This window comes from Drosophila virilis, chromosome 2 (assembly GCF_030788295.1).
Source record: "Drosophila virilis strain 15010-1051.87 chromosome 2, Dvir_AGI_RSII-ME, whole genome shotgun sequence".
In the NCBI taxonomy this organism is placed as follows: Eukaryota; Metazoa; Arthropoda; class Insecta; order Diptera; family Drosophilidae; genus Drosophila; species Drosophila virilis.
In genome coordinates, this window is record NC_091544.1 from 22997467 (window position 1) to 23274857 (window position 277391).

General features: G+C 38.6%; 40 protein-coding genes, 2 long non-coding RNA genes and 1 other non-coding gene across 102 annotated transcripts in view; 22 read left to right on the forward strand and 21 right to left on the reverse strand.

Annotated features, from left to right (window-relative positions):
* Window positions 1-959: 959 nt before the first annotated feature.
* ps (RNA-binding protein Nova-1-like protein passilla) lies at window positions 960-31739 on the reverse strand. Of its 13 annotated transcripts, XM_070207584.1 has the most exons (9): window positions 28153-28750; window positions 16598-17176; window positions 9290-9639; window positions 6728-6983; window positions 4693-4758; window positions 3598-3741; window positions 2886-3526; window positions 2290-2824; window positions 960-1461 (listed from the first exon to the last, which is right to left on the reverse strand). In XM_070207584.1, exons 3-9 carry the CDS (start codon window positions 9290-9292, stop codon window positions 1241-1243), a joined length of 1866 nt encoding a protein of 621 aa, XP_070063685.1. In that variant the 5' UTR covers window positions 9293-9639; window positions 16598-17176; window positions 28153-28750; the 3' UTR covers window positions 960-1240. The 13 variants fall into 13 exon arrangements, with proteins under 13 accessions (XP_070063685.1, XP_032296722.1, XP_070063686.1 ...); XM_032440831.2 differs by lacking the exons at window positions 6728-6983; window positions 9290-9639; XM_070207585.1 differs by lacking the exons at window positions 4693-4758; window positions 6728-6983.
* Window positions 27582-28806, forward strand: LOC116652376 (uncharacterized). Its single transcript, XR_004305375.2, has 3 exons — window positions 27582-27857; window positions 27920-28042; window positions 28743-28806. It is a non-coding gene; the product is annotated as an uncharacterized lncRNA (long non-coding RNA).
* Window positions 31740-32866: 1127 nt separating the features above from the next.
* alpha-Man-IIa (alpha-mannosidase 2) lies at window positions 32867-37644 on the reverse strand. Of its 3 annotated transcripts, none has more exons than XM_015171817.3 (6): window positions 37417-37644; window positions 36938-37340; window positions 36215-36350; window positions 34698-36155; window positions 33561-34620; window positions 32867-33499 (listed from the first exon to the last, which is right to left on the reverse strand). In XM_015171817.3, the coding sequence occupies exons 1-6, from the start codon at window positions 37528-37530 to the stop codon at window positions 33317-33319; spliced, it is 3354 nt and encodes a 1117-aa protein (XP_015027303.1). In that variant the 5' UTR covers window positions 37531-37644; the 3' UTR covers window positions 32867-33316. The 3 variants fall into 3 exon arrangements, with proteins under 3 accessions (XP_015027303.1, XP_015027302.1, XP_002053005.1); XM_015171816.3 differs by having other exon boundaries at window positions 32867-33496; window positions 33552-34620; XM_002052969.4 differs by having other exon boundaries at window positions 32867-33496; window positions 37417-37643.
* A 73-nt stretch (window positions 37645-37717) lies between these two features.
* Task7 (TWIK-related acid-sensitive K[+] channel 7) lies at window positions 37718-40957 on the forward strand. Of its 3 annotated transcripts, none has more exons than XM_032433013.2 (6): window positions 37718-38008; window positions 38114-38266; window positions 39171-39326; window positions 39853-39914; window positions 39994-40394; window positions 40466-40957. In XM_032433013.2, exons 2-6 carry the CDS (start codon window positions 38140-38142, stop codon window positions 40737-40739), a joined length of 1020 nt encoding a protein of 339 aa, XP_032288904.1. In that variant the 5' UTR covers window positions 37718-38008; window positions 38114-38139; the 3' UTR covers window positions 40740-40957. The 3 variants fall into 3 exon arrangements, with proteins under 3 accessions (XP_032288904.1, XP_032288905.1, XP_002053004.2); XM_032433014.2 differs by having other exon boundaries at window positions 37718-38003; XM_002052968.4 differs by having other exon boundaries at window positions 37718-38266.
* Window positions 40958-41120: 163 nt separating this feature from the next.
* betaTub85D (beta-Tubulin at 85D) lies at window positions 41121-42902 on the forward strand. Its single transcript, XM_002052967.4, has 2 exons — window positions 41121-41682; window positions 41737-42902. Exons 1-2 carry the CDS (start codon window positions 41290-41292, stop codon window positions 42682-42684), a joined length of 1341 nt encoding a protein of 446 aa, XP_002053003.1. The 5' UTR covers window positions 41121-41289; the 3' UTR covers window positions 42685-42902.
* Window positions 42903-43256: 354 nt separating this feature from the next.
* On the reverse strand, window positions 43257-45657 carry LOC6629943 (LMBR1 domain-containing protein 2 homolog). Its single transcript, XM_002052965.4, has 3 exons — window positions 45487-45657; window positions 44075-45430; window positions 43257-44016 (listed from the first exon to the last, which is right to left on the reverse strand). The coding sequence occupies exons 1-3, from the start codon at window positions 45655-45657 to the stop codon at window positions 43393-43395; spliced, it is 2151 nt and encodes a 716-aa protein (XP_002053001.1). The 3' UTR covers window positions 43257-43392.
* Window positions 45658-45717: 60 nt separating this feature from the next.
* Window positions 45718-46159, reverse strand: BBIP1 (BBSome interacting protein 1). Its single transcript, XM_015172461.3, has one exon. It carries the CDS (start codon window positions 45967-45969, stop codon window positions 45718-45720), a length of 252 nt encoding a protein of 83 aa, XP_015027947.1. The 5' UTR covers window positions 45970-46159.
* Window positions 46160-46248: 89 nt separating this feature from the next.
* Window positions 46249-47848, forward strand: LOC6629593 (golgin-45). The gene is made up of 2 exons (XM_002052964.4): window positions 46249-47560; window positions 47618-47848. Exons 1-2 carry the CDS (start codon window positions 46352-46354, stop codon window positions 47756-47758), a joined length of 1350 nt encoding a protein of 449 aa, XP_002053000.1. The 5' UTR covers window positions 46249-46351; the 3' UTR covers window positions 47759-47848.
* On the reverse strand, window positions 47769-48841 carry LOC6629592 (omega-amidase NIT2). The gene is made up of 2 exons (XM_002052963.4): window positions 48705-48841; window positions 47769-48646 (listed from the first exon to the last, which is right to left on the reverse strand). Exons 1-2 carry the CDS (start codon window positions 48721-48723, stop codon window positions 47814-47816), a joined length of 852 nt encoding a protein of 283 aa, XP_002052999.1. The 5' UTR covers window positions 48724-48841; the 3' UTR covers window positions 47769-47813.
* Window positions 48842-49134: 293 nt separating this feature from the next.
* On the forward strand, window positions 49135-49683 carry LOC6629591 (protein FMC1 homolog). The gene is made up of 2 exons (XM_002052962.3): window positions 49135-49227; window positions 49283-49683. The coding sequence occupies exon 2, from the start codon at window positions 49284-49286 to the stop codon at window positions 49590-49592; it is 309 nt and encodes a 102-aa protein (XP_002052998.1). The 5' UTR covers window positions 49135-49227; window position 49283; the 3' UTR covers window positions 49593-49683.
* Or85f (Odorant receptor 85f) lies at window positions 49395-51202 on the reverse strand. 2 transcript variants are annotated; one of them, XM_002052961.3, is made up of 4 exons: window positions 50267-51200; window positions 50012-50213; window positions 49799-49954; window positions 49395-49741 (listed from the first exon to the last, which is right to left on the reverse strand). In XM_002052961.3, exons 1-4 carry the CDS (start codon window positions 51031-51033, stop codon window positions 49688-49690), a joined length of 1179 nt encoding a protein of 392 aa, XP_002052997.1. In that variant the 5' UTR covers window positions 51034-51200; the 3' UTR covers window positions 49395-49687. The 2 variants fall into 2 exon arrangements, with proteins under 2 accessions (XP_002052997.1, XP_070063695.1); XM_070207594.1 differs by having other exon boundaries at window positions 49395-49954; window positions 50267-51202.
* A 3558-nt stretch (window positions 51203-54760) lies between these two features.
* On the forward strand, window positions 54761-87872 carry FER (tyrosine-protein kinase Fer). 5 transcript variants are annotated; one of them, XM_002052960.4, is made up of 14 exons: window positions 54761-54940; window positions 56288-56583; window positions 58720-58907; window positions 81050-81146; window positions 81214-81550; window positions 81723-82001; window positions 82066-82243; window positions 82449-84035; window positions 85356-85730; window positions 85791-86004; window positions 86088-86174; window positions 86232-86360; window positions 86428-86610; window positions 87068-87872. In XM_002052960.4, the coding sequence occupies exons 2-14, from the start codon at window positions 56388-56390 to the stop codon at window positions 87217-87219; spliced, it is 4002 nt and encodes a 1333-aa protein (XP_002052996.1). In that variant the 5' UTR covers window positions 54761-54940; window positions 56288-56387; the 3' UTR covers window positions 87220-87872. The 5 variants fall into 5 exon arrangements, with proteins under 5 accessions (XP_002052996.1, XP_015027271.1, XP_015027272.1 ...); XM_015171785.3 differs by having other exon boundaries at window positions 54766-54940; window positions 82449-82649; window positions 87068-87867; XM_015171786.3 differs by lacking the exon at window positions 82449-84035 and having other exon boundaries at window positions 54767-54940; window positions 87068-87865.
* An 8-nt stretch (window positions 87873-87880) lies between these two features.
* On the reverse strand, window positions 87881-90577 carry Srr (Serine racemase). Its single transcript, XM_002052959.4, has 5 exons — window positions 90236-90577; window positions 90116-90186; window positions 88670-89120; window positions 88321-88613; window positions 87881-88265 (listed from the first exon to the last, which is right to left on the reverse strand). Exons 1-5 carry the CDS (start codon window positions 90491-90493, stop codon window positions 87920-87922), a joined length of 1419 nt encoding a protein of 472 aa, XP_002052995.1. The 5' UTR covers window positions 90494-90577; the 3' UTR covers window positions 87881-87919.
* A 1140-nt stretch (window positions 90578-91717) lies between these two features.
* On the reverse strand, window positions 91718-93490 carry LOC6629587 (phosphotriesterase-related protein). Its single transcript, XM_002052958.4, has 5 exons — window positions 93289-93490; window positions 92587-93099; window positions 92370-92534; window positions 92099-92316; window positions 91718-92031 (listed from the first exon to the last, which is right to left on the reverse strand). The coding sequence occupies exons 1-5, from the start codon at window positions 93305-93307 to the stop codon at window positions 91894-91896; spliced, it is 1053 nt and encodes a 350-aa protein (XP_002052994.1). The 5' UTR covers window positions 93308-93490; the 3' UTR covers window positions 91718-91893.
* Window positions 93491-97316: 3826 nt separating this feature from the next.
* drn (doctor no) lies at window positions 97317-113151 on the reverse strand. 3 transcript variants are annotated; one of them, XM_015171815.3, is made up of 6 exons: window positions 112572-113151; window positions 108732-108773; window positions 102397-102801; window positions 102168-102326; window positions 99288-99480; window positions 97317-99223 (listed from the first exon to the last, which is right to left on the reverse strand). In XM_015171815.3, exons 3-6 carry the CDS (start codon window positions 102493-102495, stop codon window positions 99075-99077), a joined length of 600 nt encoding a protein of 199 aa, XP_015027301.1. In that variant the 5' UTR covers window positions 102496-102801; window positions 108732-108773; window positions 112572-113151; the 3' UTR covers window positions 97317-99074. The 3 variants fall into 3 exon arrangements, with proteins under 3 accessions (XP_015027301.1, XP_002052993.1, XP_015027300.1); XM_002052957.4 differs by lacking the exon at window positions 108732-108773; XM_015171814.3 differs by lacking the exons at window positions 102168-102326; window positions 102397-102801; window positions 108732-108773; window positions 112572-113151 and adding an exon at window positions 99713-99970.
* Window positions 100012-102161, reverse strand: LOC26531533 (uncharacterized). 4 transcript variants are annotated; one of them, XM_015172423.3, is made up of 2 exons: window positions 100802-101091; window positions 100012-100697 (listed from the first exon to the last, which is right to left on the reverse strand). In XM_015172423.3, exons 1-2 carry the CDS (start codon window positions 101022-101024, stop codon window positions 100012-100014), a joined length of 909 nt encoding a protein of 302 aa, XP_015027909.1. In that variant the 5' UTR covers window positions 101025-101091. The 4 variants fall into 4 exon arrangements, 2 of the variants coding, with proteins under 2 accessions (XP_015027909.1, XP_015027908.1); XM_015172422.3 differs by having other exon boundaries at window positions 100012-100700; window positions 100802-101089; XR_011416236.1 differs by lacking the exon at window positions 100802-101091 and adding an exon at window positions 101877-102161 and having other exon boundaries at window positions 100557-100697.
* LOC138910980 (uncharacterized) lies at window positions 102964-105413 on the forward strand. Of its 2 annotated transcripts, XR_011416238.1 has the most exons (3): window positions 102964-103146; window positions 105005-105155; window positions 105221-105413. It is a non-coding gene; the product is annotated as an uncharacterized lncRNA (long non-coding RNA). The 2 variants fall into 2 exon arrangements; XR_011416237.1 differs by lacking the exon at window positions 102964-103146 and having other exon boundaries at window positions 104697-105155.
* Window positions 113152-117826: 4675 nt separating the features above from the next.
* pasi2 (Protein) lies at window positions 117827-119969 on the reverse strand. Its single transcript, XM_002052956.4, has 7 exons — window positions 119847-119969; window positions 119462-119606; window positions 119267-119405; window positions 119073-119202; window positions 118908-119002; window positions 118444-118680; window positions 117827-118376 (listed from the first exon to the last, which is right to left on the reverse strand). Exons 2-7 carry the CDS (start codon window positions 119530-119532, stop codon window positions 118275-118277), a joined length of 774 nt encoding a protein of 257 aa, XP_002052992.1. The 5' UTR covers window positions 119533-119606; window positions 119847-119969; the 3' UTR covers window positions 117827-118274.
* Window positions 119970-120029: 60 nt separating this feature from the next.
* Window positions 120030-122862, forward strand: Aduk (Another Drosophila Unc-51-like kinase). Its single transcript, XM_002052955.4, has 7 exons — window positions 120030-120223; window positions 120293-120441; window positions 120533-120757; window positions 120813-121546; window positions 121980-122164; window positions 122226-122312; window positions 122718-122862. The coding sequence occupies exons 1-7, from the start codon at window positions 120137-120139 to the stop codon at window positions 122814-122816; spliced, it is 1566 nt and encodes a 521-aa protein (XP_002052991.2). The 5' UTR covers window positions 120030-120136; the 3' UTR covers window positions 122817-122862.
* Window positions 122863-123444: 582 nt separating this feature from the next.
* Window positions 123445-124560, forward strand: LOC6629776 (chymotrypsin-2). The gene is made up of 3 exons (XM_002052954.4): window positions 123445-123605; window positions 123669-124031; window positions 124101-124560. Exons 1-3 carry the CDS (start codon window positions 123474-123476, stop codon window positions 124401-124403), a joined length of 798 nt encoding a protein of 265 aa, XP_002052990.1. The 5' UTR covers window positions 123445-123473; the 3' UTR covers window positions 124404-124560.
* Window positions 124561-126047: 1487 nt separating this feature from the next.
* LOC6629774 (uncharacterized) lies at window positions 126048-161530 on the forward strand. Its single transcript, XM_002052952.4, has 4 exons — window positions 126048-126123; window positions 127217-127778; window positions 146906-146963; window positions 159279-161530. Exons 2-4 carry the CDS (start codon window positions 127506-127508, stop codon window positions 159389-159391), a joined length of 444 nt encoding a protein of 147 aa, XP_002052988.1. The 5' UTR covers window positions 126048-126123; window positions 127217-127505; the 3' UTR covers window positions 159392-161530.
* Window positions 136400-138727, forward strand: LOC116649788 (polycystin-2-like). Its single transcript, XM_032432907.2, has 2 exons — window positions 136400-136848; window positions 137008-138727. Exons 1-2 carry the CDS (start codon window positions 136457-136459, stop codon window positions 138563-138565), a joined length of 1950 nt encoding a protein of 649 aa, XP_032288798.1. The 5' UTR covers window positions 136400-136456; the 3' UTR covers window positions 138566-138727.
* Window positions 139369-144239, reverse strand: LOC26531711 (uncharacterized). The gene is made up of 4 exons (XM_032432906.2): window positions 143345-144239; window positions 143122-143276; window positions 142854-143067; window positions 139369-142780 (listed from the first exon to the last, which is right to left on the reverse strand). The coding sequence occupies exons 1-4, from the start codon at window positions 144198-144200 to the stop codon at window positions 139827-139829; spliced, it is 4179 nt and encodes a 1392-aa protein (XP_032288797.1). The 5' UTR covers window positions 144201-144239; the 3' UTR covers window positions 139369-139826.
* Window positions 161531-171963: 10433 nt separating the features above from the next.
* Window positions 171964-176566, reverse strand: LOC6629772 (uncharacterized). 6 transcript variants are annotated; one of them, XM_032432920.2, is made up of 7 exons: window positions 176338-176564; window positions 174547-174663; window positions 174224-174488; window positions 174012-174166; window positions 173858-173947; window positions 173357-173799; window positions 171965-172572 (listed from the first exon to the last, which is right to left on the reverse strand). In XM_032432920.2, the coding sequence occupies exons 1-7, from the start codon at window positions 176509-176511 to the stop codon at window positions 172344-172346; spliced, it is 1473 nt and encodes a 490-aa protein (XP_032288811.1). In that variant the 5' UTR covers window positions 176512-176564; the 3' UTR covers window positions 171965-172343. The 6 variants fall into 6 exon arrangements, with proteins under 6 accessions (XP_032288810.1, XP_032288811.1, XP_015027298.1 ...); XM_032432919.2 differs by having other exon boundaries at window positions 171964-172572; window positions 174012-174488; window positions 176338-176566; XM_015171812.3 differs by lacking the exon at window positions 176338-176564 and adding an exon at window positions 174713-175068 and having other exon boundaries at window positions 171966-172572; window positions 174012-174488; window positions 174547-174642.
* A 1687-nt stretch (window positions 176567-178253) lies between these two features.
* On the reverse strand, window positions 178254-203075 carry qless (decaprenyl diphosphate synthase subunit 1 qless). 2 transcript variants are annotated; one of them, XM_032440839.2, is made up of 9 exons: window positions 202839-203075; window positions 202003-202374; window positions 188170-188346; window positions 187408-187547; window positions 187088-187229; window positions 186493-186582; window positions 179704-179835; window positions 179352-179546; window positions 178254-178796 (listed from the first exon to the last, which is right to left on the reverse strand). In XM_032440839.2, the coding sequence occupies exons 2-9, from the start codon at window positions 202240-202242 to the stop codon at window positions 178575-178577; spliced, it is 1338 nt and encodes a 445-aa protein (XP_032296730.1). In that variant the 5' UTR covers window positions 202243-202374; window positions 202839-203075; the 3' UTR covers window positions 178254-178574. The 2 variants fall into 2 exon arrangements, with proteins under 2 accessions (XP_032296730.1, XP_015027296.1); XM_015171810.3 differs by having other exon boundaries at window positions 202516-203067.
* A 322-nt stretch (window positions 203076-203397) lies between these two features.
* mRpL32 (mitochondrial ribosomal protein L32) lies at window positions 203398-204084 on the forward strand. The gene is made up of 2 exons (XM_002052948.4): window positions 203398-203725; window positions 203778-204084. Exons 1-2 carry the CDS (start codon window positions 203398-203400, stop codon window positions 204038-204040), a joined length of 591 nt encoding a protein of 196 aa, XP_002052984.1. The 3' UTR covers window positions 204041-204084.
* LOC6629769 (methionyl-tRNA formyltransferase, mitochondrial) lies at window positions 204085-205476 on the reverse strand. 2 transcript variants are annotated; one of them, XM_070207751.1, is made up of 4 exons: window positions 205427-205476; window positions 204742-205368; window positions 204521-204683; window positions 204085-204465 (listed from the first exon to the last, which is right to left on the reverse strand). In XM_070207751.1, exons 2-4 carry the CDS (start codon window positions 205237-205239, stop codon window positions 204089-204091), a joined length of 1038 nt encoding a protein of 345 aa, XP_070063852.1. In that variant the 5' UTR covers window positions 205240-205368; window positions 205427-205476; the 3' UTR covers window positions 204085-204088. The 2 variants fall into 2 exon arrangements, with proteins under 2 accessions (XP_070063852.1, XP_070063853.1); XM_070207752.1 differs by having other exon boundaries at window positions 204742-205167; window positions 205230-205470.
* A 439-nt stretch (window positions 205477-205915) lies between these two features.
* Window positions 205916-207465, forward strand: spn-F (Protein spindle-F). Its single transcript, XM_002052946.4, has 2 exons — window positions 205916-206764; window positions 206826-207465. Exons 1-2 carry the CDS (start codon window positions 206026-206028, stop codon window positions 207194-207196), a joined length of 1110 nt encoding a protein of 369 aa, XP_002052982.3. The 5' UTR covers window positions 205916-206025; the 3' UTR covers window positions 207197-207465.
* Window positions 207466-208390: 925 nt separating this feature from the next.
* On the forward strand, window positions 208391-211257 carry CAH6 (Carbonic anhydrase 6). The gene is made up of 5 exons (XM_002052945.4): window positions 208391-208716; window positions 208905-209017; window positions 209895-209985; window positions 210057-210319; window positions 210376-211257. The coding sequence occupies exons 1-5, from the start codon at window positions 208650-208652 to the stop codon at window positions 210739-210741; spliced, it is 900 nt and encodes a 299-aa protein (XP_002052981.2). The 5' UTR covers window positions 208391-208649; the 3' UTR covers window positions 210742-211257.
* Window positions 211258-213782: 2525 nt separating this feature from the next.
* CAH5 (Carbonic anhydrase 5) lies at window positions 213783-215116 on the forward strand. The gene is made up of 5 exons (XM_002052944.4): window positions 213783-213942; window positions 214013-214164; window positions 214224-214314; window positions 214376-214795; window positions 214863-215116. The coding sequence occupies exons 1-5, from the start codon at window positions 213852-213854 to the stop codon at window positions 215051-215053; spliced, it is 945 nt and encodes a 314-aa protein (XP_002052980.2). The 5' UTR covers window positions 213783-213851; the 3' UTR covers window positions 215054-215116.
* Window positions 215117-215170: 54 nt separating this feature from the next.
* LOC6629273 (histone deacetylase 11) lies at window positions 215171-218009 on the forward strand. 3 transcript variants are annotated; one of them, XM_002052943.4, is made up of 7 exons: window positions 215174-215333; window positions 215387-215740; window positions 215801-215951; window positions 216022-216101; window positions 216156-216428; window positions 216708-216852; window positions 216918-218009. In XM_002052943.4, exons 6-7 carry the CDS (start codon window positions 216724-216726, stop codon window positions 217767-217769), a joined length of 981 nt encoding a protein of 326 aa, XP_002052979.2. In that variant the 5' UTR covers window positions 215174-215333; window positions 215387-215740; window positions 215801-215951; window positions 216022-216101; window positions 216156-216428; window positions 216708-216723; the 3' UTR covers window positions 217770-218009. The 3 variants fall into 3 exon arrangements, with proteins under 3 accessions (XP_015027273.1, XP_002052979.2, XP_070062923.1); XM_070206822.1 differs by having other exon boundaries at window positions 215179-215333; window positions 215402-215740; window positions 216156-216852; XM_015171787.3 differs by lacking the exons at window positions 216708-216852; window positions 216918-218009 and having other exon boundaries at window positions 215171-215333; window positions 215402-215740; window positions 216156-216677.
* A 177-nt stretch (window positions 218010-218186) lies between these two features.
* Nct (Nicastrin) lies at window positions 218187-221288 on the reverse strand. 2 transcript variants are annotated; one of them, XM_015171809.3, is made up of 7 exons: window positions 221128-221288; window positions 220915-221010; window positions 220137-220847; window positions 219269-220082; window positions 218986-219197; window positions 218712-218922; window positions 218187-218387 (listed from the first exon to the last, which is right to left on the reverse strand). In XM_015171809.3, the coding sequence occupies exons 1-7, from the start codon at window positions 221189-221191 to the stop codon at window positions 218363-218365; spliced, it is 2133 nt and encodes a 710-aa protein (XP_015027295.1). In that variant the 5' UTR covers window positions 221192-221288; the 3' UTR covers window positions 218187-218362. The 2 variants fall into 2 exon arrangements, with proteins under 2 accessions (XP_015027295.1, XP_002052977.2); XM_002052941.4 differs by having other exon boundaries at window positions 218187-218554.
* Window positions 221289-221697: 409 nt separating this feature from the next.
* On the forward strand, window positions 221698-222796 carry LOC6629270 (60S ribosome subunit biogenesis protein NIP7 homolog). The gene is made up of 2 exons (XM_002052940.4): window positions 221698-221857; window positions 221914-222796. The coding sequence occupies exons 1-2, from the start codon at window positions 221802-221804 to the stop codon at window positions 222398-222400; spliced, it is 543 nt and encodes a 180-aa protein (XP_002052976.1). The 5' UTR covers window positions 221698-221801; the 3' UTR covers window positions 222401-222796.
* Window positions 222797-224052: 1256 nt separating this feature from the next.
* On the forward strand, window positions 224053-224125 carry TRNAK-CUU (transfer RNA lysine (anticodon CUU)). The gene has a single exon. It is a non-coding gene; the product is annotated as a tRNA-Lys (tRNA).
* A 912-nt stretch (window positions 224126-225037) lies between these two features.
* On the reverse strand, window positions 225038-228582 carry sosie. The gene is made up of 4 exons (XM_002052939.4): window positions 228063-228582; window positions 226735-226881; window positions 225314-225490; window positions 225038-225248 (listed from the first exon to the last, which is right to left on the reverse strand). Exons 1-4 carry the CDS (start codon window positions 228205-228207, stop codon window positions 225151-225153), a joined length of 567 nt encoding a protein of 188 aa, XP_002052975.1. The 5' UTR covers window positions 228208-228582; the 3' UTR covers window positions 225038-225150.
* A 6459-nt stretch (window positions 228583-235041) lies between these two features.
* Sec13 (secretory 13) lies at window positions 235042-236412 on the reverse strand. The gene is made up of 2 exons (XM_002052938.4): window positions 236022-236412; window positions 235042-235891 (listed from the first exon to the last, which is right to left on the reverse strand). The coding sequence occupies exons 1-2, from the start codon at window positions 236306-236308 to the stop codon at window positions 235120-235122; spliced, it is 1059 nt and encodes a 352-aa protein (XP_002052974.1). The 5' UTR covers window positions 236309-236412; the 3' UTR covers window positions 235042-235119.
* A 642-nt stretch (window positions 236413-237054) lies between these two features.
* ATPsynCF6 (ATP synthase, coupling factor 6) lies at window positions 237055-237915 on the forward strand. 2 transcript variants are annotated; one of them, XM_002052937.4, is made up of 3 exons: window positions 237055-237191; window positions 237395-237546; window positions 237609-237915. In XM_002052937.4, exons 1-3 carry the CDS (start codon window positions 237069-237071, stop codon window positions 237775-237777), a joined length of 444 nt encoding a protein of 147 aa, XP_002052973.4. In that variant the 5' UTR covers window positions 237055-237068; the 3' UTR covers window positions 237778-237915. The 2 variants fall into 2 exon arrangements, with proteins under 2 accessions (XP_002052973.4, XP_070062827.1); XM_070206726.1 differs by lacking the exon at window positions 237055-237191.
* Window positions 237916-238872: 957 nt separating this feature from the next.
* LOC26531745 (uncharacterized) lies at window positions 238873-242328 on the forward strand. Of its 5 annotated transcripts, none has more exons than XM_032432833.2 (6): window positions 238873-239033; window positions 239796-239914; window positions 240955-241132; window positions 241181-241348; window positions 241791-241942; window positions 242000-242328. In XM_032432833.2, exons 2-6 carry the CDS (start codon window positions 239820-239822, stop codon window positions 242235-242237), a joined length of 831 nt encoding a protein of 276 aa, XP_032288724.1. In that variant the 5' UTR covers window positions 238873-239033; window positions 239796-239819; the 3' UTR covers window positions 242238-242328. The 5 variants fall into 5 exon arrangements, with proteins under 5 accessions (XP_032288724.1, XP_032288726.1, XP_070062826.1 ...); XM_032432835.2 differs by having other exon boundaries at window positions 238873-238996; XM_070206725.1 differs by having other exon boundaries at window positions 238873-238992.
* A 3901-nt stretch (window positions 242329-246229) lies between these two features.
* LOC6629308 (uncharacterized) lies at window positions 246230-249511 on the reverse strand. Its single transcript, XM_032432997.2, has 4 exons — window positions 249250-249511; window positions 247360-247748; window positions 247126-247298; window positions 246230-247050 (listed from the first exon to the last, which is right to left on the reverse strand). The coding sequence occupies exons 1-4, from the start codon at window positions 249307-249309 to the stop codon at window positions 246488-246490; spliced, it is 1185 nt and encodes a 394-aa protein (XP_032288888.2). The 5' UTR covers window positions 249310-249511; the 3' UTR covers window positions 246230-246487.
* A 2353-nt stretch (window positions 249512-251864) lies between these two features.
* On the forward strand, window positions 251865-252459 carry MED21 (mediator complex subunit 21). The gene is made up of 2 exons (XM_002052935.4): window positions 251865-251997; window positions 252059-252459. Exons 1-2 carry the CDS (start codon window positions 251956-251958, stop codon window positions 252443-252445), a joined length of 429 nt encoding a protein of 142 aa, XP_002052971.1. The 5' UTR covers window positions 251865-251955; the 3' UTR covers window positions 252446-252459.
* A 1920-nt stretch (window positions 252460-254379) lies between these two features.
* On the reverse strand, window positions 254380-260374 carry Set1 (SET domain containing 1). Of its 4 annotated transcripts, none has more exons than XM_002052934.4 (6): window positions 260146-260374; window positions 259712-260045; window positions 259403-259652; window positions 255540-259309; window positions 254844-255477; window positions 254380-254784 (listed from the first exon to the last, which is right to left on the reverse strand). In XM_002052934.4, the coding sequence occupies exons 2-6, from the start codon at window positions 260014-260016 to the stop codon at window positions 254611-254613; spliced, it is 5133 nt and encodes a 1710-aa protein (XP_002052970.2). In that variant the 5' UTR covers window positions 260017-260045; window positions 260146-260374; the 3' UTR covers window positions 254380-254610. The 4 variants fall into 4 exon arrangements, with proteins under 4 accessions (XP_002052970.2, XP_015027292.1, XP_070063377.1 ...); XM_015171806.3 differs by having other exon boundaries at window positions 259712-260064; XM_070207276.1 differs by having other exon boundaries at window positions 259712-260070.
* A 202-nt stretch (window positions 260375-260576) lies between these two features.
* UQCR-11 (Ubiquinol-cytochrome c reductase 11 kDa subunit) lies at window positions 260577-261345 on the forward strand. 2 transcript variants are annotated; one of them, XM_002052933.4, is made up of 3 exons: window positions 260577-260735; window positions 260924-261018; window positions 261097-261345. In XM_002052933.4, exons 2-3 carry the CDS (start codon window positions 260932-260934, stop codon window positions 261268-261270), a joined length of 261 nt encoding a protein of 86 aa, XP_002052969.1. In that variant the 5' UTR covers window positions 260577-260735; window positions 260924-260931; the 3' UTR covers window positions 261271-261345. The 2 variants fall into 2 exon arrangements, with proteins under 2 accessions (XP_002052969.1, XP_032288771.1); XM_032432880.2 differs by having other exon boundaries at window positions 260611-260735; window positions 260893-261018.
* An 857-nt stretch (window positions 261346-262202) lies between these two features.
* Window positions 262203-277391, reverse strand: part of FoxP (forkhead box P) — a 25807-nt gene continuing 10618 nt past the window's right edge. The window contains exons 6-12 of one of the 14 annotated variants that reach the window (XR_011416163.1): window positions 276846-276922; window positions 276135-276236; window positions 264620-264681; window positions 264114-264539; window positions 263419-264058; window positions 262951-263359; window positions 262203-262882 (exon numbers count right to left, since the gene is read on the reverse strand). Coding sequence is in view for 8 of the 14 variants with exons in the window: in XM_015171801.3 (XP_015027287.1) it covers window positions 267046-267540; window positions 276135-276236; window positions 276846-276922 (674 nt within the window). In the remaining 6 variants the exon portion in view is untranslated. Of the gene's footprint in view, window positions 262883-262924; window positions 263360-263418; window positions 264059-264113; window positions 264540-264619; window positions 264682-264705; window positions 264895-264916; window positions 265271-266942; window positions 266988-267020; window positions 267541-267756; window positions 268453-269268; window positions 269290-273251; window positions 273483-275109; window positions 276029-276134; window positions 276237-276845; window positions 276923-277391 lie in introns of those variants that run through there. The other 13 variants (XR_011416164.1, XR_004302727.2, XR_001450026.3 and 10 more) reach the window with 13 other exon arrangements.

A 277391-nucleotide genomic window follows, 5' to 3' on the forward strand; every position in this document is an offset into this window, starting at 1 on the left:
CATTATCATGATCAACATTTTAACAATATCATAATAGAATATTAAGGGCTAAAAACGTAATATTTAAGAAACATGTGTGTGTGTATATATACAAATATATAAACATAGCAATAAGCACAAAAGGGCAACAACAGAAAACAGAAACAGAAACAGAAACAGAAAACAAGAAACGCAAAAGGTTTTGTCTTTGAGGTAAAAAGTGTTTCAAATAGTTATCACTAGCCTGTCAAGCGTTCATTTTTTGTTTGTTTTAGGTGTATTTGTTGTATATATTTTATAGCATATACATATGTACATATGCATGTGAATGTGTGTAGTAAAATATTTACCTTATTTGGACACCATTTTGGAAAATCACCTGAAGTTTTCACTGAAAACGCTCTCATTACACAAACATATCCATTTTAGTCTCAACATAATGCTAATTTACTCGTTTCAATTGTTTATGTGTGTATTGGTGTATTATGCATAAATGTGTGTGTGTGTGTGTGTGTGTGTGTGTGTGTCGTGTCATGTATTTTCTGTAATATGAACACGAGTCAACAATTAGTGTATAAAGTGCATATATGTACATATGTGCATACATATACATACATGCCTTTCTATATGTAAGCGCAGCAAACTTATGAATATATAAATATATATGTGAATATAACTCAATATATATTTATGTATACATCTGATGGGATTTAGTTTATCAGAGTGCCCAAAAGAGAACACGCAACATATGACAACAACAAAAAAAGGCAGGCGAAATATCAGCCCAGGTGTATCTCGCAATACCTTGGTCAAATTTAAATAGTGTGGCAAACAAATTCAGCATTACGATAAAAGGTAGTTTCTTTTTTTGTCAAATCAAATTTGCTAAGGGTTCGAATTCATTTCTCTGGGATTCTCTTACTAATCTTTTTAGCAATAGTTAAAACGCATTGCTAATGCCTTTTTAAATGTGTATGTGCTTGTGTGTGGATGTGTGTTGTTGTTTTTATGGCTACTGCTGTTGTTATTTGTTGTAAATTAGCTTCTTTTTTCCTTTTTTTTTTTAATTTATTGTGTTTTGGGCTTACTCTTCCTTTAGTTTTCTTTGCATTTGTTGTTTTGTTTTTTGTTTTTGTTTGTTAGTTGTTTTTTTTTTCTTTTTATAAATGAACCGTTCTTTGAGGAAATGCGTTTTAATAGGGGATAGTTGTTTGTTGTTGTTGTTTTTTGTTGTTGTGCTGCTTGCTTGATTGCTTGATTATTAATTCACAACAGTGGTTAATGGAATTTGACGCGCCCTCTTTGTCTCCTCCTCGTTGATTTTTTGTTCAATTAGATACTGCGCTTTGGCAATGGCACTCGGCTGACCAGTTATGGTTACAATGCGATTTCTAGTGCCAGGTGCGAATATGCCCTTTTTGGAAATTTGCACATTCGCGCCAGAGACATGTTGAATTTCAACTAAACTACGACCGTTCGGACCTGGAATATTTGCATCAGATTATGTTAAATATTATGGTATATAATTGTATGTATGTATGTGTATAGGTTATTTAAGGCATATGAAGTGTGTCTGTGTAAATACCAAGATGTTGGAAAACACAATCTGGAAACATATTAAGAGCCAATATAATTAAGATAAACCAATACGAATATGTAACTTAACCTAAAGTTCTAAACAAACCGACACTGACACTGAGGTAATTACTGAAAAAGTAAACAGATAAACAAATAAAAATTAAACCCAATAATTGCACTATTCCAATGAATATAATATTCTATATTCTAGGTATTTACATATTCAATATTGACAAAAAATTCGTTGTGCCTTAAACGTTCTCATCGTATTGCCCACTCCTAATTAAAAATCAATATATTAACTGGGTGAGCGAATTTTCAACTTTCAGCAGAAATGGCATGTGGCATCATATGGATCATGGCTTGTGCTATGTGTGAGGGGGCAAGAAGTTGACTAGAAATTTCGCTAAATATTTGTTTAATTGGGAATGCCTTAAGGAATGCTTATGCAAAACAGTCAAGCAACTGATCAATCGTCTGAATCGGTTGGAATGCCTGTCAAGGAATGTGTAATGGCTTGATTTTTTTTTTTTACGTCTATGTCTATAACTATAACTAAATCCTACCATTAAGTAATCGCATGGTTAAACACAAAATAGGCAAAGGGGCTTAGGCATGGGAATCGGGAATTGGGATCGGGGAGTGCTGAAAAACGGTTTAAAGTGTTTGCTTGTTGTTGTTGTTGTTGGTATTATTGTCGGTTTTAGTAGGAATAATAGAAAGGTTGCCCACCTAAAACAGCGCCAATAATCACTTCGGGCACCTCAACGTTCTTGGTATCCTTGGCACCCAAATCACCAGGAGTGGGGCTCTTGCTAAGACCGCCTATCGAAGCGGCAGCTCCCAGTTGCGCGCTGGTCACCGTACCGGTGGCAGCGGTCAGTCCAAAGCTGTTGTTGTTTAGCGAAACGGGCGTGGCCGCTGGCGCAGTGGCCGAGCCCATATGGCGGAATGAATCAAATTGCACCTCCAGCTGAGACTGCGTTGGCCGACTGGCCGCCGCAGCAGCAGCCGCCGCGGCAGCATACTCAAAGTTAACCTGACCGACAGCGCCAAAAACATTGCTCGCTGTGGCCGCCGTAGCCGCGGCCGCAGTTTGCTGATCTAGCGTCGTCACGCCCAAATAGTTGCCCAGTGTGGGATGTGCGCCATTGGCGTGTGGTACGCCCAGACCCATGCCCAGCACGCCGTACTTCGCTAGCACACCGAGGGCCGCGCAGACGTCAGTGGTGGCGGTCTCCGCATAACCAGCACCTCGCATGGCAACCTACATGCAAAAAGATGAGTATCGCCCATAATGTTGATTAATTATAGCCAAAATGACATACCTTAATGTGCTCAAGCAATTGTGTGGCAACTGCCAGATTGGGCGCTGGGTTAGGTGAGCCCAGGTTGAGGGATAGATTAATGCCTGCGCCATTGACCAACAGACTGGTTGCAGTACCCGCACCGCCGATGGCCGTGCCTATCGTAGAATTCAGTGAGGCGGTGCTTGAGTTGATGGCATTCTGATTGGTGGCATAGGGCGAACCGGTTGGATTGAAGTTAGCAACGGGGCCATTAACGTCGGCGTAGGACACGTTCAGACATGTGCCCGACTGCGGATCCTCCACTATTTTGGAGAGTATCATTTTGCAGGCGTTCTTGTTATTTTCCTTGTCGCCGATAATGGTAATACAACGCTCCTGCAGTGATACATCCTTTGGCTTTTGCGAAATCTGGACATAGGAACCACTTTCCTCCTTTATTTGCTTAATGAAGGCGCCGCCCTTGCCAATGATCATGCCGGCGGTCGAATTGGGCACCAGTATTTTAACTTGCTTATCACGTTCCTGTGCCTGCTTAGACTCGGCATCTATGATTTTTGTAGTCAAGTCGGGCTTCTCCCTTATTTTGTCCATTATAAAGTCCACCACAGTCATGATGCCTTCCACAGAGCCGGTGATTAGGCAGACGCGCTCAGTAGTACCTGCGGAATAGGGATGGGAACACAAACAATCTTGAGTAACGCACTCGATTGTAATGGCATAATCAACTCACCTGGATAAAAATCGTGAGACTTGGACATTTTGACTCTAGCACCCGTGTCCTTTTGCAGCGAGGCGATCGTCTCGCCCCCCTTGCCAATAATGGCCCCGGAGGCCACCGCAGGCACAAGTATCTTCATGTGAAATGTGGTATCGCCTGCAAGTCAAAAAAATAGTTCACAGTGCAACCATTGATTAGTGTTCATATTTTTAAAGGAATTCGGCACATTGCAGCTCTTTGTAACTTTAACTGGAATGGGTTTAACTCCATTTGGTATAGCACATTTCTGGTAGCTGCGCGGCAGGTTATAAATTAAAAATAATAACAGCATTTGGTATTCGACCGTTTCGGCAGGACGCGCGCAACGAGACTATATCTTTGAATCGAATTAGTTGAAGTTTATGTTTGAATTTCCGTTTGGTTTAGTTAAGTTTGTTATGATGGGGGGCGTTTATGGTTTTGGAGTGGCGTGTGGCGGGTGGCGGGTGGCGGGTGTCGGTTAGGGGTGTCGGGCGGATCGTAGTGGAGACATGCATATTGATAACTGTTCGTGTTGCAGCTGTTTTCTACTGTGGAATGTTGTTGTAGTGCTTTTCGCTGGCAAGCCATGAGAGTGGAATACGCTTAATGAGGATGCAACACACGAAAATGCTGGCGAGGCGAGACACATGAAAAGCCCAAACCAAAAAAAAATGCCCCACAAGCAATAGCCCAAAGCTCAAATGTTGGTCAACCAGTCATACAGTCGGACAGTCTATATTCGTCAGCTGGTCAGGGGTTAATGGGCTGCCCGTTCGCCAGATTCATTGGGTCAGACCGACGAATTGATATCAGCTCTCGTTAGACAGTTGACAAGATGTTCAGCTTAAGCAGCGACAGTCTCAGGTTCGACAAAAGCATTAAGTAGGAATAAGAGAGACAGAGGCAGAGAGAGAGAGAGAGAGAGAGAGAGAGAGAGAGACAGAGAGAGAGAAAGAGAGAGACAGTCAGAAAGATTAAAGATACGCACAAAACGAAACAGTTTGGAAAATTTACACATTTTTCGCTGCGTTTTGCATTACATAGATGAATGTTAATGGTATTTAATGAAAGTATGACAAAGCTTACCATGATGATTATGATTATTGTTATTATTTTCAATTTCAACCTCAATTCCAGAACAAACTGACTCACCTAAAACGAAATAGAGGTAAAAAAAATTACATTAGATTAATGATACAACTGAAAATTACATTAATTACATTTGTTAGACAAAGGCAGAGATATGCAATTATATGACATTATCTGTCTGTTTCTGTTGTGTGTGTGTGTGTGTGTGTGTGTGTGTGGGTGTGCAGGTGTGTGTTTGTGTGTGTCACGTGTTTTATGAAAGCATAGGACTGTCACTACATGACCGAAGCCAAGATGAAATCATTTTCAAAACCCAAAGAATTATACAAACAGAAATCAATTGTGTTGTTGTGAATATGATAGATCGATAGATAGCCAAGCATGTGATAGCACGCGCATGCAGTCCGATTTGCTTTGCTTTATATTCATTATAGTCAAAGTAGTCTGTACCTCAGATAGCAACAACAAGCAAGTGAACAAACAAATTTCAATTAATAAAATGTGTCAAGCGGAGATGCACTATTACCCAAAACAATCGGTCAGAACAAAGCAAAACAAAAAAAAAAAACAAACAGCACACTCGATGCACCTGACTGACTGCTCGCCTGCCCAGCCAACAAACCCGTCTGACACTCTGAGATGAGCGACTTGACGTCTGCTTGTCTCGCTAGGTTTAATTTTAGGCGATCCGCTTGATTATATCCCCACGTTCCATCGCACAGTAGAATTGAAATCTGTGTCGTCCACTTAAAGCAAAGTGTCCTTCAAAAACTATTTCTCTAATTAGATACAAGCGGTGAAATGAGGCGCACATCTGTCACCAAGCCAGAAAGTAGAACTAGTGCCTCTTGTAGCTCTTGGCTCGGCATGTCACGCCACAAATATGCACTACTAAGGAAATGTGGCAGCCTTGCCAAGAGTTGAGCCACTGCGACATGTGTTCAACCCACAAAGAACGCCTGACCCAAGCAGGTTGCCCGATGCCTATCGGCGGACTGTGGCATTCTCATCTGCGAGTCTAACAAAACTGAGAGACAGCGAAAAAAACAAAGAATAAGAAAAACAGCTAGCGCTGTGCGCCAAGCCGAACAACAGCTTAAACTGATGACCGAAAAGTGAGATATGGCCCAAAAGTGCAGTCAAACAAAAGTGAAGTCTGTTGCCACATTGGTTTTTTGAGCCAAAAAGAGGACCGGAACGTAACGAGCAGCTTGCAATGCTTTTGTTTTTATGCATCTTTGTGTTGAGCAGCAGTTTAAATTATGTCTTTGTTATAAATAACTCTGGCAACATACGCAATTGGGCACTACTGCGAAAAGGGGCGTGGCACTGCACGCTAATTTGCTATGCATAGTGCTGAGTCGCAACAGCAACTAGGCTAACGACAACAACCCTCGCCAACAGCCAATCTGTTGCACGCAAATTGTTAAAGCAAGTGGCTGTCGCGTACCACGCAACGTATACTTAATGTGAAATGGTCTAAAATCGATACCCAAAACTATGTTAATACTACTATTCGAAATAAATGAGCGCACAAATAACTTATGGAATCGGGGTGTGTGAGTATGTGTGGTGCCGTTATATTTATTGTATGCTGAATAATGTGTGAATATTATTTCATTATTTATCTTAAGTTAAATAAACTCTTTTTACTTTTTCTTTAGCTTTATTGTTGTGTTTTATGCATTTCGCTGTAATTTTTCTGTTGATGGCAGCATTTAATTGGCATTTTTTTATGACTCGACGGCAGCTACAGATGTTGAGATGTTGAGATGGTGGCATGGTGATTGATTGATTGATTGATTGATTATTGTAGTTGTTGTTCTTGTTCTTATTCTCACTGTTGGTAACGAACGCAGAGATAGAGAGATATATAGAGATACAGAGCGAAAGAAGGCGAGGGCGAGGGCGAAGGCGAGAGCAAGTGTTTCTTTGTGAAATTGTAGATGGTTTGTGTAATACTTAGAAGAAGTTGTGCGCATCTTTTTTTTTGTAGTTTCTGAATTTGATTGCGTGTTTTGATCAAACTCACCGTAGCACCAACAAGAGGCAGTCTTATAGCTGGGTGATGCTGCTGCCGTTGCAGTTGCACTTGTCGTTGCAATTGCTGTTGCTGCTGCTGCCGTATTTCCCGTTGTCTCATGGCTACTTATCTGCTGTAGATGCATATGCTGCTGTTGTACTGCGCTTCCCGTCGAAATTGGTGACGTGCTCAGATCTGGCGTTACATTGGATGAGCCATTGTGATTGAGGGGCTGCTGCTGCTGCTGCTGTTGCTGCGGTTCCATCTGATTATAATGATGTTGAGTATTGCTTAGATTAGGATAGTTTTGTGCCGATTTCTGTTGCAGCTGCTGAAGCTGCTGCTGCTGTTGCTTATAGCTAAGAACGGCTAATGAGTATGCAGCATTGTGATTGATACTGCTTGCGCTGCCATTGCTGTAGCTGCTGCTGCTGCTGCTGCTGCCGCTGGTCAACGAACGTAAAGATGAGGGCGATGTAGCTGCTTTTATTGTCTTGGAATGTCGTGGCTGATGCTGATTGTTATAATTTAATTGCGTCATGTGTGTGGGCGTTGAATGCTGATATTGGTATGCATAGTGTTGCAGTTGTTGATGTAACTGTTGCTCTTGCTGCTGTTGCTGCTGTTGCTGCTGCTGCTGCTGCTGCTGCTGATGATGATGCTGATGTTCCTGGTGTTGAGGTGTTGCATATAAATCTGTGTCCATCTGCTGGCCCGCCGATTCCATGAACACTTTCATAATACTTTCCATAGCGTGCAAGCGTTAATAACTATTGCTGCTGTTTTTTTTTATACTGTTGAAATGTTATTCAGTCTTATATTTGTTTGAATGCGACGGAAATAATTTACTTATTATATCTTTTTAATTTTTCAATAATCTTTCTATTTGATTGCTGTTAATTTGAATGTATTTTTTGTTTTGATAAGTTTAACTGCTGCTGCACAGCTTTGCTCTATTCTACGCGTTTCCAATTCAAGAACTTGCACAATAAACGAAAAGAAAAAGAAATAGAAATTGTTTTCAATTAAGCTCAATTTTTCAAGGTTTGCAATTTCGCTTACAATTTCGTTACATGTAACACACAAAAACATTTTGAATTAAGCAGCTTTTACACGAGTCGAGGAGTAAGAGAGAGAGAGAGACAGAGAGATATAGAGTGAACCAAGTAGGCAACACAAACTGCGGAATGATCAGCTAAACGTCAGTTATTCAACAATTTAATAACTGTTAATTAAAAAACTGATTAAAATTAGTTTCAACTCATTTTGAATTTGTCTTAATCCTTCTCTCGGTTTGCGGTCGTGTAAATGCAGCTTTGAATACTTGTTTTTATTATGAATTGCTCTTTAAACTAGGCCTTGTGCTGTTGCTCTGCCTTTATTAGAAGACTGCACTATAAAATGATGAGGGTGGCGAGGTGTGGTAGTTATAAGTATAGATCATAGATAGGCTTATAAAGTGGTAGCGCCATTTGGTTTAGTACAAGTTGCAGTGTTTGAGTTGAGTTGAGTTGAGTTGAGTTGAGTTGAGCTGATACGATTTGAGTTGATTCGATTTGATTTAAATTGGTTTGGCTTGGTTTGCATTTATTGGATTCGAAAGAAGCGCGCTGATGAACATTGTAGAAGTAGTAGACGATTAGTTATTTCAATGACGTTGTTGACATGTGGTGTTCTTGGATGGCAATCAGGATGTTCATTGTAATGTTGGTGGTGCTTGGCGGTATATGGCGTTCGACAGTGGGCTTGGTACTTATTAAGTTATAGTGTTCTTATCAATATCTGCGCGTAGGTTAATAATCAATCCATTAGACAACGCCCACATCAACAAAAACGACAACATCAAAAACATCAACAACAACAACACGAGGGAAATTTATATATACATATTTAGAGAGAGAGAGAGAGAGAGAGAGAAAGAAAGGGAAAGAGAGAAAGCGAGAGCGAGAAAAGGAAAGATCTAAATATATGTATGCGCCTAAAAATACACACACACACACACACACATATATTGACAGTTACATAAAGTGATTGAGATATATGCAGACTTATTGATTGATTGATTGACGCCTGAAGTTGCGTATCGAGTTATGAAGCGGCGGCAACAGCAGCAGATGCAGCAGCAATTGTTGTTGAGTCAAGTGCATTGTTAAGAGATTGATAAATTGATTGATTGATAGACTGAAATTGATTGCACGATTGATTTCCTTCAAGCAAATTAACGAATAATGACTGATTCGTTTCTGCATTATGTACATATGTACTCATGTTATTGTAAATACCGATGACAACGCTTGCCAGATGAAATGTTATCAACTACATTTTTTGGTCATTTTCTTCATTTGATGCTTATGATTATAATAAGAGTAGGTTGTAATAAAAATACAGTAGTAGTATGTGGCATGTTTTTGCAGTTACAAGTTTTCAGTCTGTGCTATAGATAGTATGTCCATGGATATATATAGAATAAGATAGTAGTAGTTAATGACGAGAGTTACACAACATCCAAAAATGGTATGCAAGGTGATGTTTTTATACATTTAGAATACCATTACTATGGCATAAGTTTACCATTCAGCAGTTGAGATTGGTGGACGGTGGATTCACTTCAGTTTAGTTTCCTTCCGTGCAGTTCAGTTCAGATTAGTTCAATTCAGTTCAGCTGCGACTTGTGTGCTCTTTAGTTGCTCCGGCTGCTGATTTTAATCCTGCGATGGTATGATGGATCATATGTGGACCCGCTTTGTAATTGGCCCGATGGCTCCGATTTTCCAATTACTTTTGCGCTTTATATTATAATTTTTTTACATTTTTTAATCACAACATAGTTTCAAGGTTTTTTCTGGTTTGTTTTCCATTTTTTTTTTTTTTGTTATGTATCACACTTGAGTTGAGTTTTTATTGATTTTGCGGAAATGCTGCTGTGCGTTGAAAATAATTTATTATAAGAAACAAATCGTAGAGTTGTCGCGATTAATTCATCGACGATGAATCTTTTTAAAATGTATATATAGATTTTATTTAAATAAAAGTTCATTTAAGGAAATGCATACGTTTTATTTAATTTCGTGTTTTTTTTTTTTTGTAGTTTTGTGTATAAAATCAAAAGATATAAAAGCGCTGCTTTTGTGTTTTTCTTTTTTAAATACAAGCACATTTGTATGAGTATTAATTATTAAAAAATTAAAAAGAAAATGTACAAAAAAAAAATGTTGATATATTTAGGTATTATGTATTATGTTAAAGAGTAAATATTTCCTGTGAAATGTATATATATGTTATATTCACAATTACATAGACAAAAAAAAAAGATATTGTAATGACCTATACAAATACGCAAATTAGATTGAATAAAAGATACAGTCAGAATGGAACCAAGGTTAGTCGACATCAAATGATCCAAATACTCTCTGTTCGCATTTGCGCACAGAATTATAAGCCAGTTAACCACCATATAATTACGACTTTTCAATCGATGCTAGTCAAATGAACTCAGCTGTAAACAGCGACTGTTTACAAAATCTAAGCAACAACCTTGACATATTTGAAGTTTGGCCAATTACAAACTCCAGTTTGTGTGACCAGGAAACAATGTTTTGCTTGGTCAATTGCAATTACGTATACAGAGTAAAAAATATTCGAAAATTAGTAAATGCTTCTGTTCATTTAAATGTTCAGCAATGTTCAGTGAAATACAAAAACAGTAACCAAATAAAAAAAAAAAAAAAATATATATATATATAAATATATAGCAATAATAGCCCACTGATTTTGAAAATTATATACATATGTGGTTTCGTTATGTAGCTAAATGCTAGTTAGCCAATAAACAAAACGGAAAACGTTAATATATTCGAATTTCAGCTAACATTGACACACACTAATACACACTCAACACACACATACAGCAGACTATACAGAAAGGTGGGCGTGTAAAACAACAACGACTATGACAGCAACAATGTGGAAACTAAATTATGTGTGAGATCATCTTCCAGCCCTTGTTGTGTACATGTTTTGGCCACAATTGATGTATCTTGAGGAAAAAACTAAGTAATACAAATAAATTGGGAGAGTTGGTCGCCAGAATGCGTGCCGAATAGGCCCAACAGAAATTTACAACTGGTTGCCAATATCCGTCCACATCGATAGCTGCTGCTCCTTTTGCCATTGCTGATACTCTGACAATTGGTCAGATTAGACAATGTAGTCAAAGCCCGAGCTTACAAAGCTAAGCTGTGCTGATTGAAAGAAATCGGTACTGGAATAGGGATTCGGAGTCCTCCTGGGCATAGATAAGCCACTTAATTTTTATAATGCATTATTTTTCGAGCCACTACGATATTTTCGAGGTGTTTTGCACTGTTAAATGAGCTGGCTAGCAAAAAAGCAGCAACAAGACAACGTAAATGGCCTACACGTCTGGCTCTGACGAATGGATCATCAACACTGACCGCTCTCTGCTGGCTGTCAAGGTCGTTTCTATATATTTCTGGCTTTTTCCTTCTTAATTACATACACACATGTTCCACACACTCAAACGTTTGTCAAGGTTATGTTTTTCTGTCAATTGGTTTCCGCTTTTTGAGTCGAAACTCCGACAAAGCCAATTCAAAGTGGCTCTGTAATAAAACAACCCACACTGAAGATACTCGAGCACTCACTCGCAGTACTCGGCACTTTTTTTGAAAATAAACTTTTCACACCGAAGTATATCGTGTAAGGCGAATCGATTAGTTGCTTATCATGAATCCCTAATTTATTTAAAGGTATTCAAAAGAGAATCTGCTGCTCAAGTAGGTTGTTACTCCAAATCATTCAAAGCTTCCAACTTCAACTCCAACTGCTTCTTCTTGTCAATGTCAATAGATATGTCTTTTTTTGTGTCCACAAAGTCTGACTAGTTTTGGTAATATTATAATGCAGCTGACATTGAGCTAAATTTGCCTCAACTTCGAATCGAGGAATTTTGTAAGCAAATGCTTGCTTTCGAATTTATTCCACATACTCGTTTGACTTGTCGATGTATTCGAATGGTTGCTTTGAGCTACGATCACGTATTGAATTGAGTAAACAAGAGTCAGGGAGGGATTGAGCGAATGAGTGTCTGACTGATAGAAGTACTCGCCTTGCTAGGGCTGAAAACAAATGACAACTTTCAAATGAAAATGAGACTTAGACACTGCGATTGTCACCTTGCGCATACGCAGCGTGGACCCAGATATATAGCTAAGCATTTACTGAACGTCTCTGCTCATGTGATTAAATTAGATAAAAAAAAATATATTCGCTAACTGGCCGGGCTGTTGTTATTGCAATTCGACAAATTGCAACAACGATGCTAATTAACAAGGTCATTGAGTAATTTTTTACTGCAAGCGATACCGAGCTCTTATATGTGCATCTATGTGTTATACAAACTCAGCTGGGTGTGGATATTTGGGTGTGTTCGTGTGTGTGTGTATGTGTGTGTGTGTGTGTTGTGTATGTGTATAACTTAAAACTGCACTTGAAAACACATACACAATTGTAGCGGCGGCGTCAATTGCTGATGCGACTGCTGCTGATGATGATGTTGAAGCGGCGGCTGTTGTTGCGTTCTGCCAAACAGCATGCTGGTTATTTGACAGCCAATTTGATTGTACTAACAAAATTGCTGTGCGGATGAAAGGCGAAACAGCGAGGAGCGAGCGCAATAACTGAACGACGATCGGCAACGGCGCGCACTGAAACCGCACTGAAGAATTTTGTTGGTCTGTGGCAAAACGACGATGGAAACGGAGACTAGAGATAGAGACAGAGCGAAAAGCGGGCCCAAAGCGCAGAGTTCAAATGAGAGCGAGAGAGAGAAGAGTACGCCACATTCAAAATCAGAGAGCGAGAGTGATCCAAATGAGTCAGTCATTGCGATCATATACCATCAGTATATACAACATATACATGCACAAGTAGTGTCTGTGAGTGTGCGTATGTATGTGTGTGTGTGTCTGTGTGTGCGTGTGTGTGTGACAAGAGCGCGCGCTATGATCTAATGTGCGAGTTTTGATGTTGCCTCACTCCAAAAATTGTTGTTTTTTTTTCTTAGTTTTTGCTTCCATTATCAGCAGCAAGCGATGAGGAAACAGGGCACATGGTGGGAGGAGTTGACTCTGACTAAAATAGAAAATGCTGCAGCGGTGTATGTATTGTGAAACGATCCGATAAGCCAAAAAGATACAGGGTTAGACAACGTGTCAAGTTTGCGGAGCAAGCAGAAAAACTTCATTAAAAGTTCCAATGATATCCAATGATATTAAATCACAGCACGCCCACATTTTTTGACAAAACTATATATATATATATGGGTCATTTAATTGTAAATCAAATGGGACGCACATCTTCAACTAAATTTTTCTCCACTATCTAAATGTGTCTCGACATATGTTTTTGCTTTTTTAGTTTTCTTTGGTAAAAACTTCCCCATCAGATCCACATACCAATTTGAGGTCAATCTTATTCTACCTTAACATTTTGTGGTTCCCCAAAGTCTGCTTGAATAATTAGTAGCAAAGCAGTAGTGATTAACACTTAGTTATTCGCTTTTAGGGAGAAAAGTGTCTATAAATAGTTTGCAGCTATCCACGTTGCGTATGTGTGATTTATTAATGCGGCACACCGCAAATTGCTCATTCGCCGCGTAGTCACATTTGTTCTTTCTGCTAGTGCCAAAAGCACTACAACAATGTTCTTATGTAGCAAAGTGACCCAATTTCCCAATTCGACTACATATGCCACTGGCGTTGCACCACAAAAGCTGAAAACGAAAGCCAAGCCTGTGCCCATCTATCGATAACCGTGCTCATGTTTTTGAGGACAACATAATAGGCGGAAACTGCCTAGACAGAAGAAAAAAACAAGCACACTCGCACCTATCTAACCGACATGACACTCGAGCTATTAGTAGGCCACTTGAGGGTGTACAGAGATGCTTTACAAGTGCAGCAGCAGCAGCAGCAGCAGCAGCGACACGGCCACATGGGCAGCACTTGAGTAGCAACAAAAGAATGTGTTAAGAATAAGGTAACCCAAAATATACCCAGAGAGACACCGAGAGAGCACTGTAAGAGAGCGTCACTTCACGGAGTGGGCGGACAAAGAGAGCCCGCAGGCAATAAGCGCACTTGAAGTGGCCACGCGACAGGCGACAGCATCACAGTTTGAGTCTGCACAAGTGGCCAAGGTGTAACCCATTTTCAGTGCAAGTGTTTTTGTGCATGTATATGCTAGCTTGTCAGTGTGTGTGAGTGTGTTGCACGCGTGTATACGTGTGTATGCTCAAGGACGTTGCCATGGAGGCTCGAATGCTGCGGCTGCCGCTGCAATGGCGCCCAATGCTGCAGTGCAGCAGACGACGCATTCTTCTGCACGGCTACTGCGCAGGACCTTGTCTAGGCAATGGTTATGTGCCACACACAAGCAAACAGATGCACACGCAGACACACATATTCACGCACACTCGCACAGTCGCGCATTGTCAATAAACTAGGTCAACAGCGCAGTCATAGCAGCAGCAGCATCAACCGCGCGCTCTCTCTTCAACCCTAGCGCTCTCTGCCTCTCAATCTCTCTACTTGCTCTGGGACAAGCGCTCGGCTCTTGGCTCGGACTTTCTGGTGCCCTGCGCATCTATTTCCAAGCAAGCTCTATCAACATTGATTACGTAACACAGCGACACATGTGAGCCAACCCCATCCCGTTCCCGTTATCGTCACTTTTTTGGGGTTTTTACTGCATTTCCTTGCAGACTTGCTGCCGCCCATTGCACCCAGTCCGCAACATATTCGACCCTTATGCTACGTTTTTTTCTGTTTAATACAGCTTTAAAACCGAATTTTTTGCCTATTCAAGCCGCTGCAGCGAGTGACAATAAACAACACGAACGAAATAAATATTAATAAATGGATGGCTGTCAAGACAGCTAAACAAATAAATTGTTTGAAAACTAATAAACAAGTTGCCCATCTGTGCATGTGTTGGTGTGTATGCTTGTATGTTTGTATGTTTGTATGTATGTGTGTTTGTGTGTGTCCAAGCACTTATACATATATATTGAAAAACATTTGACACATGCCATGGACCTGTTCTACGACCAGCAATGACGAGAGCAACAAAAATAACAAAACTTTACACATACATATCTACAAATATTTCAATGCTAGTTAATTAACAACAATACCATTAGCAATAACAGCAAAACGTACCTCGTGCACGTGGGTAAATCAAAAAGTTGATGACTTTAAACAACTATAGTTTCTTTATTAGAACAACAATAGATAAGCTTTGCTTAATCTTCGGGAAGCCTTTCAAGCAATTAAGATTTGGCGTACAATGTATCAGGAATATTACAATCGAAGCTTAGTACTTTTATTAAGTTTAAACGATTCCGGCCGTAATTCATAGGAGTATTTTTTCCTCTGAATGTGTGTCTTGCCATTGGCGGTCGCCCCATATATTTAGCACTAATCGTGTACTCAATGATTTATTTTAATGCATAGACTTATTAATTGATTAAACTCAAGAAACCAACTCCTTTCCAGTTGACTATAGCTTAAACTTAATTATTCAAATATAATTCTCACTTAAAACTTTCTACGTTAAAGTTTGTATTTGAATAAAGTATTGAATATTTACTGTACTATTATGCAACTATCTTTATTTTAGCTAGCTCTTAAAGCTCTGACTGACATGCATTAATAGGCCAGTCAGTTAGTTAGTCAGGGCGGCAGTCGGTCAGTTGCTTAGCACGCTTCTGCGCACAATTCAGAAATTCCAAATCCAAACAACAAAACGTGTTTTTGACTTGGCAAACACACACATTGCGAATGATCTAAGTATTTTCAAACTAAAAGTCAAATGTTACGCAGGCGGCGGGCCCGAGCGGGAGCGCGAGCGGGATTGGGGCGAAAATAAGACAAAAACAAAAACATTTAAACACGAAAACAAAACCGCCTCTGAGATTTACGGTCTTTGCTATTTTTATGTCTCTGACGGCGATGACGAGACAACAACGAGCAACGCGATTCGATGCGATACGATGCGATGCGATGCGAGGACAGGTAGTTGGATTGCGTCGCGGCTCACCTTGAAGCTAGCAGGTTGCCAGTCGCACAAGTAATCAAGTCAAGCAACCAGCCAATGGCTGATCTGGCTGTGTGTCTGTCCATGTCGTGGTCAAATGATTTGAGATGCTTTGAATATAATAAGTAGGCAGCTGTGTAGCATCATCATTTTAATCTCAGCCACTTAGCATATAAATGGAGGAGACATTGCCGACCCATTGAGCCAGCTTTGGTTAACCCGATAGCAATCCAAATGCACCTACTGATATGTCACCGTGCCAAAGAGGTCAACATAAATATGGGTCAATCTCAGTCCTGTGTCTGTCAAAGGAATTTGTGTACGTCTGATGTGGACATCGTGATTGATTACCTTCTGCATTTATTTAGAAGTCCGGAACATCGAGAGCTGCCTCAGGTGAGCCTGACGAGCTTCGAAGACTGGTCAATTAAAAGATGACAATGGCGAAAGAGCAAACTTATTGAAATTAACAAAGCAACAAGCTGGGCAGCAATGCCTATGCTTAAGTGAGTTGTTTGGCATGAATAACAATATTTACACGCTTTGCGGCGATTGGTAAAGAATGAGAAATAGGGCAGTGAGTATATAGATAGAGATAGATAGATAGTTAGATAGAGACAAAGAGCACGATTATGATAGTAGTATATGTAAAAGCGATTGAAATTTACTTATTCCTCATTATGTACTTTGGTTTTTTTTTTTGTTTTTCTGTTTTTTTTTTTTGTTTTTTTTTTTTTTTTTTGAAATGATTGCAAAACTTACCGGAACTGAAATGTGAGCGTTTAGTTTGTTCATTTTCCGGATCGGAATCGAGCGGCCTTTTGCGTGAGTCGCCCATCTCAGGACTTGGACATGTCTCCATGGCAGCGTCTTCGGCCATTTTTAATTGAATGTTGCTGGCTTTTGTTTGAATTGTTTAAAGAATAGTCTTCGACTTTAAGTGATGATTGCCTTAGTATTTGCTTTTTGTTTCCGTTTGCTTTAAGTTTGCAATTATTTTGATTGATCCGCTTCTTTGAAAAAATTTCTCAATGTTTGGCAAATGAGCCTTCGTTTCTTGTCAGAGCCTTTCAGAGCGAACGATCGATCAAACGAATACGGATACTTCTATATGAGCGATTCCGCAATTGGCATCTGAACTAAAACAGCTTTCTGGAGGCTGCTTACTTTGATGTTGAAGAATCCTTTGGCTCTAATGATCGTTATTCACACAGACACACATATACACACGCTAACAAGCTGACGCATATGCGGTCGGGCGACTTACAATTATAATTATAAGTTTTCAAACTTTTAGTCAAGCCTCTAAATATACTATAGGTATATGATCGTGTAGTCCTTCTAGATTTGGTTTATTGTTGATTGCGTTTGATTTAATGGCGGTTTTTATTTATTGCGTGACAATTGTGTATTATTTTTATTTTTATTTCGTTATAATTATTATTATATTTGTTTTTTTTTTTTTTTTTGAGGTGGTGGAATGTGCGAGTTGTTTTTGGTAAACGTTTATATGAAAAAAGAAAAAGAAAAAAATATATATGAGTGAATTATGCAGCAATAATAAATATACATACATACAGTAAACATTTAGGCATCATATGTAAAATGTATATTATATTTATGTGCGTATCAATATTTTAATACAGACGTGATTCTAGAGTCGAGAGCTGAGAGTCAGGTGTTAAGAATTGAGAGTGGCGCGTTAAATAACATTTACAATTAGATTAACACAAAACACTTTTCATTTATGTCTTTATACAAAATGAGCGCAATTAAAAGCGGAGCATTCAATTAACAGGCAGTTGGCAGGAGGGGCAAGGGGTCACGCAGGCAAATGTAATCGATGCAACAAGACAACAATTAGATTTAGCTAGTAATAAGCATGAGAATGTTAATATTTGTGTAAAAAAAAACCAGACAACAACAAGATGACTCATTGGAAAGATGACTCAGTAAATAGATTATTGTATGGATACTGTTAACAAATTTGACAGAATCGTGGATCGTGGTCCATATGAGACCATACGACTGCAACTCCAGCAAACTATTTAAAACTCCCCATCTTATTAAAGGAATAATTTAGATTTATTAATGGTACAGATTTAACGGAAATCAACTGTTCAATTTGATTAGTAATTGCATATAAACGCAAATATTCGCACAATATGTTAGACACCTATTTAAAGTATTTAATCAGTATGTTTATCTATAGACTTGATTACACGTAAACTTCATAGAAGTATTTGTGCTGACCATTTGTGCACCATTTTCCGTTCAGCTTCCAGTTTTACAAATAGCCCACTAATATATGTAGAAGATAAATAAGTAGATACTCGATACATTTCGCAGAAGGATAAAGTAACATTTTCCCGTTTTGTGTATTTGAATGAGACTTTGGCGCGTCTATACTATATAATATTATATGTTTTATATTTCTCATGTTCATTTACACGTATAATTTGTAAAATATTATTCAATTGTTTTTTTGAATTGTCGACACATGTACACTCGTTTCGTTGCATACAACGATATTAGCACAAGTATGTCATAATATCATGAATGCGGCCAAAACAGCCATGGCCTATAGACCATAGACCTATCTTTCAATAGTTGTGTAACCCCCCCAATTTATTAATTCGATGCACGCGGCAATGAAAATTATAACTTGCAACTCAATTATGGATGAGTTGGTTTTTATGATTTCATTGGTAATTAAATATGCGCCAAGACAATACAACAACAACAACAACAACAACAGCGGCAACACCAACAAAAAGTGACGCGTATTTATTTGTTTAAAATGGCATTTAATTATACAAATATTTTGATCGTGATTGTTGTTGTTGTTGCTGCTATTGCTACGGGCGAGTGCGGGCATCGCATTATATGTGCTTGATGGTATGTGTGTGCGTGTGTGTGTGTGTGTGCATAAATATAAGTGTATCTGATTTGACTGCAAACGACCTTGACCATTAAATAAATTTCTGTCCGCTAAGCAGCAACTGCAAAGCAAAATAAGCAATAAATCGACGAGATGGCAAAGCAACAAAACAGCAACAACACTAACAAACACAGTAGCCACAATAACAGCTACACGAGGTGCACAGACAAGAGATTTTCGTATGCAAGCAGGCCGAAAGAATCTACACAACGCCAAAATCGTTCTATAGATACTTTTCGCATATACACCCGTACATTGTTCTGGTCTTTTCTCTTTATTTTATAGAACCTGTCATGATGGCAGAAAGCAAAAACAAATTTGCATTCACTCAAGAAATTAGTAATCAGCGAGAAAAAAAAATTTGTTTAAGCAGCAGTTGCCGCAAAACAAGTTCCTAGCTTAATGAAGGTTTCAGCTCCCAGAGAATCTAGGAGCGAGGGACAAGTAACGAGAACCTGTTACTTTTGCGCGATTACTAATTTAGTATTTCAATCAACTAAATTAATGATTTGCTAGAAAATGTCCGCCTAATATGTCGAGATGATACAAAATGGCTATAAATTCGTTTTCTTGAAGAAAGTCAGAAAACCAAACGAAAAACTTGGCAATGTGAACGCAACTGTCATTTAGGGGAAGTCCCTGCAACCCTCTTACCATTGCAACACAAAACACTCGACTCTGTAGTGAGGGTGTGTGCGTTGTGTCCTTGAAATTTAATTTTAAAAAATAAATAAAACAAAAATAAAAGCTTATATATATGACGACAATGCTACACTGCTAGATACGCTACAATTTTTAGCTATAATGCAGTTCTGGACATCTTTGTTTATTCGAAAGCCATTCTAAAAGTTCTTCTTCTTCTTCTGTGATTCGCTTAAGCCATGGCAAATTAGAGCTTTTTCTAAAACCCACCTGATATTACAATAAATGGCACAAATTTAAATATGAACTCTTTTCGTTTGCCCTGAAATATATCAGAATATATATATATATTTCTGTATGTATGAATTATATCAGGAAAATGCAAAAGACTGTCTCGGCATACGGTTGATTAGAGGAACGCGAAGATGTCGTCGCTATCGTTGCACATCGTCCCCAACGTCCCCAACGTCACTGATGCATTCAAGCCGAAAATGTGTTAATGATGATGGATACCATGCAGCTGCTGCTTTGGGGCCTTTGCATAATAAAGAATTTCTTTCAATCAGAGTGAGGACTTTTGAGTGCGGTTAAAAATTCAGAGCTGATTCACAAAACTTTTATTTCAATTATGATTGCATTATCTTAAGGTTAATAGCTGATTTAAGGTACAAAATAGTGAGAACCACATGAATGATATCTATAATAATATGACACGTTTTTCGTTTGGCTAATCTAAATCGGGAATGTTGTAAAAACTTTTGTTAGACTGTTGTCTCTTAACACGCGGCTAAATGGCATTGTCAAAGTTTTATACAGACGTTATGCTTTAACAAATGTGTCTTTCAGTTGCTTAATGTATTTATTAAAGTTAGGTCACGAATGTTTCAAAACTATTTGTCAAGGTGACAAATCATCTCATATACATATTAATAAACCGCCTTAAATATGAATTTACATTTAGCTATAACTAGTTAAAGCACCTAACGAATAAAAAGCAATTATTTTTCAATAGCAACAAAAACTTGATTTTAATACTTATAACACGGTTGGCGCTCACAAAGCTTAAGCTTTGAATAGGTTGAAGTTTGTTTTCAACTGAAAAGCGGTCAGCACCAAGCTGCAAGCAAACTAAACCCTCTATGCAAAGATAGCAAAATGAATATATATAGAATATGCATGTATGTAATATATATTCTTGACAAAATTTCAACTTGTATGTACAAAATATGCTCGCCTATAACACACATCCCTCAGGCACATAAAACAAAATTCAATCTTATCTCGAAGTCGCAGAACTTATCAGAACAGCGGAGGCGAAGGCGATAAGGTTTTCATATTATTTTTTTTATATATAAGCATTGCTTTTTTATTTTTTTACTTATATATTCGCTGATAAGGCGAAGTAGCAGACGGACAAAAAACAACAGCCAGCCAACAAAATACCAGAAACGAGAGCCCAAAATGGCCACAGAAATTTTATAAATGTGAGAAAGAAAATTAAGCAAAAGCAAATCCCACAAATCAAGTGAAGTTACAGAGTTGCACATTCTGTGGGTTTCTATGCCCCCACCCCAGTCACCCTATCAATAAAATGATTTGGCTCAAGCTGTTGCTTAATTGAATGGCTTGCTTGCAGCCTGATAAGAGTTTCTTTAACACTTTATGCTTTTTGTGTAGATTGCGGCGCCGCAATCGCATGAACCACTCCACACTTCAACTGCGAGCAGCCACTTGGAGCTCATTTAACAAATTGTTAGCGTCAAAAATTGCCCAAAAAAACACTGGGCGCACTCACATCAATGTAGTTTTTGGTTACTTTTTTATAGGCTGTCTTTTTTCGAATTTAGCTGCAAAGCACACTTGAAAATACTTTATGTCCGCATAAGTAAAAAGTTCTCAGCAAGCGAGCTCGGAGCTGTGCGAGTACGTGAAAATCAAATACAACTAAATTCAAAAACTGAAAACAATTAAAAACGAAATGAATTTCAAACGAACGTCACACACACACACACAAACATGCACACATGCACACTAAAGTATCTACGAATTTCAAGCGTTTACCGAGCGGCAAGAGCAGTAGAGAGAGCAATAGAGAGTGTATGGAGGCGAGAGAACAAGAGAGGGAGTGAGAGAGAGGGAGAGGGAGAGAGAGAGAGAGAGCATTGCTGTATCTTTTATATACTTTTTTCTCAAACTGTTTGACTGTTTGCAAGTGTTTGCTCAGCCGCTCTCACATGGTCTGCTAGTATCTGTGAGCATTTTAGTTTAAGTGTGTGTGTGTGCTTGTGTGTATTTACTTTGTTATCAGTAAATAGTTTTTATTATGACTGTCTTCACTGGCTGCTCAGTTGCTTTATTATTGTTGGTGTTTTCTTGTCGTCGATAACCGCACATCGAGTGAGTGCATCAATACACACAAACATAAGTATTTAGCAATAGTTAGTAAGCGCACAATTGCCTGCCTGCCATTATTCGCATTGATATGAAATTTGCCACAACTTTAGATACTTATTTACAGCCGTACGTCAGTCGAATATAACACAGGAAAAACAGCAGCAGAACGGATGCCCATTTGTAAGAATATTGTTTTGTTTGTCCATTTGTTCTCATTTATCGCCTTTTCTAAGGCTGAACAAATCTGCTGACAGCGGCTGTTAATGCTGCTGTCGTATCTTTTTCTAAGCGGCTGTATCTTTTATCTCCGCACTTTGACAAACATCATGTGCGATAAATCGTGCTGTCTTTGGCTTTTCATTACAAAGGACGCAAACACTTGGACAGTAAGCATATTGGACTTGTTTATGTTTGTTAAGACCTGTTTAAAAGACTCTGGAACCAATCTGGCTTATAATCAAAAATTCAATTTTTCAAATATTATGGACTATTTTTTTCTCTTAAGCTGTCCCGTATATACATATGTATACATTTACATATGTAGAAACACCAATCTAAAATAGAGTATTTATTTCTATTAAATCTTCCACAAGGATTCCATGATTATTTAATTTAAAATGTCTGAACCAATTACTTGAATATTTTAGATTACAATAAAATCTATCCGTATTATCTTGAATAATAAATCTATAGTATTTTTCATTTTCCTTACAAGCTGCCAGTGTAAAATAAATAAGTTTTTGTTTTTTGTCCATTTTTTTTCGATGCATACTTTTGAGCTTGCTTGAACTTAAACTTTAACCTACCGAAAGTTTTCGCGAAGCCACAAATGCTGCATAAAGCAATAAGCCGAGCGAGTACCAAATAATTAGCCCAAATTGGTAATTGTAGCTTGGCAAATGGTTAACAGCAAAGCAATGAAACAGAAGCCAGAGTAATAGAAAAAATACAATATACAAAAAAAGAAAATATAGCACACGCTATTATAACAACAGCCTTAACAAATGAAAACGGAACAAGAAAATGCGAACACACATAGTTAAATTAACAATGGATACGAATCGAGGCGAGCAATTTGTGAATCCAGTGCTGCCGGGCCAATTGATAACTGGCAGGGCCGAACTGGGCCGGGAATCAGTAAGCTTTGTAAGCGGCCAATGGGTCAGGGAAGCGGAAGTAACGACAGAGCGGAAGTTGCCATCGACATGAGGGTGCAGAACAAAAGCGCAAACATCATAAAGTTAAGCTTCAATCGCTTGTGCTTGCCCACAGGACATTTTGGAATTTGACAGTTTTTAAGGCATGTTTTAATATTGCTACCGCTGGCAAGGACACGGCCTGCACAAGGTAAACACTTCAGACAACTAAAAGGGAGCCAAATATGAATGGACTTGCGATAGGGGGAGGTGGCCAGGAGACCACCTCGATGATTTTATCGGCACCCGTTCGTGGACTTAAAACTTGAAATACTTCTGTTTGTATTTTTATACCCTGAACCCATTAAAAATGGATATAAGGGTATATTGTATTTGTGCAAAATCCAAATGTATGTAACAGGCAGAAGGAAGCATCTCCGACCCCATAATGTGTATATATTCTTGATCAGCATCAATAGCCGAGTCGATCTAGCCATGTCCGTCTGTCTGTCCGTCCGTATGTATGAACGCAAGGATCTCAGAACCTATAAGAGCTAGAGACTGAAATTTTAGATGTAGGTGCTCCTAGTGCCTGCGCAGATCGAGCTTGTTTCCGATATTCGATAACTTACTCTGTTTCCAAACAATCGATGAAAATCGATATCGATATCCTGTTTTTGGGCAATTTTGATAAATAATAAGAGCTAGAGTCACCAAACTTGACATATAGCTTCTAAAATAGAATATGTATCTGCATTTGAGAGAAGAGGAGAAGAGGATTCACGGTATTCCCCAGTCGGGAGCTCCCGACTAGAACCTCTTACATGCTTTACATTCGTCCAGTGTTCTGGGCTCAAGCTAATCCAACTCGCATATGTAAACAGTTGTTCTTGTTTTTCTCGCTGCTGACTCGCATGTTGCATGAAAAACGAAAGCGAAAATCAATAAAGGAAGCACGCGATATGAAATTACCAACGCCCACTGACCCCCAGATAAAAGTGGCAATTGCCATGGATGGATTGGAGGAGATGTCGTCAACAATGAAGGGTTCCCTGACGCCGTGTGCTTGCGTGTGTCTGTGTGTGTGTGAGTGTGTTTGTGTTTATAAATATTTACACAGAGTCGCATCGACATCTATTCAAGCAGTATAAGTGACCGAGAACACGCCCCTATTTCCCCTTTGCTTCCCACTGCTCAGAGCAGGTCCAGCTCCTTCAGTTTGAGTGCTTGTATGTAAAAGCCGAGTAGTGCCATGCGGTATCCTTCTTTACCATTGCATCCTTTGTGCACATAATTTATGCTCATTGTTAGCCGTTATCCGCGGCAGAGACTGCGGCATATTTGCTGTCATTACGGCATATACTTATATCATTTTTTATTTTTATTTGGTTTTTGTTTTTGAGGGTTGCAGCTTGTAAACGAGAAGCAACGAATGGGTTAAGCGGCTTTAACAGCTCTGCTGCTCGACTACTTGGTTTCCATGGACTTTGGCTTTAGATTTCGTTGACTCGGCTCAGAGATCTTTTGTTTTACATGCAGATATGTGTGGGTAGTCGGTGTGTGCTTGTCGCTAGTTATAAATATTATATGGCTTGCCCTGTTTGTGGCGACGCGGCATAAAAGGCGCCGCCAGGAACTTGTCAGCTGTTTGGTAGCCAAATTATAAATATTAATAAGCTCATATAATTAGAATTTAACACTTGTCTGACGGAAGACCCCTGAACTTGTCACCATATAACGTATACGCCACGCCCTCCCTCCCGCTACATATGCTACTAGTAAATAGAAAATTTATATACGCATGTTAAACTGTTACATAACTGTCTACATATTTGTATATTCTCTAAATGCTGCTCCAAAATAAACCTAACAAACATGTTCGAATTTCGAGCTGTTCGTTTACCCTAAATAGGTGAAGGTTACCCCACGTAATAATTTAAAAATAAATAAAAGCACAACAGCAACAACTAGCCAAGCATATTGAAAGCACGCTTTGGCCAATGCTATAAAAAAAAACAAGCAACAAAAAGAACGAGCTACAACTAAATTAATAAAACATATTCAAGGTACGAGCAATGTGCAGTGGCAACAGCAAAATGCTGAGGCTAGCAAAATTCTCCAAGAGAGCATCACAAGGCATCGCGAGAGAGAGAGAGAGAGAGAGAGAGAGAGAGAGAGAGAGAGAGGGAAGAAAGAGAGAACAAAAGAGAGTACGATTGAGCGCAACATGCACATTGTCAGCTGCAATGGGCTGAGCGGGCGAACATTGGAGCTGGCTAAGCTGCCTTCACGTCATGGAAACTAAATCAAAAGCGCACAATTAGGCCAAACGAGTGCCTCAGCGTCAATGCAGGGAGGCGGACAATTGACATGTAGCCAGCTATGTGAGTGTGTGTGTGTGTGTTCGTGTTTGTGTGCCTGTGCTGTATGCAAATTTGTGTGGCAAGTTGCGGGCGAGCGCAAACTATGTCGCTGGGTCGCTCGTCCAACCTCGTGTGTGTGTGTGTGTGTGTGTGTGTGTGTGTGGTTGTGGTTGTGAGTGTGCATGTTGTTGTTGCTGTTGGCAGGTGCCTACCCAAGCAGCAGCAGCTCGTAATAAAAGGTGCGTCTATAATTTATCCATAAATAAATCAGCAAAGCAAAAAGGCAGTCAAATGGCAACATCAACAAGAACAACTAATTGAGTACGGCATGGGGCCGAGACAAGTAAACAAGTGGAAGGACTCTTCTTTCGCTCTAATCATGTCTACTTGTGTGACTGCTCTCGAGAGCTGGCGCGACAGTGTGCTATTTGTGTAATTGGGTTCTATTGTGGCTCTTATTAGAGTCGACGTGAAAACCTACAGAGGAGCTAGCCCATAAAATTGATCAATTTGAAAATGTGCTTAATCCTGCTTTAAAGCTAAGTATATAAAAATAGTCAGAAATCGCTCACTTTTCTTTTAGGGTAAGACAGTATTTCATTTAAAACACGCCATTTCACTTATACAAATTCGACCGAGTTCTGCTTGTCAACTGTTTGTCCTTGATTCCATTATCATATACAAAGGCATTGTCTATCCTTCTACTTATATTTACGTCAATAGAGTTAATGGCAATTAGGCTATTATACAAATAAATATGAATTGATATCTAAAAGTAAGTATTTGATAATATATCAACTAATTCTGGGACAAACTGGTAGCAGCTGCTCCATTAGCTCCTTTGGCGCTCAGCTAACGCATTAGGCACACTGCAAAATTAGGCGGAGTAGGGCGGAGAGAGCGAGGGAAAAAAGGGTGGATAGTGCATCAGTGTAGATAAATAGCAGCTACAAAATTAAATTATGAAAGAAATTATTTGCAGTGAATGCAATAAATATGTTGCCACATTGATTAGGATTTTCCCCAGTTGTTGCAAAGCTAAAAAAAAAAATACACTGCACAGTGCAGAGAGAAGCATAGTTTTGTCAACACCATTGCACAGATACCACCGCTCCCGCCCTGTCCCTGCTGTGCCCACCCATGCAAACTAATACAAAACTGGATTACTCTCCCCTTTGGGGTGACCCAACAATACTTTACGGAGGATTCGCAGCGTATGCTAAAGATACGGAAGCGCGGAACAGAACAGCCATTTATCGCTGGAGGCATGTATGCACGGCGATCATTATTGGATATGCCCCTCAATTAAACTTCTTTCTGCGTTGCTTATGCTGTTACGTCATTTCGATAAAGTTAAGAGTAAGCCCAGATTTAAATCCCGAATTAAAAAAGCTTTTCATTTTCAGGGATGACGCATTGAAGCCGAACAAACAACAAATGCGGTGTTCCAAAGGTATACCATTTATTGGTCATATGCCAGGTGCAAATAAATCACAGAACAATTGATGAGTTACAATTAAATGTTAAAAGTCCACAAAGAAAGCATTTGGAAAATTCGAATACTAATTAAATTGAAACCTATCCACGACAGCTTAAATATGACTTCTCAAAAAGTACCTAAATCAAAATCCCACTCAGTATACATGTTTGTATTTCGTTGTTGATTTTATGAATAATCATCAAAAATATGTTCAAATTTGATTATGTGCTGCCTATCATAATTGAAAAGATTTGACAACATCCTTCCCAGCTTATCTTTAGGTGCTGAATAAGTTCCATATGGTTTTATATTTGCATTTCTCATTTGCATTCTGTTTAGTTTAGATGTTGTCACCTTTAATGCAACTTAGATTCATTTATTTAAACTTGAGTTGTACCAATTTCTGGCACGGTCAGAGTGGTTCTCGACCTGCCCGCCAAAACCTGCACCGCGCGACCCGAGCTAGCTACGAAGCAGCTATTCACACATACACATACACACACACACACACACACACACACTCTCACACAGATACTCCGGCTCGGGTAATCAGTAGAGAGTCGGAATCGCCAGTTGGCTCTCACTGTTGCAATTATGCCAAATAGGTTAACAGCCGTTTCGTGCCTTTTGCGCGAATTTTTGGTGTGTTGCTTTGCTTGTTTACATAAGCCTTTTCTCATTTCGATTTTTTTTTTTTCTTTTTTTTTTTTGTATGTGCCTTTGCCCCACTGTGCCTACGGTTTACTGTCCGCGGCTACGTTTACCCCAGATATTACTAGGTGCTACATGAATTGCACAACGGGGCTCAGGAAGATCGGGGAGGATGGGTTAGCGGTTGGGCAATGTAAATGAAACGAAACGACAAGCAACGGGCAATTTAATGTCTATTTGCATTCGACAACAACAACTGTGGAAGCAGCATTAGAAGCAGCAACAGCAGCAACAAAATGTAGAATCAAGAGTCGGAGTCGCCCGGCGAATAAACGAGTAAATTAACGAGTGCCAGTTGATATCCCGGCCTGTAGCTCAGCTTGATAAGCTGAGATCGCTTGCACGAAACACATATGTAAGTACATATGTATATACTTTTTATTGCTTTGCTAAATATTAAATAGAAAACTACATTAGACAACAAGTTTCAGCTTGGGAATCAACACCACAACAATGCGCAGAGACGATTCGAATTACTGGATAGTACTTATCAAATAGATGTGGAATGTCGGGACAAACTACAACCTGTTAAGTATCTAAGTAAGTTTAACTATTACACAAGGCAGTAATAAAGTAAATAATTGAATATTGAACTTATGCTTACATATACTTAGTATGTACATATTTTATGTTCACATAAATATATTCACCTTTCTGCAAGGAGTCGTGCATACAGCTGCAATTAATTGAGTGCGGGGCTATATTAACTAGTATATATGCTGTTCTTGTATTCTTTATATTGTATTTTAATATATTAGGATTTCAGTTGTTAACGTGTACACTTTTGTATAATTATATTATATATTCTGCTTTTATTTCTTATAAATTACATACGACACTCCAATGTGGCTGTTTCAGTTGTTATTGCTGCTGCTTTCTCAAATTTGTTGATACTCTTCTCGTTTATTTTTTCTTCTTTTTTTATTCAGTTGTTGTTGTTGTTGTCGTTATTTTAGTTGCTTCGTTTGCTTTAAGACGAGTTATGTAAACACAAAATACACAAACACACTTAATAGTTCGCGTTAATTTTAAGACGAGAATTGAGTTTGCGTTCATAGAAATTTTGAATATAACGTAGACATCACTTTAGGCGCCCTGTTATCGATCTAAAGACAATCGAGCACAATTGCAACAGACACTTATTTACCACACTGTATGTATGAATGTGTATAATGTATGTGCAAGTGCTATAATTTAAAATAATATCTACACATACACATGTATATTTCCTTTTCCACAGTTGCTCTGCGTATGCGTCACGCGCCGCTTTACGTGTTCGTCTTCGCCTCACGTTTGTTTCTAACGCAAAAAATTGGACGACGGACGATGCCGATGAATTCGGTGCCGTCGCCATTTGCGCCCTTCACGGACCTGCGCACTGAGGTGCCCTCTCTTCTCAGGCTCAACATGCAGCGGAATGAGGTGGCCCGAAGGCCCGAAGGCCCCTGTCAGCGAGCGCATTTTTATTTAAGCTGACTTGCTTGTGGCTTTCCCTGTGCTTTTCTTTAAATAAATCTACCAAGTCACCAATTGTGGCCGAACAAATATCGACACATCTGCTAGCTCGTTAAATGCATTTCAATTGTTCAGCCCGCTGAGTGGCCTTGTGTGCGATAACATTTAATTCTTCGCTAGCCCGTGAAGTTGATTGTTCTACTTTTGCATATATGTTTTGAATATAACACAAATACACATATATCTTTAAAAGAAATTAAAAGGTTTAGTGAAGAGTGCAAGCTAAATGTAATCAAAATACAATATACAAAGCGCGCACTAACGTTAGGCTGAAATTGTATTTGTTAAAAAACGTTTTTAATTTGAACGACGACCGTTTGCAAATCTTAAAAAAGCAATTTTTTATTAACAGTTATTTAAACCAATTGGCGCAAAAAGTTTTCAGCCAGCATCGCTGGACACACGGAACGCTCTTTCTGCCTCTCAGCAAACACACATTGTACATTTATGCAAATGTGTGTGCCACGTGTACGTGCCCAACTGATCACATTTTTTTCGGTGCGTGAGTAGCTGCTGCGTATCCTTCTTCTTGGCGCGCAATATGGTGTGCCCATTTAATTGTAGAATACTGCCATCCGAAGGCATAGCCTCAAAATGTTGCATTGAATTTAATTGAATTGCGTAGCGAGCTGTTTGTTTTTAAAAATTTATTTCAATTATATTTTGTGTCATGTAATTTTTGTGCCCGCTCGACAGCGTGCTCTCATCCTAATGCTCTCGCTCTCGCTCTCGGTTGCCTAGCAGAAGCTGTTGGATTCTATCGCTTTTACTCTCTTGCTCTCTCATTTTCTCTCTCTCTTGTGTGTTACTCCCTGCCTTTTTTCACATTGTGTATGCCGTTAGCGCTTATTAGGGCACTAGGTTTTCATGCAAGCCTCGGAAAATTGCTGCACATACACATTCACTAGACAGTTTTGGGGCAACTTTTTTATTTCCTGTGCCCCTAAAGGCTTTCAACAAAAATTACACATTTCTACATACGCTACGTTTGAGTAAAGAATGTATATATATTGAATACCTATGGAAGACCAAATTGCTTATGACATAATCAACATACACATACATATACAAATACGTAAATTCATTCGTTCGTATGTATTTATACATTTATATGAAATATGTATATAACTAAAAATGTATATATGCATGTACGTATACGCTTGTAGAAGAATGCTCACGCGCCATATGTTTCAAGCGTCTGCTAGAAGCGCTATGAAACATGAAAATCTCGTGTGTTCGCCTACGTAAAAGTGTACGTGTGTGTGCCTATGTCTAACAATAACGTGAAAAACTCGTTAGCAAACGAACGAAAAACATTTAAATAAAATATATGAACTATATACATACATATGTATGTATGTTTGTAAATTATGTATACGCGCAGTGTGCGCTGCGCTTTATCAGCTTGCAGTCAGAGGAGAGCAAAGAATAGAGAGAGATGAAGAGAAATAGAGAGTGAGAGCGACTGACTGGTAGAAAAAGCTTTGCCACAGCTCGCACTCCACACAAGCACACAAGCTGAAAGACTGTAATTGTGTGTGTGTGTGTGTGTCGGTGTGTATGTGTGAGTGTGTATGTGTGCTCTGCTACTTTGACACACTTTTATATGACGTCGTTGATTTTAATTTTTCGTTTGTTCGCTCATTTTTTCTGAGCTTATGTCGTTCTTCTTCGGACTTGCCAGATTCTGAATGTTTTTCTGTGTTGCCTTTTGCATGACATTTGACCATTGGAATTAGCTGAGCCGAGCGGCTAAGGCAGTTTGTTGTTGCCAATAATTAACACATGTTGTTCTTGTTCTTGTTGTTGTTGTTGTTGTTGTTGTTGTTAATGTTAATGGTGGTAGACCAGCTGCTTTCAAAAATCAACCAGCCTTATCCTAATGAAAATGTGATGGTTTTATCAACGATTAGATTTGCAGTGTTAATTTAATTTTGTCGTATGGCGGACACCTTCAAAACTAGTACATTAACATTTTAGTAAACACACTCATACACACAGAGACACACACACTCATTCGCTACGTCTTGATAGGGTGTGAGTATTTATGTAACCAGAATGCCAGGCAAAGGCAAAACTGGCGAGCAAAGGCACACATAGATACTTTTTGGCATTGAAACAAAACGTAGTTCACAAAAAGCACACAAACGTACACACAAGCAAGCACGCGTGTATACAAGTAAGGGCACACAGATACGCGCACACATCGACAGAAATTAGAAGATGGCATAAAGAACGTAGAAGAAACTAACATGCGACGCATAAACACACTTGCACGCTCAAACACTCATACAAACACGCAAAGAGCTTAGAGAGATACACATGGCAACTTTGAATATTTATATACATACGTATGTATGTCCGCTATACGGAACTAAATTTAATTAAATTTTTTTGTTCAGGCGAACTTTAAAATTCAACAACAACAACAACGACAAAATATTCATAGCGGTTTGGATTGAACAATTGATAGCACTTTTGTAAATGTTCATTTGAATACTCGATATTCATACATATGTATCTAAATGTTTATGTCGTTTCTGCCGCCTGCGGGCCACTTTAATTAATGTACACACATTATGTATGTCAGTATATATGTATCTATATAGTACAGCAGCACTATTTGTGCCTATTTCGTTGTAATATTGTTATATATGTAGCATATAAACAAAACTCACTGATGACGACGCTCTGACTCTGACTGAACTCAACTGAACTGAACTGGACACTGAATGTGCTCGTCGTATCTAAAAACTGCCTTGGCTTGCTCGACTTACATATGTATGGTTTATCGCTCTTTGCCTCTCTCATATTTTGCTGCTTCTGTTTGTGTTTCTCTGAGTAGCTGAGATTTTCGTACAGAACTTAAAATTCCGATGGTGATGATGGTGGGCTAGTCAGTGGTTGCACGCAGTACACACACAAGCATAAATACATGTACACACACCAATGCATGTCGTGAGAGCAATGCATATCTGTGTGACTTGCGTGTCGTTGTGTGTGTTTCAATTTTGCTTTCGTTGCCCAATTCCAATTGGAGAGCGAGAGCAAAGTGTGTAGCGTTCTCTCATTATGTCTCTCCCAATCCATATGAGTTTAGCCGTCTCCTCGCTCGTGTTGGCACTCAGAAGACAACCACTTTACGCTCAATGTGGATTCAATTTAAACTTCTATTGTGCATTTTCCACACAGCACGCGTTCTTTGCTAACACAATTTTAATAGGGGTTCCATTCCCACTTGGAACAATACGAAAACTGTTATCAAAACAATCCGATTGATGCACCCCCACGCGGGATGAGCGATGGTATGAATATTAATTGACAACTTCATGTTTAATTGAAGTTTAAAGCTTCGACAAATCTTTGGGGGCTCTACAGTTTTGACAGACGAATAAAGTAAAAATCCGCTTTTATTTTTATATCCTGAACCAATTGCAAGTAGATAAAATGGTTTTGTGAAATATATGTAACAGGCATCAGGAAGCAACTGCGAACCCATTATGACCCCATCTATTCTTACTCAGCATTAACAGCCGGTCGATCTAGCCATATCTGCCTGTCCATTCGTACCTAAGAGGACGCTGAGCTCGAAAACCACAAGATTTATTTAAAATCAACGATGCCTTGATCTGTTTTCTTAAAATTGAGAAGAAGCTTTAACTGGGCTTTAGCATATGTCCAAGGTTTTGAGAACTGGATTAATGATGAATTAGAGATACTAACTAACTTAAAACAGTTTGGCGTTTGCATACGTTTACCCCTTAAAATTTCATAAAGAACGGACTTATTGTCCACTGAAGTAAATCACGAAAGTGCTTTCCATAGTGTGGGGCTAAGAGAAAATGCATATTATACAATTGTTATTTTGCGAATATGATAATATATTAAAATATTTTTATCAACTACTAAATTATGAAACGAATCATATACAGTCAATTTTTATGAATGGGTCGAATAAAATCGTATTTTATCACATCTAATATTATAATACTAGACATAAAATTAATATTAGAATTATTCGATGAAAAGATTGATTGCATAAAATCGATAGAGATTTTAGAAATATCACACAAAAGAAAATAAAATTATTAAAACTACACACGATGCTCTCTTTTCTCGAGATTTCGATTACAATTAGACAAAACAATAAAATGTACGTAATTGAGATTCATATACGCAGTGTATTGCTGTTTGGTCAGTATTAAAGTAATGTAACGTGCTTAACAATAAATTAAGTTTGCGTGTATTAACCTAGTCAAAGGTGTTCCAATTATTACTGCCTGAGATAATGGTCGCATTTCAGCTGTCATTGCCAACGTTATGACTTATTATATAAGCGGCGGTCTCCATAGGACATAGTAGAGGCGCCAGTTTCGGTTCAAACTGTTCGAGATCTTGCAGGAATGTTAACGTAGTGCGCTGACAGCGGTCGGTAAGTGTCGGCTCCTCTTCATTTTGCAATATATTGCATACGTTAAACTGCTTAAGAAGTATAATATTTATTGTGATTCAGTAAATCGATATCAGGACTAACAGGACTCACTTTTTCCACTGGTGACTCGTCGTTGCACTGCAGTAACTGTGTACGATGCAATACGCAACCAACACGCTGCTTTTTGGCCGTACTATTTGTTAAACGTCGCAATACAACGACGTCAAGATCCTCGTTGGCCGGCACGTGACCATTTCCATATTGCTCCTGTACACCTGTCCACTCATTCTCTGTGTAAATAAGCTTATCCAATGGATCAAGCAATTCTTGGGAAGCCTTGTGTGCCTCTTTGGTCATGTAGGTAGCGGGATGTGCTTTCGAGGGACGTACACAACCATTGATCTTCTCCAGAATAAGGCGATAAATGTGTAGCACTGGCTTATTATCCAGCACGCCCTGGTCTAAGCCCCGTTGATCGTCGCTTGCTAGTCGCCGGTCTTGCATTATTTCTAGCTCACCCGAAGCTAGGGAGGCACCACCCAACGGCTGCCCTGTTAGCAACGTCAGCCGCATGTTGGTATCCTCGATGAACATGGCCGATGGCACCGGATAATAGTTTGCCTGCAACGGTAGTTTCTCGAATCGTCGCCGCTTGATTAATTGCAGTCCATTTAAGTCCGTGAAGAAAGTACTGCCGCTGTCAATGCGCGTCTGCAAGCGCATCACAATTTCAACGTTGTCGGTAACACCTATGTCCACCAAGTTGCGTATTTCGGGCGCGTCGCCGCGCAGAATGGTCTGATGGATAACGTGGGGCAAGCCTACGCTAACATACGACTCCAACTTTCCCTCGCTGACAAGTACAACAGGCGGGTTTCCCGTTATCGGCACTGCGGGTCCGTTTGGCAGAAACAAATAGGCCCCGGACTTATCACCATGCGTTCGAGTGCCATACTTAAGGAACTTGAGGTGCACAGGCACGGGCGAGCTGTCAGGTGTTAGCTGCATCGATTTCAGCAGGCCATACTCGGAGAAAGCCAATATGGGCCCGGCGCCTACACGCAGTGAAAACTCGCTATGCTCACTAAACTTGGTATCCTCTGGATATTGGCCTAAACTCACCGAAACTGGACTTCCGTTGAACAGTAAATGTGAAGCATAGGAGGTGTGACTACACATTATCAATTAAAGAAATAGGATATAGGATAATTTAAAATATTTGAATTGTTTAACATTTGTACAACTTACGCGGGCTTTGATGTTGAGACCGTTAGTAAATAAGTCGTCAGTCCCATGGGCGGCACGCGTGCCTTAAAAAGTATACGATACTTAGTTGTGGAGCCTTGTGGATTGACGGTTTTGCTGATCGTATCGTGATGCCAGCTCCAGACGGGTGACACCTGCGCTTCAACTGAATTACCTGCTAAATCGCTAACGCTCACAAACGGGCTAGAAACATAAAAATCCACTAGCTGCTCTCGCCAATGCGGAACAGTGTTGTGCAAGACAACATGCTTTGTGGGTAGCTCCTCGCCGAGAATAATTGTAGTGCGGCTCTCTTCAACACCTACGCCGGGCCAGCGCGAATCATCCAACGTAAAATAGTGAAAATTAAAGTCTGCACTGTAAATTGATGGCTTTGTGAGCAGCCGATAAACTGCCTGTTGCATTACAAACTGGCATGCCTTAAGGGCATCTATCATGCGCTTCTCATAGTCCTGCATCACATGCGTTTTAGCGGTTCCTGTGATGCCGTCGTGATGCTGAAAAAGCGATAGTTCTCGGCGAGCCAGTTCTAGTTTTTGACTAAAACCAGCTTGCGAGTCCCAATTCTGCCAGGCATGAAGCATTTCCGCGGCTCGCAAATAGTGCATTAGCACGCGATCCATGCGCTTATGATATGGACGAGAGGTGTAATAGCCACTCCAGTAGTTGTCAGCTCGGTCCGCATAGGTAAAGAAATCGCCACTCAGAGAAGGAAAATTCTGCCCAGTTTGATGCACCGCCTCAAAATACTCATTTAGTGTACCAAACTGTGCCTCCACGTTGAAATTCGGATTACCGTTAATGTGCTCAAACAGCTTTTCATAGTTAACACGTTGCACATCCCACTCCACGTTCTGTTTATATCGGAAATCGTCGCCTAGTGGCACCAGCAATACGTTCGTGCGGTACAATTCGGCCTTCTTCTTCCACTGATCCACCAGCATTTCGGAGCGTGCGGCCACGTTGCTTTCGTCGATTGGACGAGGCGGGACTCGCCAAGGGCAGCTTAGTCCGAATCCACCTATGCGCTTAAAGTCGAACTGACAGCATACTTTGGGATCAGGGCCGCATGTGTGCGGAATATCATACGAGTAAAAGGGCATCATGTGCGTGAAAAGGGCTGTGTTTTCACGCGTTTCCCATGTCTGACGCCAGTAGAACTCCAGCTGCCGTTGCTGTGCTAGCTCCTTCTTCACAGAGTAATGTGTACGCTGTATAAGTAGATTTCTTATACCGCTTCTTTGCAGTATGTAAGGTAATGTAGGGCTGTGCCCGAACGGGTCTATAGCCCAGGATGCGGTGGGCGTGACGTTCAGATGCTTATTTAACCAGGACTGCCCCTCCGTCAGTTGCAGGAGCACATTACGCCAATGCGAATTGGCCTCATCGGGCATTACCCACCCACCGGTAACAAATTCTAGCTGGCCCTTCTTCACAATCCTGTAAAATGTTTTAGTGTGCGTTACATTAATTTAAAATTTCCCAATTCAATTGCATACATTTTCATTTGCTGCTTCTTCTTTTCGCCTAAATCTTCAAAAAAACGTGAAAAATATGAAATTTCAGCCCAAATGAATTTCATATCAGGATTCTCCGTTAGATGCCGCAATGCATTCGATAAGATGTGTTTTGTATCTGCCAGAAAAAATTGATAACTTCAGTCAAAGCAATTAAAAATACGTGTTCAATATGTATGTTTACTGTTTTTACCAAAAATGATAGTTTCAAATTTATCAGCTTATCATTAGGAAAGTGTTTAATTTTTGAGGAGACAACTTCGACCACAAAAAAGTAAGTCAAAGCAGATAGTCTCTTAATTTGAAAGTTTGGTTAAAACTTGGCAAATCCCCATCATATTGTCTGCAATAATCATACACTGATTTCTTAAATTGAAAAACCTTTTTGATTAACAAATTTTTCCAGAAATTTGGAGCTAAAGCGTCTCCTAACTAATTGAATTCAAATAAGCAACGTATTATCATATCATTAAGTAATTATCTCTGGAAGATGTTAATTAAAGTGTATGCAGGTGATTATCAGGTCTGTTGCAGCAAAATTCGAATTGAAAATTGAAAATATACCGTTAACATTGGATTGGCTTGCCCTTGCCAACACAAAGGGGATTGTAGAAGTGTTTTAAGCTAGGCATTCAAATTGAAAAATTCAGTAGTTCCGCGTATGCCGAGTAAGACTAGTTAGTATAGAACTTGAGATTGGCTCACCAGCGTTATAATAGTCCTCGAACGTTTTAATCCAGCCGGGGTCGTTATGGGAGTGCGGCACAACAAACACTTTCAGCATGTGATGCTGGTTGTACTTGAGCGGATCGTATTTTATGTTCCATCCTTGCTTCCAAACGCCGCCATCAATATCGGCAAATGACATTTGGTCATATAATTGGAGCATTTGGACATCAACTTGCGGCACCTGATGCACTACGTCAGCACATTCTCCAGCTTCGTCGGCTTCATTGTTGACTGAATCGACGGCTAGAATATCGTCATTTTCTCGGATTTTGTCCGGTCTTTTTGCAGAATGTTTGCGTGAATTTCGCATTTCGTGGCCATCTTGCTGCAATCCATTTTCCAGTTGTTGCAGCTTGTTCTCAAGCGCAACATAATTTGGCTGTCAACACATAAATTAATTAAAGACTTGGTACTAAACAAAATTCCCCACAACCAACCACACACAAGCACATTACCTTTTTCGCATTCGGAGCCGGTGCCGCAAAATTAAGAACTACATATAGGCTGAGAAAAATGAGGAGACAGCCACAACAAATTAGTAGCGCAAAGCGACGACGAATGCGCAGCATGTCTATATTAATTGGGCATTGATGCCCACAATGTTTTTAAAAGTGGCGACGCTGCTGCTTTTTATACTTTCCAAAAGACTTGCGTGGTCTTTTCAGATAAACAAATGCCAAGCTAAGCGATTACCCGATATATCGATATATCGTAAAATAGACCTGCCACCCGTCTCACTTCTAGCCTGGTGACAACCCTGCTTTTGCTTATCCGATTTTCCCGCAAAGCGTATCGGCTTTCGGTTAATTTTATAAAACCAGATATCAGTGAAAATATAAAACATAGTGTCCTCATAATGGCGGTAAATGTGAAAATTGTAAGCCCAGCATTGCACCAAGCTTTGAAGCCAGGAGAATAAAATATCTCAAGAATATCTCAAGCTGCTCGTGTGTATGTGTGCGCAGGTATATCGATTTGTGCAGAATCCTTGACAGCATCCAACACAGAGGCATCCACAAGCATCCACGAGCGATATAAATAAGTAAGGTAGCATTGTGCAAACATCTGAGCTTTGCATTAACTACATCCTCGAGCTGCGCCCATGCCTTGAGCTTGACATTTAAATGCTAATTGAACCTTGTCGCCATACAGCTTTAGAATTTGTTGTCCATTGCGCCATGAAGCGTCAGAACGTTAGAACCCTGTCGCTGGTGGTGTGCACATTTACCTATTTGCTCATCGGAGCGGCAGTCTTTGACTCGCTTGAATCACAAACTGAAGCAAAGCGTTGGGAATTTTTGCAAGGTACATATACATACATATATGTGATCAGTATATATCCCCGGCAAGATTCAAATGCACCAACTAACCAATATGAAACCAACATTATTTATTTTTTTTAACAGTTTAAAGACATGCTATGTATTTATGTTTTTGCTTAAAATTCGAATAACAAATTACCCAAATACCTATAATTTTGAATACCCTAAACCTAATCAAAATGGCCATAAAGGTTGCAAGGTGTAAAGTATATTTATTCTCGGCTAACATCAATTGTTGAGTCGATCTAACCATGTTCGACTGTATGTCCGTATGTATAAACGCGTCGATCTCACAATCTCTTGTGCCCGCGCAGTACGAGTTTTTAAATCTTAGATTACTTGGCCCCTTTCCAAGCAATCGATAGGAATGTATATCGAATTTCGTCTAAAGCTTAACACTTGTTCCGGATAACCGATGCGTTTTGACGCAAAATCAAAAACGGTCCAAATGCCAATTGGAATCGCACAATAATTTTGATGCCTTTTTCCGAATATACTAATATTCTCTACAAAAAGATCTACTGCGAGCAATTTCATTCAGTTGCGAAACACAAAAGCTAATAAATATGTGTTAGCTTTCGCAAAGCACAAGAACTTCTCTAAACATAAGCCAATATAATAGAATTGTTTTAGTTTAGTTGCTCTTAAATCAATACCAGTTCTTGGTGTGGATGTCCAGTATGTGGAAATGGCAAGTAGTTTTCTCGGTGGTATCCCTTTACCCATTGAATAGGCTAAAAAGTGTTAAACTTGAAGAAGGTTCAGGGTATCCTCTAGTCGGGCAACCCCGACTTGTTTTAATGCTATGCTGCTTTTTATTTAATAATTGGCTCTGAATTTGAATATTGATATTGGAATTCGGATCAAATTTTGTTCTCATGCCGTAGCGATAAAGAATAATTTCGTTGAGAAATACAATGTGAGTGCAGAAGACTACCGGATGATCGAAATAGTAATAATAGAGAACAAACCACACAAGGCGGGACCTCAGTGGAAATTCGCTGGCGCATTTTATTTCGCCACTGTGGTGCTAGCAATGATTGGTAAATATTACATATAATATTAATGCAATTAAATTGTACTGATTTAAGTATAAAGAAAGCAACTTAATTATAAAGCTTATGAAATGCATCAAGTTCTTAAAACATAAATATAAAAACCTAAATGATGCGTGTCAAACACACTTCAGTATAAGAACCGAGACACTTTAATATTTGTTTGTGTACATTCAAAAATCATTAGTAATGATCAGATTATTAGGATATTAATGAACATGTTGCACGCTGATTGTAATAACTGAACCGACTTTTCAATTTTTTTGGTGCCAAATAATCCAGTTATGATCAAATTTTGTCAAACGGAATAAATGATTAATTGAAAAGTGTCAAAGTTATAAAGACGGTTTATGTTGAGACTGCTGTATATAAAGGGCTAAGCAAATGCGGTCTGATATGTATTTTTTACAAATCTAAAACGACTTAAGACTAAGATGGGAATATATTTCTATATATAAATGCATATGCATGCGTGTATATGTATATGTATGTGCGGAATATTTCTATTTTTCAGGATATGGACACTCCACGCCAACGACTGTGGCCGGAAAGTTATTCACAATGTTCTATGCGATGGTATGATCGGTCCTAAATACTCATTAACTAGCACACGATGCTCTCGTTGATCAGAAGCTAATATATGTTTCCCTTTTAGGTAGGCATTCCCCTTGGATTGGTTATGTTCCAGTCGATTGGTGAGCGTTTAAACAAGTTTGCATCCGTGATAATTAGACGCGCGAAGCGGGCAAGTGGAGCGCGATGCACTGACGCCACTGAAATGAACCTGATGCTGGCCACTGGAATGCTCTCCTCGATTATTATAACGACCGGAGCAGCGGTTTTCTCTCGCTATGAGGGCTGGAGCTACTTTGACAGCTTTTACTACTGCTTTGTCACGCTGACCACTATTGGATTTGGAGACTATGTGGCCCTACAAAATGACCAGGCGCTGACGAACAAGCCCGGATATGTGGCCCTAAGCTTGGTATTTATACTGTTTGGACTAGCTGTGGTAGCCGCCAGTATTAACTTGCTTGTACTACGATTCATGACAATGTTAGTTCTTCTTTAAATCTATAGTTCAAGATCTGAACAATATTATTTTGTATACTTTTTTTGCGCTATAGGCAAGCCGAAGACGCCAAGAGGGACGAACAGGATGCCCAAAATCTTGCTGCTGGCAACCAGCCACTCACATTTGATGACGAGTCTACGTACAACATGCACGGCAAGCTCTTGGAAAACAACTACACGACCGAGAACGATGAGACGGTGTCCCTGTGCTCTTGCACATGCATGGGCGGAACACGATGTTTAAACCACGAGCAATTTATTGATCCGGATTTCCAGCCGATGGATATAATTGAAAGCACTCTTTGCCTGAAACGTGCATCCGTCTAATAGATTCGGCATCGGCAATTTGCCCCAGTCAAATGAACGTATGTTAATGCCAAATTATTCTAGTGATAACACAGAGTCTGGCCTCTGCAGAGGCTGCCAAATTATCTCTGTTTTTGAGAGACCCACGTAGAGAACCCAACCACCATGAGTAGATGTATTCCCCAGTTCAAAATATAGTAAATTAAATATATATTGCATATTCCTATTAATCAAAACTATACAGCCTGTATTATTAATAAATCGGTAAAATACATATATGTATGTATGTATGTATACCCACACACCTAAATCTAAAAAAAAAAAAATTTGTATACTTTTCAAAATTTGAAGGATCGAAGTAGTCTAGCATAGGACATTAGCATTTTTAAGTTGTGCCAGTCTCATTCCAACATCGACTCGACTACGATACACGTATAGAGAAAAAGTAAGAAAATTATACGTAAAAATCATTTAAATCGGTTTCTGCCTTCCATATAGGAATTGCTCTCCAGAAAATTCGGAAAAATATTTCCAGCAAAATTGAATTTCATTGTTTCTCGTAGTCGTAATCATGCGTGAAATCGTGCACATTCAGGCTGGCCAATGCGGCAATCAGATTGGCGGCAAGTTCTGGGAGGTCATCTCAGACGAGCATTGCATCGACGCGACGGGGACATATTACGGCGATAGTGACTTACAGCTGGAACGCATTAATGTCTATTATAATGAAGCCACTGGCGCCAAGTATGTGCCACGAGCTATACTTGTTGACCTGGAGCCGGGAACCATGGACTCTGTGCGTTCGGGAGCTTTTGGTCAAATCTTTAGACCAGATAACTTTGTGTTCGGCCAGTCTGGCGCGGGCAATAATTGGGCCAAGGGTCACTACACTGAAGGTGCTGAGCTAGTGGATTCTGTGCTTGATGTGGTTCGCAAGGAATCTGAAGGCTGTGATTGTCTACAGGTAGGTACTAATCATATTTTTTTCAGAGGCGAGGTAATTACTTGTTCAAAACAGGGATTTCAGCTTACACACTCGTTGGGCGGTGGCACCGGGTCCGGCATGGGCACCTTACTCATTTCAAAGATACGTGAAGAATATCCCGATCGTATCATGAATACCTTCTCGGTGGTGCCCTCTCCTAAGGTGTCGGATACCGTGGTCGAGCCCTACAATGCTACCCTAAGTGTTCACCAGCTGGTCGAGAACACTGATGAGACGTACTGCATCGATAATGAGGCGTTGTATGACATTTGCTTCCGCACTTTGAAACTGACCACCCCGACATATGGTGATCTGAACCACTTGGTGTCGGCCACAATGTCTGGAGTTACCACCTGCCTGCGCTTCCCGGGCCAGCTCAACGCTGATCTACGCAAACTCGCTGTCAACATGGTTCCTTTCCCGCGTCTACACTTCTTTATGCCCGGTTTTGCGCCCTTAACTTCGCGTGGATCTCAGCAGTATCGCGCCTTGACTGTACCCGAGCTGACACAGCAAATGTTTGATGCCAAGAACATGATGGCTGCCTGTGATCCACGGCATGGTCGCTACTTAACCGTGGCGGCCATCTTCCGCGGCCGAATGTCCATGAAGGAGGTGGACGAACAGATGCTTAATATACAAAACAAGAACAGTAGCTTCTTTGTTGAGTGGATTCCAAACAACTGCAAGACAGCCGTGTGCGACATTCCGCCCAGAGGCCTGAAGATGTCAGCTACATTCATTGGCAACTCAACGGCCATTCAGGAGTTATTTAAACGCGTTTCCGAGCAGTTCACGGCCATGTTCCGTCGCAAGGCCTTCTTGCATTGGTATACCGGTGAGGGTATGGACGAGATGGAGTTTACAGAGGCAGAGAGCAACATGAACGATTTGGTATCAGAATATCAGCAGTACCAGGAGGCCACTGCCGACGAGGAGGGCGAATTCGACGAGGATGAGGAAGGCGGCGGCGACGAATAGTTTGAAACCGAAGATTCAGAAACAACAGTTCTTACACATGCGCGCAACCCCAATCAGAAGAAACAAACGACCGACTATTTACTTAACCACTTTCCACTTGTGTTACGTATTTGTTACATAGTTTAGAAGTTTTGCTTCCCTATTGATGGTGCGACATACATAGTACACAAATAAAAAGCCGCGTCTAAATAAATCTGCCAGGATGCCAATTCCAATTACATACATGTCTGGCAACACTGTGGGGCCTGTCTGGGAGGGACTGTCAAAGTGACGTTTTTATGGTCATGTCTGCGATAATGCCCGAAACGCCGCTATCCTCAAGATGCGGCTTTGTACGTGGTCGCAAGCGCATTAAGCCGCATCCCGTCTCGGAGCTAAGGAAGGCAACCGACCTTGAGATGCCCAGCACAGACGAGGAGAATGAAGAGCCTAGTAGCTTGCTATACTTCGAGGAATCGCCGATTGTACCACTGGCCTGTATTAGTGAAAGCCACTCTTTCCAAGAAAGAAAGCCTGTCAAACGTTATCCATTGCGTAAAAAGTCCTGACTGCAATCAATTTTTTTTTTTTTTTATTGAAATGTTTACAATATTTGTGACAGGAACAGCAGCGGGAAAGCTTAAACGTAAATTAAACTAACTAAACAACTTTTGAGATAATATATATAAAGGTATACATAGACATAAATAGACAATGCAATTTTCGAGCTTATACATCATCAAAAAGACCCCGTGGTGGTGGTCCAACAATGCGATGTTCGTTCTCCTCGTCGTATGCATCTTCCTGCTCAATAGCGCCACGGAAACCGACCTGCATTTGGGTGCTGACACCGAAACGATCATTGATTTCTTCCGACAGCGAGCGTGGTACATTCAGCGCCGAGGAGGATGCTACCGCAGCGTAGTCATAACTTACGTCACCATCTCGTAGCAAACCATCAGCTGGCGTACGACTGCTGGTCAATGGACCAGCAATGCCCCCACTACTTAAGCCGGCAGCGCCACGATATTTGCCAATATAATCATGGCTAGACAGTGTGTCAGGTCTCGAAAAGTCACGCCGTCTGGCAATTGCCTCCTCGGCCCGCTGTCGGCGTCGCTTCTCGCGAGCTATTAAGTCCTTGCCCTCTTGCACTAGCTCCGTGGCGATAGTTTCATGCTGCAAGAACTGCTGAAAGCCTAATGCGTTGAGCGCACGACTGCCCAAGCTGAACCAGGTGAAGAGGCAAAATGCTAACATACACATGGGAAAATAAATGTTGAAGCCATTCGAAATTATACCAATGACATCCATATGACCCATAATTTGTGTGTAATATGTTTCCATGATACGCTGTAAAAACGCGAGTGTAAATTAATGGCGTAATGCAAGTCATATTATGCTAACTCACCTTCTGTATTATGTGCGAATCCATGTGAATGAGCCCCAAAAAGTTAAGACACATGGGCGGCGTTAGTCGGCAGAGCAGCATTCCACTGAATATCAAGCTGTGTTCGTTGGTCTGATGATGCGGTGCCAAGTAATACAGATTCAGGAACCGAATGCGCAGAATGGTGGAGTAGGTGCAGTAGAAGAAGTAGCACAGCACCACCATAGAAAATAACTCAATGGTAAAGAAGTCATTGCTAGCGTTGGCCACATTAATGACATTCGCGAAAATGGAGAGCACTGGGTGGCGACTAAAGAAGGTGAGCTCGCTCCACACGACCATTGCGGACATTGTTGCCGTTAAAACGCACAACGCTTTGAGAAACGGCGCCTTAAATAGGCACTCCCAGTACCATTGTATCGTGGCGCTGCAACAGATTCTTTCCAGTTGCGAGCGTTGGCGGGGAAACTCTGTTTTGAAGCGGTGTTCCGCCGAGTGTATATTCCGAGCCACATCCTCCAGATGCAGAACCGCATTAACCTGCACGCTCCAAAGCGCCTCAGTGCGCTGCAGGGTTTGCAATGATTTGATCACCTGCTTGTGTATACGAACCAGCGCCTTCTCTGAGGGTACGATGGTAGAGGTGGTTCCACCCATGCCGTTTCCTCCGCTGCGCGCAAAATTTCGACTGGCTCGTTCTTGCAGCTCAATGGGTACTTTTCGCAATATTGTCTCGACGCACGGACGTAACTCGTGATTGTTGGGTACAGCCCGACTGATGCATTGCAGCGATTCGAGTACATCGTCTACATGCTCCTCCGCCTCTGCCTTTTCCGTACTGAGCTTTGCAGCTTTAAAGTAAGCATATTGCAGCGTAAATCCTGGTTTCGCATTGTTCCACAGCGAACGTGGCACCTCTACAAGAGCATAGCCGAGTAACAGAATAAGTAGAAACAGGCCCCAAGTGTTGGATGCCGATGATGCGATCGCCTTCAATTTCTGCCAATCCAGCGATACGCCTTTGACGGCAATGTAAATGAGCAAAACGCCGCATATGAACAAATAGGAGCCGTAATATATTGCGTTCTCGATTAATGCCGACCTCAGTTTGCCCTTGATTGTGAAATCACCCGCCTTCAGATACGACTGCATCAACGGCATGATTAGCCACGTGAGGAACTGCGAACTCCAGTAGATGATGCGCCACAAATTTGGAAATACTGAAGCTGGTACCATGCCCCAGGGCTCTTGGCAAACATCGGGATGCAACTTGTTTGTTGTGATAGTGGTAGTTGTTATGTTGCCATTGCCCATGGTGTTTCCCACTGCTGATTCTGGAACCGGTTTATGCTTCTCCTCACACTGCCGATATAACGTCTGCAATAATAAATTCTCGTTCAATATTTTATTCAGCGTAATTATGAATTACTTACTGAGGTTACGTCCAACGGTATGGTAAACACTATCAGGAATGAGAAACACCAGGCCGTCAGCACGGATAGCGTTACAAGGATATGCTGACGTGGTATGTTGCCATAGCGATACAGCATCACACTGGCCAGGAACAAGGCGCCGATGATACCGAATGTCAACAAGTATGCCATTTCTAGGTGCTTGTTTACGATTGCAAAGATGTGCTAGTCTTAATAATAAGAGGCCGCAGCCTATGCGGCTGCCTGGTGTAGCTCACCAGCGTTGTTCTTGTTGCGCTTCGTGCGTTTTTGTTGCAGCTGGCGAGCTGTTTCGCGATGCATTTCCTCGAGACTCTCCAAAGCGCGAGACTTTAGTGGCATTAAGCGCGGTTTGATAAACACTAGCTCAGTTTTGTGTTCGAAAAACAATTTTCCCGTGCTTGGCTCAATTAATTCGATTTTCTCATTTACGTTTCTAAGCAGCTCACGCTCTTTCGTCGACATAATCGGACGGCTGCCGGTAGAGCATTTATGCTATCAGATATAATTTGCACAAGCCCGGCAGCATCAGATGTGGACGGTAAGGTTGATACGAGCAAGCTCTTGACTGGTAATTTTACAAATATGCGTCACTGGGAAAAAAAAAGATAACAGAGTGTATCCAATTTGTTGTTTATTTCGTTTGGGCAAATTAAAAATTATCGATTTTTCACAAGTAATCGCGATTGGCAACGCTTAAAATGTTTGTTGGCAACAACCACAGTTTAATTACCGAGTTGGCAGCTCTTCGTTTCTATTGTTTTTGTTTTGCTGGCAAACAAGCTGACAAAATTATTTGTTGTATTTACTGATATTAAGCAGTTTTTTTTTTTTTAATTTTACTACCATGGATGCGGATGCCCTAACGAACGATGGCGAAAAGGTGCACGCCTGCCGCACCAGTGGTGACGGCATGGAACAGACCGATATCGCACCAACTACGAAAGTAGAACAGGAAAGAGCATCAGCCAGTTTCCAAGTTGTTAATAAGGTCAAGCGACCGCAATTGCCGCGTAAGGATAGTACTGTAGTCCAAGAAGCGGTTATTGTGCATAAGACACCCGTAGGCAACGTGTGCTCGTTGCCTCTGCCCTTGCCTGGCCTACACACGCTCTACCGGCGCTCCGAAGTTGTGAGCCGGAGCCTTGCACCTGTACTGCCGAAGGGTGAACTCGTCCAACTCAAGCCCAGGCTGGTGAGCACCTCTGAACCACTACCGGAACATAAGAAAACCAAGCCACCAAAATTCGTGCCTTATGAACCATATCCAGGTGCCGTGAATGCCATGACACCTGATCAGCAAACAGCCAAGCACAAAGTTCAGCGGGTTAGCAAAAATAATTTAGACATTGGAGTGCTTGCGGACCAGGTATCTACGTTGCGCACCCTTGAGCTTGACCTAGAGGATGCAGATGTAAAACACGCTGATACAAGCAACGCAGACAGCGATGAACTGCAGCGACTGAAGCAAGAGTTAGCCAAAACCCGCCAGGAGCGCGATCATTTTCAAGCGCAGTATAAATTCCAGACTCAGGTAAACGGAGAGCTCAAAAGCCTGTTGGTAGCCTCCGTTGGTGAGGATTTGCAAACCCGCGTCAATTTGCTAACAGAGGATAAATTACAACTTGCTCGCGCTTTGCTCGATACGGCCAACAATTTAACCACACACACAGAACAAATCGAATTTTTGGCCAGCCAGTGCGAGGTTTGGCGCTCGAAGTTTTTGGCCAGCAGCGTTATGGTCGAGGAGCTAGCTCGCTGGAAAGCCGATCTGACGCAGAAAAATCAAATGCTTAACGAATCAACCAAACAACTGATGCACACCACACATCAAATTCGGGAAATTCAATTGGACATACTAAAGCAACTGAAGTTCTTGGCCAAAATACGCTATCTAAATTTGCCCGCCACGGATGTTATCAGTCTAAGCGCGGAGAACTTAAATATACTACAACGCATGGTGCTGCACTCAGGTCTGGGCATTCCTGAGACAACGCTCAAGCTGTCAAGCGCCACAACGAGTCCGCTCTGTGATGCAGAGAAGTACGCTGTGCAAGTAAGTTGAAGTGCGGTAGCAATTTTCAGATGGAATTGTACATGTAATGCTTTACAGGCCCTGGAATTTGTTAGTCAGCCGCTGATGGCCACAGATGAAGCTATTCGAGCGCTTTTCGGTCAGGTGCAACGTCCGAATTACATGTCAGCAACTAGCGAGTCGGAGACAGCATCTACCCCTCAACGAGCGGATTATTAATAATTTAACATTTTAAGAATATTTAATATTTATATTTGATAAATGCGATAATAAATCACTTGGACTTCTTTTCGGTGCTATACAGATCAAGACGCCGTTGGCTAAACAATGGAATTTGTTGGCGTACTTGTTCCACCAAGGCAAAGTCAATATCAGCTGCCAATACTTCCTCGCCTTCGCCAGCGGTTTTGACGACTTTAGCCCATGGGTCCACTATCATAGAATGGCCATACGCAACGTACTCTGCAGAAGTGTCTCTAGCCGGCGATGTAGTTACCACAAAGAGCTGATTATCGTTTGCGCGTGCACGTTGCAAGAGTTCCCAATGCAAAGGACCTGTTGTCATATTAAAAGCGGCCGGGTATATGATCATCTCACACCCACTGTTCCGATAAAGCCGTGCCATCTCCTCAAACCGAATGTCATAGCAAATACCAATTCCAATCTTATGCCCATCAATGCTGATGATTGTAAAATCGTTGCCAGCGGACAGTGTCTCAGATTCCTTGAAACGGATCCCGCCTTTCACGTCAATATCAAACAGATGCATTTTGCGGTGCTTGCCTAATAGGTCGCCCGTGGGACCCCATACGGTGCAAGTATTGTATACGGCATCGTTCTCGCCCAACTCGGGTATTGTGCCACCCACTATGTAGACCTGATTATCTAGAGCTATTTTCGAGAGCTGCTGGCTGGTGTAACCATCCGGGATCTGTTCCGCATACTCACGAAAGTATTTTGTGCCATAAGGGCAGTTAAAGCACTCGGGTAAGGTTACGAGGCGTGGTTGATGCTTTTTAACAGCCTCTTCAATTTTGTTAATGGCATTTAGCACATTTGCTGTTTTGTCTCTCGAACCCTTTAACTGTAATAAAACAAGACGCATAACTGTCCAAGGAACATCAATTTTCAAATTAACGTTAATTTATTCGCCATGTGCACTTACTATTACTGGCCTGGCTCATACTTATTACGAGTAATTTTGCAACTTAAAAAATATATAATATATATAGTTTAGCAAAACACAAGCCGATCGAAGTCCATATATTTTGTGGTAGTCTGGCAAGGCTAATTGGGTACAGCGCTACCAACTTCACGTGCTTTCTTAATGCCACTATAAAGTGATTATTCTTAACTCCCCTTTTTTTAACCATTAAGATCAACGGTTCTTAAGCTTATTGTCATGCTGATAAAAATTCTATTTTATCAAAATTCAATAATTGAGTAATGCGACTCAAAGTCAATATTGCAAGCAGCACGTCGGTTTTCTCAAAATGAATCATATTTTGAATTCTTCCGCACAGTTAAAAACAGCTGGGCTACTTTTTGTAAGCGCCCTCGCTAACCATTTGAACTGAACTGCCAACTTATTAATATAGAGCTGCCAGAATATGACATAAAATTGCGAATAGGTGGCAGCTCCATAGCTAGCAGCTGTTATTCCTAATTCTTTCGTCAATCACATAATCGTAAATATTTACTATTTGTTACAAGTTCAATACAAAAGCAAAGATTTCCCCACAGTATGGCTGGAACTAAAGTGCTTCGTGCCTTGTTACACGAGCTGCGTCAAGCTGCCCATGATCCTGGCAGCATTAAAAACTCTTTAGCTGCACGCTATATTCTGGCGCAGTACAAAAAATTTGAAACAACCGATCAGCAGCTATGCAAGGCCCGCAACGAGGCCATCTTTCTGGGTCAAACATATTTGACCTACCTGAGTAGTCTGCGTAAATACAACGCTCTATACAAGGATTATCATAGCCGTGGCGAACGCACGGTGAAAGAAACAGCCGACCTTGTGGGCTTTAAGTTACCCACGGATCCAAAGTGATTGTAATACAAATGTATTTAACGTAAACTATGTATGTAGATACACTGTGAATTATAAAGCAATAAATATTCTGAATTGATGTTAGCATCCACATTCTATTCGATCATTTGTCTGATCAACGCAAAGACGCGATATGTCACTGACATAACCTACGATTTAAATAAGACTGTAGTCAACGCCTCATCCTGGCTCTGCTCCTTACCCACCTGCTTAAAAGTGTCCAGCGATACTGGCAGATAGCCCATGGCGCTTAATTCGGCCGGCCTCTGTGCACGTGTGATGATAATCAACAAGAATTTTTTGTAAGCCGGTGTTGCATCCGACCAGTTATGGTTGTAGGCGGCGTGGGTAATGTTTCTGCTCTGGAAGAATGAATTGTCTGTTATATCAATTCGAATATCATTGCCTGTAAGAGGTACCAAAATCCTAACTAATTCGCCATAGTAGCACACCAAGTAGACCTGAGAAGTTGCCGTCATCATAAATATGACATAGGTAATTCCTTCTAGATTAAGTCCCTGAATCTGAGTGTAAACTGCCACAGTGCAGAATACGCCCGAAGTTGTAAGCAGGCTTAACAATAGTGAGCCACCGAAGATGCCATTGAGGTCATCCTGAAGGCTACAAGCTGAAATGGTAAGTGATCTAACCATTGCTAATTGGCACATACTTACTCTAATAGTTGGACATGCGTGTCCACCAGATCGGAAATGAATTTCCTATCGGCGGAATCATGCGTCCAGTGAGGCTGGTAACTCTCTAGAGATCGCGCCATGTAATCAAAGTGCATGCATATCTGCACTTCAAAGCATACCAGCCACAGATCTGTGCTCATATTCGATATGACCATCAAGGTACTGTGCATCCACTCCAGCACATAAATCAGAAAGTAATACCATAATGGGTCCTGCTGTGGATCAAATATGTAATATGGATAGCAATGCATAAAGGGAAAGCGCTTCTCCATTAGATAGATGTAGCCCGACTGCAGAAGAGGTCCTAATACGACCATAGCTGACGATCCAAAGTATACCACAATTAGCATGAGCAGTGGGCGTGGCCAGTAGAACTCGTTGACGCGATGGTCGATCCGTGCTTGCGTGGACTTTGGAAAGAGCGCCGAAAGTTTACTATTAAGCCGTTTAAAGGCGCCTTTCTGTTGAGATGTTCCGTATTTTGTATCAGAGTTTATGACATACGTTACCAGAGTAGCATAACGTATTATCAGGGAGATATCGGTACCAATTGTATCCCACTCGATTATCCGGCGTATCATGAACAAAACACAACAGACGTGGCTGCCCACGCAGACCCAGTGGTAGAGCTGTATTAGCATTTGGCGACGTGTCCTGCCTGTATCTAGTATTTCATAGCCGCATAGCCGATAACTTAGGCTTGGTACCCATGTAAAGTCCTCGTAGCTATACGGAACGGATTCCATTCTGAAGGTGTTACTTGTCTGTGAATCATTTAGGCAAAGCAGTCGAATTTATACTGGTGTGGAAATGAGAACTTCTTGCGGTTACGTGTGATATTTAACGGGTGCCAATGTGGTTTCGTCATGGGCGCGGATAACGGGTTAGGGACACATTACTTATTACCATTATATATTATAAATACATTGAATAATTAATTAAGCGAATAATTGCCTTGATACTTCTAAAATTATATAGTCAATTTAATCAACGTTAAAAAGGGAATAGTTATTACCCTCTATAAACATTCTGTTGAGTCCTCTTCCAGAGTGTCGTGCTGTCTGGAAAATACTTATCAACAAAAATATTCATTTTTCCTTTTTACATCTTGAACTACGAGGCATCAAATTAACATTAATTAAAATCAATTGAGCGAATCAATGTGTGAATCGAATTTGTAAGAAGCAAAGCTTGTGCGTAATATGTATATATTGTTAATTTTATATACACATAAGCTTTTTTTTTTATTGAAAAAATAGAAAGCTGTAGTAAAAATATGGTTCTTTAAAAACACGTTCGTTTATATACATTCAAATGTTTTAGAAAGAAAGCATATTTTACCCCACAACGTATATATCATCATGATCAACATGGTATATATCTTTATGGTCATGAGTTCATTCGCACCAAAGCGTCGATCTCGGAGCCGATAAGAGCCAGAGAAATTTTAAACATAGTTCATAGTTATCAAAAAAATTATATTTATTTTAACTTATCTCTTAGGCTTAGAGGCTTTTAGCTTTGAGAGCTCGTCATTAAAATAGCCATGTTGCTTTTCGTAAAGTACATGCTAATCAACCATATCTGTACTGTATTGTAGGGCAAACCTGATTTTAACATTTTCTCAAAAATATAATTTAGATATTAAAATTATTTGTACGAATATAGTGACTAATAGAGATGGGTATGAGTGTCATGAATATGAATTGCTCAACATCGCAGATAATCTCACCCTTATCTCGAAGTATCGGTACAATAATTTTCTCAAATTGTCTTCTCTGTAATCTCTATATATAAAACGGTTGGTTCTGACTGACCGACTGACTGACTGATTGGTGATCAACGCACAGCCCATACCCCAGCGATTTCAGCGATTTTTGAAAGTTGCTGGTTTACCGTCCGATCAGTGTCAAAATCATTTTTAAAACTTTCTTAGAAAATTTATATTATACGTGCCACGGGCAAGTCCGGTATGTTATATATATAGAAATACTTCCTATAGAGATCGTAAAGTTACAGATAAATTTAATAGATAACTATATCTATTCCTATTTGTCGTTTATTTTAATCTTCCAATCTCCCGAAATTATAGTGCGGATTACATTATTCAGTTATGCACGTGTATGTGTAGGTACGTATAAAAGTAAAGCGAATATGCCGAGCTCCGACAAAAAAAATTTATATACATTTGTTGATGGCTTAACCCGTTGTTTCCAAGAGTTTGTAATTTCCATAAATGCGTTTTCGTAACCTCTTCAGATCGCTTGGGCATTTTTAACGTTGCTTACTTGTTATACCCTGTATCAAAAATGGTTGCAAAGGTCTAAAACAGCCAAAAAATCCCTTCATTTTCCATATATAAATTGCGATTGGCAGTCTACGGTCTTGTTTGGCTTGCATATGGCAAATATTATCTATGCAATTAATGTACAGATCAGTGATATATATCTATAATCTTGCACATTATTAAATACGCTGATTTGGATTATCGACTGCCAGAAGATATTTAGCAATAGGTATACCATAGTGTGGGTTTGAGCGAAGTTGAAACATTTTTGTTTCTAATGCATTTTTAGAAAGGAGCTCGAATGAATATTACGGCATTGTAGATCTAGGGTATCTTCACGCTGGGCATTCTTAGGTTTTATTGTAGTTCTTGCGTTTGTCGCTGCACTTGTGATCATTGCCGTGCTTATAGTTGTTGTGGTTGTCATATGAATTCTTACACATACCAATAAATGGGTGCTGGTAGTGCCAGCTCCCTCAATACGTTCCATCTGAGCGGAATGCTAAACAGCAAGGAGCTGTTGGAATTTCTATTGTTTGCAGCGCAGCAAGCGTCGTGTCTTTTAAGTTTAATTGTGCATTGGAGCAGCAGTAAGAAGCGTGAATCCATATTTTTTGTATGCAAGCGAATATACTTGACGGAATGTGTGTATGAGTGTTCATGTTTAATATTATACAATTCCTACAACTTCACTATTCATAAACATACGTAAATATGTATTACTTCTAGCCCCATAAACGATTTGCTTTTCTTTGCTCTTGTACTCATTAGATGTTACACAATTTTAGAGCTTGTCGCTTTTCTATTGTTTCCAATCCTAGTTCACAGAGACTTAATGTTGTGTCGTGATGTAGTATGTGCATAAATGGAGAGATAATTCAACTTAGTAGATCTTGTATCTTGTAATTTATACCTAATTTATTCAATAGGTTCAATTGACGGCGAACTTTTTTAAGCTGCCAGTAATCGGCTTTTGTTTAAACATTTCATAAGTGCATACTCCTTATGTTACTTTTACCCACAACAGCGTATTTTTAACTTTAACGCCACATATCAAGTGATTTATGAGACAAAGGACAACAATCGCTTCAACTAAAGTTAGATTTTAATTTTAATATGAGACTGCGGTGCGACCGCAAGAAATAATCTTAAAATTGTAAGTAAAATATATTCCTAACTAGACTAAACAGAAAAAAAGGAAATTTTCAAGTAAATTTAAGGCATTTAAGGATAGCTCATAAAGTGACTCGGAGTGTCGCCGGCGAGCTGAATAGTTTATGAGGTTGCAGGGTGTTTTGTCTGGTCGTCGCATAGACAGCGACAGGCAACCTAATGTCCCAAAGACAACACACATACCAATGAATAGCTGGCAAAACAATAAAGATAACCAGGCGGGGTTCGGGCTAGTTAAATGGGCAACAGGCTGCCTGTCTACCGCAGTGGCTATTCAAAGTCTGGTTCATTTCCCGGCAATGAAATCAAAGGCAATCGCTGGGTATTATCTTGCAAAAATGCACAATTTCTTGTAAGCATTATTAAAATGATATAATATGGAATAAAGTAAAGCTAACAAAGAATAAAAAGTTTAATAGTTAATGAATATGATATTGGCGATAGGATTTATTCGCTTTGCCATGCCATACGCAATGGGTGCAGGCAAAATATTTTAGACTAATCACGTCAAATCTGATAATTCTAGCTTTATAGCTGTAGAAGTCATCTGATGAGTATACATATATTCCAGTATACATATGCACTGAAAGAAGTTGAGCTCATACGGAAGGACAGGAAATATAATATATATTTTCGTTTTGTAAGCGAGTGTTAAAAGATAAACTTTGTTTTAGAAAGAATTTCTTAATTTAATTTCATTTCAGCTCGAAGTCAAAAAAACGAAAAGAAAAATCCTGGAGACGACAAGCTACCTGTTTACGACAATGTTTGAATAGCGAGACAATGTTAAACAGAATTTCAGTTGAAATATGAAAATAAACACTTGTAAGTTTCCCGTTTCGTATTGCCGAACTAGCTGAGAATGCAAGAGCTCTTGTTATGCCCGATTTGTTTGTTGGGTTACGTTCAACCGGTTCTCTGGAGCTCTCTTATGGCGCTCGCGATGCTCATTCACCGCATCGTCGCCAGCGGCGTCGTTTTTCGGCTTTGTCAACATCGTCTTTGTTGGCTGACTCTCAGTTCGCGCTGAGCATTCGATGCAAACGGTTCGGTTCGGTTCGGTTCGGTAAGGTACGTTAAGATTCGATTTCTGTGCGGCACTCGGCTCTGTGACTCTGGCATCCGTTGGATTGCTTTGTGAAATGGCCATGTGAGGCATCGAAGCATTTTACGATACGCAACTTGTCTCCATGGTAACCGGGTCGGGCGGGCATTCAACAGTTTGATAAAACATATATATAAAGATCTATTTACGTTTATATTAATAAATAGATAATGTATGGCAAAGATTTGCGCGCTGATTACGCGAATCAAAAGTGACAGCCCCATCCCCTAAATAACGTGTTAAAAGCAGTTTATAAAAAAGAAAGAAAGAAAAAATAAATGTCACTACACACACATATATGTTACATACGCCTGTAAATGTTGGGCTGCAAATAATGTTTAGTGCAGTTTTGAAAATGTTATTTACAATTTTATATATACATATAACGGCGCTTTCGTATACACGTTCTGCTTGCTGTTGTTGTAATTTATCTATAACTGCAGATGTTCCCCCAGCGCAGTTGAAGTTGTTGTTACTGTTGCTGTTGCCTGTGGCTGCGGCTGTCTAACCCGTTTATGTTTTAGTTGACTTGGTAACTCCTATATAGACGAACAGCAACACGCACAGACAACAATACATCAAACTGTTGTTTGTGGCGCGGCAAGCAGAATCTGGTGTGGCGTAGTATCAGTATCGGTATCTGTGTATCCGTAAGATACACGTACTTGCACTGTGCGCCGCTGACGTCGCGTCGTTTCCTTTATGAGTGCCTCACAGGTCGCCGCGTTTGGGCCAATGTTTATTTTTGTTTGCTTGCCAGCAAGCGCGAAAAACAAGTTTGACTCTTTTAACGAAAATAGTTAGAACTAAAGAAGAACGCAGTTTGGAAAATCTTATGAAAACTGCATATCCAAACGAGAAAAAAACAAATAAAGACATGGAATTATAAAAGATAAAAGCAGACATTTTAATGACATTTAAACATGCTAAAAATAACACCCTAATTAGCGTCAAGTGTACAAATTATTTCGAGTTTTCGGTGCCGGCAGCATCCTTAATGATGTCGTTAATCAAAAGTCGTCCCGTATTAGCAAATTAAGCAAATGTCGCGGCAAGTGCAAAAGATGAAGAAAACCACTGCATGTGAAAGTTTATTATGGCTGCGCGAGCGCCTTTAAATGTATATCGTAAAATGTGTGACAAAAATAATTGATTCAGCTCCAGCGGCAGTGGAGCGTTTTAAAAAGAGCGTCGAGAAGGCGCCGCAGTGCGATCAGCAGACAAAGTGTCAAAAAGAGAGTGGAAATAAGCCGAACATGCGGGTTGGCCATAAATATTGGCATGCAACAAGTGTTTGCCATATGTCTGCATTTTTTTTTTTGTGTTGTGTCCGGGTGTGTGTGTGTATATATGTGTGTGTATGTGCTTTTGGGTTATGCGTGTGTATTGCGCAAGTCTCTTAAGTGAAGTTTTTCCACTGCTGTTTCATTTTTAGCCCAGCCCAATCAATATAAGCATGCAATTGTGACTCATTGGCAAAACATTTTAAAACTCTATAAATTTGGAGCATTTCGAAACAAGTTGACGCTGCCAAAATGGGCTTTTCATCGGCCCTGCAGGGCCGCGCCGCACACGAGGCACTGATCGTGCGTCAAGACGCAGAACTGCGTCTTATGGAGACCATGAAACGATCCATCCAAATGAAAGCCAAATGCGACAAGGAGTACGCAATCGGTTTGACAGCCGTCGCTCAACAAGGACTGAAAATTGATCGGGCTGATGAAATGCAAGGTAAGCTCACTCCCAAAATACCATATATAATTAACTGAAAGAGAGAGAGAGAGAGAGCTTTCACATTAATTGGCCTGCGATATGCGAGTGTGTACTGCAGGATTGTATAAATGAGTTAAATCATTTACTTGTGCTCTCAGTTTTTGTTCTTTAACTCAAATAGAAAATATTCTCACTCGACTAGAATATACCCTGTATGCAGCAAAGAGCTGATGCAAAATAGTATACTTGAACGTTTTTGAACAGACATACACAAAAGGCCCTGCGATACGAAAACTCCTCACTTTCGCGGTATTGCAGCAGCCGTGCCAATATCGATAAGTCCGTTTGTTCCTATGCAAACCATACTCTCCGTTCTCAGACTGTTGACACGAAACTTTGCCTAGCTTGGAGAAAAGTGCAGACGAAATTTCTTAGTGTCAATAAAATACCTTTAAAATGTGACAGCTATACTATATAACAACCTGAAGAAAAGTCTGAATATAAGCCAAATTTTGTAATAGGAAATCAAAGTAATGGGAAATTGACGGACGGAAAAATTTGCATGATTTTATTAACTTAATCAGTTTTTTTGCAATTTTAGGTACGTTGTCCTTATTGACTGCTTTGATTTTAGCCCTTCTCAAAAGAGTAATTATTCGACCACAAGTTCTGTTTTTTACGTTTACATAAAATATAAATAAATATAAATAGTTTAAATTTGAGAAAAAATAAAAGTATCTAAAAAAATGCATAAAATGTGTCAACCCATTTAAACACATGTTTAGTTCGAAACATTCTACAATGTGTACGTCAAACGCAATCGAAAATTATGCACTTAATTCTCTGATTTAATTAGCAATTTATGGTGAACTTACATATGTACTTGGATTTGCCTACGTCATATCTTCACGTTTTGGAATTTACGCTGAGCTGTCTGAACAACAATTATCTGCATTAGTCACGAGAAAAGGTTGTTACCGCGCGTGGAACCCGCTTCGAAATCCCTGGCTCGAGCCACTGTAGGACAGCCTACTGCCATTAGTCACAAATGGCGGCGTATGATAAGACTGCGACTGATGCGCCAGAAAGCTTTCACTTTCGCTGGCCGCCGTCCAGGGAATATTCAGAGTCGACTATTGGCCCAAACCCAACCTAAATGTGACAACGAATAATTGTTGATATTGCTATGAATTTGATACCAGCCACCTTCAAAACAGTGTGAATGGATCGCATTTCAAGTTCCAATTTAGACAGCCGTTTCATGTGTCTTTCGCGGAACTTACCTGTACAAGAGTCAACAATCATATCATACATTTCTACCATAAATATGCACTTGTTTTTGGTGGCAAAACACTCTGACAAGAATCTATGCATGCGTATATTTTTGTATCTGAAAGATACAGCCTTGCAGCTTGCCATCTAAGCTCATCAAACTGTCGACAAAATGCAGCTGCCTTTACTCGCACCCATCTAAGATACAGACGTACACACATATACTCGTAAATAAATAATTGGTGCGATTTTCCGTGTCAGTTTGGTTTGCCAAACGCTTAGTTGCTGCTGCTTTTTCTCTACTGGACTGCAAATGTATCCGCTCGATGCAAACGCAAAACAAATTTTGTGTACAATTTAAACGAAATTATATATTGCATTTGGCCAGATAGTTCCAGAAGCTGTAGCTGCCCGTAAATTGTTTTACTTTATTTTTGGCCATTTCTGCCACGTTTGCCATGTTTTTGGTGACCTGTTTTAAATTAGTTTCACCTTGACAATGAGCGTGCAGCTCGATTTAATGATATAATGGTAATAAGACCGACGTAAATAAAATGTTAGAAAAGTGCAAACATATTTTGCTATCTAACAGAAATTGTTTACAATTAGCTAGCTCAGGTTGACTATTGTATGGATTTAGACTGTAAAAGCACTTCAGTATTTTTGGCTCTTATTTAAGTAGATTCTGTTACAACGTGAATGAATCATTTAAGTAGACTTCGTTTCTTCCCGATAGCAAAATGTGTTGGTGATTAGGGTACGACATTCGATCGGTCATGAGTCACAAGAGAAACACTTTTGAGCCTAAAGTAAATTGAACATTTGTTTAGCTTGCAGTGCAATTATTCCTATTAAAGCCTATTTACTTTAAACTCATTTTAGGCAGCCTTATTTCAAAATCCTGGCGATCTTTTATGGATGAATTGGATCAACAGGCCAAACAGTTCAAGTTTAATGCCGAACAGCTTGAGGTGATCTGCGACAAACTCTCCCATCTGTCGCAGGACAAGCGAAAGGCCCGCAAGGCCTACCAGGAGGAGCATGCCAAAATTGCCGCACGCCTCAATCATGTGAGTAAACCAATCACTGATCATTCAAAAATTCCTAATTAGCTTAATTTGTAAATTCTTCAGCGTTGTTTGCCGCTTAATTGAACTCTATGTATAGCTATAGATTTAAAGTTCATATTACTTAAGATAAAGTTCAATTTAAAGTTTCGATCGCGTACAAGCCCCAATAAACGGGTAATCTTAATACCTGAACTTGCTGAGGCACATTGCCAGCCATTTGAACCATTTGTCAGCTAATTGAAGTTGTTTTCGGTTTTTTTTTTTTCGAATTCCACAATCAAAAGAAGTGTGCACACATACGTTTATCATATTCGCCAACATCTATAAGAATAGTTAAGCGTCAAACGAGGCTGACAAAAGACGTAGATCTGTAAGCAGCTTAAACGACTCTCAGCATCCATAGGAAGGGATTGCTAAATGCTTTTGTTATGCCAGATAATAAACTGAATAAAAGGTGTTGATTTATGATAAACGCGAAGACAAGTTTATTAACCCAACGGGGCTAGGGCTTTAGGCTACGGGTCAGCCAAAACTGTAGGCCTAGAAATGTAAATGTTTTCCGCAACGAAGCATATTTATTTGTTGATGATATTAGCACAACACATGGACATATGTTGCCAAATTATGGCCTGCGAAAATGATGTTGCCGATGACCCAAGCAAATGTTCATGCAAATCATATAATCATCGAAAAAGTTTCGATTTTCTCACCGGCCTCTCTTTTGAAAAAAAGCGTGATGTAACCCCTCACCAGGAGTTATGTCGTTTTGGAACATCATATCTCCGTGCGGAGCTATTACCCGAGATATTGCCGAGATATTGCCAAAATTAAATTTGGCTCGAGGCGTGGCTTGAAGATGAGTATTCAATTCATTTTCATCCATTTCTTAGAGAATTTTATTTTGTTTAGCTCGGCATTAATTTTTTTTTTTTTTTTTTAATTTGTATATATATTTATTAATGGTCGACAAAACGAGTGTCTTCCTCATTATTCAAAAGATTGTACAATATAATTATATGCTAAAAGGATACAATTCGCTAGTTAAAGGATACAATTTTCTAAATAGCATCACCGACCGATGGAGGTGTTTTATTTGCCAGTCCGGCCAGCTGTGCCCCTTTTCACAGCTAATTTTGTCAGTGACGCTATTAGAGCCTACATCTAAGCAGAAGGTTGTAAGTAGGAAAAAAGTGATCTCTCTTACAACACCATCATAGCCCTGATAAAACCAATCATATTCCGAAATAAATAAATAAAGCAAAAAACATAATAAATACCATAATACTTAAGTGCTTACAACATGTACAAAGCCTGGTCAATTGACAATTTAGAGAAGAAGCAATAAAAGTTACAAAACGGCAAACAGCTACCAAAAGAGAAACTGATTTCGAAGCAAAATCCCGGGCAAAAAAGGCAGCAAGTTTCCACTAACCAGCTTGGTTTTCCCCATTGGACTTTGACTTATAATACTTATGCACAACAGCAACAACTGCAACTAAGTGGGCTGTTGGGGAAAGGGCGGAGCAACAGTTTGCCGGACAATTGCTGCTACTGTGGATTTAATAAGTCGTTTAAAACGAATGCGAATGAATTTCTTGTTTGAAAACGTATAACTTTATTTAAGCGGCCTGTTGTCACTTTCTTAGATCAAAAATGTTAGTCTACTAAAAAGCAACTAAAAATATATGCCTTTATTGACTCTGTTGACGATATTGTAATTCAATTGGAGAAAGACTTCATCTTTGCATGGAGCTTTGCAGTTGGAAAACAATTAATTATTTAGTTAATATTGAAATAGTTTTTGAACAAACATTCCAAAGCATAAAGATTTGTTATTCATTTTCATTATGCAATTATCATGTTTAGCCATAAAACTATTTCAATTTAAGCCTAGAGATCGAGGAATAATGCTCTATAAAGGCAAGCAAAATTTGGAGTCCACAGCACCAATGCTTGAAAAAAGAACAGATGAACTGCCGCCGACTCCAGTTATTAATCGATTTCACTTAGAGGCGCCAGCAAAGGCGCCCGCCCACTCGTACAGCTAATGGATATGAAATTGGTTGAATGTATCTAGTTTCTTTTGGATTGTCAAATTCATGCGTTGCACTCGCCTCCCACATATGGGATTGAACGAACAAAATGAGCTAAAATCCAAAAGGCATAAGTGCTTCCTAGACTACGACTGGAATGTGTCTTGTGTGTGTTGGGTTTCCACCGGCCTTCATTAACATGGCGACTTTGCTGGGGCTTCGCATTTATTTGTTGATAGACCGCAAAAAATGTGCTAAGTCCGACAGCATTGGGAACCACCCTCTCCGCCCTTCCTTCTAGCTAGCGTCCGCAGCAGCGCGCACTCGTATTAATTACAATAGGTTCAATTGAAGTATCTTTATACACACAGAAATACATGTACCAGCATCATCAACAACAACTGGCAATTCAGTGCCCCTTTGGTATGCCAGATAAGCCGATAAGATATGGCTGGTAAACAAACAACAACAACAACACAGCCGCAACAATAACAACACAAACTACTTCACTTTGACTGCGAATGCAGCGTCGCCATACATTTATATTTATATATACAACCCCAGTCGGATAGCCACTTAAAGATACATGCTTACAAACTTACATATGTACTTTTAGAGCATCATGGAAAAATAGAGCATTATTGAGACAGGCAACTTGATTAATGTTCTATATATAAAAGTAATCAAGGAAGTTGGTGAAATTTTAGACGGGGTATTCGTGTATCAGCTATCCCTTTCAACACTTGTTTTAATTTCGAGCAAACACGTCAAAACGTGACGGGCGAAGCGTTTAACTGAGCCTCATTGATCTCCACAAACTACGATCCCATACATTTAGTATATCTGTTCTAACAATGCAAAAATATATTTGCATTGTTTAAAAAACAAAAACAAACAAGCAGGAAGTTTTTGACATTGCGACAAAAGCTGCATAACTTGCACTAACAACGTGCAAATCAACAGCCGCAAAAGACAAGGTGAGCACACACACACACACACACACACACACACACACACACTGCTTGAGCACACCCAACTCACAGATACTTTTGTATCTGTTTTTCTTCTACTCACTGCCATAAGTTGCATGCAAGTAAGGCCAGTGATTTTATCTAAACAGCGGCTGCAGCTGTCTACTAGCTGCGAGTGGCATGCAGCACAAAAATTAGAGCTGATATGTGTTGACAACAAAAATGTGGCCATGTTTTTGGTGCTGTTGTTGTTGCCGTTGTTGTAAGCGTGCAAAGATTGTGTATTGAGTCGCGTGCGCCAACAAAACAACAATTCCTATATACTTTCCAGCCAAACAGCAGTAAAATTTGTGGACCCCGAGCGACGTCATGGGGTGCACCGTCTGACGGTCGCCAAGGGTGGAACTGCCCAGAAATGCCCAAACGATGTAAAGAGCACTTCCGTGGGGGTTGCTCGCATAATTGCAATATAATGGCATGGATAGGCATCGGCATCGGCATCGGCATCGGCATCGTCATTGGCATCGTCGCCCAGTTTACAAGTTCCGCCATCAATTGCCAAGTCTGCAGCACTTGCATTTCAGCAACTTTCGTTTTGGGTTGCCGTTTGTTTGCGGAACTATTAACTCCATGGCAGAGCTTATCGACTGAGACGTCTGCGCCATCGTCTACACCAGAGGTCCGGCGTCCAAGTCAAAGGCGACACAAATGCAATGGCAATGCGTGTTTAGGAAATCCACCGATGACAAGGGCTTTTCCAGTGTGTTAATGACGTTTACTTCCGTCACTCGGCAGCCGACTGCAATGAAACTTGAAAATCTGCCCAACATTTTCCCTTCCGCTGCAAAATGCAAGATCACAAAAATATTATAAAAAACGAACGGAATAGCAACTTAATAAACTACAACAAGAACTTGTTGACTAGTTTAAAGCAACTATGTATATTCTTAAATAGAAAAATTGCAGTCATAAATACAACATGACGACATTGACCAAACAAATAGAAAAGTATAGCAGATATAACCCACAGCCGACTACTGTATAAATATACAATCTAAAATAAAAAAATAAAAATAATACCTTTCAGTACGAAGACAGACTTTCGATTTGTGTACCAAAAGTAAATCGACCGTATATTGTATGAACTATAGATTTCTGGTGGTTTTTTTTTACCTTTGATATCGTTGATATAGACAAATATCATCAATTAGCTTGTTGATTTTCTTTTCCTGTTGTTGCCTTAACATATTTTTCTTTATGGCGAGGTGCGGTACATTCTTGGTTTGTGGCCCGTTCAATTTTAAATAGGCTGGGGCTGCCTCTGTTTCTGGCTGTGACGCCCTCGCTGGCATTCAATATACATATGTGCACATATAAAATATTGTGTATATATTTATAAACAAAACTTCATAGATAGATAATTGAGTAAGAGAAAAGATTTCTTAGATATAATTTGTAACAGTAGTAAATTCAATATGTAAAACATTTTTTAAGTAAGTTTTCAACGGAACATTTTAATTTTAAATTAGTTTTGAGAGGCCTGTCAACGCGGACAACCAATTAAGAACTGTAAAAAACGACAATAATGGAGAAAGTCCTTAGGTCAATGAAGGATGGAACAGGACTTCTGTGCGTACATTTTCAAAACCACTGACTAACTGGGAGGCCAACAGGCTGTGCACATGGAAAACGACAAAAGCGAATAGGGTTGACAGACGGACATTAGGAAGCAGACAAGTCATCCGGCCATGTCGGGAGCCCACACTCATGCAATGCATAAAATTCAGTCCAGCTACACTCGAGCCAATTCTAATAATGCCAAAAATGTCGACGCCGGCTGGCAAAGGCTGTGGCAACAACAATAACAATAGCAGCAACAACAACATCAGCTCCTGCGGTTGGTACCGGCTGTGGGCAATTTGCTTAGCCCAAAATGCAGGGAAGTGCCAACAATTTTGTACAGCCCTTCGCTATATAACGTGTAGTACGCACCCTCGAAGCCATCCTGTCCAGCATGTGAAAAATTGGAATTTCCATTTTGGGCAACAGAAAATGTGCTTTGGGGACGTTTATTCCATTTTAAATTGCAAGCTTTTTTTCGATTAAACTAATGGAAGCCATAACTCAACAGCCGCCAACTTTAACAAAAGTTATGCAGTTATCGCGGCGTAATCAACAAGCCGTTCTACAACGACTCCGGCATCAGTTTTTCTCTTACCAATATTTGAAGTTTTTTTTTTAATAATATTTACGCGCGGACAAGGATAAACTCGTCGTCGCGACTTTCTCTTGCAACCATCCAATCATTGCTCATCCGCACTGTTGGCCATGCAAACTTGTACACCCTTTAAGAGAGCCACAAGTGAAATGCGAAGAAGCCTCGGTGAAAAGAACATTATTTGTTTGTTGACTGCAAACGTCTCCAAAGCAGAGGAAAATTGAAAATCAAGCAGATAGTGACAACAGGGGGCAGGACGAGAGTATGGGGCTTCAATTGAAAGACCGCCTTCTTCGGCGTAAATTCTGTTTGCTAATTTGGAACGAAGCCAAAATAAAGAAAATATACAATTGAATCTTTAATGCTGCTACAAAAAGTATGGCTAACTACAGTGAGCATTGGATAAATTGAAATGCCAAATGCCTGAAATGCATTACAATCGTTATTTTGAGTGTCGAAGTATTTTGTTTTGCTAAATATCTTATCAGTTGTAAATTGTAAAGCGATTTTGAACAAGCGTCGAGATGTGAAAATCCTATTCATAGAATTTGAAAACAAAATTTCCCTTGATAAATACAATATTTATATTGATGAAAATACTGTTGTTTGTTAAAGAAAAGTTTATTTCTGCAAATATACAAACGTAAAATTTGCACTAAACAAATATTTTTTCTGTTTTCTCCAATTCTTTAATACAATTTAATAAACAAGCTGGATAAGCGCAGCACGGCCAATTTGTTCTTGGATATGTTTATAATCTAACCATTCACTTTATTCAATACTTTTTATTATTGATTTGCCTCTAGCAAATCGTTATGTTCGAGTTGCTTGGGACATTTAAATTATGAGCTCATTTGGGCAATTTATACCCCATTTATGTACCTGCAATTGAGTAAACACGTTTCGAGTATTGTTTGCCTTTAAAATAAGCAGATTACGTAGCCGCAGCGTGCACCGCAACATGAATTTTAGTTTTGCAAAAACTAATTTTATTAGGTACAAGTGCAGGCGCTAATGCGACAGCTGCAAATGCGGCGAGCACTAGAATTAAAGAGCCCCGATTGTTTGTTTAGTTCTAGTGCTGTTGAGGTATGCAGAGCAGCTACGTTTCATTTTATTCAAAGAGAAATCGAAAATATTTTGTAGCTGGCACTAAAAATAAGTATGGCGCAGTGCAGCACCAAATCGAAAAAGAATCAAGAATGCAAACATATTAGATAGCTCTGAATTTGACCATTGATTATGGCTCAGATTAACTTAAGTATCATTTAACTAGTTTAATGCCAAATGAGCAGGGCAAAATTAAAAGAAACACTCAAAGTCCACTTGCTGCAGTTGGTTTAGTTGTCATTCCGGCTCTTGGAAACCTTAAAAGTGTGGCGTCGGGTCATGCTATTGGCGCATACGACCCCGACATAACAATACGGCATCTTTTCTTTCGCGCATATACTATGTACTATAAGCTATGTAAATCAATCGATTTCTTTTACAATTTCACCTTGAACACGACAATGTTGGTTGCCGCTCAAAAGGACAATGCATTTCGTTTGTTTAAGTGCAGCTAAGCTACCCGCCGAGCTCTGGATGGGGCAACAGAGCAACCCCACACCAAAGCAAAGAATACAATTTACAGCCTAGTTAACTGCAAAAGAACCACATATGTGTAATGAGACCAATGACAACAATGCGATTTAAAGAACGAGGGACGTTCGAACGTTTGTCATAAACAAGTTTATATTAACAAGCATCTTGACTTTCTGATCCCAACTGTAGCTCTTTAAATTGACATTTGATGTCAGGCGATTGAGGTCAGCGATGCATGTGACGACAGCTTCATGAATACGTACATACATTATATGTATGGGTGTGGGTCGCTATATGCACATTGTGTTAATTAAAGAAAGCATGTGTTTAATGTTCGCGTATGTTATGTATATTTGTGTCATTAATAAACTTAAATTCAAAAGAACGTGCAATCAAAACTATGTTCATCAATGGAAACTGAGTCAGTGGCTACAGAAAAGAAGTGTAGATGTAGATGCACACGCGCTGCCTTACTTGGATTAGCCTAATAAGCTTGCATAGGCTAGTCAAATGTTCTCACAAAGTGTCTTAACATATTTTGTTTCTTAATTTTTTGCTTTTTAAGTAAACTTTCCAATAATGAGCTTCATCACGTTTCTGACAGTTTTAAAAATCAGCTTGTTAGATCGCAGTGCTAATAAGAGAAGTATAAGATATAAGTATTTGCGGCTTCAGAAAATCTGCAAGCTACTGTCGTAATATCCGAATTCGATGAAAAAGAACGGATCATTAATATCATGCTTGTGTTTGAATGTGCTATAGAATATTTAGTTATCTATAGATGAAACTGGGAATGCATATATCAGCAGATTTTATGCCGAGGACTCTTTTAACTGATTTTCGCAAGATGTACGTGCTACGATTCAATAATTCGCTGGATTAGCTTTGAACTTATTTTCAATACATTCTCAGTGTAGAAATTAAACGAAAAACGGTTCTATGCAACTTTTTTGCTTAATATCGGCTTCAAATTCAATTTGAATACCACTTTTTGAAAAATCCACCCCTCTTTGTTGAAAAATGGTTGTCAAAGATTGGACCGGGCAAGGCCGGAAAAAAACAGCTTGTGATTTATATTGCTGTTCATATATTTCTACAGAATGCCGAGTGAGACAGAAACAAAGCCCAAAGTAGCAAATCATATGGCATTGAACTTTCACAACATTGGACGATGACACCACACACACACATACATACATAGACTGACATTACCGCAACGCTGTTTGGTCAAGGCAATTGCCAGTAGGAAATATGGAGTTTGGATTGCTTCACGAGTTTGGGAGCAGTGAAAAGTGACAAAGTGCCACTAGAAACTAAGAGGCTGAGCACAACAAGAGTCGAGCAATTCGCAGTTTGGCAGCCACATACATACATAACTGTGATTATTTATGGCCCAGAGACAATAAACTTGTTGTGTCAATGCCCAACAATAAGCATCAATGGTCAGTTCATTGGTCAGCGGCATGGCGAAGTACGTGCGAAAAGTTGAAACGCTTTTTCCATTTTGGTAAGGTCAAACGAATAAATATATGTATGTATATATACCCTGTATACCAAAACATGTCTCAGGTTAGTAAATAGCGAAAGCCCGAAAGGAACAGCATACGAAGACACAGATCGAATCGGGTCAATAATACAAAATATATATAAAATTGATGTTTGGAGTTGGAGACATCAGTTTTTATGATTTACACACTATATCACAAAATTGAAATACCCTCTAAAAACACACTGCAAGCGGTTGACTTAGCTTTTTGGCCGACTAAACTTTTGGTGGCGGTGGTGGGGGGGTAAGGTTTTTCCATGCGCCAAATTTGGTTGAGCCGAGCGCAATGCATCAAAGTGAAGCTGATTGTCAGTTGAACTTGTTTGTTGGCGGATTTTTGTGTAGCACAGATCCGAATCCACATCCGTGTCGACACTGAGCCACAGAAAGTGGAGCAATCTGAAAACCTGAACGTCTTCATGTTCATATCTGGTTCTTGGTTAGGGGGGCTTTATTTCTTGACTTCTTTTACGCTTGCGGTTGTCTTTGCACTCGCCACTTCTTAATTGAAGTGATTTGCAGTCAATTATTGCGAAAGAGAAATTCTTAAAATCGCACACACTTTCGACCGTGAAAGTAGTGCCACTTACGAATCTTCACTACCGGCTCTCCAGTGTCGACTTTAACCAATTTTCTACACTTATCATACGATTTACCAACTAATGTCTATACTGTGCATTTGAGATTGCGTTTGCATTGTTAAAGCTAATTTGCTGCTAAATGCTAAATGCTGCCAATCTCTTAATTGTGATCTTAATGAAGTAAATTGCAAAAATCATTTTACAACTACACACAGCAGTATCTATCACAATATTAGCTTTCCTTATTGTCAATGGTTATGATTCCATTCGATTTGCCTCGCTCTGTAATTGCGTCGCGAAGTCGAGCAGTTTTCTTACAATCAGACATTTGCGCAAGCTGCTTTCCGCTAATAACTACAAGATACGCTCATGTCGACAATATGATGACGTCAAATGCAAAGATATTAACTGCCTGTGTGTGCCTCACTGCACGACTGATAGAACCGGTTGGTGCGTCTTGCCTTACATATGAAATACATTTGTATATATGTACTTCTATACATTTAAATACATATTAAATGCTTATAAAAGCTCAGGTAAATTCTCGCAAAAAGTAATCTGAATCTCAAAAGCTGAGGCAAAGTTGATCGCCCTCGCGCAGACTGGTACCAAAGATGCCAAAACAGCAACAGCAACAATAACCAGAGCAGCAGCACGAGAAGAGCAATTTACAATAAACAATTATATAAGTGATAAACTGCATATAGTAAGTTACTTTGGAAGCCACAAAAACTACTGCAAAGTATCGCATGCACCCTTTTTGGTATAATTGGTTCAGGATATGACAATCCAACAGAGAATGCCATGACACGCCTCATTCTGCCTGCTACGTACACTTGGTCTTGGTTAAGCAAAACTAAAGCAATTGTAGGCAAGTGTATATATTTAATAAACTTTTAGTTAAACTGCACATGTAACTGAATTTAGCATGACCTTAGTTCTTATATCCATATCTGTTCTATTTGAGGGTAAGTCATAGCAGGTCAAAGGCTTGTCTGATTTAAAGGGCAACAGGCAACAAAATCCTGGGCTGACAAAGCCCTTTGCATAAACCGTTGAGAGTCACCTACCAAGTTTCATTTAGAGATCAATGCGCGTATGAGTTTCCACGAGCCACTATTTGGAGCCCCGCATACAAGACGCATGGTCAGAGTACCTCAGAATTTCTTGATTTTAAGTTAAGTTTTTAACTTGAAGCCTCATCTCAAATCTCTACATATAAATTTAATGCATATGTGTCTGACTTACTTTGGGAAAATTTGGAGGGAGTAAAACGCGAAATTTAGTGAATAAAAGTTTGCCCGGGCAAATAGTACAAATTTCTATCTGCAGCTTGTAATCTGTTTTACTTTATATTTTAGCTATTAATACTTGATCTTTATTTCCTATATTCCTCAAAATTTGGTGCTATCGCGCTTATCACGGGTACGCACGAAAATTGATTTCTTTACAACCCGTCGTGTAGAACATTGTGCGCCTACATACATACATACATACATACATATATACACACATATAACAAAAACAAGCTTGATACAACAACAATATTAAACAACAAACAACAACAACTTGGTCGGTACGCTTGGATTTATCTCATAATAATCTACGCGCATGTGCGGCATATCTTTTCAGTCAATTTCAAGTACATTTTGCCTTTTTTGTTTTGTGCCACCGCTGTCGCCTGTTGATGGCCAAGCCAAAGCTGGAGCTAGGGTACGAGTTGTAGTTGTAGAGTAAAACCGAGTTGAGCAAACAGCCAGCAGCAGGAGGAGTAGTCAACGGCAAAAGATACGGCTACGGCTACGGATACGACCACAAGCGCAGGCAACGTTTGTCGGTCAAAATCAAAATCAGTCCCAGCCTTTGTTCCTCCAATTCCGAGAATCGTGGACCAGTTATGAAACAAGTCTGCAACATGCATACTCACAAAACAGAAAACTCAACACGACAGAACGAACGAACAAAAAAAGATACAAAAAGACAGAGAGAGAGAGCGAGAGAGAGAGAGAGAGAGACTGAGACAGAGGGAAGGGCATAGAGAGAGAGAGAGAGAGAAAGGAAAATAAAAGGATAGCATGCGCTGAAAACAATAAAGAAGCAAACCAGAGCCAAGCAAATGCCGAGAGTAAAAGGCAATAGGCCTGAGATCTGAGTCCAGACTTGAGCCAGGGCCAGTTTCGGTCTCGTCTCGTTAGCTGCATGCGCATGAGCAGCCCAAGATACTTTATGGCCCCGGCTGTTACTTCAGTGTGTGGCTGTGTACCTGCCACTTAGCTTTGGACTGCGCTGCGTTTGCGACTGCAACTTAATTTCTTGCCGCAGCAACCCAAGTACTCCATCATGTTTGAGGCGCAGTAAAAATAAATTAGCAAAGCCAGTCAACAAGCAGACGGGCAACACTTTCCAACCTCCCTAGCTGGCCCATAATGAGTTTTAATAACTTGGGCAAATGCTGTGCGCTCTATGAACGCTCCCTTGTCGTCAAAAGCTTATATGTACAGTCTGTGGATTTGTGTATTTAGAAATAACAAGTAAGAGTGCTCTAGTCGAAAGCAACCGACCAGGAGATTCCATGAACCCCATGGTTTCATAGAAACAGGGCAAGTTGTCTATGCTTACTAGAAAAGTCAAGTAGCTTTTAAAAGTTTCAAATAACATACACTATATAAATAAATTCACTTCACAGTTTTGGGCTCAGGGCTTAAATATGAATGCATACTTGACAGCCTATCACACCTCACTTTTCTCCCACACCTAGATAAACAGCTTTCCCAATAACGAGATTCCCAATTTAAACACACTTTATATAATCAAAGAAAACATATTAATATAATCAATTGTAGTAGTTACCTGGAGACCATACCTCTTTTGATATAAGTTGATATAGAGAGTATTATGATTGTCCCATGAAATGATCGGCATAAACATCCTAGTTGATATAGCCATATATTTTTTTTGTCTCTTTCTATGGAAACAACTCTCCCAGTTTTAATTCTATTGACTTGAAAATTTGCATTGCTGCGTCTTTCTTTAGGCAGGCAGTACTTATGTTGAAACCGTTCAGATCGGACAAGTATATCATATAGCTACCATAGGAGAGATTGGTCGAAAAGTATGTTATTGTATGACCAACTATTAAGTTCTTATATGACCAATTTTTTAGTTTATCAACATATCTTGATCAATGCATTCATTAGTTAAATTATCGCACTATAAAAATATAAAGCATCGGATGATTTTTAGTATGTCAAAGTATTCTGTGCACAAGGGTATTAGATCTTTGGCAAAAGCAAAGCAGGATGTGAAACGGCATGTCGGTGGATTTTGGTATTGAAAAGTGGTTCAACAGCGATTGCGAATTGAGACCTTTCTTTAAACTTGCGTCTTGGGCTGCGCTCTGGCCCAAAAGTTGAGATTCAAGAAACAAATGCGTAGATGGTCAGTTAAAAAAATATGTTTCGTATTGCCACACACTTTCACTTGAGTGGATAATATTGCTCAATTGCCATTCTATTCTTTTGTCTGCTTTTGGCATTCAACGGAAATAGAAAGTGACTGCTTGACTGCTTTTCATATTGACAAACTTATGCCAACACGTTAATTAATTTCTAATGCTCCGTTTTCACTGGGGCACGCATGCAAATTAGCAAAAAAAAAACTGAATGCAATAATATGGAAGTGTAAAATGACTTTTTAAATGGGTCCGCGTGGCATTCTGTCAGTTATTTTTGTCGGTATTTTCCTGCCAATTTTCATTTTATTAAGGCGCATCGCGAATTTGAACCCTGTCCATTTTAGTGATATTAAAGCTAAAGCCTTCTAGTATCACTAGCATACTCTGTAACTAACGAATTGGCCGTAAATATTGGCGTGTCCATTGTAGTTATCTGGTGACCGAGCAGCGAGACGAAAGTTCATTGACCAGCTCTAAGCCCAGCCACGAGCGCAAATGTCCGCGTTCGAGCTCGGACTCAATGCTTGTGTGTGTTTGTGTGTTTACCGGCCAATGTCCGGAAATTTGCGTAATTTGCAATTGCTAGCTAAATAAATGGGCATATTTAGACGCCTTTATATTTCATAAGACATCGTCATTATCAACATTATTATTATTGTTATTATTACTGCTGTCAACGGTTGCGCAACCGACTCGAAACACCGCCCGGCGCTTAACTATTGAAAATGCCACACAATCAGTTGCATTGATTTCCCAAAGACTTGAATTATAGACCAAGTAGACAATGAACAACAAAGGGAAAATCGTTGGCTCACATTGTTGTTATTGTTGTCAAAGCTGCTCCACCATTTCTTATTCAAATTGTAAGCCAAGAAAAAGCCTCACGCGCTCCACTCGTCATAAAAAAAAAAAATGCCGAAACACACAAAAATCAGCTCGGTCGCCGCCATCGACGAGTGTGGTTTAGATTTAAGTTTGTTGTTGTTGTCACTTCTGTGGGCTTTCCGGCTTGGTTGTTTTTTATTACGTCACGACTCCGCAATACATTTGACAAATTTATTTTTATTAAAGGCAATTTCTTTGAAAGCGTAGACATGAATTGAATTTCGCTTGATTGAGATATTTTTTTTAAGTGCCTTCCTTGTTGCCGACTATTGTTGTTGCTCTTGGGGGGGTTTTCGGGAATGTTAAAAGAAATAAGTGATTTTTTATTGTCCAGTATGAATATAATAATATCTACAAGCATAATCATTTCTACATATAAAACTGTTTGTCCTGATTGACTGACTGACTGTTTGGTCACCAACACAGAGTCCCAGCTCGACGGGAAAACGTAAAAGATGTTTGCATGAATCATTTTTGCTTGGCATCCAATCGGCCTCAAACTTATTTAAAATGATTATTGATCAAGTTCACACTTTTCGGGAAATCCATCTTGGTTCAAGTGCATTTCTAGAATGTTTATGAAAAATCATATGACATGTTCCAAAGATTTTTTTGAGAAGTTTTAAGTATTGTTCGATTTGATTCAAAATTATCATCATAATCTCATACCACCAACACAAGACTTAGCTCTTATAACTTATCATCCTGAACAGATAATAATGCCTTTTTCGCATTCAATTTTACTGCCAAAGAACATCCATAAATTCGTTTTATTTGTTTGATTTTGGGGGATGGGAATTGTTATCTTAGAAATATTATATGAGATGCTTAATATCAAATTAGGTGACTTCACCCTTTAAAACCTAAGAGATACGCTAAAAACTTGGATTTCGATATCCATCTTTGTATCTACCTACGTTCAATCGAAGCTCTTATAGGTTCTGAGATCAGACAGAAAGGTTTTTGATGCAGACTAAGAATATATCTACTTAATTGGGTCGGAAATTCCTTCGTCTGCCTGTTACATACATTTGCAAAACAATATATATAAAATAGAACCAGGTTAAATTTAATTTGATTTTAATTTTTCATATGAACTCCTAGTTGAACACCTTTCGTTAGTTATTTGCCATTTCATTTACAAAATACAACAGCTTTTGCAAATATTTTAAAATTTCGCTTTCGTCAAAACGAAAACGGCAACAGCAGCAGAAGAAATAAAAATGCTACAGTCGGGAGTGCCCGACTACGAGATAACCTATTTGCAAAAAAAAGAAAACCAATCGCTACTAATCGTTTTTGTAGCAACGGGGTAAGATAAAAAATAACTTGATCTCCGCTTTTAATAGGAGGCCCACATGAGATCTGTAGCTCTTAAAATCACTGCGATCGGACAGATAGACTTACTGAAATGGGAAGATCGAGTGGGATATTGAATATGATCAGGGGCATGTTCATGTTTTAGGGGGTCTGTGGAGCCTTCTTCTGGCTATTACGTGCATTGTTATAAGTCAAAATACCCCTTTTGTAGCCATTTTCAATAGCTAGAGGGCATGAAAAACAGCACAGAGAACAGAAAGCCGAATAGAGCTGATTAAGGCAAAACGTGGCAGTTGGCACAACTTGTCACAGATTCCATTAGGTCATCGCCGCATTTGCATATGTTCGCAGAATCAAAATGTATATGCCATGCGTTGTCTCAGCAATAAATACGCATGTAGAAAATATACTCACATTTGGGCCGCGAGCTGCGAGCTGGGAACTGGGAACTGGGAACTGGTATCAGCTGTTGAGCCGCTCAGTGGTGTGGGAAAAGTAAAGAAAGTGGCGCAGGTGGCGCAGCTGCCCAGCAGCAACTTTCCTTGGCAGAACTGTTTGCGAAGACGCAGGAAAATTGGCAGTCATTTGTAAACAATGTGCGAAGCTGGGTGCGACGGCATGGGGGCGCGGCCAAATATACACAGCCCGTATATCTATTGACTTCTCAGCGTGGTCAGAAATAAAAAATACGCGCCGCGTGACCCACTTTCAAGTTGTGTTTTTGTCTGCTTCTTTTTTGTGCTGTTTGCCGTTTGTTCCAAGTAACACGCTCCTCGTATATGTATATACGACTATATATACATATATATATCTATGTCTCGGACTGACTGTGCTTGAGTTTCTTTCTAAGCACCAACAAGTTTTTAGGCAAATTAGCAGCCACAGCTGCACAAGTTATCGGCGTCTCTCATTGAAAGTTGATTAACCACTTACCAACTACTTGTAGCCACAAGATATTGCGAATTCGAAAGAAAAAAAGTTCTTATAAGCATCTCTTTTTTTTTGATAAAACATAAACAAGCTATAGTAAGCTATGATAAAAGCTTATAGATCAACAAGCTTCAGATGCTTCTACCCATATATATTGCTATCAAAGTAGGTCAAGTATTTTTGGGTAGTAGTAGTGTAGGAGTTGGAAACAGAACTAGGAGTGGTCGAACTTACAATCAGTTAAATTAAACAGGCGAGTATAATGTTGGCATTATACTCATTTGGTAATATAAAATCACTTATCATATGCAACCCTGCTATGGATATTTAATCAACGATAGATTTATCGATAAAAATACAAGAAGGAGAAGCTCAGTTGTAAGCTAGAAGAGTCAATGAAAAGATGTGTTCGCTGTTGCTCGTTGTCTTTGAAATACATGTCGGAAAATGTACAATAATCATAAGTTTACGCTTGTTCACCAATTTCTCTAAATAAAATAATATGAACATAAAGAACTCAAGTGCTTGTGAAGGCCATCGAATGGTCATCCCTACAAATTTGGTGTCAGAAGTGGGATAGACAGAAATTGTGAAATTCGTAAATTGATTAACGAGTACAAACGTATGCAAGACTATTAATCGGAGCATAAAACGAAGCGGGTGCATGAAAATTCATTAAAATTCGTATGCCCTGGAAAAAATGGAAAAAGTCAAGAATCGTCTAGGATTAATGGCGACAGCGGCGAAGTATGCCTAGAGAGCTCTAGTAAGAGCGAGACAAACAGTCGTGTATTGCGTGACAGTGGTCGATAAGCGCAAGCGAGAAGGCGATGTTTTAAATTCTGCGTAGCAAAGGCTGGATAGCGCAAAATTTTCACTTCGTGATGAAATAAGAAGTTGCAGATCAAAGAGGCGAAGAGCGAAGAGCGCGGAATCTTTCAATAAAAGAGCGTGTGACTGGAACGTGCTTCAACACGACAACGATGATCACAGGGTGTATCAAGTTACAGATCAACAACAGAGTATGTTATTTCGTCATTATATGAAAATAATTAACTAGTTGTTGAGTAAAGAGTGTTAAATCAGTAAAAAATTTTCAAAGAATCAAATTATAACAAAGAAGAAATTAAGTGTAAGCAAACACAAAGTGAAAGTATAAGTTAAGACAGACGAATATAATAATTTAATAATTTCTAAAGTTGCTGAAAAAAAAAAACTAAAATTTGATTCATAAGAGTTTAATTACTTATACCATTAAGTTAAGTACATTGAATTGTTTATTTGTAAGATTCAATTTTAAGCATTGTGAAAAGCGAGCAACGACGATAACAAAATGAACAGAGACGAAATTTTGGCGTTAAGAGTTAACGAATTAAAAGAAAAGTTATCGGCACTTAGTTTGGTAACAACAGGTAGAAAGCAAACTTTGCAAGACCGACTTTTAGAATATTATGGGTTGCAGGTTGACGATAATGAATCTGAGTATGACGATGCTGGGTCGGCTCATACCCGTCAAAGCTCACCAATGCAGATAGTCCGAACAACGTTTACATTACGCGACATTGAAGATTCACTCTCGCAATTCAATGGGTCAAATCAACCAGCTGTTGAAAAATGGATTCATGAATTTGAAGATAACGCTTTGGCAGTGCAGTGGAACGACCTTCAGAAATTTATTTACTCAAAGCAATTACTAAAAGGTGCAGCAAAATTATTCGTGCGCAGTCAGCATGGAATTTCAGATTGGATATCTTTAAAGCAAGCGCTATTGGAAGAATTTGGGACGGTAGTTTCATCAATAGACGTCCACCGCATGTTGCGGAATAGGCGTAAGCGTCAAGGTGAAGATTATATAGAATATCTGTATAGCCTTATGGAAATTGGCGGACCTCTTAACCTGGATGACTCAAGCCTGATAGAATATTTTATTGAGGGAATACCTGACTCGAGGAGTAACAAAAGTAATCTGTATCAGGCCAAGACTCTGCAGCAACTAAAAGAACAAATCAAGGTATATGAGAAAATCCGTAGTAGTCGCCCTCAAGCGTCTAATACGGGTAGGATGCATAACGATACCGAAGAAAAGAAACCTGACTTGAATAAAGAACGAATTAAGAAATGTTTCAAATGCGGCGATCCATCACATCTAGCCAGAGAATGTAGACAGCCAATAAAATGTTACAAGTGTGCTCAACCAGGGCATAAGGCAGCTAACTGTTCAGGATCGCGTGCAGTGGAGAAGAAAGAAGGCCAAAATGCGAACACGATGATAAACAAGGCCAACAGTAGTGGAAAATGCATTTTTAAGGAGTTGTCTTGTAAGAACATATGCTTCTCTGCATTAATCGATACAGGCTGTGACCTCTGTCTGATACGCGATGATATCCTTAAAGAGCTAGGAAAAGTTGAACTGAATAATGAAAAACAGTGTCTTGTTGGTATCTGTAATAGTGAGCTAAATACACTGGGAAGCTTTGTCACTCAAGTCGAAGTTGATGGTATCTTACTGGATATAACCTTTCATGTTACGAGCAGAGACGACATCCAATACTCAGCTGTAATAGGAAACAGCGTATTGAAGCAAGCGGACTTAATAGTATCGGAAAATTTCGTAGAATTTCGACCCAAAGTGAAGGACAATGCAAACGAGAGAGTAATTGACAAGACATCAACAATAACAGAAGATACTGTCGAAAATAAGAAGCCAGACATAGAGCTTTTACAAGAATTCAAAGATGTATGTTTTTTTGCAGAAAATCAGGAGGCTGAGATCGATCTACATCACTTAGAAAAACCTGTTGCAGACGCAGTTCAAGCAATAATTAAAAACTATTCACCTGAAATGAAGAAGAAATGTCCAATTGAAATGAAAATTTTGTTAAATGATGAGCGTCCAGTTTTCGAACGCCCAAGGCGCATATCACATGCGGACAAGTCTATTGTCGATTCGCAAATCAAAACTTGGCTAGAAGAAAAGATCATACAGCCAAGTACATCGGAGTATGCATCTCCTGTTGTCCTCGTTCCGAAAAAAGATGGTACCAAAAGATTGTGCTGTGACTACAGGCGTCTAAACGAAAAGATCGCGAGGGACAATTTTCCAATGCCCTTAATAGACGATGTGATTGAGAGATTGCAGGGCCAAAGTGTGTTTACTACACTTGATCTCGCAAACGGATTTTTTCATGTTCCAATTGAGCCAAATTCGAGAAAATTTACATCATTTGTAACAAGTGCAGGGCAATATGAATTCCTGTTCGTCCCTTTTGGAATATCGAACTCCCCAGCTGTATTTTCCAGATTCATTCATGCAATTCTTGTAGATCTGGTACAGGATGGTACAGTCGTAACTTATATGGATGATCTTATAATTCCCTCCAAGGATATAGATGAAGGTATCCAAAAGTTAAAGCGCGTACTGGACAGAGCAGCAGAGTTTAACTTGCGTATTAAGTGGAGCAAGTGCCAGTTTCTCATGAAGGAAGTTGACTTTTTAGGGTACGTTATACAGGGAGGCACAATAAGACCATCTGCAAGAAAAACCCAGGCAGTTCAAAATTTTCCTATACCGCATGACCGAAAGAGTTTGCAGCGTTTTCTCGGATTAACATCGTACTTTAGGCGCTTTGTAGAAGACTATGCGCTGATAGCCAAACCGCTCTCCGATTTGTTACGGAAAGACGTGCAATTTAAAGTTGATGAAGAACAACTAGTCGCATTCAGGCAATTAAAATCAGCATTAGTTAGTACTCCAGTATTGCGATTATATAATCCGAAAGCCAAGACTGAAGTGCATACGGACGCCTCAATGAATGGTTATGGTGGTGTACTCTTGCAAAAAGACTCGGACGATCAATTGTTGCATCCAATTCAATATTTAAGTCGGAAAACAAAACCCTCAGAAGAGAAGTATCATTCTTATGAGCTTGAGGTGCTGGCTATAGTCGAGGCCTTGAAAAAGTGGCGCGTTTACTTACTTGGCATAAAATTTAAGATTGTGACCGACTGTAACGCTTTCGCTTTGACCATAAAAAAACGTGGAGATATTCCATTGAGAGTCTCGCGTTGGGCACTCTTCCTTCAAGATTTTGACTACAGTATTGAGCATCGAAATGGCAGCAAAATGAGGCATGTTGATGCTTTAAGCCGCGTATCCTGTCTTATGCTTGAAGACTCACTGCAGCACAGATTGCAGCAAGCACAAGCGAGAGATGATTGGGTCCGAGCGGTGCTAACTGTTTTGGATTGTAGCACATACGAAGATTTTTATGTTAGGCATGGTATTTTATACAAGGATCCCATCAAGGAACTTATAGTAGTACCATCGCTGATGGAAGACGAAATCATAAGAATTGCACACAAGCAAGGGCATTTCTCAGCAAAACGAACTCAAGAAGCAATCGAGAAGACATTCTATATTCCGCAGCTATCGTCAAAAGTGCCAAAAATTGTAAAAAGTTGCGTAGAATGCATAATATCTGAGAGCAAATCAGGCAAGAAAGAAGGGTTTTTGGCACCAATTGACAAAGAAGACAAGCCCTTAGGCACGTACCATGTGGATCATGTCGGTCCAATAGAACAGACAAGTAAAAACTATAACTATATTCTAGTGATAGTCGATGCGTTTTCAAAATTTGTTTGGCTCTATCCAACAAAAAATACCACCGCAGAAGGAGTTGTAGATCGACTAAGACGGCAGGCAGCAGTGTTTGGAAATCCTAAGCGCATAATATCAGATAGGGGTGCAGCTTTCGTTTCAAACCTGTTCAAGGAGTACTGTGAAACAGAAGGTATACAGCATCTTACGATAGCTACAGGAGTTCCAAGAGGAAACGGCCAGGTAGAACGTATACACAAAATCGTAATACCAATGTTGTCTAAACTATGTCGTGAAAATCCTTGTAGCTGGTATAAGCATATTGATATCGTTCAACAAACAATCAACAGTACGCCGCCAAGAAGCACTAAAGTTTCACCGTTTAGATTGTTGACTGGTGTGGAGATGAAACTTAAAAGAATATCGGACTTGCAAGAACTATTAGAAGAAGCTGCTATAGAGGAGCTAAGTAACGAAAGAGAAGAAGTTCGTAAAGAAGCGCGGCAAAATATAGCAAAAATACAGCAGGAAAACCGAAAATCTTTTAATAAACATCGCAAAAAAGAGTCCAATTATAAAATAAACGAACTTGTAGCCATTAAGAGAACACAGTATGGTACTGGTTTAAAATTGAAACCTAAATTCTTTGGTCCATATAAAATAGTAAAGATTCAAAACCATGGTAGATATGACGTAGAAAAGGTAGGCGACCACGAAGGTCCAGGGAAAACTACAACTGTAGCAGAATACATGAAAAAATGGGAGCCAAATGCTAATTTAACAGAAGAGTCGTCATTCGGGTCGAATGAAGAGTCAGGATGGCCGAGTGTAGGAGTTGGAAACAGAACTAGGAGTGGTCGAACTTACAATCAGTTAAATTAAACAGGCGAGTATAATGTTGGCATTATACTCATTTGGTAATATAAAATCACTTATCATATGCAACCCTGCTATGGATATTTAATCAACGATAGATTTATCGATAAAAATACAAGAAGGAGAAGCTCAGTTGTAAGCTAGAAGAGTCAATGAAAAGATGTGTTCGCTGTTGCTCGTTGTCTTTGAAATACATGTCGGAAAATGTACAATAATCATAAGTTTACGCTTGTTCACCAATTTCTCTAAATAAAATAATATGAACATAAAGAACTCAAGTGCTTGTGAAGGCCATCGAATGGTCATCCCTACAGTAGTACTTATTTATTTCTACCTATTGTACTCAAGTATTGTTATAGCTGGCAAAATTGAATTTGAATTTAATTGCTAATGAAATGTATGTGTATGTGTCTGTGGCTAGCTTGAAAGTCATTTTATGTTGAAAATGACTCTTTAATTAACATTTGCTGTCTTCCGCATTTAGTGCCAAAGTCCAAAATGTTGCACAAGCTCACGTGGTAATGGCTTAGGATACTGTCTTATCAAATACCCTGTTCGTACTACTACAGCTGGAATTGCGTGCCACCGTACCAAAAAAGGTATATACCCGCTTTTAAACATAGTGCGGAGCATAATGCCCGAACTCAGGTGTTCTTGTCTGCTTGCCATGCTGCTGGCTAGTTGTTTATGCTACGGCATCATATTGACTCAGCAGCTTTTGAGGCAGCAACAATGTTGCTGCAGACGTGGTCTAACTGCACTTTGTTGCCATTACTTAAGCAATTGACTTTGTTGGCAATGCTAACGGATGTTGGCTCAGCTGCTTGTGGCAGTCATGTGTCCTTTGGCCAGTCACTTCACTGTACATTTGAAATAGAGATAGACAGAGCGAGAGAGAGAGAGAGCGCGCGATCGATGGAAAATGACAGAGACAGTGCTCGCACACGTAAGAAAAAGTGCATTAAACAGCCCTGTAATAGACCCTGTTTCCATATTTACATATAGTAATTTGTAGATAGTAACTGACGTAACTGACCAAACTCTTTGAAAATTAGATCATAGGCACAGCCATTGCATGTTCCTATTTGTAAGCCTCTCAATCAGCCATGCTTAAGACCACCATTCGTTCTTTTTGTATGCATTGCAGCTTACAGACGAAGTTGTGCGAAAGAAAAGCGAATACCAAAAACATTTGGAGGGTTACAAGGCGCTGCGCACGCGCTTTGAAGAGCACTACATAAAAGGTGAGTGCCCCCCTGGCGTTGTGTGCACTGGCAAGGGTATTAGTATTCGAGCAATTTATTTTAACAGCACCAGGCCGAAGCGGTCGCAAGCTGGATGACGTGCGGGACAAATATCAAAAAGCCTGCCGTAAATTACATCTAACACACAATGAGTACGTGCTGTCCATCACGGAGGCCATAGAAGTGGAAAAGGACTTTCGCACAGTGCTGCTGCCGGGTCTGCTAGAACATCAGCAGTCAGTCCAGGAGAGCTTTATACTCTTATGGCGCAACATACTTTTGGAAGCGGCACAGCATGGCGATTTGACAGCCGACAAATTCAAAGAGATACAAAAACGCATCGACACTGTGATAAGCAGCATTAACCCGACGGAGGAGTATGGCGAATTTACAGAGAAACACAAGTAAATATTATACTGAATTTACAATATAGCTCAATCTTAGCGCGTATACTCCGGGCTTGCCCGTGGAACGTATAAAATAAACTCTCTCTCATCATCATTTTTAACTTGCAAGCTAAACGTGAAGTTATAAGCTAGCTATAACTAATATATTATTCTTCGTTCCTACTCGCAGAACTTCACCCACAACGCCCTTGCTCTTCCAATTTGATGAAACACTCATCGAGGATATACCTGGCAAGCTAACAGCAAGCACCTTGACCGTGGACAATCTAACTGTTGATTGGCTTCGTACACGCCTGGTGGAGCTGGAGTCGGCAGTGAAGGAGTGTCAGGAGAGACAACTGAAGATGATTGAGCATGTAAATGGCGGCTCGCCGGTAGCCAATGGCAGCGTCATATCCAACGGCAGCAGCGCATCCAATGGCATACAGTCGAATAAAGATAGTCAGAAGTATGTAGCTAACAACATAAGGTCATCAAAGATTTTAACCCAACTGTTTATTCCACATTTGCAGTCGCCAGTCGAAGGACCTCAATGCGCTGCGCTGCCAAGAGAAGCAAAAACAAAAACTGGTTGATATGATCAAGTGCGCACTGAACGAGGTGGGCTGCGAGGAGCTGCCGTCCGGCTGCGATGATCATTTGTCTCTAGAGCAGAACTTTATCGAGCATGGCTTTAACAATGAGCAACAGGTAGGTTTTATTTCCTGTTAACATGGGCGATGGTTAGCTTTAAGTCGTAGTGGTTTGGGTCAGCATCAATGATCGACTAATCGTATGACATATGAAACTATTTCTATCTCTCTGGATGCCGCCCTCTTCTACACATCCATACACACAAATATACACACAATCCACTAATGTAACCCATACTGATGAATATGCGACGCTGCAACAGCGCTCCAATTCCACTAACTCTCCAGGCCTGGGTATAATGAACGAGCTGATGCGGCGTGGTGGCGTTCTCACTCTACTGCGAGGACGAGGTCGCCATTTCAAGCGCAAATCAACTCCACAGCCCACTACGCCTATGGCAAGAGCGCGCCAAGGTAGATTCTCAAAGCTGCAGCCCCGCTCACAAAGCCTGGGATCGCTGTCGGTAATTACGGATGCGCGTAGTCCTGCACGTTACGAGCCAGTTACTAACCCACTGCGTCTGACGGTCAGCGTACACTATCTCGGTGAGGAGATTGTGTTGAGCGCGACACCGCCGGCGCTGCCTCGTTTACGGCGCACGCAATGTTCCATGTTGTGTTTGGGCGAGGACGACCAGCCGCTTGAGCCGTTGCCAGTGGCTTCGACCGAACCCACGCCCTTAAACAAATTAACCAATGCTGCCATTACTAACACTAACAACAACCACATCTATGCGGACCTGGAATTGGACAACAAACCCCCAAGCGCTCTAGTCGATGCAGATGCAGACAGCATTGTCAGTGAAAGTGATGATTTGGCAGTAAAGCGTCATCAAATTGAGATTGAAATCAATCAAGTTGAATCAAACGAATCACAGCCAGCGCCACAAGGCTCTATCGATGCGCACCTGGACCAGATTGACGAGCTAAATCGCGTACTGGACGATCGCTTAAAGCGTAGTATGCAGCCCACAACCGCAGGGGATGTAAATGCCATTGAGAGCGCCGATGATATACCTGTGCAATCACGCCAGGATGACCCGGATACCGGTATGCAGGCCAACCGCAGCTCCAGCTCTAGCTCGGAGTGCCGCTCCTCGCAGCTAAGCTCCAAAGAGGGTGGTCAATCCAAAAAACGCTCAGTGTCCTTCACGCAAAAGTCCATTAGTAACATAATAAGCAACATTAGGGAGTTCTCCAAAAGCCCACTAGCACGTATGACCAAAAATGCGACTCTTAACGAGAAGCCAGATACTTCAAGACAACCAAGAGAGCCGAGCCAACTTTCTAATAGCAGTGAATCTCACACTCAACTCAGTAATAGTAACAGCATTCACAACAATAACAACAACAATCGTGATCCCTGCCAATCGACAATTATCACCAGCACCATAACAACGACCATAACAACCACATCGACAACGACGCCGGCCAAGGAAACCTCAAGACTGAAATTCAAAGTGCCAAAAATACAAAAGAAATCGAAAGCCATACGAAACACATTCCGTACCAAACTGCTCAGCTTCCAGATGAGGCGCTCCAAGCCCTGCAAGCAATGTACTAAGCGCCGACGCATTCATCCCAGCAAAAGCGTCTTTGACTTTGCCAAGGAGTTCGAGACAAATCCACTAGAGCAGGCCGGGCTGGAGCAATTCTGTAGCTGTCCAGCACCGGCTCAGAAAACAAAAGCAAAAGCCAAGCGAATGTCCTGCCAAAATGAGCGATCTTTTGAAGTGCACAGTTCCGAGGAACTGGACGATGAAGAGGACGACGCCAACGACGACAGCAGCAGCGACGATGTACTCAGCATAAAGGAGCATTGCTATTGTGTGCCCAGCTTGGCGGCTAGTGTGAGTAGCGAGCCAAGGTCGAGATCCACATCCAGGCCAAGCCTCCAACAGTATCTTAATAAGCACTGTCGCTAGAGAGCGACACTCCACCTCGCCTGATCTATTCGTAGTCGCAGCCTGCATGTTGATTGATTTGCATGTTCAATTTTCTGTTCAACTTTCGCTTTCAATATTGAGTGCGTAGAAAAAGCTTGACAAAAGATATCAAAAATAAAACACATTGCGCACTCTTACAATTTATTATTTTGAGCACGCGAACGCAAATGCGAGCGAGGACCGCTTATAAAGTACAGATGTATATAAAAAAAATTCCGAAAAAAAAAACAAAACAAGTAGCCTTAATTAATTAAAATTTAAGAGAAAAAAACAACTATTTTTTACTTTATTACTGTCGTTAAACATGCCTTCTTCCTTTCTAAGACTTCTTCAACACAAAATGTTTAACAACACCCAAATTTGGACCGAGAAAATAATTCATTTCACTAAAATTTTTGTTAACTTGACGAAAGACCCTTGAATATACTGCTAAATATACTTGTGCGTATCAAGAGAGGAACACGTTTAAGAGTTAAGAGCATGGACGCAGTACAAATATTTGAATCAGTTTTCTCAGATCTCGCGTGCAGCCAAGACGTTTAGCGTCAGACGTTTTATCTGTTAAGCATATACCTAAATACATACATATATATGTTTGTATATGGTACATAGGTGGAAATGTTTGGCGTCTGCTTGGCCAGAGAAAAGTTGGAAATAATTTTCTTCTAATATAAATAGAGTGCGCGCGTGTTTTGCCTTGGTATCAAGAGTATTGCGCAAATAGTTGAGCTTGCGTCCTCAACATGAGTAGCACCGCTTCCGGCGAAAGCCACAGCTGTAGTGGACAATCTAGTGCCAATGGCAATGGCACTGCAGATAGTGCAATCTTTGAGCCTATGGTTTTTGCGGGTCGCCCAGTGCCACCGGCGCGCAGGAATCGACCTAAATCGAAAATGTTTGTGAGTGACTCGAAGGCCTTGAACGTAAACATGTCATTGTGTTTTGGACGTAGTAACCATTTTTCATTTTTTTATGCATCAAACTGTAATTAAATTGTATTTTTTGCTTATATATGTTTGTTTGAATAATGCTTTTTTTGGCATTTAATGCCTCTGCACGCTCGTCAGAGATATTTCCACCCACACACTTCCGTTTGGGCAGTGAAAATGGAAATGGAAATGGCGTGCTAAATATCTTATTTGTGCTTTGCATGTTTGACTAACCTGAGAATAGATATATTGCTAAAATGAATTTAACTAATCGTTGCTAACATACTGCTTTCAGCTCTCTCTATCTACGAATCGACCACTATATGAGGAGGAGTGGTTCCATGGCGTCCTTCCACGCGAGGAGGTCGTCCGTCTGCTGAACAACGATGGTGACTTCCTGGTGCGCGAAACCATACGCAACGAGGAGAGCCAAATTGTATTGAGCGTCTGCTGGAATGGCCACAAACATTTCATAGTGCAGACGACTGGAGATGGACACTTTCGGTTCGAGGGCCCGCCCTTTCCCAGCATACAAGAGCTGATAATGCATCAGTATCATTCAGAGTTGCCGGTAACTGTTAAATCAGGCGCGATTTTGCGACGACCCGTGTGTCGAGAGCGCTGGGAGCTAAGCAACGACGATGTGGTTCTCCTGGAAAAGATCGGCAGGGTATACGCACATTTATTAATCGATCTGCAATAGGAACTAATTAAAATGTAATTTGCCTAGGGAAATTTTGGAGATGTCTACAAGGCCAAGTTGAAATCTACGAAACAGGATGTGGCTGTTAAAACCTGCCGCATGACCTTACCCGACGAACAGAAGCGCAAGTTCTTGCAGGAAGGTCGCATCCTGAAACAATATGATCATCCAAATATTGTCAAGCTCATTGGCATTTGTGTGCAAAAACAACCTATAATGATTGTCATGGAACTGGTGCCTGGTAAGTAAATGTGCTTACCTATATTTTTGATTGATTTAAATTAGGTAACGATATTTAAACGATATTTAAAACATAATTTTTAGGTGGCTCCTTGTTAAACTATCTGCGCAAAAACTCTAATGCTCTGTCCACACGCCAGCAGATGGGAATGTGTAGAGATGCGGCTGCAGGTAAAACTTACACATCTACCTAGTTGCTAATTTGTCTAACCGAGATATCGATTTAAGGCATGCGATATCTCGAATCCAAGAACTGCATACATCGCGATCTGGCGGCTCGAAATTGTCTTGTGGACTTCGAGCATAGCGTAAAAATATCCGATTTTGGTATGTCGCGCGAAGAAGAAGAATACATAGGTGCGTACAACAACTGTCCCAAACTGATGTTCAAGCCATTCAACTACATTTATTCTTATTAAAATAGTGTCTGACGGCATGAAGCAAATACCAGTTAAGTGGACTGCCCCCGAAGCGCTTAACTTTGGCAAATACACATCACTCTGCGATGTTTGGTCATATGGCATTCTTATGTGGGAAATATTCTCCAAGGGTGATACTCCATATTCGGGAATGAGCAATTCACGTGCCAGAGAACGCATCGATACAGGTACAGTATATTGTCAGCACAACTCTTATTAATCAGAATAAATCGCCTTGAGATAATTAATTGAGAACGGCTATAATTAAATTATGTAAATAAACATAACAAATAGGAATATATCCGTACCATATATATTTATATCCGTACCCTAAATCAAAAAAAGAGAATTGCGGATATGCAATACTTAAGAATATCCTCTAAATTATGAGTACATTTTTGTATACCCTTGTCGAGAGTATTACAAATTAAATTTCTTTGCATACATTTAATTTCCCCATTATCATAGGCAGGCAGTTAGGTGTGCTAAAGTGTAACCAATATTTTTACCAGACATTGAACGAGTTTTTGTTGATGCTATAAACTTAAAATTAGGTGAAAGAGAATAATTTTGTAAGCCACATTTTGTGAAAACTTGTTAATATGATGTTTTTGTGTGATTTTTATTGCACTTTTACACTTTCAGGATATCGAATGCCTACCCCGGAGAACACGCCGCCGGAAATGTACCGTCTCATGCTTAAGTGCTGGGCTGCTGATGTCGAGTCTCGTCCGCATTTTGATGAGATCTACAACGTGGTCGATGCGCTTATCCTGCGCCTGGAAAATAGTCACTGAGCGTAGCAGCAATACAATACAATCAACAGCTGTAATTATTTCTAAAGCATACTCAATATAGTTCTTAGTAGGCGCTTTTAAAGTATGAAACTTTTTAGAACTAAGCAACGAAATGCCTGTATTTATAAAATATATAGTATACGTACATAATAAGATAATAATTACCTATATAAACATATATATTTTTAGCACATGAACGATATTTATATAAATTCGCATATATTTTATAGTCGTTTAATTGTACATTTCTACATATATGTGTGCCTGCTTGAGTGTATATGTATGTATGTATGTGTGTATGCATTTGCGTGATCCTGTCTAATTTGTCGTAACGAATCCTTATTGTGCCAAAAACAGCAGTAAAAGAAGCCAGAGAACTTTTGGAAACTCAACGTGTGCTTGATGAACTCCTAGCTTATGTTCTTGAATTTATTATTTTAGTTGTTGGTATTTAAGTTGAAACATTTGTATATTATTCAGTCTTGCTATATCCTGTTCCGTTATGGGCTCTTGGATTGGCTTTTTATCAAATTGTATATTTATTTAATGCTATTTACATTTCTACTAAGTTTACGACTTTATTAATATACATTCAAGCTCTAAGTTTAAGCTCAAATAATTGCATTACTGCAAATTTTCTGCAATAAAAGTTAAAAAAAAAAAATGTTCAAAATAGTATATTTATAAATATAAAGTTTATCTAAAGCTTTTTGTTAATTGCCAAAGGGACGTCGGAAAACTCCACTTTGGTATAGAATTTCTTAAGCTCGTTCTTCAGCTCTAGACTGTGCGCCCAGTCCACAGTTTCGCAGACCACTTTGACCTCCACCGTATAAACATCGCGTAGCCAGGCACGTTCATGCATAATGTCCTTGATTGATACTCCTACGCGAACAAGCCGAGCGCATAGGTCATTTATGCCTCCAGGACGATCACTGACCTCCACATTGAACTTGACCAAACGACCCTCAGCTGCCAGCCCACGCTCCAGACAACGCCCAAAGACTGTGGTATCTATATTACCACCGCAGAGCAGCACCACAACTCTGCGGAAATCAAATCAGATATTAATCATTATGAAGAAGCTATGGAGAGGCGCACCTCTTGCCCTTTAGATCATCCAGATGGCCAGCAAGTATGGCAGCCAGTCCAGCACCGCCAGCACCTTCGACCACGCACTTTTCCTCCTCCACCAAACGTAAGATGGCCACCGCTATCCACTCCTCTTTCACCACCACCATGCGATCAATTAGTGGCAATGCTGTGGCGTATGCGTTAACTCCGACCTTGGGAACGGCCAAGCCATCAGCTAACGTGTTTTTGATGGGCGTGCTTATGGGCCCTTTATGTTCCATTGCGCGTGTAAAGCTCGCACACTTCTCTGATTCAACACCCTGGGGAAAGTTTTGCCTGCCCATTGAACAAGTGTCAAGTATATTTGTGTACTTACAATTATTTTTGTTTTCGGCGAGAGCGCTTTAACAGCTGTCGCAATGCCTGCGATAAGTCCGCCACCGCCCACCGGCACCACAACTGCATCTGGCTCGGGCACCTGCTCCAGAATTTCTAGGCCAATGGTACCCTGTCCGGCCATAATGTGCGGGTGATCATAGCCATTTACATATAGCAGTTGTTGTTCTCGTGCCATGCGCATGGCCAACGATTTAGCCTCTCCCATATCCTGACCCTCAACTATCACGCGAGCTTTGTAATTGCGACACTTTTGTATTTTCATGATCGGAGCTGCTTTTGGCATCACCACGGTAACAGGTATTGACAATTTCCAGCCATGGTAACACAGTGCCAGAGCATGATTTCCCAACGAGGCACTGATTACTCCCACGCGTTTTTGCTCCTCAGACAGGCAGAGAAGTGTATACCTCGCTCCCCGCTCTTTAAAGCTACAATGAAAATTGAATTGCAGATAGGTGCGTGGTTTCCCAGTTATTTTGTCGGCACGTATTAGGCAATTGATAATGCCGTGCCACGCCTACTAAGCGAAACTAATTAGCAAAAAATTACTTAATCATTATTATAAAATCAACTTAATGCAATCTTATCGGAGTAAGTGTTTAATATTTTCTAAATTCGAATCGAATTCAATTACGCGATTATTATTGAGTATTTTATTTGATAACACACTTCAGCCAATGGAAGAAAAAACGTTTTAATTAATTCAGTTAGCTTAACTGTTAATTCAAGAGTTATTATAAAATTAAAAATAATAGAAAGCACAATCGATCATTGATTTCGGTGTTTCTATCAATCTAATATGCGCCCATTAGTTGTGTAAAACTTATCGCTAAACGGAAAATCTCATTCCAGACAAAACACATTAATATGTACTATGTTAATATTATAGAGTTCTATAAACAAGAAAATTCCGTTTGAGTACTTTGGACCTACATCTATAAGTTATACCCTGCACCCATTAAAATGGTTAAAACATGGTATGATGATTTGAATGTAGATGAAATATCACATATATATTCTTGTCTATCATACGCAAATTAATATAATAGTAACGATACATATCGGTTTCAGAATATATAATATACAGAAGATGTGAAAGTTATACAAATATTTCACCTTTAACATAAAGGCATGTCCTGTTCTTTGATATATATTCGAGTTTATCAAGCCCCAAAGCATACTTATATTATGGAATGCAGGCACCGAAGTCTTTAAAGCATGGCTTTTCTTATGGAGCCAGCTGCACAAAGAGCATAACTTGCAATGCGAGAGCGTGGTTGACCCTGAATACAGGGTTCCCTCTAGTCGGGCCCACCCGGCTAGATCACTCATTTTTTAAGCAAGACTTTAGAAATTAAAAGATTTCGCGACAAATGGATACCTAGTATCAAGTTCCTTAGGTATATTAATAGCACCGACTTACCTGCCTGTATATTGCAAAAAATCCTTTTTCAAATATAAATCCATGCCATATGTGTCTGACGATGTGGACCTCTGCAAATGAATCATTAGGCTACACTCTGGACTCCATCTGATCACTTACTGGACATGGGGTGCGCTCCACTCCACCTTTTATCAAAAAGGCGGCCGATGTAACATCATGGAAAGAAATGCGCCGCGGATTTTTGGGATCACAGAAGGGATCAACGACTTCCTCACCTCCGCACGAGACATGCCGCGTTCTGCTTGATGGAGCCACTATTTCCGATTTACTGCTCTCCAAGGCGCCATTCGCTTTATTAGCTGCTGGGCCGTTCTTGCCATTCTGCGTCTCCCCTTTCCCTTGCCCTGGCTGTGACATATTGGCGATATTCCGCTTTAGTTATCCCGGTTCCGGTTAATTAATTTGAGTGGTGCCACTAGTGACTACGAGCAGACGCGAACAACTGCACGGAATGAGAAGACTTTATATACATTTATAAAAGCAAATCAACTGAAACACAAAAGAACATACATCTTTAGAATACCGAACACCAAATACACTTGCAGAAATATAGCGCATTATATGAAATATTATTGATTAGTCCGCTGCAGATATAATTTTACTTAAATGTTGGTTTAAGTAAGTTGTAATGTTAAGTATGTTGTAAATAGATATTTAAGAAAGAACACTTTCTATATACAATTCTGAATTGGATTGATGGTTGCTTGTCATCTATATGAGAGAGAAGGCTGGTAAGGGCAAATTTCCCTTCATGATAAGTACGGATCACATCAAGAACAGCAACATCAAGCCAGCTCCAAGCCTGGAAATATATAGATTTACGAGCAGTCCTAATGATCAAACATATGAAACACGATTCATGAACAATCTATTATACCCTCAATAGGAGCACAAAAAATAATATATATATATATATATGATCATAAAACGGCACCTTTTGTGTCGATAGACCAGGCATTTTATGAGATCAGGCTTGGCGACCGCTGATAAGCCCCGTTTTGTAACCATTAATGAATAACAACGACAACGATTATTGTATTTGGTATTTTAGCACCGTCAATAGAGGCTCTCGTTTCTCGTTTTCTCTGCCAAAACAATTTTGGTGGGTAATATTGCGAGTCTAGGGGTGATCGATAAGAAATTGCGTGCTAGTGTTACGCATATTTAAGAACAAAATTATTTTCATGGCCAATGGGAGAAACATAAATATTGTAGTAATTTTGCACAGATGATCCATAAATATTTATCCGGTAAATTTGTATTTTGGGTATATTAGCAGAAACAGGCATTCTAGGAAATTGTTAACGTAAAGTAATCTTGTCAATCTACAGGATTAGAACTCTTTTCGCTATATAGATCTGAATTTTAAGATCCAGGTCCAGATCTTGAGAGAAGATGGAACCCACAAAGTTTGAGTTCTAAGTGTTAACAGTCACGATCTTTGTCCTATATATCAATACTAATTAATTGTTTATCAGAAGACTTTTTGAACTGCCTTTGAATCTTAACCTGGTTGCTAACTTACTTGCTATCGAACATTTCTGCTGAAAATAATAGATAAGCACAGTATAAATAAACATATTTTAAGACACCCAATTTTTTTATTTTGGGCTCTCAAAAACAACATAGCTTATCTTATCATAACGTGAACAAAACAAGCCACTAAACAGAGATGCAAACAAATGGTCAAAATTAAATATGGAAACAAAACAGACTCTTATCCGCAAACGGTGGTGCAAAGTTCACTTAAAATCTTTCTAAGCATTGAAGCTCAGCCAGTTTGCCGGATTGGTGACAGTCATTTGCTCCACCTGCTCGAGGGTTACGCCGCGCTGGAACATGCGTGGTAGAATATTCATGTGAATGTGATGGTAGCCGTGTCCACCGTAGGAAGTCTAAATTAAAGCGAAATTGATTGAGATATAATTATGTGTTTATAAGCACAACAACATTGTGGCTTACAAGGCGATGCTTTGTGTGTATGTCGTGCGACATGAGAAGCCTGTCAACGAGTCCTTCATTGATCAACTTGATGAGATTTTCGATGCGCTGGCCATCTGAAATCATGTCCACTGTTGAATTAAGCTGATAGTAGGAGCACTCTGTGCCAAAGAGATCGTATTGCAAGTAGCAGCCTAACTTGGCAAACTCTAGTAGCTCGTCCATGTCGAAAATTGTGCCTAAAAGGGAAGAATCGTTAGAAGAAGTCCATGATGCAAAAGCAACTGCTTACGATCCAAATGGGACATGACACATTTGTTAGCATGCCCTCCGGCCTCAAGATAGAGGCGCATGATTTCAAACGGTGCCTTGGATACACGATGGGGATGCAGTGACACGCCACAGCCCAAAACCTCCTGGATCTCGCCGGCGGCAAGAAGGGCATGTCTTTCGAACTCTGTAAAGTCAAAAGGTAGGATCAGCATGCAGTTGGACGATCTACTGCTCACCTTGTACAGGATACACGCTGGCCACCTCGCCAATGAAACCACATTTCACAGTGCGACCTTTCACATCGATGCCAGTAAGAATATCCCTAGTGTAGAGATCAGTCATCTGCTCGACTGTCAGATTTGTGTGCGTGGCATCCTGAGTAGCGTGTATATAATGGCCGGTGCCAGCAATGAAATGCACACCCGTTGTCTTGGCCAAGTCCACAATGAATTCCAGATTGCGTTTCAGTCCATAGCTGCTGTTCTCGACGATGGCGCCGCCACCATGCTTCTTATAGAGAAGAACATCCTTTCTAGATGCTTCCAGAGCCTCCTCGTCGTAAAAGCGCACATTCTCCCTGCTCGAATAGGGGTACAAGCGAACGTAGCCCAGCGTTGCCATGCTAATCTTTTGCTGTAATTCATTCTCGAAATCCGCCGGTGGTGGCTTATAAAAGTGCTCAAAGTCCAGAGCCACGTGCTCATGGGTAAGTGTACGGCCCAGCAGATTGGGTGTAATGCTACCGAGAACTGTGCAGCACCAGCGTTAATGTTCGTCCCGGCGATTTTATAGTTTAATGGAAAAGTTTATTTACTCTCGAATGTATAATGATAACGAGATAGGCGCCGCCTTTTAATGACTGCAATCGCATCAACACAATCGCGCTGTCCTCCTCTCCACTCTCTATCAATAGCGGATCATGCTCCGATGATACTCACCAGTTTGTATTCTTGTCATTTCTCTGGTATTAAACGAGGTCACACTTGGCTATGGCTCTGCGCTTCGTATCTGAAAGATTGACTTAGTTTTTATCTCTCACTGATGCTTGAATCTCTCGGAGTCTGCACTAAATTCCGGTTGTTTTAGACGTCGTCTATGGCCGCTGCGCGTGCAATCACTTTGACTGTGCATAGGCAACTGATCGTCGGTGCGGAGTTCTCTGATGCTGGTAACTTGTATATGGAGCACAGTTCTCGCGCCTTACCGAAAGACAAGTGCGCATATGCAATCGCCGAGGCAAGGGCTGTAAAAATAGATAGTACATCTACATGGGTATTTTCAGATCCGTTCATTAACTGCGGTTCGCATTTGTTGTGCAATCATGAAGAGCTCTTTTTGATCAAGACAAGCTATATTGTTACAAATTTCTTGATTAAATCAACGCTCATTTTTGACAACGACATGGATAATTTACACATGTATTATCATGGATGTCATTTTAAACTTTTAAACACTTTGTTCTTGTATAGACAGATTTTGTGAGACTCTTAACAAAGCAAAACACATGAAAATCAACATTCTATCCTATAGCTTTAATAAATCTTAATACGCCGTATTCATAATTCAATGCTGTTCAATTCAAAAGGTTCTTCCTCTTTTAAATCATCTTCATTTCAATGATCCTTCAAGACCCACTAGGTATTATCGCCCATCAATTTTACCTGCGTGCTATGTATATATCTCTTGGCCAAAACTACAATAGCTTGTAGCACGCCTTCTGCCTCTTACATACATTTGCCTAAAACCATTTCACCCTTATAACGTATAAATACCGACCCACCCAAAAAGTAACCCCTCAAATAAATTGTATTGCTTGAATATGAGTTGTAATAGAAGGTTCTTGTGTGGGATGTAACTGACATCGTAGGCAAGCATAAAGTCTAAGACGTGGCCGGAAACATATGACGTCGTTCTCAAAACAAACCTCTTCTGGAAATATCGATCAGATGAGAAAAAGGTCGCCACATCTTTGAAGGCAAAGTTTTGATGACACATCATTGTGTCAGAAGCAGAGGTCTAGAGAATATGCGTCAGACTGATATCTGCAATTGACAAGTTGGCAGATTTTGAGGCCAGCATGAAGAAAATGGGAAGGTGTAGCCGAAACAGACAGCTTTTTAAAAGGATTTAATGTCGCATTTTGAACACGGCAGCGGGTTGTGGTGTACTCAAAATTGCAGCTGATTGGAAATTATTCCCGCTGGCCATTCGAGAGAAAACTCCACAATTCGCTGGCCCTTAAAGGCAAGCTTTTGAAGTCTGGAGGGTGTGAGACTGATTTGATGATTGCCATTCATTAATTGTACAAATTAAACAAATGAGGTTCGTCACTAAAATGCGGTAGCCACAAGAAGTCGCGGGCATCGTCTAATTTTTTTTTGGTAAAATTTCAAATATTTTTCAGTAGTTTTAGATTTCTCAGAATAATTCTCTTTATTAGTTTAATTTCTTTCTCTTTATATTTTGTTTTACTTCTTGTTACTTATGTATAATTATATCAGTTTTTGCAATTTCTCATTTATCAGATATTCATATATATACACATATATATAGATATATATATGCATTTATACTTAAGACGTATGTATCTTATCTGCATGTGAATGCTGCTTCCGTTCCGCTGTGTTCTCTATATTATAATTTATTAATTTGTTTCTTTTTATATATTTTGTATAGATATTTCATTTTAGATTTACCTTAAAGCTTAGCATTTTTATATACTTTCCCTCAGTTATTTTTGATAATTCCCACGCCAATGTTAGCCATTCAAATACTTTCTTTTCTTTCGCTGGTAAAGCTTATAATGTTGATATTTAAATTTATTTAAAATATATATATATTTCTTTGAAATGTGTAAGCTATTAAAGTTTACTTCTTGAATTGTTTGGTGTTGTTGTTTTTCATAAATATTGTATGCAAACTAATTTATAATATAACTTGAGGAAACTTGATTCACTGCTAACCTGTTGACTTATTGAACACTTTCTGTGACTTTATTTAGGTTAATAAATATAATGCTATTGCGTTAATATGCAAATTATTAAAGAAATCTTACCCCAAATGCCAATTGTCAATCGGTCATAAGAAATTCCCTGCAGTCTAGTCTAGTCTATTTAGCACCTGGGCGGGGACTACATTGATTGGGCAAATTCAAAATCAAAATAAATCAAAAATTAACAGATGTTTTTCAAAATTATAGAATCGCCTTTTATTCAACATTTTTAAAATATTTTATGTGTGTATAAATTTGAAATTATTTATTCCTTACTTTGTGTTTCTTGAGGTGTTTTCTTTTCTTCATTATAAATTTATGTTTTATTTCTCTGCACTCTTAAAGTGTCATTTTGTTATTGTATTTGTTATGCTTTGTTTATGTTAATTAAAATAGTTCTTGCTCTTATATGCGTTTCCATATCTCTGTTTCCATATGTACTATGTATTTCTATTTAGATTCAAACTAGCTTTACCATTTAGTCATTAAATATATGTTCACGTGTTTTCATTTGTTGCAGTAGTTTTACGTTTTTAATTACAATTATACATTAGTATATTATAGATTTATATTATATAGATAATATAAATTTATAATTATGTTTCGTGCTTGGTATCATTATTCATATATGTACTTCTTTTATACGTTTTTACAACTATTTTTTTTTCTTGAATCAGCCAACAAAAGTTTTAAGCCCAAAATCAATAGTCGTCAAATTGCGCTAACATTTGCAAAATATGAACAAAAAACGATCTTGGTAGATGTGATTAAATAAATGTATTCGCAAATTTAATTGGTATATATATGTATTTTAAAGTGTCCTTAAGTTTATAAGCACAAGAGTGACTAAGAAGTGCGTCCAGCAAAAGCGACAAAACTCCAATTAAAAATAAAAGAACAGCAAATAGAATAAAAAAATTTCAATTAAAATTAATGGCGCTTACAATACGATAAAAGTATGTATGCATATATATGTATTTACATAATAAGTTTGGTTAATTAGTAATTATTTGCCTTTTCACTTTTTCATTAACATAAACACAATTTGAACTAAAACACACTGAAGCGTTTCAAAATATAATTTTATAAACTATATCTAATTCAAGAAAATCAAAACCAATTTCGAACTCGTTTTAATTTGGGTTTTCTTTACGCGCACGTGTTTGTAAGTTGGCCAGATATCTGGACCCCTAACAGCCCCAATAGCGTTTACTGATCTATGCAGACCCAGATTCATTTGGATACGGGATCTCAGCATTATTCTGGTATTTAGATTTTATTTTGTTTGTGTGTGTGTGTGTGTGTGTATATTTGAATAAGTTTACTTTTTAATGCATACAATTTTACTAATTAATTTTAAAGTGATTATTGAATTATGATATACGTTCGTGTAGCATGTATATTGTTTTTTTTAAGTTTCAGACATAGTTCAATTTAAACAACTAATAAACTTGGATTAAATTAAAATGACAATTTTGCTGTTCTTGTTGGTTGTCTATATTTTATTTTCTTTTATTAGCAGTTCCTAGTTTCTCTTTCAAATTTACAATAGCTTTTTGTTAGGTTAAAATTATGATTAAGTTGCTGGTTTTGTACAGATTTATGTTTTGACTTTTCTATTGAAACTTTATTTATTGTATATGGTTGTGCTTTTTATTCAAGTTCAAGTTGTTTGTCTTTACCAGGTCCGCTAAAGTTGTCTATCCACAAGAAGGCGCCCAAAACATATCGCTTAAATCAGAGCTTAGTAGATTGACTACTTGACTAACCCAAAAACAAGATCTATAAACCAATATAGCAGACGCATTGATGCAGCCATCTAATATTGCAACCATATAAAAGCATTCACCTTGCCCCGGGCTTCTTTGCCCTCTGTCCTGAGGTATTGGTTCATGCTTTCTCAAGTAGCCTATTTCTGATAGTTGTTTTTGCTTATTTCCTCAAATAGCTGTGCCAAAAATGGTTCTGCGTTGATTTTTTTTTTCAAGTTTTACATTAAAATTTATTGCATTTACCTCATTTGTTTTTATTTGATTTTTTTTTCTTTTGTTTTGCATTTTGCTTGAATAATGCTAACAACAAAATTTATATCTACAGGTGTATTATTGTAATTGGATTTAATAAATCGTTAATTACTAAAAGGAAGAAAGCAAAATTAAAATAACTTTTATGTATGCCCGTTAATTTCTTTTTAACATAAACGAAGAAAAACTAAATAACGCTTAAAGCAATAAGAACCTAGCGACAAACCATATATATTATAACGTTTGCAGGCTTTTATGTTTAGCAACGTTATTATGTTTAAATGTGCATATACCCAAAAGAATCTAGTATGTTCGCGCATATGACATTATTTACATATCTATATATTAATATATATGTGTTCATCAAAAATCAAAACGATTGAAAATTATTTGTAAAATATTTCGCTTTTAGTTTTCGGACCAAAGTAAAAATATAAAATGAAAAACGCGCAACTTGCACTGCATTCGCCTTCTTTGTTTATATAGTTAATTATATAATGAACTTTATATGTTTAGTATTAATACGCTGCTCTCTCCAACTACTTCACTCCTTTGCGCTGTTTTTTTTTTTTTGCATTTTCAATATTTGTCCAAAGGAATTTTTATACATTTTTTTGTTTTGCCTTTTTGCTTTTCATGTTTTGTGTTTTTTGTTTGGTTTTTAGTTTTAATACATATACATACATAATTAATCAATCAATAATTAAAAATTATGAAATAGTTTTCTAAGCGGTTTGCTGTTGCTGCTGTTGCTGTGGGGTCTAAATTTAGATTTAGTGGTTTTTGTTTGCTTGCTTTTGTATTTTGCCTTTTTTAGTTTGCTTTTCATATATGCAACACATTACAAACACAAATTACACACGTTGTCTACATAAAATTTATCTTCTTTTGTGTAATTGGTAACAATTTGCACATGCGTGTTTTCTTGTTGTTGTTTTTGTTGTTGTTGGAAATCGTATGTGTTGTGTTGTTGACGAAGCATCGAATACAAAAAAATATGTGAAACTTGCATTTGGAATAACATCTAAATGGTCTACCAATCGTTCAGCTACATGTTACAGGTCGTAGGTCACAGCAGTTAGCGGCGATTGGTGCTTGCTAACGCGCTCATACGCGTCTGGTTCAAGTTAGAATGATGCTGTATGTGTCGTGATAGTGGTTGATCTTGCTGCTGGTGCTGCTGCTGTTGCTGCTGCTCCTACTTTCGTCGTTGCTGCAACTGCGATGAATTTATAGATGTTATTCCGAGCAGCTATTGTTGCAGTTGCCGTTGTAGTTGTTGTTTTGCGTGGTATTTGGTTAACGTTTTCGTACTATTGTTTCTTGTTATTGTTAACATTATAATTAAATTACAATTACAATTATTTATAGTATTTATATTTACATATATATCTATATACATATATGCGTATATAAATATATATGTATGTGTATGTGTGGTGTGTTTGTAATGTGTGTGTGTATGTGTGTGTGTGCATGTGATTGTGTTGTGTGTGAGTGTGTGTGTGTGCATGTGATTGTGTTGTGTGTGAGTGTGTGTATGTATACGTGTTACTGTGTTTTCTTATGTTTGGGAGTTTTGTTTGTTGTTGTTGTTGTTGTTGTTGTTTATATTGATTTGTTGGTGCGTAGCGTGTGTATATATACTATCATAATATGTAGTTGTTATTATTCTACGGCTACTGTTACTGGCACAATCTCTCGCAATTCAAATCTTTTGGATTTTCTCGCCAACTACAACCGGATTATTGCGTCGAATCTCCTGGGCGCCATGCTCTCTGTAGTCGAATGTGCAGTTGTGTTTATCGGAATAACGATGCACGGCACAGTATAAGCCGCCACAGCGACACTGGAAACCTGAAATAAACCCATGATGAAATGGCTATTAATATTGATAAAACGCATTTGTATTAAATCTTACCAGTTAGGCCAACCTTCTTGCGGCATTCGCCACATCGGTTCTTCATTTTCTTGGCGTCCTTGTCATCTTCCTTGTCCTTGTCATCCTGCTCACAGGCGGAGGCAGCTGCTTGTGTGGAAGTATTTGGACCAGACGCCGATATTATGGCTTCACTATTCGTTTTGGCAGCGACTGCGGGTTCCTCAGTGATTTTCTAAACAATCGCAAGAGAATAAAATTATTAAAAAATGTGAGTCAAACGCCAATCAACACAACAAAAATAACAAAATATCTACAATCTGTTCCAACTGCAATTTAAATGTATTCCATTATTATATTTTACGTTTTATTTTGCAAAGTGAAGTTGATTTCGACCCCATCCCATTAAACAAGAAAAACTTCTAACTAAGCGTTAGCATTGTGTGTGGTTGATTCTGCGTGTTTACCCGCTTCTTGGCAACTGCATCAACTGAGTCTGCTGCTGCCGAAGGTTTTCTATGCTGGACTAGATCGCTACTAATTGGACATTCGTCTATAAGGCTCGAGTCGTTTATGCGGCGCTTGCTGTGTTGCTGCTGCGACTGTTGTGGCGGCTGTGGCGGCTGTTGCGGCTGTGGCTCTGGCTGCGGCTCAGACTTATGCTCCAGCTTCTGTTCGGACATCTGCCTCGGCTTCTCGGATTTATCACCGTTAGACTGTTCCATGGCGCACTCACGCAAATCGAATGTAGGCGTTTAGTGCGCAGCTATAGTACGCGCCCGGGCACTGGCTTAGTTTTGCCTCTGCTTATAGGGAGGAAGGTATCGCGTTTTACGTTAGGCTGTACAGAGTAGGCCAAACGAGGAGCAGGTCTACTGTTCACTACTATCGGTTGACGATTGCTTGCTCCAGCCTTGATACGCGCTTTCTTAACCTTTTTGTTGAGCAGCTGCTTGGGCTTGCGAAACGTGCCAGCTACTGGCGCTTTAGGAGCTTCGCTAGTTGACTTGCGCCCGCGTGCCGACGCAACGGGTTCCACGTCTATAATTGTGCCGTAATGCTGCACGTCCCTGCTAAGGACAGTGTTGGGCTGCTGTGTAATGGACAAATCAATCTTGTTGGCGACACTCTTGTCGCCAAGCGCCGATCGCGGATGGTTACGCTTAAGCTTCTTGATTCGCTTTTTAAGCTGCAGCTCTCCGATGCGCGCCTTTTTGTTACTGGTGTTGGACGGAAACGTGTGCACGTTTGCCGAAAACTTAACTTTACGGGAACCGCTAGCCTCGGCTCTACCACCCTTTGCGTTCGATGTCTCAGTTGCACCGGCGCTTTTGCGTAACAGTGAAGTCTTTTTATCTTGACTCTCTGCTAAGTTTGAAGACGGCGGAATACGAGCTGACTTGACACCAGAGCTAGAGGCAATACCCTTGTCTCCTTTGCGGAATCCTCCGTCTGCTAATAAAGCGTATTGACACGCAGGAGGGGAAGGAAGCAAGTAGGGAAACAAGATTAGTGCGACTGCGCAACGCCTAAGAGATAAAAACAGCAACGTGTACCCTTTGCCGTAAGTGTGCTGCCTGGTCTCACTGGTAAAGGCAAATTGATGGCAGGAGCCAATGCTCCAGCCGAGACACGCGCTATTCGGGAATGCTTCTTACGCCGGCGTTGCGCTGTCGACGACATGGAGCATGTGCTGCCCTCCATTCTAACAGCTGTTGAAGTTGAAGTAGTTGCACCATTACGCCCTGATGGCTTGAGGGAACCACTTAAATTGAGCATTCCTTCGAATTTGGGATTTTCCTTGAAAATTTTGAAAGAAAGCCAAAGGTTGTTTCACTAGATTCTGTTTCGAATATGACTGACAATTTTCACATTATTCCCATGCCTCTGATTTTAAGTTCAAGGCACTTCTATACATATTCAATTTTATCACAGAGGTAAATATTTGGTGTAAATTTATTATAGTAGTAGTAGAAACCCAGTCCTTTTGCCCGTTCTGGAGTCCTCTTACTCCCTATTTTAACAAAACTTCAACTATACCGAAAAGTGCTTTGCGCGTATCTAAGAAGCATAGGGAAAATAGTTTATGCCGAGTTTGGTCAAGATAGCTCTCCCCAGAATTCCAGAATTTAGAATTCCAAACTTAACGCTAAATATAATATATGCTTGTCTGATAAAGTTGATAACTAGCTTAATATTTGAAGAACAATAAGGCAATATATAAAAACCTAGCTTGTTAAAAACATTAAAAGCATAAAAGGAAAAGGATATTAAAATGGAAATATGGACATATAGACAGAACGCCCAGATTAAATTTAGATTAAAACAATACCAATCAAACTTTAAAAGCAAAAGTTGGATCTAACTTTCGCTTTTCGCAGACGAAAGCCATTAAAATTCTATTATGGTAATAAAACTATGCTTTTAATAGATCCCATCTTTACTGGAAATATTAAACATTTTATGGTATCTACAAATCTACAAGCTGTAGAAAGCATTCCATTGACATTTTAAATATAATACTTGCTAATTACACCTCTAACGGCCAATCAGTCGTATTGTCAAAATTATCAGATGGCGGTGTTCCTAAGGAGCAGCAATGTGAGAGACATGGATCTCTGTTTGGATTACCTTGTCAACTCCACCGTAGTCTGCAGCGACACGTGGCCAGCACAGCCAGCACAGCCAACACACACGATGCACTGTTACAATTAACTTTTTCTATATTTTACACATACAAGTTGTTTAGACTATTTCACTTATAAGAAGACTAAATTTATATCCGAAAAACAAAAAAAAATTTGTGACTGACTGATGAAAAATACAAAGATATCAGAGGCATCCACAAATTGCTTGGCCTACTGAAAGAGTTGGAACAAGAAAGCCCACATCAATGGCTTGAGCAGCAAACCTTACACTCACCTCTTTTACATCACTGTGTGACTGCTGTAAGCTCTGTACCGTGGGCTGTGCGGTGTTGGTTGTTGCAATGGCCGGACTGAATGTAGGGCTAGGTTGTGGGCTTGGAACTGAGGCAGGTGTGCTGCTCACAGGTGGCTGTTGCTTTTTTCTAAGCGAGTCCTGCAGATGGAAAGAAATTTTAATCATGATTCATGGTTTAAATCAAATGTGAGGTGGTTAATATACTTACCTTGTAACAAACCGAACACAGACCATCTGTGGCTGGATTTCCATAGAAACCGCATCCAGAGCGGCACATGGGTTGCATTGGATTCGATTCACGTTCCATGCTGGCTGGACCAATTTTATGAAGGGTGTGTGTGCGTGAATTAAAAAGTTGATTGGACAACGATGGATCGACAATGGTATCGTCTACTCTCTTTTTTGTTGCTGACTTTCGCCCAGCGAAATATGTTGCGGTTATTTCCAGTTGCAGCTGCGGCGTCAGCAACTTCGACTCCTCTCCTTTCGACCGTTTATTATTGTTGCTACGTATATGTTCGTATTACTCTTTGCTTAACTAACTTCCGTCCAAGTAATTAGTTTGCTTCGTGACATACGCGGAGCAAACAGAGTTTTTAATCCAATCGTAAACCTGTAAAGCGAACGCAATGGAAATGTAACTAAACAGCGTGGAGAAAAATACACTAAAAAATACTGAAAGCGCGTGCAAAACACAGCTCAGCCCCAGTATTTATAGATTTTTTTCGTTTGTGGGTAAAATGAATAGATATTATATATTATGTCTTAAGAAATCCGACGAGCCTTGAAATAATTTGCAGTAAGTGCGGGCACTCTTATTTTCTAACGATGCAACAAATTATCACACAAAATACGCATTTCGGAGCGAGTTAAAGAGCACAAAAGTTACGATTGAGTTGTGCCATAAACAAACAAAATTACATCTGGTTTTTTAGTTTCTCTTCAAGGCTGTCAACAGGTAAACACACACATTCATAAGTAAATTTATACACATACATGCCACAAAAAAGCAAAGAAATATGTTAAGATCAAACCAGTTTTATCCGTCACACAGACATGCACTTCAGCAGGCGAGAGTGAGACAGAAAGAGAGACATTGGGAGAGAGAGGGAAATAAAATATACGACTCAATAGATAGACAGCAAATTAAACAAGTTTTATTTTATAATTTTACTAACACAAACAGTTCGGGCCAGCTGCAAAGTAATCTATATCGACGGTGTATCGATATTTCAAACTATCGATATTGTGTTACTTTATATCGATTCTTGCACATAACTACATTTTACATATTCATATTCAACTAATTGCAAGAGCAACTTTACAGCTAATAATCTGGTTGCAGCTAAACAAGTGTAATAATAAGTGTCATAAAATCGATAATAAGTATCTGACAAATTAAACTTCGACAGGTCTTAATTTATTTATTTATTCAAGTACAAACTAGCGCTCACGCATAGTATTCTGTCAAATAACAGCAATGTTAAAGCGTTGCAGTCAGTGTTAAAGGTGGCCTCTGTTGTTGCACGCATTGCACTTACATACACACGTTTGCATGTGTAGGTGCTTCACACATGTGTGTGGTTTGTATATATCAAATAAATTATTATATTTTTTTCTATAATTTTCTACAATTTTAAAAATAGTGTTATAGTTATATTTTTTATAAAAAGTGCAAAACCGTACTTAATTTCTACATAATGCATTTTTGAAGCGATACGCCCTCGGAAATAGCATATCCTGCTTCTCTAGCTTTCCGAATATTTTAAGAATACGTATATCTACCAACGTTTAAGTGCATAAACACTGGCCAAATTTAAAAATACAATAAGTGACATGCGAGTTCTTTTAATTTCTTACATACATATGTATAATCTTTAATGTATATACAAATGTGTGCAGTTGATTTCCTGCTGTTGCGGTTAATTGAAAACCAAAACAGCTGTCTGTCAACGATACGTTTCTCTCTCTCTCTCACTCTCTTTCTCACACTCTCTCTCTGCTTTGCGCATGCATACATACATATGTGCATATGTATGTCCATCTGTTAGACAGAATACGCAGCAGTAGATACGGCCTGCTAAATGGACAGCTGGACCTGCTATTCCCTGTTATGCATTTCATTTACTTGCAATTAAACAAAAATTACGATTGTACATTTACTTATCGATAGTTTTTTGTTTTGATATGTTCTTAAACATGTGCAAATGTATATAAATTCGTATTGAACATATGTACGAATGCTGGCATTTTATCTTGTTATAGAAATTTCGATTTTAACCGATTTAAAATAAATATAATTATAATTCTAATTTCATTTATTATTTCGGCCTCTAAAGTGCAATTAAGTGATGACGACATCTGTCGCTTGCTTTGTTGTGACGTCACGGTTGCCCACATGAGAATTAAAATATAACACACCAGAGTTGCTTAGCAACCCATGTACAAATGTATGTATGTGTTTTTATATGCACATGTATGTGAGAGCGAGTGTATGCCAAATGCGCATTTGTGAAAATTGCATAACAAATACATAGCATTGCCAAGTACTATGTGCAAAACAAACAACAACATAAGCAAACGTCTGCTGCGTCGCGACAGCAACAAGTTAGTGCTAGAGTCGGGAGTATTCGACTTGATAAGCCCCTGCACAGTAGTAATCTGTGCATATCCATGTTGTACATCGCATTTACGTACATACATATGCATATGTAAAGCCATACCCCAGACGTGATGAAGTTATCGAACTTCCCAAATGATCCCAAATTTAAGATCTGCCCAGACAATTAAGCTGCCTTTTTTTTCACATAACAAAGTAAATAATTAACAACGCTGCAATGGCCAATTTAAAAAAGATTCCACTGCAATATCAAAACGGTAATGAACGCACAATACCAACAACGTAAAGGTTAATGTGCCTTTGACCTGCATTTAAAACACGAAATTTACAACAGGAAAGAAAACGGGGTGAGTATAAAAGGTAAAGAACAAAGGCAGACTGGCCATACTAACACACACTCTCACCTACACAGACGAAATCCCAAATTATACACACACATACGCATGGGGCCAGCGTTTGAGTCATATTTCCATATTAATGAGCGAGTTCAGCCCCAGCCATAACATACAGAAGCGTCGACTTCAAGAAAGAAGCTGATGAAATGCACAGAGGAGCAACATCACCTCCAGCAGACATTGAATTTAAAGAGAGAGAGAGAGAGAGAGCGAGTAAAACAACATGGCGGCCATCTGAGCCTTGCTTGTGGGATTTAAAAGTCGCGCTCGAGAATGCGATGCTCTTCCGGCTACAATTGGTGAATGAGGCCTCAAACGAAATATGAGGGGTATCCACTTTTGAACACAAAAATAATCAATCATAATTCTTAGCTAAAAATGAGTGGCAATTTAAATGGCTGGAAGGCAGTACAAATTAACGGAAATTAGAGAGTCAATATTTTAACCGACTTAAGGATAAAATAAACATAAAAATGTTGCAACAAGCATATAAAAACGCTGTAGTCGAATATGTAGACTCAAAATCCACTGTACCCCAACCCTTAGATAAGAATATTTTTGTTTAGAGTACATATCTGATCCAGCCCGTTCCGACATATAGAAAGAGAGATTTCTGCAAAGTTTCATAACGATAGCTTTAAAACGGAGAGATTAGTTTGCATAGAAACAGACTGACTGACATGGTTATATCGACTTCGCTGTTGATACTGACTTTATGATGTCGAAGATGTCTCCTTCTATGCGTTACACATTTCGAGACATAATTATAATACTCTCTGCAAGCGTATAAAAAATCCCTGTTCTCAAAACAAAGAGCACAAGATGCTGGGAACAGCATCAACAACATGGCGAGCAGCCGACATAACTAAAGAATCACACAGACTTCTGTGCACACATACATGCACAGAGAAAAAAATAAATAATTGTAATTTGTAAACTTTTTAGTTGGGCGGCGCTTAATAGTCTTAAAACTTTATTAATCAATGCTCATTGGTCAGCAGAGTTTTCCTTAATGCTAGTTTTACAAATGTGAATATTTTCAATATAAATTTTGAGAGACGGATACCCCCCTTCTGTGTGCGGTACATGTTTCTATTAACGTATGTATCTACATCTGTAACTTAGTATGTACCGGGCATGTATAAATGTATCTTCGCATATATGATTGTATGAGATAATGACGGAATAATAATTAATGAAGATCATCAATTTCGGTGCATGCTTTTGTTAAGAGATCGAGTCTGTACTAGATTCTGTTTCTCTTTCTTCAATTACTGAGCGTAGTTTTTTTGAGCTAAAGACATCACTTATTTTGCATGAACTATGTTCACGTAAATGTGCGCGTTGTGAATTCATAGTCTATAAACAATATAAAAAATAATAGTAATAATAATATCGTTCGAATGCTTGTCTTGACAAGGCGTTCATATGTGCACACACAAACTAAACGGCAAGGTGTGCACTTACACAGTCAGTGCATGTGTGTATTGAGAAAAACCCCTCGCTCGTGTAACCTCTAAATTCTCAAGTTGCCATGCTGTGTCGGAGCCGACGACTCACTTTACAATTACCCGCACACACACACACACACTCGTAGAAGATTTATGGATATCGCATGGAAACGTGAAATATGAGAAAAACTGCAAGAGTAGCTGTTGGAATAGAGAGGCAGAGGAAACAGCAAGTGAGTGAGAATAAGGTTCGATGCAAGCACAAGGTTCACGTTGTCAACCAACCACCACGAAGATCGTGGGGCGTGGCCGTCATTTTCGTGGGTGCAAGAAGAAGAATAAGCAATTTGTGAAACGGAACGGATCTTTTTATACCCTGAATTCATTTAAAATGGGTAAAAGGGGTATAATGAAGTTGTGCAAATGTATGTACCAGGCAGAAGGAAAAATCTTCGACCCCATAAAGTAATTATTATTTATTAACTTATTTATTTATTTATCAATAACTGAGTCGATCTACCCATGTCCGCCTGCCTATCCGTCCGTCCGTATGTATGAAAGCAAGCATCTCAGAATCAAGAGCTAGACTTAACAGCTACAGACTTTCCGCCATAATTTTAATGCAATTGACTTTTTGAGATTATACAAATATTCTATGGTACAATAACATCTTCTGTTGAAAATTTCAAAGAAGTTACTAATGAATATGTGTTTTGGCAACAATTTCTGTATGCATATACACACACATGCACACGAGTCTTCATTGAATTGTATGAACAGCAATACAATTACGATTGTATTGTTTTCTGTGCTGCTATTTTAATCCGTTTTTTTTTCTCGATAAAATTGCAATTTTCGTGTGGCTGTTGGGTTAAGGCGGTTGCAAGTAGATTGTCCGGTCTGTTCGAGTCCTATAGAGGGGAATAATTTTATTTGTCAATCTGTTTTGATTACTGCTAAGGCAAACGAGCTTGTACCGCGAGCCACACTTGGTGTTGCTAGAAGAGGGTGCAGAGGATCCCCTAGTCGGGAATTTCCATACCTCTTATTTGTTGTTTCTTAGATCCTACATAATCGACTTATATATAGACAGATTTTAATATTTGAGTCATCTGATATACATTATCAAATCCAATAAATCGTTATAAAGATAGATGGATGTTCATTCAATTTTTTTAAAGTGGAAATTAATTAATTAGTCTTAATCACAATATGGTTAGCCAAAAAACGTTTTACCTTACCTATATCTGTGTACCTCTATTATCCTATTTGCTTTCGGACGGTGTAGGTCGTTAAAATCCACTAAGGCTTTTCAGAGGTTTAAGTATATAAATACCTGAGTCAGAAGCGACAATTTAAGAAATGACTGACGCCGATGCTTAGCCGACAATAATGGAACACAACAAAAACAAAACAACAGACATCATGAAAACAACAGAACGCGGAAGCCTCGGAATTTAACTAGCAATATTTCTCTGACTACCATTTTGTGTTATTGAACTTTGCCGTTGGGGCTTGACCTTTGCAGCACCAGCTGAAGGCTAAAGCGTAGAGCTGACGACATACTCAGTGATGTTGACGTCAACTTTGTGGGAGTTAGAGGCGTGTCATTAACAACAAAGCGCAAATCGTTCATTTCATTGATATTCATTAAATACATCACTCACATACATGTGTACATAGCTCTGATGCAAGCCAATGAACTGCATGGAGACAAAGAGGACCAGGGCGAGGCATTTGCCAGAGTAACGAAAACGACAAAGAATCAAGGCAAAAGGCAGACAGGCGAGAAGACAAGAGAGAGAAAAAGGCAAAAGTTTCGATTTTCATCTTCCATAGCTAACAGTAGAAGGGAGGGCAGAGGAGGGTTGACGCTTGCCAAAGCCAAAGAAGCCAGATGTGGTGAATATGCTAAGAAGTACTGTTATTATGACTGTGCTGAAAAACGGGTACGCAAATACAAAGCTGCCACGCTTTTCGTGTAAAAGTTGTTTAAACAAAAATGACTGTGTCATTTACATTTATATATGTCTTGGGTAAACATCTAAAGTTTGGGACAAACATACACATTACTTACGTTAAAAACTAAGCCCCAAGTGAAATGATTGCAAAGATTGCGCTGCAAGAGAGATGGAAACAGGAATAAATGAAATTGATGTGCTTCAAATTTCGTGTCTTCAGACAAATGGATTTGTAAATATTTAAGGCATAATACTGAAAATTCGAAATGCACGAATGCAACATACATATAGACAAATGTATGCACATATGTATGACCGAATAGACAGGCATATTCATAAAACAAATAAATAAATAAATAAATAAATTGCATAACTTAGCAAATGAAAACTAAACGAGAAGCCAGAACACAACAATATAGCTACATATGTATACGTATATGCATACATCTGTATTTATACAAGATCAAGTAGAGCGGATTTCGACTAAAAATAACTCAAACAGACAAAAAAAAAACAAAACACAAATACAGATAAAAACTAAGAGCTTCTATATCACGGGGTATTGTTGATTTGCGCTTAGCGTAAAAAAGCTCCCGCCAGAGATATAGTGGGAGCGAGGTCAGACGACGGCGATCACAGTCAGTGCGTAGTGCGGCAGGGGTAATGGGGGCGAGCTGACCATTTGCACGCGACCTAAAAACAAACTAACAGAAAAAAATGAGGTCGTGGCCATCCACGCGTCGCTATGGCGGCGGAGACAAGAGTCAGGCCGAGCAGCTGACGCTGACGCTGACGCTGACGTCGACGGTGACGCGCACTTATCAGCTCTTTGTGTGTGTTTGTAAGTATGTTTGAAAGCAAGAGAGCCGCCAGAGAGAAACGCCAGCACATAAGAAGGAAAACGTATCGCGACTGCAAAAAGAGAGTGCGCGACTAGGAAATACCCTCTAAATATATATATATAATATGTAAGTATGTAAGGGCACATACATAATATGTCTACTCTTCATAATTACGAAGTTTCATCTGGCTCTTACACATATTTGTGTTTGCAAACGTTCATTATACCCTATTGAAACCATAGTTCAATTGCACAGGGTATAGCAACAGCAAAGCTAATAATTAGCTCACATACACAGACGTACAATCATACGTAAACGGGAGACGCTGCTAACGGAAACGAAACGGGCGAGTTGTTTGTTTTCAGCTAATTCTTCGCTTTGCCTTCGTCATCATGACTATACACATACACACAGACATGTGTGTCTGTGAATGTATGTTGTACGTGGATGTTCCGTTCACGTTCTAACACACACATAGGTATTTAAATGTGTAATGTTTATATATTTAATTTGCATAAATTTATAGCAAACAGTATATGTATGTATACTTTTTAACAGATGACACGTGTTGTTTATGGACTTTTGAATGGTAAGCAAAAACAATTTCTGCTTAAAATTAGTCATCGCGTTTGAAGTTCTTAAAAGTTCGATCTGTCGGACAAAAAACACACTCGAGTCCAGATCAATGAACCATGATTAATACATATATATACACTTGTAGATAGTGTCAAGTTTTTTGCTCAATTTTTAGGTACATCTTTTTCACACCTTTCCCGGCTGTGGAAAGTTTAGATTTATCCATTAAGTTATATGTAACACAAATAATTGAAAACTAGTCTGAAGTCCATAAAATGAAGATATAAAAGATGGAACAACCTTTGACCCGGATGTTTCATAAGTGAGGGATGAAGAGATTTCGCGAAATAATATAATCTAACACAATGATCAAAGTGATCGATCGGTACAATAAAGCAAATCGTCTCATATAACCCTTTTCCGCCAATTTACCACGCTTGCGGGTGGAATTTTCAAGATCGACCATTTTTTGAATGTAACGCTTTGTATCCACATAATTCTTTATAGATGTTTGGGTTTTATCAAAAGCTTCAAACACGTCTCAAGTGAATTTAAACCCGAAACTTCTCTCAAATCTTTGTCACGAATTTCAAAGCAGGGATAGATTCGGAGTTTGATCCTGATCGAACGGTTATCAAAATAGTTTCACTCAATCATTCACAGACTGATTCATGGGCAACGCATACCGCATAGTATGAACTGAAATCGCCCTATTTGATGAGATGCCTTATTTGATTGGGAAACTTATTTCCAAAGCCCTATTGAAGTTCATTTGAGATGTGACACAGATTGTTCCAAAGTTCTGTGAACGATGACTAAAACAAGCAGAAAAACCTGATTCCAACTCTTACACTCAAGTGCAGGGTATCTGACAATAAGGCACACCCTTCACTAAAACTCTGGTTACATCAAGCGGTTTTTTTAATCATGTTTATACATTGATGCACATACATATGTACATCTGTAGATAATACACAGACACTTTAATAGCAGCAACGTGCAACAATTTGTTTATTTGCAACTGTACATCAGTGGGGTATAAAACGTTATTGTGATAATGTACAGTTGGCGATAAGAACCAAACACAATACACGTGCCAATTGCTGTTGCACTCGCACACATATACAATTGGGTACAGCTCCAAAAAGTTCCGAAATGTAGTGTCAGAAACTTTCAAGATTATTTTAAACTTTACCTGAATATTTTGTATTTTTCATGTTTCTTAATTTTTTTTTTTTAATTATACAGTTTCACACAAAAAAAAAAACCCTCGCTCGAGTGCAGCTACAAACGATAAAACAGTCTATCAGTAACAACACAAACGAAAGAGAGAAATGCAAATAGGCGTACACAAACACAAACACACACACACACAGAGACACAAATTAGTCTAAATTGGTTTTGAATATGGCAAGAAAATGGTGCCCTCATCGAAAACAAATGTGCGCCCACAAAAAATATTGCCTGTGATGCGCTGCCTCTGCTGATAAGATATGTAGATGCGTGCCAAGCAAATATTGCTGCTGACTTGTACTATGACTCGCTCGGTGTGTTAGTATTTATGCACGCATGCATGCATGCATGCATGTATGAATGTACGTTTGAATGTATGTACGTTTGTGTGTAGATATGTTTGTATATGTGCGTGTGTATGTGTTTATATGTATGTATATGTGCGTGTGTATGAATCGATGTACATTAATGTATGTATGTATGCATCGAATGTACATAAATGTATGTGCGGTGAGTCATCCAGTGAGAGCGAAAAATTTCTTAATCACGAACTGCATTTATTTGCATTCTTGCTTATGTATGAACATGTAAATAATAAATGGCAAATATATGACTGTGAAATTAAAATCGACCAAAATTTTACAAACTTCTTTGTAAGCGTAAATATGTACTTGGCCCTTCAGTCACACCGATGTAATGTGTGTGTTTCAGCCACGTCCTTCGTGACAAAGAAAAAAGCAAGAGCTCTTTTTTTTTTTTGCTTTGGCAAGGAAAAACTGTTGATATTGTAGGGAAAGTTTGAATTTCCTACACTTTACAAAGTGTCAAAAAAACATAAAAACAACAACACACTTGTCAGTTCAGTAGAAACATATAGTACATACGCACACATATTTAAGTGCTAATAAAATGAGAAGGTTGCAGTTTTCTATTGACTCGATGGGGTATGTACGTTTATACATTGCGGTTATGTATTTTGTCTACTACTATTTTAACAGTATTTGGCTTTCATTTTCTTCGCTTGAACTGAGATTTATTTTTGTTTTACGCGACATGGCAACGTCTGTTCTATGACATTGCATATAATGACACACGCAAACACAATCACACATTCTACGGACACGCTTGTGTGCGCGCGTGAGAGTGAGAGGGCATGAATACGGTCGACTAGTGGTGAGCTCAGTACTGCGCTCATGTTGAAATTTAGCTGTTAATTGTGGTGAATAAGCGCGTGTGAGTGGTACGACAACGTAGGCGAAAATTAAACAATTTTTTTCATCAGAAATGCTTAAGTTATGCACTTACTTTCTTGTACTATTTGTAGTTATTGCAAATTGCTAAGCATTTTAAACAAAAACGCCAGTTATGTTTGAATCACAGTTGTGAGAAATTAATTTTTTTTTTTTGATTGAAGGTTGATTTTTTTTTTTTCCTTTTTCACATATACGAATTTGTTAAAATTTCTGATAAATTATAAGCTTTTCATGAGAAATTGCACAAACAGGGGCAAAAACAAATTATATATGTATGTATATCACAAATTACGGTTAACTTTCTTTTTATTTGAAATAAATTTAAATATTCTTTCACACAACGTACACGACGGCGAGGTTAGCAGCGAAGCTTGCGCGGATTTAAAACAGTCGCATTTAATTTGCGCTCGACGATTATTTGTAACAAAAATTGTAAGATTATTTACAAATTATGCCAAATCAACACGGCGCGCACGCACACACAGACACAAAGCTAGCCAGCAGACGAAGCAGCAGAGACACAGCGCGTGTATTGTATTGTGGATGACAGTTGTAGTTGTAGCAAAACCCAACGTGGATTTGATCCTCCAAACTCGATGTGAAGTCTCCAAGGTTCAACGCACGAATGAAACGACAAAGCAAAACGCAAAACAGTCGAATAAAAATGAATTTGAGTATGTTATACTCAAAGTGCAATGTTGTTACCTCAACACACTCTGTTAACACAAAAGTGACTTGTCAGAGGCAATTTTAATCTTTTCTTTTAATGCGTATCAAAGCTTTGTGAATATTTATTTGTATATAACAAAATATGTACAGAAATAATTGAATTTGCACACCTCGAGAGATAAACTACAGATTAAAGTTCTAGTAAATTATTTAACAGTTAAACTTAACAGAGAGTTGAATAGTGTAACATTCAGACACCAGACGCATATATATGTACACATATAAATACATACATATATGCTTAGACGGAAGTGTGAGCAAAATAATAAAGGCAAATGTGTGCGTGCGAACTAGAGAGAATTTGGCTAGTGTGGTGAAAAAAAACACAAGGAAATATTCTGTGCTTGTGTGTTCGTACGTATATGTACATACATATACACATGTGGCACATATTAGTGACAAAACACCAATATACATACATACCAAAACATTTTCCATATTAAATATAAGTAGTTAAATAACAACCTATGCAAAAATACAAAAAAAATCCACCTATGAAAAAACCAACAATTAAAGTCACTGTAAAGTTCACAATTTATATTTTAAACCAATAAATATGCGAGAGTATTGGCTAAATTTTGAGAAATAATAAATAATGTGCGCTAAATGTTTTCTCCTTTTTTTTTTTTTTAATTTTATGTAAACAATGTAATAACCTGTTAAACATAACATTGTACCTGCTTTTAAATGTAATACGTATTAATGCATGCATGTATGTATGTACAAATCAAAATTAGAAAGAGCATTTTCAGGGCGACGCAGATTGAACACCCTAATATTCGACATTATTATTATCCAATTGAGACTGCATATTTATGTAGTATATCTTACTATTGAGATCTTTACCAAATTCTTACAAGCACAGAACCTGAAAGCTAGAATGCCCAATTTGTAAATATATTTACTTTTCATATAATACGTGTACATTACTCATAAAATGTTGTATTTAGAGAAACTGTTTTGAAGCTAGCTTGAAAATTTGAATTTTCTTCTGATATGCTTTTGTTTTATTTTCAAAGCTCGGCAAACATAATAAACAATTAGGCAACTTTTAGCTACATATATTACTTTTTAATAATTTTATTATATTATTTATCATAATTAAAATTTTCAAGAACTATGGAAGACGTACATTACTTAAGATTTAAAAGCAATCTGTTCATAATTCGTTTAATATGCATATATAAATTTAAGTTCGTATGTTTTCGTATGCATAATATTGAATTGGATCACTAACCAAACAATGTTCTTTTGTTTGGTTAGTGATTGGATATATCCCACTCACGGAGTAACATACTTGATGAAAAAATTATTTTACTATTTTAAAGAGTATAACGATTGTAACAAGTAACAGACCTTTACATTTATACACTCAAAGTATGTGCATGTACATATGTATGTGTTTATGTCGATCCACCACATTCAGAGACCAATGCAGTGCATGAAAGGGAGAGGCTGATAGAGAGCGAATTTCTAACATTCAATAATTGAACTGTTGTTATGTACGTTATTTTTATTATTTTGATATATGATTTAACAAACGCAAAGTGTGCCTAATATGTTTATATTTATACACATTCAACTTATTGTTATTTAAAAATTAAAATTCAGCGGCCACACAATTCCGACGACGCCATGTTGTAGCCCCACGTAAACTGTGCGAGAGAGCAAGGGTGATAGCTATTGAGAGCAGTTGCTGTTATTGTCATGTTGTTGGCATTGCCATTGTGTTTTTGTTGCTGCGTCATCAATGCAAACTGCGCACTTTTATTAAATATGTATGATGTTTAATTCAATATCTACGTATTTCATAAAATACATACATATGTATATACGAAGTTTTTTAGCAGGAAATAACAAAAAATTCGTGTCTGGTGTTGCTCTTTTTTATTACGAGCTCTCATATAATATTGTACTCGTTGCGAAGGAGTGGTGAATTTCTCTATACAGGTTAACATTTTTGATGGCTGCAATTTGTTTTTCGTTTTTGGCGTTTGTATTTACGTATGCCTTTGTACATTCATATTCATGTAGCTTAAAACCAAGATTCGTTTTCTGCTTAACAGTAATTGAGTAATTGCATTGGAATAATAATAGGCATATGTATACATACATGTGTACATTTTTTGTACGTATTACACATATATGTGTATATGCATACATATGTATTAATAGACATGTACGTACATACATATCTACGTACAGATATACATATTTCAATTTTACGCATACACGCATCGATGTTCGAACAATAGACATACATGCCTATGTATGTATGTGTGCTTTAATGTTTAAAGTTTAAACATGCAAGCATTTAACATCATATTTTCAGTAGAAAATTAAACACTAGTAAACAAGTAAGATGTAAGAATGAACCAAGTAGATTTAGTAAGTGTGCATAGTTTTGGATGTACAGCTATGTGTGTAGTATATACATATGTATGTATGTATGTACATACAAATATGCACATGTAAGACTACCAACAGCAGGCAGCAGCTTTTCTGTAGAAAACGAAAATAATTTCCTGTTTCATATGCGCATGTTGTCTGTAAGTATTTTATGTACATACATATGTACACCTGAAGGGATAAGCACAATAGCTACGGCTGAAGCCTGAAATGAGAGGGAGTTGGGAAACGCAGCACCTGATTTCGTCAGTATTAAGATCACAACGATGAAAAAAAAAAAAAACAAAACATTGTTTATTGAGCAAAGTCAAAATTTAGCAATAACAACAATTAGTCACCAACAGCGCAGAAAGCAGCCGTGGTGAAAAACTCGCTTGCCACCATTTAACAGCAAATGAGAGCAACAACACAACTTAAAAACCCGAAACATAGACAACTAAATAAACTGGTGTGCATGTACGTATGTACATATGTATGTGTGCCTTTCTGTTGCTGCCACAGCATGTGGGGGTGTTTTACAGAGGTGAACGACGCGCCCCACGCACAACAACAACAGACAAAGCAATCTAAGAGAGGGTCTGACATCTGAACAGAGTTGAAGTAGCGTTGCATTTTATACATCGTATCTGTCTGGCAGGCATGATACAAGCGAACCACATTACTGCTTCAATGGAAATGCGCAGTTACTGTCCGAGCACAAAGCAAATGCGGCGCTGCGTAGAAGACCGATGGGAGAAACCAAATTAAGGCAAGGTTGATAAACGTGTCGGGAACGAAATTGAGCGCTATGTTAGCAATAGCACTGAGTGCATTCTCTTACCCGATTCTGCTTTGGGGCATTCAACTTGGACAGGTGCGAGACGCGTAGTCAGTGATACATATGTACCGTTGCAGCGATCAACAGCTGCGAGAGATAAACGAGTGGCGAATGGAGGGAGAGCAGCATAGGCATATCTAGCATGACTTGACAACGACGAGCAATATATCAAACTGCGAGTTTTGCGAAATTGCGTAGTGAGAGAAACAAAAGCAATCATATGTACATGTTTTGTATGCACATGTATGTATGTATTTATACTGTCCATACATACATGTATATGTATGCATGCGTGTGCATTGAATCGGCGTTGAAATGTAAGCGAAAGTTAGTTGCAGCAAGCGCTGCTAACACCTTTTGTTCCCTGGTTGGGCTTTTACCAAAAACTCTTATTTATTTCGTTTATTAACATATTTTTTGGAAATTAAAATTCAGACGGATAAGAAAGCAACGGTTTATATTTCAACTAAAAAATATCCCAGTTCGTGTGTGGTATTAGTTGATAGAGATCGTTGAAGCTCATATGTTCATGTGGGTTTAGCTGCGGGCGAGTGCCTGGCAATTGCCCCAATTTCCTGTACAATAATCATTATTTAGGTTTTTGATGAGCAAAAGCTGTTTGCTTGGCTGGAAACGATATTTCTGTTTTCGGTGTGACCAAACATTTTAAAGATACCATTTTATTCCCTTAAGGTAAAACCTTGCGCAAATACATGCAACACGCAAAAGAAAGCATCACCCTAGTATAATTTTGTTTAAAATAATCTATAATACGCATATATTGTAGCATTTAATTACTAGTCAGCAAATGCGACATATAGCTTCTAGCATAGTGTATATGGAAAAATTTAATTTTATGGGAACAATCGCCCTTAAATCAAATAATATAAATTCCAATTGGAGCAACGCCCAAACTGGCAAGACACAATTTCAAGGCTATTTCCATTTTGTGGGCATACGAATATCTCCAGGAAATGTTATTAAAATTGACTAAGGACCATAAATATTATTGTTATTAAAGAACACGTTGGATTATTTGGAATATTTTTAAAATCAATCATTTATTTACTGTTAGTAGCTATTTTATCCAATAAGAAATTTAAAAAAAATGTTCTTAGACATTTTTAGAAAAAAGTGTAATGCTTGAGCATCTAGTTTTTGTAGAAGGTTTAGGATAAACCCTAAACGGGTACACCATCATCTATATTATCAAAAAGCATAGTCGATTTGCCCAAGTTGTTGCTTTAATTTAAAGTATAATTTTTCCCAAACAATTCCCGTTGTGGAAATTTTAATTATTACCACAAGGCGTTAATCAAAATGCAGTCAGGAAAACACAACATTTATACATATAGATGATAATTGAAACATTTTTGATTACACAATTTACTAAAGATAAACATATTTTTTAATTTTTTCCTTTAAACAGGCGATAGGCTAAATTGGCAGAAAAATGTAGAAATTATCCAAAATGCTTTAAAAAATTGTTGTTACAAATGACGGTTGCTGTGTATACAAATATGACATCTAAACACATAATTCGATAAAGATCTCATTAACAAGATTGTTTAAATAAACATAATTACATATACATATATGTATGTAAATGGACGGAATGAGACTTAAATATAAATACTTTGCATTCATGTAAAAAAATTTGCAATTGCAATTCGTTTTTGATATGTACTAGACACTGTTTAAACACATCTAAGGCACTAAACTGGTGAGTGTGGAACGGTGTCCTTGTGTAACACTCCGCCGGACGGTATCGTTGTGCTTGGAATGTTAGTAGCACATTGTCTAGCCCACTGGCATTGTAGACACAGTACTGTGGGGGGTTGTGGGACGCGAGCCAGCCAGAGAGTTAGCTGTGGATGCGTGCAGCGAGGCCATGGTGCCCATCTGAAAGGACCCAGTTGAACAGTTAGCTCTTATGATATTAGACGACAATTGACGGCAAGTAACTTACACGTAAGTGCGCCAGATCTTCGAGCTTAGTAAGATCTACTAGTTCCAGGAACAGCGAATATACAACGGCCCAGCCATAGATGGAAACCAGACAAAAGATGCTCCAAAGCAGTACCATTATGATATTGTAGGCAAAATACAAATCATTAACAATGGCAAAGAATATTAGAGCCAAGGCGCGCCAAACGGTGAAGATGGCAAAGGTCCACAGCCAGGGCAGCACCTTTCTTTCGTATTCCTATGAAAAGAGAACATTTTATTATTATTAAAAATAATAAGCAAATAGTTTAGGAAGCTTGCTGCGAATTTGTCGATTAAAAATTTAGATATAATGTTATGTTAGATGCTTTTTTACCCTTTTGCTCAGTAACCTTTTTTGTGCTCCAAGTATATTTTGCTTTAAGGCATGAGTGAAATGAGAGTGAAATGTTTGCCAAACCAATCCCAACTAAATATTTAACCTACCTTACGCAAGGCGACGCACAGTAAGATGCTGGTGACAAAGTTGATGAGCGCCATAATAAGCGAGAATAAAGCAAATACAATTAGCATGTTGCGTACTAGAAAACATTCGAAACATATGATTAGGTGATTGCAATTAAATCAAGCCATATATATATATATATATACCGTGCTTGTTCCCAACATACACAAACTCGTACGATATGATATAGTAGCCATAATGGGTGGATCCTGGAGCAGCCATGGCATAACAATAGATATCAAAGATGGTAGTGCCAATGGTAAAGAGTGAGAGAAACTACGGGGCAAAGAAATACAGTCAATTCGCTGTCGTGCCGAAGCTTATCATCGCACAAACTTACTACAGCAAATAGGCCTATAAGCATCGCACCTTTCTGTATGTCAATGTATTGATTGTTCTTCAGGAGGGGCCTCTGGTACCAGGGAATGCGTACGCTTCGCGTGGAACGCGACATTTTCGAATGTAGGTTTGTAGAGGATCTGTAGGAATACACCTTTCATTATATTGATCCTGGTTACAAATTTGTATTGCATACCTGCCCGTGGCATGGGAGTACATCGAGGGATTCGATCGGTAGGTCGAGGGCGTTTTCCGGCCGTAATTCATTTTCAAACCTTTTTTGTGACGTCACGCGCTGCAGGATAATGAAATATGCTCAAGCATTCACTAAACACGGATAGCTGAAAATTAAATAATATAAGCTGTGATCACATTTTCGATGCTAACGGGCGTGTCTGATTAATTTGTTGTTTTGGGTGTGTCAATTTCTAAGCTGAAGCCCAGCTTAAACGTGTTGGCTTGACGAGCTAGTGTTAATAAATCGTTAGCCCATAAGTAGCAATTGAGTTTGATTTCGTATGCATCATTATACACTTATAACAGTTTTGCGCGTTTTTAATTCAGGCTATCCATTTATTTACCTGAAATAAAATCAAATTTAGTTGCTTTGCTACGCATCAACAACAAACACACTGAATCACAAAAGTGCTGCCCATTCGCTGGCACAGCGTTGCATTGCTGAACGCCGTGGAACGGTGGCGCAACTGTTTTGTAACAATCGACAGCCGTTCCCATCAGCTGAGTGTAGATCTTTACTGTGATTGTCATTTATATTGTTATGGTATTTCCAAAAGCTAACGCAAATGCCTAAAACACACATAGGCTTAAACTTTTCATGTTAATTAATCAATGGCCTTATAATTGTTGAAACATGTCACTGCCGCGAATAACGGACTATGAAATATTGGAGAAACTTGGAGTGGGCAGCTATGCGTCTGTCTACAAGGCACGCCATAAAGTGAGTCCTTCAATCCAATTATTCTACGAAATCAATTATCTAAACGCATTCACTCGTATATTCCCATAGAAGGAACGCACTTATCATGCCATCAAATATGTGGAAATGTCTACTTTGTCTCAGAGCTCACGCGACAATTTAATAACCGAAATTCGCCTGCTCCGAGATCTGAAGCACAAGTACATTGTGACGCTTCAGGACTTTTTCTGGGATGACAAGTGAGTTGGAATAAAATATGATGAGCGTATTTGACAGATTCTAGTTGATAATGAAAATAATATAATTGTATATCTTCTTCGTCCACTTAAGGAACATTTACATTGTATTGGAATATTGTAATGCTGGCAATTTATCTGCCTTCATACGCACCAAGAAAGCGCTCCCAGAGTCAACATGTCGATATTTTCTGCGGCAATTAGCTGCTGCGGTTCAGTATATGCGGGCCAACGATGTTTCACATTTTGATCTGAAACCACAGAATTTACTGCTCACGCGCAGTTTTAATAATGTCTCTCTAAAGGTTGCGGACTTTGGGTATGTAATTGAAAAAAATGACGACTGGGATTCTTTAATCGTTTGAGTTTTAAAGATTTGCGCAACACCTGAAACTAGGCGAAATCAATCAGCAGCTGAAAGGCTCGCCGCTCTACATGGCCCCGGAGATTGTGCGAAAACATCAGTACGATGCCAAGGCCGATCTCTGGAGCGTCGGGGTAATACTGTATGAATGCCTGTTCGGAAAAGCGCCCTATAGCTCGCGCACTATTGAGGAGCTGTTACTGCGCATTCGCAAGGCCGAGCCAATTGTGCTGCCACCAAATGCGCGCATCAGCAATGAATGCCACGATTTGTTGCGTCGTCTTCTGGCTCATGAGCCGGCGAAGCGCATCTCCTTTGCGGATTTCTTTGCACATCCCTTTTTAGATCTCAAAACTTTTCCCTCGGAGCAGACACTGAAAAAGGCCATTGACTTGGTGACTCAGGCGGTGGAGCATGATGAGAAACGTAGTTATAAGGAGGCTTACTATTTGTACTGCAGCGCATTACAATATTTTGTGCCGCTCATAACCGAGGAATCGGATGCCAGCCGGCGGCAGGAGCTACGTAATCGGGCTTTAGCCTACATGAAGCGCGCGGAGGAGATCAAAAATGTTATCATTGAGGACGAATACAAGCTGCTGGCACAACGGCAGCAGACACCAGTATCGCAACGCTCTGAAAAAGGGATCCCTGCTACAACTGCTGAGGCTACGAATCAAGCACAGCCAAGCACGTCGCGCATGATGGAAATGCTTGAGCCGGATGCGCGCTATAAACAGCTTTGTATGACATTTCACTTTTTTCTGGTTCCAGTTAACCTGAAAACCACATTTGCCTCTATTACACATTTCAGTCGACGAGTTCTTTCTAAGTTTGTTCATTTTGGCGAATGGCTTGCTTGCGATATTATTTTTGTTACCAAACTAAACAAGTTAAACAGCAATAGGAAGAACAACTATTGCGAAAAGATATTAAGATATTTTTTTAAGGTTTATATTTCAATAAGGGAACATAATTTTCAAAATTAACTCTGCTAACGGGCGGAGTGTAGCGTTTGACAGGCAACGACAGTCGATGACATTCATTAATTTTCAATCAATACGGTGACTTCATTTTAGTATATACATATTTTTGTAACATTATACACATATATGATTATTTAATATTTACCTTTACAAATTGTAAGTTTCTTACGTTAATATTGAATGTCTTTCAGTTACTCTATCGGGCTCGAGTCCTGCTATGAAGACAGGCCTGGAAATTGGGCGGCAGGGTGAGCTGTATCTGTACGAGCGCAAGCTGGACGCTGCCTTGGAGTCGTATACCTCTGCTTTGGGTATTCTGGTACCATTTGTTAACAACGAGCCAAGGGGCGAGCGACGAAATCTGCTGCTGCAACAAGTGAGTTCCACAATTGTTTCCGCATAACGTAGTATGTGGATGCATGTACTTTTCATTTCAGCTGGAGTTCTGGATCAAGGAGGCCGAGAGCATTAAAAGTATTTTGAGCGCCAAGCATTTGGATGAAGAGGAACAAAAGATGTCCACGGTACGCAGCTGCAGTATACAGTAGAAATTTGATGGCGCTGGTGCGCATATGTTGGAGTATTTTTGTAGTCCGATGATAGCATCGCTTAGTAAAGTAGTGTAGTTACGTATTATATAGAGCATAGCTACAAATGTATCTAGATCTGGACTAGATAATATGGTTGCTTAAGTTATGTGTTCTGTTTGACTCACATTTTCCGACACAAAGTGCGTTTGCTAAAATCTGTTAGTTCTTCATAAATATTTAATATATTCAAAATAATATTTGGTTAAAAGCAGAACGTTGATTGCGGGGGCTCAAATTCCCTTGGGACATTGTAACCTGCTTATAATTAGAGTTATCACAAATTATTTGTTACTAAAATGTATAGTAAAAATCAAATTATTTTAAGCACATTCTGCACAGTTTCACATTCCAGCAATATTGCCAAGTTTGCTCTGGGACTTCAAGCCACACGTTTATTTGTTTTTCTGCATTGTGATTACTTTAATTAAAATGGTTTAGTCAAAGATTCACATCAAATATATACACAAAAATATTGAGAAACTAATTATTTGACTTGATTTATTCTGTATATAGAGAATATATATAAAAAAGAACTGTTAATCCTGGCTGACTCGAATTCTTTTGAGGAGGGTTTCATACTTTTCTTCTTCGAAAGTGTGGTATTGGTTTTTTATTTAGTTCATCGAATTTAAAATTATTTTCAAATACCTCTAGACGTGGATTTTACGAAAGCAAGAGTTAAAATGTCTATGGGCGTGATACGGGCTATATCTAATATTTGAAACACAAAATATGCCTCGTGCAAAGGGGGTGGGGCAGGGGGATGTCCGCTAGTATATCAAACAATTAAGGAGACTATGTTGCTCGATGCGTTGTGTATAGATAATCTGTTTGGCCAAAGATAGTTTCTATATACTTTATAAACATCGGAAATAAAACGTTTAAAAAACCCAATATGCATCCTAATCTTGGAATAAAACCCAGTCAGAGAGGCCAGGTGAATCAGGCTCTTTTATATTTATTACACACCTATCGCTGGCCATAAATAAATATCTGGCCTATCGCCAGTGCCAACACAAATCGTCGTGCCTATAAAAGGCGCGACCGAAGCGCCGTGTAACTGGAGTCTACTCGTGATACCGTCTACTCAACAATATGCTTTCGCCGAGATTAAACATATTCGCACTCCTGTTGCTGGCAATCGCCAGTGCCAGCGTCTATGCTGCACCGCCGATGGGTCGGGTGGTCAATGGCACGGATGCCACCGTGGAGAAATATCCGTTTGTGGTGAGCTCGACGATTCATAAGTGCATACATCGATATCATATACGATTATAACGTGCTACCCAGATTTCGTTGCGCGGTGCCAGTGGCTCCCATTCCTGCGGCGGCTCCATAGTTTCCAATCAATTTGTGCTGACGGCGGCTCATTGCACCGATGGACGCAAAGCCGGGCAGATCTCAGTACAGTACGGTGTGACCAATATCGGCGCCAGCGGACCCAACGTGGTGGCTGTCAAGCGGATCATTCAGCACGAGCTTTACAACCCCAGCAACCACTATGCCAATGATATTTCCCTGCTCCAGGTGGCGGAGCCTTTCAAGTTTGACTACAAGACCGTCGCCCCTGTGCAGCTGCCCGCGCTTAACTTTGCCACGCCCCAGTCGGAGTCCGGCGGTGAGGGGACACTCGTTGGTTGGGGCCTGAATGCGGTAGGAGCTGCTTATTTATCGGATTTCAGTAGTCAGAAAGGTGAACAAATGTTTTGTCTTCTCGTCTAGACTGGCGGCAGTATACAGACTACCCTGCAGCAGGTACAGCTGAAGGTATACTCTGACGAGGAGTGCGTGGCGCGTCACCAAGGATCCACAGATCCCCGCTACCACATTTGCGGTGGTGTCGATGAGGGTGGAAAGGGACAATGCAGTGGCGATTCTGGCGGCCCCCTCTTGTACGACGGCCAGCAGGTGGGCATTGTGTCCTGGAGCATCAAGCCTTGCACGGTGGCACCTTATCCTGGTGTTTACTGCAAGGTTGCCAACTATGTCGATTGGATCCAAAAGAACCAAATAATATTGGCTTAGGCTCTCAAAAACAACCCAACAAACCTCGCAAATTATTTATCAGTCTTCCTCTTTGTACCCACGCCTCGTGCGCTAATCCCGTAGTTAAGAGTCGCTATCGGCCTGTGCTTATCGATGGCTGTCGTGCTTAATAAATCAATGTATTAAAAACATTAAACTTTAAAGTCATCTTTAATCGTTCGTTTCAGCCGCACTGGGAAAAATTAGCGCTACACTTAATTGAAGATTTTGTACTTTTGTAAAGTACATAGGCTAAATGCCGAAACATGCCAAGATATTTTTCGATTACTCCTACGTATACCTTGAACCCGTTGAAAGTGGGTAATTAAAGTATATTAGAGGTAAATATCTAGGATCCCAGAAAATGTATGCATATCCTTGTTCAGCATCAAAAGCCGAGTCGATCTAGCAATATCTGCTTTCTGTTTGTCTGTCCGTATGCAGAAACGCGCCGATCTCAGATTGACCGATTGCTAGCGTTTATCGATAATTCGCCTTACTTTCAAGCAATCGATAAGATTCGATATCGAACGGGTTTTTGCTCATATTTTCGAGGTTTTATAATTTATTTTACATTTGTCTTCTCGCATAGTATTAACAGATCTGGTATAAATCAACTAAATGTGAATTTGTGTGAAATGTCAGTTGATGTAATGGATACCCATTTCTTCTTGTGACACGAACAGAACAGATATTTTCATTGATCTCTTGCCTACGCCTTTCGGGGAAGTAAAAAATTGAAACGGTCGCTTTTCAATAAAAAAATTTGACGGTCGTTAAGCTTACAACGAAATTTGGCCATTTTCTTAATACAAATTTCGGTGAGCTAAGATCCAAACCAATACCTAGGTGCACGCACATGAACAACCATGCTCACAAACCAAACCATAATTTTGTTTAAAACCGCGAACCGAACTAAAACTATTTAAATGTTTTATTTATTTGCAACCTAGTCTTGACAATTATTTATTCAATAAAATTAAATGTTGATTACACTCCTCATTTTTGAAGTCCGAAAACTTTATAACTCACGAAGGTTTGAAACTAACTCGAAAACGCCATTGGCTTCAAACTGTAAGCGAAGACTGTAACCCTGTGGTGAACGGAAAATATGCTTTTATGGCAATTGTATTTAACATGCCATCACAAATTTATGGTCAGCTATGTTCGACGTACAACATGGGATATGTTGGAAACATGCCTAAATTTTAACATTTGTACATGTACCCATATGCATACTTTTTGCAGTGTTAGAAACTTACGAACATACATTCGATCTAAATCCAAATCGACAAAAATAATGTTTTGTTAGAGGAGCAGACAAATTTAATTTCAGGATCCTTAAGCACTTAAAATGTTGGTTTTAGCTTATGAAAACAGTTTTCGATTTTACAAAATGACCTTTATAAATTCTAAGAATTAGCTTATAACATTTACCATGTCAAAGGCAGAGAGGTCCTTTGTGTACATTTAATGCAGGTCGTACTAAGTACGATAATAAATGTTGAGCCCCAAATTAATCTCCGAACCAAACCACTAAATCATCACACCATCAAACCAGCAAACCAGCGAATAAGACAGTTTATGCCGAAATGCACGAATATTCGAATGTCCGTTGCGCAGAATGTTCGACGAACATTTTGTTGCTGCAGTCGACGAATTCTGTTCAAACGCGACGCACGTGTTAAGCGGACGAAGCAGCTTTTAGCAAATATTCAAAGTAGGTTTCCGCTGTATCTTTGCTGAGTGAGGCACATGCAAGTGTTTACACTACTTAACCAAACTGAGAATCAGGACCGTGAAAGACACTGCAGCAAAACAGATGATTTAAGATTTCGCTAATTATGATGGTCGATAATGTGGAGCGTGTAATTAGAAAGGCCAGAAATCGCCCTTCATCGAATTCAAAATCAGTGCGCGCACTAATCCGTTTAATTAAACATAATTTCCTAATTGGCTGTATGAGTAGCAGCATTAGCAGAGCTGCTGCGTATGCGTGATATTCGCCAGCAATCGAGCTGGCTGCAGTTGAAAGCGTTGCCACTTCTGTGCAAGAAGCACAAAATTTCACCAACTGGCCCACTTTTGCATATGTCGAATAGACGAACGGCCTAAAAGTATGCAACAAAACGCACCTAAAGTCGCTGCCCAACATTCTGGCAAATCGAGCTCGATTTTATGTAAATACTTAAAGCTCTGCATTTAAGCAGCACATTCAAGGCCATCACACGTGTGCAGCAGAAAGTTCAAACAACGTTCAGTTGAAACAAAAGCGATTTGAAGGCAATTTTTTTTTGTTTTGGAAATTTCTTTATGGACGCGGCCTAAATGTTTGCGACCTGGTCACGAATGCCGCAGCATCTGGCAGATTGTAGCATGCGACCTAAAGTGTTCAACTTGCTCCGTTTTGCCCGCAGCCCAATACGAACCAAGCATAGATCTAATAATATAAATTGATGTTAAGTGTACATCAATTGTTTAAATCATTTCAATTTGTTGTTTTCGAATTAATACTTAGAACTGCAGAATAAAACAAGCTGGCATACGAGGACTTTTATAAGGTGTATGTCTCATAGAACATTTGTGACCTTAAGCAGCTGCAAATATAAAATATATAAGCCTACAAATGTTAGACACTATCTAGAACTGATACTTCCATTGGAGGAAGAGTTGTCGAAGCCAATAATTGTAGTACACTAGTTGCAAATCTATTGGATAAACATTTTCTAATTAGGTCTACGATATAATTGGGGTTATAATTGATGAGTGCAACTAACTGCATGCAATACTTTTTTGATCCTTTCTACATAAAGGTTAACAAACACCGTGACCTCTAGTATTATCTGCCAGAAAATAAAAACAAAAACAAACGGAAAAAACTATAAATAAAAGAAAACAAATTAATATTAAATAAACGCAGACAATAACTAAAGACCAAGAACGAAACGTGCCCTCGACCAAAGGAAATAAAAGTAAAAAAAAAAAAAAAGCGTAAATAGCACATTTGCAATATTTGTGAGCGGGAGTGTTGGCTGTGTTCATCTGCTGTCCGTGTCAAAGGTTAGGACTCATACGAACATTTTGCACGCCAACTGAAAAGCAATGCCAACGAAGAAGGTCGTGTCATCCAAAGAGTACTCCAAGGCCGGCTGGGCAGCTGTTTCGGCAGTTTCTGGTCCTCCATGGGCGGTGCTGCTGTTGGGCGCCATTTTGTTTTGCAGCATCAGCCTTGGGCATGTCGAAGGCCTCAAGTGCCACATGTGCGGCCAGTACAACGAGGGCGTGGGCTCGATAACTCCCTGCACCAACTATTCCAAGGAGATTGCGCATCTCTATCTCAAGGAATGCACCAAGAAGAGTGAGAAATTCTGTGTGGTAAGTAGAATTATTCCTGGCTAATATCAAATTGTACACAGAGATTCATTTTCGTATCGCTCGCTGTTTTCTCAAGATACACAATGTTAGTCGCTGTCTATAAAGTCTCTTAAGTCGGAATCGGTAACGCTATTCAAAAAATTAAATCTACTTTGTCTACAAGAAGATGCATTTGTTGATAATATGAAATATGCACAAAATCACAATTACTAAATCGTTTTAGGCGAGCGCATTTGGGTGATATTCACGCATATGCCCTGGACATTTGGTAAAGATCGGATAATAAGCACCGAAGCTAAAGACAAAAGCATTTTCCACAGTTGCCTGCACAAAGAATGCGCCGTAGTGTAAACTGTAAAAAGTGTATTCTGTTCTAATGCATATATAGGGCTAGAAGTAGGGGTATTCCCTAGACGCGTGCTCCTGATTGACTTTTGTGTTAGTTGAGCATTTTTTAAATTAAGAAATGCTCTTTTTAAAATATATTTACTTGTTAAAAATTGAGCTAGATTTCGTTTAAGTTTAAGGACATATGAAAAGAAAAATTAGTTTCCTTAATGAATTGTTATTTGCCTTGATTAGTTATCGACTATGTATTTGGAATATCCCACTTTAAAATCAAATTCGGACCATTAGGGGCCTACTACAACGTGTTTTTCGTGTTCAATTTGTTTGTATTACTAATTATTGATAGGTAATTAGATAAAAGCCCCGCAGCTTACACAAAGCATAGGCATACTTTTTAACACTTGTAGTTTATGCAAATCATTTGAGCAACGTTTGCGGTCTTCTGGGTGGGGAAAGCATATTATTCCATGTACGAATGCCGCAGGGTGCATGTGTGTGGGCGTTCGTTGAATTTACGCATAAATTTGCACACATTGGGCTTCCCCAACCCTCCAGGGTGTCTAACACTTAACGCATCGCAATATGCTGCATCACAGTCAGTGCTGGCGACTTACGAGGCAGACTGTTTGCTTGTTTTAGTAATCATTAAATATTTAAGTTGCACATACGTGGCTGATATCCGTAAATTGCTTTGCCCCACACTCTCTAGGCGTGGCCATATATACCCAAATTTCAACTTGTTCACATTGAATCAATTGATCCAAAAATTGTACAAATAGCCAAGGGCCAAGTAAGATTGTCATATTATTGTGCCAGAGCATCGGTTTCATTTGTTTGTTCTTTTATTTTGATATCAAAAAGAATTAAAATATTTGTATTTTTCAACAGCAATCGGATCGGCAAAGCCTCGAGGCCCAAAGAAGACGGAAAGCGAAATTCCTTTGTTTTGTTTTTAAATATTTTTATTTATTAAACGCCACTTGTGTTTCCTTAACTAGTGATTGGCTTAGAACTTTGCTTTGGGTGCATTTGAGCTATCAGACGGACGGCCTGAGAGAGGGAGGTGACCTCGTCGCCCTAAAGGTCGGTGGGTTAATCACTCCTTATGCCTTCTCGGCTTCCCAGTCAATCATCTGAGCTGGAATTCGAGTGAAGGAACTCAAAAGGTTTCATTCAAAAGTTCTTAAATCTCTATATATAAAACTGTTTGTCCTGACTGAAAGCCGTAAGAGCTAGGAACCCAAAATTTTCTAAGTGGATACATGTATGGAATTCCGAGAGACTGGGTGAGCAAGTTATATCTAAAATGTTGAGACAAATTTGACAGCAATCATCCTCCTATCGCTGATAATAAAGTTAAAGAGTTTCTGGTAGTTGTTTCTGGTCGTTGTTGCTTTTGTTGTTCACGTTGTTTTAGTACTGACAGCTGGACCTAATGCGGCATTGCGGTTGGGCGGCAGCCATTGTGTTGTTGTGGAAAAGCTTTTGATTAGTTTTATGTTAGTTGGTGTTGGATGGTTGGCGCCATATGCTGGGCCCAGCGACGGCCTTGCCTTTTATACTCTGAACCCATTAAAAATGGGTAAAAAGGGTATTTTGCTTTTCTGCAAACTTATGTAACTGCCAGAAGGAAGTATTTTCGAACACATCAAGTATATATAATCTTTCACAGCATCAATAGTCGAGTCAAAGTCCTCGTCCGTGCGTACTTGAAAATTTATAATACATCAAATTTTTAATTTAGGCTTTTGTATAGTTGTTCCCCCCTCACAATTGCCCTCAACCAAAGCCATTCTTAATGCTCGATCTGCGTCCTGCATGCTAGAATTTGTGTAAGGGTAACTCGGCGGTCTAAGGATATGTCCTATCGCCTATTTTCCAAGTATAACACTCTTATGTTTTATTTATGATTCACATTTATATTCAAAATGAACAGCAAGATGGTGGATGGAATGTTTGCATAGCTTACAATTTTCAATAATTAACTAGAGGGCATAAGGTCTATCACTTTCTTCCTCCCATGAGTACAATAACAGTCACATATACATACATACGTGACATGCTAGTGGGGTCACTGGACAAACAATGGCGCCATTGTTTAAGCCTGTTTCATGGCGGCTCAAGCACGTAATCAAATACAAAAAGAAAACAAAGTAGAGGGTTGAAAAAAAAACCTCAGTGTGCGTATAGCTCTTGACCTCGTGACAGCAAAATGTAGCGCGAGTAACCGGAATGGAAGGAAACAAAGTCAACGTGAGGGCTTGTAATTAATAATTCTTTTTTTTCTTTTTCAAATTCAAGCTGTGCATAATACCTTGTAATTAGCTCTCTCAGCAAATGCTTGTCGCAATTAAATCTATCAGATGACATTAGAGGTTTTTATTTGTTTAAGAGGTAGAAAGAAGCATATCCGATTGGAGCTGTGTTGATCTAGTCATGTCTGTCACGTATGTATGAAAACTAAACTAAAAAAATTGATGTATTCTCGCATATCGTAAGCAAAAAGAATTGTTTATATCCATATCTGCCCCGCTTCTATAATTGCGAGAAGTATCGATACTTAAACAAGTGTTTAAATAATAACGCAGAAGTTACAAGGTCTGGAGAGTCCACTTTTGCTATGCAGGCTCTCGTTTATTATAACATCTTTTTTTTAAATTCGATTATAGCAGCCATACAATTTTTCTACAGCTTTTTTATTTTAGCCTCAAAATGGGCTACAGTTTAGGCGATTATCTTTTCATCGGCGCTAAATTTCTTTTCAGCGAGCATTATCTATCGATCCAAAAATTCACCTTTTATATAATAGGACAGCTGCTCTGCTTAGAATCATCCACTTTGAACACAGCTTTCGCATACCCAAATAGTCATTCACTAAATGTCCAGCTATCTAGATCAACTTCACTTTACGGTTTGATGTTTTCATCGGCAACAGCCTCTTTGGAGCGTGCACTGCGTTCATAATCCCCGGTGCTCATTTCGCCTCGTTTAAACTTGGCAAGCCAAACAGTTGATTATCCTGGTGTAGAGTGTGAATAATGTTTGTCAAGCCAAGCCTTGGCTTCAATAGTTTTATATTTTCGCCAGTTTTTTTATTCAAACAAAATTTGCTTTACTCGACATGATATATCTCACAAACTAATAGTTTGATAGCTGTCCAATTTATACACATGAACGTAAGGGCTAACTAAAAATAATATAGGCTTAATACTAGTAACGCCATCTGCCGGCCTAAGAATCATTTAATTAGATATGCATGCTTAATGCTAGAACGTTGTGCTTTAATATAAACACACACTTAGGTGTCATGTTTGGGCGCTGTTAGCTTCAAAATCATCGGCATATTGATAATAAAGATTATCGAAGTTGTTTAAGAATGCATTTTCTATAGCGTCATAAAGTTCGAATTTTTGTAATGACCGCTTGGTATGGGATTTAGTTGATCTCCTAGTCGCACACTCCCCACTAGAACCCTCTTACTTGTTAAGTTTATCTAGCTTATACTTTATGTAACAGTTAACCCGCTAAACAACAATGAAAATATACAAAAACAATTACAATTTTATTGTGCTTTTGGGTTGTTTCGGTTGTCTGCTCACAGAATAAATGAGCGGACATTTTCTTAAATGGCTTGTTTTCTTTGCGAGGTGGTTTAATTTGTCGTGAGTGCCCAAAAAGGTCAAGAAGGTTACTATGCCATTACATTGATACTCAAAGTCAGACTTTATCTGCGGGTAATTTTCCTCAGTATTCTAGAATTTGAGAGCTTTTACCTATGTAAATATTAACTTTTAGCCTTGCTGGAGACACTGCGAAGAGTATACTGGAAAGATTTTTTAAACAGTGATTTGATTTATTGTATCTAGATTTAATACAGATTTAGTATCTACACTTTAAATTGTAAAGAATATGTCTTTCTTTTTTTGTATTACGTGCTGAAAATAAAAATATAACATTTATATATATATATAAATATGAAAATATATTCAACTTGGTAAGCTTGAGTTGGTGGCAAATGCATTTAAGATCTTAAGATGCTCCTCATAGAATTGTATAACCAAGAGTGGTATATGGTTGTATGCCACCTCGGACTCCACCTGTTCTGGTTGATCCAGGTCCCTAAATTTAATTAAAAATGAGATTTTACCACGATTGTTTGAGGCACACAGTATTTTCTCAGCTTTGTGTCCGTATTCAAAGGCATTGTCAATAATGACAGATGGCTCAATCTTAAGTTTCTTTGCTTTGGCTACATAAATCTCATTTATTTTGAGTTCGGCCTGTCTTTTATTGTTTTTCGTAGCCCGTTGAGATTCGAATTCAGTTATTAATGCCAGACAGTCTAAATTCTTTGAAAGCTCCCAAGTATTATCCTCGTCTGGAAAATCCTGCCACTTCACAAAATATTCCACCTGTCCCATACGGATGCGACGACTAATTATTTGCTCCACAAAATATTCCTTATTCTCATCGAAATCGTCTAAAGAAATTCCCGAGTCCATATTGGACATTTTAAATATATACTAGTTCTATATGAACTTTAAATGAAATGTGTTTTAAATTTATTATAAAAATGTCAAAAATTTAAATGGTACTCAGATAACCGAATAGTGTATTATTGTTTTCGAGAACTGTATAATTTTGAGCTGCTTGACATTAGCTCATACCATTATTCTCAAACATTGACGAAAGATTGCTTTAAATGTCCCAAAAAATATACTGTCGCACTTTAAGCCAAATATCTTCTGTTGCAGCAAGTTTTTGGCCCACAAGAATAACTGCTTTGTATTAGTTTCATGGTTGATAATTGTTTTAAAAATACAGCTATTCACATTTTGCAACTATATCAATAAAATTTTTAATTATATGCATAAAACAAGGAGCACATGGGGCTTAAGGATATGGGTCCTTTTCCCGCTGATAGTTGCAAACCCACACAGATAGTTGCACCTCAAAGGTTTGTTATGCAAATTTCGCCTTTTTTTATGACGTATCCAGGTTGATTAAAACGAGGAGCTGTTTTTGATGTGGGTTTTTCACACAGAATGTGAATACTTTGCGATTAATTTACGGCATGGCAAAGCCAGTTTGTCAGCTCATTGAGTAAGACCAAAAAGCGGTGTTATTTATAGTCTGAAATTTATATAACTGACAGACATACATTATATACGTATATAGCCAAACAATTGCCAGGGCACCAATAAAATATATTGTGTGTATACATAACGAAGTTTTGCAGTGCGGTGCGAATACTTAATGAAAAATGATGCTGTTCACAGCACAGGCAAAGGACAGCCAGCATATTTGTACGAAAGCCCCAACAGGGGAGCAAACGCAGCTGTGCCCAACCAATAAGCTGAGGGCGTGCCAAATGTGTGTGGCACAACATAAGTACACAAAGTTGGAACATCATTTTTGTATGTTACAAAACCTACCCGAATGTGCCTAAAACATACCGGAGCCAAGTTGAATATCCTTACCGGCCTTATGACATCGTCTTTTATGGCCTTGCTTTCGAAATATCATTTATAAAAATCAAAATCACACAATAAGTCCAAATTATGTAATCAACTTATTTTCATGGTGCAATCAATCATTCCAACTAAAAATTGATTGTGACCCAAGAGGCATAATCGCTTTGCGCAAGCCAAAGTCCTTTTATAAATCTGTGTGTTGCGTGAGATCTTCGATTATTGTCGTGTCGGACAATTCCTCTTTGGCAGTTCGTTTTGTTGAATGCTACAAAAACTTTGAGCAAACACATGCTTGTACGAGTATAGCGTTCAGAAATGACTTTTTTACGTTTTGCTAATGCTACGGCTGTAAAATGTACGCTTTTTTAGATTCTCTCTTTTTTGCCTATAACTATAATATAAAAGAAACCCTTTTTAAGATATACAAGAATTGTTATGCATTTTAAATGGCGTTTGCGTTTCTTAACTTATTTGGAGATTCATAGGCAATTATTCGTTTGCTTGGAGCTTGTTTTGAATTTAATTAAAGTATGAGTTCTGCTTGTTTCGTTTGCTCCGAAGCCTTTGTGCGAACGTAGTTGGACCCTTTAACTGTACCAGAGCGCGAAATGGTGTAAATGAGCGCAACTAAATTGATTAATACTGCTGAAATGCGCTTGAAAGGCAACCAAAAGCCAGAGCACAAAGTTTGCCCACGCCCAGAACCAGCGGCGAGGCGACAGTGCATAAAAACGCGAAATGCGAAACAACTCGCATCGCATGGGGCTTGCTAAAAAATGCATGTTGAACAACAGTGCACTTGTCAGGAGTGCTTGACTGGGAGATACCCTCTAGTTTTTAAATTTGATGGTTCCAAAAAGAAAAATATTTTTCTTTTGGGCATACTGTACGACGACAGCTCGTAATGTTTTAAAGTAATGCCTGAAAACCTTGTTTTAAATATAGATACTTTGGAAATGGTAGAAAAAATCGAAAAAATATCATAGGGATATACAAACATACAGATTCTGTTGTTACGCACTCGCCCACAAAACCATTAAGCCTCTTTTTTTGAGCCTATTTCAAAGGATACAGGGTAAAAAACGCAGAAAAGCAAGCCGATTTAATGGTGACTGCTCGCCTCCCTTACGCTCGTACACACTTACAGGGGCACACCCAAGTTTTTTTTATTTTTTGCACGATGCGCAAATGTTGGGTGCAGGCATTGCAAATGTCGGTTTTCTGGGTGCCAGAGAAACACTTTAAATCTTCAAATCGAGATCTGACAGGCGCTGGACAGCTTACTTGGTTGGGGCTTGTCTATCGTCCTTCATCCGGCTTGTTAGTCTCTTGTCGTCTCTTGCAGCTTTGACCTTTTGCAGGATGTCGCCGGCACACTTTCTACATGTTTTTGTGTGAAATGATTCATTTGAGTGTGCCTAAAGTACATATGCACGTGTGTACATAGTATATCGGTCAGCACTTGATGGTTGTTGTTGTCGTGGTTGGATAGCCAGAATTCTTACATTGTTTAGTGATGAGTGGTGGCCTGGATTGTAGGTATCTGGTGACTGGGCATCGGCCTCCGTCAGTTTGCCTTTGGATTTGCTTTCACCTCGTTTCCTTTAAGTGGCCGTAAGGGGTTGATGGCATAACAGCAATCAAAGCCATGTTGACGTCCAATTCGGCCGCTCTTGATTTGTGTCGTCGCTTTTTTCGACTTAGGCTACTTGTCCGAAGTCGTGGCCGCCTTTAGGTTTTGGTGCCTACGCCTGTCAGTTACGCAACCACTTTGTAGCATGTTTTTGCAGCATTTTCCCTGTTTTTCCAAAGTATGCTTTTTCTACCTAGCTAGGCAGCACAACCTTGAAATGTTTACACGTGATTTATGGCGCGGAATTTTCGTCTACGTGGCCATTACGAAAACGCTAGTAACTAAAGTTCTGCTTTGTGACACGACTTTTTTCCGAAGACGTAAAAGCAACTAAAAAGAATTTTCAAAAATTTAAATCTATGTACTGTCTTGAAAGTTTGAATTAACCATCTTCTATTCCTATTTTGTTTGAGGCTATGATCTTAGCTTCTGCATCCTTCTAACGCATTGTTGTGGTTTCTAAGCACTGCTATGCCTATACATAAAATATTTTATATAAACTTAAGTAATATAAAAAATATAAGTGATATAAATTATTACCTTAACACCTTCACAATCTCAGCGACAGTGTGAGTAGTAAAGTAGAAAGAAGTCCTAGCTATAAAGATTTTTAAGCTTAGAAATGAGACCTCTGAAATTCTGATATGTAATAGAAACTAGGTTTCGACGAAGTTAGTTTTTCGTGGCAGTAATGGCAAGATCTTGTATCGAAGGAACCGGAAGGGTGACAAGGAAAGGCTGCCTTTGCTTATGTAGGAATCCCAAGTGATTGGGAACGAATCATGTGAAATATTTATTTTGAAAGATGCTATTTCCCGAGGAGTGTAGATTTGAAACTTAGGATCTGGGCTGGATTGCGCCTTTGGGGCGACAAGCTGAGGGTGCTGCAGCAGCTTTGCTGACTGGCACAGGCTCTAATATAGGGTTTACTGGGATTGGTTCAGGGGTTAAACACGTTCAAAAGATTCGACAAAAAGAAAAGAATTCTACAAATGTAGAGAGCAAATGAAAAAATTGTGAATACCAGCGATTGGGTGGAGACTCAATTTATATTTGCTGAGATTATATTATTTTATATTATATTATGTATATTATATATTATATATGATTATTCTGGAGATCTTAAAAAAGCATGACGATTTCTTAAATGTCAAAAAAATATGAAATATGTATTAACACAAATCAAAACAGTAGGTTTTCTTTCAGAAAAAAAATTATACATTATGGCAAAAAAGAAAACTTATTCTGAATTATTTTGGACCACAGTATTTGTGTTAATAGTGTGCATGACAACGATTTCAATATTTTCCGGATACCATCATTCCTCGGGAAACTTAAGATCAATTCTGATAACCGTGATTGCGGTCCTTATGTTTCACTATATGTTCGGAGATCCCATCAGGTTTGCGTTACTCTCACTGGAGGCTTCCATTTGGCCACCGGGTCAGCGTAAGTTCGCAACGGAAAAGGAAGCCACTCATCACAATCGCCTAGATTATTTGACGTTGCGATTGCAAAGCCTACGTGCTCACCTTTATATAATGGAAAGACATCGTGACGAGAAACTGAATTGCAAGTACAAGCATATAGCACATGATCTGTGGCTTTATGGAAGGTACTTTGTATTTGTTGTGTGCTTAGTGTTTGTAGTCTGTGATGAACATACGTATCATACTAAAAATAACATAGAGCGGCTCTTCACTGATAATCATTCTGTTTACTACGGTTTGAATGAAGTTTACGATATAAACGATGTGTATAAATTCATTTATAGCTCGCTGATAAATGCATTTCATCCTGAAATTAACCATACTGGTGTATCGGTATGGGTCCACGGCAAGCAAACAATCCTACTTGGAGTTGTGCGGCTACGTCAATTGCGACTGACCGAGCAACATTATGGTGTTTATGAGCCGGACTTCTCAGATCAATCCTATATGCCTGAGTGGAAACTACCATACGTGGACTTGCCCTATTCTAATATTTATTGGCGCATCTACCAGCCATGGGTTCACAGAAATCCGAACGTACGTGAGAACCTATGGCTGAACTTTCAACATGTGGGCTTTTTTCGTAACTACCCCGAGCTGGGAGGATATGTGGTATTATTTGCTCGGAGTCGACAGAATAGTCTCAAAATACTAGAATACCTTCAGAGCAACAAATGGCTCAATTACAACACTTCGGCGGTATTTCTGGATTTTTTACTATACAATACTGATGCAAACATATTGAATGTATGCACCTTGCGTGTAGAGCAGACTCCCTTTGGAAGCACGATCCCCAATGTGAGAGTTGAGAGCTTGAGACTGCTGGAAAATAAGCTATCAGATGTGGCAATAGTCTTGGTTATTGTTTATATCATTGTGTTTATAGAGTTTTTTAAAGCATTAACGGTGAAGTTGTGGTTAGATCCAAGCGAAATTCGCAGTGTGTGGAACATAATAGACCTCGGAATATTTATGCTCAACATCATCTTGTTAACTTTGATTATCTTACGTGAAGATAAAGTTGCATCGATTCTTAAACATATTGAGGGCGCCAGTAAAATGGAGTTTATTGAGTTAAGGCCTGCAGCTCGGCTGCACATGGTCATCAGAATGATTTTTGGCTTTCTTATCTGCATTACAACGTTGCGTTTGTGGAAGGTGCTACAATTTTCCAGTGTCTTTCAACTGTTTACCTTTACACTGCACCTGGCATGGGCAGCTGTGGCGAGTGTTGCCTTGGTCATATTCGTATTCATTTTGGGCTTTGGTGTGGCAGTTTCTACAATAAATGGCAACAACAGTTTTAACGTTTATCGGCTTAGCAAGAGTGTCGTATCTTGCATGTGCTTCGCATGTGGATTTACTATGGCTGTTAATACAGAAGATCTTTTTCATGGAGGCAAGCTTTTTGGTATTCTCATGTTTTCAATCTTGGCATTTGTTATTTCAGTGATGTTGATAAATGTTTTCGTATCTCTCATCAACGACTATTTTTCCACTGCGAAGGACCAGAGGGATACACGATTTGTACGTCGCATTAGCATTTTGCAATTTATGTATGCTGAGTGTATGCCTTTTGTATTATGGTGGCAAAAGTTTCGTATTTTCCGTAAATATTATCACCGCAAAAACAAAACTGTTTCTGAAAACATTAAACGGCAGTTGGAATTGCTTGGAGAAGATAGGCAAAAGGCGGAGAGTGACAACACATTTGTTGTCAAGAAAAAAATATCTCAGTTTGATTTGAATTTGGAACTGGAGCAATTTAGGCGGAAACAGGAACGGATTTATACAATTGGAGCTATAATCAATACTCAAATTGATATACTCAACATAATTTAAAATGCGAATGAAAATGAATAAATCAATATTAAATAAATGTGTTACTACCAATATCAAATGACTTATATACACTTTAACATAACTGCTTCCAGTCGAATGCTCGACTAGGAAATAAAAGCTCTGTATTGCGTAATCATGTCAGTGATGCCATTAAAAATATTTGTATTATAATAGGGCTTTTAGCATTTGAATCTTATATCCTAATGTATTAAATAATTAGGCTGACACTCGCTTTAACTGAATAAATAAATAATTATTTCAGTTGTATGCCCATTTGCAAAGATCTTTATAAATGTTTTATCAGATCAATAAATGTTTTATCAGATCAACGCACTTAAGCTTCGAAATACCAAAATTTGTAAATACCTAGTTTCTATTTAGATATCTTCGAAGAACTTTAAATTAAAAGCAAAAAACTTGCCTCTGGAAAACCAATATGAAACTTTTAACTTAACGATTTGCTGGGTGACGTTTCCCGTTCAAATTTATTGCCAAAGAACTTTAAGAAAAATCACTTACAACCTGTTTCACACATTCAGTAGTATCCAAACACCCGCGGTGGAAAATGAGATTTGATGATTCTTTGGGAGGAGTTTTGATTTGCTTGAAATTTATTTTCAAAGCCTTACATAAGAACTTAATGAATACGTGTTTCTGTGAAAAGTTGCCGGAAAATTTCCAACTATTTTGTTTATTATCGGTATAAAACTCATTTCCAGAGATAATTAATTAACCACTTTATACTTATATATACTATTCTAGAACCTACATGCCAAGTTTGGTGGCTTTAGCTCTTATTATTTATCAAAATTGCTTAAAAACAGGATTTTGATATCGAATTTTATCGATTACTTGGAAACGGGGCAAGTCATTGATTATCGGAAACAATCTCGATCTGCGCTGCCACTAGGAGGACCTTAAATCTCTCTAGGTCCTTTAGGTTCTGAGATCCTTGCTGTCATACGAACGGACAGGCGGACGGAGGGACAGACAGACGGGCATGACGAATCATTGAATTTTTGTTTTCTCATCATTTATTTATGCTTACGGTGCGCTCTTTCCTCTATCAGATACACTTGCACAAAACAAATTTACCCACTTTGCCCGGATCAATGAGTTTAGGATATCAATATAACAAGTTTATTTGCTTTCAAAATTTTCGGCGAGAAATGAACAGTAGTCTACACATACTGGGCTTCGTTGCACTTTGCGATTGAATTACAACAAAAATGGCAATGGCCTTAGCACATTTATATAAAACCTATCCGAGTATCAGGTGATAAAGAAAAAATTCAAAAATTAGGGTTGCAAAGTAACTACCGATTCCAATCTCTAGAAATTCAGATACCGACAATAATGAAATTTGTTGATCAAATTCAAAATATTTGATATGTGTAGAGTTTCTGTAGTAGCAGAAAACCATCGTTGTTGTGAGAATCGTTTTACATAACCAAATGCAGGTACGCTCATAAATGTTGCAGGATTCATCGGTAAAACGCCAGGGTCCCAAAATGGGTTGCATCATAAACCAGTTGATAAAATAGAACTTACAATAATATCGAAATCTATGTTTAAACTGGCTCCAACAACCGTTGGTGACTTTTACCTGATGTAATCGCTTTATAGTCACCAATTTTTCTGTCGGTAAGCAGGATACCTGAATCTTCTGAGCTCGTCGTATCCAGCTATGTATAGGGAATGTATAGCTCAGATCGTGTCGCAGATCATCCACTTGTACGGAACGACAGTACCAGGATGGATACCTGCCGGACACATCATGACTAATTGTGAGTCTACAGGGTAATTGTACTTTCTCGTCGCTTAGACGTATCATGCACGAAGTGTTTAATTTCAGATGCGGACTTATTGGATTCTGATATATAACCACCTTGTAGCGTCCCAGTGTCGATGTAAACACCAGCTTAATATTGGCTGTGGTCGAACCTATTATGTATCCGCCCGTACGCAAGTGTACAATGATATTTTCCGTGTGTGGTGGCATCTCATCGCGATCCGATTTGATGACACGTATTAAATTCTTTTTTTTATGACGCAAACGCAGCTTGCCTATTATTAACAGGGACAGAGCGGCTAGAGCCAGTAAACAGTTAAATATCAAGCAGCTTAAACTAAAGGGCGATTGATAGGCATAGCTGTGTATTTTTTTTATAGGAAATGGCTTGATCTCATACCTCTTGGCGGAAAACACCGACAAGTGCTCAACGTTGCATAGCGAATAAGGCTGACCCTGTGCCAAGTTTTGCGGATAACATCCATGTTTCATCCAGTTCGGATATTTGTTACTTGTATCCCAAACACTGCATTCTTGTGCGCTGATGCGAAACGTGTAGTGAGCGGGTGCAGTATCGAAGGAGTTAGCCTTATATACAGCTATATAAGCTATGCCCCCTTCTGTACAACGATTCTTTAAAATAATTGTCCTGCTGTAACAGTCTTTCGACACAATGCAGCTTTTATCGTGCAGATTGAGCAGGGTTGGCTCTACATTCATGGTAATTAAAACGCGAAGACTTGCTGAGGTATTCACAAAATGCACCAGCATGTTTACCTGGCCATCCAACTTAAGTCTATAGATAATCATATTATTATGGATCATATCGGACTGCTCGTACAGGAAAACCGTGTTGCCTTTGACATTACGAAGACCCAATTGATACAAGAGACTCGATTGACTTTTAAACTTGTAAGGTGCATTACGGCCAAGAATATCGACAGCCAAAACGGCAGTAGTTGGAGGAAAAGTTCCTGGTGCCCACCAAAATATATCGGACTCGAAGCACCACGCATGTATTAGCAGATCGTTCGTCCCAAGCATTTGCCGGTGAGCTTCGACTGTTGGTAGAGGTATTTTTAGAGTGCAGGATGTGCAGTTAGATGCATATTCGATAGGGGCATACGAATTATGCATTTCCACTCTGTAACTGACGTTATTCAAGACATAATTGAAGGGCTCCTCTGGTTGAATATATCGAGTGAATTCTTTGCCAATTGTATGCCATATTTTAAAGACCAAGCTAACAACGTCTAAATAACATTTAATGCGCGACGAAACCATTTTATCGAAAGGGGGCCAATCGATATAGTCTTCATTATACGGATAATCGAGAATCAAATTTTGTCTTGCCAGCTCCGTTTTCTTTACCATACAATATGCAACAATATTGGTTATTAGCATGCCCATGTCGAGACAGGTCGCTTCTGGCATGTCTAATATTTCGGTATCTTCTCTGACAAAATTAAAGGTTAATATCACTCTTTCTAAAATATTTGACATGGCGTGGGCTTCATGGCAATTTACCACTCCCACAAATGTAATGCATTTGTAAGCAATTTCGAGGGTATTCACCATTTCGAAGACCGAAAGAGTTCTATCCATTGTTATGGACCGGAAGTACCCTAACACATCATTTATCCTTTCCGGACTGGCTAATAATTTTTGCAGAAAACAGAATGCCTGCTGCCTGCGGCCATCCACTAGCATCCTAACCATGCTATGCTTGTCAAGAGTTTCAGATCCTCTGAAGTTCATGGGCTCAATCGTAAAAGAGATATTTATGAATGTGCAGGGAAACTGAAAGCCGCATATGCGAACAATTAATGGAGTGTTGCCATTTAGGTAAAGGAAAGTTTCTTCCGAATTGGTGATATCTTCATAGATGTTTCCCGTTGTATAGGTATACAGGAGCGGTTCCTGAATCATCGAAACAAAATTTTGACAACGAATATGAAACTTTGTAACACATTCCTTTCCATTTTGTGGCTCAATTACACAGTTGCCGCTTTTTAAAGGCTGTAATTGTTGCAATCTCAGTTCGGTGGTACCCTTGCCGGCTTGGTCTGCGACATTGAGTGTTACAATCAGTTCACCTACCAAATCCGTTGCCAATTTCATCACTAATCGCTGTTTGTTCTGCTTCATATCAATCCCGTTCAGTTTCCATATATAGGTGATAGGCATCTTGCAAGCGGGACATAAAGCTTGCAGGTGCAGCACTTGGTCGGTTGCGTACAGATATCCTTGGCAGTTTCTGATGCACTCTATATTTACACTGAGTGGGTCTCTATCGCCAACTACTACGATAGTTTGGCTAAAATGACTGGTGCGGGCGCTCACTAGTTTGTTAGCTACTTTTAGTGTAATTATGTTTTTTTTACCACTCTTGAGAATTTTGGACGGTATATTTAGCTTAGGATCTACAACGGCGCCAAAGAAAAGGCAGCATTCAAATATGATAAATGGTCGGCTACGCTTAAAATGCATACTCACTGGAATTCTCGAAGGTTAGGTATTGCTCATTACTGCCATCCTCTGCGCTTAAGATCCAAGTATACGTTAGTTGCTGAGGAGCGCGCACATTTCGTGCGGGCTCACGACTTTTAGAGCCATCAAGAAGTAGCCATTTACTTTTATTATTTATTTCTCTGTAGTGACCGCCGGCTATATTAGCAACCACATTACGTGCTGTCACATTTATGTAACACTGGGGAGGTACAATAATTAGAATCTGCTCCTGCTACTCGTAGACATGACATACTCTTACGAATACCCATGGACCTTTGATCTCCTTAAGCCCAAGCTTCACCGAAAGTAAAAGATTAGGGTACAGACTTAATAGCGTATCGTACCACAATGTATAGCGTGGTATCTTAAGCAACAGCTGCTCCCCGACACGTGTGGTAAAATAGTAAACTGAAATGAATGTTTTGAAGATGCCGTTGGCGCAGAGGGCGTGCGGTTACAGAAGCTGCTTTACTCACAATTTTCCCCAAAGTTGAAAATGGTCCATTGAGTTCGCATGCGTTCTAGAGGAAAGCAGCGCTCTTCCACAATTGCTTGTATGTTAATAAAGCGTTCCACATCAACCTGTTGGGGTTTCTTTGGATCCATGCAATGCTGAAAAACAACACGGGGCATACAGGGCGAAACGTTTGATTTTACTACGTGCACAATCAGCGACAAGGTTTGTACTTTGGGGCTCGAACGACTAATATTTCCAAAGTGCTCAATAACAACACTTAGCGGATTTGCACCCAGTGTAAAATGCTTCGCCTGAAACACGTAATAGCGAGCGACGTTATACGGCAGATTAGCATGTCTTCTTATACCTAGCCTCTGAAGGGTTGCTGTAAGGTTGTTTGTGTGATGGCTGCTTAATGTTTTTGAGCGTGGCAAATGTGCAATCATATAAGTTGGTGTCGATATAGTTATTTGAAAGGGTTCCGGGCCAAGCTGTTCAAAGCTTAAAACAATATATTCCTTTGCTCCATAGATTGCACGAACATTGTAACTGCACATGAGTTTTGTGGGTGCGGCGCGCCCGCAATCGGCTCCGGCTCTCTGGCGCGAGCACTCGCAGATCGTTTGACCAACATAGGGAACACAGATCTGTTTGCTGGTGCATCTATTTTTTTCTGTCGTACACAGGTTCTTTACTTGCTCACAGTATTTACCCTGGAATGCCTCCTCATAGCAGCTACAACTCGGCTTACTATTGATTACCCTACATTCTCCGGCAAAATTGCAGTACTCTGGGGAGCAACGATTTGTAAAGCTAGAAAGAGCAAATACATTACAAATTAGCAGGCTGCAAAATTCCAGCTTGTTCAAATACATGATATTTATTGAAATTCAAGTTTTTTATATATCTTCGAATATAAAATTAAAATTGCCTTTTAAAGTATTTGATTTTTTGACACTTCTGTGCTAGAATTAAGACAGCTCTTTTTGAAATATCTTCGGCAAAGCTCAGAAATTATGAATATCGGAAAAACTCATTTAAAACGACGCTTTTGTAGCACTACAATATTTTTTTTCAAGATAGATGCAACGCGCATGCTGCCTGTCGCTCTATTAAAATAAGGCTGCTCGATTCAAATTTAAATAATTCTATCAGTGTTTGAATGCTGGTGGTTGGTAGATAAGTGCAGCCAGACGTTACAGCCGGCAGCTAAATCATTTTATTGCATTACGTCTATGGCATTGCTGAAGGCAGCTCAGCTTTTTGCATTTTTGGCAATCATATTCCATTCCTGCTGCACTTAGAGCGTTCCACCAAATGGAGTAAGGCAAGAAGTAGATTTTATTCAAAAATTCATTGATGTTGCTAGTTGTTTGTGTGGGCGTGTTTCACAAATTGGTCTTGCAAAATATTTGCAGTGTATGAGGCAAATAGAAACTGTCGGCTTGCAAGCTTGACGGCTGCTCACTGTTGAAAGCTGCATCAGGCAACGCCATCAACACAGACAGACACACACACACACACACATAGAAAACCAAATTTCAGGCATTCCCTTAGGATGGATTTAAGGTGCATTGCTGGTATTGAAAAAAGGGCAGCAGTCAGAGAGCAGTCCTCTTTTGCAGCGGACTATTCCATAGAGTAGAGGTGTTTGCTGAATGTTGCAACTGAAGCGTGAACCCAAGGTATTGAATGACAAACACATTTTGCTACCTTTTAGGTTGTGTAATACGTAATAACAATACTACGGGGCTATTAAATATAAATATATATATATACCATACAAATCTAATTCAATCCCAAATCGTAGATGTATACCATATGCAGCGGCGTTAAGGTAAATTAAGCTTGATGACAATGTGACTCAACTTGATATAGATGTCTTTATCTAAAAATATGTTATAAAACATGTACAAATGGCATGTACACTGTATGTTTATGTTTAATATATATATATGCTTTACCCATAAGTCAAGTAATTGCCTCACAGAAGGAGTACTTATGAACTCCCAGCAAGACAAACGCATTAGTGGCATAACATAATAACCCACTCTTTGCCTGCTGGGCTGACTGCCAGCTTCAGATATCATAAAACTCTAGGAATACACGCACGGCTGTTAAGTGCCACGCAGTTACCCAAAAGCCGATTGCAGAGGGGTTGCGATTTGCAATCTTTGACGTTTAACATCGTCTCCCTGGATTCCTTGGCGCAATCGATTGAGGGGGTTAAGTGCTGCAAGCTGAGCTACGCTTTCAGCCTGCGGTGAACACGTTTTTGTCTAGCTTGTCGTATAGCTTTGGGCAATTTAATGTGGGCTTACTAGACGCAGGTGCACTGTTTTCTCGATGTTGATCTGGGTAAAAAAGGAAAACGTTTACAATACGAATTCCTTTAACAAGCTCCAATTAAAAATTACTGAATTAGATCGATTGATTCTTCTTATAGAGCTATCTGACATTGAGTTCGATGATGATACGGCTGATGTGCATATGTAAAGTTTTTCATAAAATAACTAAATATTTGTTCGCATGGTATCTACATATATAATAAGTTGGCCCGATCTGAATGTATTGCTTGCATCAGAAAGTCCGATCTATGCAGCGTTTCAAGACGATAGACTTTAAACTCATAGACTAGTTTGGATGTTAAGGGATTTACAAACATTTCTACATCGACTCGGCTGGTGGCGACAGACAAGAATATTTATGTCTGCCCTCTATTCGGCACATATATAATGACAAATTATTGCTCCCTTTACAAGGGTATAATTAATAACACATACCGAAATGCAATATGTATATCGAAACATACACAAATAAGTTTATTTGACGGGCTTAAAGCTGTGTTTTACGGGCTTAAATTACAATGTTTAATACAATAATCGTTGGTCATGAACAAGTAAAACTCTTATTGTTTATATTTTGTTTTGTTTTGCACTAATTTTGATAATTACTTTCAAATCGATTCTGCAAAATTCTAAAAGGCGCACACAAAAGAAAATATATATAGTGCTTTAGTGGGGACTACTCGACACTAAAGTTTCTCAGCAAATGCAATTAAATTTATGAAATAAATTTAATTCCCATTATGATTAATAAACTTAAGAAAGAAATCATATTTCCTTAGTTCATCTTTTTATAGTTGCAGAAATATTAATTTTAATTTGAAAGCTTTAAGGAATCGCAAGATCGATATCGAGACTTGATAGAAACTGCAGAACGCCGATTTATGTATCCAAAAAGTAGATTCGGTAACAGATCCAAAAAATAATTAATTTTGAAACCTTTAGTTAAAGTTTAAAAGTCGTCGTACAGTTTTATAAATAACCGAATAATTCCAAAATACATCGACCAATCCAGTTCAATGGGGTTTGTATTCAATTGTTGGGTATATTTTGGATACATAATTCGTTGTGGCTAATTCATATCAAGATGGTTAACAAGCAGCTGGTATGAATAAAAGCTGTATGGCTCATGAGCTTCATTCAATTTTATGTATGATCTTATTAAATATTTACAAATTGCAAAATTCCTGAAATTGGCATTAATTTATGCGTCGTTTCTCTGTTTGCATTTTCAGAAATACGTGAGCGAGTTATCGACTGTGCGCGATTGTGCTACTGAGTGTGTCGAAAAAGGTAGGTTTTTTATTCATTATACCTGTCGCAGAAATCATACATTTGAGTTATTTGTCCATGATAAATTTGTTTACACTAATTTTGAATTTCACAAAATGCACAAAATTCTAGTTCGAGCTATAGAGATACATCAGCATCTACGCGTTTCAATATCCACTAACTATTGTTAAAATCAAATAATTTACTTCTTTTAATCGATGTGGAACGTTAACCTTTAAGTTCCATCTATTTAACCAAATTGGTTACCCCTGCAACATATGTTGTATGGTTAGTGCTCGAAGCTAACCCAATCTTTGCACGCAACTCAGGACAGACGGAGCACCTCGATTCCATTAAGTCATTGAGTAATAAAGAGACATACATATGCATATGCAGATTTGCACCAATATTTGTCAGATGAGACACACGTACAACAACTACTTGGCGCGTCGAGGCATTGATACGCTTTTTTTTAAAGAATGGTATTTAATTTTTAAAGAAAACGCTTATTAATTGTACTAATAGTTGCACACTATATACAAAATTATATTTTTCATAGTCATTGAATTAGAATGTATATAAAAGAAAGTTTGTGCTATTTGGTTACATCACTTATAAATAGTTAAAAATCGAAAAATGAAAAATGATGAAAATCTGCCGATCTGCTTGCATGCTTGAAAGCTAATTAAAGGCATAGCAGTGCTTAGAAAGCACAACAATTAGTTAAAAAGGTGTATAAATTAAGATCATAGGCTGTTGCCTGAAACAAAAATGGAAGGACAGAATTTGTGGTGTGCTTTTATCACGGCTATTGTTGGTTCTTTTGGAAAATGACGTTCCAAAACGACATAGCTCCGCGCGGTATGGTGGATGACAGCTCCGCGGGGAGATATGACGTTCCAAAACGACATAACTCCAGGCGGTATGATGGGTAATAGCTCCGCGGCGAGATATGACGTTCCAAAACGACATAACTCCAGGCGGTATGATGGGTAATAGCTCCGCGGGGAGATATGACGTTCCAAAACGACATAACTTCAGGCGGTATGATGGGTAATAGCTCCGCGGGGAGATATGACGTTCCAAAACGACATAGTTCCGCGCGGTATGGTTGATAACAGCTCCGCGGGGAGATATGACGTTCCAAAACGAAATAACTCCAGGCGGTATGATGGGTAATAGCTCCGCGGGGAGATATGACGTTCCAAAACGACATAACTCCAGGCGGTATGATGGGTAATAGCTCCGCGGGGAGATATGACGTTCCAAAACGACATAACTCCAGGCGGTATGATGAATAATAGCTCCGCGGGGAGATATGACGTTCCAAAACGACATAACTCCCTCCGCTCGGATGGAAATAGCTCCGCGGGGAGATATGACGTTCCAAAACGACATTACTCCAGGCGGTATGATGGGTAATAGCTCCGCGGGGAGATATGACGTTCCAAAACGACATAACTCCAGGCGGTATGATGGATAATAGCTCCGCGGGGAGATATGACGTTCCAAAACGACATAGCTACTTCCGCTCGGATGGAAATAGTTACGCGGGGAGATATGACGTTCCAAAACGACATAACTCCGCGCGAAGATATGACGTTCCAAAACGACATAACTCCCTTCGCTCGGATGGAAATAGCTCCGCGGGGAGATATGACGTTCCAAAACGACATAACTCCGCACGATATGATGGGTAATAGCTCCGCGGGGAGATATGACGTTCCAAAACGACATAACTCCGCGCGAAGATATGACGTTCCAAAACGACATAACTCCCTCCGCTCGGATGGAAATAGCTCCGCGGGGAGATATGACGTTCCAAAACGACATAGCTCCACGCGGTATGATAGGTAATAGCTCCGCGGGGAGATATGACGTTCCAAAACGACATAGCTACTTCCGCTCGGATGGAAATAGCTACGCGGGGAGATATGACGTTCCAAAACGACATAACTCCGCGCGAAGATATGACGTTCCAAAACGACATAACTCCCATCGCTCGGATGGAAATAGCTCCGCGGGGAGATATGACGTTCCAAAACGACATAACTCCACGCGGTATGATAGGTAATAGCTCCGCGGGGAGATATGACGTTCCAAAACGACATAACTCTGCGCGGTATGATTTGTAATAGCTCCGCGAAGAGATATGACGTTCCACAACGACATAACTCCCTCCGTTCGGGTGGAAATAGCTCCGCGGGGAGATATGACGTTCCAAAACGACATAACTCCGCGCGAAGATATGACGTTCCAAAACGACATAACTCCCTCCGCTCGGATGGAAATAGCTCCGCGGGGAGATATGACGTTCCAAAACGACATAACTCCGCACGGTATGATGGGTAATAGCTCCGCGGGGAGATATGACGTTCCAAAACGACATAACTCCGCGCGGTATGATGGGTAATAGCTCCGCGGGGAGATATGACGTTCCAAAACGACATAACTCCTTCCGCTCGGATGGAAATAGCTCCGCGGGGAGATATGACGTTCCAAAACGACATAACTCCCTCCGCTCGGATGGAAATAGCTCCGCGGGGAGATATGACGTTCCAAAACGACATAACTCCGCACGATATGATGGGTAATAGCTCCGCGGGTATGATTTGTAATAGCTCCGCGAAGAGATATGACGTTCCACAACGACATAACTCCCTCCGCTCGGATGGAAATAGCTCCGCGGGGAGATATGACGTTCAAAAACGACATAACTCCGCGCGAAGATATGACGTTCCAAAACGACATAACTCCCTCCGCTCGGATGGAAATAGCTCCGCGGGGAGATATGACGTTCCAAAACGCGTAACTCCGCACGGTATGATGGGTAATAGCTCCGCGGGAAGATATGACGTTCCAAAACGACATAACTCCCTCCGCTCGGATGGAAATAGCTCCGCGGGGAGATATGACGTTCCAAAAGGACATAACTCCGCACGGTATGATGGGTAATAGCTCCGCGGGGAGATATGACGTTCCAAAACGACATAACTCCCTCCGCTCGGATGGAAATAGCTCCGCAGGGAGATATGACGTTCCAAAACGACATTACTCCAGGCGGTATGATGGGTAATAGCTCCGCGGGGAGATATGACGTTCCAAAACGACATAACTCCCTCCGCTCGGATGGAAATAGCTCCGCGGGGAGATATGACGTTCCAAAACGACATAACTCCGCGCGAAGATATGACGTTCCAAAACGACATAACTCCCTCCGCTCGGATGGAAATAGCTCCGCGGGGAGATATGACGTTCCAAAACGACATAACTACTTCCGCTCGGATGGAAATAGCTACGCGGGGAGATATGACGTTCCAAAACGACATAACTCCAGGCGGTATGATGGGTAATAGCTCCGCGGGGAAATATGACGTTCCAAAACGACATAACTCCTTCCGCTCGGATGGAAATAGCTCCGCGGGGAGATATGACGTTCCAAAACGACATAACTACTTCCGCTCGGATGGAAATAGCTACGCGGGGAGATATGACGTTCCAAAACGACATAACTCCAGGCGGTATGATGGGTAATAGCTCCGCGGGGAGATATGACGTTCCAAAACGACATAACTCCGCGCGGTATGATGGGTAATAGCTCCGCGGGGAGATATGACGTTCCAAAACGACATAACTCCGCGCGAAGATATGACGTTTCAAAACGACATAACTCCCTCCGCTCGGATGGAAATAGCTCCGCGGGGAGATATGACGTTCCAAAACGACATAACTCCGCGCGAAGATATGACGTTCCAAAACGACATAACTCCCTCCGCTCGGATGGAAATAGCTCCGCGGGGAGATATGACGTTCCAAAACGACATAGCTCCACGCGGTATGATAGGTAATAGCTCCGCGGGGAGATATGACGTTCCAAAACGACATAACTCCAGGCGGTATGATGGGTAATAGCTCCGCGGGGAGATATGACGTTCCAAAACGACATAACTCCTTCCGCTCGGATGGAAATAGCTCCGCGGGGAGATATGACGTTCCAAAACGACATAACTCCATCCGCTCGGATGGAAATAGCTCCGCGGGGAGATATGACGTTCCAAAACGACATAACTCCGCGGGCAGATATGACGTTCCAAAACGACATAGCTCCACGCGGTATGATAGGTAATAGCTCCGCGGGGAGATATTACGTTCCAAAACGACATAACTCCAGGCGGTATGATGGGTAATAGCTCCGCGGGGAGATATGACGTTCCAAAACGACATAACTCCTTCCGCTCGGATGGAAATAGCTCCGCGGGGAGATATGACGTTCCAAAACGACATAACTCCCTCCGCTCGGATGGAAATAGCTCCGCGGGGAGATATGACGTTCCAAAACAACATAACTCCGCGCGAAGATATGACGTTCCAAAACGACATAACTCCCTCCGCTCGGATGGAAATAGCTCCGCGGGGAGATATGACGTTCCAAAACGACATAGCTCCACGCGGTATGATAGGTAATAGCTCCGCGGGGAGATATGACGTTCCAAAACGACATAACTCCAGGCAGTATGATGGGTAATAGCTCCGCGGGGAGATATGACGTTCCAAAACGACATAACTCCTTCCGCTCGGATGGAAATAGCTCCGCGGGGAGATATGACGTTCCAAAACGACATAACTCCGCACGGTATGATGGGTAATAGCTCCGCGGGGAGATATGACGTTCCAAAACGACATAACTCCCTCCGCTCGGATGGAAATAGCTCCGCGGGGAGATATGACGTTCCAAAACGACATAACTCCGCACGGTATGATGGGTAATAGCTCCGCGGGGAGATATGACGTTCCAAAACGACATAATTCCGCGCGGTATGATGGGTAATAGCTCCGCGGGGAGATATGACGTTCCAAAACGACATAACTCCGCGCGAAGATATGACGTTCCAAAACGACATAACTCCCTCCGCTCGGATGGAAATAGCTCCGCGGGGAGATATGACGTTCCAAAACGACATAACTCCGCGCGAAGATATGACGTTCCAAAACGACATAACTCCCTCCGCTCGGATGGAAATAGCTCCGCGGGGAGATATGACGTTCCAAAACGACATAACTCCGCGCGGTATGATGGGTAACAGCTCCGGGGGTGATATGACGTTCCAAAACGACATAGCTCCGCGCGGTATGATGGATAATAGCTCCGCGGGGAGATATGACATTCCAAAACGACATAACTCCGCGCGGTATGATGGGTAATAGCTCCGCGGGGAGATACGACGTTTCAAAACGACATAGCTCCGCGCGGTATGATGGGTAATAGCTCCGCGGGGATATATGACGTTCTAAAACGACATAACTCCGCGCGAAGATATGACGTTCCAAAACGACGTAACTCCGTCCGCTCGAATGGAAATAGCTCCGCGGGGAGATATGACGTTCCAAAACGACATAACTCCGCGCGAAGATATGAGGTTCCAAAACGACATAACTCCCTCCGCTCGGATGGAAATAGCTCCGCGGGGAGATATGACGTTCCAAAACGACATAACTCCGCGCGGTATGATGGGTAATAGCTCCGCGGGGAGATATGACGTTCCAAAACGAAATAACTCCGCGCGAAGATATAACGTTCCAAAACGACATAACTCCCTCCGCTCGGATGGAAATAGCTCCGCGGGGAGATATGACGTTCCAAAACGACATAGCTCCACGCGGTATGATAGGTAATAGCTCCGCGGGGAGATATGACGTTCCAAAACGACATAACTCCAGGCGGTATGATGGGTAATAGCTCCGCGGGGAGATATGACGTTCCAAAACGACATAACTCCTTCCGCTCGGATGGAAATAGCTCCGCGGGGAGATATGACGTTCCAAAACGACATAACTACTTCCGCTCGGATGGAAATAGCTACGCGGGGAGATATGACGTTCCAAAACGACATAACTCCGCGCGAAGATATGACGTTTCAAAACGACATAACTCCCTCCGCTCGGATGGAAATAGCTCCGCGGGGAGATATGACGTTCCAAAACGACATAACTCCGCGCGAAGATATGACGTTCCAAAACGACATAACTCCCTCCGCTCGGATGGAAATAGCTCCGCGGGGAGATATGACGTTCCAAAACGACATAGCTCCACGCGGTATGATAGGTAATAGCTCCGCGGGGAGATATGACGTTCCAAAACGACATAACTCCAGGCGGTATGATGGGTAATAGCTCCGCGGGGAGATATGACGTTCCAAAACGACATAACTCCTTCCGCTCGGATGGAAATAGCTCCGCGGGGAGATATGACGTTCCAAAACGACATAACTACTTCCGCTCAGATGGAAATAGCTACGCGGGGAGATATGACGTTCCAAAACGACATAACTCCGCACGGAATGATGGGTAATAGCTCCGCGGGGAGATATGACGTTCCAAAACGACATAACTCCGCGCGGTATGATGGGTAATAGCTCCGCGGGGAGATATGACGTTCCAAAATGACATAACTCATACCTACCGCGTGGAGCTATGTCGTGTTGGAACGTCATATCACCCCGCGGAGCTGTTACCCATCATACCGCGCGGAGTTATGTCGTTTTGGAACGTCATATCTCCCCGCGGAGCTATTTCCATCCGAGCGGAGGGCGTTATGTCGATTTGGAACGTCGTATCTTCGCGCGGAGTTATGTCGTTTTGAAACGACATAACTCCAGGCGGTATGATGGGTAATAGCTCCGCGGGGAGATATGACGTTCCAAAACGACATAACTCCTTCCGCTCGGATGGAAATAGCTCCGCGGGGAGATATGACGTTCCAAAACGACATAACTCCATCCGCTCGGATGGAAATAGCTCCGCGGGGAGATATGACGTGCCAAAACGACATAACTCCGCGGGCAGATATGACGTTCCAAAACGACATAGCTCCACGCGGTATGATAGGTAATAGCTCCGCGGGGAGATATGACGTTCCAAAACGACATAACTCCAGGCGGTATGATGGGTAATAGCTCCGCGGGGAGATATGACGTTCCAAAACGACATAACTCCTTCCGCTCGGATGGAAATAGCTCCGCGGGGAGATATGACGTTCCAAAACGACATAACTCCCTCCGCTCGGATGGAAATAGCTCCGCGGGGAGATATGACGTTCCAAAACAACATAACTCCGCGCGAAGATATGACGTTCCAAAACGACATAACTCCCTCCGCTCGGATGGAAATAGCTCCGCGGGGAGATATGACGTTCCAAAACGACATAACTCCACGCGGTATGATAGGTAATAGCTCCGCGGGGAGATATGACGTTCCAAAACGACATAGCTCCAGGCGGTATGATGGGTAATAGCTCCGCGGGGAGATATGACGTTCCAAAACGACATAACTCCTTCCGCTCGGATGGAAATAGCTCCGCGGGGAGATATGACGTTCCAAAACGACATAACTCCGCACGGTATGATGGGTAATAGCTCCGCGGGGAGATATGACGTTCCAAAACGACATAACTCCAGGCGGTATGATGGGTAATAGCTCCGCGGGGAGATATGACGTTCCAAAACGACATAACTCCTTCCGCTCGGATGGAAATAGCTCCGCGGGGAGATATGACGTTCCAAAACGACATAACTCCCTCCGCTCGGATGGAAATAGCTCCGCGGGGAGATATGACGTTCCAAAACAACATAACTCCGCGCGAAGATATGACGTTCCAAAACGACATAACTCCCTCCGCTCGGATAGAAATAGCTCCGCGGGGAGATATGACGTTCCAAAACGACATAGCTCCACGCGGTATGATAGGTAATAGCTCCGCGGGGAGATATGACGTTCCAAAACGACATAACTCCAGGCGGTATGATGGGTAATAGCTCCGCGGGGAGATATGACGTTCCAAAACGACATAACTCCGTCCGCTCGGATGGAAATAGCTCCGCGGGGAGATATGACGTTCCAAAACGACATAACTCCGCGCGAAGATATGAGGTTCCAAAACGACATAACTCCCTCCGCTCGGATGGAAATAGCTCAGCGGGGAGATATGACGTTCCAAAACGACATAACTCCGCGCGAAGATATAACGTTCCAAAACGACATAACTCCCTCCGCTCGGATGGAAATAGCTCCGCGGGGAGATATGACGTTCCAAAACGACATAGCTCCACGCGGTATGATAGGTAATAGCTCCGCGGGGAGATATGACGTTCCAAAACGACATAACTCCGCGCGAAAATATGACGTTCCAAGACGACATAACTCCCTCCGCTCGGATGGAAATAGCTCCGCCGGGAGATATGACGTTCCAAAACGACATAACTCCGCGCGAAGATATGACGTTCCAAAACGACATAACTCCCTCCGCTCGGATGGAAATAGCTCCGCGGGGAGATATGACGTTCCAAAACGACATAGCTCCACGCGGTATGATAGGTAATAGCTCCGCGGGGAGATATGACGTTCCAAAACGACATAACTCCTTCCGCTCGGATGGAAATAGCTCCGCGGGGAGATATGACGTTCCAAAATGACATAACTACTTCCGCTCGGATGGAAATAGCTCCGCGGGGAGATATGACGTTCCAAAACGACATAACTCCGCGCGGTATGATGGGTAATAGCTCCGCGGGGAGATATGACGTTCCAAAACAACATAACTCCCTCCGCTCGGATGGAAATAGCTCCGCGGGGAGATATGACGTTCCAAAACGACATATCTCCTCGCGGTATGATGGATAACAGCTCCGCGGGGAGATATGACTTTCCAAAACGACATAACTCCGCGCGGTATGATGGGTAATAGCTCCGCGGGGAGATATGACGTTCCAAAACGACATAACTCCTTCCGCTCGGATGGAAATAGCTCCGCGGGGAGATATGACGTTCCAAAACGACATAACTACTTCCGCTCGGATGGAAATAGCTCCGCGGGGAGATATGACGTTCCAAAACGACATAGCTCCACGCGGTATGATAGGTAATAGCTCCGCGGGGAGATATGACGTTCCAAAACGACATAACTCCTTCCGCTCGGATGGAAATAGCTCCGCGGGGAGATATGACGTTCCAAAACGACATAACTACTTCCGCTCGGATGGAAATAGCTACGCGGGGAGATATGACGTTCCAAAACGACATAACTCCGCACGATATAATGGGTAATAGCTCCGCGGGGAGATATGACGTTCCAAAACGACATAACTCCGCGCGGTATGATGGGTAATAGCTCCGCGGGGAGATATGACGTTCTAAAACGACATAACTCCCTCCGCTCGGATGGAAATAGCTCCGCGGGGAGATATGACGTTCCAAAACGACATAACTCCGCACGGTATGATGGGTAATAGCTCCGCGGGGAGATATGGCGTTCCAAAACGACATAACTCCGCGCGGTATGATGGGTAATAGCTCCGCGGGGAGATATGACGTTCCAAAACGACATAACTCCGCGCGAAGATATGAGGTTCCAAAACGACATAACTCCCTCCGCTCGGATGGAAATAGCTCCGCGGGGAGATATGACGTTCCAAAACGACATAGCTCCACGCGGTATGATAGGTAATAGCTCCGCGGGGAGATATGACGTTCCAAAACGACATAACTCCAGGCGGTATGATGGGTAATAGCTCCGCGGGGAGATATGACGTTCCAAAACGACATAACTCCGCGCGGTATGATGGGTAATAGCTCCGCGGGGAGATATGACGTTCCAAAACGACATAACTCCGCGCGAAGATATGACGTTCCAAAACGACATAACTCCGTCCGCTCGGATGGAAATAGCTCCGCGGGGAGATATGACGTTCCAAAACGACATAACTCCGCGCGAAGATATGAGGTTCCAAAACGACATAACTCCCTCCGCTCGGATGGAAATAGCTCCGCGGGGAGATATGACGTTCCAAAACGACATAACTCCGCGCGAAGATATAACGTTCCAAAACGACATAACTCCCTCCGCTCGGATGGAAATAGCTCCGCGGGGAGATATGACGTTCCAAAACGACATAGCTCCACGCGGTATGATAGGTAATAGCTCCGCGGGGAGATATGACGTTCCAAAACGACATAACTCCGCGCGAAAATATGACGTTCCAAGACGACATAACTCCCTCCGCTCGGATGGAAATAGCTCCGCGGGGAGATATGACGTTCCAAAACGACATAACTCCGCGCGAAGATATGACGTTCCAAAACGACATAACTCCCTCCGCTCGGATGGAAATAGCTCCGCGGGGAGATATGACGTTCCAAAACGACATAGCTCCACGCGGTATGATAGGTAATAGCTCCGCGGGGAGATATGACGTTCCAAAACGACATAACTCCTTCCGCTCGGATGGAAATAGCTCCGCGGGGAGATATGACGTTCCAAAATGACATAACTACTTCCGCTCGGATGGAAATAGCTCCGCGGGGAGATATGACGTTCCAAAACGACATAACTCCGCGCGGTATGATGGGTAATAGCTCCGCGGGGAGATATGACGTTCCAAAACAACATAACTCCCTCCGCTCGGATGGAAATAGCTCCGCGGGGAGATATGACGTTCCAAAACGACATATCTCCTCGCGGTATGATGGATAACAGCTCCGCGGGGAGATATGACTTTCCAAAACGACATAACTCCGCGCGGTATGATGGGTAATAGCTCCGCGGGGAGATATGACGTTCCAAAACGACATAACTCCTTCCGCTCGGATGGAAATAGCTCCGCGGGGAGATATGACGTTCCAAAACGACATAACTACTTCCGCTCGGATGGAAATAGCTCCGCGGGGAGATATGACGTTCCAAAACGACATAGCTCCACGCGGTATGATAGGTAATAGCTCCGCGGGGAGATATGACGTTCCAAAACGACATAACTCCTTCCGCTCGGATGGAAATAGCTCCGCGGGGAGATATGACGTTCCAAAACGACATAACTACTTCCGCTCGGATGGAAATAGCTACGCGGGGAGATATGACGTTCCAAAACGACATAACTCCGCACGATATAATGGGTAATAGCTCCGCGGGGAGATATGACGTTCCAAAACGACATAACTCCGCGCGGTATGATGGGTAATAGCTCCGCGGGGAGATATGACGTTCTAAAACGACATAACTCCCTCCGCTCGGATGGAAATAGCTCCGCGGGGAGATATGACGTTCCAAAACGACATAACTCCGCACGGTATGATGGGTAATAGCTCCGCGGGGAGATATGGCGTTCCAAAACGACATAACTCCGCGCGGTATGATGGGTAATAGCTCCGGGGGGAGATATGACGTTCCAAAACGACATAACTCCGCGCGAAGATATGAGGTTCCAAAACGACATAACTCCCTCCGCTCGGATGGAAATAGCTCCGCGGGGAGATATGACGTTCCAAAACGACATAGCTCCGCGCGGTATGATGGATAATAGCTCCGCGGGGAGATATGACATTCCAAAACGATATAACTCCGCGTGGTATGATGGGTAATAGCTCCGCGGGGAGATACGACGTTCCAAAACGACATAGCTCCGCGCGGTATGATGGGTAATAGCTCCGCGGGGAGATATGACGTTCCAAAACGACATAACTCCCTCCGCTCGGATGGAAATAGCTCCGCGGGGAGATATGACGTTCCAAAACGACATAACTCCGCGCGGTATGATGGATAATAGCTCCGAGGGAAGATATGACGTTCCAAAACGACATAACTCCACGCGGTATGATGGGTACTAGCTCCGCGGGGAGATATGACGTTCCAAAACGACATAACTCCGCGCGGTATGATGGATAATAGCTCCGCGGGGAGATATGACGTTCCAAAACGACATAAGTTGTGATTGAATTTTGGGCACAGGCAGAAGTAGCTGCAGACGGCCGGGTGTTACGTTTGCAACCTCGTTTTGGCTCATGAAGGACATATTTCGAAAAAGATCTTTTGATCCAAACGCCTGCGCTTTCTCTTTATTACTCAATGGATGGAGTGGGAGCGAAATATAAAACAGCGATGCCGTTCTACCACACAAATCATACATATGTATTTCTTACTCTCTGGAACAAAAGCGAAGTCGAGTTTGGACCAGAAATCAAATAGATTCATGGTCACAGGCTCTTCTACTAACTGTCCCATCTGTATGTTCTGTGGTTAGTGCTTCTATGTCTCTCACGTAATCCAATATTTGATGATTTGCGTCGTTTCTAGGCAACCGATTAACTTCGGGATTGTTTGTTATTTGTGAAAGGGGTTCGGTTATTTGCATCAAAAAGAAGATCTGGGCTCGAGGTTCGAATCAAATTAGCATTATTAACATATACCAAGTTATTTAATCTTCGGTGGGCCGAAGATAGTGGTTCTTTCTTTAATAAATTGTTATTCTTATAGCCTTACGAATATTCACATCTGTATTTTTCTTTCAGAAATTTGGGAAACCCAGACCTACTGCTGCACGGAGGATGGTTGTAACTCCAGTGACCATGTGAAATACACCATAGTTTTGCTGGTCATTCCAATCTTTATATGGTTATTTTAGAGGATATCATAAAAGCTTCAAGAGCAATGTTATGATTATTTCATAGATATTAAAAATTTTTACCCATATTCATTTTTTTTTTAATTGACGCCATTGGATACTTATTGAAAACCATGTTTTGTTGTTAATATTTTCAAACAGAAATTCTGTAAATGGGACCTACGAAAAAAACGTTTATCAAAGAAGAAAAAGTATTAAAGGCTACTTTAAGCATTCTGTTGCGAATTTTCAATTAATTAATTGGAAACAATTTTATGAATATGTTCTTGTGCGAACTTAATTTTTCCAAAGAAAAATTTTTTTTATATTAATGGAATTCTTTAAATTTAAGGTCAATTTTTAGAGAGTATAATGTTATAGCTGCTCTGCCCTTTGATTTTAATTTATAGCTAAGTCTCCAAATAAGTCGAATTATCCGATTAGAAATAGCTTAATGTGAAAATTCTGAAATTATATGAATTGACTCACATATAGAAATTACAAAATTCAATAAAAAACATGCCAAATTACGAAAAACAGTAATAAGATAAATGTGTCTAAAAACGTATTAGGTATGATTAATAAATGTGCATAGGAATAACCTACTGCAAAAAAAGAGCTAAAGTATGAAATGAATAATTAGTATAAACAAAAATATAGAAAATGTATAGCATGTTTAAATTGCTGGTATATTATAACTAAAATAATGTAGATATAGTTTGCTGCTCAGTTGATTGCGAGTTGCAAAACAACGTAACTTTCTTTACTGCAGAGTTTGTCAGTTTATGACAGCACGGGCTAAAAAAAGGCTAACATACTTCTTGCATGAGCAGAAAATATATAGAAAAGAAGTCAATGGTTTCTCGGTGTTTATTGTCCGATCTTTATTATTATTCAGTGATATAAGGAATGGTATTTAACTGTGTGTAAATAATGAATATATAAGTATCCAAAAAGGAGAATATTCTAGATCTGTGTATACCACAAGAATAAAATAATAGAGTATATATATTCGAAATTTGGTCTTTCCAGCTCAAATATGTGCCTAAAAGCTGAATTTTGATATCGACTCTTATCGATTTCATAACCAATGGGACAAGTTGTCGTTTATTTGAAACAAATTTAATATATGTTCAATATTTTTAGGGTCTAGATGTTAAATCTCTGAGATCGACGTGTTTATACATATTGATGGACACACAGACTGGCGGACTTTTATTTTGACAGGTTTTGATCAAATATAGAAGAAGCTATACAACAAGTTTGGTATAATTAGAGCATATAATTTTAAAGTTATGTTCAATATATTCGGAATGGGATAAGATATCGGGGAAAAAAAACAATCTAGTCGTGCGTGTGGTATACGAGAACATTCAATTCAAATTTCATGTGTTTAGCTTTGTATTTTCGTAGTAAGTATATCGAAACGTTCATATAGACGGACGGACAGGCGGACAAGAATAGCTCGATTCAGCTCGTTCTGATCAAGAATATTAAACTCAGCGGGTTCATTTTCATTTTAGCTGTACTGTAACTGACAAGCCCTGCATTAATGATATTTTCCAAATGTTAACATTTGAATTTGTAATACTACTCAATCACTAAAGTCGCGGGGAGTATTCTTTGGGGTTTGTGTCTTTGTACTTTGATTTGTTATATTTTTTAGTATAAGAAATTACTAGCGCTGTTCAATTTGTTTGTTTTCGAAACTAGCATATATCCATTTTGTTTCTTGCTAAGCGCTTTATAGAAAAAAATTAACTTACTACTTACAAATACCCATATCTAAAAAGTAATTTTAGGGTGATGTGAAATATAATTCAAATTAAGCAGATTATTATCTGAAAAGTTTTCACTATATTTGTATAAGAAATTCTAACTTAAAATAATCGAAGATTAAAGTTAGTCGAAAATTAAGCAATAATTTGGAGAATATCATGTAATAGTTAACAACGTATAGGCAAAAAATTAGAATTTATTATATTGGAAGATTTGTAAAAGCAATTTGTAGCTAATCAAATGTAAAAAAAAGTTTACTATTTCCTACAAAATGAGCACTTATGCATTTCAATTAAAATTTATTTAAAATCTTAAAATAATATATATTAATTAATGTGTCCAAAGGGCATATAGGAACAGTATAAAACTATTTTAATCAATATTTCTATCAGATATAAAAATTTCCTAATAAAAAAACTAAAACAATCCAAATAATAAATGTTTATTACGAACAAAAATCAATCTGTTTCGGTATTCAATCTTTGGCTAACTGCAGATGGCTCTTCTGCTAATCAAATGAGCTCCAAGCCCCTACTTGTAATGGCTGTCGAGTGGAGACGGTGCGGTCTGTCGCGGGTTTGAGTCCTTTTGAGGGGAACTTATGTTATTAACCCTTTTAAATTACTGCTTTAGGTGTTGGTAGAAGAAAGTTGAGGGTATCCCCTAGTCAGGAACGTACGGCTTACTTGACATATTTATGTATTGCGCAGATTCACATATGTGCATATATAACTATTCTTATATACATGCATCATGTGTACTTATATGCATGTTTTATGCTAATCCAAGCATCAAACAAAAAATGCATTTACAGCCTTAGGGGCTTGCTTTCAACTGACCAGTTGGTTCAGTTCTTGTTCCATGTTGATAAATTGCTTCTGTGTCCAGTCTGACATATTTGCAAATTTTGAGCACTGGCAAACCCTGGAGCGGCAGCCTTGAGTATTGGGTTACTGGTACTTAAAGGGACTACAAACTATATGAGACATTCATGTATTTTGTAAGGACTTATGTTTGGTAATTGTTAATTTACCCAAATGTGGGTATAGAGATAATCAACGCCTGTTCTGACGGGTGCACAAAAAGAATTCTTTGAAGCAACTGGATTAGCTAGCTAACATTCGCATGGGATGAGTAGTTTGACAGATCCTATCCACAGTGCAGCCAATACGGAAAAAAGTTGAAAAGGCAGCGAAACACAACCACCGAATCAAAGATGTATTTAGAGTAAAGTCATGTTACTTAACACACTTAACATTGTCTGGTCGAGAGCGATAGCTGTTCTGACCTACAGCCGTGCAGTTCACGCCTCTATTGCATCAGCGCTGTTCCAGTCGGATGCGTATTTAGATTTATGTCAAATGCAGCAGGAATGATGCAAATCGATGAAGAGGTTAACGAAGAAAATCAAGTGCACCGACCCCCTGTCGGAAGCATGGTCACCACACCTCAGAGAGGATAGAAAAGTCAATAAACTTTTATGACGAAATGAAATATTGTTTCAGTAGATATGCTAATCTTGGGCCTGCTAAGAACTGAAGAAATCTAGAGTGGTAGCAGTAATAATTCCACTGCAAAAACTTAAGCGCCTGCTAAGCTTTGTTTTGACTCCCATCCACTTCCCACCCTATCCCACTTTACTAACTTAACTAATATTGACAAGGTTTGCTTAGTAAACTATAACAGTTTGTTCGTAATCCTTTGGTTAGGTTTTGCTAAGGTTGCCGCCCTTATCAAGAGTACATATATGTACTTTACGGATCGGAGATGCTTCCTTCTGCTTGTTACATTCACCGATTCTTAATGCGTTTAGGGTAAGAAAATCATGACGGTAGCTTCAAATTATAGGCACCATAGTTTGGTTTTACTACTAACAATATACAACAACATACTGAACTGCTATTATATAAATCTTAATTCCAACATAAACGTATGTATCTCAATTGTCAGTAATAAGTGAACCGCTTGAATTTTGTGAATGTCAGACAAATGGCCAGAGCCATAACCAGGCAAGGTCCATCAAAGGCTGTCCCAGTCCCAACCGCGAATATAGATTGTTCTATATTTGTGGATATGCACTACCAACAGGCGACGAAACTCAATTAGACAAATGCTGCACGGTGGCCTTCATACATACACATATATATATTCACATGTATGCTTATGTAAATTTTGCTTAGTTGGGGCCAAAATTGTCAGCACATGCCAGGATGTAAAACAGCAGCAGAAATTGTAAATAAGTAAAACCCCCCCCCAAAAAAAAAATTCATTTTAAACCTACATAGAATAGGCGCATAAATTCAGTGTTCGTATTTTGGTGGCCAGCATCCAAAATGCAGCATATTAACTGTCTGCTAGGTTTATAGCTGCAATGACTTTTATCCAACTAGGCTGTCAGATTGTCAACTGCGCGTTTAATTTGTATAAGGCTGAATGCACCATGTGCAGGCTAATTTATTTTGGAATTACGTGACGTGGACGGACAGTTCTAAATCTATTTGGCTTTTGATGCTAAGCAAGAGTATATGTATTTTAGGGGTAGGAGTTGATTATTTATCATATTGTTATTTTTCTAGATAAGTTTCACTATTTATTAAGCCTTAATAAGATTTTGGAAGTTCCAAATGTCGAGTTTAAACAAATTTTTAAATAAAAGTGGAGTTCAAGTTAATACATCCTAAATTTTCCCAGGCGGTAATTGGGCAAAAAAAATTATATCTTAAAATTTTTAACACAAAAATCTCTACTATTACACGGTAGTACATTTATATCTGTATCATATCTATATGTTATCGACATCGACTTTTATGCTTTATATGGATAGATATATTTCATTTAATTATCTAAATATTATCCAGTATTTTTTAAACTAAGTTGCTCCGTGGAAATTTTAAAAAAGCTTCACGGCCCAAATTACACTTTGACCGAGCCTAAACTTCGCCTTCTATTGAATTTTTATTCAGTGAATAAAATGCTAATTTTCAATTGTAAGCGACGCATCCCACCGAGAGTTTACCATTTCAAACGACACGAGCACCTGCATATATACTGATGTGAACGTATTACTAGGAACCAGCCAATGCAAACGAAACGATGCAGCGAACCGCATGTAACATGAACAGCATTATCAGCTCGCCATCATTAGGCATGGTCTGTGAATAGGCCATGGTTTCAGCTTTAGCAGCTGCATTTCCTCTTTGGCTGTCAGTTGCTTTCAATTCGGCATTAGTTTATTGATTTTTGGCACAAACTTTGGGAAACGCAAAAGGCAGCTGACAAGCATGCATACATATATGAGATACCCTAGATTATTTGATTTTACACTCATTGAAAATGGGTAAAAAGGCAGAAGGAAGCATCTCCGACCCCATAAAATATATTTTCTAAATCAGCAACACAAACCGAGTCGATCTTGTCATGTCCGTGTCTCTAAGTCCGTCCGTATGTATAAAACAGAATATCACAACCCTTAAAAGCTAGAGACTTGAAATCTTAGCTGCAGGTCCTACTAGTGTCTGCGCAGATCGAGTTTGTTTCCGATACTCGATAAGTTACTCCGTTTAAATAAAATCAAGTTTCTAGTTCTTATTTTCTTTGATATTATTGCGTTCCTACATGCGGACAGACAGACGGAAATGGCTAGATCGACTCGGCTATTGACTCGGCTATTTATGCTGATCACGAATATATATACTTTATGGGGTCGGAGATGCTATCTTCTGCCTGTTACATACATGTGCACAAATACATAATACCCTCCATACTGTGCATTGTACGGTTAGTGCTTATAGCTAGTGAAAGCAACTTAATCGATCTCTCTTGGCGATTCTTATTACATTTGATGACTTTGATTGATACCAAATATTTTTGTAGCCGGTTGGCTATCACCACCTTGATTGATTGGCTCTATTTAACTGTGAATAATAGTAAAAGAAAATTAAATTTGATGAATAGGAAAATCCATCTGAATAACAATAATGAACAAATTACAGTTTTTGCAGACTTGTGGCTAACATTAAGTGTGTATTAAGTCGGGTGCAAGCGAATGTGTGTCTAATTTCTGTAACTTGCTCATCATTAAAACAATTATGGTGCCTCTTTGGCCCCACCAAATCCTGTTTTACCTGCAGCCCCATCAATCGACAATACTCCATTGCAACATATACTTACAGTTAAGGAGCTAGGCGTTCTTCTCATAGATACCATTGTTAATGAGGCAAAAGGATTCATAAAACGATGGTCTAAAGGGTTTAACGATCCTTTCATAACGAAACTTCTGTTTACTGCTTCTTCGGTTGCCATCCTACTCCAGCAGGCTTTTTCTTCTTAAGCTGCCGTCGGTAACCAACCGTAGGACAATTTTCGGTGTTGTGTTCCTACATAAGTTGATTGTTGGCGGTGTAAACTCTCCTTTTCTGCAAGGGCATCTTCAATTCTCTGTTCCGGCTAGACCAACCAGAAATTATCGCACCGTACTCCTATCTACGTGCACAACAGACTATGCCATGCACAATCCTTTTCGCGTGCTATGTTCAAATTATAATAGTTTGCATCACGTTTTCTCAACCGAACTTTCTCTACCCCTAATAAGATCGTTGCTTTTAGGATACCTTTGGGAAGTCACAGCCCATCCCCAAAATGAGCAATGCCATCTTGCCGGACAGGCTGTAAATTTTCCCCCACAAGTTCGATGTTTTCCCAATACTATCTCTTTATCCTATCTACTTAATACTCTATATATCTAGCATAGATTTCTCTACTTTATTAACAATCTTCTTACTCTCTTTTTTCCAATGCATTGTATTTTCTTAAATAACAACGTAAATTAAGACTTTTTTAAATTTAACTTAAGAACACTTTTCTCCCTACTTAAAAATTAGCTGTAAGATGGGGCTCAGCTGGCCGGACTGGCAAATAAAACACCTCCATCGGTCGTTGATGCTATTTGAAAATGGCTTACTCTAACTAGTCCTTTAGAATTTAGTTATCATAATGCATATATAATCTACTGAATAATGAGAAAGACACTCGTTTTGTCGACCATTCATAAATAATATAAAAAAGAACTGAACCTAAGGTCAGGGCTCGCCAGTAGCAGTCTTTGGCCTTCACATAGGCTCGAACATTTCCCCTGGTTCGTGTTGCTTACCACTTTGTATAGTTGTTGCCGCCTTGATGAGTTTGTCAGTTGCAAATACATGTTGCCCATACAAAGACTCATATCATCACTTGAAATACATGCATGCATACATTTGTGTAACTAGTGCACCTGGATCACACACTGATGCGAAATGCGCAAGTTAGCAAACAGTCAAGGCAAACAAATTATAAAACAAGAGAGTGGGCGTGACTGTAAGATACCCAGCATATTATTAAAGCATTCCTATGAGTTTAAATTCGTTATTGAGTAAAAGAATTGAATATTAACAATATATGCTTTGTATCCTATTGTCAGTAGCATACACATGTTAAGTTCGCTCCACTCCTCTAATTTTTAGGCGCAGGGTATAAAAAGCAGCTAAGAAATAAGAGCAAAAAACTGCAGCTGTTGACGTTAATGGGGCAGAGGCCTTACTGGCAACAAGCTCATTGTAGAAAAAGCTCACACTGCATATACATTCACGTATATATGTACATAAGTATATATATATTTATATAAATACATACATATATATGTCAAAACTGTACATAGGTTGTGTGTAGATAGACGTTTTTTCGTCATTTTGTGTAAATGCACTGAAGGTCAATTCGCGGCGAGGCGAATATGCAGAACGAGGTAGTGACGTCATAGCCTTCTTATGACAAAATGGAAACAGGCTCGTCTCCTTAGCTTTTGGTCAAAAGCGTCGACGGCGGTATTTCATAATTTATTCGTCTTTAGTTGAAGTTGCGCATTTGTCTCTTATTTTGATTTCTCTGTTATAACTTGTGTGTTACCATCAAGGAGTTTAATTTCTAAGGCACAAATAAATTAAGACAATTAAAGGTGCTTTTGTCCGGGATATGGTGCACTTTTTTCCCTTCTTAATGGGCTCGTTAATAACAAGTATGAGGCTCTAGTCGGGAGTTCCCGACACCAAGCTCGCGCTACGAGCTCTTTTATTTACAGTAATAATGAGAAAAAAGGGTTAATACCGCTGCAGACTCAACCCGTATCTAAATAGCACACTAAAGAAAGTATTGGGGTTTTGATATCAATGTTCATCTAGTCTGCGACAAGTCTTATGGAATAGCGGAAATTGCTCTACACGATGAGAAGACATGCTCGTCAACATGTTGTTAAGGCCTTGATAATGCGGAAGGTTCAATGCTGATCGTCCAATGCGGGATACCCCTGTAAATTGGAGAATCAAGCCAAGAGGGCTTGGATAAGGGAAGAAACTTTTGGGGCTGCGTTCGTTCTAATCACCAAGCACGTCGATATCTCTTGAAACGATTGCAGTGCCCAATTGCATGTCGGATTCGCATTAGAGGCGATGGGAACGTGTGAAGTTCCACTGAGGATAAGTATTGAGGGGCCACATCAATATATTTGGGCAGGGTGATTGACTGGGTAGGAGGAGTAGCTAACGCCACCCAGCAAAGAACCCTGACGTCCTCACGTTCTACAAATTGATTGCATGGTCCATGGAAGGGCAGTTTTATGTCCAATGTGTTGGCTTTGGTGCTTCAGATGCTGAGAGAGGTTTATTTGTCGTTGGATGCTGTGTTGACGTATTGAATCCAAATACGGGCCATTCGCCTTGCAAACAGGTATTACCACTGAATCGTCACCTGATACGGTGGCAGGAAAGATGAACTAACAAATAGCTTTTTTATTTGGATTCCTCTTGTGCTTAGGCTAAGCACTTGACTTTTGATCGTAATTGGATCAAAGTCAATTAAATGAAAGCTACCTTGGTTTCTGTCGCATCCGTTGTTGTTGATGATTGATCTCTTAGTAGCACTGTCAGGAGTGCCTGGGCCTGGGAGAGGGGTAGTTAGTACTAGTATTGACAGCTCACAATTTGACTTTTTGTGCTAACCGATCAATTTTCCGTCTTCTATATAAATCACACAGCTTCTAGGTCACCTAATCTGTCATGTAGCTTCTCGTATAGTATATACATAGAAAATATTTTTTATATATGAGTCTAAAGTTCTTAGACAATAATTTGCGCTATGCCTGATTTTCAGTTGTGGTAGAGGCAGACTTCACGAGACCAGCAGCAGAGTGCACAGCTGTATTCGTAAACTTAGAAAACGAATGATGTGCATGTCTAAGTCCACACGGCATAGAAACACATTAGCTAAAGGTTTTGCACGCTTAATGCACTTCCTGTACACGTGCGTCCATCACTGAAGTCCTGCCGGCACTCAAAATTTAATGTGAAGCCCGCGACCCCAACACGGTTCCCGCGAGACCAGATGGAGGGTGAACTCATTTCGTGCCACAAGATTCATGTTTGCTTAACGCCTAACGTGTTGTTTCTTCTCAGCATTTTCGTAAGCTATTAAGGCAAATTTCATACAAATATATGATACGTGTAATATGCATGTTTTGCATTGCATCGTAATTGCATTGCTGTTGATAGAATTTAAAGAGAACGCGCAGCATTGTGTGTACATGTATACAGAAATTCTTAGAATTCTAGCTTCTAGCTACCGCAAGCACGTGTTTCTTAACCGATCTTAATGAAATTTTCTACAGTATATCTTTTTGTTCCATAGAATATTTGAGTATTCTCAACTCAACTCAAACTCATCTTTACCTATCAGATTAGTTTTGACAAAGACAAAGCCCTTTTTGGAAACTCTATTTCTCCATTCATTTCCATGGATCTATATAAAACACACACACACATTCAAATTTTTGCCAAAATGAAAGTTCTCTCGGCGGAAAGTGCAAATTCGTAAGCACACGAAACATATTTTGTCATGAAGCTAAAATGTTTAGTTCTTTGAGGGCGCAACACACATAAATATATTATGCAGTAGACTTGGCACCCCCACATACATACATATGTAGAATGTGATGTGTGCTCAACGCCGCAATTACAGTGACACTCACGGATGGGAATTAAATATTCTCTCTAAAAAAGGGTAAGCCACATGCAAAGTAGTATTTCGGATAAATAAATAATGTACAGTGACTTATAATAACAGTCAATGATGCTTGAATAACCAAGCATTAGAGTGTCCTGCAATACCTGTAAGAAATAATTCCAGACAGCTATACAAATTTATATACACATGGCTATTTTTAAACTGAGTGAAACAAAATTACCATCATTAATATGTAAATAATTATATGCAAAACTAAGTAATAATGCTCTAGTCGGGTCTAGTGGCCAACTAAGGAATACACTGAGCATTCTTCAACCATCGCCAAATGCTACTCGAGATAGTTGGTTGATGAGGGAAAATGAAAGATACTCGATCTGTATCTACTGTTCTAGAAGTTATATGTAGAATGTAGTGGCTCTAATCATAAAAACCTAATAGATTTGCTAAAAAACAAAAAAGAGTTCTTATAGCTTCTTGGATCGACGCTGTCATACATACGGACAAACGGGAGAACGGGCAGACAGGCGGAAAGACAATAGGGCAAATGAGTTTGAGACCGATCGGTTGGTAAACAAAAATATTTCGTACAAACGTTTTTCGCAAATGTTCTACACATGCAAGTGGAATTACCCAAAACCCCGTCTTAACGTGCACCTTCATCACATAAGGTAACTACTGTGAAAATTTGAGCTCTTACGGCGTGGACTGTGCGTTGACCACCAATCAGTCAGTCAGACAGTCAGGTCAAACAGTTTTATATGTGGAGATATTCCGAGTATACTTTTTGTTTTGGCAGTCGGCCAAAGACATCCTTGCAGCAGCAGGAAAATACTCGCAACTGACCAGCCAACATACGTAATACATAATTTCTCTCCATAAGCCATAAGGATAGCCAAATTTCACAAAGTATTAGCAATAGTTCCATGTCAAAGGCAGGCAGACAGAAATGCGAGCGTTCAAGAATTTGCTGTTGGCAAATTATTCGAATTGGGCAAGGGCAAACAATGCTGTCGGGGACGCACGCTTTTCGAGTTCATTGCCTTCCTTTCGGCCGTATCTTTCACTCCGTTCAACAAAAGCAACCGTGGCACTCTGTTGGCCAAAAATTCCTGGATACTTGCAAACAGTGGTTTATCCTCAGTCAGTGACTGGAATTTCCCTGCTGCCATATTGCGCTGAACAAAACTAATATTCACAAATATTTTTGCTGTATCTAACATTTTTTGCAAATTTATTTTGATTTAGCTTACAGAAGACTAGCACCCGATGTCCCGATAATTAAACCAATGCGGTGACATTTGAAACTAGGGCCGAGCTTCATTCAGCCTGAAACTGGATAACGATCCAGTGTTCCTAATTATATATATCTTCAAACCTATCCCAGATATTTTATGCACATATAGTGACTACTCGCCGTCAAGTAGAGTACCCACATGTTAATTATGCCCCAACTTCAATTAGGTAATTGGATCCTTTCCAATGCGGCTTGAGGATAATTACGTTTAACCAATTGTTATTTCTTTTACAAGGAAGGCACCATTCATTTGAGCGGTATCGCATAGATCTTTAAAAACTTTCCACCCGCAACCATGGAAATTTAAATGAATTTGGAAATGGGTTTAATAAACGAAAATTTAATCTTCTCACCACAAGTCTAACAAGGGCGAAATCCATTGAGTTCAACTTTTGGTTCTTTATACGATGGACTTTAAGCATTTTTACATACATTTTTGGGACGAGCAAGGCCGGGCTATACTTACTAGTGTTTGTTTATACATACAATTAAGGTTTTATACACGTTATGTTGTATAAATATAAGTTTTATTTTCCCATTGCACGCATGTATGTATATCTCAGATAATCTGAGATGCTTATACTGAAGTACAAATAAAAGTGATATATGGCCGTAACGTGACCTGGCATTTGTAAGAGCTGTTCCCACTTTGGATATCCTCGTTTCAACAGCAGCTGTGTCTTGAGTTTAAACTCTGCCAGGATATTTGGAGTGGGGTCTTCAATTGCGTACGTGTTAGAGCCTGTCAACGAATCATGGCAATCATAATGTTAGCCCTTTATACAATGAAGAAGGGAGTTTTTGTTTTGACATTTTGCAATAATTATGTCATGAATTTATTTGAACGCTTATGCTGAGCAATCGATTAGTGTAGCTTTTGAAAAGAGGCGGAGGCAATTAATGCCGTCAGTTGCGAGTTTGAACCCTGCCAAGGAAACTTTTTTTTTTTTTAGTTTATCTTTATCACTACAAAGGCATCGCTCTTTTTATCTCGCTCTCACTACAGGAAACTGTTGTTAGTCTCAGTGCTCTTTCATTATGTCTTGGAATCGTTTAAATGATCTGCCCGTACACCCACATTTGTCTGTGTGTGTGTGTGTGGAGGTCGAAATTCAGAAACGACAAAACTAAATAAATAAATAATAAATGTTATACCTTCTATATTTGCCTTGAATTTCATTTTTGAAGAATCTAGAGTGAAATATTTTTCATATGCTACCGAAAAGTTTAATGACAAATGTTTTGTCATTATTAATAACCAAATTAATGTTTGTTAAACTATTAAAAGACTGGGTCATTACAACATCCCATATAGTTTGATGCATACTGATAAGCGTTGAACAGTTGATTGAGCACTGTTATCAACATAACAAAAATAAGTTCCTATAAATGTAAGTAGCTCTTTCAGTTTGAGAGTCACTGTACAATGCTAATATTCAAATAGCTCCCAAACACAATTATATATTTTATTTACACAGTATTTTTACTATAATAACATAATAATATAATATACATATAATGTATGAATTTAGAGTTTTTACACAATCGAATGTGTTTTCAAATACATTCGTACAGATATAAAATCTAACTAAATTCTAAAAAAACTCACAATCGTCAATTCTTCAGAACAGGCAATGCCATATTGTTGTGGTTGCACTACCTAGCTTTACTTATGTTAATCTTTGGGCAACTTACGAGCTGGGCAAGTTGACAAAGTTTTCAGTACAGCTTTCCATCAAATAAAGGAGACATCACCGGGCCGTTGGCGCCAATAAATGGCATCGATTGATTTCAAAGCAAATGATTTGCGTTGAACAAACTATGAGCCGAATGCGAATCGAGTACTTGGGCGCTCTACGATGATGCAGGGGTGCCATAAAGTAAATTGTCCAATTTCAATTTGTTTATCTTATCAGCAGTGGGTGCCCCGTGCCCGGGACGTCCCCAGAACGTTTCGAATGTTTCGAAATGCTGATTACACAGGTCCCGGTCCATCTGCTTGGAGACGCTGACCGAGCGCCGTTTCTGGGATATTTGCACATTTAAATCGTGCAGGTAGCGCATATCGGCGGCCGTTTGTATCCTGCAAGGAATCGCCCCATTGGGTGGTTGGTTATGCAGTCAAGGTCGATGTTGGCCAATGGCGATGGGCAGCAACGAGGTTGGTTAAATTGTTGATTGTTGCATTGATAAGTCGTTTGTTTTAAGTGTTTGTTTTGGTATCGATTCGGTTTTGGTTTCGTTTTTGCAAACGGATTTTGCACGGGGATACATAGAAGATTTGTATTATGATTTTGATATTGTTGGTTGTTCAATTTGTTTGGTGAGTTTGGGCCTGCTTTTTGGTTGCTATACTTTCACTTGGATTACAATTGATATTTTCGTGCTGTATGAGCCAAAAGAATTGATAGAGAAACCATTAAAAAAAGCACAAAGATGAAGCAATCGTCGCAAATTATTTTCAATTGCTATGCATTTTGTAAGCTCAACTCAGATTTGGTATTTGCGCCGCGCAAGCAAATGAGAAACAGCTTCAGTATGGGTTAGCATAATGCGAACAGAGAAACGAATACGGATGCAAGTGCAACACACAGATAACGAATCGGAATTAGAAACAGAGTCGGATACAAAGACAACAACGAAACACAGATAGACAGTTTGAAATGGACTTCGATTATCGTATGTGCACTGTCAGGCGCTTGAGGCAACACCCGGCCGCCCGAAGCGGCGTTATGGTTGGGGTGCAGCCGCAATCGCAGCACTGCAACTTGCAGTTCGAATTCTTGGAAGGCCGCTTTATGTGACTAATGATATTGCTGATGTTCTGCTCTTTGTTGGACTTTGTCTTGTGCTTGGGTGGTGCGTACCTATCATGCGAGGGTATCCTCTTCGTTACGTCCGTGCTAGATAGACTGATGGGCCGGTTTAAGCCTCGCCTGCGCGCCAGCAGAGGCACCAGCTCAACGCCTGCCCCATTCTCCATACTGGCATCCGGTGTGGCTGTACTGTTGCCAGTTTCGCCCGTACAGTGCCCTCGCTGCACCCGTGGGCATAGTTTCAAAGGCTTGCATTCTTTGGGCGGTGATCTTAGACCACATGCGGGCGCATGCGGCCCCGCAGCTGCAATCTTTCTAGACGACTTTAGTGGACTCAAGGTGTTCAGGGCGGGGCAAGTGCAGGTGCAAAGCTCACAACAGCGCTGGGGCTTGGACGGCTTGCTGCCTCGCGATTTGCGAAATGTGTTTTTCTCAGCGGGAGTTACGGGATTGTCCTGGTCGAGCTCCTTAAGCATTTCCTTGTTCGTCCAGCCCTGCAAACAATTTAACATGTGTGGTACTGTCTCAACTCGCTTTCAAAATGAACCTTACCATCGACTTCATAAAAGTGTTGCCTACTTCTTTGGGACTGCGCCAGGGCTTGCCACCAGGGCCGGCCTTGCCCCAGGGCTCTTTGCACAGCTGAAAGAGTGAAATTATTATGCATTAATAACGCTATGCCGCGTGGACAGTAGCTGCTGCTCACCGGCTTTTCCAGCTTTGTCTGTAGTTTCTTTTTCTGCGAGACTAGCTTTTCCTGCAGAGGATGGTCGCCCTCACTATTGACAACCGTCTTGTCGAGCGTCGGCTTGCTTTTGCACGGTGGGGGAGGCCTGTATCGTAACTCAATGTCCACATGCCCTTTATTGCGAAATGACATTGAGGGGTGCTCTTTCAGTTCGATGTGCACACTCTCACCATTCGCATTGTGGCCCAGCCTGACACCAGGCTTCACGGGATGCTCGCGCTCACAGATGGTGACAATGCTGCTCCGGGGTCCGCTGTCCCGCAGATGGTGAATTGAATGCGCGTGTGTCATTCGGCTGCCCGGCTGAGGTGGGTAAGCATGATGATGGTGATGGTTATGGTGACTCGCCAGCGGGCTTTTGTAGCAATTTTTCTGCATGGAGAAGTAATCATTGTAGCGGCAAGGCTGCAGCGAGTTAATGCGATGGGCGGTAGTCTGTAGCACAGAAATGGTAAGCAGTGTATAATCAAAGCCTACGCTGCACCAAACTTACAACTGTTGGCGTTGAGTGCAGACCGACAGCGGTAATATCCTTGCGGCGCACCTCCACGTTGGGAGCGCCCCCACCCGGCCGACCCCAGGGACAGTGCTGCAGAAACAAGTCGTAGTACTGCAAAAAATTAAGAGCCATTGGTAACAGTCAAATATGCCTAAAGTACCCAATTATGGTTTTCGCTTTATTGATTCCCTAGCAGCATATATTCGGCACCTGGCCCACTCTGTCTGTCTATCCATCCTTCTGTCTGTTTACGGAAATTGCCAATGCCCAACCTAATTTTTGTGCCTGCGACGACTGCTGCTCGCTATTTGTTTGTTTCGCTTGTTTGTAGGTTGTTGTTATAGCTGCGAGGTGGCTCGCTCTGTTTTTCATTCATTTTCTTCATCTTCTATTCCGTCGGAACTAAGTCACATTGGCACGCGAGCTGTTGCTAGTTAATTTTAATGAACGACTATGTTATTTCTGGTTGTGGGCTTCCCATTTTATTAAAAAGTAATGTCAAACTTGTCAAATCGTTTGTTGAACCAAATTCAAGCATTACATTTAGCTTGCCATAGGTCATTGAACTCGACCTATGTGCATGTTCTGGCGTGTTTGTAAGAATACAGGATACCAGGAAAAAGCGCCTTTGCACTTTATTTTTACTATACTCATTTACTGGCCCTATTTTGAAAAATCTTCACTAGAACTAGAGTTTACAGTCTTGACGAAAGTGAGTAAGAGCGCTCTAGTCGGGACTAGCCGACAAGAAAATACCTTGCACCTTCTACCAACCACACAAGCACGCACGGTCGGGCAGGCTTGAATTCAAAAAACTGTTTCACATCGCATCAGACCTTACAGCCGTACTAACATTCAGATTTTGAGCGAACATTATTTACTATAGGTTTGGATACTATAGTTCCTAAAAAGGTATCTGTTCAAAAGCAGGATGTGCAGGATATGAATTTTAATCGATTGCATGAAAACAGCGCAACTTTTCAATCATTTGAAACAAATTTGATCTGCGCTGGCAATGGGCAGACAGGCCTATGTAACTTCAAAATTTCAAGTCTCTTCCAGGTTCTAAAATCGATGTATTCAGACGTGGTAAGATTAACTAGGCTAACAATTCAGATCAGGAAGATATATATTACACCTAATTCTGCTCTTACACAGTTTCTTTGATTTATTAATTTTTTATACATATCTTTTGGGCTTTCCTTCCTGTTACATGCTTTTGTACAAAACCGATATACCCATCTTACCCATTTTAAGGCTTTTAAAAGTTTAGAAGGGTGAATAGTTAAAATAAATGAGTAGTACATGTCTACTCCTTCTGTACGTTCACATAATTTAAATTAAAATCACCGGTCAACACTTATCTTTGCAACAATTGTAGATATTTTTTTTAAACATAAGATTTAAGGTACAATCTGGTGTTTAATGACGTTAACTACAGCACCTAGGTCTATTTAAGTGTAATTAAAAATATAGTTAACTTGTTACTTTTAAATAGCATGCCTTTAGTCTGCGTTACAATGCTATGCCAAATATGAGCTTTCGGTAAAAATTATTAGACAGAGGGTTAGGCCACACAACGCATGCTGCAGGAGACCAAAAGCTTAAAATTGGATAAATAGATCATTTGATTAAAATCTAATTTATTTAATAATTCATAGCCATACTAATTCAGCTTTAATTTTTTTATCTTATTAATATTTTTAAATGTTAATAAATATGTTACTAAATACGAGCTCGCATCATATTTGAAGAATCAATTATTTGACAATTTACGATATTTACCTCCTGTTTGTCCTTCTCCTTGCGAGCACATTCCTCAGCCTTGCGACGTCGCCACATACGTAGACTCTCCTCGGCATTCTTGCGTTCGATTAGGCGCTTCTTATCATCGCACCACATCAGCGGGTGTTGGATGTGGTCGTGGCAGAAGGTACCCATCTCATCGCTAGTTGTCATCCTTGCGAGCAGCTGGAAAGCGGAAGTAGCTTCACGTTCGGCAAATCACGCTCTACTGAAACAGTTCCGTGCACAACCTAAGCCTTTCACATCACAGTCGAGTAGGTCGTCGATTTGGCTTCCTGATCCGTGCCTGGTACGGATATTGGTCGCAACTTTTAGCCTGCCAAATCAATTTGGTTGTCTAGGCAGCGTCGCTAGCCAGCTAGTTATTTATAGTCTAGGTTAAGTCGGTGCACAAGCTGCATGTGAGCGGCGCGCATGTCCTTGAAGTTGGCCAGGATTGCACATAGTTTGCATAACTCGCTCTGGCAATTTAAATATTTTGCCAGTTACGCACCCTGCCGCTGCCGCGTTTGTTTGTCTGTAATTCCGGGTCGTCTCGTTTGCTGAGCCCAGCGAGGATTGGACATAAAATAAACTTATTTTATAGTAAACTACGAGCGCTGTTGTTTTTAGTAAACTGTGGCACAGTTGCCCTAATTCTACCCGATTCGTGTGGTTTTCGCATTAAAATAGAAAGTTACCAAAACTCGTCAATATTGAATTGGGGCTTGGGGGTTTCCTACTGCAACACTTCAAGCAGCTGCTGTGAAATATTGCGTGTGGCACTCCGTAGTTAACTTTAACCCAATTAAGGAGCTTTTGCAAACTTGTTGATGTTTGTTAAGCTGGGCATAGCTGCGAGCTCGGAATGTGTCAGCTAAATGAGATTCACTTAAGTCTATCTGACCTCCATTACTCACAATGACTTGTTTGCTTAGTTAATTTTCACTATCAGTTTTTGTCAATAGCCTTTTCACTAAACTGCTTTATCAATCAGAATGTTTAAGGGTTTTTAATTTTTATTATATTTTTTATTGACATCATCGTCGGCATGTCTTACAAAATTGTATTTTATTCATGTTTCTCGTAATATAACTATAATTATCAAAACAAAGTCATTTATTATGACCAATTACCCGAGCACCCATGTGATTTTCTAGCTATCCAAATATAGCGATATATTAAAGTTGTTTCATTTTACACGTTTATAAAGGTGCCTTTGGCTTAACGAGACTACTTCGAAAACCGCACAAGGGACTGAAATCAGTTTAGGGCTGCACTATTAATTATTATTATTATTACAAATGGTTCTTAAATAAATTTACATCCATTAAACATTTAATTTAATTCGTTTTACAAAAATTGTTCTTTTGGTGTTGGACCAAAAATAAACCATGTTTGTTCATGTTTTTAAATTAAGACTGGGTAGCAATTTTTAAAGAGTAATTTTTCTTTTTTATTACCCAAAAGGTTTTAACTAGTAAAAATTGTTGATAATATAAAAATTTTGTGCATTTCATGCACGAGCGGTTCAAAACTCAAAAGTTTACAATAAAATAGATAAGAAAAATTTCAGAAGTTTGTGCTGGCTGAATTGGTGGCGAAGTGCATAAAGTGATGATTGAACCATTTAAGCATGAAATGTCGTAAAAAAAAATAAAATAAAAAACAATTATAATGGTATTGTCTTAACTCATTAAGCACTGCTTGTTTTTGCTTTGACTAATAACATAGGAGCCATTAAAATTTATCAAAAATCTCAAACTGTAAAAACTGATATTACTTTTAACTAAGCAAATTTACAAATTTTTCTATTTGCAAATCTTAGATTTCATCAGTTTTTACAACTTATTATTTATGTAATATTTGCTGTGCTTCACAAATAATCGTATGTGGTTTTTTAAAATACATATAGATTTTCAAAAACATTGCATATCAAGTTTAATAAAAATTCTTTTTGAATTGTTCATGTTTGTATATACAACGTACGTGAATCGTATTTCCGCCAGTTAATTTCTTACAAAATTTTGTTTACATTTTATGCAATTATTTACAGTGTCAACAACAATGCTTAAAAACTAAATAATAAATGTTGTCTTTACCATTTTCTAGTTTTCTTCCTACAAATTTTTGCTTGTTTCTCTCATTTGTTGACTTAACTAGCATTACGTGTTGCCTGCCTGCTTATAACTTAATTTCATATGTGTATATATTAATTTGTATATATTTTATCAATCCTATTTCATACGATTGATGACTAAGTCGGCAACAACTTGGAGCCCCTTTTGATAGGGAGACTCCGTCAACTCCTGTGCCAGACGTATCGCCTCATTGCAGTGCTTCTTAGCCAGAAAACGCGTTTGCTCTAGACCATGCGATTTGTGTACCAGCTCGAAGGCTCGCTCTACGTCGCCCGGTTCGCTGAAGCGACGCATTACCATTGGGTTTAGCTCGGGATACTGCAAGATAAAACATCAAACTGTTGTTAGTTATTGTAAGAGTTTTTTACCCATAGCGCTATCCTCACACTCAGGTGGGCTCGGTCTCGGGCCCGCATGCCAATGCGATCAGTCAGACACATTATCATTAGCCTCTATGGCCTCATGATACGCATGTACATGGCTAGTTTTAACTATTTAACTGGCTATCTTAGCGATTGGTACACTGCTCGCTTTTGTCACTGCTGTTGGCGTTGGCGTTAAGAGCGCTGCTTAAAACGCATTGCACGCGCGTGCTTATCGCGCTTCGCATAATAAACTGAGAGTCGTTTTTGATGTGAAATCGAAAACGCCTTACAAACGCATTTGATGGCACACGATGCATACTCCCAGCAGCACTATGATATCATCAACATCATGATTTAGCATAAAGCCAAGTTGAAAATGCACATAACTACCAATGCAAACACAGTTCTGAACAATTAGCAGATGTTGCGACTGGTATGAACATTATTTAAAATATACTTTATAGTCGGCGTGTTGTCACAGCAATGAGGAAGTCTGTCCGGGGTTTACCTTTTCGCATGCAAAGAGGACCGGCGCTGTAGCCAGGCCCAGTTTTAAGTCAGCTGCTGTTGGCTTGCCCATTTGCTCTGTGGAAGAGACAAAATCCAGCATATCGTCTACCAGCTGAAAGGCTAGACCAATATTGCGTCCATATTGAAAGGCCACCTCGGCAACATTGTCATCGGCCTGGGCGATGACGGCGGTCTGTGAAAACAAAAATTCAAAGTCAATTGCTGGCCAATCAACTGTCCAAATGGGCACAATGACAAACGCATTCAACCAAATCAATTTGCAGCCTACCAATTGCAATAATATTTGCAATTGCAATTACAATCGCATTTTGGTTGCCGGGATTACTCACCGCCTTCAGTGCATTCGCAATCAATGATGCGGTCTTCCTGTAGGTCTTGGTCAGATAGTGTGCAAAGCGCTCGTTCTCCGTTTCCCTCGAGCCGAGCTGCATGAATTCGCCTTGAACCAAATCTGTTAAAATCTGAAGAAAAAAACGTTAATTCATAACTTGTTAGCAGTTTAGTGTCATGTTTGCAGTTTAAATCTAAGTTCTTCTTGGTTAATAGGACAGGACCATAACAGAGCAACGTTGCTCCAGTCAAAAGTGCCCGACCAGCATATGCCCTGTATACAGTTTTGAATTGCCCCCAGCCCTACATATTAATTATTTATTCGTAAACTAGGTGTTTTGTCAATGGTCGACAATACAATTCTTAGAGATTACAGTCCAAAAACTTACATATATTAAGTCCGTCTATACTGATCGAAAACCTATGTATTTCTCAAATTTTATAGCCTTGGCTGTCATATTTAAATTCTCGTGATATGATTTAGAAGCGGAGCAACTTATTAATTTCAATCCGTTTTCGAGAAATGAGAGATTTATCAATAAATTATTTCATAGTACATATGTTTCGGATTCAGGACGTCGCGTTTTTTACAATTCTAAGCAAAATATTTCTTTTTATTTCTTTCCATAAGGTTTGACATTCCTTAATAACGTAAACGATAGCTGTTAAGCCAATATACATGTATATATATATACTAGCGGGTATACGCCGGCCCATGGCACCTTTAAAATAATTTCTGTCAAAGAATTTTCAGTTTGAAACCAATGCGACGGGGTGAATAAAAACTTTCATAAAACAGTTTCCGCTAATTTACCACTGTTGCGGGTGAAATTTTCCAATCGGAAATAAGTTTGAAGCAAAAATTTAAGCTTCACCAAAAATTTTTTCACCGAGGAAGATTGGATTGGATTCTAAGAAATGCAATTAAGCGCGTAACGTCCCAAAATCTTTGACCCCCATTTTCATCAATGGATATTCCATCATATGAATTTTGACAAAGATCTTTAAAAATTTTAATTGGAGCCGATCGGATGTAACCGTTTTTCGTTTGAAGAATTTCAGAAGAAGAATTACCTGTGATGATTCAACGAGTAAGTGCGTTGCATTAGGGTAAAAGCGCAGCGATATACTATTTCCAATTGGACTGCTGACTTTATGACTACACCAGCTACAATAGTATCTATAAAACTACGTTTAGACAGATAATCGAATGTGTGTGAGGCCACTTTTTCAATTTACATAAATACATATGCTTATAGATACTTGCGGATAGCTTCCGCATGGTTGACTGTTCAAATGAAAAGGGCAAACACAGATGTGCCAAATAGTTGGTGTAAATAAAATTTCATTGGGAGCAAGATGATCAGAGGGTGGATAGTGCCACACCAAAGATAAATGAATGGACATAAAATAACCGTCCGAGGGTTATTCGTTAAATAACAAAAATAAACGTAGTTTCGAATATTTAATCTGAAATCAAAATCGTTAAATTGTATATTCGACTGGGCTTTTATTACAGGTTTTTGCTTTATCGTAAGATATCTACGATCCCATCCGCCCGATCAGTTTATGAAGGGTTATAGGTCACACTGAGTACTAAAGTTTTGAGAAAATAAGAAAAGAATTTGAAATAGATATAGACACATTTATGAATGGGAGGAGTAAATATGATTTGTAAAAAAAATGTATATGCCAATCAAGTAAACGGAACAGATAAAATAATAATTGTTTAGACTTCAAATATTTTTGCTGTATATCTTTATTTTAAAATCGACCCTCGTAGCTAAGGTGGTATTTTTATTTGCACAAAAATGTTGGCGCGCCCTTCGCTTAAATTCGGTTTTGTTTGTAGTCTGTGCTTCTCGCATAACTATTTTCATTCATTCATTCACTTTGACAATTTCGCAGGCAATTGTCAAAATGTTGAGCAAATAAATGGCGGGGTAGTATTTGGTGTCTACATGATCAAAAATATATATGTACGTGGGCGCTGATTTGGTGGAAATTGTTGTAGTCGTGTTGTCGTTTGTCACTCACAGCTTAAGGAGCCCAAGGTAAGAGCTAGAGACACAGCTCGGACATCGATACGGTCATATACATATTTTTGGCCAAATCCCAGCGAATTGGCTTGTTTAATGTACATTCTTTGTTTTTTTTTTTTCTTTGCAGTTTTGCCTTAGAAGCAAAACAACATATTGGCTTTCAATGTTAACTAATTAACACATGCGACTGAAATAAGCGCGATCGGTGGGTACCATTGACGCCAAAAGCTTCAACAACAGCAACAGCAAACAACAACAACAAAAGAGCAAGTAATTGCAGTTGAGGCCTGCCTTTAAAGTAGCTGCTGAAAACATTTTTCTTTTAACCGCAAAATGAGAGCAGTCTTTTATTGTTTTTTTATTTTTTTATTTTCGAATTGCTGCACAAGTTCACTTTTAACAAAAGATATTTCCCAAACACTATTGTGACCTGGCTTTAGTTGGTTTAGTTAATTTAATCTTTGATCCTCACTTTCCACCCAAAAGCGGTGGATTAAGCAAAAACGTTTTAAATATATGTTGACAAATATCTCTGAATTTTCACAATTGTGGATTGAATTTCCAAATTATTAAAGTACGCATCCATTAAGTTTTTATTAAGAGTTTTGAAAATAAGTTTAAGGCCAATCGAAAAAACTTGAAAGTTCGTCTAACCGACAAGAGGGGTGGATTTTGCAAAAAGTGTGAGAGACTTATCGAATCAATTTGCAAAAACTTCTTTGATTTGTTTTGAACAATCGTTTTTCACGATTTTTTACACTTGCGGTTGCAATTTTTCAAAAATTCGTTTTAAACTTAAACACACTCGAACACCTCATGGAAATCAAGGCATTTAAGTCTCGTGCTATAAATCCTACAGCTGAAAAAATACTTTTGCTTATAAAACCTTTGGCAGCAACTTCTATCTTAGGGTGGACTTTGGCAAATTGTGTAACACGTATAAAATGTCGCTCAAGCACTTAACATACGGTTTTAAAGCTTAAAGTAGATCAGACGAAACTTACAACTTTCAAATATAGCTCGAGACGCAAAATAGTATGAGTCGATTTAATTTCTCACCAGCGAAAAATGGGTAAAATTTTATTTTACACCATCTAGTCATATAAAAAGAGATATTTGGTAACTTATGTTTAGTCAAACTCTTTATTTCATATATGTTTTTAATACGATTTTTAGGTTATGCTTTAATTGGATCTCACGAATTGTAATCTGCTCTTATCAGACTCCTAATAACTGCACATTTTGAAGCGTAACAGATTGGTTTAACCCACTATACAGACAGAACAATAAATACTTATTTCAGTTGAGCGATCTACCAATAATATAATGCTGTCAACGTCTTTGAAGCCGTTGAAATTATTTAGACGTGTTTAGCATATCAAATACAACAACCTGATATATTGTTGTCGTTGTACATGAACGCAAATGCTAAACAGCCAAAATATAATGCTTGGGGTTTACACAAAAAAAATCCCAAAGCAACTGCGAAACTACTTCTGAGATAAAAGTGATGTCTTGGGTTTTGCCGTAGCATATCTTATACCTGTGCACACGCGAATCTAATCTAATATAGAAATAAATATATAAGAGTAATGTGAACTTATGTAACAAGCAGCGGTAGTTTTCTACGACCAAATTAGAAATACATTTTCACGCATTGAACGTTTATTTCAATTTATCGTTATGTTCCCCGTTTCTATCGCATCGATACGTCTGTGATTGTGGTATCACCTGCAGTACTCACCCGCCCTTGTCGACGTACATACTTCTTCAACACCGTCAGCTTTTGGACGTAGAGGCCTGCGCGCAATCTAGCCCAGATTGTTGACAGCAATCACAATACCTCTTTGGCCCCATCTGCAGTTATTTCAGCTCTATCAGCTCCTATTTTGACTAATGTTGCCCCTGGAAAGTTTTTGTGACCCGGCTTTCTTCTGATAACACTTTCGATTCAGTGGCTGTTTACAATGCTAGCAAATTTTCTGCAATCATATATATATATACATATGTATATATGTATATATGTATATATGTATTTAATATCTAAGCTACTCGTGAAATAGCATTATTGAAAGTGAATGCTTCACATGAGTCGTGATCCTAAATTTTGTCCTGCTCGCATGATTGCTTACGAGTTTAACAAAAAAAAAAAAAAAAAAAAAAAAAAAAAAAACCAAGCTAGCCTTTCCCAGTCACCGTTTCTTATGTTCTAACTTCTAATATTCAAGATTGTATGGAACTAATTTTTTTGTTATTAGAGAAGTTTCTTCACATGTGCGTGAAGAGTGATTTTAATTTAGCGAACATCTCTTGGTTATAATTGATAGATTGATAACCTATTTGCTAATTTTATCCCTTATAATATTACTTCCTCTTATTCTATTCTATTATTTATACGTATTTTTCCCATTCCTTGCTACTGTCAGCTATAAATTTTCTTAAAATCTTTTCTCTCCTGGGCCTGAGGAGTTTCACTATCACTATCTCTAAATTATTTGAAAAAATAATCACTTGGACTTTGCAGCATTTCTTCAAATCAGTAGTCTTCCCTGTTCAACCTGGACTCGTTAAGAATAGGTCATATACGACCAACCTGATTGAATTCCTTGCAAAATGTGCTTTCGAGAATGCGAACTGATTCCAGTGACAGTAACTTCAGTAAGGCGTTTGAAGGTAGGACCTTAAGAGGAATGCTAAGGTTGACTACCTAAAAACATGTTCACGCTACTTCTGGTGTATCTCAAGATAGTCATCTTGGGCCTCTTTTTATAAAGGAACTCCCCCTTGTTGAATTACTTAGGTATGCAGATGATGTGACAGACATACATGACCAGATCAACTCAGCTATCAGTGCTGACCAATATCTACTTTATGTTAAATACATTTGCACAAAGCGATTAATCCATTTCGATTAATAAGTACCCAAGCTTGCTTTTGATTCTTCCCAATATAATTTTAGTATTTCCATTTTGACTTTTTTACGAATACGGGCTATAAAAACGTGAAGAGAAGGCAAACTACAGGCTAAATATTTGTAGCAATGCTGCTAGCTTCAAATCAGCTTGATTGTGTAAGTGACGACTAATTTGATTGCGCTGACTGACTGAGGCTAGCTCCTATTTTTCTGACTCTTGCTATTGAATGTGAAATTGTTAGCTAGCATTTCGTCAATTTGTGACATTGCTGCGAAAGTGTTTTGCGTTTGAGAAGTCTGCGTAAAGGTCTGTAATTTTGTAAATCGATTATATATGCCGACAAACAGCATTAAATAGAGTGGACGTGTTTAAATATTTTCATTTAATACAAGTATAAATAATATGTACATATGTAGCATAGTAAATCTGTGCAAGTAAATTGAACAAAAATAAAGTGAAGGCTATAATGAACTCGCGATTGGTTGCCCTTCGCCTTTGCCTTGGACCATTCCAGGGTTCCAGGAAGTAAAATCGAGCAGCCACGTTGATTGTGTACGATAACTGAACAGGTTTTTCCCATGGATACAAAGAAGTCCCGAACAAAACGAACAACTTTCTTAATTTAAATATGTATCTCTATATATATATATATACTAGCGGGTATTGCCCGGCCTTGCCCGTGAAACGTTTTGTGTTAAAAATTATAGGTGTTTCCATTCCACTAACTACACACCCGTGAATAATTGAAAACTCATTCCATCTTGAACTCCACAATATTTAAAAATATGTAAATATATGTATGTAAAAATATGTATTGTAAAATATATAAGAGCTTGAATAAAAAACCAAATGTTGGAATCGGAGATTTCCGCCCTAATTAGTCTTGTGGTTAGTGTCTTGAGACCGATTAAAACCTAAAAAGTAAAACTTTTTCACCAGGTGAAATCTTTGAATCGCACTCTTTACCGAGACAGCTTTTGTTTTGCGAAAATATTAAACACGTTTCAAATGATTTTTCATATAGATCCTTTGATGGAAATGTGTGCGTTGATCACCAATCAGTCAGTCAGTCATTCAGGACAAGCAATTTACAAATAGATATTTTTGTTCAAACTGCGTGCGAAATTCTATACAGATCTGTGATCTGAGAACCCTAGATACTAAGCACATGTACAGGGCTTTTAGATATTGAATACCCCGCAGACATACAGCAGAACTGCAGCATTTGTAAAACTTGAGTCCATTTAAAATAGGCAGAACGGGTATAAAGTACAATAAACGATTTTATCATTTGTATTCGATATGACCGCCCATCGATAAAAGTGGATTTTGAGACACGGTTTTCAAGCATAACTCGAAAATTATAAGATTATAAAATTACAATTTTGCCTGTACAGTTAACATATTTTACTTTTTGTATATCTTCCTTCATTTTCCCATGTCGCGCACTTCCGTCTGCACCTCTTAATTTTTCAATATTTTAATTCGTCTTTAAATTCACATTTGGCTCATACATTAGATTCACATCTGGCCGACTATGGCGAATTTATTGCCAGAAATAGATGCACAGTAGTATGAAAATCTTAATCTTCCTAAATCACTAAAATTGAATCTCAAAATCAATTTACATCGAATTATTCGATAGAATATATTTTTCAAATTTAAATTCCATAATTTTATATTTTCAGAGAACGACACGGACATGGGTAAATAGACTCAGTTCATCGCCCCGACCCCAGCATTTTTACAAAGTAATGGGATTCAAACCCGGTTCCCGTTTTTAAGTAGTTACAAGGTTATTTGGTGTTTGGATAAAGTGGATTTAACTTACTTGACTCAATACGATCGTCACATCATCGCTGCGCAGACGCGATATCATAATCGAGGCAATCGACAATATGTAATCACCAGCCATTGTGACCTGTAAAGACAATGACGAACATGGAAATCAAGTGTATAGAGGCCCCAAAAGTCATATAAATATATAAGAGTACAGTTAAATAATGTTTCGACAAAACCAATTTGCTGGGCAAGCAATGGGGATATGGAGCAAGCTGTTGATCACATCGAACTGAGAAATGTTAATTATTTCTTCGGATAAGCGCTCGTGTTGGCATTCAAAATTATGTCCAAATCCAAATTTAATTTGAACCTGTGAAACTGAAAATTTCAAATCGGCTAGTGGGAAAGGCAGTCTATTATTATACGGCCTCTGATTTAAGGCCTTGCAAATGATGCAACATATTGACAAAGTCTCAATAAAGTTTAGTCCATTGATGGCCAAGTCGGAGTCGCGTGAAATCATTGAGTCAACAATTTGATCATTTTCGGTGTTATTCGTTTCAATTGGCAGCCTGCAAACAGTTCGTTGCAACTAATCGCGCAGTCGAACAAAACGCATATTTTAGCTGATATCAATGGCTTACCTTTTTGTGATTCCATAGAGCATTAACGCTGGGCTTGCCGCGCCGAAAGTCCGACTGATCGATGACATCGTCGTGTACTAAGCTGGCCGAGTGGACCATCTCGGAGAAGAGGGCTATCTGTCGTTGCTTGTGTACTAATTGGCTGTCAAGGGTACGTCAATGGGTAAATATAAATTTTTAATCAGTATGTATGTAGTTATAATTTGGCTTTAATTGTTGTTCATAGACACCAGTAGAATGCGCACATTTCGCAAAGGTCTGCTAATCATTACACTGCTCAACAAAAATGTGCCACTAAGGCAGATAGTTAGCTTACTTACTGTGATTCGTTGTTCAGATGATAATTCAATGCCTTGGCCATCAGCATGGTCACCATAGGACGCAGCGCCTTACCCTGGCCATCAAAGTAGTAGCATGCTATGGTATCCAATTCTGACTGCGATGTTCCCGACTGCAGCAACTGTAATGATTAATTGAGGAGAAGATAACCAAAAACTTGAGATTTGACATATAATAATTATTAAATATTAATAATAATAATAATAACCACAACTCTGAGGTTTGAGCATGGGTTTTAGATTAAAATAGACTATTTCAATATATGTTGATATTCACAGTTCAAGAAAGATCTTTAAAAAAAATAAAAAACGGTTTAATGTATATACAAATTCGCACAGTGTAGAAAATACCCTAATGTCATTATGGCTTACAAAATATTTCTTGGCTGTAAGCAATAATTCAAACAAAAAATAAAATGTGAATTCATTATAAATGGTTTCATGAAAAACTTGCTTTGAACTGATTTTAGTGTCGCATGTCATGTAAATTATTTGCTTCACAAAAGTTTTAAATGCACAAAAGAAGTTACTTAAAATGTGCAACAATTATTTTAAAAATGTTTAAATGATTATTTATAAGCAATTGTTATATTAGATTTACGTTACTCCTATTTAAGCGAAGCCGAAGGAAAAATATTTGCTCACAAATAATTATACTTAAAAAACGTACTCATTAAAAAAAAAAAAAAAAACACATGCCATTACAATCTTGATCTATGTACATATTTTTCTGTCTATACTTACGTCTCTCACATCGTCGTAGAAATACTTTAGCTCATCATCGAGTATTATATATGGATCAATTTGTATTTCTCTCACGGGTCCAGCCGGTTGCTGTGTGTGAACGGAGCTCTGTGTGCGTAAACTCTGCATTGATTGGGGCGAGTACTGTGCGTTGTTACTGCAGTTGTGTGAGTTTTGCTGCGGGTTGAAAAAAAAAAAACATAAGAACAGTGGCAGTGCGATTAGCGAATTTTCCATAAACGCTGCAATTAATAATAAAGTGTGAAAATTACAGGAGTTAAAAATCGCTTGGATAAACGGTCATAACTCCCAAAGGCAGCAGCCAAACAGCATACTACATTCGAACATTAAAAAACTGTTTTTGAGTCACTTAACAACTTTCAATTGCTGGCAGCAGCACTAACGAGTTTTTGTTGCTGCCCCAAAGCATGTGGAACCAAAAGCAACTTTTTTTTGACACTTATATTAGACGACAGCAGCAAGATTAATAACTGGAAAATTACAGCGGCAAATCACCAACAAATTAAAGTTTATTATTTAGCGCTCTCGTCACGACTCTTGACCTTGCCGCCAAGTTCAACTGTGCCTACATATCCTTTTGTTTCCGCACAACAACGCGTCGCGCCGAAGGCCGCACGGGACTCAAGTGTTGCCAATAAAACCTTTTTCCGGACTCATATTTCATTTAATACCCTGAACCCATTGAGAACGAATAAAATGGGTATGATGGTTTTGTGTCAATGCATTTAGCAAGTAGGATGAGGCACATTAAGAGCTGGGTCGAGTGATCTATAGCTATCTGCCCATATGTATGAACGCGTATAAGTTATGAGACAAAGTTTTGATACTGAAAGACTAGTTTGCATAGAAACAGAAAGACGGACATGGCGATATCAAATCAAATGTTGTACAGATCAATAAAATATATACCTTATGGTGTCACAAATGTCTCATTCTATAATAGCAAGGGTATAAAATCACACATTTTGGTATATACATACATATGCACACATTTGGATGCTACACTTAGCGTTGAAAATTTCATAAAGATCGGACAACGAACTCCGAATCGATTCACGAAAGCATATCCCAATGTGGGCCAAAAAAAAAACCGAGTCGGAGCCTTTGCTTATATTAGACATAAGGCGTGCGTGCATGTGCTTTGGTGTTTGTGTGTATGTGGAATTTTATTTGAGAGAAAGTTACGTAAATATTAACTGTAATATTTGGAGTTACAAAATATCAGTTCAAATCGTTCGATCAATTCCACGTCTTTAATTGCTTTTTGCCAATCTTCCTTCTTCGCCGATTTCGGAACCCTGCTTTTTTTTGCTCTTTTTTGATGGTTGAATTACTATTTCTCGTATAAAGTAATATATTTTAAAACATTTAGCAAGTACATAGTCAGCATAGGAATAAAAATTTTTATACACAGACTGTGCTGTAGCTGTACATTATCTTGGCTAAAAATCGATATTTAGCAATTTTAAATAAACGTGGATGGTACATATGAGATATTTCCACTTTAAAGTCATCTTAAAGATAATGGACGACAACACTAGATCGACCCGGCTGTTGAATCGTACTAAGAATATACATGTACACTTTATGGATTCAGAGAGAACTTCTTCTGTTTGTTCCACACATTTGCTAAAACCAACGAGATCTATTTTTCAGTTTTTACATATTAGTCCTTGCCCATAAACAAATGAGACTGCATCTCAGAGACTTAAAGAGCTAGGTACTTAGTATTTTAAGAAAAGGTGCCTTCCTGGTCGAAAAATATATAATATAAGCATAGCGGTGCTTAGAAACAACAACAATGAGCTAGAAGAGTGAAGAAGCTAAGACCATAGGTTGTAGTCTTAAACAGAAAACGGATAGCAAGGACAGAATTTGTAGAGTGCTTTATTCCTTGGCGAGTCGATTGTTTTGATTGTTGTTGTTGGTTCTAATGAAAAATGTTTTGAAGTTGTCATTAAATTTCGGGCATCGGCAGAAGTAGCTGCAGACAACCGGGTGATGTGTTTACAATTTGTGTTTGCATTTTCGGTATCTTGCACTCTGTCTCTTTATTACTCAATGCTCAATGGGGTTACTCGTTGCCATTTATTCTGTTTCGATTGTTCGGCTGTTTGACGTATCTATGCATTGTATGGTTAGTGCTAAAACGAATGTATGTACATAAACCAATATATGTATGAATATACGTACATACATATAATGATATTCTTCCGTAAGCTTTAATGAAGGCATTGATTTTCGAAGAACGAAATTATGTTTAGCGGAATTAAACATTTTATTGTTTTAATCGAACACAAAATACATTTTCTTGACCTTCATACATATGTATATTCCAATTTTTAATGGGTGTACGAATATAACTAGCATTATTAAAAAAAAAGTATTATTTATAAAAAGAAAATTATTGCTGTTGGACTTCAATTCTTGGTACACAAACGCATAAATGCTTATATTCATACACCGAATAAGTGTATGTGCGTAACCTTCTACCACAAAAATCATATATGTATATTTCTTACTTTTTGCTGTCTGAGCATGCGAGTGTGTTCATCCTTTTTCCAATTTTTCAACTCTACATGTTCTATGGTTAGTTGAATAGCAACCTATGAGATTGTCTAAAATAGCAGGATTTCTTTCTCGGGCTGCGCGAGCACTAGCTCTTATAGGTTCTAAGACCCTTGCATTCATATACATATATGGACGGATGGACAGAGAGACGGACATAGCTAGATCGCCTTGGCTTGTGATGCTGATCAAGAATATATATGCCTTATTGGCTCGGAGATGATTCCTTCTGACTGCTTCATACATTTGTAAAAATACTTTATACCCTTTTTACCCATTTTGAATGGGTTTAGGGTATAAATGGGTGGGTCAAGCGAGCACCTGATTTTTACGGGCAATAACAGGAGACACATTCAAAAGTTCAAGGGTTAACACATATAGTTCGAAGAAGCCTTCTGTATCATACATATATAGCAAATCAATGTACCCAATTTTCTACCTACTTTCAATGGGTTCAACAACCTTGCAACCTTTTTGTCTCTTTTGGTATATAATCAGCATCACTCGAACACATCTATTATTAATATTAGCTCAAAAATTTAATGAACATTAACTAAAGTTGTAAACATATTGTATTTCTTTAAATTAAAAGATCTTTTGATTTTTTTTTTGCACTTTTCTTCTTGTTTTTTTTATTCCCTTGTATGGAATTATGCAACGCTGTCGCTATTTGGCATATTTACATGACTTGACTATGGCTATGTGTATGTTTGCTTCTTGTATTTGTCAGTCCGAACGACTGTCAATACAACTGGTGCGCATGTAAACACGATAACATGTAAATTTTATGTTGCCAACTGTCAACAGCTCGCGGAAAGCTGCTGCCAAACGGAGGCAACTTTTAGAGCCAAAGCCAATTGAGCTGCAAATATTTGAGTTAAGTTATGTGATTTGATGTGTTGTGTTGTGGTAGGCTGGGCGTGGCTATTACGCATCTCTGCAACCGCAAACAAGCACAAGCATGTTGACCCAGATGCATGCAGATCCTGCAGCCCAATGGCCGTCATCGATGGCCATAAAGTTTAACGCCCTTGGCAACTCTACCTATCCGGTCCGCGTCTTCAGCGTCATAAACATTATTATAATTGATACTCTTTGGTACACGTACACGTGTGGAACAACACAGCGCATCAACTGGTTTGATGATAACTTTTCATTAATATTGATTGTAAAATACAACAAAAAGCGTATACATATATTGAACGCACATATATATTTATATATAAATATTGACCATCGCTGGCCTTTGTGTTCATTCAAAATATCTCACTCACTTTGGGCTTGTAATGACCCAGTTTCATATTAAGTAAGAGTGCACATATGTATGTACATACTCAGATAAATATGTATGTATGTGTCATCAATATGTTCGAAGCTTAGCGGTTTTGAAGTAGAAAGCGATGCCATCGTCGGCTATCCAAACTTGACTGTTACAAAATCGACGCATCAAATTTAAAAACCCAATTAAATTCAGCTCGTGAAAAGTTTCATTTTCAATATGTGCGTTAAATTAAAATTAGTACAAAGCTAGCTTAAAGCGTAAGCTACTTCAATATACATAGATGTGTATACAAATCAAAAACAAAAACCTAACATTCGTTTCATTTCTTTTTTACATTTTTGCTTTCCAGTTAAGAAACGTGAAAAAATGCATTTAATTGTGGCCGCTTTTGCGTTTGCAAACTTCGTTGAATAATTTATACACTTTTAAATTGGTTTTTATGGTCAGTGGCCAATGACCAAACAGCCAGCCAAGCAGACAACCAGGTGGCCCACCAAGGGCCAACAAAATTCGCGGATATTACTTATCACCTCTGCCTCTGGTGATGAATATGTCAAATTGCTGCTTGACTCTAGGAGTTTTTAAAGAATCTTGTCACTTCAATAATACTGTTACCAATATAGATCTGTGGCGCTGGAGTTGCTTCAGTTTTCTGGTTGGCATTGCGTGCTACACAAATATTGTAGGAAGCACAAAATTCGTCGCACTTGGCTGCCACTGGCGGGCAGAGGACTTTGACTGACTTCAGTTTATGCGTTTCTTATATAAAAGCAGAGAGAAATATTTAAAGCAATATGAATTGCACTCATTGACATGATAGGAAATCGGACTAATATGATGTAAAGATAATGCGTTAGAATTGGAAATGGCAAATGCTATATCGTTGCGCCTTTTATATATTTTTAAGACAACGATTATTATCGTTTTACAAGAACCAACCTGACCAAAAGACGGATCAAAATTATAATAACCAGTACGAATATATATTATATTCAGCTCAGTTTAAACTAATTATATTACTTCTGTGAAACACAATAACGAAAAGACAATAAAAAGGGAAAGCTTCTTCGGTTTGGTTTGCCCAAGGCCAAAACCGCAATAGGTCGATTGGTGACAAACAACTATTGTCAGTTGGCTGACTAATGCCAATACGATGAATCTTTTATCTGTAAATTTTCGCGCAGACGCATAAGATTAAAGTAATTTCGATAATTGTTTCGAAAACGAAGTGTATGCAAAATATGCGAGACGCTTAAAAACATTCACAGCACCAAAGGTGCGAGGCCTGAAACACAAATTGAGAGGTAAGTACAAACACACACCGGGGGGACAACAAAACAAACGATGCGAAGTATACTTAAGTGGCTGTCGTTGAAATTTTAACTCTGGGCCTCGGGGCGCTCCCACGAAATAATCTTGCGGATTTTGGAGCGGCCTAAACTCGATTGCAATTGAAGATGAAACCGAATCGCAACAAAGCAATTGAAATGTGCAAAAACTTATAAGCAACTCACACAAGTCCACAAAACATACGCACAAATAAAAAATCAAAAAGGTTGTTAACCATTCACAAGTAGCTCACAAATGCTCTGATTGATGTACTTTTGATTGGGCACACGTTTGATTGACAGCCTGACAATTAATTGCAAAATATTGCATTTGTTATTGATTGTCCTATTACACTATGATACTGTATTTTTATATTACCCATTAATCACTCTTGTTTCACTTTATCTATGCTGAACATTTTAACTGGCCGACTAGCTGATTGTCAAACAACCAAAAAGTAAGAGCTAGGAAACTGACGATTCTTGTTTCTTTTTGGTAGAATCAGCTTATATGAAATTGATTTAATGATGTAGCATTTAAATTTTTATTGCGCTGTCCTTGAGCCATAAGTGCACATTAATCAATTTGTAAGTGCTGAAAGTGCTTAGAACTAGAAATGATGAAGCTGCTAAGATGTGTTATTATGCCACTGCAATACATTTAGTTATACATTCATGCTTATATACACATGCAATTAAGCAGACTTTCAATATACCTACAAACATAGATGAGATTTTATAGGTATAATTATATTATATATAATCGGGTTGTCCAATGTCTGACATCCATAATTTTCACACTTCGTATATTATACAAGCTCTGACTCTGGTATTCTATTTTGACATGGATAATTGCAGGGAACTATTAATGTTTAATAATTGAAAAAGACAAGTAGAAACTTCTGATCTGCTAATCGAAAATAAATACAGAGACAAAATATATGTCTATAAATGATCGGGGTGAATAGATAACTCCCACATGCAGTGAAATTTGCTGTCAGTTAACGAGAGTTGATAACTGACGGCGGGAAAACCTGCAAGTTTTCGATTTAACTTAATTGCTTTGCTCAACTTAGGAAAACATTTATATTATTTTCAGCTGATCAGGTATAACGGGTAGCAAGCAACGTTCAGCAAAAGCAAAAGCAAAAGCGCTCCCAACAATAAACACAATGTCAGATTGAACAACAATAATAATATATTGGCCAAAAGAGACAAAAAAAAAAAAATGAAGCAGCATTTGGCTGACGGCCGCGGCTAAGAAGAGGCCGAAGCCGAAGACAAACGCAAGCCCACGACACTTTGGACTTTCCCTTTTTGTCGTCATCGTCAGCGTCTTCGTCGTGGACGTTGCTGACATAATCAAAAGACCGATGAGTTATGTAGGAGTGAAGGAGGAGCAGGGGAGGCGGGACGAAAATTGGCTGCATAAATCGCGCGCAATGGTCGGTAAGTGTTATTTTCTCTCTGCGATATTTGTCGTCGCCAGCCAACAACAGCAGTAACGCAGCAGCTGATGTTGCCAAGTTGTCTTCTTCTTTATCGGAGACTCGTTAGCATACGTGTTAATATAACAGGCAGCGAAGCGATATCATCGCACGCATTTCAAGTGAGTATGAATGTTAAGTATCGAGGGCTGGGTATTTGTATTTGAATTTGTATTTGGCTTCGAGCGTAACTCTTGGCATGTTGCGTTTACCAATCGCATTGAGAATGCTTCTGAAGTTGCCGTGTCGAAACGCATGTTTACGATATTAAAGTTAGATGGCAAATGAAGATGTCGCAATTGCCATACGTCATGCATTCATGACGACAGAAATGGGCTCATCAAAAAGAAGTACCTTAAATCACTGCATTATTATTCAAGTCAATTTGACGGAGTTGCACATGGCCAAAATTAAAGGAACCAATCAGCGCAGATTCAAATGACAGAGATAAGATAAGAAATGAAGAAAGATCATTTATACTTCTCAGGCCGATGGCTTATATAGGAGCTAACATAGTTAAAGCTTTTAATGTTAACATTAATTAGAATAAAAAAATAAATTAAACAAAGTGTTTTCAAAATGTTTAAGTTTTGTAGGAATTCTTTTTTAAGCTTGAGCCTGAACTCAGGTAGCACGCAAGAACTCAGGTCATCTGTCGTCTGTCAAGTTTTAAAAGGTACATTTAAGACTTACAAACTAGTTTGAATAGGGCACGTTGTCAGTCGGGAATAGCTTTGTCAACTTAACTGTGGTGTGTAAACACACTGAAAATTATCTTTGAAATGAGTTGGAAGCCGATAGGAAAGTAAATTGAAAAGTTGCACACAATAGTTAATCATCATTCCAAAATCGCCTAAACCGTTTTGATGTATGGCTTTGAAAATAAGCTCAGTAGTGATAGCGAACCGCATTTTCCACCCAGATGAGAAATTTCTTGGTTTCCTCCACACCAATATCCAGTCTTAGAGTGCAATTCCATCACACAGGAAACAACAGTGAAATTATTGGCTTCCTAGGCCCTACGGTTATAGTTCTAGATCCTAGAGGTAATAAAATATATAGTAAAGTAGATGAATTATTATCCACAGTATATATCCGGGCTTCTCTTCCGACTGTTTGACATCAACGAAAAATACTTTATCTTCGGCAGTGCAAATTTAAAACAAAATTAATTGACTGCCAATTGAGCGCATGTGATTATATAAATCTGTTAAAAGCAGGCCACAGCAAAAAATGAATAAAAGGCACTTTAAGCTGCAGCCAAATTGCAAACAAGTCAATGCGCTAAAACCAGTAAAATTCAAGTTTATCCTGCAGCCAATGAAAATTATATAAAATGTAAAGCCAGCCAGCCAAAGCAAACAGTAAATGACAAACTTGTAACTCCAAATTCCGAATTCCAAATCTGAAAATACCAAACTACCAATGGCAATAATCAAATGCGACGCGTGCCACAAATTAATGCAAGCTTTATGTACTTGCTGTTTAATTTAATAATCGTTATTTTTGTTGTTGTTTCTGTTGCTGTTGTTGTCTAAACAGGAAGTCAATGCTTAATGATGAAACTTCGTTGATCGATTCATGGCAAACAATTAACCAACTTTAAATGTAAATTAAGTGAAATTTTTCATCCGAATTGCGCCAGTCTATGCGACAAATATCAACAATAGGGCTAAACAAACAAAAATGTATACATCAACGAGCTCGGATCTTCAGAATGATGGCCTAAAATCGATAAAAAGAAATTAGCAGTCCGCGTGTGCGCATCAGACTCAGCCGCCGCCAAAGGGCTGTCCAGTTATGCAACCAGTCTAGAATATATAGAGTATTTGTATGTACGTAGATACAAGAATGCTGTATAAGTATTGCTGATAAAGTATTGAATATGTTGGGCCAATGCCTCAAAGAATCCACTTGATGGAATGTGGGCCGACAGATAAGATCGGCCTCCCGAACTAATTGGGCTTCAGGCTGGAGCTGGGTATGGGCCTGTGCAGTTATGCAACATATCTGCTGCCCAATGGCTGCAAACTTGCTTTTAACAGCTACACGATGGCGGCGCTTCTTTGGCTTTCAAATCGAAATTCGAAAATGTTGCTGGGTGAAAAACAACGCAGAAATCATTAACAGTTAACAGTTGGCCGCCAGAGCCGCAAATCAATGCGGCCGAAACCACAAAACCAGTTTAGGACAACAGCCACGAAACGCATGCGTCTTTTGAATTAGGTCAGCAAGTACGAGCCAAAGAAATGAAGCGAAATAACCAAACAGCCATAAGACTCAGACCCAATGCAAGCCCACGAGTCAACAAAAAAAAAAGCACACACACACACACACAACAGCAGCAGCAGCAAAAAACAGGTGTAAGGCATGTGAATGAAAGTCGTTGGCTTCACTTTGGCATGCCTGGGATCGGAACAATGTGGCCAATGTTGTCGGAACTCAATTAGACACTATACCCAGTGCACTGTGCGTTCATTTTTTTTATCGATTTCAATTTCATTTACCTACGTTGTCAGCATATGATTAAATGCGCAGAACGCTCGCTTATTATCGGGTTTAAGTTTGCATACATATTGGCTGCATTCCTTGAATACTTTTTGGCAATTCGCTTTTTGGCTCGTCTCGCAATCTCATTTGCCAGTGAAAGTGACCGGTGCAAAAAAAAAAAAAAAACAACAACACAAAAATGAAGACATGGTAACAAAGACAAAGATTTAAGATATGGCTAAATCATACATATGACAGATGTTGTTAGCATTTAGCCAGGGTTTTTTTCTGTTATCTTTCATTATTTATATTTTCGTATTTACGAACGAAGTAATGTACATTTATTTTTCGTCATTCTGCGCCACAAATTTACCGAAAAGGAATAGTTTTCTGTGGTCGCAACTTGAATACTCTGTGAACATATATATGTATGTATCATACATACATATATGCTCATACATATGATAAAACACTTGTTGGATAACTATATGATCTTAATAGACTTAGTTGTCATAATGCATAAGATTTCTATGACATCTTTTTAAGTAGGCATTCAACGAATAAGATAATGCTGTTAAAGCTGATTATGGAAATCGATTTTAAGAATTTTCTCCAATTTTTACCCTGAACTTAGCGAAATTGCACTTACTTAATTTTTATGTTTAGGGAAACAAGGCCAATTATTAAATTTGAAATCATTAAGCTAAAAATATCGCACAAAGATACGATATACAATACAATTTTAAAAACAGGCTTTTAAGAAACGCAAGAAAATATGACTAAGAGTATAAAACCATCAACCTATTCGAAATATTACCATAGTCGAATCCAATATAAAGAAAATAAATAAAGAGAAAAAAACAGGTCTAAAACGTGCAACTTGAATTGGTTTCACTTTCGCGAGCAACCGAGATTCGGATTTGGGTCCATCAGCTCGCGAGTAATGCGCAAAATGCTGACTGCCAAGCGAATCAGCCAAAAGAGCTCGCGACCTAATGATGCTTTGGGCAGGCTCTATAGCCCAGTTCGCAGCCATGGCTCCAACTGATCAAACAGTTCAAACTGCTTATCAAATTCACACGCAGTCGTTAAACTCTAGACAAATTTCACGCGTTCGAAATGAAAGTGAAAATTTAAATTTAACTTCAGTCAGCAACTATCAGGCACACAGCGTCAGAAGGCGTAGCACATTCGTGCAGTTTTTATACTCGTGTAATTTCGACAATATTTCATATCAAATGTACAGAGTTAAGCATGTGCGAAGATGATGCTATTCATTTTTCGGGTTCACATTTATGTTGATAAACATTTCTTTGAGCCGTGCGCAGACAGTTCATACTTCTTAGAGTATGTATATGTAGAAGCGGCCATAGACATGTGTACATATATTGATGTCTAATACAATTTTTGGCAATATATTACCAACATGAATAAGAGGCATCAGCGAATGCGACGTCGCAGTTTGTCAAATGAAATGAAGAAGAAAGTCGAGTGAGTTTCTCATGCACATACATACATATGTTTATGTATATGTATATGTATATGTATATGTATATGTATATGTATATGTATATGTATATGTATATGTATATGTATATGTATATGTATATGTATATGTATATGTATATGTATATGTATATGTATATGTATATGTATGTATATGTATATGTATATGTATATGTATATGTATATGTATATGTATATGTATATGTATATGTATATGTATATGTATATGTATATGTATATGTATATGTATATGTATATGTATATGTATATGTATATGTATATGTATATGTATATGTATATGTATATGTATATGTATATGTATATGAATATGTATATGTATATGTATATGTATATGTATATGTATATGTATATGTATATGTATATGTATATGTATATGTATATGTATATGTATATGTATATGTATATGTATATGTATATGTATATGTATATGTATATGTATATGTATATGTATATGTATATGTATATGTATATGTATATGTATATGTATATGTATATGTATATGTATATGTATATGTATATGTATATGTATATGTATATGTATATGTATATGTATATGTATATGTATATGTATATGTATATGTATATGTATATGTATATGTATATGTATATGTATATGTATATGTATATGTATATGTATATGTATATATATATGTATATGTATATGTATATGTTATGTATATGTATATGTATATGAATATGTATATGTATATGAATATGTATATGTATATGCATATGTATATGTATATCTATATGTATATGTTTATGTATATGTATATGTATATGTATATGCATATGCATATGTATATGTATATGTATATGTATATGTATATGTATATGTATATGTATATGTATATGTATATGTATATGTATATGTATATGTATATGCATATGCATATGTATATGTGTATGTATATGCATATGCATATGTATATGTATATGTATATGTATATGTATATGTATATGTATATGTATATGTGAATGTGAATGTGTATGTATATGTATATGTATATGTATATGTATATGTATATGTATATGTTATGTAGATGTAGATGTATATGTATATGTATATGTATATGTATATGTAGATGTATATGTATATGTATATGTATATGTATATGTATACGTATATGTATATGTATATGTATACGTATATGTATATGTATATGTATATGGATATGTATACGTATATGTATATGTATATATTGTTGTTTTGTTGTTGCTATTGCTATTGAAGACTATTGTTGGCGTGATTTTTTCTTTTGGCTAGTATTGTCGCTGAAGTCGCTGCCCGCGTCGCTGTTGCTGCGACGTCCGCTTTCTATTTGCGTTTTGTTTATTGTTTACCTATGATAGGGTTAGATGAACGTATCAGTGTCTCAGGTGTGTGCATGTATGCGTGTGTGAGCTAAACGTAAAATCAATTGGCGCTGAATGAATTTTTATTTGGATTTACCAAATTTCAAGCAGAAAAATGCATAAATAATTCAAAAACGTCGACTGCATACAAATTTTGGCTTAAACTTTTTTCACTTTCCTAATAACACATATAATTTAAATTAATATATTGTATATATATATATATATAAATGTATATATTGTTTTCTACTGCTTTGTTTATTAAGTTAAACTAGCATTTCGTGGTGCTAAAATGTGTCAAAAGAGTCAATTAAAATGTGTGTTTTTATGGGCACTTGACCTTTTTACTTTTTGTTGCCACTCGATCCCAAGCGGCAGTGGCAGCCCCACACATACACACACAAACACACTTTCCAAAATACATATTGCTAATTAATGCCAAGACCTTGAAACGATGAACACTATAAACAAATTATTTACATAGTATTTTATAGACCTGGTAATGCGCTGCATAAATGCAATGGAGTAAGGCCTATAGTCTGCGAAAAGTGCAATGCTAAACCTATTAAAGCAACCTCAAGTTCCCATTCAGGGCCGTCCGGAGGCGAGCGAAAATTGCGTGCAATAAAACAATAATCCGCAAATAGCATTATGCACTAATTGTGCGGTACTTAAATTTTAATACCTGCACATATTAGAATGGATAACAAAATATTAAGTATACGACAGGTAATAGAATTTTCTATATTTGTAAATAAAATCCCCATATAGAAGAAAAGGCTGGCACAATGTAATTGGACAAATCTTATATGACAAAAAAAAAAAAACAATCAAACAAACGGACCTGTTATAATTATTACAAAAATTTGAAGATTCATACATGTATACGTTATTTAATGCATGACATTTATTCGTAAATATTTAAACGAAATGAAAAACCCGTTTCCTTAACTTCAATACAATAAAACAATAAAACTTTAAACAATACGATAAAAGGAACAAACAATTTTAACACATTAATAATGCATTTATTGCACAGTTTTACAGAAATTGGTAGTTTGCCGTTTTAGAGTCACTGTGACGCGCCCGAAGTTCACAGTCAGCTGTTAAACTCTTGCAACAAGGAAAGCGAGAAACGATAAAAAAAATTAAACATCATAACAATCTATGTTGGCAACGAAACAAGGAGAGCGTAAAAATTAAGGCAAAATAAACGACAACAGGCCAACATTATAAAATATTTTGAAAAAGTGTATTTGGAGAAAATTGTTAAATGTTTCACCTTGCAAATATGCGATGATAAAAATTGCAGATCGCAAAAACTAGCAACATAAACATAATAAATAAATGAAGGCTTCCGCTAACAAAAGCAGCAGCAGCAGCAGAAGCAGCAGCAGCGGCAGCGGCAGTGCCCACTGCTGCATGCACAACAACAACAACAAAAACTGCTCCAATGTCTGGCGGCAGCTGCTGCTGTTGTCGACGGCCGTTTGCTTTTTCACGCTACCTGCACAAAAGCAATGGCCAACAGCGCGGCCGCAGCCACTGGCGACCAATTTCACTTTCGTTTTCTTTTGGCTTTGCAGCGAAATGAAAAGCGAGCCACAGCAACGGCAGCAAAAGCCAAAGTCACGCAGACGCATTAGCGGCAAACAGTCTGAGCATGCGCAATACACTCTTGTTAAATGCTCGATCAACGGGTTCGCCACCAATTGGCAGCTGGCCACTGCCAACTGGGATCGTCGATGTCATCGTCGCTGGTTTTTTTACTCACCAGCAGGCTGAGGTTATCCTGGTTAGTGCCGAGACTTAATCCATAAAAGCGACGAGCCAATTGCGGATTGTGTGTGTGTGCGTATTTCCTAGCATGTCCTTCAGCGGGCGCTGGACCAACTGACAGGTGGCTGCTCTGCCGACGCAAGCTGGGGTTTAGGAATAACCGACAAATAAATTTGTGCGCTTGTTGGCGACGCGAACCGCACGCGACTCGACCGGAAGTACTTAAGCAGGCCATTTGTTTATTTCGATTTATTTTGATATGATTTTGTTGATTTGGGTTTTTTATTTATCCGTTTAAAACGAGGGCCTCTCGTTAAATGAATCAAACCCCTTGCAATTAAAATTGCAAAGCTTCGCTGCTCCAAGCCTACAAATTGTGATGAAACATGAACAAATATTTGTTAAACTTCGAACAGCATTATTATAGGCTTATGTTCCGATTCAAAATAGACGACACAGAAACAGAATACAGAAATATGCACAGACACAGATACATATACAGACGTACACAACACGCGCAATAACGAACGACGACGGGACAAAGATTGGAGACAGGCAAAGCGCGGTGCTTGCGTCCAACTGCAGCAGCTTCAGTGAAGTGTTTCGCGTTTTACTGCTGTCTGCGCACGTAGCTTGCCTGGCTACGCCTGCGCGGCCGTTGCTATTTGTGTGGTGAGTTTGTATGGGAGTGTGTTGAAATGCGACAACCAGACGAAAAGACGAAAACCGAGCGCGCTGATTTTGAACTTGACGTTGGTTGGCTTAAGATTCGGCGGCAAATGAAAGCTGCATGTCTATTGCGCAGTTTGAGATGCACTGCCCCAGCCTTGCCTGGACGTTTTTTACTGGAATTCCCTGCGTCTGCTGTCTGTCAAGACGCCTGTTGCATGGCTAAAGGCAGCATATTTTACGTTCTTCCAGATACACTAGAAAAGTTACATATGACTTGTTTGTGCACGTATTAAGTTAGTCTTGCTTTTTATTTAACACATTTCTTAAACTTGATGTCACAGAACTTTTTGTTTTGACGTAATAATGCAAGAACAGCTGTGCAGGCCGCCGCCTGGAAAAAATACCAGAGCTGACAACCTACGTTCGACAATCAAACAGTCGTCGTGCACTCTCAACTTATCGATAACATAATTACGATAATTCAACATTATATTTAAACTTTCCCTTATTTAACAAATGTTAATCAATTCAACGAGTTCGTAAATCAAAATGTTTCGTAAATTGTGTACCTGTTTATTTATGTTCAAAGCTTAAACAATAACCTGACACAAAGGCGATATATCGCAAGGAACATTATTTAGAAACTTTTTTAACATCGATAAGAGTCGGTCCCATCCCTACATTTACATAAACTCATTTGTCCAATTACAGTTTAAGCATGTCTCGTAATTTCATTATATCAATTACAAACTTTTTCAATAATTTGGAACGCCTGTTTTTGCCCAACTTTGGACCCCCACCCTCGTTGGCCTATTTAGTGCACCAACAGCACAGTCCGAGAACCAACTCCTCACAGAAATTAAGCCTTAAGAATCTTTTGGGCGATGGCGTGCTCTGGGCAGTACCAAAGCACCGTAGAAGTGTAGAGAAACGTCTAAATCGAAAATTTGGCTATCCAGAGTATGTATGGAAGCCACTGCGGGAGAAGAAGAACCTGCGACCTTGCCAGCAATGCGGTCACGATCATGAATTGGGAGTCCTGTGTCGTAAGTTGTCTTAGTCCAAAAAACAAATTCGTACTTATTTCAAATATTACAGCTCACTGTTATGATAAAGTGCGACAGGAAACTCAGCTCATGCAGGATAAAATACAAAGTCAGTTAGGTCTAGAGCCAATCGAGCAGGAGGTGATTGTCTTATACGCAGGCGAGACGGCAGAACAAGCGACAGATGCAATTAGCGGCAAACGCATAATAGAAATGAAAAAGCCGCGTCCAATGTGGTTCACAAAAAATCTGTTGCAAAAATCCACGCAGCAATCATCGGAAACCAAAGAAGTTAAGCCCTCAGATTTGGCATAAGCTTTGCCGCTATTACGTCATGAATAAAATTCCTCTGAGCAGAATTTGTTAACAGAAGACAACTTGTTTATTTTGCGTAAATTGCACCGATTGTGCCCGTTTAAGGAATCCATTGTTAAAATCGTGCGCGCTCATTGGTTTTTTACCCTCGATTCGTAGCTGCAACACCTCCAGCTGGGTCCCCCGTGCACAACCAACTATCAAAGATTTTCGGACACGATTGTAGTAAATGTATCCCGGAGCTGGGTTAGGAGACGCCGATAGTTGCAGTTCGGGTTGTTTTAGCTCTAGTAGGTATACTGTTCTGTCCTGTAAGGTTGTTGTTAGGTTCTTAAACCCGTAAAGTGCACGATGACGGGCGAACAGCTCCATGGCAGTTTGTTCACACCAATCGATTGCGGTAATTCGGGACGTAATCTTTGGAGCTATGCGATTAAATGTTATCAATATGGGACTCAATTGAATATATGAAATATTTACCATAGCTGGCCTCTGTATCGTTTTGCGGCTTCGCTTTTAAAAGTCTCTCTTCCAAGTCATTGATTGTGTCCACAAGCAAATCGGCACCCAATTGCGACAAGGCATCATGAAGCTCTGGCATATAGACATTGCTTTTAATAGGTATTTCACGTTGCGCCAATATCTGGAAAAATAAAGCAAGTAGAGTTGTGCGAATTCGTTTGCGGATAGTTTGTACTTACGGGCCCAATATCAAATTGATGTGGCTCTATTTTCATTATGGATATGCCCGTTTTGGTATCGCCTTCCATAATAGCATACATAATCGGTGCAGCACCCCGCCACCGGGGCAGCAAACTGGCATGAACATTGATTATCCCGCGGGGAAGAGCGTTTATAATATGCAATGGTATCATATGTCCAAAAGACACCACAACACCAAGCTCGAAATCAGCACACTGCTCCACCGATATTGGCCATCGGTATATAGAAAGTTTTTGCGCCTCGGCATAACTGCGCACACAGTTTGCGGGACTCTTAAAGGAGGTAACGACGGTAACGTCCAATTTGTTCTGGTGCAATTTTTTTAAACTTGGCAACGAAAAGTTGTCAGTACCAAAAAACAAAACTTTGGGTAACCGAGAAGTTCCTATACACCGTCTAATACTCTGAGAAATGTTTGAAAAAACTTTTCTCTTATATTTAAAGAAATTATTAGCTAAACTTTTACCGCATAACATTGTTACAGCTGTTTTGCAATAACAGCCGTGTGCTCCCTTTTTCAGTGCATTGGTTAACCCCGTTAAGAAACGTCTAAATAAGTTGAGGGAGGTGTCTGTTTCACTTAATTTTTACCAGAATTCCATTTCCTGCAATGGAACTTGACTTTATTGAGTATTTTATTAAATATAAGCAAATAATAGTTGCCGATAACGTGGTGGCGGCAATCTTCGAGTGTTGTGCAGCAACAATATTAAGAGACGATGAATGTTCGAAAATTTGTAACTATCGTCTACTCTGCGATACCGATGTGCGAATGAGGGCTGCATACTATTGCTTACGAGTCATTGTACATAAATGGAAGAATTATTTATAATTGTTTATCAATTTATCCTGACCAATCCCAGAATTTAAAAGTTATTTTATGGTTTTTATACAATAGCCAAATCTATTAAATATTACAATACTATAACATTTAGCACTATAGGAAGAATCAGTAGGAAATGTTATTATATGTTCCAAGACATTTTCCTTAAGCTCAGCAACGAGCTCGAAAATTTATCTAACGGTAAAGTCTGAAATCGATCCTTATTGGTTGCATCATATTGTTTTTATACTAAGAAATTGACGAAGATGGCAGCTCTGGAGCCAGTTGGTAACGTTGTAAATACATCGATATGACATATCGATAGAAGACATTCGTCATTGCAAATTGCAATTCAGATAAATGAAAACAGATTGTCTATAATAATGTGCTTGAACATTTTTGTACATTGAATTGAGAGCGTATATTAAAAAGGCTCACAATGGAAACCAAAGCTGCCAAACTTATATTACCTTCCCCGGATAGCTCCAGTTCAACTTCCAGTAACAAAATGAATTACGCATTGCAAGTAGCGTTGCAGACAATGAAAGAGCGATGCATACAGTTGCAACGACGCGTGTCCAACATGGAGGAGGAGAACCAGCGTCTGCGTGAGGCCACCATTGGGTCTGCGTCCCCCAATAACAGTAATCAGGAAAAAACAGATTGCGGTGACGATGCTATATCGCTTCGTTCCCGTTTAGATGAACTTCAACGCCAAAAAGAGCAGCTTGAGGATCAAATTTACATGGTGTCGCATGAGAATCGCAGGCTTTGGTCGCACCTTTCGAAAATATCCAAGGACCAGCCACAAGTAACGAATGACGACGAAGTAACGATTACGTCTCATACTGTTGGCGCGGGGTCAGTTTCTATTGGTGCCAATCAAAACCTGATTCGTTCTAAAACATTTACTCAGCATTCGCCAAATCCACGCTTGCGTCAAAAGATGATAAGTGAAGTCAGTCTTGAAGAGATTCCACTAGACGAATTTGGTTCTAGTGAGGTGGAACTAGGTTATCCGTGTGGAATGAATGTAGAAGGTGAAAATACTATTAATGACCTGGATGCCAATGTCGATGCTAAGCAGTGCATGGATGGCCTGCAGGACTTGCGGCGTGAAGCCATGAAGCAGCAAGAAGAGCTAAATTCAGCGCTTAGAAAACTAGAAACGCGTATCGGTAAGTCCTTGATTTGTACCATAGAGGTGAACTGTAAGTTTTCTAAATTATCTTATCGCAGCTGGTTATCCCTGTCCTGAGTGCGCTCAAAAGAATGTAAACAGGCCTGAAATGGCAGATAAAAGTTTGGAAACGGAAGAGCGCAGTGAGCCCAAACGAAATGTCAACGTAAACGCAACAGGTGAAACATTTAACGGGCATGCAAACACATCGCCCTTGCTGTCGCCCCACTTCAACACCATACAAGAAAAGCTTAAGGCTGACATCATAGACAAGACGTGCCCCATGTGTGGCAAACTATACTCTAGCCAAGTTTCCTTTAAGGCATTTCAGGAGCATGTCGAAATGCACTTTATAGACGACACGCTGGATGTGGACGGCAGCATGGAACGGCAGTTCGAGTTCATTTCGCATGCAGTGGGGGATTTCTGACCAAACAAACTTATCTACTTTGCCACGGAACTCTAACAGCGACAAATATAATTTGTTTTATTATGTAACACTGCAATTGGCATTGTAGACGGTATTGCAGTTAAACAACAGTTGGGCGCAGCTGCGATCGTTTAACGTGTTAATATAGACTAAGAAGGCAAATATCAAAAATTGATTGTTAAATTGATGTTTTTGGATTTAGAACGGAAATTTAAATATAGTATTAATGTATATCTAATTATGGTTAATATATCTTTAAAATATTGGAACATCACATTGGAAATCACTTTGTCTTTAAGGAAGCTGAATTGTCCACCAATCACCATCAATAGGGCCCTTATACCAACGAATCCTACAATTAAATATCTCGGCTTGACATTGGACGGGAAGCTGACTAGGAAAACTAGGATTAACGCCTAAACAAAAGCAGTTAGCCTTAAATTTGATCAGATCGCAGATTACTCTAAAGAACAAGCTCCGAATTAACAAAGCCATTATCAAAAATATGTGGACGAATAAAGTTCAGCTCTGAGGCGACACTTAACTCTCGAATATTGAAATTCTATAGCAAATCGCCGCGTTGCCTGTGCCCACCCAATTTATAAAGAATTACACATACCAACCGTGGCCACACAGTGCGACGCTGGCGCAGAACCCATCTACTAGGTCTCCCCTTCCGACTCCACTCATTGTGGACGCCACCCTATCATTGAAAATTTATAATGCAATTGTTTCTCCCTTGTAAAATGTTCTTACTTCTTTGTTAGCTACCGATACCTTTTGAAGTAAATGTAGCGGTAAAAATGAGAGAATGTAAAATTTCACACTTTTCTACCCGCTTTTTGGGCAATAATTAAATTATTTCGGTAAAACGTTGACAGTTAAGTATTACGTGCCTGTTTAGTGTAGGGGGAACAGGGAAAGGGCTGGAGTCAAATATATACTCTAACTTTTGGACCGTTGCTGTGAGATCTATATGATACAGTGGGTCAATGTTGATAGGATTTGGTATATATGTTATACGTTTGCACCAAATCATTATACCCTTTTAACCCAATTTCAATGGGCATAGGGTATAACAGTAAGAAGCGTAGCCGATTAAGGTGAACCTTTGCAGACGATAGTAACATTTTAAATAATTCTAAAGATCTGTTAAAATAAATAGTCATTTTCATTTTCCTGTGCAGCTGAAAGCAATACACAATCATTATTTCACAAAAACTTTTAATCCCTGACATCCTCAGTATTTCATTTTAAATCCGATTGGGAACTGATTTCCCAAATGGTTTATTCAGCGAGTGTTGCGGTTGCGCTGGTATAAAAGTTTAAGAGCGCATTAAAGTCACCTCAGTTGTGCTTAACCAGTAGCCGCAAAAGCCAAAGCTGTCGTTTTTCCAGACAAAAGACAAAATATTTTAACATACGGCTTACGTGTATAAAAGAAGTAATAATAATGTATCCAAATATTTTCAACAAATTGTTTTTATTGCTGCCACTTGCGTATCGGCCTCCAACAAATGGTAATAGATGAAGAAATGTCAAAAAGTGATTAGCTATCAAACTAAATTACTTGAATATTCGTTTAAATTTTATTAAAATAAAAAAATAAACAATAAATTATTGTGACAAGCCGCATTTAGGAACTGCAAGAAAGTGAAAACTAATGAATTCAACGGTTTGCCTTTGAAACACTCCTTATATTTTTCAGATGATGATAGGTTACCGAACGCAGATTGGAACTTTGTTGAAAACGGTGCAGATTGGGAAGGCACATGCGCGACAGGTCTTAGACAGGCACCTATTAAGCTATCTGTGGATAGTGTAAGTAAATTTCCTGAGAATTGAATACTCTAATTGTCTGATTGCACATTGAAAAAGTGTATATTGTGATTGTGCACATGAGTTAGATCTACCACAAGCTTAAAATAATTGAAGGTTTCTAAAGATTTACCAAAAAAGTTGTTCGCACTTTTATAAATCGAATAAGAGCACTCTAGACGGCAGTGTTCGACTAGGGGATGCTTTAAAAGTTATTCTTCCAAGACCAAATGCAGTATGCGCTAGAGTTGGTGGGATCGATATCGATCATGGCAATAAACTCGTACAGCGCAAGTTTCTAGCTGCTTTAGATTCTGAGATCGACGCGTGCATACATATATTCAGGCGGACAGACAGACGGGCATGGCTAGATCGACTCGGCTATTCATGCTGATCAAGAATATATATGCTTAATGTGCCCCCCCTCGCTGATGCTTCATTCTGCCTGCTACATAGATGGGCAAAAACAGTATACCCTTTTTACACAGTTTATAAAAAGTTCACACTCACCAAACTTAAGTTTTGAGCTTGATAGGCCATTGGATAGAGTATTTGGCACTCGGTAACATTCTCAAATTCGATAATAGAACGCAAAGCAAATCTGCAAGCCATAAAACAAAATTTGATTACGAAATGCGTTAACATACACAGACGGCTAAGTGCAATATATTACATGGCACATAATATCTGTTGTTTCCGTTATAAACGGTGACAGCTAATTTGATAAATGGTGCGCCGGTGCATTATGCTTCAAATTGTACACAATTTTGCGCTACTTTTCACTATTAGCCTTATCTGCACAAATTGGATGAGATTGTTTGCCCGGTGTGTGTGGAAGATACATATGTACTTCATTTAATGACATGCCTTTTATAACTAGTCGCTCATCGCGCCGCTACCACGAATTTTGTTTGAAAATTATGACGAAAAGCTCAATAGTCCGCTGACACTGATTAACAAAGGCTACACAGGTAATTTTATAAAATATATATTTTTTGTATAAATATGTTTGAATGATATGTTTCGGCGTTGCAAACATCAGTTAAAATGGCCATACCGGCAACAAGGAATGGAAGGAAGCCTTTCATTACAGGCGGGCTACTCAAGGGGAAATATGTAGCCGATGGCGTTCATTTCCATTGGGGATCGCCCGAATCACGTGGAGCTGAGCATCTGATAGAAAGGACACGCCATGATGTGGAAATGCATATTGTGCATCGGAATTTGCGCTACAAGGACATGGCTGAAGCTATACATCACGCCGATGGCATAGCGGTACTGGGTATTATGTTTAAGATAGTCAAAGTGAGTTGCTAACGGTAACCTTTATAAAATCAACAACTTATATGTTATGTTTCAAGAATCCGGCTCGCGTGTATCCGGGCCTAAAAAAAATATTTACAGCCCTACCAAACATAGTCGAATATCATGGCGAGACTGAGCTGCTTGGACCTCTTACCCTCGGCCAGTTGTTGGGTGATTTGAATACGCATCACTTTTACACCTACAAGGGCTCGTTGACTACACCTGGTTGCAACGAGGCTGTTATTTGGACGGTGTTTGCTCGCCCTTTGCCCATACCGTTGTCGGATATACATAATTTATGGCAGCTCCAGGACTCAAATGGAAATCCTATACGAAATAACTATCGTGAACTGCAACCGCGCAACAATCGGCATGTTTTCTACCGCGCCAATAAAGACGTGAATGACTTCTACCTTGGCTAGTAAGCTCGGTCCATGGATTGTTATTATATGAGTTGGTTTTACTATTTATATGCAAACCCAAACTGGCCTGCATTTATGATTTGCAAGAAATATTTTTTCTTTTGTTTTAAGGCCTGACTATATTTCTTATAATCAGCTCAGCAAAAGAAATTAAAGCCATTGTCGTAAGGATGCAAGCTCTTCAATTCCCTCGATTATCGAAAAGTTCTTAAATTCTTATGCTTGTTACAAAACAATTAATTGTATTTCTTTTATTTATTATGTATTGGATTGGTTTATTATTAAACTAATATAAACTGAAATTAAAAAATTAAGTATTTAAGAGGAGAAACCATGTATATTGTTATTTTGGTTTCCGTGAAAAAAAAAAAAAATTATTTTTACGCTTCGCTCTTTTAAATCAACATTCAAGGATTATAAAACCTATAACCCTTAGATTTTAAATTAGGATCCGATCTCATTTAGATTACACAAATGAAGACTCTATTGTTAAATAAATACATTTACAATTGGAAATTTTATATTAAAACAATGAAGAACTTCTAGTCGGGAGCTCCCGACTAGGGGCTACTCTGAACCCTTTTCTTCCAACATCAACATCAAGTTTGGTGACTCTTAAAATTGCCCCAAAAACAGGATATCGATATCGATTTTTATCGATTGCTTGGAAACGGGGTAAGTAATCGATTATCGCAAACAAACTCGATCTGCGCAGGCACTAGGAGCACCTACATCTAAAAGTCTAAAGGGGTATCCCCCTGTACCCTCTTCTACCAACTTCAATTGCAGCCCGTGCTAGAAGCTCGTTTGCTTTAGCAGTAATAAAAATAATTTAAAAAAAAGTTCCCTCCATTGGATTTGAGCCCGTAACCGACTGCATTAATTCCTACCTCGTTGTAAAGAATAAATTGGTATCTGATTTTACGGTTCTTGTCGTTGGCCACAGGCTATAATAGAGAGTTTTGATATTACTTTGCACAGAATTTGGAGTCTTTTCATAGTAAGAGTCTATCCTGTCCATCGTCAAAGTTCGTGTTCTCATGTGTTTCTATGGCATGGGGCTAATGCGATTGGGATCACGATCGGTGGCTCAGCTGAAGTTTGGTTATCGGTGCATTTATGAAATGAAACTTTCGTATTTTAAAGTTTGCGCCTAAGCATAGAGATAATTGTTAGTATTTTTTTTTGTTCAAGATCACCAGAGCATCTTCATGATGTCGTTGATGTTACTTTAGACAGTTGTTTACCAAGTTTACGCTTTGATCACCTCCAACGATTTTCGCGCTACTATGACTAGGGTTAATGTTCATATTTTTTGGATTTTCGGACATACATTCTAGCTCCCTTCTAAAGATACATTCACAAAATAACAAATACACACATACGTGTATACAAACATATCTCATGGGAAGACGCGAAAATTATCATCATACCGAAACCAGGCAGAGGGAGCACATCCTAACCGTGGCCTGCACAGACGAGACCCCAGAACTGTGAAGATATACCACAAGCATTCCCTCTGGGAAAGTATGCGATATGGACATGGTAGTGGACACTCGCGAAGTTTCCCTCAACTCCAATTGTTCAAAGATGTCGAGTGGAGTCTGGATTGCACTCGGAAAGTTTTAAGAGGCTTAATTGTGCGCAATTTAAGTGTGAAAAAAGTCTTGTCGAACAACAGGACAACTGACCAATACGAGACTTCCAAAACAGTGAAAAGCTAGAGAGAAGGAGAAAGAAAACCCCAAAATATTAAATTAACTGAGGGTACAGAGCATTTTTAGTCCGACTACAGCATTCTTTCATGTTTTATTTATCAACAAGCTATAACTTAAAAGTTAAGTCAGAGCTTTAATTAGAGAGTGAACTGTCCTTAACGACTTTTAAAGTACCTCATTTTGTTAATTATATATCATTTTAAGTTAGTAGTTACGTGTAGCTCTAACGATATTCCATCCCTACCAAGTTCTTTGTTTTAAATAACATTTATAACTCATTACTAAAATGTTACCCTATCAAAATAGTATTTGTGGGGTAAATATCCAATATTAACGCCTTGTAAGCATAATTTGAATCCTAGGCGTATGCGTTCTCTAGGATTTTGTTCAAGCCACAGGGCATTACTACATTATTTATGAAGATATATTAAAAAGGAAAAAACATGAAAAGCTTTATTTAACAAGTAAGAGGCTTTAGTCGGAAGATTGGGATCCCAATTTAAACCTCGTAGGACGAAAAGAAGAAATGGCTTCTGAACTGATTCAATATGATCCTGGCTATTATTATATTGCGGCAACCAGATGCAAGAGCTGTATTCAAGGATAGGAGGAACAAGAGAGACGTAGAGTAGTTTGGATATAAAAGGATCGTTAAAATCCTTAGAACAACGTTTGATGAATCCGAGTGGCCTCATTAAGGATGGTATTTATATAAAGATTGAAACAGAGCTTAGTGCACCTATTTGAGATATTTCACTCAGTTTGCCCCATCCTGAATAAATTAAAAAAAAAAAAAGTGTGTTAAATTAGTCCTAGCTATCAAACAATAGTGAAAAACTGTAAATTGTACTATATTATTTTACCTCCTACCAAAGCAAAGCTAATTGACAAATATCTTTATAATATTTTATCTTGTATGTTTATTAAAGATTGCGAGAATACATTACTCTGGTTGGAAATAATAAATGAAATGTGTATAGTTTAATTAAAGAACAGCTAGAAAACCGATTTTCAATTAATGGCCGCGACTTCTTAATGAAACCCATCTAGAAGTCCACTGAACGTGAACCAGATTTTACAGCTCTCTATTTAATTAGAAGAACGTTTGGCGCGCCAGTATCAGGCGTTTAGCTGGTTTGGGCACTGGGGAGGACCCAATGCAAATTGTAAAACACGTTGCAAATTCTATGCAAATTTGCAGTTTGGCCTAACAAGTGCACAGTGAAAGAACCGAAGCAGGAACGTCGTTCTTATCGATAATGATGCTGCCGCTTAGCAGGTTCTGCACCTATAAATTGTTGTGCCCGAGCAGAGGATTGTTGCAGTCTGGTTGCAAGCCTTACCCAGAGCGCATATAGCTAGTATTTTGTTATTGTACAGTAACATCTAAAAATGTTTATTTCAAGAAATTGGGGACTTGAGCTCTGGCTCCAGTTCCTTTTGCTGGCAGTACTCAATTTTACCTGTTCTCCAGGCTTTGTTCGTACGTTTTAATTGTTTTCAACATGTTTGCAATGGTTAATTTATTTAGTGTGATTCTTTTCGACCCGTAGAACTGTCGAATGAATATATCAATGACATAAAAGCCGATGAAGCAGCCGAGCAAGCAAATGGAGAGTATAACTATGATCAACAAGGCAATGATTGGCAGGGAACATGCCAAGATGGACTGCAGCAATCGCCCATTGAATTAATCTATAGCAAGGTAAGTATCAAGTTAACTTCAGTGTTCCAGACTTTCTAGTCTGTGCCATCTCTTAACAGGCAAATGTGACCTCCATATCTCGTATACGGTTTTACAACTACGATCAGCCATTGCAGTCGCCTCTAGTCCTAACAAACAACGGACATACAGGTGTGCGAATATTTCATTTGATTGCTATCAGAATATCTAAGCATATTGAAATTAACTTCAGCGAACATGGTTTTGCCACCCACACGTAATGGGCAGCGTGCATACATCAATGGTGGCTTATTGCCGGGCAGCTTTGAGGCACAAAGTGTTCACTTTCATTGGGGTTCCCCCAACAGCAAGGGATCCGAGCATACTATCAATTATGAGCGTTACGATGTCGAAATGCACATTGTTCATAAAAATACTCGATATGCCGATAAAACTGTGGGCGAAGCCAGCATGTTTGCGGATGGTCTGGCTGTTCTGGGTGTAATGTTTAAGGCTGTGCCAAGGCTGTCATCGCAGCATACCGGGCTAGTTAGGATCTTTAATCAGTTACCCCTGATTACTGAATACCAGTCCAGTACAATGGTTAATGGACGATTAACCGCAGGCCAGTTGCTGGGCAACATTATCACTGGCAGGTTTTACTCATATAACGGTCTGTATTCAAAATAAATGTATATTGTATATTGCTACAAACATTATTAAATCAAGTATATATGTAGGATCATTGACCACGCCTGACTGCGCCGAGTCAGTTACTTGGACTGTTTTCCAGGATGTTGTCGAGCTGCCTAGACGACAGATCATGAAACTTTGGAATTTGCAGGACTCACGCAGGTATCCTTTAATAAACACATACCGCGATATACAGGATACAAATGGTAGACCAGTTTACTACAGAAATCTCCAATAAAAATGTATATAAAAATTAAAAAAAAAAAATAACACCTAACACCTTTGAGTGTTAACAAAAATATACTTGACATATGCAACTAAAAAACTCTTGAGTTTGACATTTAATTATAAAATAATAACTAAATTTCAAATGAAACTAATTTGGTAGACATTCTCAAATGAATTACATATTGAGAAACTATGCAAAGTTAAGTCATTTCAATTATGATCAACACGGAAAGGACTGGCAAGTGAACGGTGGCAAGCAACAATCGCCTATTTCTTTGATTAAAGACAAAGTAAATTCTCATTTTTTGGTTAAATTTTTGTAAATTGAACAAATATTCATTAGGCTGTTTTGTCCAAGGCGCCAAAGTTAAGCTTTCTTAACTATAACAAGACATTTTCCGGCCCTCTAAATTTAATCAACAATGGACACACCGTGACAATGGCAATACCGCCCATAGATGATGGAAGGCAGCCAGCTATTTGTGGATGTAAGCTGAAAAGCCTATATAAAGCCGTGCAGCTACATTTTCACTGGGGTTCACTGGAAAACAAAGGCTCCGAGCACACCATAAACTACCAGCGATATGATGGCGAACTGCACATACTTCATCAGAATAGTGCATACAAGGAGCAAAAGGAAGCCATTCGCTTTCCCGATGGCTTCGTGGTATTGGCGGTAATGTTGAAAATTGTACAGGTAAGCTTGGCGCATTGCATTATATTGGCGTAGTTAGATAATTATATTTGTATTATTAAGGGGCCCAAAATTCAGCCACGGGCCTTAAATCAAATTTGTAGTGAGGCGGCAATGGTTAGGGATTTTAATAAAGCTTCAACATTCGTTGCTAATTTTACCTTAAGGGATGTTTTAACTGGCATAGAAAGGCAAGAGTTTTTTACCTATATGGGTCAGTATTGTTATTATTGACGTGTCATATCGAACGAAATTACGCAAATGTATTTTTTTTTTTTTTATAGGCTCGCTTACAACACCACCTTGCTCTGAGGTCGTCAATTGGTTTGTCTTCCCAAAACATATTGAAATTTCAAAAAAATATGTAAGCTAAACAGCCGTTTATTAAGTATTCCACTATTAATATACAACATGGTAGTTGCAAAACCTGTGGCTGTTGACAGACGAGCGCGGCAAGCCTCTGGTCAACAATTATCGCAATTTACAACGTCTATGCAATCGTACTGTGTATTATCGAAATGCAAGCAAATGAATACTGCACAATAATTGAGATGCAACTTACGGCTACTCTAATGCTCATCGCTTGTTGCAGCAAGTTGCATCAACAATTATCGATTTAAAAAGCATCGCAAATGCATTAAACTGGAAAGGTGCCCTAATTGAACTGTGCTTGCATTCGAAACGTAAATAGGTATCGGTAATAGCTATTTTTAATAATACATATAAATTATTTTTACTGGCTTTGTATTACTGAATGCCTATATATAGTATATTTATGTATTCCACAACTTGCACAAATCAAATTGCTGTCTACCAACAATAAAAATTCATAGTCCTTCCGAAAACAATTGCGCTCTTCTCACTTTCATATTATTATAGTGTCATTCTTTTAAAATAAAAATATCAAAGTGCCAAAACAATAAAAAAAAAAAAAAAAACACCAGATCTCATGAAATAAAATAAAAAAAAGTGCAGATACATTCAAGATGCAATGCGAGGACACTAAGAGACGTGATAAGTTGCCCATCGTCTACTCCAAGAATTATTCCGTGCGCTTTGCTGGCCTTGAAAAGCTTCATCCTTTCGATGCAGCCAAAGGAAAGCATATACAACGGGTACATACATATATACATAGCTATCCATAAAGTATAAATACCTTTTTATTGCGTTATGCTTTCAGTTGCTATGTGCTGAACTGTCGCTTGAGTGCGGTGATTTCTATGACCCACTTGAGATTACCAAAACAGAATTGCTACGAGTACACACTTCCAAGTATTTAAAGTCCCTCAAATGGAGTGCCAACGTAGCTTGTATCGCGGAGGTTCCGGTCTTGATGTTTTTGCCAAATTTCACAGTACAAAGTGGATATCTGCGTCCAATGCGTTACCAAACGGCTGGCTCAATACTGGCTGGTAAACTAGCCCTGGAATATGGTTGGGCCATTAACTTGGGCGGTGGATTCCATCATTGCTGCTCGTACAAGGGCGGTGGCTTTTGTCCTTATGCAGATATTACTTTGCTCCTTGTACGGTTGTTTGAGTTGGAGTCATCCAGAGTACAGAATGCAATGATTGTTGACTTGGATGCACACCAGGGGAATGGCCATGAGCGGGACTTTAAGAATATAGAGGCTGTCTACATACTTGATATGTACAATGCGTTTGTTTATCCAAAGGATCACGAAGCCAAGCTCAGCATTCGTTGCGGTGTAGAGTTAAAGCATTTGACAGAAGATGCTTACTACTTAAGGCAATTGAGCCGATGTCTGATGCAAGCACTCGCCGAATTTAAGCCAGATGTTGTTATTTATAATGCCGGCACCGATATCCTCAAAGGTGATCCGTTGGGTAATTTAGCCATTAGCGCGGACGGCGTTATTGAACGCGATCGCTTGGTGTTTAGTACGTTTCGAGCGCTGGGTATACCTATCGTTATGTTGCTTAGCGGAGGCTACATGAATTCATCTAAGCATGTAATAGCAGATTCAATTGTAAATCTGCAACGAAAGGGATGGTTAAGTTTGCATTCTTAACTACATAAGGCCATGACTGTAATTTCACTTAAAACTGTACAAATATTGGACACTGTAAGAACGAATACCTCATAAGGAGAAACAATGTGCTGTGAGAAATTGTTAACTGTGCGGTATTACATAGAACGACTGGACGTTAAAAATGAACAACAAAATATTTAAAAACAAATCTTAATCATTTTAAATCTCCTTTTTTTTATAATTAAACATTAAACTAATCATAAAGATTATGAATTAACTGCGGCTTTATTTATTAGCCTCCTTATAGATTCAGTTTTCTGGTTATATTTATAAATTCTAGTATTAAGCAAACAAGACAGGACAAGAAACAAATACATTTGCATAAATATCATTTAATTGCTAATTATGATACAAATATACACTAATTGCTTGTAACGTCTTTGAAATACAAAAGTGTACAAAAACAAATATTTATTTTCTAGCACTTAAAGTATCTGTTAGACTTTTTTTAAGTTATTATGGGTTATATATAATTGTTATTTATAATTCCTATAAAATTATTCAAGTATTTTTGAGTTTTTTCTTATATTAGCTTTTCCTATTAGTTAGGGAGCTTCCCGATTGTCCTGCCACTAACAGGCCGTTGGCGGTGGCAATCTAGAATTGCAAGTTAAATGAGGGTAATACAAAAGTTAATTATAAATTTTAATCGGATCACTAAATATTTTGAAGTGAGAATTGCATGCACAGCTTAGAGTTATGTAATGAAGGCGCTCTTGTGGTTTTTGCTGCAGGGCCGACTTCAAATACATCAATTAAATAATCTAAAAATAACAAAGTTAGTTGAAAATTATGAAAAAATAGAAGGATTTGAAAGCAAAATATTCTGTGAAAAATACATGAAAGTAATAGCGATATGATGTAGCGATAGCGATAGCAATGCAACAGAATGAAAGGTTACGTTCTTTTTTTTCAACTTACGCCGCATTACTAGCAGGCACATCTTCAAAGAGCACTTCCCAGCGTGAGCTGATAATATATATTAAGCAGAAGGAAATTATAAACACCACGATTCCAATGCTTAGAGTGGTTATTTCATGCACATTTGACGGACGTAGGAATATACGTGCGCTGAACTGTGACCAAGTGGACTCAGTCCATGTAGAGTATTGGCCTGAACGCCAATCGTAGTCTGTAATGCAAAAATCAAAGATAAATTCGAATCCAAGAAATCCCAAATAAACTTAGTACTTACCTTCAATGAGAAATGCCGGACTCAGTGCACTTGTAAAATTCTGCGTTGTACGACGACACTCTCCAGTGCCATTGAGGCCGGCAAAATAAAATAGTGGTAGCTGACTGCAGTTTTCTTTTGGCACATTTGGCTCCGGATGTGAGAGCAGAAAGCCGAGCAGTCGATATGTCCAACCTGATGATTCTTGTGAACCACCCAGTACACTTATGTACCTACACATTCGATAAACACATGTTTTAATGGATTTGGCTCATTACTAGAATTCTTTAGCAATGATACTTACCGCATAGGCGGCAACGGTAGACCGGCTGGACTGTTCGGATATGAAGAAGCTTTAAAAAGAGGACAATCGGAAGATTGCAGATAACAGTAGAAAAACTCATCTGCCAATATTGAACTGGCCACTTCATTGCCTTGGTATTGTTTGCCCGTTAAAGTCTCATAAAGCGCCATGGCCACTATGGATGAGACATTGCGCACCTTCATTTGCAAGGAATCGGCGTCGAAGTATTTTTTATCGTTTATATCAGCCAATATTGTATAATCTTCGCTCGTATTGCCATATATAAAGGCCACATTATCCAAATCATCATATACGGAGTGATAGTATTTATTGCCTGGCACAGCGTTCAAGATTAAAGCCGGAAACTTGGTTTCGCGACGCAAAAAGGATTGCGCTGATGTGGGTGGTATTTGATAGCCCACGTTTGATTCGATGTTAACATTAAAGCCATATCGCGGTGACTTGGCGTATTGGTTGAGCTTTTGCAACAATTGCTGAGCCAGCGGCGTTGCGGTAAGTGTGTGAAGTTTAATATTTCTGATGTCGTCTAATGTGCCAATATCCAGCATAAACTCAATATTTTCAAATGAAATAGGAGTACTATGTGTGGAGCGGGTAGGAAAAGCCAGATGTTCAATGTCGTAGACAAATCGCTGAGACCCAATGTAGTCATAAGACTCGCCATTGAATGCCACAAACAGCACATTGCGTTTCGGATCGGGCAGCGTGCTCTGCGTAGGCAACAGTAGGCGCAACATATGAGCCACATGGGTTAGAGTAGCCAGGCTCAGGAGCGAATCCATTGCGCCCAATCCTAAAAGTGCGACTGTGTAAGTAATCATCAAAAATTATCGCTAACTGCACTTACCCAGACCATCGAACATGCTTGTAGTGTCTAAACGGCAAGACACAATAATAAACTTCTCGTTAGCATTGACTCTGCGTGCAGCATTAGCTTCTAAGTTTTCAGGTGAATTTCGCGGATACAATGTTGCATAAACATTGCGACCTTCCAAGGGATCACAATATTTGCTGCCGCCGAGATTGTTTATAAAATTAGTGCGACGCATGCACACTTCAGAATTAACAGCTGCTGACATAAACGACTTTACTTCCACAGCACAAAGACTACGCAAGGCATGGGACGCATAATCAAAGTTGTTGAATTTTTCAAAACAGCTTTCCAGTTTGTCAATCTCTTCAGCATCAGCTATATAGTAAATGGGAAATGGAAAGTCCTCATGCAGTAGACCAGTGCCCCAAGGATTCCAGGTGTTGCCCACATTGGTAACATCGCAAGTGACGGTCTCGGTTCTGTTGTCCAATTTTAGACCGCTGTACTGATTGGGACAGTTAAGTTCGTGCGAAAATTGATTCATTTTTTTGGGCCTGTTGATTAGCAGCACAACGGATATTATCCTCGGTCCGGCTTCTTTGAGACGTAGCAGGTTGGTCCTTGTAAACAAATGTGGTGGAATCAGGGGAGCGTATGGAGGCGACGGAGGACTACTAAGCAAGAATTCCAAGTCTGCTTCTACATTTATCAAGTGCAGCACCCCAACTGAACCAGAGTATGTTGCTGTTATGGAATACAATTTAAAATTATTATTCTCTTCCTCCGGTCCCTCCGGCAATGAGCTACTTACATGAGCATCCTGTCTGATGAGTGCCGTTTAAGCGCCGAAAGCAGCTTGCGCCTATAATGGGTTGATATATTTTATCACGCGTGCGTTCGCTAATAACTACGGAGAATAACAAAAGGGGCTTAAGTGAGTCAGCAGCAAGATTATGTTTATTTGTACGCTCATCGCTTACATATCTAATGAGCAACTTTTTCTAGCTATGCTTAGAATGCTTACCAATTGCGCTACTTTGAAGCAACAACAGCAGCCATATCGCAGCTGATTTTACCTCCTGTGCCATTTACTTGTTCTTTGCAGCTTATGCGCCAATGCTCCGGCTTTATTATTATTATTAATATATAAAACACAAGAAACTGCACATATGTATTTATAAGTATTTATACGTGTTATTAAGGAACTAGTTACTTATCACAACTATTTAAGTCCCGCAAGTCACAGTTCTCCAGCAATGCTAATGATATTCCCCAAACTCATTTTTGTTTAACATTCTTAATATAGTCGATATATATTAGAGGGATTCATAAAACTGGGTCAGTGGATTTAAATAGCAACCACCTAATTAGCTTCGAAAAAATATTCGAGTCTAGTAGTATTAACGTTAAAAAGTTAAATATTCAAATAATAAAACAAATTTCAGTATTTCAGTTTTCCAATAGTTAAACCTCGAAGTAACTCCAAAGGGCTAGACAGGCGGTAATTAGGAACATAATGTTAACGCAAAAAGAATTTACAGTGCCTATCGATACAAATGTATCGATAGGCGAATTCGTGTAATAATCTTAGAATTGTTTCACGATACAGCACGTGCGCTGCACTGGTATTTTTTGGTGTATTTTTGTAAAAACACATTTTTTATATTGTGCCGCGTTTATTGCTTCACAATAAACATAATGAAACGATTAACAGATGAACGCACTAAGATCCTCTTTGAAAAACTTGCCAAATAGTAAGTAATATAATGCTTAATTAATATAATACTTAAAATTTACCACTCAATTTCAGTATCGGCCCAAACGTACAACAACTAATTGATCGTCCAGATGGCACATATTGCTTCCGCGAGCACCGAGATCGCGTTTATTATGTCTCTGAGCGTATATTAAAACTCAGCGAGTGCTTCGGTTACAAACAAATTGTATGTGTAGGCACATGCTTTGGAAAATTTTCCAAAACCAACAAACTGAAGTTCCATATAACGGCGCTTTATTATTTGGCACCATATGCACAGTACAAGGTTTGGGTCAAGCCTTCCTTCGAGCAGCAGTTCCTTTATGGCAATCACATACCTAAATCAGGCTTGGGCAGAATAACAGAAAACGCTGGACAGTACCAAGGTGTTGTTGTGTACTCCATGAAAGACTTAGCACTGGGCTTTGGCATTCTTGCACGCTCCACTACGGAATGTAAAACCGCAGATCCGCTGACTACTGTTTGCTTTCACCAATCTGATATTGGAGAATACATACGCGCGGAAGATTCGCTATTTTAGTTTTAATGAAAATCGCATTTTAATTGTTATGATCTTAAATTCTATAAGTTTTACCAGTTTTGTAGCTTTAGCCATATTTAGTTGATTTTGAAATAATTAAGTTAAATATTTTCACTAATCAAAATTGGTTAACTTTACACATGGTACGTATAATAACGCTAGAAATTAGGAAATGTTCCATATATTTTCAATTCAACCGGTTTTATCTCTTCTATAGAGATCAGTTTACATTTAAGATTAGTAATGATGGTTAAAAATGTAAAATTCCTTGCTTAAACCGGTTTACCACATTGTTTAAATATTTAGCATATCCTAATCTAGTGGCAAGAACATGTCCAATGCCAAATTGTGTTAAAATTAACAAAATAAAACACATTGGTATTTTGAACGAAAGAACTTAAGTGCATTTTTATACTCCGACCACATAAAGCATTTTAATTCGTTTTTTCTCATTTAGATTGAATTATTAGTGTGGCTGTTTAGAAGAGGCTGCAGCAAGTAGGCTATAGCCACTGCGATCTTAGTTTTCGAAGGTTTGAATTGATGCATTTTGTCGAGGACTTAAGGAATTGAAATTTTGAAATATGTATGATTCATAGCCGGATTAAAGTTTATGTAAAATAAATAAAACCTTAAACCGTTATCTTATTGCTTGATGCACATTTTATGATTCCGTAATCCATTCATTTCTAATAGTGCCCTAAGTTCGTATCGAGTATGGCATAAGGTTGTCTAAAATAAAGGGTTTCTCTATACATCAACAAATTTTCATACATTTGTAAAAATATGTACATAGACTATTTTCAATAGGGGTTTTTAAAGAAAAATTATCAAGAAAGTTGTCCTATTTTTTTTTTTTTTGGAGTGTTTTCAAAAGCACCTCATATCACTCGAACATGGCTTTACCAATTCAGTTAATGTATGTATTGAATGTTTTAAGTTATTTTTAAATAGTTATAACTGTAAACTAGGCAAATAATCTCATTATTGATGAAACAGGCCTGACGACGAGATGAGTCGACTTTGATAGATCCGTCGATCCGTGTGTATCAACGCGTCGATCGCGGGAACCACAGAAACTGGAGACTATAAAATCTTAGTATGTATATATATATGTATTATCTCGTAGCATTTGTTAAATATCGATGAAACGACTTGACTTTTTAAGCATTACTCAAATTTACTTGTGTTTTAAGTGCTATTTATTGACGACTTGACAATTTGTTGAGCAAAATTTTTAAAATAAATTTAAAGTACAGTTAACAATTAAATAATTTGTATTTATTTACCGCAATCAACGAATAATGATTAAGTCAACTTAAACACACCTGTTGTGGCGTTAGATATAAACCTGGCCGTGCACAGGAAACTGATGGCAACCAAAAAAGCTTCCGAACAAAGCTTTTTGTTTAAAAACAATGTCAAGTGTGAGCTTTTTGGTTTAGCGAAATGCCAAAGAGTAATTTAGCATTGGAAGAATATTGCTACCATCTTGTATCCGTAAATAAAAAGCAAGCAAATACAAATTCAATGAATCATAAAATATGATTGTGTAATTTTATTACTTTGTAAAATAAAATATATTTTTTAGATTCCGTTTCATAAAATCATGCATTCTTTTCTTATTGGAAATTGACGCAAAGGTTTTGACAGCCCGGCTAGCTCAGTCGGTAGAGCATGAGACTCTTAATCTCAGGGTCGTGGGTTCGAGCCCCACGTTGGGCGAAACATTTTTTGCTGTTCTTTTTCCTTTAAGGAAGTTTTAAAATTCTGGAGCGATAAAATATCTCTGATGATTAGTCCTATACTCGCACACACAAATCAAGAAAAAAAAAACGACACTTTATAGAAGCTTGGATTATTTAAAATACTTTTCCGATTCGATGCATGTGTCAACGCAAGATATGTTCTATGTTGCTTGTATTTTAAAATTGATATCGGTAAGCGAACGTGACCGGTTTAATAATATTCTCTAGATTGTAGAATAAAACAGGATTTTTTTAGTTTTAATTTTATTTAATAAAATTAAACAGCTACGGAAAAATATTGCTTAATGGGCAAGACTTAATTATAAAGTACAAAATGTTTTTGGATGCAACTATGGTATTTTGAAAGCAAAGTCGAGATTCACATGTCCTTTAGATTTGAACTGTGAACTACATATTAAAAGTTTTCCACGTGCATACATGTTAATGTTGTCATAGTTAATTGAGAAATTTGTACCTACAATTACAGAATATATTTTGAATTTATTCCGTGCTTTTATTTATTTGATTTATGTTGGACATACAGACAACTTATATGTTTTGCTATTATTTTTTTTATATAAGTGCTAAGTTTTCTACATATTAAATTGAATAAAATTTTATTTCAGGCAACATTTATTCATTAATGTTTTAAATAAGTACTGCCTATTGTTAGGGGATTTATAAAAAACCATTAATATAATATAATATAATATAATATGTATACGATGTATAACGCGACTTGTGTGAGAAGCGAATAAATTTGACGGTGGTACTTATGAAACTTATAGAATATAACAACATTTAGGCTAATGACTACAAAAATGTGGCGTTTCACCATTTGTATAGCTAATTTAATAGCTTACTGAATTTAGAGAGCACTATTGGAGCATTTAAAGTTTCGAACTATGGTTGTTGATTTATTGAGGCACATTCGATGGATCACCTAAAGACATTACCGTAAATATTAGATTGGGATTGGTTAGCCGTGGTTTAAGAAGCCTTCTAGAAATGCTTTCTCATGCTCATATGAGCCGAGAAAAAGAACGGTGTCAGCAAAGAGACGATGGATACCAAAAGGTTAACCAGATATTGATGATTAGCTTAAAAATATCAAACGAAAAATTACATTTTCAAGTATTCAATGGAAATTTGCATTAGAACTCACCACCACTGCAAATGTCATGCAAAATGTCCTCCACATAGCCATTATCATTATCACAAAGACACAGTTTGGTTTTACTGGACATGAACTTGGAAACTCCAATGGTGCGATTATTGTTCTCGAATTGACAAACCATCCCATCTTCACACTCGTGATTGCTGTTGCATCTATGTCGCAGACCTGCAAGGGGACACACACTTAAGTAACTCAATTTATAGAATTCAATCTATAGGAACTAATCTTTAAACACAAGTACGATATTGCTTTAAATGTGAGTTATGTATATATGTAATATATATTTTATAAGTGGCTACTTAAAATAATAAAACTAAAACTAGTTATTTAATGCAATTGTTCGATTGTATTCTTGCCTTTCCAATTAAATTATTAAATATTTATTTCTGCATTAATTAAGACGGCGTAATGACTTTATCTACTCTATATATGTAAATGCAATGGGGCAGCTGATTTAAATGTATTAGAGCCAAAGTTTCGTCCACACAGAATATAATTGCTTTGAAGACTTTTTCTTATTTATATATGTATATATATAAATATATATAAAGTACATTGGTATGGTATAATTTTATGAACAATCATACATACTTAAAATGTCAGTATATTAACATGTAATATGTAAGTATATTTGCAATATTCTGAGCTGTGCATGTCACAAATTGGCACTGCGGCGATTTCATGCCTTGCCGTTTGAGTCACGACATTCTCAAATAAATTTGACATTACGCTACCATAACGAAAATCTCTCCTGAGGTCGCTTTCAATATCGCATCTTGTATGTAGTTAGTAATGTTACAAAGCAATGGCAAAACAATTACAACAGCAAATAATAAATAAGCAGGCTGGGCTATTATACTAATATGTCATATAGCTTCCAATAGAACTGCACTTCAAAATAGTTAAATAAAACTAACAAATTTAAGGTTGGCTGGTATTGGCTTCGTTTTTTGGAGTAATTTTAGTAACAAAGCCAGCAAGCGACAAACAAACTTTTCTTCACAAATCCAACTACCAAGTGTGAAGCACTTCATTAATTCATTTTCACGAAGGTCATTAAAAATGAGTTAAAGGCCGAGCGGATGACACTTACGATATTCACAATTCTTATGTGATTTTATAATAAATATAGTCTGATAACTATGGTGAGATTGTGTTTCTAACTTAGGCTGAAATCTTGAAAAATTAAAAGGGCTCCATCTGTAAAATGTTTGAGAATGATGTACATATATGATGTTGCTTTGTTTAATTCTCATTTGCAACCCCTTCGTACTTGAGTTACTGACAAACAAAACAGCTTGCTGCCAAGAGGTTGGGCTCTTGAATTATAAATGTAATGTGCATGCCTCCCAATTAGGTACGTGCTAGCTAAGGCATTCACTTGGCAGCGAAAATGAAAATGTTTCTACCTTTGAGCACATCTGGACAGAGTCCATTCGAGGGCGGCGAATCATCTCCACACAGGCAGCGCATCTTGTAGTCATTCGGATCCTTTACACAACTGGTGCGTTCTGTTGTTGAGCAGTCATCGTGGGTGCTGCACTCGCGACCTTTGACTGAAAAGAAAATAGGTCAACGATACACAAGTTTATGATTCTATAGGCTCAAATTTTGATTATCTTTATATATAAAACTATGTCCTGACTGACTGACTGACTGACTGACTGACTAAATGCTTAACCCTATTAGTTACCCTATATGCATGACAAGACGTAGTTTTGGGAAATTTCACCACAAAGTGACTGATCTGATTTTTTCATAGTTCTCATAACAACCAACCCTCTTGGATAGAAAAGCCAGGTCGAAAGATCTTTGTGAGAATGTATCTGATAATTGCCTAATACTTTCCGCAAAATCCACTCTATTTGTTTGAAAGATGCGAAAAAAGGGATGGGTAAAGTTTCCGTTGGAAGCTGAATAGATAAACATAATGTATACAATTTGAAGAACGGCTCTATTCCTGATTCTTGATACCGGATAGTCATTAACAATATATTTACATATCAGCACATTCCGTCCCGCCTATCTTGGCTTAGACTGCGCGCGATACTCCGATAATTTGAGCGATTTGTCAGCCATTAGCATTGTTGTCATTGCATTTGATTGACTTGTTTGATCAATTTCTGATTTATGCTGGAGTTCAAAGCCGGAAAAACGGTTTACTTATTTGTACGAGCTAGTCGAGCTGTCAGACATGGCATGTCATTAGGCGCTAGGGGGCTGAAGCAGGGTAACGCTCATTTTTTGGTATTAGAGAAGTAAGATTGTTATTTCTTGTGATTTGTTTGAACAACAAGATAGTACTGAAATTCCATGGGCCTTATATTTCTTGATTCTTGACATATTTGGAATTTTTATAAAAATCATGTATACATATACATATATACACCTATACCTTTTGGAAAGACGTTGTTTTAAAATAATAAAAATTATTAAAAAAATAAATAATGCATATATAATATGTAAAGGTCAATTGAATATCTTAAGCAAACTATTATTATTATTATTATTATGTATTATGTATCTAAGGGTATTGCGTTTTTGGCACTCCAAGAAATGTACTACTTTTCTTTTTTAAATAATTTCAAATTCCGTAACATACAATTTTTTATATAGTACATACATATCTAGCAGCCACAAAATAATATGCGACGGTAAAAAACGATTTCAAGTGAAAATAAAATTCTGCTATTGCTAGAATTCCTTTACCTTGGCTTCGTCTACGAGTTCTACTTACTTATGGGACCTTGCGTGGGCGGCGGTTGATTATTGGTCTTGCCGAATGTAGTTAAGGCCGTGGAGCTCACCCCAAAGAGTATGATGAAGACTCCAAAGAGCATAGTTAGGCTGCCACACTGTGTGAAACGCTTCAAGGGCTGCATTTTGGTGCACTTTCAGCGAGCGTGAGTGGGCAAAATTGGGCGCCAAAATACAGCTTTTATATAAATTATTTAATCGCTTACTACAGCAAGAGAGTTCGCACGCACTATATCTTTGAAGAAGAGTCTAAATGTTTTTATAGTCTGCGCTGTACTTTAGCAACAATTTTTGCACAACAATAATTGTGAGCACAAGATAACAAATTGCTTTAATCCGTTGATTTAGTCAGAAACTGTGTGCTCAGATAAAAGTATTGTTACCAAGCAACTAGGCAATAGATTTGTACACCTTATAGTTCACTCTTTTATTCGGATATCCTAAGGATCTGAACCAACAAAGCAACGAACCAGTCGCCTGCGCGTTCGAAATTCAAGTGATGAATTTCCTGAGGCACACGTAGCTTAAGTTTTCTACACTAACTGCACGGTACGGCTCAACGGCTCGAAGGGGACTTACTACTCTCTCGCGCTGGTCCGCGGGCCTACCCTTGAGCCCCAGTCCGCTCTCATGGAGCACCTAAATTTACTAAACCCGACTACGAAGCTTGCATACTCTCACAGAGCTTAAGCCCAAAGTGCTTTTAATAAAAATATATATTTATATGCGACGACAGCACGTTGTCCCATGTTTTATGTTTTACTTGTATAAGATTATTTGTTATATTTTTCAGTTCGTCTTATTAAATCATTGTAAACTAACGCCCTTAACTAACCTTGATGGGGGTTGAGGGCGTGGAGGGGCGTCTTCGAATTCAAGGTGGGCTACACCGTCGCGACGATGCGAAAATCTGAGGCGTCCTTTGAACTTTGCTAACTCGAAATTTGAATTTGGTCGCATTTCAGAGTATCTATATATATATATATATATGTATATGGTACATGTATGTATGTGCTCATAAACTGAACTGTAACGCACTTGTGCTGGCTTCGTGTTAGTTGCGTTAACGAAGACGAATTTTTTTTGGATTCTTACCTTCGTGCTATTTTTTTTATTGTTGTTGCGTTAAAGTCGATGCGGCCTCGTGGCAGCCTCGTCCTCGCCCTGGTGTAACTCTATGTGTGTATTATTATAATGGCGAAGTCATTAGAGCCATTGCATAGCCTAGTTTTGAAACCTTCATCTAATACGTGCACAAGTCACACACAACAATAAAGGGTGGCATTAGCACGCACAACAACAACAACAACAACAACAACAGCAACAACAACAAGAACATCAAGAGTAACCAGTTTTGCTAAAACAACATCAAATACTTATTTTAGCCATTATTTTTGTTCTTCTTTGGCCGGTTTTCGGGTCGTGGCTCTAATTACATTTCACTTGCACTACCATCAATTCTGAGTGGGCGCTTGTTGCTTTCGGCTCTCTTGGAAAGGTTGCGTGCCACGCCCACAATTTGAAATTGCCAATTTTACAAATCAGCATTTGCATATCGAATAAATGGATTTCACGAAGGCAAAAAAAAAAAAAAACACCGTGTTCTATCCATGTGCATACTATCTCAGCTCTTCATCAAGTAAAAGATCGGAATCGTTCTAGTAAACGATTGTTTTTTTTATCGGGCTAGATCAAACAGCTATATAATATATATATATATAATAATATAAACAAAATATATTCGAAAATCTTTGGTACCCCATTAAAATAAGTCTCATACATTTATGTGCCATATAGCTCTCTCGTAAAATGGAATGTATATATATATATTTCTGTTTGGCATTATTGATAAGTTTTCTGGCGCAAATCCTAGCAAAATTATACAGAACTAGCACGAACTTGCCAAAAGCCACAAGAAAAGGAATAAATTCAAAATTGGATAGCTGCAGCTATATACGTGGAGCCCAGTAATTAAAGAAACATTTCTTTGTCCACAATCTGGCTGCCATGTTATTCTTAACTGATGATTAATTAGTGCGACATAGCCAGCAAATGGAAAGTGCCCAACTGAGCGAGTATATAATTTCCTCACGAAATCTGTGGAGTTGGCCATGAGCATGCCAAGGGGTCATCATGTTTACGCAGTGAAACCAGAAACCCAACCCATCCACATCAACTCTTGAGTGAACGCTAATTTTGGGTACTTTAATTTCATATTATCGTCAAGTCTAATTGCACCTAGACCCAGAATATTCTGTTTCCGAGCCGTATTCTAAATGCTCCGGTTTCCTACATGCATATTAAGTAACTCTATTCGGATCAATTACAAGATAAGGCATGCGAAATAGAAGTTAACAATTGTTTCGAATTCTTTTTGTTTTACGTCACACTCGGTTTCAATTAAATTCGTTCAAATTCATTTCCACCTCCTTGGTGGAAATGGGAGTTCAAGATTTGGGCTGTGGGATTTCGGGCTCAAATTCATTTCTCAGAATCTTTAAGAGAATTAAAGCTTCCTTGGTGAAAAATGCGATTATTTGGTTGAAGTTTCGATTCACACTTTTCGCAATTTCCGACCCGTAGTTAAAAGTTTCGCCCGTTTCGTAGCCTGTTGAAATTTATTTGGTTCGGTTCTTTACAATATTCTTCGCTTTTAGATGATTCCAACTTACGGGTCTTTATTCGGTGGATCTTAAATATATTTAGATAGAAGTGGAGCTCAGTCTTAAATTTTCATTCTTACGACCACAGTACACAACCCTTAAGGCCAACTTAGCACTGCAAAGAAGCAAACAAATATACATACCTACACACTTCTGAGTCTACATGTATGCATACATAGGCATTTTATATACATATGTATGTAGGGTCCAGTGAGTTTTATATTCCATGGGGAGACTAAGCAAGGCCTGTGGGCAGTTTTTTGATTTTTCGCATTATTATTCGTGTGCGCAGAGAGTAGAGGCATTTGACCTTTAAACATAAAAGGAAACACCAAAATAGTGAAAACGTTCAAGCCTTGTGCAAAAAATGTGAAAGCGCACGAAATAGATTAAATAATTCCTGCGTAATTAAATAAATACAGTCATACAACATTGCCATAATTGTGAATAGCTGCAAAATTAATTGACTTCATCGGCATTTCCCTCCTTTCAATATAACTCAATAGAATTTATTTATTTTTAAATTAAAAGCTAACACAAAGGGGGATGTCACTTGAAGGTCCAGCCGTCTTATTTTTTAATATATTAAAAAAAAAAACAAGAGCTAATGGTGGAGAATAGAAGAACTATAGAGAATAGAGAACTTTAGTCCGATGAGCTACACCCAAACTAAGCTTGGTCAGTGAATCGTTGGGGATTACTGAAACCGAAGATTTCATTAGTGGAACAGAGAGTTCAGTGGAGAAGATGTGGCAAAGGATGTTCTTTTGCAGGCATGAGATACGAAATAAGTCATGAATAGGAATGGGCAAAAGCGACGATCAGATCAAGTTCATTTCAAATTTATACAGACTAGCTATATAAGCAAGACTATAACTAATTAGCTAAGGTTACCTTGTGATGTTTATTGTCTTAAAAGTTACTCGTTCCGATAACAAATATAGCGATTTGGATTTTAAAATATTTACTCATTTTACACATTTTAAAATAATGAACATACCAAATTGTCCATTCTGTAGGACTTCTTCGAATCTATATGGGTTAAGCAGCCCACCATTTGTTGAAGATATATGAGATTCTTATTTATGTTTGTTTCAATCAATGGAGTTGCAAGAGTTGATGCTTAGAATTCTGTTGCATCCAGAATTAAATAAATAAATTTAATTTTTGGTCTTTTTAAGAATTCTTCGACAAACCGACAATTAATTACCTTTGCAGAAATACGACTGTTTTTTTATTATAGACAAAAGAGGTCCCCACACCATATAACATAAAATATTATTATTTTATTTAATTCATTTAGGTTTTTATGAAATTAAAATAGATCAGATTCTTTTTTTTGCTTTTCATTTTGCTTGACTTGACGAAGAAATACAAAATAGAGCATTTGATTGTGTGTGCCTTTTGCTACTGTATCCACAAAAGGGTCTACCAAAAAACCAAACCAACCCATTGATAAAAATATATCTTCAACCGGTGTCAAATTGAGGTCTCTGTGGAAGATGGAGTTGCGGACGAGTTAGATATATCCAGTCGTCTCGGTTGGGATTAAGATCAAGACGTATGACCTCTTATGGCAGGCTTAAATCAAGTTTTTCTTGTTTAAAACTCGAAAGCTTTCACCTTTTTATTTGCCTATACACTATTTTGGAACCTAAGTACAAGTGGGGGTTACCTAGTGTCAAGTACTTTCGAGCTGTAAATTACTCCAATAATAGCTTACAACAGATTATCTATCGATTGATTTTTAGACGAGAATCCTCATTCTAACTCGGAAATTCAAGAAGATTCGCCACGCTTCCATTGGGCCTAAACATATTATCAAGTGATCCAAGTGTCTAGCTTTTCACTTTGCGAACGACTGCAGGAATAAAATCTATACAATTTACACAAAAGTTCAAAGCCGTGCACCCTGTATGTCAAGAAACATGCAAATATGTACGTGCATACAAAAGTGAAAGTTCTCAAAGAACCAAAACACAAACAGCCCAAAAATTCGAAAATTAGAAACGAAAAAATCAATGGCGCATACGAAAAGAAAACTCTTGTAACAATTTCAAGCAATGCGCTCGGTCCTAGTCCTGTGAGAAGGATAATGGTGAAGAACGAAATGCGCGATTAAGCCACGCTGAGTACGGGAAACGAGTTCGTTTCGAAGTATGTTTTGGCCACGAGCGACTGTTTCATACAGTACCACGAGCCCCATAATATGCCTAGGTTTCTTGGTTGTTGACTCTGTAATATTGATGACGGCTCAGGTGCACGCCATCCATGACATCACCACAGTCCTCCCATTTCTGTTGCACGGCCCGTACTAGTCCACAATTAGTGTGAGTGCTGAGCGCCTAAGGCACATATAAAAATTTACCGCCAACAATTGCTTAGGTGAGGTGAGAAGAGCTGAACGGGAAGCCCAACCTATAGTTATGCTAATAATTAAGAACGCACAACCAAAAGTCTACAAGCACATTCCAAAAGTCTGCTCAGAGAGCTCAAACAAAAACAGATAGATTTAATATTAATAACTTAATTTGGAAATAGCTCTGATATTTTTACATTTTTTTTTTTTTTTAAGAAGGCCGTACAACATAGTAGCTAGCATATGTTATACTAGCGGGTACAATCCGGAATGTTTCTGATGCTGCTTACCTTTTTGCTTATTTTTTCCAACATACTCCGCTGTCTGTCCTAATATTAATTTTTACGCTCCTACTATATCACATTCCTCTTTCATTATTTCTATAAATTCTTTAAAGTCTTTTTACTCTCCTGGCCCTGACAATATTCCTAGTTGTCTATCGCTTGAATCTTCTGTCTTTCCATCTCTTTGGAAAGAATCTTATAGCATTCCTCTCCTCAAAACAGGTTCACGTTACTTCTGGTGTTTCTCAAGGTAGTCATCTTAGAACTTTACTATTTTTATAAACGATTTCCTATCTGTTATACAACATGGTCATGAAGTTATGTGTGCGGATGATATGAAACTTATTATTTCATACCCCAATCTCCTACATTTCTTTCGTCTACAGCCTGATTTGAACACTATGCAAGGTTGCTGTTCGGCCAATCAATTTCATCTAAATTGCTCAAAGTGTATTTTTATAATTCTTATTCTTTTTGATTTGTAGATGAAATATTTTTTTGAGAAATGAAAAGTTTTATTCAATGTGACTGTCTCTATTCTGAATCAATTTATTGAGGCCTTGAAAAGCTATATTGATTGATAGATTTATAATTGGAATTTAAATTAAACCCGGTCTAAACTCGATTGGATTAATTTTAATTATTTAAACTCAATTACCAGGGCAATCAGAATATTGCTTCAGTCTTAACCCTTAAAATGTCACCTTGGGACTATAGGCAATTAAAGTAAAGACACCGGCACACCGAATATTCCATAACCATCTGAACTTGTGCTCTATTATTGTCTTAAAGGATTTATTTCGAAAGGATTTATATTACACAGTCGATAGAGCTATATGATATATTAGTGGGACGTCTACTCAACAGACAAGCCAACAACTAATCGATACTGAAAAGAAAAACAATTAAAAAATCAGCTCAAACACACATACAATTGCAATGCTGTTCGCGAATAACATTTGTATAAAACTTTACAGCGTACCATCCAATCTGGCTCAAACACAATTTCAAAGTTCTTTGTTCAAATTCATTTGAGGGGTGCTACACTTGCAAAAATGAATTCCTCCTTGGTGGAAATGGGGGTCAGAGATTTGGTGGATTCATTTTCAAGGATCTATATGGAAAATCATTTGAGACGTATTTCACGTTTTTCGCAAAATCTAATGGTTAATTTGCATTGTTCCCTTTATTGCGGCACGTGTTTCCAATTTATACAAATGCGTAAGTTCCTTCCTAATGAATAAAATGAAATTACCTCAACCGGCAGAAGTAGAACTTTGTGGTTGATAGAGTGGGCTGGACTGCTGAGGTTCATTTACTGGTGGGCAATAAGACTATGCATCAGAATTCAATTGATTGTTACCGCGTTTGATTAATGAAACCAACATTTTTTTTATTGATTTAGGGCCCTCCATAATTAGGTGAAATATTTTGTCATTCTAAAAATGTTGCGAAAGTTATGAAATATAAAGTCGCCTTAATAAACTGTTTAACAGACGCTAAGCTTTAAGAATGTAAAAAACAAGTTTTTAATTTTCTTAATTTTAGAACGTACCACATTACGCGATTATTGCAGTGAAGAATGCTGGAAATCGACGAAATGTCAGGTGACGCTCACCATTTGAAAAAAAACTGTATTTCCACTATTTAAAATATGTTTCGCATTATCAAGATATATTGACCATAATTTTTATATTGAAGCGGCCCATAGCCACGATCCATTTAACATTTTTAGTTTGACAGCTGTGAGTTTGACAAGTTGGAATTTGATAAGTTCGAGCTATGTTCAGAGTCCGACGACATTGGTATATTTGATGGCTGTTGGGGCTGCTGTTGAGGGTTGTGTAAATTATGCGGCTGTTTCGATTGAATGGCAATGCCTGATTCATAATTAATGCGTATCCATTGACCCTCACTGTTTTCTTTCCACAAGGAAACATTGTTATCACCACCAGTTACGGCCAGAACGTTGCCCGTGGTGGACCAGGAAATACTCCATACTGCATCATCGAACGTGTGTAGTACACTTGATGTCCACTGTGACAAATCAGCATTACTGCTCCATATAATAACATGACGATCTTGTGATGCCGAGGCTATCTGCAACCGTGGCAACCCAATTGATGGTGCCCATGCCACATCACGAACCCAATCTGAATGTGCTTCGAGACGATGTTCTTCAATCCATCGATCATTATCATCACGCCAAACCTTGACGAGATTATCGCAGCCACCGCTAACCAAACGTTTTACTGCTGCGTTGCGCGAAGTGACACGCTGATCAAAAGCCGGATCCGGTGCCTGTGACGGACACCAGGAAATAGCATTCACTCCAATTGTATGTGCATTGGGTATCTTTTTTGCATCCCAAACACCGTACTCCGTGTTGCATGTTAACACAGAAATTGAACCATCTGAGCTGGCACACGCTAGAACTAGACCGTATTCAGGCGGCGCAAAATCCACTGAGTTGACTGAGGAATCATGATTGCTGTACTCGAATCTGAAAAGCGGCAAAGCAAAGAAGGAAGTATAAGGTAAATGAATGATGAAACATACATACAGAAACAGGGCTTTACTAGATAACGAGCGCGTACTTAGCATAAATACATACATACAAACATAACACTCACATCTTAGTCCAATCTCTGGGTGTAGTCGATTTCCATATAATTACTTTGCGATCATAAGAGCAGGATGCTAATATGTTGCCAAACTTAGGATGCGCCCATGCTACTTGCCATACTGGTCCCTGGTGTCCTTTAAGTTCAGCAAGCGCCTTGTTGTTTTTACGTGAGTGAAAAATCCGGACGCTGCCGTCTGACGAACAGGTGGCCAGCAGCAATCCGTAGAAATCGAGCGAAGCATGGTGAACCATGTCCTCATGCTCTGTGTCAATTTCCTGTAACAAGCTCACCATCTCGATTGTATTAAGCTTTACTCCACAAATATAAAATAAAAACGCTTATTCTTTTCGGCTCGCAATCGTTTGACGTGGAAAATGAGCTTCAAACGATATGCGATATCAGAAACATGATCTATCGATGTTGACAGGCTATCGATATTTCTTCCCAATGACTTCACGATAGTTTTTAAATATCGTCATCGCTTGGAGATGAGCAAATGCGAGCTCCTAACTATCGCTAACGAAACAACACCTTACAAATGCAACAGAACATTTATATATTCAATACTCTGCCAAAACGTAACTTCGATATTTATAATGCCTCGTTATCGATAGTTATGAGGTCGCCTTTGCTTATCTCGAAGCGTTTACGATAGTTGAAAACTATTGGGAATACATCGTAAGGTAATATCGTTGCTGCACGACAGCGGACATCCGTCTCACCACAATATCGGTAATTAAAAATAATTAATTATATTTAATAAAATACGTAAAAAAAGTAAGTTTGGTCGCTGGAAATTAAATCTTGATAAATTAACACCACCCACGACTTATTTGGACGTTCTTTATGTGGGCTGACAAAAATAAAATATTTAGTTTTACTTGTGTTTATAGTTTTTCTATCTTAATTTAATACACCTTCAATTGTTTTGCATTGCGATATGAAGTATTTAGAGTACATATTTGTTATATTTAATAACATTTGCGGTTAACTTACTTAATATAATGGCGATCTATACATATTTCAGTATTTTTTTAGGTATTTTGTTTATGTATGTATTTTAGTATTCCAATTTTGCACCTTGGAGTTTTTATGTTAAAATTTTACTGTCACTCTGTTATTCGGTTGACAATTTTCCCCACATACAGTACAGAGGCATTTGAAAAGGAAAATATGGTAATAAAAAAAGAGTAAAAATGATTTGAAAAGTAAAAAAGTAAATAAGTAAATAATAATAATAAACCACTTGGCATATGCAAACTTGTTAATACATATTTTGAAACTATAAGCTCTGCAAATGCAAAATGTATTACATAACCTTTTAAGGTTACCGAATTGCTACCACAGAGGAAGATTAACGCTATTTTATCGTATTACAGATGCTGTCGCAATCAATTTTAACCGGCGTCCGTGTTCTACGCACTGAGGCACGTCGCAACATTGCCATAGTTGCACCAGCTCTGAACAAGGCATCAGATCCCATCCAGCAGCTGTTCCTTGACAAAGTTCGCGAATATAAGCAAAAGAGCGCGTAAGTAGCTAATGAAGACACGAGCATTGGATCTACATATATTTATAATTTATTATTTTCAGGGGCGGCAAGATGGTCGACTCGAATCCTGAAATTGAGCGAGAATTGAAAAACGAGTTAGAGCGTGTTGCCAAGCAGTACGGCAGCGATGGAAAGACCGATATGCTTAAATTTCCCGAATTTAAGTTTCCCGATGTGAAGATTGACCCAATTTCACAAGGCACCAACTAAACAACACTATAAATTCGTTAAATTGTTTTAAGTTATTCTCATCAAGAGGGCTGCCTGTATGACTTGAACTTGAATCAAGCAAGCGACTATTTAATCCGCACCAAGTAAATAATAAAACACGAGATCGGAAAAAGTGAAGGCTTGTTATATAGTATATCGGTTAGTACTAATTTTAAATGTGCTGGCAGGCTTACAAGATATAATCTATCGTCAGTTTTTTTATAGTGAGTATTATAGCGTCAAAAATATGAGTCGTAAAGGCATCAGGTATAAAATTGATTTACGCTGACCTATGTCGCAGTTGCAGTAATCGCATGATGCCAGGATTTATTGTAAATTTGGGAAACCTTTGTTTCGACAATTTAAAGGATTGTTCGCTGTGTGTGCAAAAGCCACAGAACGTAATTGCGATCACATTTTGTTTTAGATGAAAAAAAATGAGATTCCTGTTCCGATTTCTTTTTATATTGTTCCGTTCCGTTCTTCAAATTTCTGTCTATATTTTTTTTATATGTATATGTAACAGGCAGAAGGAGGCATATCGAGCCCTATAAATTCAATTTAGCCATGTCGGAAACTTTATAAGCTTGAGACTTAAGATTTAAAATATATATTCTATACCACACGCAAAACGAGTCTATATGTTCTTCTGCAGGACTATGAGTGGAGTAGATTAGCCAATTTTATGGATGGTGTTGGTAAAAGAGGGTTCAGGGTATCATTTAGTCGGGAGCTCCCAATTAGAGCCTCATGCATGTTTAATAGATTTGCTTGGCGTGTTTATCCCAATTCACATTTCTTATACTTAATATAAAATTGTATTTTTGTGCAGGTTTCTGGGACATTAAGGACAATATGTATATGATGTCTTTTTATTAGCATACACCATTAGTTGATTGATTGATTGATTGATTCATTGATTAGTGGTAAAACTTAATGTTACCCATTTTTGTCTTACAGGGTATGCAAACTTCTTTGCAAAATCTATAAGCTTACATGTACAAATTAATAGGCAAGCTTTACTTAACAAAGCACGAGTCAAAAGCTCCGCAAGATCAAGGCTGGATTCCAATAAATAATTGGGCGAGGCTTTCTCACTATTTATTCTCTCGGCCGTAGTTTCGTTTCAACCGCTCCCACGAATGCGTCAAATGTGGCTTTAGATCTCGGCTCGCTGAAACTTATAAACGCTTCGCAGTAATAACTGAATAGGAAGCAAGTAATTAAACTTAAATATACTAGGGCCTCTGTGCGCGGTATGCCTATGCTAAAATGATATACTTTGTGCCGAATGCTATTCATTTTACTAAAAATTTTACTATTATGAAATAGTTTATAAAGTACTATATGGACATGGGTAAATTTGTTAGCTTAAATTCATTTATGAGTTTATGGTAGATATGTAGTAACTTGTATGTGCTTATATATGTTCAACTGTGCATTAATACGTAACAGCTTCAGTTATGAGTACATTTAATTCGTGTATAGAATGCAAACGAATCAATTAAGTGTTTACAGTGAACGTTAGTACTCGAATGTACATACATACAATAAAAGTGTATACTATATGCATTCGTTTTCCTTCTTTTTTTTTATCGAAATATGTACTCAAATATGTATGTGTATGAATACCTATACCTAAAATAAAATGTACAAATTTCATACTGCTTAAATGGGTTTATTTTTTTTATTTTATACGTACTGTCTAGGTCCAGGTCGTAGTGCACAACACTCTACTCAATAATAATGACATATCAGAATATATATAAATTGGATTTTTCCTGTTTCGAGCTCTTTAGAACCTGTTTAGAATTGAGAAACAATGATACATCGTATGGGATTTTTCATTAAATAATCTATTTACAAATATGAACACTAAAGTCGAATTTAAACATAATCTGATATAAGGACTGATTTATCATTCGATATTAACGTTAAAAACCCTAAGCAATAGATCTCTAATTCGATAATACAAGAAAACAAATTTATTTGCATACACAAACATAAATTTTCTTTAGATTTATATATGTGATCTAGATACTATGTATGTGTCTAGAGTTAAAATGGCATTATACTTAATTGGAATATTATTCCTCGTGTTTACTGCAAACGGCAGAGTTCAGCGGGATTTAAGCAGGTAATTATAAATGTACATCAATTTAATAGGCACTTTTCACCTTTTATCGGTATCGTATAACTTAAATATTTAATGAATTTCTTGGTTTAAAAATATGTATAATATTATAATAGCCCAATTCCACTATCAACATTTCTTACAAATATAATTATCAAATATAAAAAAAATTATATTATATTGCCTGTACGCATAGAAAACAATACAATCGCAATGCTTTTGATAGAATTTGAAGCAGACGAGAATGAATGTGTATGTACATGTATATAGAAATTCTTGGAATTTGTGGCAGCTGCTGCAAACACTCAAAAAAACAGAATTTCAATATCGATATCAGAAACAAACTCGATCTGCGCGGGCACTAGGAGGACCTACAGATAAAATTGCAGTCTCTAGTTCTTATAGGTTCAAATATTCTTGGGTATTGATGCTCATCAAGAACATATGTACATATGTAACATGGCACGGAAGGACCGCTAGATGTAAAACACGCCTTTAACTTTACAAGCTGGCTTTATGTACTCAGGCTGCAGATCTCCGAGTATCTAATAAATCGCGTTGCCAAATGCTTCAAGGACCGAGTACTCATGTACGGCTGCTGGACGACCGCTAGTACCCCATTACTGGGGACGCCGAGCAAGGATCGGTGCTTGTGTCCTTGCTATGAAACATAATCTACGATGGAGTGCTCTGACCTGCCCTACCACATAATTACAGCATAGTAGGCTTTGCAGACGACATCGCAATCTTCACATTGGAGAAAGAAAATTGCAAACTTTTCTAGCTTCTACGGTCTTTGATATTTGCGAAAATTTATTCAAAATGTTTTTCAAACATTTCGCAAATTTCACCCATCTTGGATGATAAATTCGTTTCGAACGTTAAATGGGTGTAGTTTTGGATGTAAGCTCATTCGTAAAGATCTTTAGGAAAATTAATTGAAGACTGTAGACGCTGGGTTCGGGGTAGTAGTACTCTTATTCATTCATTTACACCTTAATCTAAAACTATATCCCCACCGAGAGCTTTACTTCTTCTTAAAGTGTTCGTCGTGATGCAGGGGATGATGCCATGCCAAAGAGCAGTTTTGAAAAGGAAGATGTCGGCTGGACCAATATCGATGCCGAAGTCGACGTTGTGACGCCCATGGTGCTTGCCCATCTTCAAAAGCTGGGCATAGAACACTTAGAGCTTCCAGACATGAAAGAGAGTATTTCTATTGTGAGTTTAATTTCAGTTGAACGATAATATTAGCAATTATAAATAAAGCAATTAACTTTGAAGAAGCCTTTCTTCATCACCTACGAGGCTGGCCTTCACCTCACCAACGGAATTGTTTACAACCTTGCTGGAATACAAAGACACAACAATGCCTATATGACATATGAGGGAAAATCGTTCTTGAGCAAATTTTATTTAAAAATTAATAAACTTCAGGTATGCAAAGCAAGTGTTAAAAAATGTGTGTGTTATATAAACCTTCAAATACATAAAACTTATTTAGACTTGTTTTGCTCAATCAGCTTCTTATAAGTGCTTAAATATTCCAACTTCGTAAAGACCAGGATTAAAAACCTTTATCATAAAAACTTAAATATGTTCTTATTTAATAAAATTTGAAATCTTTAGTGTTTGATCGTGTGATATTAATGATCATACTTGATTGACTCAGCTCGTCTTCTAAATCAGGATTAAAAATCAATAAAATCATATTTTTTTTACTACTTTTTCGGATTAATAATATGTTCATGTTACAAAATTGCCTTCGTTAATATGGTGACGGTTTATAATATGCCAAAAGATATATGATATGCATATATCTACAAATTGATAATTGATAATTAAATAATAAATGTGTAAAATATATTCTTCTTTATAGTTTGAATATAACTTTTTGCTAAAGCTAATGGCAATTGAGGGATATGGAAAAGTGATTGGCTCATTAGATGACACGATTGTTTATGCTGAGCTCGCTGTGAATGTAATTAATTCAAAGCTTCATCTTCACGACTTTCGCATAATTGAATTCAGGTGCCGTAATAAATCAGAAAAACATTTATTTAATAATACGCCTATTTTCCATAATAGCAATATTCATGTACAATTGGATCAAGCTCGTTTAATTCGGGAATTCACAGGAATTATTTTAAGTCCTATAACAAACCTTTTCAAAGATCGAATCACAACATCAATTGCTGATGGACTTAAGGAACAAATGCAATCGGTAATGGATGATTTTAACAACGAGGATCCCTTGGAGTTACGTAAATTTACTAAGAAATTAATATCAGGAATAACAGGTTCTTCGGCAGAGTTTAGTGAGTAAGTTAAGTATTATTATGGTAACAGGAAAACTGAAAAAAACATTTGTTTTTTGGAAAACTAAAATAAATATTCATCAGGGGCATTAAATGGCAGTACAAATGTCTGTTTATTTTATTGCATGATCTCTTAAAAAATAAAAACAGAAATGCAATAATGGCTTAAACTTGTCAGAAGTGCCAGACTAGAGCAAAACCAAAAGCTTTCTTTCACCTTTCTTGCTTTCTTGTTGTTGCATATTAAATTGGTAATTGGGATGTAAAGTAGCAGCATTATAAACAAATTGAAAAATATAAGTTTTCTGTCTAACTGGCAAGAGCCTTCAGCTGAGGGAACTGAGGGAATACCTGACATACAAAGAGAAGGAAGGGTTTGCGGTTTTCGGTTTGCGGAATTCGGTAAAATAAATTCTGGGATTCAAGAATATTTACAAAGCCTTACATAAGAATTTAATGAAAACGTTTATACAAAAATACTTTTTTAACAACTTTTCGCAAAATCCACCTGTATTAGATGTGGGCCATATGTGTTGAATGCTTGAATGGATAAAGTTTCAGGCCATTTCAAAAGCTTTTTAAGTCAATTCACTCTTTTCGGATATTCCATCCTGCCTGGATAGGTCAAAGGTCAAAGTGTGTATGGGCAATGTGTTAAGTACAGTTCGATCGGTTTTAAATTTATTTTAAAATCTATACAAGAAAACTTAATGGATACTTGTTTCAGCGATTGAGGTTGAAAATAACAATTTTTGGCGAGGCAAGCTCGGAAAATATTGGCTAGTATTTATATATTTAATTGAATAACATTAATTTGTTCTCTTGCTATAACTTTATTTGAATTGATAAAAATATCTCGAGCCTTTCTATAGATACTCGCCTTTGGGCAAATTAACAGACGAATAGCTTGATTGGCTCGGCTGTTGATGCTGATCTTAAATCAAGATATCTGAACGCAACCGAATACAGATTATTAGAATTCAAAGCATTTTACAATTTGAATTGTCAAGTGGTAGAACTTTGTGGGCAAATGAAACTATTGCGGAAGCTGGCTGCATGGGGGATATATCACAAAATATGTGACATTGGTTGTCTCTCGAGCCGGTCAAGGGTCGTGCTATAAACGCAAATATTGATTTATTGATTGACTGCTCCAATCCTTTGTTAGCTGCTGGAATACTCCAAAAGTGATTACTAGGATCCATACACAGGTGCGAGATATTCTTCGATGGATAGTGCCGTCGGAAAAACTTTGTACGTGTGTTGTCAGTTAAGGTAATTCCCTGTTCTGATACCTTAAAGTGAACCTCTAAGGGAACTACACGCGTAGGCTCTGAGTTCATTTCAAGCACCGCCTTTCGAACTGCATCGTCACCGGTTAAGGATTCCATATCGCACTGAAACAAGTAGAGTACATTGCACGCGGCACCCTGTGCAAGCATTTGTTTTTGTTTTAAGATGAGTTCTTCGTTATTTGAGATAAGCAGCAGATCCCTATCTGGTATTTTGAGAGTGCAAGCTAAGGACATTTGGTTAATCGAATGCTCATATACAAAGGCAGACAAAGACGTAAATATAGGTTCATTGGTACATCCCATCAGGCGAACACCACGGGTTGTAGGCTCTATTAGAAAATGACGGACCAGTTGATCTCCATATTCTGGTCCTGTCACCATGCCGGACGGTGGCTTAGCCACCCGTAAGACCAGGCCAAATGCATTTCGGTAGGTAGTTGAGTTGCGAATAAGAAATGTTCCGGGTATTGCATCGCGTAATAAATCAACCGCTTCTTCTCGACTCATGTTGGGCTTATACCAAAACTGTGAGGAGTCTTTTGCAAATTTAACTAAACGCGGCTCAACTTCTTTGGTGAGGCCGATACCATAGACATGCCGAAGATTCCGATTGTCTTGCTCTGATGCAGAATTCTCGTTAGCCATTGGAGTACTCGGTATATTGGGTGTTGGATATGGACTGACACAGCGCTCAGAGTTGAATGGTCTTTGATCAAGTGGAAAGGTGGGCGTCTTCGAACGTTTATTTTCGACCAATTGTGATTGTGGATTCATTTGTTGGCTTGTAGAACATGATTCAGCATCAGATAGCTCCATGGACCCAACCTGTGATTCTTTCAATTCTTTGATCTCAAGATGGGGCTTGTTTAACCTTTTTTGAAGCTCCTCCAAATCTTTCTGAATTGTTTCATCGTGTGCTAACTTTATCGAAAGGTCTCTGCCTGAGTGTACCGCATGCCCTTTACGTTCCATCAGCATATGCTCGAACTCTTGCCGGGAGGGTGTCTTTCGTAGCAATGGACACGATGCAGAAATGCTGGGTCGAACGGTTTTTCGAATTGTATACGAACGGGCCTCGGGATTTTTGTTCTCAACCATTTTTGTTTCCAGTGCATCGATGCACACATTGCCGTCAACATGGTTTAACACGCTTGTATCAAAACCTTCTGGGACGTTACCATATGTGAATGGAAGTGCATTCTCACGAGCATGATATGGAATATTATCTTGATCTGTATCCGAATTTTCGAGCTGTTCAGCAGTTTGCACAATTCCGCTCATGGGAACAGATGGTTTTTCATATGCCGACGCCATTGAAATAAAATTGTTTCAAAATTTGTTGGTTGTTTTTTTTTTTTACAATTCGTTAGATATAAATAGTTTTTCTATATACATATGTATGTCTGTGCAGATATAAATGCACACGTTCTACGTCGACTCGCACAGAACACACGTCTGCTGAGAACCAATACTGACACTTGACTAATGAAAGAAACTATGAACTAGTCATTTCGTACATTATACTCTTACACAGGGTGTTATTATTGTTACAAGAAATGGGAAATAAATTGATGAAAGTAGTTCCATTGCTAGCAGTGATGTAGTTCCCCTAAACCCAACAAAATGCCATCTGTTACTTTTACTTTTTAACACTCTATTATAATAGTAATATATGGCATTTTGATTAATTTAAGGGAGCTATAGTTGGGATAAGTTGCAGCGCGATTTGCCAATCTCAAGCTTACAAATTATATGCAGCTCAAGCAAAGCCCGTGAATTCGCAGACTGTAAATATGGTCGTATTGATCACGGCAAAGTCAAATCTTTAGCTTGAAAGTGTACAATTTTGTCGACTTATATTAAATGTATTTTTATGAAATATTGGTTGTTCCTAATTTTAAAAATCTAAATTTTGTAATAAAAAGATGTCAAAAAAAAAAGTGATACCTTTTAAGCCATAGTTCAGAACAATTGTAAGCTATTTATTACTCGAAATTTTACAAGCGTTGCGATTGTTAATCTCGGTTAAGATTTACTCCAGTGAAGTCACCTTTAAAAACGCCAAAAACTAAGAAAAATTAGTTCACCGCAAGAAAGAAAAATACTGTCTTGGCAGAAAAAATGCTAGAATTGTATGCGAATCTTATTTCTTTTCTTTTGTAGAAAACCTTCCAAAATCTTAATGTTGAAAGATCTTCATATTCCATAATTTCCTAATGTATGCGGGCATCTATTTTTGGCTTAAAAATAATGCTAATCGCAGCCACAGAGCAATTCTATTTTTTCTCCTTTGGTTACAAAGCAAAAAAAGTACCTGGACAAAAAAGTATTTTTTCTAAATGTTTCCAAAACTTTCTTAAAATTATTTCATTTTTTAATTTATAAAGTTTACATCGGAAAAAATCGTAAAATTAACAGATAGTTCGAAATTTCGTTATGGTATGATTAGGTGAAAAATTCAATAATTTATTAGTCGACAATCAGCAGAAAAATAGCATTATATATTCATATGTATTGTCAGAATTGTTTTTATGGTGTCGAAAATAAATAAATCAGTACACATTTTGCAAATAAGTAGTAAATTTATATCATGCGCCAATTCTAAGCAAAATTGGCAACATGAACTTTTTATAATGTTGCCCATCAGACTTCATTAAGTTAGTATTCAAAATTTACTATTTACTAAACAAAAACTTATTTTTGAATATTGGAAACGGTATCACAAAAATTATTTATCTTAAAATATCTATATGTTAAAACAACGCAGTCGACTGTGAACACTTTAGTTAATCTAAATTGTATGCCATACTAGTTATATGCGCCTACATCATTGATAAAAATTAAATTAAAATAATCAGTTTTGTGTTTATAATAATATAGTTAAGAAATGCAAAGAATACTAATGGGCTGGGTTCAGGGAGCAATCATTTCAACCCATACCAATTGACAGAGAGGAACAATTCTTAGGATACTATGGATATTTCCTTAATACGCATATCGCGTTTTGTTCTAGGTGGTGGAATCGGCGCTGTATTCAGCAGACTGGGCAATTGACTGGTATTGCTATTGTCATCGCACTTTTCAATAGTCCCAATAGACATAGCTGGCTTGCTCTGTGATAGGTTAACTAAATGTGTTTGTTTTTGCTTCTGACAGAATTTTCTTAGAAATAAATCCCTCCATTCAATTAGCTTAGCTGGCTTAAGGAGTATGTACACACTACTAATTACTAAGCCAGCTATCAGCAGTAATAAAATAAATCCGATCAAGAGTATTAACGAAGTGAACTGTTTCTTATTCACTTCGACTTGATCATTCTTAGGAATTGTGGAAGGTGTAGTAATGCGGTGTATAGGGCGAACAGGACGATTCGGCAGTCGCGCATCTTTTGTTAATGCAATATCCGAACATGACCGAAACTCCTCCTGAGGGCCACAGCCAACTGCACCATTTCCATCGTCACACATGCCCCAATTATTTCCGGCTATATAGCGCCACTGCAGCACGCATTGATTGCATAGCATGTCTGCAAAAATAGAAACAAATAAATACGGATATAGTGCTTACAAAAAAAAAAAAAACAAATATACGAAAAATTTACCAGGCAATTGCGCTTTGATTTCATAAATGCGACTACCATTACGCGGATAGAATCTGCTGTCCAAGTCTGTTGGGCTACGCTGCGAGGGCGAACCGCTTATTATATGCAACACATTTTGATCAAGGCAAGACTGCTTAGCACTTGGCTTTGGGCATAACCTAAACTCAAAGTACCTGTGAAGAAAATCGTTTAGCCAATGGGCCTTCTTATTCGTTTACCAATTTGTTTTCTTACCCCATATGACTTGCGGTCAGCTCCACACGAATTATGATTTCGGAGCTCGGCAAATAGCTTCGAACAACAACACCCTGTCCCCATTGGCCTCCATGTTCATGTGGGCGTGGCTCAGGCAAATCCCAGGCATCACCACACTCCCCACATTTTCCTCCATTATGCTTCCACTGTCGAGTGAAACCACCGCAATAGAGTTCATGATCATTGTAGTCTGGTGGCGTTTGAAATCCATAACGCCAAGCCGATGCCCTACTTGGGGGTTCGATAAGTCTTCCGTGCGCATCGCCGTAATGAATTAAACAGAAGATAACTAGGCACAAAATAAGAAATGTTCGTGAATTGGACTTGATTTGGCTCTTCCGAAACCCAGGATCTCGCCATGACATGCCCTGAAAAATAAACTTGAAAATTAATTTAAATAGCTTAAGCCAGATGAGCAGCTTAAATTCTAAAACATTTTTGTACAACAAAACATCTTCCGACGCACCGTTCTCCGATTGCGTTTTGGTTGGGACGGTAAAACTTTCACCACGCATAGATGGAATCACGCGTTCCATCGACCCATCCTCCCGCGCGACGAACTAAAAATTAACCACAATATAACCACGCCAAGAAAAAGCAACCCGACGCCACCGGGGTTAAATTAATAATCTTCAAAATCATATTGTTTTAATTATTCCTATTAATAATTGGATATTTTCAATCGATTATAAACAAAATTAGAAGCCCAAAAAACTACCATGAGTACTTTCTTAGGCTATCCACATGGAGGAGTCCTGGCACATTGACAGCCCATTGTCCCTCTTACAATCCACTCAACAAACTAAGTAAACGCTAGCTTCGAAACACTTCCATTTTACTATAAATTAAATATAAATCATATATTTAATGAGAAAACGATTTCTTACTCATTTATTCGCAAGTGCCAATGTTACGACCCTAATCCAACTAAGCTACGCTTTGATTGAGCCCCGCCAAAAAAGTTCTTTTAGTAAATTAAAATGTTTACAGTTTTCCTTTGGGAATAATAAGCATGTAAACAAGTAAATATAACAATTGTCGAATTTATGACGCCAAACTCTGACCGCCATTTACTAGTCCAACTTTCCCAACCCCCGTCTTACTTATGCCTATCAACCCAAAAGAGAGCATCAGTCAATGATTTGCTACGTAGCTCCATGGTTTGGGCTGTGCGTGGGATCACACGATAATAATAATAGATTTCTCTTAAATGAATAAAAGGTACAAAACGATATTTCCATAAAATGCATATACTTTTATATTTTATTTTAGTATGTATCAACCTCTCAGTTGGATTTTTGTTTATTAGTTAGTCGATCGTCATAAATTTTTATTTTTATCTCTCTTCTCATATTGTGTACAAAAGAACTGGTTTAAAATAAAAATATATATAGATATATATGTTTTCGACAGGCTAAGAACCAGTCTTAAAAGGCGATAATGCTCTTCCTGAATATACAGTAAAAAAAGTAAAATTCTTTTTAATGGGTGGCTGTCAAAGTTTGTGCCTTGTAAATTTTGTATTATTTAATGAAATTTGAAATTTACAATGAAAATAAATATTCAATGTACATGCAGAATACAGAGATCATTTTATATTAGTAAAATATGTATATGAATAAAATAATATAATTACCACCTTATTTATGTATGTAGACAGATGCACGCACATATCATTTTATTTGCTTTCATTGTCTAACTTTCACCTATACAGATTACATAAAACTTTTTTATATGTTTTCATGCACAGCTCTACACAATAATGTGTTAGCATTCGGTCACATGTATATAAGCACAAACATATAGATTCATGCATATGTACATAGATATAGATATATACATAGATATATACATAAACAAGCAACTCACATGTGGGGTACCTCTATAGTAGCTAATTGGCAAGCAAATGTTTTGGTTACCAAATTTCATAGCAAGTTGTGGTATAAAATTTGATACGATGTCACTTGAGTGTTTCGCCGCAATTCTATACGTCAATGTAGATCACAAAATTGTGACTGTAAACAAAAATGGGCCTTTCACTTCTTTGTCGCATACAAAGCAGACGCAAAGTTATCACTTCGTGTACAAACGAATTTCGTGTATCGCTCACCAGCTTTAAACCAATACTGATTAAGCTCGAGGCCAAGCATGCGGATTTCAGTCACATTTTCGGCTCTTTGAGTTGCCTAACTGGTTTGGAGAAATTTTTAACGACTGAAGAGCGTTGGTTGACTGAATATGCTCAAAGAAACGGGTTTATGTTTTATGTTGTCTTGATCTTCACCTATGCAAGTTGTAAGGCGCATTGTGCGGAGTATGTTGAGAGTGGTCATGGTTCAGATCCCAAGGAATCATAACTCTATGTTTATACCCTGTTTTTCCGTTTCCAGAAGTGGTAAGCTTAAGTAACACTTTACATTCGTTTCTGACACATTTGGCAGTAAGTTTCGCTTAAAATGACATAGCTAGTGCGGCGTGTCCACTAAATCTTATGTAATTCAAATGCACAGCACATAATACCAGAAGTGCCAGAAACTTGTGTAATAACGGTATTTTCGAATGAACTGGCTCATTTGGTTCTTAAAACTTTTGGCATTACTTTTACATTTATAGCGAGAAAGACAAGATTGGACATGCCGAAGCTATAATACCCTTGTAAATATATGAGTTTACTGAAGCTCGTAAATGCTACGATTGCCATTCAAGAAAATCTAAAAATCTAAGAGCCTATGCCTAAGAAGAAGGGTGTTAGCAGAGAAAAAAGTTTTCTTAAGTAAAAATTAAATAAAGTTAAGAAATTTGTACTAGATTAAATAGTTAGGATAAAGAGACAGTAATGGGAAATTACCGTACAGGTGGGGAAAAATTTACAGCCTGTCCGGCAAGCTATGCCTCTCTTGGTCAGTGAGTTCCCGAAAATAATTGTGCATAGCGTAATCTTTTGTGCACGTAGGTAGAGGCCATAATTCCTGGTAGGTCTAGAAGGAACAGGGAATTGAAGACGCCCTAACAGAAAAGAGAAATCTACATTGCCAACAATCAACTTAACAACTTAGACAACACCGAGGATTGGCTCACCGGTACAGTTAAACCAATATTTAAAGAATAAAAAAAAGCCATGATACATAACTAATGGATCCATGATCATCAATGAATGCCCAGTGAGATTCAGCACTAACGAGCGAGATAACAACCAACGGCACACATCGCGTCATCTTTTTAGCACAGGGTCTTCATCGTCGATAGATAGCCGAGGACGGTAATAATTCTAAGACGGGAGTAGTTAGCAAGAAATACTCGCCTGAAACTCAAATACTTCAGTTCAGTTGTCGACCCAAAGCGACAGCGAGTACATTGAATCTTTTTAGCGACATTTATCTCCTTCAAAAATTCCAGATTGAAGTCAGAAAGTGTGAGTAAGTTTTCACAATGCCCTTAAACCTCTCGAATAATCTCTTTTACACTTTGCAGAAATTGTGGTCATTATTAGTGTTCAGACCCTTCAGCTGGTAAGGCACATGAATGAAAGTTTTGCCCAACCTCCTCTGCAGATCGCTCCACGAAGAATTATCGGTAAGTTATTTCCTTTAATACAAAATAATTAATGTTGGAGAGCCCTTTCCGTTAACTTATTCGTAGAATACTATTAATACTATTTATATTTATTTCAATATTTATTTTAGTTGTGATTCGAGCGACAAAACTTTTGTAAACGGATATTAGATGCGGTTCTTTGATGCCCGATGTCTTGCAAATGGGAATGATGGGACTTATCTCCGAAGGCCGAGTTGGTTATTAGACTGTTGCTATTGCCTGAAGTCTTGTACAAATGTATTTACTCTTAGCCGAAATTGTTAAAGTAGTTGTGTTCTTGTTCTTTTTTAGTTCTACAAATAAATGAAAAATATTATTGAAAATAATTAGTTTTTACTGTGGGATGTAAGTGAAAAAAAAACGATGTAAAAACCAGCATAAAAAACCCTAGCCCTGGGTTATTTAATAAAATTTTTAAATTGAATTACAAAATATTCAAGCTTCATTTAAAATTTTTATTGTTTAATATGGGATACAAAACATTGCAAGTGCAAACGGTTTACATTTGAAATACTCAAAGCCTCCGCCAAATCAAAATTCGATATTTATAATGACTTGTCCTCGATAGTTAGCAACTGTCATTCGCTCATCTCGAACCGATGACGATAGCTCAAAGCCATCGACTATTCATCGTATAGTAGTGTTCTTGCTGCATGGCGCTCGAAAATCGGTGCGTTATCGGCAATGTTTCAATGCCTATATTTAAGCAAATGAAAATCCTGAGAAAAAATTACATTTAAATATGTTGGATGTTGCTTATGTGTAGTGGCTAAAACGAAGAATTATTATATTAATAATATATATTGCATTCGATAGTATACATGTCGAATAGGCATTTCAGAACGTATCGAGAAAAAATTTCGAAATTATCGATTTCATTGAACAACAAGAGTAACTACCATCTCCAAACTACCTATGCCTTATTGTCTTCATAGTAGAAATTAAAGAAAGTTTATAAGGATTAAGAAATATTATTTAGTTATGGCAGACAGGCTAACGCAACTGCAGGATACCGTAAACCAAGTATGCGCCTATTTAGTAACATTCATTTCTGTATAGCTAATAAAATTATGATTGTTTTTAGCAAGCAGAGCACTTCTGCAATGCTATTGGAGTCATTCAGCAGACATCTTATCCCAGCAAGTTTGCAAATTTTGACAGGACAGGCTCACAGACACCCATACAAAACCCACCTCAGGAGGATTATGCTCAACTTTTTGCACAATTAATAGCTCGATGTGCTAAAGACATTGATACTTTAATTGAGTCTTTGCCTAATGAAGACAGTTCAATTGAATTACAAAATTGTAGTCTTAAGCGACTAGAGTTTGAAAACCAAGAAACTGCAGAGCAACTTGAACAAGTTGTTCAGAAAGGAGAACTTTTGCTGGAAAAAATCCAGTCTGCTTTGGGGGACATTGCTCAAGCACAATTGGACATGCAAATAACATTAAAAACAAGTTCACAATAAACCGCTTGCATGAATATCGCTTGTACTGATTGTTTATTCTACGATGGAACGCGTTAAATATCCTGGTACTAATTAGACTGTGCTCAAGAAAGATATATTTATTTTAAACGGTTGATATTTTTGGATTCCAAATCAAAGACCAATTTTATTGCTCTTCATTATATGTTTAAATTCAAATACTCTTTAAATTTGATACCCACAATTTGTGAAGCATGTAAATAGTCGGTTGACCTAAATATGTGTGGAATATACAAGCTAATCTTATTTTTATACATATGTGTATGCAAAACCCTAACAATATTGGACATCTATATCATATAGCTGCCATAAGAACGATCGGTCGAAAAGTCCATTATTGTATGGATAGCTTATTGATTATTTGTATAAGTAACCCAAGTCTTTAAGATTATTCCTCATCTTGCGGTGGCCACGTTCCTCGCTTGGATTACTTGGTGTTCTAGGCTCACACGACATTACTTTATTATCAGAATATATCAGGATTGCGAACCAAATCACAAATGCTTCACATGGCAACTCCCAATGTGATTTTCAGGTCATAGTACTTACGGCTAAGTAATGATGACTGCACCATGGACCAGTTGGCCGTGCTTGTGGTCGGCGGCTCTAGCAGTATTTGAATATGTGTCTCAAATATACCGCTTAATATCCCTTTCGATCTGGACAAAGCTAATGTAACATTAGCAGCCTTCGCCAAACTCTGGATGGCCAATCGTCGCAATGCTTTATGGCAGATTTCAACCTGAAAAAAGGATTTTCTTGATTTTTCCATACTTTTAGTTTCCTAGCTCGTGCAGCTTGGGCTTGATCACCAATCAGTCAGTCAGGACAAACACTTTTACATACAGAGATACATCATTTAAAAATAAAAAAATTACATTGTTTAATTATATTACCGCTTAATTAGTAAGATATGTTTTTTCAAAAGTTTTTCATAGTGAAAGAAAGCTTACAACCATCTAGCAACGAGATCTTTAAAAAAAAAAAAATAAGCGAAAAGCAGCCAAATTTTTTCCAAAAAAATTTTAACAAAAAGCTTTAAATTTAGTCGTGTTTTCGTTTTTCGCATTTTCAGTAATAGTTAAGGGGCATTAAGATAATATAAAAAAAATAAACATAAATGTTATATTAAGCTTAATTAAATTATTTAATTAAAAACAATTCAATATTCACTTGACTAAACAATTTCTCCACTTTACTATTGGACTATGGCAAGGATAAAAACTTGATTGCGAAGGTATTAAATTCGCGAACCAGCAGGTTTTCTGAGTCCTGATATTGACTCACTTTAACTCACTCACTTTAACTGAAACAAAAATGTAAGATCAATGGCTACCATAGACAAATACTTACAAATTATGTCTGGGGCCTCTAATGGAACACAAAAATGTTGCTTCTCTAGTTATAATATTAATACTTTTATATATATTCCAAGTTGCCGGACGGATATTACAAAATATACTGAAATCAAATTTTAAATGATTGTGCGCATGTCGCTGTACACTAGATGTTTGCTTTCTTTGTGTCCTTAATACCTATTTTAATGAGAACAGGTTTTACAAAATTTGAATTCAGATCTAAATTTCCATGAACATTTTTGATGCATACAAGAAAAGACCTTACAGGCTGTTGTGATATTAAACTTTATACATTTGATTATTCACATTCTAATACTTTACACTTCATGTATTAATTAATTAGTAGACTTATATTTATTTACAAACCACAACGATAAATATAAAAATAAATATTTAGTAGTTTCTGAATTCTAATCATTTCAAAACTTGATCAAAATGACATCTTGAATTGCAAAATCGGTACGGAAAAATGTTTTTGCATATCCTTGATACGATATTTGCAAAGTGCAATGTATAAAAAAACAGGCATTAGTTTTTTTTTTTTTTTTTGAAAAATACTTAGTGTAAAATATAGCCTTTATTAACCAAAACATTACGAACGATAATCTTACAAAATAAAATCTTTCAGTTGCATTTTTACTTTTAAATTACTTAAGATACAAAAAATGTTCTATTTAAATGTAACAGAATTTATAAAATAATAATATGTACTTCTAAACTCAGTAATAGTTACTTAAACTGAAATCAATAATTAACATTTATCTTCAGTAAAGCCAAAGTTTCTCTGCTTTAGTTAAGCGTACCCCTACAGCCTTGTGCTCCACAAAGGCAAGGGATTTTTTCTTCCTCTAAAGGAAATTTGTAGTCATAAGTTATTTCTTCATTAATTCCAATGGGTTGCTTTGAATATATAACAATTTTTTTTTCTGACTCTATGGTAATGACTTTGGCATAACAGTTTGGCTGCAATCAAAAGAGGAAATTAAGAAGTGATTTAATTGCCGTACCTATCTCATACTTACATTACAGCTGTGATTTATAAATCTCGCCAAATTACCACATTTTGTTGCATCGATTATAGTTTCCATATCAATTCGGAATAAATATGAGCTTCCAATGCCAATTGCTTCATATTTGGTTTCTCTTAAATCGGCAACAACTGGTCGAATCATTTGCCCAACGTATTCAATAACCATTTCATCAGCCGCTATAGGTTCCATGGCAAATAACCCCCAATCATGGATTGCCGACTTTGCAAATTTGAGCTGTTTTTTTCGAAATTTCAGTTGATTGAATTTTAAAAGCTCGGACTCTCCCATTGAACCGAAGGCAGTTAATAGACGTCGTTGATTCGAACGCGCTTCGCGAGATATTCCCTGCATTTTGGATATTAACTTATTGTGATGATGGTTCGTCAGCACCGTTGGCTCATCGCACCGATCTTCATCTTGAGTGTCATGTATGTTTGCTTTAGCATGGTGGTATTTGTGTTTGGCTTTTTCCCGTACATCTAACTTGTAGAAGCCCTCAGTACGCGCGGAACCGGTTTTGTGACGCATTAGTTCTTCGTCTTTTCGCCGTTTCTTGGGAGGAGGCGGCCAAAATGCCCTGTCCGTGGTGCAGTGATTGACCCAGTGAGTATTGTTCAAAAACATACTGAAATTTGAAAAAAAAGTTGAAATAAATCTTACATTTTAGAACAGAAAAAGTCTACTCACGCATATGGTTCCTTTTGCAAATGCTCAGTATAGCTCGTCTTGATGTACTTAATGTCCTCCAAATCGATGCCTTTTGTTAGGAATGTGTATAAAATTACCATTTCTTCGTTTTGATCACGGGTTTTAAACATTTCACACGGAACAAAGTTAGCGGTTTGTCGGACGAGTTCGGAAAGCGTGTCTTTCATTGATTCTATTTTATTTTTCTTATTCGCCTGTCGTCCTGAAAAATCTTTTTTTTTCTTTTGTGCACGCACAGAATCTTTGCGTGGCCTTCCAGGACCAGGCCTTACAATATGCATGCCATCGGCTTCTTTCTTATTTTTGCATTCAAATTGGTTTGTGGAAACACCGGTAGAAAAGGCACCTTGTGCTTGTGGTGGCAAAGAATAACAATGTTCTAAGGCCACTTGACTAGCTTGAGATGCTTGACTTGATCCACTATCTGAAGATACAGGTGATTGCTTTCCGTTATATATTCGGGTATTTTCATTTGGTTGACTGCTAGATTGAGCTGGGTCATAACCTTCCGTTTTTAAATTGCTTTCAGTTTTTAAAACAATTATACCTTCATTCTCATTCGTCTGAATACTAGTAGTTTTTGGAACAGCTTCAGTATTTACTGTGATCAAATACGGTTTGCAGTCAGCGTCAGTATCTGGGATATCTTTCTTGTACAGTGTTAAGTCTTGCACTAATAATTTTGCACCTGGTGTCGGAGGAAGTTTTGAAATATCGGGTGTTTCAGGCATTTCATAAGTTGATATTTGATTAATCTCTAACTTGAGATCCATGTTTGATGTATTGTCTGGTTGATGTGAATTCTTCTGCTGTTCTTCTAAAAATTCGCGCTCGATTTGAGCCATGTATTCAGTATTTCGACGTCTCTTCTCCTGATACTCGCGCTCTTCATCAGAATCACTATAAATACGATCGTATTCAAAATGCGATTTTACTGGAGTTACCCCATCGGATTTCGAAATAGTTTCCTCGTTGTAATCCGGTGGCGGAACAGGTGTTGGTGATCGGCGGGATTCAGATTCAAGTTGTTCATCAGTCTTTAATTCGGATACAAATTTAGCAGCAATGCCAACATCTTCCATACCAAAACAACTATCTTTGCTTATGTCTTCAAGATCAGACGGTATAGATGATACGAGATTGGGTTTTGAATTAGTAAATCGTTTTGTCCCTGTCTTTTGGTCATCGTCTTCATCAGTATCAGAGTATATGTCAATTTTTTTCGTGCGACTCCGCTTGGTTGCTGATATTCGATTTATTGACTGATTTTCTTCCTCAGAGTCTGAATACACGTTTAGTATTTTGCCATCTGAAGCTTTCAAATTATGCCTACGCCTCTTAGGGAATTTATCCCTTTCATTTGAATTGCTTGATGGGATGTCTTCATCAAAGCTTTCGTCGTCGCTGCTCCTTTCGTTCTCAGCTCTATTGGCGATATCTTCAGCATCATTTTCACCGTCGCTATTGGAGGACGACGATGTGGATGACGAAAAGAAACTTGACGCACTTCCTTTTCTTTTTAATCGTATATTGGTTGACGTTATTCTCAACTTCCCACTATCCCTTTGCAGTGTGCGTCTTTTTAAATTAAGATTTTGAGCATCGGAACTGCCCATATTTGAATCATCTTTGTCTGAATCAGACCGCTGTACCATTTCTTCTTGATCACTGAGATCCCGTTCCAACTTATCGGGAATGGGGCTTGGGTGTTTGGGAACACGCCGAAATGATGGCAATTTAGGCATTGCAGCCCTTATACCTATACTGGTGAATGATTGAAAATCTGACATTTCTCTTTGCGTGTTGATTAAATTATTAATGTCGGGTGGCTTCTCCTGAGTTATTTGTTTTTCTACTAAGTTATTACTAGTTGTAGCGGTATCGACTACGGAAGACAAATGTTTTGAACGTGCTTTTGCTGTTTGTTCGTCCCACCAAACCTCAAAATTTTTAAAAGCTGTCATTTCAATCATACGCTTATTAACATCTCGTTTAAGGATTTGCTTCAGTTCCTCGACTATAAAATTCATCACCTTTTTAACATTTTGTTTCATTTCGTCATTTTGATCCGGTTGCGTATGTTGATAGCCATATGACTGGATATACGGGTCCAAATTAAAAGCGTCTGCAGAAACCACTCCAGGCAGGTATGAGGATTGCATATATGCAGGGTTAGAAAAATACTTTCCTGTAAATCCAGAATTTGCTCCTATTGCCGAAGGATAGTGTCCATATCCATAGGCTGAATGATGATAATAATAATTACTCTGATGTGAAGCATTAGGATCCGTATATCCTGTAAACATTATTTTCGTTGTTAATTGACTTGACGAATTTGTAGATTCCTTTGTGGTTTCTTCATGTGACGATAAGCTTGACAATGACATGTTATCATCATTGTTATTATTCGTTTCCAGCTTTTCAACTGGGTGCTTGACTATTTCTTTTTTAATTAAAATATCGTCGTCACTTGATATATCGCTGGCACCGTGCTGCTGTAAGGCCGAAACATTTTTCTCTTTTTTGTTTTGTATGCTATTCGAATCGCAATGCGGGTCAACAGTTTCATTAATTTCATCGACCTTCGCTTTGTCTGTTTCAGAATCACTACTATCCATTTGCAAAAATGGTGGAGCATTGCCAAATGTCTTTCCCTTAAATATAAGGGCAATACGTGTATCTAAATCAACATTCTCTGTGTTAATTTCCGCGTCAGTACTATTGAGATTATTATTGTATTTATTTGACTTTGGTCGCCTTGGTGAATGTAGATTTATACCAACTGACTCGGATGAAGGCGAGATATCTTTTGAATGTAACGTTAGAGCTGGTGGCTGGGGATCATCCCAGTTTTCTTCTTCTTCCTGGGGTGGAGGTGGTGGGGGTATAAGCTGTGAATCCGGTTGTGAGACGGGCCACCTTCTGTGGGAACTAGACCAAGATTGAATATTTTCACTAACAGTATAACCATAATGATCATATCCATAATTATCAGATGATATAAGGTTAGATACCGGAATGCCAGAATAATATTGTTGGCTTTTGAACACTGAAGAGGTTCCATTTTCATCTTCATGGCACTCATGACTTGAATAACGTTTATCGTGTTTAGAACTAATCCGTTCTTTGCGATCACTTCCAACATCAATGGATCGATCACGATCTCTTTCTCTATAATCTCGTTCTTTTGACGTACTTGGTCGATGATCCCTTCTCTCCCTTACCCGATCTCGAGAATGATCTCTTGATCTATTACGCTCTCGAAATTTATCTCGTCCTTTAGAACGAGAATAGTCGTATGACCTTGTATCTCTTTCTCGTTCTCTAGAATTGTATAACCGATCCCTGCTTGAGTCCGAACTTTTTTCACGAGATCCTCGAGAATAGTAATGTCGACTATGACGTGAGCTGGAATATTTATTACGTGTCCCACGTTCTCGATCATAGCCTCTTTCAACGGAATGCCGTACACGATCTTTTGTAAATCTATCCCGTTCACGTTCTCTGTGACGATCATTATCTATTTCTCCAAACACCGCACTCTTGTGAAATGAGTTGTAACCACTTCCAGATAATAGATGTGGACCTTCTTTTTCGGTGTAATCATGAAAATGTTCGTTTGCCGGAACCAGAGTTGTTGTCGAATGCGGCGTGGTGCTTATTAACGGCCTGGCTACAACGGGATTTGTTAAATTATCAATAGTCTTCTTCAAAATGGCACCAAACGGATCGCAGAATACGTTTAAAATCTGTATAAAAAAGAAAATAAAAGTAATATGTTTATAAATACAGTGTTCTTATATTTTACTTAACAAATCTCTTTAAATTCTAGCAAAACTTACTTTTCCCATTACTGATTTCTGGTTATATTTATCGACAAACTGACGTGCTCCTTTGGTGCTTTCAAAGACTATACGTGCGATGCCTAAATGTTTATTTGTCGTGGGGTGATGATATATATTTATTTCATCAGTGGGCCCACACTTATCTAATAGGCCGGAAAGGAACTGCTTGTCGATGTTGTCGTTAAGATTCACTACCGTCACTTCAATAGCAGGTGGCTGACCAACGTAATGAGAATCGATCACAAACCTATAAGTCTTATATGTTATATCAAGATCTAATCAATGACTAATTACATTGCTACTTACCGGGGTACAACCAACATTAATGGTTCGACAGGTTTGGCTCGAATTCGAATAAGAGGATTTCGTGGATCACGAGGTGTAATTGTCGGGTATGTGGGGTCTCCGGGGACGACACCGTCGTAACGGTAAAGTTTAGAACCACATTTCAGCAATTGCGGATCCGCTAATAATTTAAAGTTTCTATGCATCCTCGTTGGGCATAAAGAATTCAAGCCATTGCCATCACGATACCCTTGCATCGAAATATGTGACTGTTCTCCTGAGGGTTCTCCTCCATTAATTGAGTTGTAAATATTGCTGGTATCCATAGCATAACAATTGGCCACGTTTACGGAATCTTCAAAAACAAGTTCACACTTCAGCTAGTTTAACTATTGACATTCTTATTTTGACCAAACACAAATTGAGCAAAAAATATGATTACTTTTGCTACTTACATTTTAAGCTGACGACTGCCGACTATGTCGTTAGGCACGTCCGGGTGTGTATTATATGGGGATACGAAAATGTTATAGATATCTGTCCCTCCACGGAATATGGCGCTTCTAAAACTTTTAACGCAGAAGTCAATGATGTTTTATCTGCATCATAAAAATACAATATTCCCCATATATAACAACACATGAAGTATTAAAACACTGTCGAATAAAAAATACACAGAAAAAACGAGGCCTCGAAGGGGTGTAATATCAATGTTATCGATGTTTGAGCTCCTTTCTATCGATTAATAATAAGCAAGTATATTTTGCTTACCAAAAGTTTATTTCAACTTAATTGTTAGAGTTATTTTTAATTGTTCAAAATAAGTTAAAGGACGGCTAGCAATTTGTTATAAATATTAATAAAATAAAAAACAACGCCGTTAAAAAAAATTTCGGCTTGAATATTTGCAGCCATATCAGAAAATATTTTATAAGTGTGGCAACGCTATAATAAAATTTCTGTTCTGATTGCATCACAACTCACTAAACAAAAAGTTTTTAACTTGCTTTTCTCATTTAAGTTCCATACAAGCAGTCGGCAATTGGTACTTATTTTTAAGTTAATAAATGAAATTTGTTTCAAGTTTTTAAATTATGAGTTATTCCAGTTTTCATACATTACCATTAACTAATCAGCCGATCCATATTTTTTTTCATACATTTTATGTGCACATTTATTTTTATTTACAAATGCATTGACAGATTGTTATTCCAAATCTAACGTCATTCGCAGCGTCTAAAATGGCATTTTGGAAATTTGTCGGACTTCCCGTGGTTAAAGCTGACGATGATGAAGAGGAACTTGTTGACCCTCAAGCAGCTCTTAGAGTGAGTACTCCTTTGGGGGATATTTATGGATTATATGCTGTTGTGTATTGTATTAATGATCACATTTTATATTTTCAGGATAAGTGCCAGGCTAAAGGTCACATCGAATCTTTATATAACAAATATCAAGAATGCAACGATCGTGTAAATAGTCGATCAAAAACAACCGAAACATGTATGGAGGAACTGTTCGACTATGTCGCTGAGTTGGATCATTGCGTAGCGCACAGCCTGTTCTCAAAACTCAAGTAGTTAAGCAATATCATGAACATAAATATGTATTATTGTTAGCTACGCCTGAGTAAAATTGTTGAAGATTCTTAGTAATTGAACAAACGTTCTTTAAGCAGTTGCCATTATAATACAAATTTTTGTATTCTTGTTATGAAGGGTATATAAGTGCAAAAAAAGTGTGTAAGAAATTTTATCAATAACTTAAGGGTGCTTATTTGCTTGCTATAACAATAACGCATTTTCAAGACAAGCAACAAATATCTTGTGAACATGTTTTAACGCAAGTCGAGAATTGCTGACTGGAAGATACCCTGTGTCTGGCTCATTACTATTTTTTTTTTTGCATGGAGCAGTCAAGAAAGCGTCAAAAGATGCAGACATGAAAACGCCTTATAGCTGATCCTTATCATCCTTGTTTTAATCTGCGAGAATGCGGAATTGGTGGAGTTTGAGCCCACTGTGGCTTTTGGCTAAGCTGATTCCCCAATTATGTTTCTGTGCAACCGTTATGCCGAATCTATGATTCCAAGGCAGCTGGATTGCTAGCGAACTGCATGCCCAACAATTTATGCAAAATGATTATAACAATACATAAATGTTGGATCACTTGGTTGCCGGCTTATACAGATATGAAACAATCAATGAAATTAAACAGATATTGTAAATGGCACAAGAAAGCTCCGAAGTATAAGTAATCTCATATTCTATTCTGAGTTTCTTCGAATAGCGAAAATCTATCTTTAACACAATATTAAAAGGATTATCCACAATACCGACGCGTTCAGGAGTATCGCTTCTCTGTTTGTATTTTCATGTTACGCAGGGCGCAGTGCTCTGGAGAAACAGATTTATTAAACCAAAACTAATACATCCGTTGCTCACGCTGCTAATAAATCCCACCCTGGAAATGATCATAATTGAGTTTTGCAGATTTAAGTCCTTCTTTTAATTTGGTAATTTATAGATACAATGGTAATAAGAACATTCTTGTCACATAATGTCAACTCTTGAATCAAACGACATACGCTAGAGGATTTCTTAAAGATTCTCAGGACAATTGACGTGCATAAATGGAAAACCCTTTTGAACTCATTCTCCGACTTTGGTCCAATTCGCTCTTTACCGCCATCAAGACCCAAAAATAAAAAAACAGATCTTGGGAAAAATATATTTCCAAAAAAATACCAGAAATCGCACGGTGTATGTAGATCGATCGGAAGATACACGAAACCATAGACCTTATTCTACTCTTAACTATAGAATATAATAGAACAATACATTCAGTCACAAACGTCATCCATGCAGCCCTAATAGAATTTGAAACACATATCAGAGACAAAATTCAAAAAGCTCAGCACGAGAAGTTAAGGCAAACCCGGAAAGAGATTACAGAGATTTAAGATTGCGACAAAGTTTGATTAAAAATGAACAAACGACTTGGAAAAAAAATTGAATTGAAAAATTGAAATCCGAAGAGGCCGTTCTGGGCATGACTGTTCTTATTAAGGTGATCGGCCAAAAAATCTCCGAGACCTACCTGCTAACTTTTGAGGACAAGGTCTACTTGAACAATGCGTTGTATGCCAACAACTACGGGGCACCGAAGAAAAGATGCCACATGCCACTCGTCCTAAAAATTTGTAAGGCATATTAATATACATATTTGTTTCAGCGAGTACTCAGTGGTGCAACAACTACCTTTTATTGGTATATTTTCATATTTTATTTTTCTGCAACTACCAAAAACTTTGCAGTGTTTTTTTCGTCTGTTCAGTATGATGTATTAAAAAAAAGGTATTCTTAAAAAACAAAAAAAATTTTAGAAATTATTTAAAAAAATGTCCGCTTGCACGAGATTTTAAATAGCAGAGTGGAAATATTCTGCAAAGATAAATGCAATAAGAAATAATATTAATTGTTAATAACTGCAAGAAATTAAATAAATTAAATGGAAAAACCAAAGAAAGAAATGTCTGATGATGGTGAGAGAGGGCATTAATGCCGACACGGGCTAATGAAGGCCATCCCCTGGCTATAATGAGGGAGACGGAATTAGGTGATAGTCTCAGGTATGGAGGGTACGCTGGGTCCGGCACCGGGGACCGATCTGGAAAAGTGAAGAGGATAAATACTGTTTTTTCTTGTTAATTTATATTTAAGTCTCACTTTTGTTATTTTCATTTAGTTGTTGTTAAAACCATTTGCGTTGTTCATTTGATGTTTATCGAGTTTGTAGTTTAAAGTGTTGCGTAGGTTTGTTTTGCTACCGACGTAGTAGCGTGTTGATATCGGTTGTGCGAACTGCGGGCCAGGGATGGGATTACACCCAGATGAGCCAGCCGGCGCGGGCCAAAAAGGAAACAAGCAGTTCCGTAATAATATGGGGCCCAAATTGAAGAAGCTCCCGACTGAAGGAGGAAATAAATAAAAATATCAACGCAGGTACAGAGAAAAATCTCCCTTGGCTTTAGGATCCAAACCGCTGATGTGTTGTGTGGCACGAGAAGGGGCCCATGACCGCGCAGCGTTTAGTGGAATCCGCGAAGCACAAGAAGGCAGAGATACCCAAAGTATCCGTGAGCATGAGGAGTTTTTCGTGTTGTGGCTGATGGTGGCAAGTTACGTACGCATGTTGGCGATACGTTTGCGACCGTGCACCGTAGCCTGTTGGTAGCCGCAATGACAAAGGCATCTCGTGATAAAAATGCAATATTAGGGTAGTTTTGTCAGACGACACGTTCGCAATTTGTCGAAGCGTTTCTGACTGTCTATCATAGCCTGGAGGAGGTCGCCATGACAAAATAACCTGTATTAAAATATGATATTAAGAAAAATTTTGCTAGAGTTTGTTTATTGTTTACCATTGGTTTTGTCTCACTCTGTGTTTACATTTGGTGGGTGCTGGCCATAGTTATATAAGCTTCAGAGCCATGTGACCCAGGACGATATAGATTCGATCCTGCGTCGCACCCGTCCCACAGCATGCCTCGACGGTACCCAGAAGTGTGACAGAAGCCAAATAGACTTCAAGGAACCTTCGATGCCTTTTGTCAAGTCCAAAAACCAAACAGTCCAAAAAACTCTCGAACCAGAGAGGCCAGCAGGTCACCATCAGGGCCAGGTTCCGGCTCAACGGCGCACTTTTCCACGACTATATCCCGAAGGATAGGCTAAGAAACGGCCTCGGGAGAGACCACGCCGACATCATCCGAGTGAGTCAGTTCTATAACGGTCATGGGCGCCCCGAGCAACAGGCAGAGTCAGCAGCAGACTCATAATTGAGCCCCCTGAAAGAGAAAAAATTGAGAGATTTCGTACATACTATAAATTATTATAACTTTATAATTATGCAAATAATTATACGCACCTGCTGAAGTTTAAAAGCAATGTCCGCTTTCATGACATTTTAAATAGCCGAGTGAAGATATCCTGCAAAGATAAATGCAATAAGAAATAATATTAATTGTTAATAGCTTCAAGAAATTCAATAAATTAAATGCAAATACTGAAGAAAAAAATTTCCGGCTAATTATCTGATGATGGTGAGAGGGGGCATGACTGCCGGCACGCGCATGAGGGAGACGAGAGTACGTGATAGTCTCAGGTAGGGCGGGTACGCTGGCTCCGGAACCGGGGCCCGATCTGGAAAAGTGAAGAGGATAAATAGTGTCTTAATTCTGTTAATTTATATTTGAGTCTCACTTTAGTTATTTTCACTTAGTTGTTGTCTGTTTTGCTACCGACGTAGTAGCGTTGATAGGATAGGACTACACCAAGAGAACCGATGAGCCAGCCGGTCCAAAGGGAATCAACCAGTTGCGTAATAAAATGTTCACTCTACATATTAATCATGACAAAGTGCTTATCACTAGAGAGCATAATTGCACAAGTGATACGCACTCAGCCTTTAACTGAAAAGAGCTTCCAGTTCTATTATAGCAAATGTTACATATTGTTTTTGTCCTTTATGTTCTGTTCCTTAAACTATCCAAAACATAACAGTTAATGCAAAGCGAGGCTATAAAAGAAGCAGGCAGTTATCTAAGATTTAAATTAATGTCTTGCCGTGTTAATTTGACAACTTACACTATGACACACCAACAAAAACAGGTTCTATCTTCGCAATAGACTTTTTAGCGACAATAGTCAGGGAAAAATTGAGTGTGTTTACAATCGGAGCCGAGAGATAACAATAGATAGTTCTAACGATGGTTATAATGGCCTCTACCAGAATGATGTTGGTGTTGAAGCAGTGTTGAGATAATTTTATGTTGGTTTTTATACCCCAAATTCATTGAAAATGGGTAAAAGGGGTATTATATGTGCAAACGAAGAATCTCCGACCCCATAAAGTATATATATTCTTCATTAGCAACAAGAGCCGGGTCCGTATATATAAACGCAAGGATATCAGAACCTATAAGGGCTAGATACTTGACATTTTAGCTGTAGGTCCTCCTAGTGCCTAGTGCAGATCGAGGTTGTTTCCGATAATCGATAACTTACTCCGTTTCCAAGCAATCGATAAAAATCGATAACGACATCCTGTTTCTTGAGCAAATTGGGTTAATATTAAGAACTACAGTCACGTAACTTGATATGTTGCTTCTAGAATATTATATACAAATCAAGTATCTTTCATCTTATACCTATCGCTACCACCGCAGAGCTATACATCGAGTTAAAAATCCAACTTTGATTGCCCATCAATTTAACTTTAATTTTGAGAATACACAAGTATTATATGGTCCAATAAGATATACTGTAGAAAATTTCATTCAGATCTGTGAAGAAATACTTAAGTTAAGTTTTACTGCACAATTGGATTCCAAGGATTCTGTGTACATGTACTCACACACACACACACATTCATGTGCGTTTGTTTCGAATTCTATCAGCAATATTGCAATTTCGATTGTATTGTTTTCTGTGCTGATATTTCAATTCGTTTTTTTTTTTTTAAATGCTTTATTATTGGTTTGGCCGTTGAGAAGAGGCAAGCGGTGCGGTCTGTCGCGTGTTGGAGCCCTACCGGAGAAACATTTCTTTTTTTTTGGCTCGCCAGTAGTAATGAATTGCGTTCATAAATACGGACAGACGGATGGACGGACAGATGGACGGACGGACGGATGGACAAACTGACATACGGACAGACAGACGGACATGGCTTGATCGACTTAGCTATTGATGCTGATCAAGAATATATATGCTTTATTGGGTCGGAGATGATTTCTTCTGCCTGTTAAATACATTTAGACAAAAACATTATACCCTTTTTACCCATTTTAGTGGGTTCAGGGTATTAAAAGAAAAAAATTGTAAAAGAAACCGCTCTAGTCGGAACCCACACAAATACAATTTATATTTATTTAATTTTGCAGGATTTGGGAATTCAAAATGGACTTTTATCAATTTCGTGTAAACGGATGAAGTTATTGAAAATTGATATGTGGTAGGAATTGCTTTCATCGTGATTATTTTTAAAATATTATTAAATTAAAGGAGATGCTTATCTTTATCCATTATCCATTTCTAGAGCTCAGTACACCAAATGAGTTAGAAGGCTACATATTATAAGTATTTTAATTTTATGACGCTTCCCAAGCCCCTAATACAACAATAATAACATTCATGAATATCAAAGATATGCTTATCATTTTATTTATAAATACCTTTCTTCATATTGTATGTAACTCGAACTTTGCTCATACATCAGGGCAATATTGTGCCGAATCCTAAAAAATGTTTAAATAATAAACAGCAATGCTTGCAACGCAGTTATATATAACGCGACTAATAATAGAAATGATTGATATCTTTGTGATGCATAGAATCTGCATCATCATCAGTATTAATAAAGTCGTTAGTCACCGAAACCACTGCCTCCGATTTTGCAATAGTTTTGGAACATCTGCTTTTGAACTCACTCCCACTTGCACCCTCATCAATAGTTGTTTGATCTTTTTTGCCTCGGCTTTCATTATATAAGTTAAAGCAAGATTTCTGACAGACTTCACTTACATCCTTATTTTCTATTCTGTTTTCCTGATCAGCAACGGTATTAGTACAAGATTGACAACAATTATCACAGGAGTCTTTATTAGTATGAATTGCGCAGTCTGAATAATTTGAATTTGGTGACGAAGACGGTTCATATTTTCGAGGGCGACCCCGAGATAAATGACGTCTTTTAATGAACTCATTGTCATCAACCATCCAAAAAGAGCCAAAGTCATCTTCGTATCGTACAAAACATTTATGCAGTGATAAATTTGTTCGAATAGCATTCTAACGTTCCATGCATTTATTAAATTGTAAGTGTGGACATATACGTATAAGAAGATATAAATAGTATTTAAAAGTTGATTAACAATAGTGAAAAAAAAACAATTTAAGATTAAGTAGAAAAAATATAGATTATATATATATTGATTTAATATTTAAAAAGAGAAATAATTTCAATCACAAATTTTAAAATGCATTAAAAAGGGCAACTTCTCATTAAGTATGCACTTTCATAGTTGAGTGTAAATGATGATATCATGCCGGATATATATATAATATGCCCGACATTAGCGAATCCGCTTGAGTGTTTTAAGCCAACTCTTAAAGTTGACAAAAAAATGCCAGTGTCTTAAGTAGTAGGCTCACCAGGCTCCAAATAGAAAACAGTACTACAAGTACTACTATGTACTTAACAGACATTTAGATAAAGAGGGAGTCTCCTCTGCCATTAGGGATAAGTGCTGATTCAGAGGAAATGCAACAGCAGGTTTTGGGGATGCAACAACAAGCTCTCGCCCGTTTGAACCAGCTGTCATCCAAATGAAAGCACCACTGAATTCTAATCTGTAATTCCAATACCACTTCAGATAAGATACGATAGCTAGAGGATCTGGTTAAAAAACACACCACACCGACACTTTCGCCAGCCACCTGGAGAAACGTTTCATATCTCTCGATTTTCCATCAATATTTTCGCAGAGGAGGTATTCGAAGTGGTCGAAGTCCTTCCTAGAGCTAAAGAATGATAGAATACAACGTTCTTAAGGCCCTGACAATGTACGCGTTCCTTTTTATAACACAATTCAAGAATGTATCACTTCTTTGTCCAGTGAATATGACTCTCAGTCAAATCGATCAATCACCTTGCTTGTCGAAGGTCTGGAAGAGGGTGCCCGATTTTGCAAGGCTTATAAGCTATTGGAGCGAAAGATTGAATTCAAGATTATTAAGTCACGACCTCCTTCCCACAAAATAAAGGCGGGCATCCGCCAATTCAGTTACGGAAAGGCCAAAGAATTTATGCATATGCTTAAGAGCTGGGCTAACTAAGCTAAAAAAATAACTTCAAATATGAAGTCATTCAGTGCAATAGAAATCCGCCGATTACATATATAGTGGAAAAGTTATGAATGACAATAGGCTATGAAGGAAAAGGTCCACAATTAACATTTTGTATAATCCCATACGTGATTCAACCGCTTTATAGCGTAGACTTTTTGTCATCGTACAATCTATTGTTTCCATGTTTATTGATGCCAACCTTGCAACCAATTATTGTGTATGATAAGGATGCACTTCAGCTTAGCTGTGCAACAGCATTAACGTCTTAAAGAGATGGTTTAACTGTTTCCGATATATAGAATACCGGCTACCACAAAGCACTGTCAAACAGTCGACTCCACCACTTGCCTCAAAGTAACATAGGTTTTCTCCACTTAACTTGAATAGAAATAGCAGGCTTAACTGGGCAGGGAAATATTTAAGGGGCACCGTGAAAGTTTGGGTACTTGGTGGTTATGTCCGTAGTGCTTACATTAAAATGGCTTTCCTTAATAACGATGGTACCCGCGTTGAGAGTTGCAGTATGCTGCACATCCAGCATCCCAATAGAACACGATGTTATTCGATCCATTGCATGAGTTGACCGCGACAATTTTAGATTCGCACACGGCCACGATGTTTTCTTGTATTTGTGAAATTTTGCCGGCGTATGCGACTGTAAATGTTGCAATGTTCATAAAAAGCCTAGGCCTAGGAAATTTTATTAAGTGGATTACGATATATTCGATTGGATTACGCCAAATGTGAAATTGTTATCCAGTATTACTTTTAAATCACCGTCATCAAATTATAAAGTTTCGTTTACAGAAATGATCAAAACATTGATCTGTTCTTCAGTTTTTGTGTTTATAACTTTTTGTCTATGGTTTTCCCTAATAAATTCAGCAATTTTATACGATAGTGCAGTCTATATCAAGTAATAGGAGTTCATTATCGATTATCGGCAACAAACTTGATCTGCGCAGGCACTAGGAGGACCTACACCTAAAATTTCAGCCCTAGCTCTTAAAGGTTCTGATATCCATGCGTTCATACATACGGACAGACGGGCGGACGGACCAACGGACGGATGGACGGACGGACGGATGGACGGATAGACGGACGGATGGATGGACGGATGGACGGACGGACGGACGGAAGGACCTATGGATGGACGGATGGACGGACGGTCGGACGGATGGACGGGCGGACGGATGGACGGACGGACGGATGGACGGACGGACGGACGGAAGGACCTATGGATGGACGGATGGACGGACGGACGGATGGATGGACGGACGGACGGATGGATGGACGGATGGACGGACGGACGGATGGATGAATGGATGGATGGATGGATGGACGGACGGACGGATGGATAGATGGACGGATGGACGGACGGACGGACGGATGGACGGACGGACGGACGGATGGACGGACGGACGGACGGATAGACGGACGGATGGATAGACGGACGGATGGATAGACGGACGGATGGACGGACGAATGGACGAATGAACGGACGGATGGATGGATGGACGGACGGATGGATGGATGGACGGACGGACGGACGGACGGATAGGCGGACGCACGGATAGGCGGACGGACGGATAGGCGGACGGACGGATATACGGACGGACGGATAGACGGACGGACGGACGGATGGACAGACGGACGGATGGACGGACGGACGGACGGATGGACGGACGGATGGACGGGCGGACGGATGGACGGATGGACGGACGGACGGACGGACGGACGGACGGACGGACGGACGGACGGATGGATGGATGGACGAAAGGACGGACGGACGGACAGACAGACAGACGGACGGATGGACAGACAGACGGACGGACGGCTATTGATGCCGATCAAGAATATACATATATTTTATGGGGTCGGAGATGCTTCCTTCTGCCTGTTGTATACATTTGCCCTCTTTACCCTCTTTACCTATTTTCAATGGGTTCAGGGTATAAAAAGCGTTGAGTAAAATTTAGAATAACTTTTATTTGCTATCTTATTTAAGAAAATACAATAAATAGGAAAAAGAAAGTAAGAATTTGTTAATAAAGTAAAGAAATGTATGCTATATATATAGTGTTAAGTAGATGGAATAAAGAGAAAGATAAAGAGGTGGGGGAAAATGTATAGCCTGTCCTGCAAGCTATGCTCCTGCTCATAGCTAGGAATGGTGAATGAATTTTCGTAGATACCCTGAGAGCAACGATTTGATTGGGGGTAGAGAAAGTTCGGTAGAGAAAACGTGATGCAAACTGATGATGGAGTAGGATGGCTACCAAAGATTGTGGTCCTAAGATTGCTTCTGTACAGATTCAATACGATCGTCTTGTAGACGAGAATGATGTAGGGGTTTAGTATATGATAGAATAAGTTTCACATCGTCCGCATACATAAGTACATGGGCACGTGATATAGCCGCGGGAGATCATTTATAAAAAGCGTAAAGAGTAAAGGTGCAAGACTACCTTGGGGATCATGTTTAGAGGTAGTCAGACTCAGCATTATTCTTCGGGTCTTGCCTTTTAAATAAGAACTAATCCAAATCAAAAGAGACGTAGGAAAACCTATTCGGTCAAGTTTAAGAAGTAAAATATCATGGTGCACAGAGTCAAAAGCCTTACTGAAGTCAGTGTAAATGATATCAGTTTGCCTTTTCGAAAGGAAAGCATAATTTACCAAGGAAGTGGTCTCTGGAAGATTGGTCGTAGTTGACTGATTATTTACGAATCCGTGTTGAACAGGGGAATAAACTGATTTGCAGAAATGCTGCAGTTTTTAAAAAATTTTGGTATAGCGGACAGCTTGCAATGCCCCTGTCATTTCACCTTTTTTTTATAGGAATGATATGAGATTCTTTCCAAAGAGATGGAAAGACAAAAGATTCAAGGGATAAAAAGCTTTAGCAATGGATAAACAAGGGATGAACTACACTCCTTAAGTAGACAACTAAAAATCGTCAAGTCCAGGAGAGTAAGAAGATTTTAAAGAATTTATAGCTAAAAGGAGAGAGGAATGGGGAATAATAGGATCAGATATAGAACTAGAAGAAGTAATAGTATAAGTATAAGAATTATTATTAGGACAGACTCAAGAGTAATTTGATTTGGAAAAATTGTTTAAGTTGTTGCTGTCGCTTACCAAAAGATTCAGCTTACGTTCATATGCGTCGAAATAAGCTGTGCCGATATCATCTTACTTTTAGTTGGTACGCCCATAAGAAATATTCGCAATCTCAGTGTCTAGCCGCAAAAGCTTACTTATTTGATTGATAACAAGTATTTGCTAACTTGGTTGCTTGCCTGGATTTGGAGCGTTGTACTCAAACGTCTTCTGTGGTGGCCATTAGTTCGGCCAGGTATTTCGGCGCTGATTTTTTTAATGACTATTTACCGTTTGACACGGACTTACACCACTTGATGAACCACCCATCAACAAATGAAGCTATTACTTCTTCGCAGCCAAGGTCGGTGGACACAAATATTTAAAACTATAGCTAATCGCCATCTCCATTTCCTTCATTCCCGTGAGAAGGTTCTCGTGTAATGTATGTAATACCTGAGCATTAATAAGTTGGCTATACGCGGAACATTTTTTCAATATCGGACAGCCAAACACTTATGAAACACTTTTATTCATCATTCGATCGGCCCCAAATTTATTTTCAAAGATCTTTGTTCGAGTTCCATTGGGGGCTGTTTTAAAAATATCTAACAATTCATTCATTTGCTGAATGACGTTTCGTGCTCTAATTAATTTCTAGTTATGTTTGAAAAATTATTTTAGCAAATCATTCCCAAAGATTTTTAAGTAAATTCATTTGGCCCATATTTTACACTTTTTGCTAAGATATTCTTTAATCTTTAAATTTGGTTAGATCCGATAACTGAATACGTGTTTCAGCGATTTGGGAAATTCCACCCGTAACTTAAACTTAAATTTATTTTTAATGATCTTATTGAAAATTCATTTATGTTATGTTATACGTAAAATTCACCACTCTTTAAGAAAATGCGGGTTTTAATTTACTTTTACAAGTTTTTGTTGTTTTTTTTTTTTAAATACACTTGGAGTTCAAGATGGTATGGGCAAATTTAAATTTTCCACCGACAAGAACGGAATGAATAAGTTCTATTTATAATTTTAAGCACAAACCTCTAGTTATCTTTAACGCTAACATAAATGGCTGAATTTATTTTTTTTTTTTTTTATTTATATATTTATGTATTATACAAATAGTTCCATACCAATTATATTATTTTCATAAATTTTAAGTAAATTAATACTTCAGTCAAATCGAAAATTGCTCATTTATAAGACTTCTCATCGATATCCCTTTAATAAGCAGATGCAAGATGCGACTTATTTTCAGCACTCTTTGTGTACGGTGATTAAAACATAAAAAAACAGCGTGTTGTGTGAAAACTTAATATTACCTATAGACTAACAAAACATGACGTTTGTATATGGCACTAACAATACACGGACGGACGTACAATCAGACAGACATAGGTAAATTGACCCTGTATTCTCTATGTGGTCAGATTTTCCTTTTTTTTTTTAACTTTAACAAATTCATTTCTTTAAATGTACAATATATAGGAAAAAATTAGGTAAGCTAATGATATTCCAATTAATAAATTGAGAAAAAATTTATGTGGAAAAAATTATTTAAAGAAATTTCCCACATACCCAAAGTTTAACGCTATATAAAACTTATTATCCATCGAATTTTTAACACCTACTAAATTACTAGCAGCGGCACTTGTACGTTGTGGTCGTCTTTTGTAGAATTCTATTTCGTCTACTGTCCAGACAGCCCCTTTTACATTCTCAACGCGCATAAAGCATTTATGCAGGGATAGATTGTGGCGTACTGCATTCTAAAGGTATGTACGTAGTAAACGTTTCATTAATTATTTAGTAGCATATAAAACGGTAACTCACAGTCATAGACACTTAAAGCTATGAATGATATATAGTTTTAATTGAAAATATCAATATAATTAAAGATTTTTTTTTTAACAGCGCTATACGCTTCCTGTATATAGATGCTTCAAATGTCAAAATAATTCAAACAACAAAATTTTCAATGTGAGAGAGCCCCATAATTCATCCCGGCCACTTCGTTGGTATGGCCGGCACGCAAATCGGTGAAAGCTCCATCGAAGATGATGGTACTTCTCCTTAGTGTCAGGACATATATTACAGATACGGCCAATATAGTAAGAAGTGTATAGAGTATGAAGAGGTGGTTTGTCGCTGTAGTCTTCATGACAATTAGGTCGTTTCGGTTTGATACGGATTGTAGGTGGAATTTGTGTAGATTTATATGTTCGAACGTGTTGTTTCCGATCATTTGTTCCGACAGTTCTGCCCTTTGTTCGAAATCCATTACAGTGGCAACGTATGATAAGCCGTTGATTTTGACCGTACAGTTGTTGAATGTTAATATGGCAGACCCTTTGATCGTGAAGGGTCTCTGGCATGAAAACGTATGTGACTTTGGCATTCACGGTTTTGAAAATAAAGATGTGTCGTTGTTCCTCTTTGCTGACCTCTTGATGGCCGACATCATTGATGACGAATGCTTCTGTCTGGTCTGTCGTCCTTATCCGACGACAGATAAGGGTAACAAAACCGTAGCAGTGGATGTGGACGTTTATAAAAATAAAATGACAAATATTTTAGACGACTTATGCGCTTATAAAACACTAACCCAGGATCCGACAACGAAACTACAGACAGAGAATAATTACTTCCTTGCCCAAACATTCAGAATGGATCTTATTTCAAAGGACGCTAGAAAGAAGACAACTACAACAACAGCGGTACCTCCGATAATATATGAACTGCAAATGTGTTCCTCTATCGTTTTTCCATCTTATGGGCTATGCAAATTCATAATAATATTAAACAAGTAAAAGGTTCTAGTCGGGAGACTAGGGAATACCCGGAACCCTGTTATTCCAGCACCGAGTGCAGTTTGCAGGGTTCGAACTCGCAACTGACCTCATTACTGACCATATTACTTGCTGACGACTTTACTCAACAGCCATACCAGCCAAAAATAAAAAAAAAAAAATTCCCTGGTAGGACTCGAACTCGCCACACCAATAATTAAGTATTATTGGTAGGAAAACGATTGAAATAGCAGCACAGAAAACAATCGCAATTGGAGTGCCGTTGATAGAATCGAAGCAGACGCGCATTAATATACTTAGTGTGGGTACATGTATCATGTATCCACATGTATCCAATTGCGCAGTAAAACATAACATTGGTTTTTTCTTAGCCGATAATAATAAATGTTTCTTCAATACTGTACCATACAGTATTGTACCGTTAATTATTTGTGTATTCTCAAAAAGTCAATGGCATTAAAATTGTGGCTTAAATTGGTGGGCCATAAGCGTTTGGTTATTAACTTGATAATTTGGTAGCGGGGAGGTGGCGATAGGTATAAAATGAAAGATACTTGATATATATGTATATATAATATTCTAGAAGCAACATACCAAGTTTGGGGACTCTAGCTCTAATATTTACCCAATTTTTTCAGAAAACAGGATGTCGATATCGATCGGACTTATACCTAAAATTTAAGCTACTAGCTCTTACAGGTTCTGATCGGACGAACGGACAGACGGACGGACAGACAGACAGACGGAGATGGTTAGATCGATTCGGTTTTTGATGCTGATTAAGAACATACATTTGCCTGTTACATACATTTGCACAAATACATGATACTCTCTTTACCCATTTTCAATGGGTTAAGGGTATAAAAATCTAATAATGGAATTTAGGTAGAGCATCAAACGTACAGTAGGATTTAAGGACAGGTTAACAATTTCCACATAAGGGAAGACGAAGCATTAGTATCCTTTGACGTAGTATCCTTGTTGCTGCCTACAAATTTTGAATTATAAACGCAAAATAACAGTTGTGAAAATCATTGACAACTCATCAGTGACTTTACGATAATCACCTTACCACTACCAGCAATGGGCTACTCCGAGGGTTCTTTTAAAGGCGACATGGGGTATTTATTTTTACCAATAAAACTTTGTCTTACCAGCTATGTATGCTCGAGCACTAAAGACACAACATTTGTTGTTTTTGTTAGTGGCTCGAGTTAGCATCGGGTAGACTTTGCCAAGTTTTCATTTACCTAGTCTTACATAAGCAAAAAACTGTTTTATAGGGATCACATGATCAGCTGCCTATTTGTATTTTATTTAAGTCGACCGAAAGCCCATTCTTATTACTGCATTTAGTTATTTATGACATTGTGTGAATTTTGATTGCCAACATGTCACCATCAATCTGTCTGTTAAACTACGATTGTCTGGTTAACTAATATCGAATTGCAAAGATGTTTGAAGTTATCTTACTGAAGTTTAAATATTTGGAAATTCGTTGGCGGCTATAGTGTATAACAAATATTAAATTAAAAATAAAAATATTATACTTATTGATATTATTTATACATAAATATAAATATATTTGTACATTTACGATGCAGTAATTACCTTCCAAGTTGCTGCATTTCTCCTGAAGTAACAAAATGTGTTTTGGAACCAATTATATATTTCGTTTAGTGTCAACTGCTTGTCAGGTGAGTCGATGATAGCCTTTAATAAAATAAATAAATATATATATGGCTTAAATATTAAGGGTGTACTTTTTCGTTGTGCCAAAATTATTACAAATTGATGTTAGAATTTTATTTTGCAGGTAACAAAATATTAATATTTTATATTAACTAAGCAGAAAACAAATAAATTTTGGATCTTTTCCCCAATGTTCTCAAATTTTGAAGACTTTTCTTAAAAGGAACTAGACATAACCATATATGTTCATGCGTATGTACAAATAAATAACACGAAAACTAAATTTAATTATCTTAAAACTTGTAATTTTCGGAGGGTCAAATATAAGGCTATTTCTAACTCTGCCTGTTGCTCGGGGAGGGATTGACTTTGTCCTCGCCCGTTGCCGTTCGGGTTATGTGTCCATTTAGTTTTGTTTGCGTAGTCCCACCAGCCCACTGGTAATTTTATGGCTGGGCTGAGCACTAAATGTGCCAATAAAAAACACTTCTCATATACTAAACATCTCACTGGTGCGACGTTTGTACAATTTTACCTAACGGTTTTGTCCTTGGAAATTTAAATTTTGTTTGACACAGCTGAGACGTGCGAGAGCTGCGAAAACTTATAAATACTCCTGTATTTACTTACTTGTCTAATAAGGGAAGCATATGTAAATGGTGGACGAACGTCGGCGTTTTTATAGAACTCTCTATTGCGTTGTATTTCTATAAATGAGAAAAACGTGGTAATCAGTTAAATTTAAAAATTACAAAACTATATATATATATAAATGTTGTAGAAATAATTCGACAAATAGAGCTAGCTCCTATACGTTCTGCCAAAAAGAAAATTGTAAAATACAAAGTTGATAACGCGCTAGGGCTCGACCGTGCAACAACCCACACTATTTGCGACCGCCTCAACTCAGCAGCCACACCAATAATTCTGACTTAATTAGAAAAATTGCAATACTGTTAATTAAATCCAATGAACCCGCGCATGAAAGCGTGTGTGTACATGTATAAAATTACAATTTGCGCTATTTTCCCCAAACTTGTGTTGAAATTTTCAACAGTATATCTTAATGTGCTATAATATATTTGGATATTCGCAATGAGTCAGTTGCATTTAAATTGTGTCTTTAATTAGTGGCAATACAAGCTGGTTTATTATCTTGATTTATAGCTAAGTTGA

Coding starts and splice junctions, on each gene's coding strand:
- Task7 (XM_002052968.4), top strand. CDS start 38,086: ATGCTAATTGAACCTTGTCGCCATACAGCTTTAGAATTTGTTGTCCAT. Junction 39,327..39,852: donor TGTGGTGCTAGCAATGATTG/GTAAATATTACA, acceptor TCTATTTTTCAG/GATATGGACACTCCACGCCA. Junction 39,915..39,993: donor TCACAATGTTCTATGCGATG/GTATGATCGGTC, acceptor TTTCCCTTTTAG/GTAGGCATTCCCCTTGGATT.
- Sec13 (XM_002052938.4), bottom strand. CDS start 236,308: ATGGTGAGCTTGTTACAGGAAATTGACACAGAGCATGAGGACATGGTT. Junction 235,892..236,021: donor CCCAGAGATTGGACTAAGAT/GTGAGTGTTATG, acceptor GCCGCTTTTCAG/ATTCGAGTACAGCAATCATG.
- Nct (XM_015171809.3), bottom strand. CDS start 221,191: ATGGCACAGGAGGTAAAATCAGCTGCGATATGGCTGCTGTTGTTGCTT. Junction 221,011..221,127: donor GCTTCAAAGTAGCGCAATTG/GTAAGCATTCTA, acceptor TATTCTCCGTAG/TTATTAGCGAACGCACGCGT. Junction 218,923..218,985: donor TCCGGCATTTCTCATTGAAG/GTAAGTACTAAG, acceptor TTTGCATTACAG/ACTACGATTGGCGTTCAGGC.
- UQCR-11 (XM_002052933.4), top strand. CDS start 260,932: ATGGCATTTTGGAAATTTGTCGGACTTCCCGTGGTTAAAGCTGACGAT. Junction 261,019..261,096: donor ACCCTCAAGCAGCTCTTAGA/GTGAGTACTCCT, acceptor TTATATTTTCAG/GATAAGTGCCAGGCTAAAGG.
- LOC26531533 (XM_015172422.3), bottom strand. CDS start 101,024: ATGCTCAATTTAAGTGGTTCCCTCAAGCCATCAGGGCGTAATGGTGCA. Junction 100,701..100,801: donor CAGCACACTTACGGCAAAGG/GTACACGTTGCT, acceptor ACGCTTTATTAG/CAGACGGAGGATTCCGCAAA.
- BBIP1 (XM_015172461.3), bottom strand. CDS start 45,969: ATGTCGACGAAAGAGCGTGAGCTGCTTAGAAACGTAAATGAGAAAATC.
- CAH5 (XM_002052944.4), top strand. CDS start 213,852: ATGTTTATTTCAAGAAATTGGGGACTTGAGCTCTGGCTCCAGTTCCTT. Junction 213,943..214,012: donor CTGTTCTCCAGGCTTTGTTC/GTACGTTTTAAT, acceptor TTCGACCCGTAG/AACTGTCGAATGAATATATC. Junction 214,796..214,862: donor CAGGTTTTACTCATATAACG/GTCTGTATTCAA, acceptor GTATATATGTAG/GATCATTGACCACGCCTGAC.
- Or85f (XM_070207594.1), bottom strand. CDS start 51,033: ATGGAATCCGTTCCGTATAGCTACGAGGACTTTACATGGGTACCAAGC. Junction 50,214..50,266: donor ACGCATGTCCAACTATTAGA/GTAAGTATGTGC, acceptor TTCAGCTTGTAG/CCTTCAGGATGACCTCAATG. Junction 49,955..50,011: donor GCGAATTAGTTAGGATTTTG/GTACCTCTTACA, acceptor TCATTCTTCCAG/AGCAGAAACATTACCCACGC.
- LOC6629943 (XM_002052965.4), bottom strand. CDS start 45,657: ATGGCATACTTGTTGACATTCGGTATCATCGGCGCCTTGTTCCTGGCC. Junction 45,431..45,486: donor TACCGTTGGACGTAACCTCA/GTAAGTAATTCA, acceptor TTATTATTGCAG/ACGTTATATCGGCAGTGTGA. Junction 44,017..44,074: donor ATTCGCACATAATACAGAAG/GTGAGTTAGCAT, acceptor GCGTTTTTACAG/CGTATCATGGAAACATATTA.
- LOC6629774 (XM_002052952.4), top strand. CDS start 127,506: ATGCCAACGAAGAAGGTCGTGTCATCCAAAGAGTACTCCAAGGCCGGC. Junction 127,779..146,905: donor AGAGTGAGAAATTCTGTGTG/GTAAGTAGAATT, acceptor TTGCATTTTCAG/AAATACGTGAGCGAGTTATC. Junction 146,964..159,278: donor TACTGAGTGTGTCGAAAAAG/GTAGGTTTTTTA, acceptor TTTTTCTTTCAG/AAATTTGGGAAACCCAGACC.
- qless (XM_032440839.2), bottom strand. CDS start 202,242: ATGGCCTGCTTAAGTACTTCCGGTCGAGTCGCGTGCGGTTCGCGTCGC. Junction 188,347..202,002: donor AGGATAACCTCAGCCTGCTG/GTGAGTAAAAAA, acceptor TTCAACCCGCAG/CAAAACTCACACAACTGCAG. Junction 187,548..188,169: donor TCTACGACGATGTGAGAGAC/GTAAGTATAGAC, acceptor TAATCATTACAG/TTGCTGCAGTCGGGAACATC.
- LOC6629308 (XM_032432997.2), bottom strand. CDS start 249,309: ATGAAATTTGGTAACCAAAACATTTGCTTGCCAATTAGCTACTATAGA. Junction 247,299..247,359: donor CTGACCGCAAGTCATATGGG/GTAAGAAAACAA, acceptor TTTTCTTCACAG/GTACTTTGAGTTTAGGTTAT. Junction 247,051..247,125: donor AATCAAAGCGCAATTGCCTG/GTAAATTTTTCG, acceptor CTATTTTTGCAG/ACATGCTATGCAATCAATGC.
- LOC6629591 (XM_002052962.3), top strand. CDS start 49,284: ATGGCTGGAACTAAAGTGCTTCGTGCCTTGTTACACGAGCTGCGTCAA.
- FER (XM_002052960.4), top strand. CDS start 56,388: ATGGGCTTTTCATCGGCCCTGCAGGGCCGCGCCGCACACGAGGCACTG. Junction 86,175..86,231: donor GTGTAGAGATGCGGCTGCAG/GTAAAACTTACA, acceptor TATCGATTTAAG/GCATGCGATATCTCGAATCC. Junction 86,611..87,067: donor CAGAGAACGCATCGATACAG/GTACAGTATATT, acceptor TTACACTTTCAG/GATATCGAATGCCTACCCCG.
- LOC6629772 (XM_032432919.2), bottom strand. CDS start 176,511: ATGACAACTAGCGATGAGATGGGTACCTTCTGCCACGACCACATCCAA. Junction 174,664..176,337: donor AGGAGAAGGACAAACAGGAG/GTAAATATCGTA, acceptor AATTTTTTGCAG/TACTACGACTTGTTTCTGCA. Junction 174,489..174,546: donor TGCACTCAACGCCAACAGTT/GTAAGTTTGGTG, acceptor TCTGTGCTACAG/ACTACCGCCCATCGCATTAA.
- ATPsynCF6 (XM_002052937.4), top strand. CDS start 237,069: ATGTATTTTAGTATTCCAATTTTGCACCTTGGAGTTTTTATGTTAAAA. Junction 237,192..237,394: donor CATTTGAAAAGGAAAATATG/GTAATAAAAAAA, acceptor ATCGTATTACAG/ATGCTGTCGCAATCAATTTT. Junction 237,547..237,608: donor GAATATAAGCAAAAGAGCGC/GTAAGTAGCTAA, acceptor TATTATTTTCAG/GGGCGGCAAGATGGTCGACT.
- LOC6629587 (XM_002052958.4), bottom strand. Junction 92,535..92,586: donor CAGCGTGTATCCTGTACAAG/GTGAGCAGTAGA, acceptor TTGACTTTACAG/AGTTCGAAAGACATGCCCTT. Junction 92,317..92,369: donor TGTCATGTCCCATTTGGATC/GTAAGCAGTTGC, acceptor CTTCCCTTTTAG/GCACAATTTTCGACATGGAC.
- pasi2 (XM_002052956.4), bottom strand. CDS start 119,532: ATGAATTACGGCCGGAAAACGCCCTCGACCTACCGATCGAATCCCTCG. Junction 119,003..119,072: donor GTATGTTGGGAACAAGCACG/GTATATATATAT, acceptor AATGTTTTCTAG/TACGCAACATGCTAATTGTA. Junction 118,681..118,907: donor TGTGCGTCGCCTTGCGTAAG/GTAGGTTAAATA, acceptor CTCTTTTCATAG/GAATACGAAAGAAAGGTGCT.
- ps (XM_015171823.3), bottom strand. CDS start 7,469: ATGGAAAGTATTATGAAAGTGTTCATGGAATCGGCGGGCCAGCAGATG. Junction 4,759..6,727: donor TGCCTCTTGTTGGTGCTACG/GTGAGTTTGATC, acceptor ATTTCGTTTTAG/GTGAGTCAGTTTGTTCTGGA. Junction 2,825..2,885: donor AATTGCTTGAGCACATTAAG/GTATGTCATTTT, acceptor TTTTGCATGTAG/GTTGCCATGCGAGGTGCTGG.
- Set1 (XM_002052934.4), bottom strand. CDS start 260,016: ATGGATACCAGCAATATTTACAACTCAATTAATGGAGGAGAACCCTCA. Junction 255,478..255,539: donor TTGCAAAAGGAACCATATGC/GTGAGTAGACTT, acceptor TTCAAATTTCAG/TATGTTTTTGAACAATACTC. Junction 254,785..254,843: donor TTATAAATCACAGCTGTAAT/GTAAGTATGAGA, acceptor TTTTGATTGCAG/CCAAACTGTTATGCCAAAGT.
- MED21 (XM_002052935.4), top strand. CDS start 251,956: ATGGCAGACAGGCTAACGCAACTGCAGGATACCGTAAACCAA. Junction 251,998..252,058: donor TGCAGGATACCGTAAACCAA/GTATGCGCCTAT, acceptor GATTGTTTTTAG/CAAGCAGAGCACTTCTGCAA.
- CAH6 (XM_002052945.4), top strand. CDS start 208,650: ATGTATCCAAATATTTTCAACAAATTGTTTTTATTGCTGCCACTTGCG. Junction 208,717..208,904: donor GTATCGGCCTCCAACAAATG/GTAATAGATGAA, acceptor TATATTTTTCAG/ATGATGATAGGTTACCGAAC. Junction 209,986..210,056: donor GATTAACAAAGGCTACACAG/GTAATTTTATAA, acceptor TGCAAACATCAG/TTAAAATGGCCATACCGGCA.
- mRpL32 (XM_002052948.4), top strand. CDS start 203,398: ATGTCTCGTAATTTCATTATATCAATTACAAACTTTTTCAATAATTTG. Junction 203,726..203,777: donor TGAATTGGGAGTCCTGTGTC/GTAAGTTGTCTT, acceptor CAAATATTACAG/CTCACTGTTATGATAAAGTG.
- LOC26531745 (XM_032432833.2), top strand. CDS start 239,820: ATGTATGTGTCTAGAGTTAAAATGGCATTATACTTAATTGGAATATTA. Junction 241,349..241,790: donor TAAAAATTAATAAACTTCAG/GTATGCAAAGCA, acceptor TCTTCTTTATAG/TTTGAATATAACTTTTTGCT. Junction 241,943..241,999: donor TTTCGCATAATTGAATTCAG/GTGCCGTAATAA, acceptor TTTCCATAATAG/CAATATTCATGTACAATTGG.
- Aduk (XM_002052955.4), top strand. CDS start 120,137: ATGTCACTGCCGCGAATAACGGACTATGAAATATTGGAGAAACTTGGA. Junction 120,224..120,292: donor TCTACAAGGCACGCCATAAA/GTGAGTCCTTCA, acceptor ATATTCCCATAG/AAGGAACGCACTTATCATGC. Junction 120,758..120,812: donor CTAAAGGTTGCGGACTTTGG/GTATGTAATTGA, acceptor TGAGTTTTAAAG/ATTTGCGCAACACCTGAAAC.
- LOC6629769 (XM_070207751.1), bottom strand. CDS start 205,239: ATGTTATGCGGTAAAAGTTTAGCTAATAATTTCTTTAAATATAAGAGA. Junction 204,684..204,741: donor ATCAATTTGATATTGGGCCC/GTAAGTACAAAC, acceptor TTATTTTTCCAG/ATATTGGCGCAACGTGAAAT. Junction 204,466..204,520: donor CGATACAGAGGCCAGCTATG/GTAAATATTTCA, acceptor TTAATCGCATAG/CTCCAAAGATTACGTCCCGA.
- alpha-Man-IIa (XM_015171816.3), bottom strand. CDS start 37,530: ATGCTGCGCATTCGTCGTCGCTTTGCGCTACTAATTTGTTGTGGCTGT. Junction 37,341..37,416: donor CGGCTCCGAATGCGAAAAAG/GTAATGTGCTTG, acceptor ATGTGTTGACAG/CCAAATTATGTTGCGCTTGA. Junction 34,621..34,697: donor GTCTCAACATCAAAGCCCGC/GTAAGTTGTACA, acceptor GATAATGTGTAG/TCACACCTCCTATGCTTCAC.
- spn-F (XM_002052946.4), top strand. CDS start 206,026: ATGGAAACCAAAGCTGCCAAACTTATATTACCTTCCCCGGATAGCTCC. Junction 206,765..206,825: donor AAAACTAGAAACGCGTATCG/GTAAGTCCTTGA, acceptor ATCTTATCGCAG/CTGGTTATCCCTGTCCTGAG.
- LOC6629273 (XM_002052943.4), top strand. CDS start 216,724: ATGCAATGCGAGGACACTAAGAGACGTGATAAGTTGCCCATCGTCTAC. Junction 216,853..216,917: donor AAGGAAAGCATATACAACGG/GTACATACATAT, acceptor TTATGCTTTCAG/TTGCTATGTGCTGAACTGTC.
- LOC6629776 (XM_002052954.4), top strand. CDS start 123,474: ATGCTTTCGCCGAGATTAAACATATTCGCACTCCTGTTGCTGGCAATC. Junction 123,606..123,668: donor TGGAGAAATATCCGTTTGTG/GTGAGCTCGACG, acceptor CGTGCTACCCAG/ATTTCGTTGCGCGGTGCCAG. Junction 124,032..124,100: donor TTGGTTGGGGCCTGAATGCG/GTAGGAGCTGCT, acceptor CTTCTCGTCTAG/ACTGGCGGCAGTATACAGAC.
- drn (XM_002052957.4), bottom strand. CDS start 102,495: ATGGAACGTGAATCGAATCCAATGCAACCCATGTGCCGCTCTGGATGC. Junction 99,481..102,167: donor CACACAGTGATGTAAAAGAG/GTGAGTGTAAGG, acceptor GCGATTGTTTAG/AAAATCACTGAGGAACCCGC. Junction 99,224..99,287: donor CAAGAAGGTTGGCCTAACTG/GTAAGATTTAAT, acceptor GGTTTATTTCAG/GTTTCCAGTGTCGCTGTGGC.
- LOC116649788 (XM_032432907.2), top strand. CDS start 136,457: ATGGCAAAAAAGAAAACTTATTCTGAATTATTTTGGACCACAGTATTT. Junction 136,849..137,007: donor GATCTGTGGCTTTATGGAAG/GTACTTTGTATT, acceptor ATTCATTTATAG/CTCGCTGATAAATGCATTTC.
- LOC26531711 (XM_032432906.2), bottom strand. CDS start 144,200: ATGTATTTGAACAAGCTGGAATTTTGCAGCCTGCTAATTTGTAATGTA. Junction 143,277..143,344: donor TTTCAACTTTGGGGAAAATT/GTGAGTAAAGCA, acceptor CATTCATTTCAG/TTTACTATTTTACCACACGT. Junction 143,068..143,121: donor GTCCATGGGTATTCGTAAGA/GTATGTCATGTC, acceptor GTACCTCCCCAG/TGTTACATAAATGTGACAGC.
- sosie (XM_002052939.4), bottom strand. CDS start 228,207: ATGCAGCCCTTGAAGCGTTTCACACAGTGTGGCAGCCTAACTATGCTC. Junction 225,491..226,734: donor CTGTCCAGATGTGCTCAAAG/GTAGAAACATTT, acceptor GTCCCCTTGCAG/GTCTGCGACATAGATGCAAC. Junction 225,249..225,313: donor GCATGACATTTGCAGTGGTG/GTGAGTTCTAAT, acceptor GATATTTTTAAG/CTAATCATCAATATCTGGTT.
- betaTub85D (XM_002052967.4), top strand. CDS start 41,290: ATGCGTGAAATCGTGCACATTCAGGCTGGCCAATGCGGCAATCAGATT. Junction 41,683..41,736: donor AAGGCTGTGATTGTCTACAG/GTAGGTACTAAT, acceptor TGTTCAAAACAG/GGATTTCAGCTTACACACTC.
- LOC6629593 (XM_002052964.4), top strand. CDS start 46,352: ATGGATGCGGATGCCCTAACGAACGATGGCGAAAAGGTGCACGCCTGC. Junction 47,561..47,617: donor CAGAGAAGTACGCTGTGCAA/GTAAGTTGAAGT, acceptor AATGCTTTACAG/GCCCTGGAATTTGTTAGTCA.
- LOC6629270 (XM_002052940.4), top strand. CDS start 221,802: ATGAAACGATTAACAGATGAACGCACTAAGATCCTCTTTGAAAAACTT. Junction 221,858..221,913: donor TTTGAAAAACTTGCCAAATA/GTAAGTAATATA, acceptor ACTCAATTTCAG/TATCGGCCCAAACGTACAAC.
- Srr (XM_002052959.4), bottom strand. CDS start 90,493: ATGTCACAGCCAGGGCAAGGGAAAGGGGAGACGCAGAATGGCAAGAAC. Junction 89,121..90,115: donor TTTTTGCAATATACAGGCAG/GTAAGTCGGTGC, acceptor TTTTCATTGTAG/CTTTAAAGAGCGGGGAGCGA. Junction 88,614..88,669: donor CGCCGAAAACAAAAATAATT/GTAAGTACACAA, acceptor AACTTTCCCCAG/GGTGTTGAATCAGAGAAGTG.